General features: G+C 32.6%; 1 protein-coding gene and 1 long non-coding RNA gene across 3 annotated transcripts; both read right to left on the reverse strand.

Moving 5' to 3' along the window:
- Window positions 1-47,777: 47,777 nt before the first annotated feature.
- On the reverse strand, window positions 47,778-214,279 carry LOC127701968 (uncharacterized protein C12orf56-like). 2 transcript variants are annotated; one of them, XM_052205951.1, is made up of 13 exons: window positions 213,904-214,279; window positions 186,805-186,956; window positions 177,118-177,513; window positions 163,212-163,383; window positions 148,369-148,445; window positions 131,508-131,649; window positions 121,576-121,685; window positions 107,341-107,430; window positions 106,047-106,137; window positions 90,918-90,992; window positions 86,887-86,964; window positions 66,624-66,805; window positions 47,778-48,236 (listed from the first exon to the last, which is right to left on the reverse strand). In XM_052205951.1, the coding sequence occupies exons 1-13, from the start codon at window positions 214,150-214,152 to the stop codon at window positions 48,092-48,094; spliced, it is 1,959 nt and encodes a 652-aa protein (XP_052061911.1). In that variant the 5' UTR covers window positions 214,153-214,279; the 3' UTR covers window positions 47,778-48,091. The 2 variants fall into 2 exon arrangements, with proteins under 2 accessions (XP_052061911.1, XP_052061906.1); XM_052205946.1 differs by having other exon boundaries at window positions 176,659-177,513.
- LOC127703375 (uncharacterized) lies at window positions 56,303-58,396 on the reverse strand. The gene is made up of 3 exons (XR_007982978.1): window positions 58,136-58,396; window positions 57,507-57,663; window positions 56,303-56,720 (listed from the first exon to the last, which is right to left on the reverse strand). It is a non-coding gene; the product is annotated as an uncharacterized LOC127703375 (long non-coding RNA).
- Window positions 214,280-288,358: the final 74,079 nt, after the last annotated feature.

Raw genomic sequence — 288,358 nt, forward strand, 5'->3', positions numbered from 1 at the left:
TCTCGGTAATTTGGTAAACATGCAACAACTTTGCCAAAACTTAACTGACACTGTAAGTAAGAGAAGGACGAAAGATACCAGAGGGACAGTCAAACTCATAGATCGAAAACAAACTGACAACGCCATGGCCAAAAAATGAAAAGACAAACAGACAAATAATAGTACAGATGACACAACATAGAAAACTGAAGACACACGAACCCCACCAAAAACTGGGGGTGCTCCTGAAGAGGCTTGGACAAAAAGTTTAAGCCTCTTGCTTCGGCCTATGAAATTTTCTCAGCCTGGTAGGAGGCTTGGACAAAAAGTTTAAGCCTCTTGCTTCGGAGAAGCCGCATCGGCCTATGAAATTTTCTCAGCCTGGTAGGAGTCTTGAACAAAAAGTTTAAGCCCCTGCTTCGGGGAAGCCGCATCGGCCTATGAATTTTTCTCAGCCAGGTAGGAGGCTTAGACAAAAAGTTTAAGCCTCTTGCTTCGGAGAAGCCGCATCGGCCTATGAAATTTTCTCAGCCTGATAGGAGGCTTGGACAAAAAGTTTAAGCCTCTTGCTTCAGAGAAGCCGCATTGGCCTATGAATTTTTCTCAGCCAGGTAGGAGGCTTGGACAAAAATTTTAAGCCTCTTGCTTCGGCCTATGAAATATTCTCAGCCTGGTAGGAGGCTTGGACAAAAAGTTTAAGCCTCTTGCTTCGGAGAAGCCGCATCGGCCTGTGAAATTTTCTCAGCCTGGTAGGAGGCTTGGACAAAAAGTTTAAGCCTCTTGCTTCAGAGAAGCCGCATTGGCCTATGAATTTTTCTCAGCCTGGTAGGAGGCTTGGACAAAAAGTTTAAGCCTCTTGCTTCGGCCTATGAAATTTTCTCAGCCTGGAAGAAGGCTTGGACAAAAAGTTTAAGCCTCTTGCTTCGGAGAAGCCGCATCGGCCTATGAAATTTTCTCAGCCTGGTAGGAGGCTTGGACAAAAAGTTTAAGCCTCTTGCTTCGGAGAAGCCGCATCGGCCTATGAATTTTTCTCAGCCAGGTAGGAGGCTTGGACAAAAAGTTTAAGCCTCTTGCTTCGGAGAAGCCGCATCGGCCTATGAAATTTTCTCAGCCTGGTAGGAGGCTTGGACAAAAAATTAAGCCTCTTGCTTCGGAGAAGCCTCATCGGCCTATGAAATTTTCTCAGCCTGGTAGGAGGCTTGGACAAAAAGTTTAAGCCTCTTGCTTCGGAGAAGCCGCATCGGCCTATGAATTTTTCTCAGCCAGGTAGGAGGCTTGGACAAAAAGTTTAAGCCTCTTGCTTCGGAGAAGCCGCATCGGCCTATGAAATTTTCTCAGCCTGGTAGGAGGCTTGGACAAAAAGTTTAAGCCTCTTGTTTCGGAGAAGCCGCATCGGCCTATGAAATTTTCTCAGCCTGGAAGGAGGCTTGGACAAAAAGTTTAAGCCTCTTGCTTCGGAAAGCCGCATCGGCCTATGAATTTTTCTCAGCCAGGTAGGAAGCTTGGACAAAAAGTTTAAGCCTCTTGCTTCGGCCTATGAAATTTACTCAGCCTGGTAGGAGGCTTGGACAAAAAGTTTTAGCCTCTTGCTTCGGAGAAGCCGCATCGGCCTATGAAATTTTCTCAGCCTGGTAGGAGGCTTGGAAAAAAGTTTAAGCCTCTTGTTTCGGAGTAGCCGCATCGGCCTATGAAATTTTCTCAGCCTGGTAGGAGGCTTGGACAAAAAGTTTAAGCCTCTTGCTTCGAAAAGCCGCATCGGCCTATGAATTTTTCTCAGCCAGGTAGGAGGCTTGGACAAAAAGTTTAAGCCTCTTGCTTCGGCCTATGAAATTTACTCAGCCTGGTAGGAGGCTTGGACAAAAAGTTTAAGCCTCTTGCTTCGGAGAAGCCGCATCGGCCTATGAAATTTTCTCAGCCTGGTAGGAGGCTTGGACAAAAAGTTTAAGCCTCTTGCTTCGGAGAAGCCGCATCGGCCTATGAAATTTTCTCAGCCTGGTCGGAGGCTTGGACAAAAAGTTAAAGCCCCTGCTTCAGAGAAGCCGCATCGGCCTATGAATTTTTCTCAGCCTGGTAGGAGGCTTGGACAAAAAGTTTGAGCCTCTTGCTTCGGAGAAGCCGCATCGGCCTATGAATTTTTCTCAGCCAGGTAGGAGGCTTGGACAAAAAGTTTAAGCCTCTTGCTTCGGCCTATGAAATTTTCTCAGCCTGGTACCTGATTGAGAAAAATTCATAGGCCGATGCGGCTTCTCCGAAGCAGGAGCTTAAACTTTTTGTCCAAGCCTCCTACCAGGCTGAGAAAATTTCATAGGCCGATACGGCTTCTCCAAAGCAAGAGGCTTAAACGTTTTTGTCCAAGCCTCCTACCAGGCTGAGAAAATTTCATAGGCCGATGCGGCTTCTCCGAAGCAAGAGGCTTAAACTTTTTGTCCAAGCCTCCTACCTGGCTGAGAAAATTTCATAGGCCGATGCGGCTTCTCCAAAGCAAGAGGCTTAAACTTTTTTGTCCAAGCCTCCTACCAGGCTGAGAAAATTTCATAGGCCGATGCGGCTTCTCCGAAGCAGGGGCTTAAACTTTTTGTCCAAGCCTCCTACCAGGCTGAGAAAAATTTCATAGGCCGATGCGGCTTCTCCGGAGCAAGAGGCTTAAACTTTTTGTCCAAGCCTCCTACCAGGCTGAGAAAAATTTCATAGGCCGATGCGGCTTCTCCGGAGCAAGAGGCTTAAACTTTTTGTCCAAGCCTCCTACCAGGCTGAGAAAATTTCATAGGCCGATGGGGCTTCTCCGAAGCAAGAGGCTTTAACTTTGTGTCCAAGCCTCCTACCAGGCTGAGAAAATTTCATAGGCCGATGCGGCTTCTCCAAAGCAAGATGCTTAAACTTTTTTGTCCAAGCCTCCTACCAGGCTGAGAAAATTTCATAGGCCGATGCGGCTTCTCCGAAGCAGGGGCTTAAACTTTTTGTCCAAGCCTCCTACCAGGCTGAGAAAAATTTCATAGGCCGATGCGGCTTCTCCGGAGCAAGAGGCTTAAACGTTTTTGTCCAAGCCTCCTACCAGGCTGAGAAAATTTCATAGGCCGATGCGGCTTCTCCGAAGCAAGAGGCTTAAACTTTTTGTCCAAGCCTCCTACCTGGCTGAGAAAATTTCATAGGCCGATGCGGCTTCTCCAAAGCAAGAGGCTTAAACTTTTTTGTCCAAGCCTCCTACCAGGCTGAGAAAATTTCATAGGCCGATGCGGCTTCTCCGAAGCAGGGGCTTAAACTTTTTGTCCAAGCCTCCTACCAGGCTGAGAAAAATTTCATAGGCCGATGCGGCTTCTCCGGAGCAAGAGGCTTAAACTTTTTGTCCAAGCCTCCTACCAGGTTGAGAAAAATTCATAGGCCGATGCGGCCTCTCCGAAGCAGGGGCTTAAACTTTTTGTCCAAGCCTCCTACCTGGCTGAGAAAATTTCATAGACCGATGCGGCTTCTCCGAAGCAAGAGGCTTAAACTTTTTGTCCAAGCCTCCTACCAGGCTGAGAAAATTTCATAGGCCGATGCGGCTTCTCCAAAGCAAGAGGCTTAAACTTTTTTGTCCAAGCCTCCTACCAGGCTGAGAAAATTTCATAGGCCGATGCGGCTTCTCCGAAGCAGGGGCTTAAACTTTTTTTCCAAGCCTCCTACCAGGCTGAGAAAAATTTCATAGGCCGATGCGGCTTCTCCGGAGCAAGAGGCTTAAACTTTTTGTCCAAGCCTCCTACCAGGCTGAGAAAAATTTCATAGGCCGATGCGGCTTCTCCGGAGCAAGAGGCTTAAACTTTTTGTCCAAGCCTCCTACCAGGCTGAGAAAATTTCATAGGCCGATGGGGCTTCTCCGAAGCAAGAGGCTTTAACTTTTTGTCCAAGCCTCCTACCAGGCTGAGAAAATTTCATAGGCCGATGCGGCTTCTCCAAAGCAAGAGGCTTAAACGTTTTAATCCAAGCCTCCTACCAGGCTGAGAAAATTTCATAGGCCGATGCGGCTTCTCCGAAGCAGGGGCTTAAACTTTTTGTCCAAGCCTCCTACCAGGCTGAGAAAAATTTCATAGGCCGATGCGGCTTCTCCGGAGCAAGAGGCTTAAACTTTTTGTCCAAGCCTCCTACCAGGCTGAGAAAAATTTCATAGGCCGATGCGGCTTCTCCGGAGCAAGAGGCTTAAACTTTTTGTCCAAGCCTCCTACCAGGCTGAGAAAATTTCATAGGCCGATGCGGCTTCTCCGAAGCAAGAGGCTTAAACTTTTTGTCCAAGCCTCCTACCAGGCTGAGAAAATTTCATAGGCCGATGCGGCTTCTCCGAAGCAAGAGGCTTAAACTTTTTGTCCAAGCCTCCTACCAGGTTGAGAAAAATTCATAGGCCGATGCGGCCTCTCCGAAGCAGGGGCTTAAACTTTTTGTCCAAGCCTCCTACCTGGCTGAGAAAATTTCATAGACCGATGCGGCTTCTCCGAAGCAAGAGGCTTAAACTTTTTGTCCAAGCCTCCTACCAGGCTGAGAAAAATTCATAGGCCGATGCGGCTTCTCCAAAACAGGGGCTTAAACTTTTTGTCCAAGCCTCCTACCAGGCTGAGAAAATTTCATAGGCCGATGCGGCTTCTCCGAAGCAAGAGGCTTAAACTTTTTGTCCAAGCCTCCTACCTGGCTGAGAAAAATTCATAGGCCGATGCGGCTTCTCCGAAGCAGGGGCTTAAACTTTTTGTCCAAGCCTCCTACCAGGCTGAGAAAAATTTCATAGGCCGATGGGGCTTCTCCGAAGCAAGAGGCTTTAACTTTTTGTCCAAGCCTCCTACCAGGCTGAGAAAAATTTCATAGGCCGATGCGGCTTCTCCGGAGCAAGAGGCTTAAACTTTTTGTCCAAGCCTCCTACCAGGCTGAGAAAATTTCATAGGCCGATGGGGCTTCTCCGAAGCAAGAGGCTTTAACTTTTTGTCCAAGCCTCCTACCAGGCTGAGAAAATTTCATAGGCCGATGCGGCTTCTCCAAAGTAAGAGGCTTAAACGTTTTTGTCCAAGCCTCCTACCAGGCTGAGAAAATTTCATAGGCCGATGCGGCTTCTCCGAAGCAGGGGCTTAAACTTTTTGTCCAAGCCTCCTACCAGGCTGAGAAAAATTTCATAGGCCGATGCGGCTTCTCCGGAGCAAGAGGCTTAAACTTTTTGTCCAAGCCTCCTACCAGGCTGAGAAAAATTTCATAGGCCGATGCGGCTTCTCCGGAGCAAGAGGCTTAAACTTTTTGTCCAAGCCTCCTACCAGGCTGAGAAAAATTCATAGGCCGATGCGGCTTCTCCGAAGCAAGAGGCTTTAACTTTTTGTCCAAGCCTCCTACCAGCACTAGTAACTCGAATTTAGCTTGAACGGACAAAAACGCATTAACGGCATTTAAAAAAGATTAATGATAATTAAATAAAGATTGACAAAAATTAAAAATTATTTTTAATGCATTTCAATCCATATCAAATCATTTTAATACCAATCAAATAGTTTCCCTTGCGGTCATTCAAGTTAATTTGAGATGTGGTTAAACTGCGTCAAACTAATTAGCCACGCCCCCGTTAAACGGAATCAAACTGATGTTAAGTCCTTTTAAATTTAAAGTGTCCGCCTTTTTGTAAGGTAAATCACTCAAGCGGTACAGCATCCTCGTGTATCTATCGTTTAACCGTTCCGAGCGTTATCGATTTTAGTCAGAAAAGTAAAAATGTACCTCTTACAAATATTCACATTAAAATTAAATAATGACAAATACATGTGTAAACTAAGTTTTTTATAGTTAATGATGCCAGATTTTCAAAATGCATCGAAAATTATAATTAGTTCTTTTTTTTATTTGTAAACACGCAGCAGCTCTTGAGATAAAAAAAAAAGTGACTGTGATAAAAAAAAAATATTATTTTGCTTGAAATAAAACGAGAAAGCTGGTAGTTATTTAATAGCCAATAAAGGGACCAAAATGAGCATGTTTGATGAATGCCAATGGATATTGTACGCAAACATTAATCTCTATGAAGGTATCGTCTGATCAAAAATGTAATTTCGTCGAGAATATGCAATAATATTTGCCACGGTACGTTAAGCAAATTTAATTGAACCAATTCCGTCCCGAACTTTTAAAAATTCACATTAAAACATATCTTTTTTTTTTTGTCTAATTCGCCTGGAAAATTAAAATTTCGTTTAGCTTAAACAGTTTTAAATGCGCCCCGTACTCGTATACCGGATACCAAATATACATGAACACTGTTTGTCTTGAGTCTGATAGTGCTCTGCTAGTCATTACTAAATTCATACGTGTAAAACTATACAATTTTACTCATCTGCCTTCAACACAAAGTCTTGGCTAACACCGAACAGCAAGCTATACGGTGCCCCAAAATGACCAGTGTAGAACCATTCAAACGGAAAAACTAACGGTCTATATATTCGACTTTTGAAATACATAATCAAACAACAACCACTAAACAGTAGGTTAGGGCAGATCAAACAAATGCAGCGGAGTTCAAAAGCCCAAATACACGAATAATTCTCGAGACTTAAGTGACATTGTTTTAATAAGATCAGAACCTTATATGTGTTAATTTTAAAGCAAAAGATATAAGTTTGTAAGAAAATATTGACGTACCAATTCTAATAGCTAAGAAAATTTCCTTTTGCTAAACGATGATAAATTTTTAACATTTTGGAATACCTTATAATTCATAATCTATTTCTGAAACGACTTCTCGCCTTGAACATGTATGAAATGTTTGCCACTGGACGTTAAACAACCATTAATCAATCATTCAAATTGTGCTTTAAAAATGAATTAAGCCGCAAGTGTATCCATCAATGAGTGCTGTTGTTTGTTTATCCATTTAACATATACTGAATTCGTTTTTGTCCAGAATTATATTCCTTAGAAGAGTTCAAGTATGTAAATAAATTCATAGGGTATCATGTGCTCGTTGAAATTTTTCAGTGAAATCAGTATTGTGTGTCCAACGTTCTTTCATGCATATCAAATGTTTATCCACTTTTTGCTGTTTGTAGTCTGTTAGTCCTCGGTCTCCAAACTTTAGCACACACTTATGTAATGACAAATCTCGAAAGGGGGAACATTTTTTTTTATTGAAAAAAAAAAATAAAACAATTTCTATATTCTATTATTCAATTAACCGATGTACACCTAAGATTTTCAACTATAGATGTTGAATTAAAAAAAAACAATAATAAGTCCCAATGTATTTTTATGGCAAACATATCTAAAGGGTTATTTTCTCATGCAAAATAATTATTTTTTCATTTTTTCAAGATAATAGTGTTATCAGATATGTTCTTTGACACGTGTCTTACGGGTCACCGATTTTCGGCAAAATCAAAGAAAATCAGCAAGTGCCTAAACATTAGTTTTAAGAATGTTGATGCTGTATTAATATATGGAACATGTCTTCATACCAAAATATAGTACTCACATTTAATTTTCTTGTAAATGAAATTGGGAATGAATATGGGGATTATTGACGTCATACTCAACTCCGAAATATATAAAAGAAACTAAAATTAAAAGTATACAAGACTAACAAAGGCCAGAGGCTCCTGAATTGTGACAGGCGCAAAAATGCGGCGAGGTTAAACATATTCATATTTTTTTTTCGAATTGTCTTTTTTTGTGAAATTATTCAGCAACAAATTAATCTATTTATTTTTAATACAATGAAACAAGATTTTTTTTTAACGAAATGAAGTATTTTTTCGTCCCTTATATTCAAAGGAAATAAACAATTTGTAAAAAAAAAAAAAAAAAAAAAAAAAAAACTCCGCCCATCCTTCTCTTCACAACCCGCCTCCCCCTTTAAATCCAGAAAAGAATGAATTGACATTTTATTAAAAATAAATGTAAAATCATAGATAAACTGCTATTATATTCTTATTAAGATCTACATTTTAACAGATTCGGGGACTAATATTTCTCTAAAAGCCCATGCATACACTAATATTTGTGTGTTTTTTGTTTCAAGTTGTTTCAATTATCATTTACATGTATGAGGCTATAAATGGGACCACCATTTATAAGTATATGAATGGGGTTTACAGATTTGAGAATTATGGGGAAACTAAGTTAATAAGAAGCGAGGCAAAAAAAAACTAGATAACAGAATATAGAGGTGGTGTAACCCGAATAATTCAGTCGTTATATTCCGCTGATCTACGATTACTACATAAATTCAAAATTTTATGAATGTTGACATTGATAGAAATAGTTTTTATACGCCCGTTAATTTTTGACGGGACGTATTGTGGTATACAAATGTCCGGTGTCCGTCCGTCCGTCCGTCTGTCTGTCCGGCGTAAACATGTCGCACCGTAACATCAGAACGACTTATCCAAATTTTATGAAACTTAACATAGTTGTTTCTTATGATAGTCAAACGATCTGTATACTTTTTGGTGAAAATAAGATTAAAATTTTTGAGTTACGGGACTTAGTAACTAAACCAGGTGTGTGTTTTTTTTTTTCACATGTCGCGCCGTATCTCAAAAACAATTTATGATTATTGCTTGAAACTTTACACACTTCTTAGTTATGTTAATCTTAAGATCTGTATACTTTTTGGTGATGATTCAAAATTTTATTTTAGAGATATTGAGTATTTTGTTAAAAAAGGGGGAGGGGTTTTTCCACATGTCGCGCTGTATCTCAAAAACGATTTATGATTATTGCTTAAAATTTTACACACTTCTTAGTTATATTAATCTTAAGATCTGTATACTTTTTGGTTTTGATTCAAAAGTTTATTTTTGAGATATTGTGTTTTTTGTAAAAAAGGGGGTTTTCGCATGTCAGGCCGTATGTCAGAAACTATTTACGATTATTGAATAACAATTCACACACAAGACGACGGGCGTATCATGCGCTCATGGCGCAGCTGTTTATTTGAAAATATTTTATCGAACTTTGATATCGTAATCTGTAAAGTTCAACGAGACTTTTTGTACCTTTTTTCATGGACTGTCTCGGATATAACGATAACGCAAATCACGTGTATATAACATGGTATAGGCCCAGGAAGATATCATTTCATTATCACTTCCTAATATCCAATCCACAGACACGAGTCACACGACATCCCCGTATCTTCTAATTTTACTAGTATACGAATTACCAACAAATTTGGCAATTACCAGTTGTTGACGCTAGTAAGAAAATGAATAGTTAAGTTCGAATTATTATTATTTCAAATGTCAAAAACACTTTAAGTATTATAACAGATCATCTAAAAATCAAACTAAGTAAGAAGTATCACAGCTCAGTTCAGGCCAATGTCACTCATTAGGACTTATAACTAATTGAAATACTGACACATTGCTTATAGTTTGCCTAACGCTAATTTGAATCGTAAGATATTACTGATTTAAAAACTTGTAGTATCAAAATTGAATTGCATAAATTAAAAAGAAATACATTGTGTATCTAAAGTATTTTCATCAGCTTTCCGGATGACCCTAATAATATTTACCTTTCAAATGATTTTTCTACAGAAGGTTATATATCATCTCTCTGGTCACTAAATTCAGTGCCTTAAAGCTAAAAGTCACCGTCAGATGTATAGTAAAAAGGCAAAAAACGCTTAGTTGTTAATTTCTGTGTTATTTGGTCTCTTGGCGAGAGATTATACCACATCTCCTTATTTTTTTAGATTTGTTTGTGTTCAATGTGCAAACAATGCGAAAACATATTATATAGTATCTTTAAAATGAAACGGTGTGTAGAAATACCGCAAAGGACTTCTTAGTGCACTAAGGACAAAAAAAAGGATGTTTTAAGATCACAAAGAACATGGATATATTAAGTATATAACTCATAAATATAAAGTTTGGTATCAATAGATATTGTGATTTTGAAGTAAAATGACTTTTTAATCAGCGCGTGCCACTCGGTACGTGACCAACGGCTTATTGCAAATTCCCAATCATTAAGTTCAATCAACCATATCCAAATAACAATCGTCTTTTGATCGTTACTAATTGATTAATTAATGATACTTGTTGAATAAACCTAACGGTTTAGGATGTTATAATTTGAAGATGATGAAAGAAAAATTAAAAACTGAATTTTATGTTTACTTTGCCTTTGTTTTATTTTGTTTTGAAGGACATTGCTTTAGTAAACTTTTTTTTTTTTAAAGAAACCTGTTTTGAGATAGAAATTGAGAAAAAAAATGCTTCTGAGATTTCATTTCCACATTTACAACTCTATAGTTTACATACTATCATTATACCTTGAAAGACATTTGAGAGTAAAACATATTCTTCAAAACCCGATTATAGAAGTGATATAGAAAGACTTCAAGAGATCAATATAATTTTCAAAAAGAGAATAATCATATTAAATTGTTTTCTATGAAAGTTACCTTTATTACGGATGTCATTGTGTTTTTATTGTCATTCTCCGCCATATGTGTATTTTTTATAATTATAAAATTTAATTATGTTATTAATATAACACTGATGCATTTAAAAAAATAATGTAAACCATATATTCTTGCTCCTAAATAAAACTCTTATAATCTTATCCTTAGTAAATCTAGTATGTGTACCCATTAAAAGTATTTCGGTTGAACAAAATTACCGTTCTATAACTAAAATTTGGCCCAGTGATTTCAGAGGAGAAGATTTTTTGTAAAAGCTAACGACGACGGACGCAAGATGAGCTAAAAATAAGAGTAGAAAATACGATATTACATAGAAGTAAAAAATATAACAGACAGAAGTACAAAAAGCACCATATAACTGCATTTATCATGTTTATAAGATATTTCAGGTCTGCAAAAACATCACTATCTATCAAGCATATAAAAAAACAATTTCTTCTACTTAGAATATTACAGCAGGTCTTGTCAACCACACCAAAAAACAGTACTTTTAAAAAGATGTATAAACTTATCATCATCAGATAAAATATTAAAATCACCATTACTTCTTTTAACTTCATAAAATAAACTTTCACGTAAATCTGCATATAAAGGACAGTCTAATATAATATGTTTCTCATCTTCAATTTTACATGTTTAATCAGTATACAAAGTGGATTCTAAACGGTCAAGGCTTTTCGAATTACGGGATGTCGGGATTTAACTTTTTTTAAATTCGGGACTTCGGGATTTCATGTTTTTAAGCCCGGGATTTCGGGATCAGGACCCCTCCGACCCCCCCCCCCCTCACAAAAGATATGATCATAAAATTTAAAATAATGTAATTTTACAAAGTCTATTTCTATATGCCATGTCCTTTGTGAAAGTTGTATCATTCCATCAGGTCCTTAGTGCACATTTTTCTTCTTAGTGTATGAAGGAGGTCCTTTGCGGTATTTCTACGAATGTGCTGCCTTGGAGCCTTTAAATTAGGAGACTGAATTAACGAGAGCTTCTAAACACCACCTAGGCCGCCTTTGTGCACTAAGCTCCTTTAACTGGACCAAGCCCATGATGGGATAGTGTTATGAATAAAAAATAAACGTACCGTCAAATGTAGTTTTTCCACAAGATATTTTATTATCTGATGTTGTTTGTCAAACAAATCAATCAACAAAGAAGCATGGATATTGAGCACTTGTATAACACTTGTACATAAGTTTAATAATGACAACTATCCATTTTGTTATAAAAAACATATGCATATTTTTTTTAATTTGAGGTTTCATATGACTTTAAGATCAATACCTCTTTATCTCTTCTAATTACGAAAACACAAGAATTATTTTTTTTTAGTTTGAAGTTATTTCTTAAAGGTTTATTGGATCAATTAACAAGGTGATTAGACATTACACAAAGAAGAGCGCGTGCCACATTAAAATAATAACATATTTTTTTTAATTTTAAACTAAGGAATCGTTTTGAAACTAATTTTTATTAAGTTTTTGAAAAAAGTCATATTAATGGAAATTAGTTAAAAAGTCAAAGTTCAAAGTCATAAAGAAGTGTTCCGTGTAGAAATGTTTTCGAAAGTCTAGTTTGTTCATAATTTCTCTATGTAAAACGGTTTTGTAAACTTCTTTAAATAAATTCGGATCTTCCTTCATCTGATCACCAGCATGGCTGAAGAAATTGTTCCCAGATGTATTGTGAGGTGACACGTCCAGGTATTCAAGCGATTTCCTGTCGGACTTTAAAACTCTTATTACACAATTACATAAAGCAAGTTGGTGCATCACTTGACCTCTGAGGGTATTGATCAGTGTACACGGCCGATAACTTGTAACTTTCCATTTTGAAAATATCAGGTGTAATATACATCTTTGTCTTGCGTGTCCGATAGTGATATACTATAGTCATTATTTATACGCTTGTTTATAAATAACGTTTCTGGTGTTAAGATTGATATTTATGAAAATCTTAATAATTCCCCCAAAAAGATCTGATAAAATAAAAATCTATTTACATATTTTCCAAGGGTATATACTCGTTGTCAATAGATATGGACATTTGAAACATACACATTATATATGATTTCACAAAATGTACGCACTTGTCGATCATTGGTTTATACGGCTTGAAAGAATGTTATGGAACTATAATAATAATAGATAGTCTCAATTAAGAATATATACATGTACATACATATTGAATATATGAGAGAAACATTCAAAACCAATCTGATTTTAAAACAGGTCGAAGTATTACTCGCTTTAATTTGGTTCGTCGAAGTTATGGACAAAGTAAAATTACAGATATATCTTTCGGTTAGATTATTTCGAACAGTTTAAGAAATTCGTCATCATCACAATTGTTGGGTATAATCAGAGACATATGTCTAATGTATAATAATGTGAACATGGTTCTAATAGTACCTTAGATTATGTCAATTTTCCTGTTCCGACATGCATGTTATATATATGCCACTGGACGTACATTAATGATCCCCAAAAAGAATTTCTGAATAATATGATTTATGATAGTTTGTATGAGTGTAACCATTGTAGCCAATGTAACCATTATGTCAATGGGGGTTACAAAACAAGGTAACTCAATTTAGTGCAAATGTTGTGCCTTATATACCTTTTCTGCTCTCTGGTCGGATTGTTGTCGGACACATTTTCTATTTCCATTCTCCATTTTATTCAATTGGTTGCATGCATTTTTGTTTTGTCTCTCTCTGATGTTTTCGCAGAATTAATCTAAATATTTTAAAGAAGACATTTAACTCTTTCTTCTAAAACTTTTAGCATTAAAACCTAATTGCATGAAATTGAATTAGTATGTTATTATCAGTTTTATCACTTTTTCGGATGAACTTTATAATATTGACCCAGGAAATGATTTTTGGCAGAATTTTATATATTGTAGAATTCGTTCTTTTTATCGACACATTAATTGATTATTTGCTTCCGTAAAATGATATTTTTCGCGACGTCAAACTGTGAAATATCGGGAAAAAATGCATCTTTTCGAGATTTAACCATTAGCTTAAAAACGAGAACATGGACCCCCTCTTTTTAAAAATGGCGTTTGGCATGATACTGTATGAAGACAGAGACATATAATACAATTTGGCGTTTTACGTTTCCGCATTGTGGCACTACGTTTCCGCATTTTTATAGTACTCTTTTCCGCATTGTTTTTGCATTGATTTTATTAAAGGTTATTTACGTTTCCGCATTTAAATCTTTAATGTATCCCCCCCCTTTTTTTACTCACCAGTTGGGTGGAAGTAGGACTTCGAGCAGGATAAGTCTTTATGACTAAAATGAAACTACAAATGTATCAACTTAAAATGATAAAAATCATACATGGTCATATATCAATTAAAAGTCAATAATCAGCACTAAAAGTTTATATATATTTTAAGCGTCAGTATACTATTATACAGTACATGTAGCACAGTTTAAAGCGGTAAACTTGTAGCCAACTGACTTTATAAAGTCAACCTCGTATTCTATTCTCTACCATACTTGACAAACTGTTCGGATACGAATTCAGCACGTTCGCGATCATTTTTACGAACTGATGCTATTGCTGATAAAGACCGAATTTTGATATAAGTTGTTGTTTGGATCTTCTGCAAAACGTCCATAAAAATAAATATAATTGTGTGACATGGATAGAACTGGGAGAAACGATTCCGGCCCAGTTGTGGTTCTTTTGGTATCTGTGTCGGGAGGAGATGACCATATTTGATAATAAAGTCTTATACCGATATATCATTATTACCATTTTTTACAGGTGAAATACAGGTAAAAATGCTGAAAAGTGGTATCTATTTATTTCGGAAAAGTAATGCACGAAAATGTGGAAACGTGAACTGGGTTTTTGCTAAAAATGCGGAAACTTTATACACCCATACAATTACTATATGTCTCTGATGAAGATTATTCGTTCCAACTTTTATGAAGAAATAACCGACTTTTTTCAACTAGATAAATAAACAACAAAAATGCCGTTTTTTTTCTTCTAAAATCAATTTATTTCTTTAACAAAAAGGATTTTTGATAAGGATTGTTACACAAATGTAGAGCCCAATTTTGTAACGAAGATATTCCTTATCTCTTTACCGAAATCCGCATACGTTTATCTTTTGAAACAAAATTTAAGGAGACAGAAATGTTCAAGAAACCGAAATTTTTAGTAAATGTCGAAAACTTCAAACCCGTTTATCTTTAAAATTCAACACATGAAGATATAATAGATATAGTTTTTATTACATATTCAAGTTGATTTTGTCAAAATTAGCTTGTATGTGAACTTTCATAAAAAAAAAACAGTGTTGTTGGTCGTTTGCCCATAATTGCCGGGTGCGTCTAAACACTGCTAAGGAGTCCTTAGTGCACTAAGGACTTATAATATGCCACTAAGGACTAGATGGGGTGCTGTTACATGTAATTTGTTTTCATATTATGGTAGAGATCGATATTTAATGCATACATTTCAAATTTTGTAGAAAAATAATCACAAATAAATCAGTAATTTAACATTGTTTAGACACGTGCCGTTTTTTCTTTGATATTGCCGAAAATCAATGAACCGTTAGACACGTGTCAAATTACATAACTGATTACACTGTTATCTTAATTTGGAACAAGTATTTTACAGTTATATCGCTAAAAAATTGCCAAAAGTTAGATACGAATAAATGAATTATTTTTCAGTTTCAGATTATTTCAATGATCAGTTTTGATTTAATTTCGCACTGAATCAGTTGTTTAAATTTTATTAATTTTTTTTTCAGAATCAAGGATTTGTATATTTCTTGAAAACTTATTTAATAAATAATAATCATGTAAACCGACGTATTTAAAACATGAACTGTTTGCACAGTGTTTATTTCTTTTGCGTTTGCTATGGTTCATTTTCAAAATTTATTACTATATAAATAACACGTTTGAGCAAGGATTTGTATAAAAATCCTTGGTTTGAGCAATATCTTTCACGACAAAAACGTATTCTATATGAAAAGAAATATTTACTTCATGCAACCAAACTTATATAATACATGAACCGTTTGGGCGGAAGATGTGGTATGATTGGCGATGAGACAACTCTTCACAAGAGACAAAATGCCACAGAAATTTATTAATTATAAGTCACCGAACGGCCTTCAAACAATGAGCAAAGCACATACCACATAGTCATTATTTCATAAATTATTTCGTACAATATCTTAAACAGAGAATTTGGTCAATAAAATACACATCGGATTTCCTTCTGACATACTTGTTCTTAAAAAAAAAAAAAATCTTTTTTTTTTCATATTTTACATGGGATAGATTTAGATATAAAGTATTCACATTATCTTGTATTCCAAAAATTGTTATTTTCGTATCATATGGGAAAAGCATATTTTCTAAGCAATTTGTACAAAGCATAATCTTTTTTTTTTTTGACAAAATTATATCTTTAGCTCTAAATTAACACATACGGGATATTTTTCGTAAATAATGTGCTAAAAACTGTGGAACATTTTAAAAAACATTTGTCTCCTTTATATATTTGAAAATGAAACATCATTTGACTTGAGTTCGATATATGCTTTTTTTAAATTCTTTTACTTTAAGATAAAACAAATGTCGAACAATGACAAAAAATAAGTACCGTATGAAGACTTTGTAAACAGCTATATATAGATTAGACCGTTGGTTTTCCAGTTTGAATAATTTTACACAAGTAATGTTTGGGGCCCTTTATAGCTTGCTGTTCTGTGTGAGCCAAGGCTCCATGTTGAAGGCCGTACCTATACCTATATTGGTTTACTTTTACAAATTGTTACTTGGATGGAGAGTTGTCTCATTGGCACTCATACCACACCTTCCTAAATTTATGTTATTCATATTGTCTATCAAACTGGTTGAAAACTAGTTGTTTTGATAAACCACAAGGACGCCACATGATTTTTTCCCTATTCAATCGAAATTCGTAAAGAGTAATCTAAAGTGGAAGCAAACATCATGTTTTATAGTTTTTCAGAATTTACTCATATTTTTTTAGTGAAACCATTTGTATATACACGCATCTAAATTCTTTAAAAAACTTATACATATATCTATTCCTTTTGTCTTGGTATCTCCTACATAAACCTTTTAACAAGCTGACCACACTCTAACTTAATATTAGTTAGCGCACATCAGAGTCGTGCACCTATTGCAAATAACTTTGTCGGAAAAGAAATAAAACAAAAGCAAAATTATTTGTCCTTTTAATCATTGTAAATAAGAACAACACATTTAATTATAAAAAATTAAGCATTAATCTTTTCGAAACAATTGTTAATTATATAAGTACTTAAAATAAAAAGATTATGATTGTTTATTCAGTTGTTATATTATATGGCACGTGGCAATCGGTTCACTGATTTTCGGCATATCAAAGAAAAACAGGCACGTGCCTAAACAATGCTTAATTACTAATTTATTTGTGATTATTTTTCTATAAAATTTGAAATTTATGCATTAAATATCAATATCTACCATAATATGAAAAGAAATTACATGTTACAGCATCCCATCTAGTCCTTAGTGGCATATTATAAGTCCTTAGTGCACTAAGGACTCCTTAGCAGTGTTTAGACGCACCGATAATTGCCCTAAAGCTAAATGTCATCGTCAGATTGTGAGGGTCTGAATCGGGATTCATTATTTCTGTATTCTATAATTTTAGGTAATTTTTTCTATTCGTTATACCTTTTGCCGATCATTCTTTATTCCATGTATTCTAGAACCTCATCATTTTCTTTTCTATGTATTTGTCTGGTTATTTTCTGTTTTCTTTATTCTTTTGTCAATAATTTTCATCCACAACGTCATGTATAATGGAAGACGATAAACATTTTAGTATACATACCACCCGTTGTCAATTCTCCCCTGATATACAAACCACATGTAGTTATTTCTCACTTGGACACAGAACTTATATATATATATATATATATATATATATATATATATAACTCGTCTAAACATCAACCCAACAATGTTAGATCTGTAAATTTGCTTTCGCAATTTTTTTGTTCTTCCCTCGCCGGGATTCGAACCCATGCTACTGAGATATCGTGATATATATTTTACGTAATAGTAACGAATGGAATTTTATCGCACTGGCTTGTTAAATGTATTTTGATCTGACAACAAGAATACATTTGTTTATCATAATTTTTTACTTTATCTAAAATTAAGAATGGAAATGGGGAATATGTAAAAGAGACAACAACATGAAAACAGAAGGCCACCAATTATATTTGATCATGTTTTAGTTTCGAAAAAGGCATCAACCATCGTATTTTCAAAAAATCTTTACAAAGATGATCAAAGTTTTAACGACCTTGAATGGCTATACAGACTGAGCCCTCGCACGGTCGGTCTCTAAAATTTGCCGAATTTAAGAAACTTTATCAAGAGATAGGCTTTGCCTAGCTTTAGGCCCCGGGTTTTAAACAATATCCATTTAGGAACCAAATTGTGGCTTCTTTATATTTAATTTTGTCGAAGAGAACAATTACACAAAGTGCAACATGCGAGAAGAGGTTTCATTTTCGCTAACATTATTTTTTATTGAAGTGACTAATCTTTTGAGGTTACGTCACGGAAATATATTTCAAATGAAAAGGTGCAATTGGATGCATCCCTAAAAAAAAAATAAAAATATAGAGATAAAATTACGGCTATTCGTCAATCAGACAGCAATCCTACATAAAAACAAGTAGGTTATCTGACAAATAGAATAAAAGGTTAACTTTAAGCATAACCCGCGCTGATATCAACTTTCTAAGTTCTGAGTAAAATTCAACATACATGTAGGACTCTGAAACGTAAAATATACGAAAGTTGTTTTTTTTGACGTACGATACACGGAGAGTGCCATTTCCTAAATACATACGGGTCCACAAACTATTATAATGTAAGGGTAAATGAGGATCTCATTAGAGGAACAAAGTAAAGATGCATGCTGAAGGAAGAATAATTTCCACACAGAGAACATCAAAAAGGACGATCTCTCAATTAGTATGCAACTGTAACTAATACACCCATAGAAATTAACACTAGTTAATGCTTTATATACTGACATTGAAACAAATATACTGCTCATATAAAATTTGTCATTACTTTCCCGGGAAAAAGAATACGTTTCCACAATTAAAGTCTACGCTTCCGGAAATAAATACCTTACTTTTCCGAGAAAATAGTACAATTCCGGTATATTCAGGCAAAAGTAGTAATATCTTTTAAAGTCAAATCCTAAGGAAAGGATGCACACAAGAGCTAACTGTACACATTCTGTATGTTGTGTGGTTGAGTTGCTGTCTCTTTTACGTCTTTATCACATCTTCTCTTCGTATATGTACGCGACTTTGATATCGTCATGCATGGACACAATACTTCACTACATTTCCATTTTCGTATTTTGACATGATTAATATACAAATAAGAAGATGTGGTATAATTGACAAATTCGAGTAATTATACTACATAACATAGGTGATGTCATGATCACAAAACTTCCAATAATTTTGACATTGATCATTAGTTATATTTTACTATTTTGTAAATTTGAGTTATTGACAAACAATCGCAGGTCTTTATTTGTAGCACGTTCCTTCGTTCACGTTTCCGCAAAAAGAAAAAGAGTTTTCTTCTCGGACTTTAACAGCCCTTTCCCGCAATTATTTTCAAGATAATTTCATATAACACATTATGAAATCCCGACCAATGAAATTTATTTGAATATTAAACGTGGCCTACGAGAGCACCTAGATTAAACTTGGGAAGTTAGAATAGCCAATTATTTTTTTTATCTAGTAATTACCGCTAAAATATGCCTTACACAATTATATGACAGAAACATTTTATCCGACGTGCTTTACAATGTTTAAGTTACCTTTTGGTCTTAAAAACGTTTTTGAAAGCCGCAAATATAAAAATAAGGGTTTTTTTTAAATATTCCTTTTGGGCCAGGGCCGACCGTGCGAGGGCTTAATAGCCAGTCCAGTTCGTCAAATGTTCTTTTCTTGCAAGAATTATTTTACATGCGGACATAACGATAATCCCTTCGTAAACCCACTTCAAATTTCATTTGTCGTTTGCTGCTTTTACACAAATAACACACATTTTTAACCAGTGACCGGTATTACAATTTTACACAGATTTAAAAGTTCATTGAGCTGTTACTTTAATTACAAGTTTTAGCAAGACGAAACTGTTTACTAAATGAATTCAACAAATGTCAAGCTCATCTAGATCAATTTTATTATTTAACAAAAAATGTTTTTAATTACAAGCTATTTTAAATGTCGGTATAAATGTTAATGTTTTTTTCTTGCCAAAAATATAATATGCATCTATTAAAACTTATTGTCTATTGATTAAAAAAACATCTTTCCCTTCTAGGTTTGTAATGAGCACAATTACGACCTTCTTATTATCTTTCCGGTTTTTATTTTTTCGCAGATATATTTAAAAGACCATACCTTACTTACATGCCACGAGTTTTCATATTAGTAAGCAATATTGAAAACGAATAATTTGATATAAAGAGCTATTTTTTTTTTAACAGATTAACACTTTGTACTTTTTAAATCGTGCATCAATATTTATATACAATATATGTACATTGTATACATATATTGTACATATATTGTACATTGTATACATATATTGTACTCGCTGCGAAACAGGAGAAAAGCTCGGCGAGCCTCGCTTTTCGTCCTGTTTCTAAAGCTCATACAAATAAATTTTATATTTTCCGACAATGTACATATATTGTTTTTATCCTGAAATTTACACCCAACACTTGAAACTTTAGTTGTTAAAATCTAAATCATTGTCTCTAATTTTTCAAAGAAATCGCCATAGTTTAAACGCGGACCGCGAAGAGGACCCCAAAATGAACTGGTACGCAAAAAGAAATATCCACATTACGGCTTGCTCAACATGGAAGAGGGGTAACAGGAGACTTTATTTCTACAAGTACAAATAAAGCAAAAATTTATTTGTGTACCTGTTATTTGTACAATAGCTAGCTGATTGCAGGATAAAAAAATTTATTATATATCTATTGTTCATTCGTTTATCTTAATTGTGAAGCATGTTTATTTTTTTTATTGAAAAGTCTCACCGCTTGTATAACATTATATATTCCAATATACATATAAAACATTACGTATAACATAAATATTGGAAAACATATATAAAACTAACCACCAGTAAAATATCTTAAATCGATAACGCTCGGAGCGGATTAATGATGTTGTTTTTTTCTGAAACTGTTTTTATTGATAAAAAAGAAAAACTAAATATCAAATTGGCGTATTTTTTGCAGATGAGCTATTAAGTTTTCTAGTTTTTTATGCTGTTGTGGTTAGCCAATCGGGTTGAAGGTCAAATTATTGATATATTTTGAGTAAGAAACAAACACCTTTGATACTCCGTCATGGTCACTCTGATTGTGCTTTTGTAAGTGGTGTAACTTTCAATAAGGCACCTGCCTTCAACAAACTTTTGACAAAAAAAGGAAGATGGATGCAAAGAAATAGAAATTACGTCTTCCCCATAGAGTGTAGATGGTTCCAAATATTAAAACTGTTTTGCCGTTATTACACATATTCCTTATCACTACTATTTGATATCCGTAGGGGGCTAGGTAGGAGTTTTTTTTATCAGTTGCTACGCATGATTATATTTTCGCTAAAATTTGTTTCACTGCATTTTGTGGAGCAAAATATTCATTTTCTTCTTGTCTTTTGTAAGTTTTTTTTTTCTTGCCGAACTAGGTTTTAATTTTTAAAGTCTGCTGGCCCCAAAAATCAAATGGTCGTCTCTTTAAAGACAGTTCTTTTAGGACTATTTCCCCATTAGAATTTTCTATTTTAATGGGGAAATAGTCCTAAAAGAAAGATAGACGTAGATACAAATATTTTGCAATTGTTTGGTGAATAAAGCTTCTAACATGATGGACGTTTTTGTCAGCAGATTTGAATATTTTTCTATATCTGAATTCTTCGATTAGTTATTCTTTTTATTACATTTTATTACATTATCTTTTTAATGGAATAGAAGCAGAAAACATGTACAAGGATTACGGACATTTCAAGGCGAGATAACTCTTGTTCCTTTTCTATTCTGGTTCCAATCTTGTTCTCATTGTCTGGTGACCAGTAGATAAGAATAGATAACTCCCTTAAAGGGAAATCACATATTGTTTATACGCATCGCTCCCGGCGCCGCTATAGTGTCGTGACCGTATTATGACGTCGCCGTTTCGAGTCCGTCGTAAAGGTTGCTAATTTCTAAAATGGCGGCCCGCTCAAAAGGACGTTCACTAAAGCAAGAGAAAGCAAATGACGTTTTGATTTAAGTGCCAAAAATTAAAATGTTACTCGAAACGGACAAAATTGTATGGCAAAAAAAATAGCCGAAAGTGGTCTTGAATTACCTAACGATTGGGTTTAATTCAAATGAGTTACTCTCTTTAAATAAAGATATAATTATTATTATTATTATTATTATTATAGATTTAGTATTTACATACAATACCATTTATACAATTATTTTCTTAAAGATTTATTAATTTCACCGAAAAATATTGTTAGATATGAGAAATATCAACATTTTTTGTTGATCTGGTCTTTATTATTTGTAATCCGTCAGCTCAACTTATTTTTGTAGAAAAACTTTCTTTTTATATTTTCATATATTAACATATTTATTGATCTCGCATATTTCTTAGTTTCACGAAGAAAAAAAATGTTTAAAAACAAAAGAGATATTTATAACACTTTTTGTCGATCATTTCAGTATAATCAAAGCGTACATCGGCGAATGTGAAATCCGTCCGGTCAACTTTTTTTTTAGGAAAACATTTTGTTTTACTATGAAGTTTAAATTTTCATATAAGATAACTATTAATCTCGCAGATTTCTTAGTTGTATGAAAAAAATATTGTAACACAAAAGAGATATTACTAGTAACACTTTTTGTCGATCAGTTCAATATTGTAAAGCGTACATAAATATTGTGAGTGTGAAATCCGTCCGGTCAACTTTTTTTTTGTTAGATTTTCATAAAATATAGTCTAATATTTCTAAGGTCTTCAAATGTTAAAATAATCTATCAAAGAACAAAAAAGTTCTGACTATTTATATATCTCATCCGGTCAATTCGGGCAATTGTCCTGTCATTAGTGTAACACAACTGTTGGCAGCGTATCGTCACGATGCTGTATGTGGGAATATACTGAAATAAAATATACCAAGAGTAACAGCATGTAAGCGTACAGTTTACGTGTTTACATGTAATGTTAACTGGAATAACAACTAAGTCCATTTATAAGTTAAATACGAATAAACAGGTACAAAATTTCCTTCGAGATACAAGCTTTTGATCATAAACTAGCTTCAGTCCAAGTTTGGTACATATCCAGGATAGTTTAAGAAAATTATTGAAATCTTAAAAAACTTTAACCACAGAGTGAATGAATGTATTGTTTCCTTGCAGAAAAACTAAGTCAATTTATACTAAGTAAAATACGGTAAAAATAGCTTCTGACCAAGTTTGGTACAAATCCAGGATAGTTTACAGGAATTTTATTTTACAAAATTTACTTCTGGATACTATCTTATGTTCATCAACAAGCTTCTGTCCAAGTTTGGTAGAAATCCAGGATAGTTTAAAAAAGTTATTAAAACTTCAAAAACTTTAACCACAGACTGAATATTAATGGACGCCGCCGCCGCCGCCGCCGACGACGCCGACGACGACGGAGTGTAGGATCGCTATGTCTCGCTTTTTCGACTAAAGTCGAAGGCTCGACAAAAAACTAGTTAGATAAAATATATCGACAAGTCCACAGAAACACGCATAGATGTAGCAGAACAAGAAAAAAAACCTAGATCCGTTTATTACAAATTAAAATACATATCAACTGGGAACATTATATGTTCCTGATATCAATATGGCGATGTGTATTTTATTGTCAATTAACTCTAAATTATCAGATGCATTGTATCTCTCATAACATACCAACGTTGAGCGAATAATCGAACGGTATATACGTAATACAGAAGGCGATGAACATGGAATATATTATGTACAATGAACATGAAACGATGTATGAAAAATGGGTGCGGGATGATAGAACTCAGAAAAAGATTTGATTTCCACAGTTCGAATAAATTATGAAACGTTGTGTAATTACGGAACCAATTTTAAATTCCTACTGAAAATAGATTTCTTTTAACGTGCTGAGGTAGAAGATTCTTTATCTGGAAGCCGAAAATTATTTCTAATATACGGCATGAGGCAAACATTCGTTTTCCCCATACAACAAAATCGCAATTAAAAAAATGAGATGACTTCAACTTTGACAATTACTTTATAACAAACTGTTATGGTATCTATGTTTAACGATTTGATAGATTGATAAAGATATCAATGACTAATGAAAATACCTTAAAAAATGTTCAAAAATGATAATATATTTTGTAGTGCTTTAAAAGGTTTAATTGAACCCAAGCGTTGCAAGAAATGCCAGCAACGTCGTTCTATAACGTAAATAGGTTATAGTTGTTCCCGCCAAAATTCAATAATAAACATTATTTCCGTTTTAGCGGATTTAAAACATCGGTGACCCCCCTTTTTTATTTATGCTTTAAAAATCTTCCCTGAAGCTGCATTTTATGCAGAAGTTTGAAGGGAAAAACATTAGTAGATTTTTTTTATTTCAAGAAAAATCTATTATAAATAGCAATTAAAAATGGCGGGAAATGTTCAAAGGCCTTCAAAAATAAGGAAACCGAGACAAATAAATGTTCATAAGATACAAGTTACATTTGACTGTTTTTGTGATTCCAGTTAAACATGGTTTTTCAATAAGTTTGTTTTTTTTTTAACAATTTAGAGCGTTATTTCTATATTTCGTTATAACGCGATTCTTTTTTATGACGTCATATCTCGAAAACAACATCGGTGACACCATTTTTTTTTTCGCCTAAAATATCTTAATAAGTATGATCTGTCTACATGCAAAATTTCAATGAATTATTATTAGTAGTATAAATAATGTGATTTCCCTTTAAACGCCAATAGATGTCACTTTGACGTTATGCCTATAGGGTAATTTATTATATTACCAGTTATACGATAATTCCGAACGCAATGAATTTAAGAAAGAAACCCCGCGAACAGATGAATGTTGAAGAAATTGCCGATAGAAAAGAAATAATTAAAAAAAGAAAATTTTGCATACCCTTTGATATAGAAAGAATATTTTCTGTTAACGATGGTTCAAAAGAGATACGTTTACAAGTTATTATATTTCCTATATTTATAATTTATCCTGCAATCAGCCAACTATTGTACAAATAACAGGTACACAAATAAATTTTTGCTTGATATGTATTTGTACAAATAAAAATTCCTCCATGTTGACCATGCGTTAATGTGGATATTTCTTTTTGTGTATACCAGTTCATTTTCGGGTCTTCTTCGCGGTCCGCGTTTAAACTGTCGATTTCTTTGAAAAAATGGAGACAATGATTTAGATTTTAACAACTAAAGTTGTAAATTTCAGGATAAAAACAATATATGTACATTGTCAGAAAATATATAATTATTTGTACTCGCTGCGAAACAGGAGGAAAGCTTTTCGTCCTAAATATACTAAATATCGCTCATACTAAATAACAAGACCAATTTGTCTTTGAATACGGTCAATCTTAGTTGAATGAATATACGTCGTATTCATAAATAATGAAGTTTCACTTTCAAATGCTTATTGACAACAGTAAACATTATTTTAAAATGACGATTCTTATACCAATTGATAGGAAAATTATTTGCCAATACTGTATAATTTGTTAATTTGATTTACAATAAAAAATGAATTTAATATGATTTTCTATAAAATATCTATACCTCGTAATTTGACATATCTCAACCAGAAGAGAACCTGACGTTCAACATGATAGGGGCAACAGTAAATATCAAGATAAAGTGGATTTTATTACACCATTTTAAAGCTAAAAAATTGGTGAGATCTCTATAATTATTAATTTTATATGAGATTTATAAAATAGACATAATATTCGTTTATTAGCTGGTGGTCATAATTTCTCTTAGACAATAACGTTAACAAAATTTCAATGATTACGGTTCTCTGTGTGGTAGCTGATAAAGCCATCCAGCTGAGCTGTCCGCAATTCTTGTGCTATATCTTTATCTACGCATTCACAAGTTGCTTTCATGCACTGTCATCGATGACGTCAAGGAGTGAAATAACCGAATTTATTTAACATGTAAAATTATCTGTTTTTATTTCACTGGGAAATCACTGTTATTCATTGCAACCAATGTAATAATGAGTTATAACAAGCCACACATTTGGCAACTTTCTTTAACTATAACGTCACCACTATATGAATCAAATGTCTATACATTTGATTGATATAGAGATGACGTTAAAATTTCAACACGAATAAATTCATCAAATTGTACTAGAGATTTTTTTTATGTCACAATTTTTTATGTAACAATTTGAAGATGTAAAAATCTAGAACTTTGTCAATTGATAAACATAGACCAACAATATTTTTTGATTATGAATATGTAGCTTAGGTGGTTTTTTTTTTATCCTGCATAACAATTGTATATATATGGTCACCTCTTAAAACATTCCGTTTTGATGTTCGGAATACGCAACGTACAATCGGTAAGGGCGTCATTACATTGTCCTCACGTTTCAAAATCATTGCAACAAATTTCCATTTTGAAACTGAACTATCAGAACTCTTCATTTTAAAAATCTCCGGGCTTCATAAATCAAATAGTCGTCTCATAAAAATGTAAAATAATGTAATTTCCATTTTAACTTTGTTTAAAAAAAAGCCTTGATACAATATTTCTGCCTCTTTCTGAAATAATATTCTTTTGCAGTTGCAATTATTCCCCTTCAACCTGTTCGATCCACTGTTGGATTATTTTAGATTTTCAGTGTTTGCCTGGAATATGCATGAACTAATTCAACAATTGAATCTGTAATACTATGGATTCATTATTAATCGTTGGATATCAATTTTCGTGGATTTCCTTGGTACAGAAATTAAACGTTCAACAAATGACATAATTTCTTCAGGCTTGTATGCAGATTTCGTCAAAACCACGAAATTAAAAATATCAACGAACATGCAAGTTTTTCTTCATCAACGAAAATTGTTATCCACGAAAATAAATGTATCCACAGTATTAGACATTTTGGAACACATTAAATACTCTTGGGATGCTAATTTCACCATTTAGACATCTCTCAGTCAAGTTCGTCTTTGACTTCGATTATGACTCCTGTATACTAAATTACATGCTTCACTTAACTTATTTTTTTAGAACAATTGTTGAAAACCAACAAAATTAACTAAAATAACATCTAAATAACAAATAAGTAGGCAAAAAAATTAATTCCCGTTTTTTTTTTTTACCTGAAACTTTTGTTTTTGCCAGAAGTCGTTATTTTATATAGGATTAAACACATTTTTTCTAGAGGTTATTGATGTATAAACCGGGGCGATTAACTCACAAACTGAATAAAAGTCGTTAAGTTTGTGAGTAAGAGCCCCGGTTTACACATCAATAACCTCTAGAAAAAATGTGTTTAATCCTTATAATTCTTCAGTCAAACATTCGCGATTTTTAGTTAGGATTTTTTGTTTGATGGCTACTACCATCAAATGCACATGTCGTAACTAAGGATTTAGCCGCCATATTGAATTTCTAAAATCCGTAAATATTCGATAAATGCAACAGAATCTAAAATGAAATAGCACCTACCTCAAAAACTGCATTTTAATGAGATATTATCCGAATTTGAAGCGAACAAGTAACGAAATAATCTTTCGCTTGAAAGTTTTCATTTGTATGACGTCGTGTTTTGCCATGACGTAAATGCGCTAAATCATTCATGAAATTTCGCGGAATTTTTCATGATTTTTAATTTTATGCATTTTCAAAGCATTAATGCAATATTTTTTTGGTTACATATGCATTAAAATAGAAAAAAAAACTTATGTTTTTGTTTTTCAATCTCAATTTGCTGAAAATCCCGGACTCCCTGCATATGCATGTGTATCGCGCATGAATAGATGGTACGAAAGTAGTTTCGGAAACATGGTTTATCGAAGTGTAAACCAAGGTAAAAAATTCTAATTGACCAATCCGTTTCAAGTATTTATAGATATGCAAATCATATAAGAATTATTGAATATTATTATGTTGCCACTTGGCTAGGATTACCCATAAAAAGTAACAAGTAGAAATTTATCCATACTTCAGAGAAATGTATTTCCAAACAATGGATGCGATTTCATTCCGGAATTGCAGACAGCAATTTTATGATTTTCTTATTTTTACAAGCAGTGATTTGTTACCTGCAAAATCTACTAATATGAAAAGATTTTCTATTAAAGAGAAACTAATACAATTAAATTATGAAGCAATATATATTACCTATTAATATGCAAAATTCAAAATCTCTTTTCTCGCAAATTCAGCAAAAAAAAACAACTCATAACTAATTTGATAAAAAATATTGTTTCTTTTTTTTTTTTTAAGCAATTCTTTATTTTTGGTTGCCATTGTTTTTGTGTGATAATCTCTATTTACCCAAATACCCGTTTTTCAAATATCTTATATTCCTATTCAAATAGAAAAGAAGAAGAAAAGATTCCTCAATCTTTTTAAAGATATGTTCTCTTGCAAAAAAGAAAAAGTTCGTTTTTTTAAATAAATATTCATTGCATTTTACTTAAATATATTAGAAAATTTTGTATTCTTTTTTTCAAATCTTTTTTGTTAAGAATGATTTTTACGAATAAAGAAAGTACTGATTATTGTTTTTGTTTCTTCTGTTTACTCAGAGTGTTTCATTTAGTTGCATAAATATGTGAAATTCATAAGTGACAATGTTAACTTCATCGTAAATTTTGTGATATGTGTGATGCTCATATGAGTTTATATTTTAGCTTGAAACGCCTTTTGTTATTTCATTTTTACTGAATATGAAAATTCAGCACAATTACTTGTTACAGATTTTGCGGAATCATTTTTCTTTAATTTGAGGCGGAGAATTTAAAGATTTAAGACAATGTACGCAATCATGACATGTTTTATTCCTGAATTGATTTGCAGATACAACGAAATTTGAAGTATTTTATACGGCAGCAAAATAATAATATGAAAGTTGCATATTATTAGAAAAATGTTAAAAGTATAAGTTGCACATAATTTTAATAAAATAGAACCGGTTGGAGATAACACAGAGACCTTTTTTCAAAATTAATAAAAATAAGTTGAATACGTTTGTACATGATTTTTTGCTCAAAGAAAATCGTTATCAAAATCTGCAGATAAGTACAATTTGGATGGTTATTATAATTTGAAATTTCTTTCATATACTTTCAAAATAAATATACTGCTCTTTGGGGTATATAATTTCAATTTATAGTTTAAAAGAAATGCTCTAAGAAATAACCGGGTCATCTCTGTTCTATTCAATAATTTTCTCTTCCGTATTCACTGTAAGGGATCTTTTTAGATAAAATTTCGACCACTACAGAATTAAATTTTCAAAAAAATTGTGTGATGAATTTTTAGATTCTCTAGTAAAAAAGGGTAAAAAGTGATTGAATCTGAATTATATATAAACACCTCTTCAACAGTATATTAAGATGGTAAACTTTTCCATACTTTTTACATATGTCCAAATTAATACGACAATTGCATTTTTTTTTTAATAATTTTTAAGTAGGAAACAAATATGCATATTTCCATGCCGGAAGTCACTCATAACTTTTGGTGATAATTTATACCTATTGAAAGTCTCTATGGAATAAAAAATAAATAAAAACGGACACTTTGCGAACGTTTAATTTGACTTTTACTATCTTTTTTTTTCTGCTTCTGGCGCACACATAATTATAACATTACCGTAACAGAGAGAAAAAAAGAACAATTTGATCATCAATAATTAGAAATTTATATTTTTAATCATGATTAAAAAGTAGTTTTATTTTAATGAAAAAATGCAGAAAGCGGTCTATTAAATTTATTCATCAGACAAACCAAATATGTATGGTAACAATCCGATCGGTATTGTATGAAAAATCGTCGTTTTTGGACTCTTCGCATGAAGAATTAATATCCTTTTCTTTGTTATTTTTCACACACAATGTCTTTATAGTTTGTCAGTAATCTGGAAAAGTGCTGTCAACACCGTCCATAGTGTATCGACATCGTCCCAGCTTGTAACCACTGACGTGATCGTTATCTAATTAAAAATCATTCTTAATGACAAGCGCTTGATTCTTTGCCCAGAAAAATGCTGATTCATCAAGTTTTAACCTGCAAAATTGTACAAAACATGTTTTTAGACTAATATTTATTAATTTAATAAAAAAAAATAAATAAAAAAAAATCTCCTTTAACCGCGGCTAAAATCACGAGAGGTTTATATAAGATTTGGAACAGCGTCCGTGTACCTAAATTGAGATATTCCAAGGCAACTTCAATGAGGTAGGTTTATGATGTCAAGTAAATTCCTGTTTTCTTTTTCTTCTTGTTTTATGAGTATTTTTTTTCTTCTTCATTTTTTTGGTGTATTTTTTTTTTAAGCATACTTTATTTGAACTTATGAAAAATTAGCAACCGAAAAAGCAGATAATATATTTATTTAAAAAAAAACGTAGTAGTTTTAAAAGAATCTTGAGCGAATACTAGAAAATTGGAGGAGGATCAAAAGTCATATGATAAAACAATTGTTGACCTTTGATTTCAGTTGATAGAATGATTTATCAACGCCAGAGATATGACATTTAACCTCGGCCTGTAGCCTCGGTGAATATCATATCTCTGGGGTTGATAAATTATTTTATTCCATATTGATAGAAATTTAGTAGGTTTTTCTATATGAATGGGATTTTGAATAAATAAGTATATTTACCGCGCAAAACGACGCGTGCTTTTACGTGTATAATTATGTTAAAATCGTTTGATGTAAAATTGGTTTTGATAAATAATTGTCATTACATACATACTGTTGGCCTCAAATGAATATCAAAAGTCAATAAAACCACATATTTACCTCACAAAAGACAATAATTGTATATTATCATATACTTGTAGAAAATAATGGTATAATTGTATCCCTTGAAAAAACTAATTTATGCATATATTTATTCACTAAATTTAATGAATTGTCTTAGCATTTGTTATCAACTACTTCCGGTATATATCAACTGTTTCCGGTTTATATCAACTGCTTAAACATGTTCATGATGTTGGTTGATTTCATTACGTCGTCATTGTCAATTAAATAAAAACAAAACAATCAACAACACGTTACCGAACATTGCTGATAATTATTTATTCATGCTCTACGCACATTCGTGTAATAATACGGCCACATGTTGAATAATTTTGACAATTTTGAAGACATATTTGTAAGATCATGTTTAATATTTTGAACATTTAAAAAGTAGAACCTTACTGAAAATAGGTGGAATATATAGCCAGCCGTGGTCTAGAAATTTTGCAAACAAAGAGTTTTTATATAAATGCGCACAATTTTTGCAAACAAAAAGTCAAAGTTTATTTTCCGATCTGGAACATTTTTGTAACTGACAACTGAAAAGTTTACTGTTGTTCCATTTATTGTTTAACTAAAATTGAATTGTCTTAGCATTTGTTATCAACTACTTCCGGTATATATCAACTGTTTCCGGTTTATATCAACTGCTTAAACATGTTCATGATGTTGGTTGATTTCATTACGTCGTCATTGTCAATTAAATAAAAACAAAACAATCAACAACACGTTACCGAACATTGCTGATAATTATTTATTCATGCTCTACGCGCATTCGTGTAATAATACGGCCAGATGTTGAATAATTTTGTTAACTGACAACTGAAAAGTTTACTGTTGTTCCATTTATTGTTTAACTAAAATGGACAAAGATTTTTGAAACTACAGGATTTATTTATATTGACATCTCTATATATTTGTTATACATTTCAAACTGTGTCTTTTAACTATTTGTCATCCAGAAATCGAGAATCAATAAGAAATGAATTTGTTTCAAATTATCTCTTTGACAAGTTAAAATCAAAGTACTGAAGTACTGAACATCGGATGACCGCAGGTTCTTGTGGATGGTCAAAAGCACATGTCACAGAAACAGATCACATCTCTATACCTGAAACTGAGGTTAATTTACAGAGATTTTTTTAGCTGATACAAGTTCGTGCTTGGATGATGAATAAATGTCGGAAATTTAAGCTCACAGTAATAACTATTATATTGTAGTGATACAAATCAGTATACCTTAGACTATTATACTTATATAATAATAGTTCCAGAGAATACACTGGTTTGTTGTTATATATTATATTAATATTACGGTTGCATGTATATATAATTTTCATCTTTTTGTATATCATTCTATTCTACTATTATTATAGTGCAGTGCAAGTGCATGGTGGACACTCTTCTCTAAAAAAAATCAAAGCCTGTAAAAGCAATTGCTGCCATGTTAATGTTTTGTGGACTTTTATTTTTCATCCATATATATAACAATTAAACCTGACAGGACAGGAGTGTTGACTAGTGAGAAGCCACTTGAAGACGGTTTTAACTTTATATCAATAAAAGACTTTAGCAGGAAATCATTTTAAATATGTTTCATATTTCACAAGGAGACAACAGGTTTACCAGGCTAAAGTTGGGGTTAATTATACATGTGCTGAAACATATAACTAAAAAAAATCATTATGGATTATCCCCTGGTAGTGTTTGTAACTGGGCAATAATTTCCTTCATTGATTTAATTTTAACAATTTTCATTATTAATTTAAATTAACCATTCAGTTAAAACATTTCAACTTTCCAGACGCAAATGTTGAAAAACGGGACAGAAATAAAATATCTTACAAGACATAAACATGTAAAAAATAAATAAATATTTCAGCTTACTAAAAATATTTCATAATGTTACTTTGACATCATTTCTTAAAACTAAGTCCCGAACATAATTGCTTAGTTAATATGTGTCATCCTCATGCGATTAGAGATAACTATAATTCTGATGCAATCCCGAAAAGGGGGGGTCATCACAAACAAACATGACATTAAATTGTCATTATACGAACTAGAACAAACAGCACTATATTGCTTCGATATTTATCAATTTTCAGGAAACATGTAAAAATAAATTGCAGGTCCATTTCATTATAGTGCCTAACAAGATTGTGTGAGGTATCTTCGAAAAAAGGCGTATTTAATGGAATAGAACGTTAATACAGTAAACTTTCTCTTTTTTCTCCGCAATAGGCTATAAAAATAATTTATCTAAGGTGTATGTGGAAAATTATGTGAAAAGATAAAAAGTGGCAATTGTTACATTTCATACCTTAAGTTTCATTCATCTGATTCTGACCAATGCTTATATATATACTAAATATCTATTTATATGCCGCTATTATTGTTGTTGTTACCAATTATGTAAATCAATTGTATCTGATTGTATGCCCTTTATGGGCCCTGTAATTTGGGAAATAAAAAAAAATTCTATTCATTGATAAAACGTAATATGGACTGGTCCAGTGTCCAGTTTGCAGGTCATTTAATTTAATGTACACATTCATGCACGCTCTGATTTAATCAATATACTCATACGAAAAAGCATGAACAGTTTGAAGGTAATCTAATAATAACTTAATCCAATCAAATTGCATAAGATTCAATAACAATGTCCAGTCCACATCATAATGAGTAATAGGGGTAAACTGGGTAGGGAGAAAATGACAGATATTTCAAGTTGATATTTATGCAATAACGAATTAAAATTTGTCAACCAAAAGTTTTGCTACAATTTCAAAAACATGTCGTTCTGTATGGGTATAGTTTTCGGATCTTTCATTAGCGTATTTAAGGCTATAAAAAGTTTGGGCTTCGAAATTCACACAATTATTGACTTTATACAGAAAATTCGTCCTTGTAAAACATTTAATAGTTCACAAATGATACGCGATTTTAAAGTAAAAATTATTTCTTAAAACACTGCAAAAAAATTCATTCATATTGATAAAGTGGTATCGTCATAAAGTGCGTTGAAATGAACAGTGGTATAGCAAACATCGAATTTCCTCACAAACAAATGGAAGTTTTTAACGACCTTGACTGGCTATACAGCCCTTGCACGGTCGGCCCTGGCTTGCGCCTTTTTGGGCATGAAATAATTTAATTTTTACCATATAGTAATTGATATAATTTAGAATGACAAAAAAATTATTAAAAAATAATATAGAGTAAAAATTTGAATAACTAAATGAATGAATAAATTGATGAATAAGTTAATAAATAAAGAAAAGAAAAGAATATAAAAATGAATAAAATAAAATAACATAAAAATGAAATTTTTATATAAAACATAAAATAAAAAAAAATAAAAAAATATATACGTAAAAATAAATAATTAATAAACACGGAGCCACCAGAAGTAGGAACAGGAGGAAGCTAGGCCAAGCAAACAGCAGTGAACGGCAGCAACGTTTCCTGGTACACCAGCAGCCAAGTAAAGAGCGGAAAATTTTGATATGCCAAATTGTGTATGTGAATTTATTTGCCAAATATTTTGTATAAACCGAAATATGCTTAAATTTGTGTATGCGAGTTTTGCAAAAATATTTAGTAAGATGTTTTGTATGTACTAAAAAAAAGAAAAGAAAAGAGAATTAAGTAAAATAAAAATAAAATAAATAAAAAACCAAAGAGTGTATGTATAATTTTGACTGCTTTGTGCTAGTGCTACTTATATTGAGACTTTATAGTGCTAGTACACTGGAACGCTGCCCGCAGGAAGACAGCGCCCCAGGCTAATTAAAACTGGGTTGGCGCAAACCAGATCTTGCGAAGTACCATTTTTTAAGTCTTAGATTTGACTTGCGGCTTAATGATATGGAAAATTTATATAAGGACCTAAAGTAGACACAAAAATAATTTGGATGCCGCGAATTTTGAAAAAAAAAGCCAAAGGTTATCGTGAGTTACTGTTTAGTTAGCATAATTTCAATAGTTTAATTAACTTAGCACTACATATATTTTAACTAATTTTTAAATACGTTTAATTATTTCAAACATTTTTTTAGATTATAAATTTATTTCGATTTTAATTCGTCTTGAAGAGCTTGAAGACTCCATTTCTGACCCGGATAACTCTTGCAGTGTAGTTGGTCTTCTTAACGATGTTTTTTTTTAAGCCGTCTTGAAGATCCTGCTGTACTGCCGGTTACGGCCTGACTCCATTTCTGAGTCACTGACCCGGATAACTCTTGCAGTGTAGTTGGTCTTCGTAACGATGTTTTTTTTTAAGCCGTCTTGAAGATCCTGCTGTACTGCCGGTTACGGCCTGACTCCATTTCTGAGTCACTGACCCGGATAACTCTTGCAGTGTAGTTGGTCTTCGTAACGATGTTTTTTTTTAAGCCGTCTTGAAGATCCTGCTGTACTGCCGGTTACGGCCTGACTCCATTTCTGAGTCACTGACCCGGATAACTCTTGCAGTGTAGTTGGTCTTCTTTACCGATGTTTTGTAAAGCCGTTTTGAAGAGCCTGTTGTACTGCCGGTTACGGCCTGACTCCATTTCTGAGTCACTGACCCGGATAACTCTTGCAAGTGTAATTGGTCTTCTTAACGATCTTTTCTTTAGTACGTCCTGTTATTGTTGTAAAAATTGTTTTATTACTGCCGGTTACGGCCCGACTTCATTTTGAGTCACTGACCCGGATAACTCTTGCAGTGTATTTTATTTATTTTATTTATATTACTTTTATTTTTTTTTGATACTTATATAAATTTATGGTAATCAATTTCTGTTAAATATTGAACCAATCACGACCAGACATATTGTTGTTTATCTTTAGGAGGATCTAGCAATATCTTGGTATTAACATTTTGTATTTGAACCTTATCCAAGTTTGATTGTAAATTTTGTCTGGCTTGTGAGTGATTAATACAGTTAACTAGTTCCCCCACAAAATGTTATCACACACTATAGTAAGGGGAGTCAGTTAAGTTTGTCTATTTTTAGATTACAGGTAATCATTTGACACTACGTATACAACCTGTGTGACCTGGGTTGCGTTCAATATCGTAGCGGCTACATAGGGCTACGTAGATTTATGACTATTGAACGTGTAGCTAGCCTAACTGCTACATAGATATTGATAGCAGCTATAGGCTAACTACTTGTTCAATAGTCATAAATCTACATAGCACTACGTAGCCGCTACGATATTGAACGTAACCCAGTGTAGTGATTTTTATTTTACGATAAATTCATGAATGAACGATAATTTTATCACTGTATCTTAACTACACCGGCGAAAAATGTTTGGACTATTGAGTCCAAACATTGAGTATCTAATGTCCGGTACGGTGACGGACAATCAGCAGACAGAGACATGTAGAAATTCTGTTTATTTATATGTTGTTTTAATAATATTGAAGAATATATAACTATTTTCGATAGTGTGATGTAATATTTTCTACCACCGTTCTAGATTAATGGAAAAATAAGTAAAAAGGCACATCAAAATGGTGAATTCAGTGAACCCTGCCTCGAATTTGTTTAATTTCTCTTTAAATTGAGCACATTGTACGAAAAGAAAGGTACGGAAAGAAAGATTTTAACACGGAGATGTCAAGACTTTTCACTATGATCGCCTCAATATTTGCATGTCTGTGCATGGAATGAAAGAAGGTGGTCATGTCAAAATTGAAGCACCCGGTTTTGTCAATGTGTACGACCCGGTTTTGTCCTTAAATTTCACAATGCAGACCCGGTTTTGTCATAAAAAATAATGCATAATCGCATGACGAAAATTAGAATATGGCGTTCAACAGCAGTTTGAGGGATCGTTGAAAAACATTTTCTATCAGAGGATAACTTATAACCATTTTGAATCCGTAAACACTTGAATTCCTGCTATATTAGAACAAAGCAAATTTCAATTTTGTTTTGTATAAAAAAAAAAAAGTAAAATTAAAAAGAAAAGCAGGTTTTGAAAGGGAATTAGATTTTTCATATCATCTATGTAAATTTAAGTGTTCAAACTCAATTAGTGTACGGCTTTGAAAATTTAAGGACGCACATTTGTTATGTGATTTTCTGGGACAACAAGATGGTTATCTTAGTGTTCCGCTCTACTTAAAGGGAAGACAGTATAATCGTTTGAAAATAAATATTCTGAAACTAAACGTTCATTATAAAGCAAGAGAATAAGACAAATGTATGTGCATGCAGAATCGCTCAAGAAAAGGAATTTCCATGCGGCGCAAAGGATCACAACAATAAAATCTGTTTACCCCTCCTTGTTACAATAATACTAAGTATAAATTAGTATAAAAGTCTTAGGCCATCCGGAAATTGCAATAATGATTATTTGATTAGTAATTTTTATATATAAACGATGTTTTATCTCTCTTTTTTTCTTGTTTTTTAACATTAACAAATTCTTTAATGCACTAGTATCAAGTTGTTAACAACTGCTCTATATAGTACAACTATTATATATAGGTTTATCTCTTCATTGTATAATGATCATCGTACATTGACAAATGTTCTACAAATTAAGCAATTTAGTCAAGTTTAAAATTGTCAATATGCAAGGGCGGACCGAGGCCATGATTTTTGAAAGGGGCGTATTCATAAACGGATTTTATACCGCCGAGCGTAGCAAGGGGAACTTTTTTTTAACGATTTTATGCTGAATAAAAAATCATATATAAATCGTAAAAAACATAAAATAATTATTTTTGGCCACCAAAAAAAAAGGGGGGGGGGTGTCGGCGTACTCCCTCTACTCCCCTGGATCCGCCACTGATATAATGTAACTATATCGTATACCATCATACAATTTAATAAAAGACGAAAAAACAGAGACAGCCGCCAATCGCATATTTACTATAGGGGCTCTGTAATCAGATGAGTTAAGCCTTTTTCAACTCACTGAATTTTATAGTTTGTTCATATGTTGTGCTGTTATACCAGTTTTTTTCTTGTTTTTTTTTTTGGAGGGGGAGCAGGGGGGGGGGGGCTTACACGTTCAACCCCGCCATTCTGTATGTGCCAGTACCGAATCTAGGAGCATGTAAATCGGTTGCTGTATATCATACATGTATTTGTTGGATGCCATACGGTGTTCTATATTTGTTAACTTTTACGTCATTTGGTCTCTGATAGAAAGCTGTCTCATTGTCATTTTTCACGGGCTTAATTGCCAATTAGGTTGTTCTACGAAGACGAAGACGAAGATATTGTACGTTATAATGTTGCAAACCAACTTTTATTTATAAAAAGAAATAATTCTTTCCATGCTCTACGCTCATTTTAACATAGGAAGGCATTATATTTGTTAAAATTTTTAAACCAAGCGTTAGCCAGATATAAAATATTGACAAATATAATGCCTACCTATGTTAAAATGAGCGTAGAGCATGGCATGATAGAATTATTTTGTTTCTAATGGGGAAGTTTAGAACTTGTGTATTTCGAAGCGGACATAAAATACACGTTCGAAAGGCAACCATTTTGATTTGAGATACCGGTATCCAAAACGTTCTAATAGATATAAGAAGATGTGGTATGAGTGCCAATGAGACAACTCTCCATCCAAGTCACAATTTGTAAAAGTAAACCATTATAGGCAAAAGTACGGCCTTCAAAACGGAGCTTTTTCTCTCACTGTCCGTCAATGGATGAACGAATGAGTAAATATATTGTAAACATAGCGTATAGTGTAGTAAAGCATACTATCCTTACTCTTTTGATAAATTGATATGGTAACACAATCATTCCACATCTTCTTATTTTTACATCATTACAGTAATATAGAAAACAAACAAACATTTTTGAGATGTATCCATCTGATGACTTAAGCCTTTTTCAACTGATTTTTATAGTTCGTTATGTTGTATTGTTACACCAATTTCCCAGATTAGGGGGAGGGTTGGGATCCCGCTAAGATGTTTAACCCCGTCACAGTCTGTATATATTTACCTGTCCCAAGCCAGGAGCCTGTATTTCAGTGGTTGTCGTTTGTTGCTGTGTTACATATTTGTTTTTCGTTCATTTTTTTGTACATAAATTAGGCCGTTAGTTTCCTCGTTTGAATTGTTTTACACTTGTCATTTCGGGGCCTTTTATAGCTGACTATGTTGTATGAGCTTTGTTCATTGTTGAAGGCCGTACGGCGACCTACAGTTGTTAATTTCTGTGTCATTTGATCTCTTGTGGCGAGCTGTCTCATTGGCAATCACACCTCATCTTCTTTTTTCTATCATAAGGAATAAATGTAAGTACACGATATAAAGTATTTATTTCCATTTAAACTTGGTTCGAAGATAAGATCAATAAGGTATACGTATAGCATTCAAAAATGTCTACTCCCTATTTCGAAAAGTTCCCGTTTGAAATATATTTTAACACGTGTTTATATTGCAATAACATCTTTATAACATCTTTTTGACTCAAATATTTAATTTCTTCCGATGGGCAATGTCCAGATCCGCGCTAACATAGCTTTTCATAAATTTGTGGTTTCAAAACAAAACAAAACCGGGTCCTATACTGAGACAAAACAGGGTCCTTGTGTAATAAACAACATTGACGAAACAGGGTCCTTCCATTTTGACATGACCCATTTCTTCCGTTCCATGCACAGAAATGCAAATATTGAGGTGCTCATAGTGACTAGCCATGCAATCTCTGTGTTAATATCTTTCTTTCCGTACTTTTCTTTCCGTACAATGTGCACAATTTATAAAGAAATTAAACAAATTCGTAGCAAGTTTCACTCAATTCACCATTTTCATGTGCCTTTTTACTTATTTCTCCATTAATCTCGAACGGTTGTAGAAAATATTACATCACACAATCGAAAATAGTTATATGTGTATGTTTATTCTTCAATGTCATTAAAAAACAAATAAATAAATAGAAATTCTACCTTTTCCCTGTCTGTTGATTGTCCGTCACCGTACCGGACATTAGATACTATCGAGTCCAAACATTTTTTGACGGGGTAGTTTAGACACAGTGTTTATGAATTAACATTCTTTCTTTAACACCAATCAAACATATAAAACCGTATTTAATAAGGAGATAATTCAGTCAAATTTTCAGTACTTAATCAACAACTGAAATGATTCCATTTTTTGATGAAACATCGTACGAACGGAGAACGGAATCGAAGGTATAAAAATGCACTTTTTTCCCTTGTAATGACCGCGGATCTATAATTTTTATAGATCGGTTGAAATCCCAAAACTAATTTGCATAATGGAAATTTAGGCGATAGCAATACAGCGGAATGACCTCAAGGTCATCCTCTGTAAAAAGGACATGTTCAAAGAATTTATTTATAATCAGAAGTTTACTTTCTGCAATTAATAAAAAAATTTTGAAGCCTTTAACGGGGATAAAACACAGCTAATTTACAGTTTAATTTTTTAATAGATATACCTACAGCAAAAATTTCAACGTAGTCATGAACACAAAAAATTCGGCAATGATAAAAAGTTTAATATCATTTACCTTTAATTTAATTGAAATTGGAATAGGTTATTATTGAAGAATTTTGCAATAAAGTGTTGAAAGTTTTAAAGGAATATTTTTTGAAAATCGTTCAATAAGAAATGAAAAAAATAAAAGTTTGCGTGTTTTAATTTCAATGCACATGTGGTATGATTTTCCCTACTAATTTGAATCAGATTAATTTTTTTAAACTAAATTTTTTATGAAGTAATTAATTTAATGTATTTAATTAAATTGTATACAGTGTAATTCATTGTTACATTTTTGACGAAGAAGTAAACATTTTTTTTTAAATAACGATATACTTCAAGCAAACATTAAGTTCAAAGGTTAACAAAAAGACGTCATTTTCAATTTGCATATCATACATAAGTCCAGTCCAACTACGTCTGCTCGATCAAAACACTTCAAAAAATTCGTCGTTCACTTAATAGTAAAGGTTTTCTGCAATCCTAAAAATCAACTTAAAAGATATAATTTTTTTTTAAAGATGACTCGTAGTGCTCTTAAACATAATCCTCTAAGTCGTTACGACCATGGATAATAGAATACAATAAATAGATCAAAATTTATGAGCTCAATTTAACACTTTTATCACATATTGTTGCTAGAGTTAAGAAAGTGGATAAAAACGGTTCATGACATAAAATTAATAAATTCTGAGATGGAAAGTAGTATTGAGGTCATCAGCAATGTATTTGACGAAGTTATTAACATTAATATAGAATGCAAAGCCAAAATCTTTCGTCGAAATTTAACCAACTAGAAATAGGCAACAAAATCGACAAACTTAGGGTAAAAAACGAAAATATCCTAGACCTTCCAGTGCATATCCATGAAAACAATTTGACTTTTAAGCTTACAATAAAAATGAAAATTGTGAAGCAAAATTGAAAAATCTATTTAAGATTTTTTTTTCTTATCTGATCACCTAAGTGTCGACAAACTTAGGGTAAAAAACGAAAATATCCTAGACCTTTCAGTGCAGATCCTTGAAAACAATTTGACTTTTAAGCTTACAATAAAAATGAAAATTGTGAAGCAAAATTGGAAAATCTATTTATTAATTAAGACCAAGTTGTCTTATAAGGTCACTGTATCACACGCCAGTTAACACTGAGGTTGTGAGTACAAATCCCGCATGTGGCCAATCGTAATTGACCAGGATTGTTAGTTTTCCTACCAAAGGTCAGTGGTCCTCTCCAGGCTTTATAAAAACTAAACGCCACAAAAACGCCACACCAACCAACACAATAACACAGTGTTTCATATGTTTAGACAGAGTTGCCTATCAAATATGAAAAACAAACATTAAGATAAAATGCATTAACAAATAAAACAAGTAAAATGTAATTTTTTATTTGAAAAAATACTGTAAGAAAAAAATATTTTGAAATTTGTACTTAATTTGGACTTTTTTCACTATCGTACAAAAATTTATTTCTCCAGGAAATATGAGTTTTGTTTGGACTAAATATTTGTTTGTTTGACGAATTCCCCTCCTATTTTATATGTTTTTGGCTTTTTTTTCTAGTAGTTTCAGTTGTTGTATCGGACACAACTTTATGCTAAGTAATGAAGAACGTCGGCTTGCAATAATACTTGTATTTAAACTCTGAAGTGGGTATTGTCACAACCGCGGAGACGTCGTATATACATATATATATACGCGCGAACATCTTATACACAATCCGGAACATTCTTGGGCGCGCAAATGAATTAAATTATAGTATAAGTTGTGAAAATGTACCACATATTTCATCATAAATTTGGGATTATTTGATTACACAATTTATTGAACTTTTGCTCTGTGTTGAGATGAGGACCAGCAGAAAGAGCATCCGTCCTTTTCTTTGGGTATTTTTTCAAGTGCTTTTTGGAATTTTGTGTCATGAATTTATACTACCTACCTCTTCTTTTCATTTTCTTTTTCAATGTTTGCAAATATGACCTAATTATACTCTCAAATTTTTAAAACCTTTTTTTTTTTTAATTATAGTTTGACATGACTAAGACAAAATTAAAAATTAGATCTGCATTTTTGCGGTTATAGATTGTAGTGTCTGTTGACTAGAAATGAAACTTTTATCTGAAACCATGGTTCAAAGCAATCAACAAAGCCGTATTCTAGAAATACTCAGGAGTACTAGTTACAGAAATGAAGATGACACCACAAATATTGATAACAATCAAACTATTTTTACTTTCCCAACCATTATCTTAAATTTTTTAAATAACGAACAAATTGGATTTAAAGTTGTGTCTTTTTTAACAGTCATCTTTGAATTAATTTAAAATAAATTGCAATTTTATTTCAATAAATTCATACAGGGTACTGCCGAAAATTTCTAGCGTCTAGTAGGGAAACAATTCATTATATGCCATTTATTTTTATTCCATGAAAATGTTTGACATAATAATTCATGTTAAGGTAGCACAATACAAAGATTTTTTCACCCCCAATCAGACAACTTTAAACTTTCACCCAGCTTTAAATTTTATAAATGAGGTACCAAAAGAAAGAAGAAAGATTAATCTTTCAAATGGTGATTATTTCATTATGACATGATTATTACATAATTTATTATTATGTAATTAGTTGCTATATTGTGATGTCCACACTTGAAACATAAGCTTCTTTGTTATTCATACCATCCCAAAACATTTTATAGATTCTTGTGCAACACAGTTTGATCTCCAAAAGGGTGTCTCAGATTTTTCTTATTGTATTTCATTCTCTCATAAACCTTCAATGAAGTTTGCAACCTCAATTCATAAGAGATCACTAAATTAAATATGGTATAAAATTTGTTCTATTGATGTTTTTGGAAATCTGAGACAGCTTTTTGAAGATAACTGGTCAAGGAACAACATGTGTGAAAATCAAGCAATTAGGAGCTAATTTCATTTAAAACTACATTTTCATGACAAAATGAATGTGTCACAATTGAATAATAAGGATTTTCCTACTTGTACCCTTTTAACTTCAATATAATTCACACATGTATCATGGGAATACTTCAGGATTGGCCTTTAATCATAAATCAATTAGGTTTTGACCAGAAAGAAAGCATTCCAATTCAGCAATTCTAAATATATAAAGAAAATGAACCCTATGCAGATCTGGCGGGAGATGTTATATCATTATTGACCTTGCTGTAAGTCAGTTGCTACTGATATGGTCAAAACTCCGCCCACCATTAATGATATCAGAAGTTTAATTACACATTGCATTTACTTTTTCCACTATGGATTTTATTCTTTTAGTACATAAAATGATATATTTTGTTTTTTTGCATTGTTACAAAAAGTAAGTTATGCATGTGTACACAAAATGATCAGTTGGTCAGTCTAGAGGATCCTTATGGGGGATTTCTAGAATTATAATTGTATACAATGACAATATGGTGTTTTACACAAAGTAGATTTTTTTCATTTTTTGCTTTTTGAAAATGAAGTATTTAATTTGTATTTTCTTTTAAAAAGAATTCATATTTAAACATTCTCCTCAAGAAATTCTAGTATAAACATCAGCAACATTTATTTTTGTACAATTATATTTGTTTAATATCTGTACATTTATATTTTGATTCCCTCTTTAGCTCCAAATAGTTGTTTTGTTTTTTCTCCTGACATCTCCAATACAGAAATGTATTTTTATTTGGAATTCATTATCTTTCATTTTTCCACAAATCCCTCTTTTGGTGGATACCTCTTTTTCATAACTGTAATTTTTATTGCTGGTCAGTGGTTGTAAAGCTATCAAATGATTCTATTGATTAACCGCATAGTACTGCCCACATGTTCTTATCTTGTATCAGTCAGACACGTGCATTTGTTTACAAAACTAATTATCATCAAAACTCATTAACACTGCAAGATATGTAAACATTTTTTTCTTCTGTGGTTTTTGAATATTAAGAAGTAACAAAAACATTCACAAAATCAAAATTCCGATATTGATTAACTTTGAAAATACCGTCTAAATGAATAGCAAGTATTGGAAAAAATGTTATTAATTTTTATAAAACATTTTTACAAAATTCTAAAATTCTCAAATTTAGTTCAAAAATTATTTCACTTTTTATAAAGCCATTTTGAAATTTAACCTTGCTTAAATCACACAATATTTTTTCTTTATTCATTAACTGACACTTAATTTAATTTGTGTTTTTCTTAAAAAGCTTAGTGTATGCTCTCAAGTATTACTTTTGTTGAAATTTATGAAACAATAGGTTATTTGTGAATGATAGTCTCAACAATGATTATCAATGATTATCAATATATATCTCTTGTCTTGTATCGGGTTCAAAAAAGATATATATTCTGTAACTGTTTGAAAAGTGAGTTGATATTAAAAACTAGAGGCTCTAAAGAGCCTGTGTCGCTCACCTTGGTCTATGTGCATATTAAACAAAGGAACTAGATGGATTCATGACAAAATTGTGTTTTGGTGATGGTGATGGTGATGTGTTTGTAGATCTTACTTTACTGAACATTCTTGCTCCTTACTATTATCTCTATCTATAATGAACTTGGCCGGTAGTTACAGTGGAAAATATTTTGTAAAAATTTACAAAAATTTACAAAATTTATGAAAATTGTAAAAAATTGACTATAAAGGGCAATAACTCCTTAAGGGGTCAATTGAAAATTTTGGTCATGTTGACTTATTTGTAGATCTAACTTTGCTGTACATTATTGCTGTTTACAGTTTATCTCTATCTATAATAATATTCAAGATAATAACCAAAAGCTGCAAAATTTTCTTAAAATTACCAATTCAGGGGCAGCAACCCAACAACGTGTTGCCTGATTGGTCTGAAAATTTCAGGGCAGATAGATCTTGACCTAATGAACAATTTTATCATCATCAGATTTGCTCTAAATGCTTCGGTTTCAGAGATATGAGCCAAAAACTGCATTTTACCCTATGTACTATTTTTTAGCCATGTCGGCCATCTTGGTTCGCGGGCGGGGTCATCGGACACATTTTTTAAACTAGATACCCTAATGATGATTGTGGACAAGTTTGGTTAAATTTGTCTTAGTAGTTTCAGAGGAGAAGATTTTTGTAAAAAATGATAAAAATTTACGAAAAATGGTTAAAAATTGACTATAAAGGGCAATAACTCCTTAAGGGGTCAACTGACCATTTTGGTCAATTTGACTTATTTGTAGATCTTACTTTGCTGATCATTATTGCTGTTTACAGTTTATCTCTATCTATAATAATATTCAAGATAATAACCAAAAACAGCAAAATTTCCTAAAAATTACCAATTCAGGGGCAGCAACCCAACAACGGGTTGTCCGATTCATCAGAAAATTTCAGGGCAGATAGATCTTGACCTAATGAACAATTTTATCCTCATCAGATTTGCTCTAAATGCTTTGGTTTCAGAGATATGAGCCAAAAACTGCATTTTAACCCTATGTACTATTTTTTAGCCATGTTGGCCATCTTGGTTCGCGGGCAGGGTCATCGGACACATTTTTTAAACTAGATACCCTAATGATGATTGTGGACAAGTTTGGTTAAATTTGTCTTAGTAGTTTCAGAGGAGAAGATTTTTGTAAAAGATTACAAAAATTTACGAAAAATGGTTAAAAATTGACTATAAAGGGCAATAACTCCTTAAGGGGTCAACTGACCATTTTGGTCAAGTTGACTTATTTGTAGATCTTACTTTGCTGAACATTATTGCTGTTTACAGTTTATCTCTATCTATAATAATATTCAAGATAATAACCAAAAACAGCAAAATTTCCTTAAAATTACCAATTCAGGGGCAGCAACCCAACAACGGGTTGTCCGATTCATCTGAAAATTTCAGGGCAGATAGATCTTAACCTGATGAACATTTTTACCCTATGTCAGATTTGCTCTAAATGCTTTAGTTTCAGAGATATAGGCCAAACTCTGCATTTTTACCCCTATGTTCTATTTTTAGCCACGTCGGCCATGTTGGTTGGCAGGCGGGGTCATCGGACACATTTTTTAAACTAGATACTTGAATGATGATTGTGTTTAAGTTTGGGTGCATTTGGCCCAGTAGTTTCAGAGGAGAAGATTTTTGTAAAAGTTTACGGACGACGGACGACGGACGCCAAGTGATGAGAAAAGCTCACTTGACCTTTCAGGTCAGGTGAGCTAAAAAACCAACCTATTAAAACAGACCAAAACTCATCTTACGTTAAGGAATAACAGTACGTGGAGTTGCAATCGTCAATTTGGCATTTGATGGTCGCAGTTGACGTGGAAACTCTTCAACAACAGTACTGTTATTCCGATTCTAATTCTAATTCTTATTCCGAATTCGTATTTGAATGTTCCAACATCAATTAACAGTTTATACATCTTTATTGCATTTGCATAAGGTCGATTTTTAATGATATTGACTGCAGATAATACAAGCATCTTCGGAAAAGACTTTCTTTATCATTATTCATGTACATTTAAAGACATGACTTTAAATAAAATAAAATTCAATCAAAATTCATGGATTGTCAACTGTAATGTTTCTCATTGACCATGTTTTTATCCCATCTGATTATGGATTCTTTATTCATTTACTTACACATTAATTAATTCTGAAATAGCCGAGTACATGGGACATAAGTATTAACAGCATTTCTTTTGTTGAAAACTATGAAACAGTGGGTTATTTGTGAATGAGAGCACTTCGATCAGTTTCATGGTGGCCAAAAATAATGTTTCTCATTGGACATGTTTTTCAACTAATCAGATTATGATAATTTGTAGTTCAATTAATTTCATGGAAGCTGTGTACAATCGATGTCGCCTTGTTTGCCAAACTATTTCCAATGAAGATAGTAAATAATTACGTATTTTAATTCTGAGATTTTTTTAAACTGCCTCTGTGTGTGCCATGGTGAACAAATCGGTAGTTTGTAAATTCATTACCTTCCATTTATCATTCCTGCAATTTCATTTCAAATACAGGTTTTAGAAAAGATAAAAATGTGACTTTCTATAGAGTTTCAATTGCCACCAACCGTGTTTGCCATCCGATTTATATTAACTGAGGCTTTCTCCAGATGGAACCAAATGAAGATTGTTTGTCCCTGACCTTCTTTTGTTTATTTCACAAATTTGCTTACAGTGAAAAATATAAACATTAGACGTTCAAATTTGAGTGGGAATTATTTGCCACAAAAATCGTTTGTAGAAGGTTTCCAATTGACTGTGAAGTTACTACTTTGTAACTAAAGATAAAGTGTTTTTTGACAATGGCCACCTTGATTCAAAGAGTCATGTTTTTTTTCTAATCGCAAACCAACCCAACATAGTTCGTTCAATACAAAACAAATCCAAGTGGATTTAGAGAAAAAAATATGAAAACATTACTGAAAACGGATGACAGATGTCGGGTGAACTAAAATGCTGATTTCGTAAAAGACATTACCACTTAACTTATCATAATGTAAAGATGTTCTGAGCATTTAATCTTAAATTTAAAGACAGGGACGACCATTTGATTTTTATAAGGGATAGAGAGGATTTTTGGGCATGAATATGCCGGTCTAGTAAGAACTGAAAGATATGATGAAAATATATATTCTGCCTTCAAACTAAATGCAGAATACAATTGTGTACAAAATAAAAAAAAAAAAAAGTTTATGACCACAAAAAACGATTGGAATACTTGCCTTGATTAAAACTAGGTCTATATTATATCATATTTACTCTTTAATTGTCAATATTAAACCATACATCCTTATAAATAAACAAAATAGATGATTCACACATGAGCTAACAGTTACTTATATTTATGTGTTATATATTTTCCTCATGTTAAATTTCCACAAGAACTTTATATTCTACCAGTAAAACAAGATTGTGGTTACCTTGTGTAAAATAATAATAATACCAGTTCAATGTGCTAAATGTTTATCTTCTATTGGAAATCATGACATTCACTATTTTAGAATTTCAATTCCTATAGAAAATTGTCAATCTTAATCAAACATTCTATGCTGTACACTATCTTGGTGATTTGGGAAATGATAATGTTGTTTGAGCCTCAACAACCATATTCATCACTTTATCTAGCAGGCTTAGTGTCAGGTTATATAGTGGATAGTTGGATGGCAGTTTTTTCATTATTGAAGGTGCCTGCACAAAATATCTGAAAAATTAATAAATATAAACATACAGTAATTATTATGTAACAAATCTTTCATCTGGAAAAAATTTCCTCTAGAGTACTTTTTTAATAGCAATTAAAGAACCTTTGTGAGGACTACGCTTGTGGAAATCTACATATAATGAAAGTAATTTTCTACAAAGTTTCATGAAATTCTGTTGTGTCGTTTCATTCTATGTTTAAAGGGGCATAACTTCTTGAAAAAAACAAGAGGCTCTCAAGAGCCTGAATCGCTCACCTGTATTTCAGAGGAGAAGATTTTTAAATGTTAGCAAACTTGATGAACAAATTGTGTAAAATTGTCTTTAAAGGGCAATAACTCCTTAAGGGGTCAATTGACAATTTTGGTCATATTAACTTTTTTGTAGATCTTACTTTGCTGAACATAATTGCTGCTTACAGTTTATATATATATCTATAATAATATTCAAAATAATAACAAAAAACTGCAAAATTTTGTTAAAACTACCAATTCGGTGGCAGCAACCCAACAATGGGTTGTTCTATTCATCTGATAATTTCAGGGCCGATAGATCTTGACCAATTAAACAATTTTACCCCCGTCACATTTGCTTTAAAAGATTTAGTTTTTGAGATATAAGCCAAAAACTGCATTTGACCCTTATGTTCTATTTTTAGCCATGGCGGCCATGTTTGTCAATGGATACAAACTTCGGATACAATTTATAAACAAGATATCCTAAGGAACATTTAGTTAAAGTTTGAAGGTAATTGGCCCAGTAGTTTCAGAGGAGAAGATTTTTAAATGTTAGCAAACTTGATGAACAAATTGTGTAAAATTGTCTTTAAAGGGCAATAACTCCTTAAGGGGTCAATTGACAATTATGGTCATATTAACTTTTTTGTAGATCTTACTTTGCTAAACATTATTGCTGCTTACAGTTTATATATATCTATAATAATATTCAAAATAATAACAAAAAACTGCAAAATTTTGTTAAAACTACCAATTCGGTGGCAGCAACCCAACAATGGGTTTGTTCGATTCGTCTGAAAATTTCCGGGCCGATAGATCTTGACCAATGTCACATTAGCTCTAAAAGATTTAGTTTTTGAGATATAAGCCAAAAACTGCATTTGACCCTTATGTTCTATTTTTAGCCATGGCAGCCATGTTTGTCGATGGATACAAACTTCGGATACAATTTATAAACAAGATACCCTAAGGAACATTTAGTTAAAGTTTGAAGGTAATTGGCCCAGTAGTTTCAGAGGAGAAGATTTTTAAATGTTAGCAAACTTGATGAACAAATTGTGTAAAATTGTCTTTAAAGGGCAATAACTCCTTAAGGGGTCAATTGACAATTATGGTCATATTAACTTTTTTGTAGATCTTACTATGCTGAACATTATTGCTGCTTACAGTTTATATATATCTATAATTATATTCAAAATAATAACAAAAAACTGCAAAATTTTGTTTTAACTACCAATTCGGTGGCAGCAACCCAACAATGGGTTTGTTCGATTCGTCTGAAAATTTCAGGGCTGATAGATCTTGACCAATTGATCAATTTTACCCCATGTCAGATTTGCTCTAAAAGCTTTAGTTTTTGAGATATAAGCCAAAAACTGCATTTGACCCCTATGTTCTATTTTTAGCCATGGCGGCCATGTTTGGCGATGGATCAAAACTTCGGATACAATTTATAAACTAGATACCCTAAGGAACATTTAGTTAAAGTTTGAAGGTATTTGGCCCAGTAGTTTCAGAGGAGAAGATTTTTGAAATAGTTTACGACGACGGACGACGACGGACGCCAAGTGATGGCATAAGCTCACCGGTGAGCTAAAAAGTGGAATCGTAATTTCTTGCCAATATGCACATCTACATAGTAAGTCCTTATTGTCTACAAAGTTTCATGAGATTCTGTAGTGTGGTTTCAGGGGAGTTGCGATTACAAGAACAGGACTGACGGACAGACGGACGGGTCAAAAACATTATAACCCTTCGTGGGGTATAATTAGAACAAAGAGAGGCAGAGAGAGATACGGGAGGAGGTGAATTACCACCTAAGCCAGGAGAATAGGACTTAATGTACAAGATAACGTCCGCAACACATTAGAAAATGGATGTTTATAAAGAAGGAAAAAGGTATGAGAATATATATATAAAAAGGAAACATCTATCCGTTATTGTAGGTAGAACATATAAAGTCATACGCCATGATCTATATTTTATACACATTTTATAGTTCTTGGCAAAAACACAAACAAGAGTGCACATGCCGATATGTTTCACCTGCTTTACTTATGATTGAATTTGTTTAAAGTCTGTAATATGAAGGTTCTACTAAAGTATCCCAAAAACTTAACATTATGAAAGATCCATGAAAATAAGATCATGGTCAGATGAACCATGCCAGACAGACATGTAGACATTAAAATCATTCCATACACCAAATATAGTTGACCTATTGCTTAAAGTATCTGATAAACTGACAAAATCATGAAAATGATGTCAAGGTCATATGAACCCTGCCAGACTTTACACCTTACCGTGGCATCATTTCTTACACCAAATACAACTGACCTTATTGCTCATAATAGTATCTGATAAACTGACAAAACCACGAAAACTTATCATTGACCAATGAACTATAAAAATGAGGTCAAGGTCATATAAAAACTGCATGACAGGCAAGTACACCTGACAATCATTCCATACAACAAATATAGTGGCCATATTGCTTATAGTATCAAAGAAATAGACCAAACCACAAAAACTAAACATTGTCCAATGAACCATGAAATTGAGATCAAGTTCAGATGAAAGCTGCCAGTTGGACATGTACACCTTACAATCATTCCAACTTCAAATAATTGACCTACTGCTTAAAGTATCTGAGAGTACAGATTTGACAACGAAAACTTAACCTTGATCACTATTCCATGAAATGAGGTCGAGGTCAGGTTAACCCTATCCGACAGACATGTAGACCTTGCAAAGGTAACCATATACCAAATGTAGTTATCCTATTAGTCATAATAAGTGAGTATTTTCACATTGAAAAATGTATTGGGCAAAACCTTTCAAAATTTTGGGTCCTCAATGCTCTTCTACCTTGTACTTGATTTTGCTTTTTTGCTTTTTATTCAAGCGTCACTGATGAGTCTTTTGTAAACGAAACAAGCATCTGGCATTCAAAATATCTTTGACGAGTTTTTTTTCTCAATCACTGGATTGATGCCAATGCATTGCTGGTGGAGGTTTTCTCCCCGAGGCTATAATCAGCCCAGTAGTCAGCACTTCTGTGTTAACATGAAATATCATTGATATAGTCGTATTTATAAATTAGCTGTTTACAAAACTTTGAAATATTAAGGATTTTCTACCCCAGTAATAGCCCTGCTGGAAGAACTGCTAGCCCATCAAAACTGACCTGCTATATATAGCCCGAGAATGCCTTTCAAATCAGTTTGCTGCATAATTACAAAGTGGGTGTCCTTTGTTTTAAAGGCGGCATTATACACTGTATTCAATAATTTTTGTTGACCTGCTTTTTATTCTGTTGGTAAACAAACAGTGGTGCTTATCCTAACTTAGTTGTTCCCACATACAAAGCAGACTTTTTATTGGCGTGCTCGGGAAAATAACGCAATATTCTCTGTTTTTTTCAGGCCGACCTTGCTCAGGGGAATCTTTATTTCCGGGACACTATAAATTTTCCTTCCCGCCTTTCCCGGTCGTATTTGGCATTTTTGGGGATGAATTGTCAGTCTCATTACCCCCTTCATCTACAGTTTTTCATTTTAAAACTGACGGAAGTTCCTGGGGTGCCCGTACTAAAATATTTAGAAATATTTGGTTGCATGGATTGGTTTCGTGCTCAACAGCTGTCCGACAAGACAGGTCAATACCGATGAATACATCAGACCCCCAGTACCGTTAATTGAAAGGCACTGGCTACGGTTACATGGAAATGTAACAATAATATAAAAATAAACTGCTTCGCTGAGCGCAGCTAGATACGCCCGCAGAGGTCCAACCCTGAACAGTTGGGGCAAAAATGGACACAATATTCAAGCTTGATTTAGGTCTGAATTTGGATTGTAATTAAATATTTGACATATTATAGGTTTCTGAATAAATGTAGTCAAAGAACTTGAATTGGTTATATGAATTGAATTTATATTCAATTAAAGATTTCTTGCTGTTGTGCAATACTTAGTAAATCTGTTGTCAGACTATAAACAAATAAAGTTCAATTTATTCTCAATGTCATATTAGAAATTTATGAAAACAAGCATTCTGAGAGTATTGCATGGCAATTCATAGTCCCCTACCGGGTAAAAATTCATTTTACTGGAACAAAATGCTAACTTGTTCTATAACTTGTCATGGTGTAAACAAAAAGTAAATATCATGTCAATATCTTCAAGCATGACTAAAAACAGTGTTGAAAACTGATTATATGAGTGAAAAAAACATTAGATATGATTAATAGTTCTCTAAAATTAGATATGATGTAATACAGTGTATATCTATTTTCAAATTATAATCAAATATAATTAATAGTTCCAAATATTTTTTCTTTCATCATGTTCATTTGTCACAAACTAATATAGATTTGTAACTTATCTATAAAATGTCAACAACTTTTATCTACACAATGTAATGTATTGAAATATATACATTAATAAAAATAGATTATTATCTAATTAAAGGATTTCTCTTCATATTTTTTTATATATATATAGCATTCAGAAAATTAGTTTATACTAAATAACAAACAAACCTGCCAAAAATTTCTTCAAATAATTTAACAAAGAATGGCTTTTAAAAAATGAGTTATCTCCCTTTGGACAAAAATATGGTTTAACATAGTACTCTAACATTAGATATGGTCCAGAGTTATGGTCCATAACTCTGGACTAAATCATCAGACCAGAACAAAATTCGAACTTGATCTATAACTTGTCATAATAAAACTATATACCAAATATCAAATCAATATCTTCAAGAATGAAGAAAAAAAGTGTGGAAAGCTGATTTGCCGGACTGACGGATGGACAGACGGACAGATGGACAGACGGAAAGACGGACGGAGTGCAAACCTAAAGTCCCATTAGACTTCGTCGGTAGGGGACTAATAAAAAGGGAGCTTACATCAATAGATATAAAAAATTTAAAAAAGTTTCATGAGAATTGGTGACAGCATTTTTGAGTTATTGTCAGAAAACTGGAAAATCACCCCTTTTTTAAATGAATAAAACCCATTAACTCAGAAATGTAAAATGTAAAATTTATAAAATCAATACATCAATACATACAAACAATTCACCAAAACTTCATAAGAATTGCTGAAAGCATTTTTGAGTTTTTGTCCGAAAACTGGAAAATCCCCCCTTTTTTTTGAACAAAACCCTGTAACTCGGAAACATGAAATCTAAAATTTATAAAAATCAAAAGGGAGCTCATGTCAATAGATATAAACAATTCACCACAATTTCTTGCAAGTTGGTGAAAGCATTCTTGACTTATTGTCCGAAAACTGGAAAATCCACCTTTTTTAAATGAATAAAACCCCATAACTCGGAAACGTAAAATCTAAATTTTATAAAAAACGAAAGGGAGCTCACGTCAATAGATATAAACAATTCACCAAAGTTTTATGCAAATTGGTTAAAGCATTTTTGAGTTAATGTCCGACATGTTGACGACGGACAGATGGACAACGGTATACCATAATACGTCCCGTAAACGGGCGTATAATTCTTGTTACATTGGAGTTTAATTGCCGGAATGCAGGGTTGGGTAAGGAACCGATTAATTACGAATGTAACAATAATATTTGGGTCTACGGTTACATTGCGTTATTGTAACATTAACGCACTGCAATGTACGATGGGAATAGTAATAAATATGTATTAAAATAAAACTTGAAAACTTTAATTTGATATTTACAATATTGCATACAATATTTTTATTTTTTATTTACAATGACAGTTTCTACAAATCCAGTATGTTGTTTTTGGAGTATGTTTTAGTCCAACGCATTTTCGGTGAAACCACTCTAAGCAGCCATCACAAACCAGTGATACGGCAATGTGCACGCTCTATATTGCATACCGTACAATTCCATTCTGCGTTTTCCCTTTATGAAGTTTAAGAAACTTTCAATGTCTGAATGCCATGCTTCAGGTGAAAAATATTTTGTTACTCTTGCGATGTTTTCATTTTCGTCCAATATTTTTTTTGGAAGCATGTAATTAAGGTTGTTTAAATACAAGTCAATTGTGAAAGCAATTAATGTTGACATTTGCCGACAGATTGAAATTGGTGGAAACAGTGTTTTCATTTTCAGAGTCCAGATATTTTGTGATCTTATCAGTCGTGACAGTACATGCTCTATTGAACAGTTCATTAAGTATTCATCAATAGTGATATTGAACTAAACTGTAGTAGTCATGATTTTTAACAACACCAAAACAATCAACACTTATTCTCTGAATAATATTATTATTATTATTATTAATATTATCTATTACATATCGAAGAATTAAGCAACATAACTATAGAAGGTTTAAGTTTAATAAATCTATCATACATTGCAGTCTGTAATGTAACAATAACGCAATGTAACCGTAGACCCAAATATTATTGTTACATTCGTAATTAATCGGTTCCTTAAGCAACCCTGCATTCCGGCAATTAGTCTCCAATGTAACAATAATTTTTATATTATTGTTACATTTCCATGTAACCGTAGCCAGTGCCTAATTGAAAATCTCGGCATAAGAAATGTACAATACCCCCCCCCCCCCCCCCCTAACTGAGAAATCTATATTTAAAGTACGAGAATTGGGGTTATTTGTTCTATTTTTAGAATATGTACAAAAAGACCTGTACAAACCAGTTCAAATTCTTGGAATCCCTGATGACGTAATTGAATCTGATTGGCTTAGATAGAATAGTGATGAAGGGATTTTCTGCTTTCTATTTTGGAAACGCCAAGAATTTTTTGTTACTAGTCCGTCGGGCATATTGGGTTAAAAATTTTGATTGCCCGAGGCGTAAATGCCCGGGCATCGGGCTAGTGGATTTTTTAACCCCTATCTTTGATGAAGGGGTCATTCAATGGTTTTGGTTAGATAGGCATTTTTGTAGATTTTGTATTGCTGATCATTATTGCCTTACCAGTTTCTACCTATCTACCCTGGTTTTTTTAGTTAAGGAAAAGGAGTTATCTGATGATTTTGGTGCAAACAGGAAGTAGGTGATCTTGATACACTGTATACTGCCATCTTGGATTGTAAAATAGCAGCATACAATCGGTCTAGTTCTTTGCTCAAATCTTCTAATTTTGAGACAGATTGGCAATTAATGTGTAAGCCTGTTTGTTTGAATAAGGAAAAATTTTAATTACATGAATTTCTCTGTGTGAAAAATAGTTTATTTCAAAATACAGTGTTGTTCAAGCTCAACTATGATATACCTTTGTTCTACCAAATTGTCAAACGAATAGCTGAAGGATAAATGTGTTTTTAACATGTTTGAACTTGTCACATACTTCGTTGAACAGGTATACCACCCTATCAGATAGTGACGATTTGAAGTGAGAGAAAGCCAATTAAGGATCATAATTTAGCCCTAAATAGTAGCTACCCCTACTGAAAATGTAAAGTGGGATTTCACTGAAAATACCAGTGGAGTTTCATCAGAGTTCCATTGGAATACCACTGTATTACCACTGGGAAATTTGGTCGGGATTTTCATTGGACATTCATTGTTTTCCATTGGGATATCAGTGGAATATCCAGTGGGATTACGGTGAATACTCGAGTGGAATACAGTGGAAATTCCATTGGAATACCAGTGAAAACTTCGTTGGAATACCATTGTTTTCCCACTGGACATTTATTGTTTTCTACTGGGATACCAGTGGTAATTCCATTGGAAATTGTAACAATCAACCAAAGAAAACCAGTGATATTTCAATGGAAATTGACAATTCCACTGAAATGTTAGATATCATTTTGCATGCACTGCTTATTTTTGAATGAATTAATAAGAAAACTTGAAATAAGACAATAACCATTTTAATGCAAGTCAACAATTAAAGAAATTACAACAGTTTATACATCATCCACATTTAAGACCTTTTAAACGAAAAGATCAACCTCTTTAAAATATTAAAGTTGATAAATTATCATTTTTTAGTCAAAGATGTATTTACTTAATTGTACATGTAAATCATTTTTCTGGTTAAATCATTCATAAGTCCATGGTAACTTTTGGTCCTCTTGAAATCTTTCACAAATGGTTTTAATTTTCAAAATTTGTTTATTGTGCATTAAACAAACAAAAATGTCCAGTTTACATGCATACGAAATACTTTGTCAGTTTGGTCAGTTTTCTTCATCATCCATTGATATTATTCATGAATTAAGTCCAAAGTTTCTGCATTCCAATCCTGTTCCATTGAGTCTTCATTGATTAATCTGAAAGAAAAAAAATCATACATCATAACATGCATAGAATTTTGAATTAAAATAACATTACAATACCATGCTCCAGTCTGCAATTATTCAAAAATGTATGTTACTGGCATATTTTATTTGTGTTTGTGTGTAATTTATTCCCAACATTTATACACTAAGAGCAATTTAGACACATGTATGTCTATTGTTGAAGACTATGTGTTCTCTAGATATCTTTGGCTATAGTTGTTGGGTTGCTGTCTCTTAGACATATAACACACATCTCTTTTTATCAAAATAGACTTTTATTGTTCATGGATCAGGTGTCTCTCAAAGCCAAATAAAAAAAGTATGTGTGGTTCCAGTTACATTTAAAAAAAAATTAGGGTAGGTAGGTAAGAATTTTTTTTATTTTATGATTTTTTTTTACATTCAGTCTATCATGTCTATGGGAGCAACATTCTGACTTAAACAGTACTTACTGAAAAATGACAAAAAAATCTTTAGGGTAGGCTATTGTTAAGACTAAAAAAAAAGGTAGGTAAGGTAATTGGAACCACGCATATATTTTTATTTAGCCTCATATTATCTTTCCCTTTTTGTTGTGTTTGTTGTTGGTTTACTATCTGGTTGAAGCATACCAGACACCTCATTTTGTTCACATAATAGCCATGATTAACCATTGTGCATGATGATCAGATCAATGTTTTTGAAATGTGTTTACAACTTATAGATGTGAATGATTGACATGATTAATGTATTTTTATTTCAAGTGTGGGAAGGATGAAAAAATAATTCAATAAGTACCTTTCAATAATCTTATACTCAAATTTCTTTTCTGCTGCTGGTTTGTTTGTTTTCATCGTGTTTTCATATAATGGAGTGGATATTGATCGATGCACAGTCATCATTTTTGCAGCTTTGTACCTTCACCATGATCAATCCCTTTTAATATATGGACAACCTAAAAAAAAAATGTAAAAACATTTTATTAATAATTTTTAATTCTGGTCATGACCTGTATGCATCATACATTACTGATATTTATCATACAATGTACATATATAATTAAGAAGCTTCTTTCAGTTAAGTATAAGACTCTAAAACACAATATTAACCTTTAGGGATTTTTTTGTGCTGCATGTCCATCCAAATCAGAACATGACAAAATTAAGTTGAATGTGCCTGACAATTGTGTAGTAAACTGTAAACATCTTTCCTTGATTGTGAAGGCACACAATGTCATTCAATATTGAATAATAAAATTATTATTACATTCCCACCTCCCCCTTTTCAGAACACCAAATGGTCATCCTCAAAGTGTGAACTAACAGAGCCCATGAATGAAACTAAAGGGGGTGTATATCTTTTTTTTTAAATTTTAATTAGAAATATTCATGATGTAAAAATCAAATGTAAAATCTCTTAAAAATTACCTGTATCTGCTGTACGTCTGCCCTACATCAGCACATCGTCTCATCGTAAATTCTTGGTTCAACAGCTAATGTCATACCTAAATGTTCTGCCTTTAATGTCTATTTCTTTATTTATCGAAGGTTGTTGAGTATTAATTATTATTAACATGATTAATGTAACCACAGCTGGACAATGCTGGACAGGATACATACTCGTACAATATTTTCAGTTTCAAATTTGAACACATTCCGTGTATTAATGATAACGATTATCTGATTGGCCGATCGGAAATCCCGGAAATACAGTTATCCAATCAAATCAGCGGTTATATATATAGTCTGGTAGAAAAAAAATGGCAGCCTCCATGAATGTAAACATGTGTGTTGAAAAACAACATTATAGACTACAGTTTCACGAATTTTCTGCTCAAATTATGACAAAACACTGACATTTAGCGTACAATTGATTGGAGCGGATTATATGTGAAATGTTTCTATAGATTAACTTATATGACCCGAGTTCCAGTGCCGAGTTCAGGACATGAAAATGATGAAAAATTCATCACACCGACAAAGTTAAGATACCGAAACAGTTTATAGAACAATGTGGAAAATGAAAGCCGTTCACTTTACTTTTCTCAAAAGAACAGTAGACCAGTAACAGTTAATGAACATGATGAAGTCAAAGGAGAAATAATTATATTATTGTATACATGTAGATTGTAGTGCAAGGCAGTTGCCAGTACGGTCACTTGAAGAAAAAAACTGAGTTATCCTAACAATTCGTACAGTCTGAAGATAATTTCTGCAACAGATCTGTTTAAAACGGCCCTTTTAAGAGCCATGCACATTTTTCAAAAAGAATCTTAATTGTTTTTGTTCGTTAAATCAAACAGAATCTTATTCTCAACCCAATTTGATATAAAATATTCATTTCTTTATTTATATTATCTGATTATTGCACATTTAATTTTATTTCTAAATAGTTAAAATGTATCCTTTCAATGTGTCATACTCATAGGCTATATGGTGATGCATTATATTCACCCTACATCTGAGGAGCTACCATTTTACTTATTTTATATGGGGGGGGGGGGGGGGGGGGTTCTTTCAGACCAAATGATTATTTTCATTTGTTACTAGGCAAGTGATTTCATATTACATTTAACCATGTAACATTTTTTGAACAAATGTTTCATATACATGTATATATGTAGGTTTATGAAATATTCATTACATCCCATATATTATCATGATTATAATATTTAATTTCTTATCAGGCCAGCAAATTATATGTTACAAATTAAATCCTTTATATAATAATCATGCACTTAACTATTTGAAAAATTTAAATTAGAAGTATATATTCCTTTAAATTTCTAAGTCCAAAATTCCACTGGAATATTTGCATTAAATCAAAACTCCACTGAAATAAAAACAATAATATTCCACTGGAAATTAATTGGAAAATCTTTGGAAGTTTCATTGGAAATTTCACTGATTTTCCATTAGAATTATAGTGTGAAAAATATTCCAGATGTTTTGGATGAAATTCTAATGGGATTCCATCGGAATATTTTTTTCCACTGAATACCAGTGTAATTTCACTGGAAATCCAGTGGAATCCCGTACTCATTTTCAGTAGGGACATTATTAGGAATCACTATCACAAAACTTTACTATTCAGCAAAACGTAAATTTAATGAAACTAGAGGCTCTAAAGAGCCTGTGTCGCTCACCTTGGTCTATGCACATATTCAACAAAGGACACTCTCCGACACTCACTACAGTAACCGAGAATAGAATTCATGATAAAAATCTGTTTTGTTGATTTTGTAATGCTGATCATTTAGTCTGTTTAGTTTCTCTCTATCTTCTTTAGTTTTTGGCCCAAAACACAATTATTTCGTAGTGCATTTCTTTTAGACAATAAATGAAAATTTAAAAAATCCCACCTGCGCTTTCTCAATAATATTTTTACAGTGTGGTGTACTACTTTTGGGACACATCATATCAAAATTATAGAAAACCTCATCAGCTCTAACTCAAAATATGGACAATTTTATGTTAAGGGGGTCTTGAATTCTTTTGACAGCTTCAGACATACTAATTTTTAACCTTTTTCAGCTGGACCAAATCAATACTTTACTTTTATTTAAAATTCATGACCCAAATTTTTTAAAAAGTGTAATTTCAAACACCTTCTTGCTATTTGAGGCATAAAACATGAAGAAATAAATTTGGAAGGAGCATGCAAAAATTTGCAACTAATACACTGTCCACAGTAGGGACTATATTTGTAGACAACGAAAATCAAAGGACAATAAATGTGTTCCAAGACCTTTTGTTCAAAACACAAAATAGGGTAAAAAAAAATCCTCATTTAAGAGCAATCACTCCTATAAAGAGTAACAGTCTAAAAACTATATTGGCAAAATTTGACTTGTTAGTAGATCTTGCCTTGCTGATCATTTTTGTGATTTAAAATGTCTATTTATCTATTATAACTTTTATCATATAAGGCAAAACGCAAAAACAATGGTAAAAATCGGAGCCCACAATCCAAAATCTCTCAATACATGGTTAGATTCAGCATTTCAAAGAATGCCATAAATTCAATTTTTGTTGAATCAAACAAAGTTTAATTTTGGACCCTGATTTGGACCAACTTGAAAACTGGGCCCAAAAATCTAATATTTAAATACAGGTTTAGATTCAGCATTTGAAAGAACCCTATATATATTTAATTTATGTTGAAATGAAACACAGGTTAATTTTATCCATAATATTTTCTGTGCAAAGGGAAATAACTTAAACTGGATAAATAGTTCTCTAAAATAAGATATGATGCAATTTTTCAAATCATAATCAATAATATAATAACAACAACCAGTGATGATTAAGTTCTCTAAAATTAGATATGATTTAACACTCAAACATTGTTAGAATCAGCATATCAAAGAACAAAAGAATTAAATTTTTGATGAAATTAAACAAAAGTTTTATTTAGGACCCTTTGGACCTCAATGTGGTATTATCTTATTAATAATGAAAAGAAATACAGGTTTAGATTAAGCATTTCAAAGAACCCTATATATATTCAATTTATCTTGAAATCAAACACAGTTTAATTTTGGACCCCGATTTGGACCAACTTGAAAACTGGGCCGAAAAACAGAAATCTAAATATATGTCTATTAATAGACAATATAAGCTTAGTTTTTAAAGGAGTTCACTTCATCAAAAAAAAAATATATAGCATTCAGAAAATTAGTTTTTACAGAATAACAAACAAACTTGCCACAAAATTCTTCAAACAGTTTACCAAAGAAAAGAAGAAAAAAATTCAAAATTTTATCTATCATTAATACAATGTCTTTTCAACATCTATAAAACTTATCAGTAACAAGAAATAATTGTAACAGGATGCTGTAACCAAGTCTCCCAAACAAAGCTCCAATAATTCTTCATTCCCATGGTCGCTTGACATTGGGCAAAGTCCAGTACAAATTGGTTTGTGATATGCATAAGTGACGCCTATGGATTGACCCTGTATGTCATTCAAATCTTCTTGAAATGGCAAACAGGAATATATATGGTTTAGGGGTGGAGATCTCGACCGTTTACAAGTTCTCAAAGAGGGAGGGGGGGGGGGGGGTGTGTGTGATCCCTAGGGGACTCGCCCTTTTATTTCCTATGATTTGTTTTATTGTCCCATACAAGAATATATATGGTTTAGGGGTGGGGATCTCGACCGTTTACAAGTTCTTAAACAGGCAGTGGGTTGGGTGACCCCAGGGGACTTACTTTTATTTCATTTGATTTGTTTTATTGTCCCATACAAGAATATATATGGTTTTTGGAGTGGGGATCTTGACCGTTTACAAGTTATCAAAAAGAAGGGGGGTGGGAGTTACCCCAGGGGATTTCCCCTCAATTTCATTTGATTTGTTTTATTGTCCCATACAAGAATATATATGGTTTAGGGGTGGGGATCTCAACCGTTTACAAGTTCTCAAACAGGAGGTGGTGGGGGTGACTCCAGGGGACTCACCTTTTATTTCATTTGATTTGTTTTATTGTCCCATACAAGAATATATATGGTTTAGGGGTGGGGATCTCCACCGTTTACAAGTTTTCAAAAAGAAGGGGGGGGGGGGGGGGGGTTACCCCCATGGACTTCTCCTTTATTTCATTTGATTTGTTTTATTGTCCCATACAAGAATATATATGGTTTAGGGGTGGGGATCTCAACCATTTACAAGTTCTCAAACAGGAGGGGGTGGGGGTGACTCCAGGGGACTCGCCTTTTATTTCATTTGATTTGTTTTATAGTACCATACAAGACAATATATGGTTTCGGGGTGGGGATCTTGACCGTTTACAAGTTTTCAAAAAGAAGGAGGGTGGGGGTGACCCCCTGGACTTCCCCTATATTTCATTTGATTTGTTTTATTGTCCCATACAAGAATATATATGGTTTCGGGTGGGGATCTTGACCGTTTACAAGTTCTCAAACAGGAGGGGGTGGGGTGACCCCAGGGGACTCGCCTTTTATTACATTTGATTTGTTTTATTGTCCCATACAAGAATGTATATGGTTTCAGGGTGGGGATCTTGACCGTTTACAAGATAAAAGCACATTCTCAAATTGAAGGGGTCAAGTAAGAATATATATGGTTTAGGGAGACTTTAATTATCTACAAAATGTCTAATAATGAACAGTTAATTTCAAACCTCATTTATACAGTCCTACTAGTAAATTTCAAACTTTATATATACAGTCCTACAGATCTTATCAGGAAACAGAAAATTTTCAAATAAATCTGTCACTCCAATGATTATCATATGCTAAGATATTTCCCAGATCTAATTAATAATGAAAATCCTACTTGCAAATCTGTTTAACATAGTACTCTAACATTACATAATTAATAATTAATAATGTAATTAACTTCAAAATGTTTAATAATATAGCTTATAATCATCACCACTTAGGAAATAGAAAATGTTCAAATAAATCTGTCACTCCAATTTTTATTGTGAGATAAGACATTTACCATACACTTAGTCATAATATGATAACAAGAGAAAAATATTTAAAAATACCACTTTTGGATATTAAAAATGGCGATAACTCAAAAAGGAGAAATACTAAATTCGTGAAAATTGAACTTGACCTTCATTTAGTCACAAGTAACAACATATCTAAATTTGAAAAAAAATCATCACAGCGTTTTCATGTTATTGAAGAGACACTGCCAGCCCGCCGTACATCCCCAAATCAATAACCAATATTTCCTCCGAAAATCCAGTTAAAAAAATGGTAAAAATCATCATCAAAGGACAATAACTCTAATAAGGAGTCTACTGCCGATTTTCACCATGCATACTTATTTGTAGAACTTGTCTTGCTGATCATTTTTGCTTACTTAAGTTTCTATTTATCTATTATAGTTTTTAAGATATAAGGCAAAAACGCAAAAAATTGGTAAAAAATCATCATCAAAGGGCAATAACTCTAATAAGGAGTCTACTGATGATTTCCACCATGCATACTTATTTGTAGAACTTGTCTTGCTGATCATTTTTGCTTATTTAAGTTTCTATCTATCTATTATAGTTTTTAAGATATAAGGCAAAACGCAAAAAATTGGTAAAAAATCATCATCAAAGGGCAATAACTCTAATAAGGAGTCAACTGAAGATTTCGACCATGTTGAATTATTTGTAGAATTTGTCTTGCTGATCATTTTTGCGATTTAAAGTTTCTCTCTATCTATTAAAGTTTTCAAGATAATAGGCAAAATGAAAAAAAAAAGGTAAAATTTGTCATTTAAGGGCAATAACTCCTATAATTCTCTATTTATAACGGTTTTCAAAATAATAGACAAAACTTGCATTTTACCCCTATGTTCTATTTTTTAAACTAGATACCCCAATAATGATTGTGGCCAAGTTTGGTTAAATTTGGCCCAGTAGTTTCAGAGGAGAAGATTTTTGTTAAAGTTAACGGAAGATGACGGACGATGGACAATGGATGCCAAGTGATGAGAAAAGCTCACTTGGCCCATTGGGCAGGGTGAGATAAAAAGGAGACTTTGGCCTAACCCTGACTTCACATTTGTTTTTTCCACCTCTTCGGGTGGTGATGCTACTCAGTAAATTCTATCTCATAGATTTTTTTTTTTCTCACAAAATAGTGTATTTTCATGAATAATCTATGCACCCAATTTTGTACGACTTATAGCTTGAAAAATAGCATGGTGACCCATACTTTTCATTATGTCTTAGAAAAAAGCTTGGTAAAATCTACCATTTTCGCAAAGTATGAGAAAATGCTATCTGAGGAAATATAGATTTTGAGATACAAGACAATTAATGCATTTTACCCATATGATCTCTTTTTAGCCATGGGGGCCATGTTTGTTGACTGACTGAAAAATTGTGTTTCGCCTGTGATTGCTGCTGTCAGTGTAAAAGTGTAATGTTGACTTAAAAAGTGAGTCCATTTATCACTAAAATACAGAATTAAAAAATCAAACTTTATCTTTAGATGCTATTTCATGGTCTTGAAGATAAGCTTCTGTCCAAGTTTAATAATAATCCATGAAGGTTTACAAATTTATCATGTCAATAAAGTTTAATCCCGGACTGTCTGTAAATGTTAACTGTAAAAAAACTAAGTCCATCTATCAGAAAAATACTGAAAATGAAAAATATATGATTTCAAAAGTTTGCTTCAGACATTATCTCTTAATCATAAAAAAAACTTCTGTTAAAGTTTCATAAAATTTAACCCAAGACTGTATCTACTTGTTAACTGTAAAAAAAAATAAGTCCATATATCAGTTAAATACAGAAAAATGAAAGTAAATATTTTCAAAATTTTAATCTGGATACTGTGTTTTGGTCATAACTTAGCTTCTGTCCAAATTTCATCAAGTTCCATGAAGGTTTGACAAAGTTATTGATGACTGAAAAACGTTAACCTCAGACTTGTTAACTGTAAAAAAAACGAAGTCCATTTATCAGTAAAATACGAAAAATGAAAATAAATATACTCTGGATACTGTCTTTTGGTCATAAACAAGCTGCTGTCCAAATTTCATAAAATTCCATGAAGGTTTGACAAAGTTATTGATGTCTAAAAAAAAAAAGACTGAACCTAAATGTTGACGCCGCCGACGCCGGAATCTAGGATTGCTATGTCTCGCTTTCGCGATATAAATGTTGCATGCTCAACAACAACAAAAATTTTATATACTAGATAAGGTTTGGCTGAAATTAGTACAGTAGTTCGAGAGGAGAAGATCTTCGAAAAGGTTTACGTCGACAACGTCAGAGGATGACAGAGGACGACAATGGACGCCAATTGATGGCCAGGTGAGCTAAAAATGGTGGTACTTAATGGTCAACTACACATGAGGGCAAAAAGTAGTACCAATTATAAGAGCTCTGTGTATAAAGGTCTCAGGAGCTGCATTCACAAGGTGTAATTAACACCATTCTCTAAAAATTAGTCAAAGTCCCATTACTCCTGTAAAATTGACCAAATGAAAATGGCAGTACATGTACAATATTTTTAACTACACATAATGGCAAACAGTTGTACCAAGTATGAGATTTTCTATAAAGCGGACTAGGAGGGTTGCATACACAAGGTGTCATTGTTACAATACTAAAAAAATGGTCAAAGTCCCATAACTCCCATTAAAATTGTCAAATCAAACTGACAATATAGCTTTTTTATACGATTTTTGCTAATTTTCATATTTTGCCTTTTAACTTAAAAACTATGTTAGATAGGTAGAAACTGGTAAGGCAAAAATGATTAGAAATACAAGATCTACAAAATGCCTATCTAACCGAAACATTGAATGACCCCTTAAGGAGTTATTGCCAGTCAAGAGAATATTTTCAACAAATAACCCTACCAATTATGAAAGCTTTTTGTAAAAAGATCAATGAGTATTGATGTGTTTCGGATGGACAGACGGAGATAATGACCATATCATACCATACAAGAAAAGAAGGAATAAACAACTGAATGAACAAACAAACATAGGAAATGTTCTGTATGTACCTGCCCCAAGTCAGGACCCTGTAATACAGTGGTTGTTGTTTGTTGTTGTATATATTTGTATTTCGTTTATTGTTTTGTACTTAAATCAGGCAGTTAGTTTTCTTGTTTGTATTGTTTTACATTTTTCATTTCAAGGCCTTTTATAGCTATGAGGTATGGGTTTCCATCATTGCTAAATCCTAATATAGTTGTCATTTGGTCTCTGGTGGAAAGTTTTCTTATTGGCAATTATACCACATCTTCTTATTTATATATTATATTCATGTGTAACATGTATAAGCCTAACTCTTTGAGTCAAATTTACAGATAAAAGTCTACTGCACAACAGATATTGGGTAAATGAGATAAACAGATAGATGGGAAAGGGTATTCCAGTATGCTCTCTATATTACGAGTAGGTGTAATAATTATGAATAAACTTACTTAAATTCTTCATGATAATGAGATTTGATATAATTGGCTATTTTGGGACTATATTCAAGTAATGTCTGTAAGACTGAGAATATAGAGTATAGCAATACAGCTTCACTGGGTGATAAAACATCTGTTCTGGGAGGTCTAATCATTTTCATCATTATGTCAATTGTCTTTTCCACAAATAGTTCCTAGAGAGAAATAAGAAAAAAGAATAAAAACCTGAATTAGTATAAAATTATATCAAAGACAAATTACATAACACATATGCAGATGCAAAAAGTATTTGTCAAGTTAAAACTAAAAACGATATTGTGGAAGTAGGATATATTTTTATTAAAAAATAAACTATGTAACTAACATGTGTAATTAATAGCGTTCTCTGTAACCAGCCACCAAGTCTCATATTTTCTTGAAATTTTGTTTGTTGATAGCAATTGGTAAACATATAAAAATGGTGACAGGAAATTTGTATATGTCCCAGTTGCTATGGTAATGGGTCCCCTTGGATTTTAGCTTAACATTGCATGTTTTGACTTAGAAAAAGACCAACATTAAACAATTCTTTTGCAAACGTTTCAATTATGATGACTGTTGTAATAATTTGTCATTAACAATAACATTTAATTGGTATGCTAAACAATAAAAACTCTTATAAAAAGATAACAAGTTGACGACATATAAGGAAATTTTCTATGTATTCAATAAGGCAAATCATAAACATTTTGCAAGGACTAATTACACGCTTTTGCATCTGCACACATTTATATTGTGGTAATCAAGTTAAAGTTTCACTGTTCACCTATTACAAATAGAGAACTGTAAAAACCAATGCTGGTAAAGAACAGAAAACATGTCAAAGTGACTGAAAACGTCAGCCTTTACTTCATAAAGTCCTTGGTCTTGAAAGATGATTTTATCTATATTTGAGTTTTTTGCAATATCGAATAGAGAGTAACTGTAAATATTAAAAATGATCAGCTTGACATGATCTACAAACATTTTTTAAATCATTAGTAAAAAGCCTTAAATAAGTTATTGCCCTTTGAATGACTACATTTCCCAATATTTGACTCCTTATATCGTTATTGTTGTCCTTAAATGACGATTTTTACCCATTTTGCAATAGAGTTACAAATAAGTTGAATTGTGATGGTCAATTAACTTCTTATAGGTGTAATTGCCCTCAATAATCGTGTCTACCAATTTCTGTGAATCTCCTTTGCCATTGTTGAACATAATGAAAACAAATTGATTTTTAATTTTGTATTATTATATATGGTAAAACCTGTGGATTTGACAAGCTTCAACTCTGTTTTTTAAATAGATAAACACAATTTAATTATCTAATTGGTCAATCTTTAGCTGTGATGTAAGCACGAAATCATGTATAGATATAGAGAAGCCATGCTAGGGGTTCAAAATACAATGGCAAAGTAAAAATGTTTCAACATCTTTTCTATATAAATAAGAAGATGTGGTACGAGTGCCAATGAGACAACTCTCCATCCAAGTCACAATGTATAAAAAGTTAACAGTTATAGGTCAAAGTACGGCCTTCAACATGGAGCCTTGGCTCACACCGAACAGCAAGCTATAAAAGGCCCCAAAATGACTAGTGTAAAACAATTCAAACAGGAAAACCAACGGTCTAATCTATATAAAAAACGAGAAACGAGAAACACCTATGAACCACACCAACAAACGACAACCACTGAACAACAGGCTCCTGACTTAGGACAAGTGCATAAAAATACAGCGGGTTTAAACTTTTTAACAGGTGCCAACCTTCACCCTAACCTGAGACAGTAGTGTAACATTACAACATAAAATACCATGTTTTATTCATACTATGTATACATTAGAATATCATCCTGAATATGTGTGTTATATTGGCTGATGGACATTAGTCATCAATTCCAATCATCTTAGATTTCCATCCTTTCAAAAGATGATAGTATAGATTCTGCAATATATATGTAGGACTCACATCCAGGTTCCAGATCTATGGCAAATTCCTAATCTATGGTAAATATGACGTCTTACTATCCCAAATCTATGGCAGATTTTTTTAAAACCAAATCTTTGGCAAATTTTCTAGTGACCTAATCTATGGCAGATTTTCTAGTTTCCAAATCTATGGCATGATATGAATGCGGCACCGGTCGCAATGTCCAAAGGCAACGAAAAAGCCAGCAGTAAGTAAAGGTCAGTACTCACAAAACAGATTAGGAGTATGACAACGGGTGCATATTCATAACCATTTGTGAAATGGACCTTCCATTATGGTAAACTAAATCGTGATAGCGACCATATTGTTCCTAAGTGAGGAAGTGATATACACTGAATCAAACTTTAGGGGTGAAATGATGTGCCCGGGAGAATAAGCATTTCCTACTCTGTGCATGACACCTGTTTAACCCAGTCATTTAACAATCTAGTCAAAATGAAATTCCTTTAACAAACCAAATTGCAGTGTGAATAATTTTTTTTTTGCTTTTTACATAATATTTATTTGGGCCTTAATAAATCTTTTTTAATTGACAACGATTAAAGTCAAAGTGGTATCCTGTGATTTCATCCCTCACTTGATAATTACTTTGTCAGCCATAGACGCTATAATATTAACTATAATTCCTTTCCTGAAATGTTCGCTTCTAAAAACAATGGTGCCTTTATTCATTGCGGGATTAAGACGGTACAGCACATATTGTCCCCTCTCTTGATAAAAGGTCTCATCTTCCTTTAAACCATCACGAGGGAAAGCGGAAAGTGTTTCCCTGTGTATTTGTTTGTAAAACTCTGTGAGTCCTGGGTAATTAATTCTGTATGACGTTATTTTTGTGACGCTATAGTTTACTCTTTTCCCCGGACAGTTACGCAATTTCAAAATCAGCCATAGATTTGGAGAAAACAAAAAAATGCCATAGATTTGGAGAGAACAAAAAACTGCCATAGATTTATGATTTGTATGGCGTTTGTGACATCATATTTGCCATAGATTTGAAATCTGCCATAGATCTGGAACCCACTATAGATTTGAGTCCTACATATATATATGTATATTATATGTTATTCAGGTCTCAGACAGGGTATATAAATGTAACATTTCCGGCTGAGATTTTATATTCCCTGAGACGGAGGTGAAGGGAATACAAACCCTCAGCAGGGACTGTCAGCATTTCATTCTATGTAATAATTTCAGCGAAGGGAATATAAACCCTCATCAGGGAATGTCACATTATATACCCTGTCTAAAACCTAAATTACACATATATTATGGATTACCCCTTCCTTAATGTATTTTCAAGTACGCAGTTATAAAAATTTGTTGACCATTCACCATGCAGTGTAGACATTCAGAATATGTTTCTGTATATTTTGTGTCCTTCACTTAAAATGAATTTTTTTCATCTTGACAAATAGATTTTTCTTGTGTCGAGAATATATCTGCAATAAAATATTTAGCTTTCATCTGCACTGTTTTTATGTATGACTTTTTATACTTTTCGACATACAGAATATTGATATTGATATTTTGCTGCAAAAGTGAAAGATTTTGTAAATTGCAGTGACAGTAATTTTCTCATTTATGCAATACTTTATAAAAAAAATTTTAGCCATTAATTTAGTACTTGGTGAGAATATAGTGGGATTCTAAATAAAAAACGTATATTTGAAGTATTTTGTTTTAAGTTGTCAAAAACTAAAAAACGAAAAACACTTTTGGTTTTGTTTTTGGTTTTTGAGAAATCTAATATGAAAAAATGAAAACACTTTCGTTTTCTTGTTTTTCCTTTTTGATTTCTCAAAACGAAAAATGAATACACACAAATAAACACAGAAAATAATTTACTATTTCAGGATTATTTATGTGTACAATCAAGTCAGTGGACTTAAACAATCTGGTAAATGCAATGTTTACTCTTTATACTAATTTAAAAAAAAATACATCTCCAGTATCAATGTTTCACAAATAAACCTCATCACTGTCAAGCTGCTGACCAAATATGTATGAAATACCTGAGGAAAAAGTGACGGAAATATTGGTTGCAGGAATCATCATGCTGACTGGCGAAGGAGTTGTGTTAAATTGTACCCGAAATCCTAGATTTGGGGTATGATAATCATTTTTGGATTTTCTCTTAAACTTTTCAAAAATGTCCTACAAGAATGTACTATGCTTGCAGTGCAAGTTTCGAAATAGTTTCTTTTTCCAAGGGCATTACTCCTGTAAAAATATTAATCCGCACTCATTATCGAACTCTTCAAAGGCCTTTCTGATATAAAGCTTTCATGTAAATTTTATTCTAGAAAATTGACAGGTCAGCATGGTATCTGTGTATATTTTTGTGTGAGGCACAGAAACAAAAATGAATACTGATGCAAACAAAGCAATTCATTTATATAGGATCTCAATTTTTTGAAAATTTTGACAGCAGGCGAATATATAGTGTGTTAACATCCAAGCATACATGTATTTGGGCCGCCATTTCCTAAATGGTGGCAACAAATATTTTTTACACAGGGAATCTATTTGGAATAGCATATCAAGTTTCATTAAAATCCTTAAATAAACTCAGATTATTTAACAACAAAAGACTGTCAGATTGACAGCAAACCGGATTTTCTTGCATGAAAATGATATTTGCAAATCTGCACCATCGAACAAGATCAAATTAAAAAAAATAAATGAGTTCTTGTAAGGTTCAGAAATAGAAAGGCCAAAATCAATCTATGTATCACTAGTCGCTACTTAAAGGACTACAACTCAACAATGATAAAAGCTAAAATCGTGAAAATCGACCTTGACCTTCATTTTGTCACAGGAAACAACATATGTAAATTTGAAAAGATTTCGTCAAATCGTTTTCAAGTTATTGCACAGATACTGTTTGGCAGCTGCCCGCCCGCCCGCTGTACATCACCAAATTAGTAACTGATATTTTCCTTTAGAAATCCAGTTAAAAAAGTGTTTTACCACAGTATTGACACCAGGATCAATTTGGAATACATGTAATATTTATATAACAGTTTCAGTTGAAATCGTTATACAAAAAAGATGTTTTAAAATTTTGAATTTATTTACAAAAAGTAAGTTTTTTCAACATATTTGACATCGAGAAGCAATTTGGAAAAGCATAGTATATTAAGGTATCAATTTTCCTTGAAAGACTAGCATGAAAACATGTTTCTCAAAATTTGTAATTTTTTAACAAATAGTAAGTTTTTACGATATTTTTCTAAATTTTTTGCACTCACAATCAATAGCTTGTTGTACCAATAAAATATGGACATTTTTAAGAAAATTTAGAATTACGTCCGATCTACCTAACATTATCTCTAAAATCAAACTTTGACATTTGGAATCAATATTGAATATCAAACTTTAACCTTTTTATCAATTTGTGCTGAAATTCTAGCACAAAAAGATGTATCTCAAAATTTTTCAACAAAAACTGATTTTTTTACCACTATACATTGTAATTTAACAAAAACGATGCAGACTTTCCTTTCATAGGTATAACCATTGTGTAGAACAATTATGAAAATCGGTTTAGGCAATTTCAACTCATTGTATTAGGACATAGACTTGCTAATGGACACAAAAAAGATGTTTAAAAAATTTGTTAATAAAAAAAAAAAAAAACAAAATCAAGTTTTGACATTGGCATTAATTTTGAATAACATATCATAGTTTATAAACTTCTTGATCAATTTTTCTTCAAATTCTAGCACAAAATGAACTTTCACAAAATTTGTGATTTTTTAACAGAAACTTTTTTTAAAACAAAATTTTGCAAAAAACCCAAAAAGGGACCTTTTATAGGTTTTAATAGTCCAAATAGATATTATGACAATCGGTTGAAGCAATCTTGACTTATTGAACGACTGTGAAGTGCTGATGGACAGACAGACAGATTGATTACTATAGGACACTGATGACACATAGGTGATAAATCTGACAAGATATGTAGGCGTGAGTTTGAAATTTTCCAAAGAATTTACATTTCAAAGGGACATAAATCTGGTAAAATAAGTGATAGACACTGATTTTCGAATTCGTCTTAGATTGATTGATTGTTGGTGTTAAAACAATTCAGATTGTTTGAATGTTGGTGTTAAATGCCACTTTCAGCATTCTTGGCTACATAATTGCAGCGGAGGAAACAGGAATGCTCTGAGAGATTAAATGACCTTCAGCAGGAAAACTGGCAATCCTAGTCAATTCAAATCGGCCTCAAATACATCTGCCACAAGCAGGGTTCGAACTCACAACCTCAGTGTTGACAGGCTAGTGATCGCTATCCTACCTTTACTACTCGACCACCGAGGCCCCAACTCAACTAAGACATTGTTGATATAAATCTTTGATATTGATTTCATGAAGATCTGACAAGAAATATACACTTGAAAGCGTTTACAATGCAAATTTGCAGATAACAGGAGGACATATCTCCTGTAAAAATAAGATTTTCATACTCGCCCAAGACATCGCTGATAAAAAAATCTTCAAATATCTTGGACTTAAGCATCTGGTGCAATAAAACTGGTACTGTTTATGTTATTACCACTACAGGGTCGATATCTCTGCTGGTAGAATGTTGGTCTCTGAGGATATCACCAGCCAATTAAGTAGCCAGTACTTCAGTATTGGAATGAAAATACTGATATTGTTTTTAATGATATTTGCTGTTATACAATTTTGAAATTATTCTAAATCAAGAAATCTTTCTCCCTCATTCATAGCTCTTTTTCCTTATCCAAATTTGGATACACTTTATTTCCTTTTTGTTTAATCAGCTCTTGAACGATTGTTTTAGATTTGGGAATTTCAAATATTTTGGACTCGTTTCTCACTGAAGAGGCATAAATTGTCGAAATGGGCATCTGGTGCAGTAAAATTTGTACCGTGTATGTTATTATAATAACTGGGTTGATACCTCTACTGGTGGAATGTTTGTCTCTGAGGGTATCATCAGCCAAGTAGCCAGTACTTCAGTACTGGAATGAAAATACGGATATTTTTAAATGATATTTGCTGTTATAAAATTTATAAAATTATTCTTAATCAAGGATCTCCATCATCCATAGCTCTTATTTCTAATATGACTTTGGATACACTTCATGTCCTCTTTTGTTTTATCTGCTCTTCAACCTTTATTCTAAATTTGGGATTAACAAATATTTTGGACACGAGCATTACTTAAGATACATATATTGTTGAAATGAAAACCTGATGCAGTTAAATTGGTACCATTTATGTTATTCATACTACTAGGTTGATACCTCTGCTGGTGGAAAATTTTTCCCTGAGGGTATAATCAGCCCAGTATATGAAAATAGGGATTTTGTTTTATGATATTTGCTGTTAAAATTTACAAAAAATATTATTAATTAAGGAATATATCTCCATCATGCATAACTATTTTTCCTAATACGAGTTTGGATACACTTTACATGTCCTCTTCAGTTTTATATTACTGAAGAGACATACATTGTCGAAACGCACATCTGGTGCAGTAAAATTGGTTCCGTTTATGTCATATTTGGTACAGATTTTCAAACTCTTAGAAAACCTTGCTGATATGAACCCTTGAAATTAATTTCATAAAAATAAGTCTCAAATGGCCAGGTTGCAATATTTGTGACTTATCGATGTAGAATGTTTACAATGTAGTGACAACTGTCATACAAGTGGGAGGTTTAGCTAGCTACAAAACCAGGTTCAACCCACCATTATCTTCGGAAAATGCCTCTACCAAGTCAGGAATATGACAGTTAACTGTTTTCCATTTTTCCATTGGTTGAAAAAGTCTAATGTTTGATTTTTACAGTTTTTATGGACTTACCCTTTTTGAATTTACCTTAGAGTTTGGTATTTTTGTTAATAATTTTTGTTAACATGAAGGTTGTAAATAATGCTGGAAAATAACTAAGTTCCTAAGTCTGGTAAAATGTAAAAATAATTCTTCAAACAGTTCCATAATAGCAGGTACACAACTTCAACATGTGTGTAATCTTCCTGTGAAGTTTCAGGGATCTTCGTTGAAAACTGTAGGAGAAGTTGATTACACAAAACTTGTACCCTCTTTCATAAATTTTGCAGAAAAATGACTAAGTTCCAAAGTCTGGAAAATGAAAAAAAATTTCTCAAAAAATTCAATACTTTCAGGTGCACAATTTCAACATATGAACAATATTTCTTTGAAGTTTCAGGGATGTGGGTGGGAAACTGTAGGTGGAGTTAAATACACAAATTAGGTACCCACTTTTCCCTGTTATCTGCAAGACATCACCATACTATAGCCATTTTTGGAATTTGTCCATATTGGCCAAAAATGAAACCAATATATTTTCTAAATTTTACTTCAGATGCTTTCTCTTAAATAAACAAGAATTCTGAGAGTATTACATGGCAATAGATAGTCCCCTACCGATTAGAATTCATTGTATTGGAACAAAATGCTAACTTGATTTATAACTTGTCATGGTGTAAACTATATAACAAATATCAAGTCAATATCTTCAAGTAAGACAAAAAAAGTGTGGGAAAACTGATTATTTGAGTGAATTTTATAAGTCCAAGGACAATAACTCTGCACAAAATCATCAGACCAGAACAAAATTTGAACTTGATTTGTAACTTGTCAAGATAAAACTATATCCAATTATTAAATCAATATCTTCAAACATGACAAAAAAAAGTGTGGAAAACCAATTTTTTGAGTGAATTTTCTAAGTCCAAGGACCATAACTCTGGACAAAATCATCAGACCGGAACAAAATTCGAACTTGATCTGTAACTTGTCATGATAAAACTATATTCCAAATAAATATCAAATCAATATCTTCAAGGAAGAAGAAAAAAAGTGTGGAAAACTGATTTGCCGGACTGACGGATGGACAGACAGACAGACGGACGGAGTGCAAACCTTATGTCCCCTTCGACTTCGTCTGTAGGGGACTAATAAATGAACAATGTGTCAATGGGACACAGATGCCCCCACATGAAAATATACACCAGATTCTGCAATTTTTCAATTAACAAAGGGACATTACTCAATAAAATGCTCCGCTAGGCGCAGCTTGATACGACCGCAGAGGTCAAACCCTGAACAGTTGGGGCAAGTATGGACACAACATTTATGCTTAAAACAGCAATGAACTTGGATTGTGATTGAATATTTGACACAGCATAGGTTTGTGACACAAAATGAATGTGGTCAATGAACTGAAAAATTTGAAATTGGACATTTACCTATTATGGTCCAATATCCAAAATCTGAGTGCATGGTTAGAATCAGCATATCAAAGAATCCCAAGAATTAAATTTTTGATGAAATCAAACAGAAGTTTAATTTAGGACCCTTTGGACCTCAATGTGTACCAATTTGATAACTGAGCCCAATCCAAAATATTTTTGTTGAAATCAAACAAAGTTTAATTTTGGACACTGCTTTGGACCAACTTGGAAACTGGGCCCAAAAGTCCAAAATTTAAATACAGGTTTAGATTCAGCATTTCAAAGAACCCTATATATATTCAATTTATGTTGAAATCAAACACAGTTTAAATTTGGATGCCGATTTGGACCAACTTGAAAACTGGGACCAAAATCAAAAATCTAAATACATGTTTGTTAATAGACAATATAAGCTTAGTTTTTAAAGGAGTTCCCTTCATCAAAAAACAAGCATTCTGTGAGTATTGCATGGCAATACATAGTCCTCTACGGGTTAAAAATTCATTGTACTGGAACAAAATGCTAACTTGATCTATAACTTGTTATGGTGTAAACTATACAACAAATATCAAGTCAATATCTTCAAGCATGACGAAAAAAAAATGTGAAAAAATGATAATTTGAGTGAATTTTCTAAGTCCAAGGACCATAACTCTGCACAAAATCATTAGACCTGACCAAAATTCGAACTTGATCTGTAACTTGTCATGATAAAAGTATGTACCAATCATCAAATCATTATCTTCAAGCATGACCAAAAACAATACGGAAAACTGATTATTTGAGTGAATTTTCTAAGTCCAAGGACCATAACTCTGCACAAAATTGTCAAACCAGAACAAAATTCGAACTTGATCTGTAACTTGTCATAATAAAACAATACACCAAATATCAAATCAATATCTTCAAGCACGAAGAAAAAGTGTGGAAAACTGATTTGCCAGATTGAGGATGGACAGAGAGACAGACAGAGTGCAAACCTAAAGTCCCCTTCGACTTCGTCATTAGGGGACCAAAAAAATATATATTCTCAGAAAATTAGTTTATACAGAATAACAAACAAACCTACCACAAAATTCTTCAAACAATTTACCAAAGAAAAGAAACAGATAATTTCCAAAATATCATTTATCATTAATACAATGTCTTTAAAAAGTCTATAAAACTTATCTGTAATTATCTTCAAAATATCTAATAATGAACAGTAAATTTCAAACTATATTAACTACGTCCTACAGAGCTTATCATCAACAACACTTAGGAAACACAAAATTTTCAAATAAATCAGTCACTCCAATTATAATTGTGTTATTGACAATTACCAGATGGGGTGTTTTCTTGATAAAAGGTGAAAATTATTTAAAAACGCTTAGTGTAATCAAACTTTATATACATAATTAATAGTTCCCAATATTTTTTCTTTCATTTGTCACTAACTAATATCTGTAACTTATCTATCAATGTCAACAACTTTATTTACACAATGTATTGTAATAAAACATATCCTTTAATAAAAATAGATTATCTAAAAATAACATTTTTTTATTTTGATTTAACATAACATAATGTATGGCACAATTGTATTTAAAAACTTCACTTACCTTCCACTTCAACAGATGGAAAAAGGTCTATTTTAATTTCCAAGGGAATTTTCAACCATAAGAAAATATTCAAACATGTTAACAATCTTTAAATAGAACATCCCAACCCGCCTATTGTGGTATGGAACCTTGTGCTAAAATTTCTTACACATCCATACACTTATACTAAAGTTATTGCCTGTGAACCAATTTATTTTCCATGAACCAGTGATGTAAACCAAAAAGATAGTTCTCTAAAATTAGATATGATGTTATATCTATCGTCAACTATGACTCAACTTAAAATTTCTGTTAATTGTGCGATAACATCTCTGAATTTAAAAATTCTGAGCAAATATGTAATAATAGCATAATGAATGTGGTATAAGTTCTTAAATAATTTTAAAATTAGACATTTACCAATTATGGTCCAATATTCAAATTCTAAATACATGGTTGGATTCAGCATATCAAATAACCACATTGTTTCATGTTTTGTTAAAATCAAACTAAGTTTTATTTTGGATACTTTGGACCTTTATGGGGCCCAGTTTGAAAAACAGGTCAAAAATTAAAAATTTAAAACACTGTTAGATTGCACACATTAAAGAACACCAATGATTTAATTTTTGAAGAAATCAAACAAAGTTTAATTTTGGACCCAAATTTGGACCAGCTTTGAAAAATAAGCACAAAATCAAAAAAATTAAAAACACTGTTGGATTGACCATATCAAATAACACAAACAAATTAATTTTTGATGAAATCAAACAATGTTCAATTTGGACCCCAATTAGGACCATCTTGAATACTATGTCCAAAATCAAAAATCTAAATACACGTTTAGATTCAGCATATCAAAGAACCCCAAGAATTCAATTTTTTTTTAAAATAAAAAAAGTTGTATTTTGGACCCTTTGGACCTTAATGTGGACCAATTTGAAAACAGGCCTCAAAATTAAAAAATCTAAATACACAATTAGATTCAGTATATCAAAAAACACCAATAATTTAATTTTTAAAGAAATGAAACAAAGTTTAATTATGGACCCTTTGGACCTTAATATAGATCATTTCAAAAACAAATCCAAATTCTAAATACCTAATTAGATTCAGCATATTAAAGACTCCCAAGAATTCAAGACTTTTGAATTAAACCCCATTGAAATTGCTAAAGAAATAAGCAATTTATACAAAGTATTGGTTTAGGCCCTTTTAACTAAACCAACAGGGTCATAACCCCTAAAATCAATCCCAAACTTTATTTTATGGTATAACACCTTGTGGCACAATTAGATAGCAATAAATAGACTTATACTCAAGTTATTGTCCACAAATCAGAAAATTCTAGTTTTTTGGCCCCTTTTCAGCCCCTCATTATTAAACGGTTTGGACCATGACCCCTAAAATCAATCCCAACTTTCCTTTTGAAGTATGGATCCTTGTAGTAAAATTTCATATAAATCCATACTCTAATACACAAATAAGTGTCCTGAAACATGAAAAATGCTTGTTTTTGACCCCTTTTTGGCCCTTAATTACTAAACAGCTACAATAAAACCCCCCAAAATAAATCTCAACCTTCCTATTGTAGTATGAAACCTTGTGCTTACATTGAATAGAGATCTATACAGTTATACTCAAGTTCTTGTCTGTGAACCAGACAAATAATTGTTTTTGTTAGGCCCTTTTCGGCCCCTAATACCTAAACAGCTACTATAATAACCCCCAAAAATAAACAACAACCTTCCTATTGTGGTATGGAACCTTTTGCTAAAATTGAATAGAGATCCAAACACTTATACTCAAGTTATTGCCTGCAAACCAGAAAAATAGTTGTTTTCTGCCCCTTCTCGACCCCTAATTATTAAACAATATGGGCCATGACCCTCAAAAATCATTCCAAACTTTCCTTTTGAAGTATGGAACCTTGTGGTAAAATTTCATAGACATCTATACTCTTATACACCAATTATTGTCCTGAAACATGAAAAATGCTTGTTTTTGGCCCCTTTTTGGCCCCTAATTCCTAAACAGCTAAGACAATAACCCCCAAAATAAGTCCCAACCTTCCTATTGAGGTATGGAACCTTGTGCTAAAATTTAATAGAGATCCATACACTCATACTCAAGTTATAGTCTGTGAACATGACAAAAAATTATTATGTTAGACCCTTTTTGGCCCCTCATTCCTTAACAGGAATGACAATAACCCCCAAAATTAATCCAAACCTTCCTATTGCGGTGTGGAACCTTGTGCAAAAATATTGACAAAATAAATATCTCTTATACTCAAGTTATTGTCTTAAAACCAGACAAATAATTGTTTTTGGCCCTTTTTGGCCCCTAATTACAAAACCGCTATGACAATAACCCCCAAAATCAATCCCAACCCTCCTATTGTGGAATGGAACTGTGTACTAAAATTTCTTACACATCCATACACTTACACTAAAGTTATTGCCTTCGAACCAATTTTCCATGAACCAGTAAAACTAACCTTTTTTGGTCCCTAATTACAAAACCGCAAGAACAATAGCCCCCCAAAACAATCCCAACCATCCTTTAGTGGTATAGAACCTTGTGGTAAAATTTCATAGAGATCCATGAACTTATACTTAAGTTATTGTCTGCGAACCAAAATGTCTTCAGACGCAGACAACACAATAACATAATACTACTGCAATGCGGTCGTATAAAAACTATAAGAAATGACTCCACCCAAATTCAAACTTGACCTTTGTTTGGTGGTAATAAGCATTGTGTAGAAGTTTCATAACATTTGGTTGAGGCAAACTAAAGTTGGAGAGCAGAAACTGCAAATTTGCCAATTTTACCATGTATAAAGGGACAACAGTGAAAGTGTGGTATGAGTGCCAATGAGACAACTCTCCATCCAAGTCACAATTTGTAAAAGTAAACCATTATAGGTCAAAGTACGGCCTTCAACAAGGAGCCTTGGCTCACACCGAAACAGCAAGCTATAAAGGGCCCCAAAAATGACTAGTGTAAAACCATTCAAACAGGAAAACCAACTGTCTAATCTATATAAAAAACAAGAAATGAGAAACACTTATGAACCACATCAACAAACGACAACCACTGAACATCAGGTTCTTGACTTAGGACAGGTGCAAACAAATGCAGCGGGTTTTAACGTTTTAATAGGTGCCAACCTTCACCCTACCTGAAACAATAGTGTAACATCACAACATAGAAAGACACACTATAAAATATCAATTGAAATGGCTTAACTCAACCAAAAGACATATTAACAAAAACAAGTGAACATACACTGAAGGAATAAAGGAGTAGGAGCATTAAGGCCCGGTTTTGGCCCAAGAAAATTAAATATTTGACAACTATTTCAAATTTGCACATATTGTTTAGAAATGCATAGAGTCAGGAAATATAAATGAAAAACATAAGAATTTTTATCTGATGACGTCACAATTACGTCATAATATGTACCGTTTTCATGAAAACGATGAAAAATACAGAATTTATGCAGTTTCCGTCTTTATTTCCATTGCAGAAACATTGTGCGCAGCCAAGAAACAACAAAATAATTTAAGAGAAGCTTTATTATAACTATTGACATAATCTCACCAAATATAAAGTTGTTTCTTGTGTGCACACATACTTTGCCAATCTAAAATATACTTAAAATTTGATGAAAAACAAGGAAAATCAAGAAATTTTACAAAATATTCAAATTTCGTCATGGTTTGTTGCCATGGTAACTCGTTAAACCTGAACTTTGTTTTTATTTTCTGAATACCTGGTACCTTAGTCTAGTTATGACAAATTTCAGAATATGTATGATAACTTTTAAATTTGCAGTAATATTTGGGCCAAATAATGGCCTTATTGCCCCTACTCCTTTGATCTATGACACAATGTAAATATAAAATTAATAAAACAAGGGGTTAGATGTCAAACAATATCAAAAAGACAACCATAACCTTGGACAAAATGCCGCAAAATAAAATAATGTACACAGGTAAATAAAAATAATTTTGTTGTAAGGTATACATGGAGTACGGAAATAATTAATTCCACTATTTGTTCACGTTGTATTTGGATTACAAATGTACCTCCCTTACACTGCTTTTAAATTGTCTTAAATGTTCATTAACCATTACTTTATACACAATTTAAAAGCAGTGTAAGGGAGGTAATTCAAATGATGTATTTGAATTACCTCCCTTACACTGCTTTAAATTATGTTTTGTACTAAAGTATTTGTCCATTAACCAGGACATCCTTGTTTTCCCCCTTTTTTGCCCCTAATTCCCAAACGGTTTGAGCCATAACCCCCCAAAGCAAATCCTAACCATCCCTTTGAGATATGGAAACTTGTGGTATAATTTCAGAGAGATCCATACACCATTCCACAAGTTATTGTCTGGAAACTAGAAAAATGCTTATTTTTGGCCCCTTTTTGGCCCCTAATTCCTTAACTGTTGGTACCATAACCCCCAAAATCAATCCCAACCTTCCTTTTGTGGTATTGAACCTTATGGTAAAATTTAATAGCGATCCATTCACTTAAACTAAAGTTATTGTGCGAAAACCAATGTGTCTTCGGACGACGACGACGACGACGCCAACGTCATACCAATATACGACAGCAAAAATTTTTTGCGGTCGTATAAAAAGTATAGAATTTTTTTAAATGTAAAGAATGAGAAGAACGTATTGCATCAAATCCCTCGACACTCAGACTGCATCTATGCAAAGTTACTATACAAATATATCATGCTTACAAGGGGTATTTGCCAAAAATACCTGTTGAGAGCTAAACAAATTTCCAGAGCCGTTAGGCGAGGGAAATTTGTTTACCTCAATATCGGTTTTTATATATGGAATTTCCCATCTGCAATTGTATTTGCTAGCAAATACCCCAGCATATGGAATTCCCTAATGACAAATACACTGGTAGAGAAAAGAAAATCTCAATATATAGAAAATTGGTGAAAAATAACATTTATCTCAGCCAATCAAAATCCAGCATTATTACATAAGGAAAGATTATTTTAAAAATATTAATATAATGCTCTTTGTATCCATCTTGACCTCAGAATTTTTATTGCAATTAGGTATCTAATGAAAAGTCTAGAGGTCTTCGTAAGTCGAGTTATTTTTAACATGGAATTTCCCATCTGCAATTGTATTTGCTAGCAAATACCCCAGAATATGGAATTCCCTAATGACAAACACACTGGTAGAGAAAAGAAAATCTCAATATATAGAAAATTGGTGAAAAATAACATTTATCTCAGCCAATCAAAATCCAGCATTATTACATAAGGAAGGATTATTTTAAAAATATTTATTGAAAATAAAAGATTAATTTATTATTAAAACTTCACATTAGTGTGATTTTTTTTGTTTTGTGATTGAATATGATATGTATAGAAAGCGACGCTAAAATGAAGGTATATTTTATATATAATCATATATATTAGCAAATTTGAAATAAAGAAACATTTATCTTTCAACTATTTTATACCAGACTGAGGCAAATTGTTTGTTTAATTCGTTCTAAGTTATCATAAAACATCAGGTTTTACGTTTGCTGTCAATTTCATGGATGTCGATAACAGCAGGAACAATAACTCGTGGCGTAACGTCATTCGGTATCGTGTAACCTTAAAGGGCAATAACACTAAAAACGAGTCGACTGAAGATTTTGGCCATTATGGCTTATTTGTGGATCTTGTCTTGCTGATCATTTGTGTTATTTAAAGTTTCTATCTATCTATTACAGTTTTCAAGATAATAGGCAAAAATGGGGAAAATCGTCATTAAAGGGCAACAACTTCAATAAGAAGTCGACTAGCAATTTCGGACATTGTTGACTTATTTGTAGATCTTGTCTTGCTGATAATTTTTGCAGTTAAGTTTCTATCTATCTAATATAGTTTTTAAGATATGAAGCAAAAACACAAAAAATTGGGAAAAAATCTTCATTATAGGGCAATAACTCCAATAAGGAGTTGTCTGACGATTTCCGACATGTTGACTTATTTGTAGATCTTGTCTTGCTTGTCATTTTTCAATATTAAAGTTTATATCTATTATTGTTTTCAAAATAATAGGCAATAAAATGGTCATACATATTTTATAACTGATTACAAAATAATTATAAGCAATGTATTTTCAGATGATTACTCTAGCATGTCTAGAAAAATAAAATGCTCCGCAGGGCGCAGCTTGATACGACCGCAGAGGTCGAACCCTGAACAGTTGGGGCAAATATGGACACAACATTCAAGCTTGATACAGCTTTGCATTTGGATTGTGATTAAATATTTGACACAGCATAGGTTTCTGACACAGAATGAATGTGGTCTAAGAACTTAAAAATTTTAAATTGGACATTCACCTATTATGGTCCAATATCCAAAATCTAAATACATGGTTAGATTCAGCATATCAAAGAACCCCAAGAATTCAATTTTTGATGAAATCAAACAAAGTTAAATTTTGGACCCTTTTGACCTCAATGTGGACAAAGTTGATAATGGGGCCCAAAAATCAAAAATCTAAATACATGGTTAGATTCAGCATATCAAAGAACCCCATATATTCAATTTTTGTTGAAATCAAACAAAGTTTAATTTTGGACCCCGATTTGGACCAACTTGAAAACTGGGCCCATAATAAAAAAAAAATCTAAATACATGTTTAGATTCAGCATATCAAAGAACCCTAAGAATTCTATTTTTGATGAAATCAAACAAAGTTTAATTTTGGACCCTTTGGACCTCAATGTGGACCAATTTTAAAAAAGGGGCCCAAAATCCAAAAACTAAATACACGGTTAGATTCAGCATATTAAAGAACCCCAAGAATTCAAGAATGAAACCCCATTGAAATTGGTCAAGAAATAAGCAATTTATACGAAGTATCTTCTTTTGCACAATACTGTGCAATTAAATATTTCTTGCTATTGCGCAATACTGTACAATTGACAATTTCTTGCTATTGCGCAATATTGTGCTATTGGATATTTCTTGCTATTGCGCAATACTGTGCAATTGAAGATTTCTTGCTATTGTGCAATACTGTGCAATTGAAAATTTCTTGCTATTGCACAATACTTATTATATAATAATTTACACATCCTGTTTGGTGTGTATCTCCTACCATATCATTATTTGCTTTTAACTATCAATCAGAAATAACCAACTTAAAATGGAAAATTTTAAAAGAAAAAAAAAAGGAAACCCCCCCCCCCCCAAATTTTTTGAACCCCCTTATGATTCATCACCCCCAAACTCAATCCAAGCCTTCCCTTTGTAGTATGGTACCGTGCAGTACAATTTCAGAGAGATCCATACACTTGAACACAAGTTATTGTCTGGAAACTAGAAAAATGTGGTTTTTGGCCTCTTTTTGGCCCCAAATTCCTAAACGTTTAGGGCAATTACCCCCAAACTCAAACCCAGCTATCCCTTTGTGATATGGAACCTTGTAGTACAATTTCAGAAAGATCCATACACTAAAACACAAGTTATTGTCCTGAAACTAGAAACATGCTTGTTTTTTGCCCTTTTTGGCCCCTAATTCCTAAAATATTGAGGCAATTACACCCATCATCAATCCCAGCCTTCCCTTTGTGGTATGGTACCTTGCAGTACAATTTCAGAGAGATCCATACACTTGAACACAAGTTATTGTCTGGAAACTAGAAAAATGCTTATTTTTGGCCCCTTTTTGGCCCCCAATTCCTAAACGTTTCGGCAATCACCCCCAAACTCAATTCCAGCTTTCCCTTTGTGATATGGAACCTTGTAGTAAAATTTCAGAAAGATCCATACACTTACACACAAGTTATTGTCATGAAACTAGAAAAATGCTTGTTTTTTTACCCTTTTTTGGCCCCTAATTCCTACAATTTTGAGGCAATTACCCCCAAAATCAATCCCAGCATTCCTTTTGTGATATGGAACCTTGTGGTACAATGTCAGAGAGATCCATGCACTAACACACAAGTTATGTCTGGAAGTTACAAAAATGCTTATTTTTGGCCCCTAATTCCTTTACTGTTGGTACCATAACCCCCAAAATCAATCCCAACTTTCCATTCACTTAAACTAAAGTTAGAGTGCGAAAACCAATGTGTCTTCGGACGACGCCCGACGACGCCAGACGACGACGACGACGACGCCAACGTCATACCAATATACGACCACAAAATTTTTTTTGCGGTCGTACAAAAATGAAAAAAAAATGGTAAAATTTGACATTTAGGGGCATTTTACCTCCTATAAGAAGTCGTCTGACAGTTTTGAAGTAAATGGACAGCAGGTAGATTTCAACATTCTGAACATTTCTGCCTCTATCAGATTTTCTCTATTCATAGTGGTTTTCATGATAATAGACAAAACTTGCATTTTACCCCTATGTTCTATTTTTAGCCATGTTGGCCATGTTGGTTGGCAGGCGGGGTCATCAGACATATTTTTAAACTAGATACCCCAATTATGATTGTGGCCAAGTATGGTTAAATTTGGCCCAGTAGTTTCAGAGGAGAAGATTTTTGTAAAAGTTAACAACGACAACGGACGACGACAATGATGGATGACAGACGCCAAGTGATGAGAAAAGATCACTTGGCCTTTTGGTCAGTTGAGTTAAAAACTGTAAAATTAAGTCGAAAAGAGCTAGACTCATCATATCGGAACAAAGCACAAAAACACCTAACAAAATAACAATAGATACAATATACAGATCTAAGAGTACTAGCAAACCAAAAGCATTTAATTACAACTAATAAATCAATCTTTTTTCCCCAGACATATATAACAATCAGCACACATTTAGTGTATACATGGCATAAACAGTTTGAGAAAAGCATAACCTTGTGCAATGCAAAAATATAAATATCGTAGGATGTAGGACCAGAAGTGTTAATAACTGAACAGAAAGACATATTTAGTTGTTTTAATTAAAATCACAATCAATATTGAACATATTGACAATACTGAAAGATCTAACTTCAGTATTAAATTCATAACCTTTAAGAATAAAGGATCAGGATCAATAAGTTTACATGAATCGTATACACATTTCAGGGCTCTTTAAACAACATAACTGAAAGAGTAAGGATGGGTAAGTAAAGTTTCTACAGCTACAGCCAAACTTCCAAAATGGAAATTTGTATGTATAGCATATGAAAGAATTTAGTAAAGGTTTTTAAAAGTAATTTTGTGGTAACGAAATCCGGACTCGATATCTTATCAGTTATACATAGATTACGTTTCTTGAAATCTAAAATATTGTTACAGACAGTACTAGCATTGTTGGAAAATATTCCATTTATTGTTCAGGAGTATATACTACTGTATATGATCACCATGTGTCACTTACATTGACACTTCAAACGCATGCCTACTTTTATTTTTTTGGCAACAAAAGCAGAAGTTCAACTTACCACAGTTCTCATTTCTTCTAATGTTTTTACCATCCAACTAATGTTGAAGAAATTCCCTTCATTAAATCCCCAGTTTGCCTGAAAGATAAAATATCTTTAGTGGAGTACTGTAAAGTCAGAAATTATTACATACATTTATTATTGCGATTTTTGAAGAATGAACAAAAATGCGAGATTTATTATTGCGATTTCAGGAAAATCTGTATACACTTATATGTATCAGATATCAGAATGCGAGTTCTTATTATTGCGATTATCACCCAGTCGCATTATTTGCATTAATTAAAACCTCGCAATAATTTCTGAATTTACAGTGACTGCAGGTAAAAATGATTAAAAACTAAATTATTTTAAATTAATAACTCACAATCAAAAGCTGTTTGTCATAATTTGAACAAATTTTAGCAATGATTGACATAATTAAACCTTCTACAATGTATTGATAATTGCAACAAACAAAGTGAACTAAAAAAGCAGCACAAATACACGGCCAAAGATGGGAGGAAATCTTTTCACAACTTTTTATTTGGAGATGCACAATGGCAATAGGTGTGCTAATTTTCTGTGAAGTTTTAAGGATCTGCCTTGAAAACTAGGAGAAGATTCTATCAAATTGTAACTGTCTGAAAAAGTTCCTAAGAAACTCAATTGCTCACCTAGCAAAAATACAGCAATTTGATCTACTTATTTCAAATATAGGCTGCACTTCTGTAAATATAGACAATGCAATTCCCCATAGGAACTCCTTTTACGGCTAAAACTGTGCTACTTTTACTATGAAGTTTCGTAAAAAAAATATATCCTAGAATGGAAAGTTCATATGCACTGCCTTTTTTTTCAAAGGTCAAAACATAGGGCTGTGCGGCATATTTTCAACATTTATATGCCCCGAACTTCTAAGAGGTTTAACTTATACTAAAACTCTGTACTACCCCTCCCTTCACTTTGGGTCTTCCTCATAATTCAATTTGGACGCTATCCATGTGTATTTATACTGGTAACATTCCAAAGTTATGTCTCTACGAGATAAAACATAGAGATCATATCTGGGAACCAGTAGGTAAACGAAACAAAATATATATCTCCCCAAAAGAGGCCTGGTTTGTGAAACAGCTGTATTTACAAAGTGCAACCTATAAAGGGTTTCTATCATACTAGTATTCTTACTGATCTTTTATACCGATCATTTTTGTATTTATCTATTAACGTTTTCAAGATATAAGATAATTTATGAATTTTATTCTTATGTTCTATTTTTAGCCATGACAGCCATGTTTGTTGACCGACTTTGAAAAACACAGACTTCATACAAGATACCCTGTGGATCACTTACAAGAAGTTTGGCTGAAATTGGTTCAGAAGTTTCTGAGGAGATCTTTAAAAAAGTTTACAACAACGACTGACAACGACAACAGATGCCAAGTGATGGCAATAACTCCCTTGGCCCTTTACACCAGATGAGCTAAAATAAACAAGCATTTTGAGAGTATTGCATGGCAATACATAGTCCCCTACCTGGTAAAAATTCATTATACTGGAACAAAATGCTAACTTGTTCTATAACTTGTTATGATGTAAACAAAAAGAAAATATCAAGTCAATATCTTCAAGCATGACTAAAAACAGTGTGGAAAACTGATTATATGAGTGAATTTTTCAAGTCCAAAGACCATAACTCTGCACAAAATTATCAGACCGAAACAAAAATTTGAACTTGATCTGTTACTTGTCATGATAAAACTATATAACAATTATCAATCAATATCTTCAAGCATGATGAAAAAAAGTAAGGAAAACACTCTTACATTAGATGTGATTAATAGTTCTCTAAAATTAGATATGATGTAATACAATGTATATTTATTTTCAAGTTAAAATCAAATACAATTAATAGTTCCAAATATTTTTTCTTTCATTTGTCACAAACTAATATAGATTTGTAACTTATCTATAAAATGTCAACAACTTTTATCTATACACAATGTAATGTAACGAAATATATACCTTAATAAAAATAGATTATTATCTAATTAAAAGATTTCACTTCATAATTTTTTTTTTATGTATATAGCATTCAGAAAATTAGTTTATACAAAATAAAAAACACTTCAAACAATTAACCAAAGAATGTCTTTAAAAAAATGAGTTATCTCTCTTTGTACAGAAATATGGTTTAACATACAAAATGTAGTACTCTAACATTAGATATTGACCATGATAACTCTGGACTAAATCATCAGACCAGAACAAAATTCGAACTTGATCTATAACTTGTCATGATAAAACTATATACCAAATATCAAATCAATATCTTCAAGAACGAAGAAAAAAAGTGTGGAAAGCTGATTTGCCGGACTGATGGATGGACAGACGGGTGGACAGACAGACGGACGGAGTGCAAACCTAAAGTCCCCTTCGACTTTGTCGGTAGGGGACTAAAAACACCAAAAGTTGATGAAAATCATCATTTAAGGGTTATTACTCCTGAGAGGAGTTATGATAATTGTGTTCCATTTGCTTTTTTTGTACATTTTGTATTTCTTATCATTTTTGCCACTTTCAGTTTCTGCTCATCTAGTGTACTTTTTCAGGATAAAAGAGAGGCGAAAGATACCAGAAGGACATTCAAACTCATAAATAGAAAATAAACTGACAACGCCATGGCTAAAAAAGAAAAAGACAAACAGACAAACAATAGTACACAAAACACAACATAGAAAATTAAAGACTAAGCAACACGAACCCCTACAAAAACTGGGGGTGATCTCAGGTGCTCCAGAAGGGTAAGCAGATCCTGCTCCACATGTGGCACTTGTCGTGTTGCTCATGTTAGTACAAACCCGGTAAATAGTCTAATTCGGTAGGTAATGAACAACTACACAAAAATTAGCATTAAAGGATAAAACATTGTTTAAAGAGGCAGTTGTTGGTTTCAATCATAACAAGATGTTGTCAGATTGACAGCAAACCGGATTTTCCTGCATGAAAATGATATTTACAAATCTGGACTCCCAAACAGGATCAAGTAAAAAAAATAAATGAGTTATTGTAGGGTTCAGAAATGGAAAGGCCAAAATCAATCTAAGTATCACTTTTTGCTACTTAAAAGTCTACAACTCAACAACGATAAAAGCTAAAATCGTGAAAATCAAAGTTGACCTTCATTCAGTCACAGGAAACAACATATCTAAATTTGAAAAGATATTGTCAAAGCATTTTCAAGTTATTGCATGGACAAGGCTTGACCTTCATTTAGTCACAGGAAACAACATATGTAAATTGAAAAGATTTCGTCAAAGCGTTTTCAAGTTATTGCACAGATACTGTTTGGCAGCCGCTTTGCCTGCCACCCGTACATCACCAAATTAATAACTGATATTTTCCCTTGACAATCCGGTTAAAAAGAAGTTTTGTAGATCTTCCTTTGTTCATCATTTTGGCTGTTAGTGTTTCTGTATTTGTGCTTCTGAATTTGAGTTATTTGTCTGTTACATTTATCAATATATTGAAGAATGTCAACTCAGTCAATAGTTGCTTTACTGTTTGGCAGCCGCTTGCCCGCCACCCGTACATCACCAAATTAATAACTGATATTTTCCCTTGACAATCTGGTTAAATAGAACTTTTGTAGATCTTCCTTTGTTCATCATTTTGTCTGTTAGTGTTTCTGTATTTGTGCTTCTGAATTTGAGTTATTTGTCTGTTACATTTATCAACATAGTGAAGAATGTCAACTCAGTCAATAATTGCTGAAATATACTCAAATTATTACAAACATTTTATGATTGAAGAGTTGTCAATTTTATTGTATTTTTCAAGATTATTGACAAAAACATGAAAATTAGTAAAAAAAAAAATCGTCATTTCAGGGCAATACCTATTATAAGGATGTTTCTGATAATTTTGGTGGAAAGGGAAGTAGGTAGATCTTCCTATTATGAGCATTGTTGCCGTGACAGTTTTTTCCCCATATCTTTTGGGTTTCAGGATAATAGACAATAATCTTCAATATCAAGATAAAAAAATTATACCTGTTTAGCCATGAGAAACAATTCAAAAACTGCTTGCAATGCAACTTTGGTAAACTCTAATACTTGCTTATCAATCTGAAAATAAAGTAATAAAATAGCAGTCAATAATCCATTTTTACGACGTTTTTATCAAATTGTCAAAATATAAAAATCTCAGATTATATTACTCATTAAGACAATACATTAATCACTAAAGCAGTTGAAACTTCCAATCTGTATATTAAAAATGTTAGTAATATCTCTAGTTTTCTATGTAGTGTTTTATAGGAAAATAAGCACTCTGTCACTGTATTTTTTTAAGGCCACACAATAATCACAAAGCTAATTTCCTGTAAATATCAATGCAATGGAAGCTTTTTGGAAACAGTTAAAGTTGTTTTTCATACAAAATTCTTTGTTTAACTGCGGCTGGCAATGATGCACTGAGTATACTGTGGGAGGAAGCATGGGGTATATGAGAAAAATCAGTTTTGTGTCCAGATTAAAAGAAACAATAGAAATTACACTTTAGAGTTATAGAATTAATGAAAGACATAAATATTCTCCCCATTTTACATCAAATTTTGCACATATTTCTTCTAATAATGTGTAAAATCATATGCAAAATCAGAATTACCTCCCTTTGACATAGTGTATTTTTTTAAGCAGTGTTCCCCATGTTAAGTTGCAGATCAAGTTGTAAATAAGCACTTTTCAAGTATTTTAACACTTGAATAATCTGATCGTATGCTTTCTGTATAACACTGAAGTCCTGTGCTCTTCCGATTGGTAGATAATGTTTGTAATAAATATTTTTTGATAGATGGATCAAGACTAGGGTTAAAAAAAAAAAATAAATGAATGCGTAATGCATTAAATTTTTTACAACTACAGGGTTGAAAAGTAATGGGGGTCAGAATAAGAATTTAGTGCCTATCTTACAGTGTTTGTAAACAAGGCCATGTGAATGGCCCAAAAATGCCGCATGACCCTATGTTTTTATTGTTGTAAAAGATGGGGCTACCTTTGTACTTTAATGAATGATATATGAAAGCTTCTGATTTCTAAAGGTAAACCAGGTACAAACGATTCAAGAAATAGATTTGCATTAAAGTCACTGGGAGAGTATTTACTGAATTTAGCCCTGTAGAGTGTAGACTGTTGTTTGTCTTTTCATCTGATTTTGTATTTTGTCATGATTTTGTCAGTTTCTCTTCAAATATAAATTTTGATTGTCCCTTTGGTATTTCCCGCCTTTATTTCATATGAACAAACTGACACCATTTTATAGGATGTGGTGGCCATTTTGAATTAAATAACAGTGTTCCATTATCCACGGGGCCTCGGTGGCAGAGTGGTCTAAGTAGTCGAACTACTGAATCACTAGCCTGTCAACACTGAGATTGTGAGTTAGAATCCGCACATGGAAGGTGCACTAGACTCCAATCTTTATTGACTAGGATTGTCAGTTTTCCTACCGAAGGTCGGTGGTTTACCTCGGGCAATCCAGCTTCCTCCACCATTAAAAACTGACTGCCCCGAAACAGCACAATAGTGCTGAAAGTGGTGTTAAACTCCAATCAATCAAACATTCATCAATTATCCACACCAATGCACATATTTTATGTCAAAGAACACTACCAACAAAATTTCAGGTACTGTCGTGCTATGCATCCCCCTAATGGTTAACCAAAGTATTGGAAAAAAGGAAGTAGGCGACTGACAGATTCGAAAAGCACTCTCACCTTAAAACTAGTCACAGCCAAGCTACAAGATCATTTGTTCGGTAGTACTGGAGAAATGTGACAAAATTTTTAAATGCATTCAAGGCATTGGAAATCAGGTAGAATGTGTCCATCAGACCTGAATAAAATGCTCCGCAATTGGATTGTGATTAAATATTTGACACAGCATAGGTTTCTGACACAGAATAAATGTGGTCAAAGAACTGAAAAATTTGATATTGGACTTTTACCTATTATGGTCCAATATCCAAAATCTAAATACGCGGTTAGATTCAGCATATCCAAGTACACAAAGAATTTATCTATTAATGGACAATATTATCTAAGTTTTAAAAGGGGTTTGCTTCATCAAAAAAAAAAAAAATATATATATATAAATTCTTCAAAAAATTTACAAAAAAAATGAAAAAAAAAAACAATTTACAAAATATCATTCATTATTACTACAATGTTTTCTAAAAATCTATTAAACTATAATTATTTTTTGAAATATCTAATAAGGAACAGTAAATTTCAAACTATATTTATACATGATTTCTAAAATTAGAATTTGATGCTATATCTATTTTTAACTATGAATCTACTAACAATTTCTATTAATTGTGCAATACAAACTCTGAATTTGGATTGTGATTAAATATTTGACATAGCATAGGTTTCTGACACAGAATGAATGTTGTCTAAAGAACTTAAAAATTTAAAATTGGACATTTACCCATCATGGTCCAATATCCAACTTTGGACCTCAATATGAACCAATTTGATAAAGGGGTCCAAAATACAAAATCTTAATACACAATTAGATTCAGCATATCAAAGAACCACATAAATTCAATTTTGGTTGAAATCAAACAAAGTTTAATTTTGCATACCTGTCAACCTATGACAATGAAAATGCAGGTGATGACCTGCATAGAAGAATGAAATCTCAGGTCGTAACGTGTACAAACTTTTTCGAGCTGAATTTTAGTATTTAGGGGACATTTTTCTTATAATTTATATCAAAGTTTCCAAAACATGTCCACATGGTTAAGTAATTTAAAATTGTACATTCTATTATTTCATTGCACTTGGAGGCCATTGATAGATTTGTGTTACATTGCCTTTATTCCTGTTCATATTCAGTCCCTGACATACAATGGGCCAATTTGTGTTTTCTTTGCATACATTTGTGCAGCTTTTAAACAGTGGAACATATCTAACTACTGGAAGTGTTTAACGACCTTGACTGGCACGGTGCCCGAAGGCGTTTTGGTGAGCGTTTAAATATTTTTGCAGTCGGACAGGAACAGTTGGAATTCGCCATTTTGGTAAGCGGCCATCTTGGATTTGGTGAGTTGTTTTGGTTTTGTTTGTTGACTATTTTGTTGTTTACTTCACAACGGCTGCTTTCAGAGCCAGGTTGGTCAGCTTGGCAGCCCGCTAACCACGATGATGGAGTACTGGTCGATGAGTCTCGGACATAGTAATAACGATGACAGGAAGCATTATCAGGACCAAAGTCGTGAGACAGTGAAATGGCGGTCCATCATCTAACACCTAGGATACAGCCCTCGGACGTCACTCAGCATACCACTCCCCCATCCATAATGGGTTTTGGAGTGTATGTTGACACGGGTATTAGCCATACATAGTCTGTACAGCGTTGGATTGGTTTCTGTCATCGAAAGTAGTAAGTCGTTGATCCATCTAACAGTAAACCCTCATCGAAGATAGCTGGTAAAGGAGAGCTGACCCAGCACGTCCGTTCAGTTGTAATGACTGAGACGTGACTGAATGAGATGGATTGTGATGTGGAACATATCAGAGATGGAAATTAGAGTATAATAAAATAAGGTTAAACAATTAAAGAAGGTATAGATGAAAAAAGCAATTTTAAAATTTTTTATTTTTTAATTGTTCCAAGGTAGAACAATAAATAAAAGTATTATTCTGATATGTTTTTGCATTCAATTCATTTTAGATTTAATCTTTTTACAAAAAAAAACAACATAAGTTTAAGGAGTATATTGTGAATTAAAAAAAAAAGGGGAGAAGTAACTCAAATTGTTTTTAAAACAACTTTGAAATACACAAATTATTTACGACCTAAAGCTAAGGTAATTGGTGTTAATTAACAGTGTGTTTGACACCAAAGCTGTCAAGTGAAGCCATGCACTGAAATGGGTCACTTGAGTTGAGTTTACACAAGCTAGTTGAACTTCTTGTCCAGGAAGAATTACGAATTTGCCAGTATTTTAAAGAAATCAGTTTATATCTAATCAGTCTGAAGGCTTAGGAATCCAGGTGAAAACGGGTTATTTGGTAACCCGGCGGGTGTTCCGGGTGACCCCTCAGAATTGTGAAAATCTCGGGTCACACCAGCAGGATCCGGGTCAGTTGACAGGTATGATTTTGTACCCCGATTTTGACCAACTTGAAAACTGGGCCCAAAATCAAAAATCTAAATACATGTTTAGATTCAGCATATCAAACAAGAATGTGTCCATAGTACGGGGATGCCCCACTAGCACTATCATTTTCTATGTTCAGTGGACTGTGAAATTGGGGTCAAAACTCTAATTTGGTATTAAAATTAGAAAGATCATATAATAGGAAACATGTGTACTAAGTTTCAAGTTGATTGGACTTCAACTTCATCAAAAACTACCTTGACCAAAATCTTTAACCTGAAGCGGGACAGATGGACGAATGGACGTACAGACAGAAAAACATAATGCCCTCTACTATCGTAGGTGGGGCATAAAAATCCTTGAATTCAATTTTTGTGAGGTTATTGCTGAAAACATGAAAATCCTAGTTTTTTGGCCCCTAATACCTAAACCGTTAGGAAAAGAACCCCCAAAATCAATTCAAAGCTTCCTTTTGTGGTATGGAACCTTGTGGTACAATTTCAAAGAGATCCATACACTTATACTCAAGTTATTGTCTGGAAACCAAATGTCTTCAGAGCTAGGACAACGATGCTGACAATGTCATAACATTATACGACCGCAAAAATTTTTCGGTCATATAAAAATGTGACAGAAATATATGTTGGACAAATGGATGAATGGAAAATAGAGATGAATGCAATACAACAAAATTAGGGTTCTTTTAAACTTCTTCATAAATATCTAACAAAATATGTAGGCTAGAGATTGCTTACAGTGCAATATTTACTGTAAAGATAATTTTCAAATTTGTCCAAGACATTGATGATGTAAATCTTTGATATAAATATATAAAAATCTGACAAGAGATGTAAGCTTGAGAACGATTACAATGTAATTTTCCATAGAATTTACTTTTCTAAGGGACATAACTACTTTAAAAATATTTGATCAATGCCTATTTTTCTCACTCATCCAAGACATTGCTGATATAAACCTTTGATATAAATTTCATTAAAATCCAACAAAAATGTAAGAATACAAGAATATAAACCTTCAATATAATTTTTTTTTAAACTGATAAGAAATGAACCTGCCAGAGTGCTTTCAAGATGTCCACTGCAAAATTTTAGGTGACCACAATATATTTTGTTTCAGTGCACTAAAATGTAACAAGGGCGCACACCCTGAAATGTCTAATGATCATGGTTGATTTTATGTACATACACCACATATAGTTGACCTACTGCTTATAGTATCTGAGAAACAGACCTAATCACGTAACTTTAACCTTAATCACTGATCCATGAAATGAGGTCGAGGTCAGGTGAACCCTGTCAGACGGCCATGTGGACTTTGCAAGGAACCCATATACCAAATATAGTTATTCTATTTCTTATAATAAGTGAGAAATTCACATGACAAAAGTTTTACTTTAGAATGAATGTTCACTGTAAAAAAAAACTAAGTATATCTATCAGTAAAATTCAGAATTTATTTTACTCTTGATACTGTAATTGGTATGAGACATTTGGTCATAAAATAGCTTCTGTCAAAATTTCCTAAATTTCCATGAAGGTTTGATCTGATGACTGAAAAAATTTAACCTTAGACTGAATCTAAATGGTGACTGTAAAAAACCTGACTGTATCTAAATTGAGTGACTGTAAAATACAGAAAATAGGAAAATATTTTTTTTCAAAATTTTGCTGTGGATACCTTCATTGGTAAAAAAAAAAAAAAAAGCTTCTGTCAAAATTTAATAAAATTCCATAAAGGTTTGACAAAGTAATTGATATCTAATTGATGCAACCGCTGATGCCGACACCTCCAACAACAACAGAATTTAGGATCACTATGTCTCGCTTTTGTGTCATAAACAACCAACACCAGTCCCCCCTAAAAAAAGCTAAACAAAAAACAACAACACATGGTCCAACTAGCCAGGCACAACATTGTTAAACCAGTTTACATGCACAAAACCCCCTTTTTTTCCCTATCTAGACTACAAAAGATTATCTTACTCACAATAAATAACCCTATAAAGCTATGGTTTGTAGTGCTCATAAAATGAAGCATATGTATGAAATACAAATATTTTAATATTGTACTTATATGTAATATAAGTACTGTTTATACAAACAGCCTTTCCAGCTTACACTTAATAATTAATGTGATAATAAAGATGCTGACATTCTGGATACATTTAATTAACATACACAGACCACTTGTTATATCTTGAGGTTAATTTCCCTGGCATTTGACACTTTGAAGTTACAACTGGAATCTCACTAGGAGGCCCTATAATCTTTTCTTAATCAGATACATGTCATAAATAGTCACTGTTGGTGAGGAAATGCAGATAATGATACCAGATCTTATAAAAATTAATTACACAACAATTAGTATATTATCTGAAGGTCAGTGAGGTCAGTCTCCTCCCACTGTATGATTGATGTACCCTATCTGTGTGTAAGGCCATATGCATGGTCTTTGTATAATCAGTTTCTTGGTTCATAGCAGTCTTGACTAGTTGATATAGTTTTACAGTGCTATTATTTAATTTACCGCCCACCATCCACCTTCCTAACACCTTCAATAATGTTTCATGACAAGGGAAACATCTCAGCTTTTACTAGTGATATATATTTTATTTTATTAATTTTAATTCCTTGATGGAATTTTATCACTGGTTATTTCTAAAATTTCATTCATCCCCAAGCATTTCGGGGACAAATTTTATCAAATTTATTCCAGCGCCAGTTTGATAGACCCCTGCTACTCTACTAGCACATGGGCTATCCTCATGCAGACCTTGCACACCCCGGCTGCAGATGAGACGTCTAGTCTCATCACCTAAAAGTGGAGAACCCTCGCTTCACATTCCCCGGCTGGCGTATTGTCGGGCAGGCAGGTTCTTCCTCACACTGGAGGTTGCAAGCTGACTTGCTCAGGCAGGAACTTAAAATTGTCTTGTATGCTGAGTGTTTCCCTAGGGCCAAAACCAGATTGATTAATTTTTTTTTATAATAAAATTATTATTCATTCTAAAATATCTTTCTGCTTTAAGCCAGTATGATTTTGCTAAGACTATGTTTTTGGTTTACACACAGATACCCCTTATGTTACATTTGGTATTGTTTTTCAGAGCTGGTATTTGCTCAATTACATAGATGAGATCTGGACTTTAATAATTGAGATTTGCTCTATTAGGAGAGTTTTACTTTAATTAAGTGTGGATTGTCAGGACTTGCTCATCAATACACACAAAACATAATTCTACCTGAAAAATTACATCTGTTAAAATATAGGTTGATGGGATCATAAACATTTCATTTTATCAATGTAAGGCTTGCATATTGATACCTTGATCTTTGGAAAAGATAAATAATAATATATCTCAAGAAATTTAGTAAGCCTGCCACTGGTGACTTGGAATGTTTTGATCACTGACACTAGAGGCATACACAAGGAGTATTTGCAGACCACTCTAACAACTTCACATGAATTCAAGACAACCTCATACTAAAAGTACAGAAACAATATTTCACTTTATGAGACTCAATAAATATACAACATTAGACTGGAGAAAAAATAAAAATATGAGACTACAGAAAAGAATAACAATATGAGACAACAGAATACAAATTTGGTTGTTTGTATAAAGTACAGAGTAAAATGAAAACTTGACTGTGTTGAAAATTGTACTAGGGTTGATGCTTTCAAGATTCTTATGCAAGGTGCAAATATAATTTTATTAACTACATGTAGTTATAAACATACAATGTAAAACATGAACTTAACCAAACGAAGTAGTTTAAATTTTATTGAGTGGCTGAGCAGCATGTTTTTGATGTTTGTCAACAAAAAAGGACAGTTTTTGGTTAAATCTTGATATATGTTGGCTGACTTTTTGTACAAAATATATAGTCCTAAACAGTGCAAATTATATCACACGAGTTCATGCCTTTGTCAATTTCTTTATTCCAGTCATGTTTTTTATACAAATGTGTGCCACAGTTCTTGCGCTTTGGATATCATTCACAGTCAAAATTTCCTGACAAAAAGTCATTGTTTAAATAAAAAAAAAAAGTTTTCTAATCACTGAAATTTGTGACATACAAAAATTTGCGTTCTTTGAAACCGCTCATTACTCGTAACCCCAATATTTCAGACCCTTCTCGTAATATCTCTCTTCTCAGAAGATAAGGAAGTTATATGATACAGCAGGAGAATATATCAACTTTATTATTTGGTGAAATTTCTGGAAGAAATATGAAAACCAAATTTTGCAACAGAAAGTTTTGTATGAAACTAAATTATTAGCGCAGTTACCTGTAACAGAAATAAACAAAATCCAAAAATTGTAAAGGTTTTCAAATAAAAAAATCAGGGCAGGACGATTTCGGAGAGGAGGGCGGGGATGAAAATCTACCTAATGTTACTATTATAGATACTAAATGTTTTCAGTGAAAGATGTGGAAATACATGTAGATTTTCTGTATTGCTCCTTATATGTGGCAACCTAATGGAGGCTTTCACTTAAGACAGTTATATATAAGTTTATACAAAATATAAAAATAATAAGATGTGGAATTAAAGAACCTTTGTGAGCACACTCACATACCCCACGCCCCCAAAATCTCACCAGATTCCTAAGTTCAATAACTCATAACTCTACAAAAGTCAACTGATAAAAATTTTCTTATGGATATGCACATTTACATATTATGTCCTCATTAACTACAAAGTTTCATGAAATTCTGTTGTGTGGTTTCAGAGGAGTTGCGATGACAAACTGTTGCAGTAGTATATTGAGGCCAATAAGTTCAAAGGGGCATAACTCCTAGAAAAAAAAATGAATCATAATTTCCTGTCGATATGCACATCTACATAGTATGTCCTTATTATCTAGTTTCATGAAATTCTGTTGTGTGGTTTCAGAGGAGTTGCGATGACAAGAACAGGACTGATGGATGGACAGACTGACAGACAGGTCAAAAACATTATACCCTCCGCAACTTCGTTGCGTGGGGTATACTAATTGCTGCTGAGCGAACTATTTATAAATCAAAAAGACAAAGATGGTAACCATTACCAGTCAGTTACCGCTTAAAAATGAGCAAAATATGTGCTGTATTATGTATCTTATAGTAAGCAATACAAAGCTCTTGTATGACAAAATGTGAAAAACAACAGCCAGGGAATTATGAGTTCCTGGCTTGAGACAGCATGGACATGCCACATGAAGAAGGTGATAGCTTTTTTTATAATATGTGATAACTCGACCCTCCCATATCTGGGACAATGATGTAACAACACAACACAAACTAACTCATCCGATTGGTACTTGACACAAAATGAATAACAATAATAAAAATGCAAAGACACAGCTTTTAATTCTATTTCACCTATGGCGCCATGGAATTATTTCTTAAAGTCCTATGAAACTTCAAATTTAAAAAAAAAGATGAAAATGTTTTCTATTATAAATATTATAAATATTATCAAAATCTTCAAAAAAAGTACTATTATTGAATTATTGTCGTCACATATTCTAATTCGCCAATATTTTCCTGTATCACAGTGACCTTAACTACTTTACCTCTCGTTAGAACCTCTGCCACTGCACAGGGCAAGTGGGAGACGAAAACCATGATAAAAGATTGTAAATACACATGCAATGGAAAGTAAATAGTAATAACTGATTCTCAAAGAACAAATTGAATACACCAAATCATTAAACTACTGTCAAGGAAAAGATTAATTAACAAATGGGAACGCATTGAAAAGATGAAAAAAAATATCACGACTCTAACAATTAACTTATTTTTTACGTGCTCCACGTGCTTTGTGTTGATTTTTCATCACTGTTACGATCAGTTAATCTTCAGCAACAAACTGGAAAGTTAATTAGCTTGCGATTAACAATCACTGAATCGATTGTTATTTGTAGATAATACGTTATAGATTCGTAATAAATGTAAAAATCATGCATACAGGACTTAGTTTAGTATATATGCATGCATTGGTTCAATAATTTTGATAACATTAAAAATACAGGAAACTTGTTTCATATGACTTTTGATAATGTTTATTTGTTTTGAATAAATAGTGTCTTTTAGACAGAATACAGATTAAAGCTTAATATTGTCTAAAAACCAATGGATTCCTGAACAATGCCTGAATTATAGATAAAAATCATCTAAATGGTATCTTTCTAAAAAATGTCTGAGCCAAAGCTGACCATGATCTGAACTCTTCTGAACAATGCCTGAACTATAGCTGAAAATCTGCTGAACCCTTCCTGAAAAAGGCGAGCTTAAGCTGAAAATGGTCTGAACCCTTCCTGAATTATAGCTAAACACCTAACAATGGCTGATTATAGTATTCAAATTGGCTGAACAGTGGCTGATTCTTTCAAATATTTACTGAACATTTGCTTAAATATACTTCTGTTTGTTGAACATTTTAGAAAGAAATGCTAGAAACTTTCTGAATAATTGCTACTGAACAGTCTTGTTGAATTTTTTCTGAAAATTTGCTGCAAACTTGCTAGAACGTGACAAATTCAGCCTTTTTTTTTTAAAGAAAAAGGTCTTTTAAAAAGTAAAACAAGAGTGCACACACTGAAATGTCTCACCTTCTTTACTAACCATTGATTTTATGTTGATAGTCCTAAATATAAAGCTTTGCTACAAGTAACACATAAACTTAACATGATCCAAGAAAATGAGGTCAAGGTCAGATAAACCAAACGAGAAACACATGTACACCTTACAATCATTCAATAAACCAAACATAGTTGACCTATTGCTTATAGTTTCTAAGAAACAGTCTTAACCAAGAAAACTTAACATTGACCAATGAACCATGAAAATGAGGTCAAGGTCAGATGAACCATGCCAGGCAGACATGTACACCTTACAATCAATTTATGCATTAAATATAGTTGACCTATTGCTTATAGTATCTAAGAAACAGTCTTAACCATGAAAACTTAACATTGACCAATGAACCATGAAAATGAAGTCAAGGTCAGATGATACCTGCCAGACAGACATATACACCTTACAATCCTTCCATACAACAAATATAGTTGATCTATTGCTTATAGTTGAAGAAAAACAGACCAAAACACAAAAACTTAACACTGAGAAATGAACCGTGAAAATGAGGTCAAGGTCAAATAAAACCTGCGAGACTGACATGTACATCATAAAATATTTCCATACACCAAATATAGTTGACCTATTGCATATAGTAGTAGAAAAAAAGACCAAAACTCAAAAACTTAACTTTGACCACTGAACCATGAAAATGAGGTCAAGGTCAGATGACACCTACCAGTTGGACATGTACACCTTACAATTATTCCATATACCAAATATAGTAGACCTACTGCTTATAGTATCTGATATATGGACTTGACCACGAAAACTTAACCTTGTTCACTGATCCATGAAATGAGGTCGAGGTCAAATGAAAATTGTCTGACGGGCATGAGGACCTTGCAAGGTACGCACATACTAAATATAGTTATCCTTTTACTCATAATAAGAAAGAAATTAACATTACAAAAAATGTTGACTTTTTTTCAAGTTGTCACTGAACCATTAAAATGAGGTCAAGGACAATGGACATATGACAGACGGAAACTTCGTAACATAAGGCATCTATATACAAAGTATGAAGCATCCAGGTCTTCTAGCTTCTAAAATATAAAGCTTTTAAGAAGTTAGCTAATGGCGCCACCGTAGCCGCCGCCGGATCACTATCCCTATGTCGAGCTTTCTGCGACAAAAGTCGCAGGCTCGACAACAACAAAATTACCGAACTCCAAGGAAAATTCAAAACGGAAAGTCCCTTAACAATTGGCAAAATCAAAAGCTCAAACACATCAAACAACTGTCATATTCCTGACTTGGTACATGCATTTCCTTATGTAGAAAATAGTGAATTAAACCTGGTTTTAAAGCTAGCTAAACCTCTCACTTGTATGACAGTCGCATAAAATTCCATTATATTTGACAACAATGTGTGAACAAAACAAACAAGACAAAATAGGTAAAAATGTCAAAAATAGGGGTACAGCAGTCAACATTGTGTTATAATCTCAACCACTATAAAAACAAACAAATATGTCAACAAAGAAAAACAAAATGGCATATAGACAAAGCACACACGCAAAAATTAAACACAAGAATACAAAAAATGACTACAGCACAACAACACAGTGGCGGGATGTACAAGTACAGAGCCACGCCTAAAGGATATTACCAAAAATGGACCAAACAGTAAACGTTAATAATTTACAATAATTTAATTTTGGATGTAACACGTCTTCTGATTGGCTGACGTTGTTTTGTTTATCAGCTCATAGACATAATTTTGTCATGTGACCTTGACATCATCAACGTTTTTTCATGATTTACTCTGGTTTAAAATGGAATTAAGAATTAAATTATAAGAAATGACTGTAATATTTTTTCTGTCTATTCGAAATAACATTAAAAATGTGGTGCACACTTTAAATAACCCGCTACGAGGGTTATTCCGTGTGCACCACATTTTTGATGTTATTTCTTCATAGACAGAAAAAATATTACAGTCATTCCTTAAATAACAAATAAAGAACACTATAACATGTTATTAAGATGATAAACAACGTCAGTACCTAGAATCTATACTTGGTATCTTCCGATGAACTTTTTTAGAAAAAGGACGAGACGTTCTATGAAATAACCCTGGTTCATCAACTTTCTGCTCAGACACTGGTGACGTTTTACAAAGTCTGAGTAGCAGCTGCAAGCTCTTGAATACCGAATGAGTTGGGAAATGTATATTCCATATGCAGGTGAAGTTGGGGGAAATTGATAATTTTGAAATTAAAATCTTCTCGTTTGTCATAGATTCTGGGACTGAAATGACCGCTTATGTCAAATTCGAGGTATAAGTCTAAAAATGAGGTGGAGGAAGCCGTGTCTGTTGTTTCTTTAATTTCTAGTTCTGGAGGATATATTAATGGAACCCAATCAGAAAATTTTGGATTGTTTATGGAAAGAACATCATCAATATATCTGAATGTGAAATTCAATGATCTGGCTTCTTTGATCTTCTTGTTTATGACAAGTGTCTGAAGGAACTCTGACTCATATGAAAATAAGAAGAGGTCGGCAAGGAGAGGCGCACAATTCGTTCCCATAGGAATGCAGACAATTTGTTGAAAAAGTCTACCTCCAAATTCAACAAATATGTTGTCAACAAGCATTCTGACAGTATTGCATGGCAATACATAGTCCCCTACTGGTTAAGAATTCATTGTACTGGAACAAAATGCTAACTTGATCTATAACTTGTCATGGTGTAAATTATATAACAAATATCAAGTCAATATCTTCAAGCATGACGAAAAAAAGTGTGGAAAACTGATTATTTGAGTGAATTTTCTAAGTCCAAGGACCATAACTCTGCACAAAATCATCAGACCGGGACAAAATTCGAATTTGATCTGTAACTTGTCATGATAAAACTATATACCAATCATTAAATCAATATCTTTAAGCATGACAAAAAAAAGTGTGGAAAACTGATTATTTGAGTGAATTTTCTAAGTCCGAACGACCGACCGAACGACCAGACAGACAGACAGACAGACAGACAGACAGACAGACAGACAGACAGACAGACAGACAGACAGACAGACAGACAGACAGACAGACAGACAGACAGACAGACAGACAGACAGACAGACAGACACAAAACAAAATATGCCGTATGGTATCCCAAAGTAATAAATTTATAGCATATGCTACCATTTTTATATTGAGAGGTTCAGTAAATTTCAGCTATGTGAAAATGTTTTGTTAAATCATTACTGAAAACTTGCTGGAACGTGCCAAATTCAGCCATTTTAAGAAAAGGGTCTATTAATTGGGTTCAGTAAATTCCGGCATCATATTCAGGAAAAAATCAGAAAAATAATTTCATGAGGGTAAAATGCATTTTTGCACATGGATTGAGAGGGGACATATTTATGTTTTTAAGTCTTTAAAAAGAGATACTTAATGGTTTAATACAGGTTTGGTTTTACTATTAGGAACCTTTTAGCATTTTTAAATTACTATTGTTTAAAAGCGTATTTACTATGATTCACTTGTCATAGATAATTGACTTTTTGCGTACAACGATTTTATGACTTTCTTGGCTATTTCATTATTTCCTTGAAGTTTGACACCTCTGTATCCTTAAATTACCAAGATAATTAGCAGATCAAGTGACTTTTACATAAATGAAGTGACAAACTATTGTTTCATAGTTGCTGAACAATCTTGAACAGTAAACTAAGTTTTTCAAAAAAGAACTAAAAAGCATGGAATTAGAATACAGGTGAAAACAGCTCTGATACTGAAATCCTGGGTTTTTTGACAACCCGTGCAGGTCATTTACAAATCTGGAGTGAGATGGTAAATTCACGGGTCAAAACCGCTAAATACAGGTCAGTTGACGCTGAGGTATGGAATTGGTACATGAAAGATTCTTGAAATATTCTCAATAAGTTCATTAAATTTAAATGAACAATATAATAAACTAAAAGTGAACAAACAATGCTCATCAATTTATTCAGGAAATAACAGTTCATAAAGACAATAATTCACATATTCATCAGAACTTTCCCTGAGAGAAATTCATGAAATATTCATAAACATTTTCAAGGGGATATCTTAAAAAAAATATCTATTTCTAGTAGTTGCGACCTGAAACTTTTAACTATTAATTCCAAAACCAATAGGCTTTCTCTTCTTCCATATATACTTCATTAGTATTTATATAAAGTATCATTGTAATTAAGCAATTTCATCTAGTAAGCATTTCTTTGGACAGACAAAGGGATGACCATCATGCTCCTGACTTTTTTTTCTTAAGCAGATATATTGCTGTTTTCAAGAGGTGCCAAAAGTCTTGGGTATATTTCAGTTTATTTATTAACCTTAAATAAAACAAAGTATTCTGTATTCTATTATATAATATACCTCTCTATCACTATCACTGGGTGCTGCCATTTTTTCAGGAACTTCAGGGGTACATATCAAGACTTTCAAAAGATCGAACACAGGTCTTCCCCTGAAATGAAGAAATATCTTGTGCGAATGAGTTCATAGGTGTTCAAATAAAACTATAAATTACAAAAAGTTATTCACAAAATCTTTACGCCTTTAAAATCTAGACAATTAACTAAAGATCAATTATGTCAAGTTTTGTTTAAATTCACTCTTAAGCTTCAAAGATGAAGGTATTTGCGACAAGTATACAAATAAGGTGCAAAAAAATAATGATTTAATAGTGTTATACTACTCTAAAAAGTATTAGCCTCCCAAAAAAGCTTTAGCAAACATTAAATATGAACAGAAGCGCATTTATAACTAAAGCATTATTGCAAGTTCTAGTATAAGTTAAGGTTGGGGCCGTCTTTTGCTACGAAAATTTAACATAGCCCATTCAAACTATATGCAAAATAAAAAAAAATAAAAATGTTTTGATGGTTTTAATTTTATACTAGATTTTGTGAATTTTCATTGTGTACTTACCCTAAATTCAGAAATTTTTTCATTGATTTTCTAATCGCGAAAAAATTCGTCTAGATAGGACACATTTTTTTAACTAGGTACCCCAAGGATGATTGTGGCCAAGTTTTGTTTTATTTGGCCCAGAAGTTTCAGAGACACACGCTCTGTACATTGGTGGAAGTTATTTTTTTTTAGCTCGTCTAAAATCTTAAAAATCATCTAAACAGTTTCACTACTTCGGAGGATGTGTGATATCGAACTTTAATGTAACGTATATGGTTATTCAAAATTTTAAACATAACAATTCATTGACTAGTTACCATTAATATCAATGTTTACACCTGGTACTATTAAATATGCAGAGAAAGCAAGCCATCTGACCACCAGAGCAAGAATCTACAAAAAGATTTATTAAGTCATCAAAAACTTCTACAGCTTCTTCAAAATCTCCATCTATTAATGGGGTTCAATTTCATAGAGATCCATACACTTATTTATTCAAGTTATTGTCTGGAAACAAAATGTGTCCAGATGATTGTGGACATAAAAATATAATAACTCATAAATGGGTTCTGAAAATTTCACAGTAGATAGACCTCTACATGTTTTTACCCCTATGTTCTATTTTTAACAACAGCTCCATGTTTGTTGATGGATCAAACTAAATTCCTAAGGAATATTCTGGTAAAGTTTGGTAATATTAACAAATCTTCTTTGCCAGTATTCTGACTAAAAGTCACTTAATTTTTATTAAAAATACCTTTCTGCCTTTAATGTTTGTATCCTCGCAGGAATTATCTCAGATTCTCTGAACATTAAGCTCATTATTTCCGTTAGCAAGATAGTTAGCCTGTAAAAAAGGGAAGGTTATCATTATTTTGTAGCAAAGAACATTTATAATATTGTTAATATTCTTTAAGTTGACAATTAGGTTTACTTAAAAATTACGGAGTATTATTACATAATGATTTCTGTAAAACAGAGGCTGAAAATACCAAGGGGACATTTAAAACTTATAAGTCGTAGAGAAAATGACAAGGCCATAACAACAAAAAAAGAAAGATGATGAAACCATAAACAAATCTACTAAATACTACAAAGAAAACTAAAGACTGAGCAATAAAAACCTGACGAAAAACTAAGATGATCTCAGATGATTCGGACAGCTAAGCAGTTCCTGCTCCACTAGTAGCACCCATTATGTTTCTCATAGGTAAGTACAAATTTTGGTGATAAATCTCATTGGGTGATGCCACAACCATATCAGTTAACTTATGATTCCATGTTTTTCACAAACAAACTGGACAGATTTTGGTCTATATCAATGCGATTTATTTATGAGATATTTATAATTTTTTTTAAATTTTCTCTTTGGACCAAAAAGAATACATTCACTTTTACAAAAGTAGAGCGAAAGGTTATTATCTATACTACATAATTCAAGTTCTTTACAGTTTTTTTAGAGAAATTAAAGAACCTTAGTGAGCGCGCTCACATACCCCATGTCCCAACATTGTCACTGGAGAAATAAAATAACTGTAAGAAAAAAAAATTGAATCATAATTTCCTGTCGATATGCACATCTACATAGTATGTCCTTATTATCTACAAAGTTTCATGAAATTCTGTTGTGTGGTTTCAGAGGAGTTGCGATGACAAACTGTTGCAGAGGTATATTGAAGCAAATAAGTTCAAAGGGGCGTAACTCCTAGAAAAAAAATTGAATCATAATTTCCTGTCGATATGCACATCTACCTAGTATGTCCTTATTATCTACAAAGTTTCATGAAATTCTGTTGAGTGGTTTCAGAGGAGTTGTGATGACAAACTGTTGCAGAGGTATATTGAAGTAAATAAGTTCAAAGGGGCGTAACTCCTAGAAAAATAATTGAATCGTAATTTCCTGTCGATATGCACATCTACGTAGTATGTCCTTATTATCTGAAAAGGTTTCATGAAATTCTGTTGTGTGGTTTGAGAGGAGTTGCGATGACAAAAGGTTGCAGTAGTATATTGGGCAAATAAGTTCAAAGGGGCTTAACTCTTGGAAAAAAAATTGAATCGTAATTTCCTGTCGATATGCACATCTACGTAGTATGTCCTTATCATCTACAAAGTTTCATGAAATTTTGTTGTGTGGTTTCAGAGGAGTTGAGATGACAAACTGTTGCAGTAGTACATTAAAGTAAATAAGTTCAAAGGGGGGTAACTCCTAGAAAAAAAATTGAATCGTAATTTCCTGTCGATATGCACAACTACATAGTATGTCCTTATTATCTAAAAAGGTTTCGTGAAATTCTGTTGTGTGGTTTGAGAGGAGTTGCGATGACAAGAAACAGGACTGACGGACTGACGGACTGACAGAAGAACGGACGGGTCAAAAACATTATACCCTCCGCAACTCGTTGCGTGGGGTATAATAATTTCATGATTTTTATGGGAAAACATTATAGTATAGTATCATCTGCATAAAAAAGGGTTTAACGTCTGAGTTAATTCTAATGGACATGTTGTTGACATAACGAAGAAAAAAAGGGTCCTAGAATACATACTTCCCTGTGATAGATAAATAAGATGTGGCATAAATGCCAATGAGACAAAATAACATTGGATTAAAGACTTAACTGCCTGCAGGGTGCAGAGAATGTTTTTGAAACATTTAGTGAGAATGATCTTTTATGATTAGTGTTGTCAAGGATTAACGGGTTAACAGGTTAACTGTTAGAAGGACTGAATATCGAAATACCAAAAACGCTAACCAGTTAACCGGACCTTTTTTCAATTTTAATAGATTCAATATAAATGTGTCTTGAAATCATTAATAAATTTTGGTGAATTTTAAGATGATCGTCGTGGTAATTAATTTGACAGTTCAATTGTCCAGTATATTGATTGCTATTGTTAACCTTGAACACATTCTAATTTTACAAAATTAATTAGCACAAAGACAACTTGTCGAGCTCGGGGCAAGATCTAAAAGCATACATGTATTTTGAACAGTTGTAAGCTGATTACATTTTACGATTTACTTCATTATTTCATTTTTGATTTTATATAGCGTAGACCTACATGTAAATATGCCACCTCCATCGTCCAGGGTTTTTGTCATACTTTAAACAAAATGCCGACTTTAAAATGGTGAAATGCAAATCATGTGAATGGAATTAATCTATATTCAGTGTTACGAGTAACATGCTTAATCATCTCAAATTGAAACACTCCACAATATTTCCGAGACACCAGCGAAAATGAAACAATCAATGGTTTCAGACATTGTCAATTCGACGAGATTGAGAAGATTTTCATCTTCTCAATCTGGAGTTACTAGTATTACAACTTCATTTTAGATACGGTAGAATTGTATGATTAAAAGTAAAACTTCACCAGGAATGCTCAAAGCCAAGCCTTATAATGCCCAAGGATAAACTTCAATTTATCGAATCATAAAAACGTACATTTGTAGGGTACTATAGATATGGCCTTTAGTCATTGACTAAACTACCGGTTAACCGGTTAATCGGTCGAAAGATTATCCGAGTAGCTGGTTAGGCAAAACTGTTTGATTTGACAACACTAATTATGATAAACAACAAAACAATTGATTGATTGATTGGTTTGTAACACCACTTTCACTATTGTGCTATTTCGTGGTGGCTAGTTTTTATTGGTGAAGGAATAAAATTGAGAATGGAAACGGGGAATGTGTCAAAGAGACAACAACCCGATCAAAGAGCAGAAAACAGGCCAAGGTGTATGGAGGGAACCAGAACCAGAGTTGACCTATGCGTATAGTATGTAAGAAGAGGACCTAACTACTGAAAACTAAACATTGACCAATTAACCATGAAAATGATGTCAAGGACAAATGAAACCTTCCAGACAGACATGTACACCTTACAATTATTCCATACACCAAATATAGTTGACCTATTGCTTAAAGTATTAGAAAACAGAGCAAAACACAAAAACTTAACATTGACCAATGAACCATAAAAATGAAGGCAAGGCCACATGAAACCTGCCAGACTGACATGTACACTTTACAATCATTCCATACACCTGCTTACAGTATCTGAGAAACGGACCTAATCATGTAACTTTAACCTTGATCACTGATCCATGAAATGAGGTCAAGGTCAGGTGAACCCTGACTGACAGACTGTTGGAAGTAACGCATACACGTAACGTTCTCGCTGCCACTATTCATTGTAACGTCACCTAAGTGTGACGTATTGACATCAGAGTTTGAATAGAGATCCATACATGCTAGACGCCTTTGTTATTGTTAGCCTATAGTTGCCCGATTTACCCACTTAACGATATTGGTGCCGTGACCAAGATGAATTTGAAGCTGAAATCGATATGTGCAGGACATAGAAGCGCCGTTTCAAGAATATTTAAGAAATTCGACGAAATTCAGGAGAGCGGAACAAAACTTGTTGATTCCGATGAACTTTCCAACATTTTAGACACTTTGAAAAGGAAACAAGAATTGTTAAGGAAATTAGACGAAGATATTATTCAGGATTTGGATCAAGAGGACATTGAAACAGAAATCGTTGACTCAGATGAGTACTCATTTAATTTAGAAACAAAAGTACGTCAAATAGCCAAATTTATCACAGTACAAATATCAACGCTAAATACAAATGCCACAAGCTTTACAAACTCTAGAAACGACGTTCCGCCTTCATATCCTAGTACTAATAATACTTCAAGCACAGAAAATCAGCACAATACATATTTCCGTTCAGATTTTCGCTCATATTCCTCAATTGCTAGCGAGTAATATAAGCTCCCTAAACAAAATCTACCAACTTTGGATGGCGACATTCTACAATGGCAGTCCTTTTGGGACTCGTATGATGCAGCCGTACATACAAACCCAACACCAAATAACGTCCAGAGGTTCAATTACTTGAAGTCATTGTTACACGATGAAGCTTTCCAAACCGTAAATGGTTTTGCACTTACAAACTCAAATTATGAAAGAGCAGTTTCGTTGCTACAACAAAGGTATGGACAAGTTCACAAAATCACGCAAAAGTACATGAACACATTACTTGAAATACCGTCACCCAAGAATACCCTACAGAGCTTACGCAATTATTACTACAAAATTGAAACATATGTACGTGGGTTAGAATCCCTTGGTCAGACAGAGGATACCTATGGCTCATTATTGGTCCCTATCATATTGAAAAAGTTACCGGGAGACGTACGCATAAATCTTACAAGACACCATGGTTCAACTAGTTGGCAATAAAATGAACTACGACAAATAATATTTCACGAACTCAACATTATGGAGGAAGGCAATTCCGCTGATCTGACGGAAACTCATACCGCTACAGCAGCATTTCACACCAATGCAAAGGTACGTACAAAACCAGTCAACAGACAAATGAACATAAAGTCATGCATATTTTGTAATGATTCACACGCCCCCGTTAACTGCACTAAGATAATTGAACACAAAGCAAGGATTTCTATCGTTAAAAGGGATCGTTTATGTTTTAATTGTCTTGGACATCACAATGTAGCTGATTGCAAATCATACCAAAGTTGCAGGAAATGTAAAAAACGGCATCAGTGACGAGGTACAACAAGTAACGCTAATGTAAATATAAGCACAATTCAGGAAACACAACACGACGCGAAGGAAACGGGCACAGTTCTTCACTCACAGGCACAGACCAATGTACTACTAAAAACTGCCGTAGCGCAAGTAAGTTCAGGCATTCAATGTACTAACGCAAACATATCATTTGACGAGGGTGCACAGAGGTCCTTCATCACAGAAAAATTAGCTACAGAGCTGAATTTGGCCAAAACCGAACAGGAGCCCGTAAACTTGTCAGGATTTGGTGACACAAATGAGAGACATCTAAACACTGGTACCATTTACCTACTTACAGATACCAGAAAATTACCCATCAACGTTTTGATTGTACCAGAAATAGCTGTACCAATGAAGACCTATGTACATAAGACAACCCATTTAAAGTATTTGTATGGCTTGAAATTAGCCCATCCTGTCTCACATGACCCTATGTTTGAAGTTTCTCTATTGATTTGAGTCGATTATTATTGGTCGATTGTCGAGGATAGAATAGTGCGAGGAGCAAGACCTACTGCCGTCAAGTCGAAAATCGGGTACCTTCTGTCCATCCCCATCAATGGATTCACCGTTAATCCAGATCATACACATATGTCAATGATGACAATGATGAACTTATTAGGAGGTCAAAAAGTTGAAGAGCTTAACTTGGAGAAGTTTAACGAAATTGAAGCTACTGGTATAGAGAGTACTGACAATGTAAAATTCAAAGATGTATATGAGGATAATTGTATTAGTTACCATGGAAACAGATATGCTGCTAAGCGACATTGGAATGAGGAACACCCTACGTTATTAGACAACAGAAGTATTGCACAACTTTGAACCGAAAATGTCATAAAGCGTTTTAGGCGTGAACCTAAACTTTTGCAGAAATACGGAAAAATTATAAAGGAACAAGAAAAACATGGACTAGCACGGGTTAAATATAAATTGTGAAAAGTTAAAGTTAATATGCGTTTACTATATGGACATTTGATCAAATAACCATGGACTGTTAAATATTATTACATAGAGACTTTAAAGTTTTAATTTATTTTCTCAGAACTTTTATCATTTAATTTCTGATCACTTTTACTTATTGTAAAGTAATTCGCCCCCAGTATGTTGGAATTAACGCATAAACATAACGTTCTCGCTGCCGCTATTCATTGTAACGTCACCTAAGAGTGATGTATTGACATCAGAGTTTGAATAGAGATCCATACATGCTAGACGCCTTTGTTATTGTTAGCCTTATAGTTGCCTGATTTACCCACTAAACGATGCAGACATGTAGACATTGCAAGAAACCCATATACCAAATATAGTCATCCTATAACTAATAAGTGAGAAATTCACATAACAAAAAAACTAAAAAAGCAGTCACTGAACCATGAAAATTAGGTGGAGGACAACAGATATATGACAGACTGACTTTGTTACATAAGGTATCTGTATACAAGGTATGAAGCATCCAGGTCTACTACTATCTGAAATATATAGTGTAAAACAAATAGTTTAACCTCCACTTCATGTTGAAAATAAGTTGATGTTTTGATTTCCACAACTCTATCATGACTATTGCCTGAATATTCATACTAAGTGTTTTACTGACATTAAATCCTTTAATAAATTTATATTCAACCCATCATATTTAGTTTCCTTGATATGTAGACTTTTTTCGATCTGGAGAGTTGACAATTTCCATATAAACTTCAGGTTTGGCAATAATTCTTCAGAAAGAAGGACTAATAGTCAAGTGAAAAACATATATACCGGTACTCAAAATTATTTTGAGCATTAGGTTATCATCGAAATAAAACTTTCTTATCATATTAGTTACATGCTTACCTTTCTGAGTTGATTGTTTATCCGGGTCACAATCTTTATACTTCTGCCTTAAAACCTCATAGTTAATTAGCAGTCATTATTTTCTATTAACACTCACCAAAAGATTTTTTTTTTGTTATACATTATGAATTCATCATTAATGATAAAATAAAGTGCACAGGGGACTAAGTTTACAGTGGGAAATCTAGTGACAAAATATTACCTCCCCCTGTAAACGCTGAAAACTAGATCTTTTCAATGTTTGTCCCATTTAAGCAATGACGCTATCAATTATAAATTCACGAGAAAACACTCCGGTAAATAGTAAAAATAGAAATAAGTTGAAATAAAAAAAAAATTTCATTTAATGTTATCATTTCCCTCCTTAAATAGCAAACGATGAGTACAGCAGGCTATAGGAGCTTGATGTAAAATTGATTTAAAATGTTGCTATGTGAATAAATTCCTGGAGTGCCAACTTCAATTAATTTTTCTACTGGCTGTATACCTCTCTGGAACATGCTAATTATCCCTATATATATGCAGCTAGATCAGAGAAGTTCAGGGGAAAAATTCTGAAGGAATCGATTGATATGCAGCAAAGATTAACACTTTTAAAATTAAGTTACTAAGCAAATTCAAACAGACCTTATCCGATGTAAACATTGAATGTGAATAGATCAAGAAGACCACAAATACATGTACAAAAATCAAAAAATTGTATAAAAAATAGTAAAAAGATACCTACTTTATAAAAATATTTTTCTTTAATATTTTTAACCTGTACAGACAAACTTTTTTTAAAATTGTTATATTCACGAAAAGAAAATATTCTATATTGAATGTTCACGTGACAAGAGCAGACTAGTGTACTCGAAAACTTAGATATGAAAAATAAGTATATTTTGGGAAATCGTTACATGCTAAGGACTTTGTGGAACACCCTAAAAATTGGTGACCTGAAAGATCTTTAGATTCTGTATGTACATGATTTTTTCCAATTTTTTTTTATCAATATGCAGCAAAGATTAACATTCTTTTAGATTTTAGTTTCACAATCTTCTAATGCAATTTTCTCGATAAATACTGAACATAAAACATTGTGTATTTGCATGTATATTTCTAATAACACAGTTTAACAAATAATTTCTTTAAAATGTACAATTGTTGTTTAGAAATAACTTTTGATCAGTATCGTCACTGGCATTTTTTTTATTATTGTGTTTCTTGACTTTTTCATAAGAAGAGTGAATTTTCAATTGTCTTCGTTCACTAGATTTCCAACTGTTTAGAAAGTAAGTATGAATTGGTCCAAAAATTTTCGATCATAATTATCACCAAAAATTTGTTTAATAAGAATAAGCTTTGGACATTTAGTCTTAGATGATTTGTTTTCACAAGGTGTCATTATGCTATAATTTGCCCCAAAATGGTCAAAAACCATATAAGTAAGAAGTCTTTTGGGCATTCAGTTTCAGAAAATAAGTGATCAAAAAGGTGTCAATATTTTACATTGGACTAAACAACAGTCGAAGTTTCAGCACTAATGCAACAAGAGTGCACATGCTGAAATGTCTTGCCTGTTTTACTGACTATTGATTTTATGTTGAAAGTCTTAATGATAAATGTTTTACTACAAGTATCACATAAACTTAACAATTTTAAAGACCCATGACAATGAGGTCAAGGTCAGATAAATCCTGACAAACAGACATGTTCACCTTACAATTACTCCATACACCAAACATAGTTAACCTATTGCTTATGGTCATTTAAAAAGGCCAAACACAAAGACTTAACATTGACCAATGAACCATGAAAATTTGGTCAAGGTCAGATTATAGCTGCCAAACAGACATGTACACCTTACAATCGTTCCATACACTACATATAGGTGACGACCTACTGCTTATAGTATTTGAAAAACAGACCAAAACACAAAAACTTAACATTGACCATGAAAATGAGGTCAAGGTTGGATGATACCTGCTAGACTGAAAGAGGGACAAAAGATACCAGAGGGACAGTCAAACTCATAGATCGAAAACAAACTGACAACGCCATGGCCAAAAATAAAAAGATAAATAGACAAATAATAGTACAGATGACACAACATAGAAAACTAAAGACTAAGCAACACGAACCCTACCAAAAACTTGGGGTGATCTCAGGTGCTCCTGAAGGGTAAGCAGATCCTGCTCCACATGTGGCACCCATTGTGTTGCTTATGTTATTACAAATCCGGTAATTAGACTAATTCGGTAGGTCACATTCGTGAAAAGGGAAGGGTATTGTAGTTACGACATAAGGAACATATACGATATCATCTGTGAAACGGTTATTCCATAACGGTCAACCAACTAGTGATGGCGTCCATAAAATTTACGAATGTAAATGACATGTACACCTTACAATCATTCCTTACACCACATATAGTTGACCTACTGCTTATAGTACCCGAGAAACAGACCTAATCACATAACCGTAACCTTGAGCACTGATCCATTTTATGAGGTCAAGGTCAGGTGAACTCTGTTTGATGGACATGTTGATGTTCCAAGGAACCCATATACCAAATATAGTCATCCTATTACTCATAATTAGTGATAAATTCTCATGACAAAAAACTATAAAAAAAATTTCAACCTTTCAATTTTCAAAATGTCACTGAACCTCAAAAATGAGGTCAAGGGCAATGGACATATGACAGACAGAAATTTCGTAACAAGCATCCAAGTCTTCTATCTTCTGAAATACAAAGATTTATACAAAGAGTTTACACCGCCTTCTGATAGTAATCCCTATGTCTCGCAAACTGTGACTTTTGTCACAGGCGAGACAAAAATCCAGTTACTGTAAATTCAGAAATTATTGCGTGCATTTATTATTGCGATTTATGAAGAATGGACAATAATGCGAGATTAATCATTGCGATTTCAGGAAAATCTGCATACAGATACATGTATCAGATATCAGAATGCGACTTTTAATTATTGCGATACTAACCCAGTCGCACTATTCGCATTAATAAAAACCTCGCAATAATTTTCCGAATTTACAGTATATGGGATGTATTTAAAAGTCCCCTTCCTGCAACAATGATCCCTATTTAAGATTTTTCTGCTTATCTACCGGTAAGTCATCTGAGGTATCCATGAGTGGAAATCTTCATCCACGCTAGAAGAGGATCTGATAACAAAAATATCATGTTGACAACTTAGTGAAGGACGGACAGACAAATGGGTCAAAATTATACCCTGCACAACTTCATTTCATGGGGTATAATAATGTATGGGAATGTACAGTTAATTCAAACAGACATCAGTGTAAATAAAATAAAAGCAAGCTTCAGGAAACAAGAAAATTTATGGGTGCATACACCTCAAGCATATGGATGTGGGGCAGCCCCCATATTCCCACACCCCATTAGTCTGACACCCCAATAGTCCTACACTTTCAGTGGTCCAACACCCTAATAGTCCGACAACCCACTAGTTCGACACCCCATTAGTCCGACATTGGAATATTTAAAAGTATTTGTTTTTTATATTAGAAAGCCAAATTAAAGATATTAAGAGGAGGACCTTGTCCTTTGTGTGATCATGTGATGCAAGTTATCAAGATAGGTACATGTATTTAGTGCTGAAGTAGCAGAATTTCATCACCAGCGTAACTATAAGCAAAAATTCTTTGTAGTGTTGTCGAATTACATAGACATCCTTGAATATACTGTCTCTCTGATACAGGTTAAAGGGGACACAGTAAGAAAATAAAGGAATCAATAGAGCTTTGCTGTTTACATGATTATATGTGTGCATAATGGCTTGAGTGAATAAGACGGGCATGTTTTTCTGGCATAACTCAAGTGATAAAAACTTCTGATTTAATAGATTTTTTCTAAAATGTAACAGTAATGCCATTATTTGAAGACAAACACCATGCAGTCTAGTTTGTCTATTTGGGCACCAATATTTAAAAAAAAAAATTGAATTGAATAATGGCAGAACACTTGTCTTGAAGTATTCTGTCGTAATTTTGTTCTTTTTTCAAACAGTGAGTAAACTGGTTCAATGATATCTCCCATCCAAGTAATACTCTTCAGTACGAGTTTACAAAATATGTATTTGTAAATATAGAAATAGGGGGAAAATAAGAATACAATAGGGTTATCATATAAACAATTTCATAATTTTCCTCAACATGAAAAACGATTATAAAGATCATCAGGTTATTTGAGTTTTGTATAATGTCAGTATGGTTCTTTGCTATGAAAACAATTCAGATCCTTACTGGCCAACCTGTATTTATTTATTTTATGGCTGTTTTTATCACAGGAATATGCCAATACTCCTCATATGTATGAAGCTGGAACAGAGATTAGTTAAAGAAAGAACTAATATTGATTGATTGTTGTTTGCTTTAAGTACAGTGGCAAATATTTCAAAAATATTCAGGATGAGAACTAATTAACAATAAATACAATTATTGGTAAGTCCTGAAATAGGGGTCAACTGGAATGAAGGAAGGGAAATTTGGAATGCCCCTGGAAAATGATGGTATATTGGGTAAGATAAGAAATTTAGCCTTACAATAGGTCACCCATTCGGACCCGCCAAAGAGTTGTTGTAATGGTTCTTTCAGTGCAAAGAATGAGGCATAGGATTGTACGTCCTGACATGGCTGCGATTTCAAACATCCAGCAAATCCAAATGGACTCCCCACTTTGAAAAGGGTCATACTGTCAGTTGGAAGAAGACCAAGAGATGACCTTATTTCAATACCCAGTCACACTTGGGGTCAGAGAGAACTAATAAGAAAATCAAATGATTTCTAGCAAAGGTTAATATAACTTTGGAATTATGAAACCAAGGTAAATTCAGATAAAAGTTATTTGTATATGAAATTTTAGGCCCGAACAAGCTTACTTGCCAAAAACATTAATGATTTTACATAATGTAAAAGTTGATGGCTGTGCATTAGTAATACATGTAATCACAAACCAAACATTTCTTATGGTGATATGACCTGCATGCCAAAAAACTAAGTCGACCTCAAAAGTTCCGAAACATACAAAAAAGAAGAGGAAGAATTTAGTGTAAAACAATATCATTCTTTTTTTTTTTATTATTCTTGCCTGAATAGGAGACATGCACGACTCTGTTTAGGGTTTCTCTGGCTACTGTGTCCTATTTATTTGGATTTTCGGTCAAGACATCAAGTCCAGGTTATTCCCGTATACTACCGTATCAGTGGTGTCTTGCTCGTCTCACATAATACAGGAGGACATCAGGTCGATATTTGGTCGGTTTAAATATGCGACTTCGATATTTACTACTTCTATGCCAAGCAAGAGCAAAGACTGGTGAATAATATGCCCATTATTCCTAGCAGGTTAAAAATGCATAAAAAGTGTTGTGTATGTTCATTTCTATATGCATACAAATGTTAATTTCATTCCTGTGTCATTGTCCTAGTGTGTTGTAACAGAATTATTTTCACTTATCGTGTTTGCTTATGCTGTTCATGACCAAGGTGTTTAGGTGGAAAGAACAGATCACCAATAAAGTATTATTTTGATTTTTAGAGTTTGATTTTGAATGAATATGCAATAAAAACAAATATAAATCACTGCTTTCAGAGTACACTACCAGCCATTCTTACATGATTGATATTTTTGGTTTGCTTAACTTCCAGTTGCAAATGTATAGTATAAATTTACTATAAGTCCATTCTGACGGCAAATACATCCATTTTAGCTGAGTTTAACAACCTTTCATAAACAGCTGCGCCATGAGCCCGTCGCTTTTTCAAAGAATAAAGTTCAATAACTTCTCAATGTCATATCAGAAATTTATAAAAAACTAAAGGGAGGTTATTTTAATAGATATAAACCAGTCACCAAAAATTCATGAAAACTGCTCAAAACACTTTTGAGTTTTTTGTCCGAAAAACTGGAAAATCCCCCCTTTTTTATGAATAAAATCCCATAACTCGGAAAAGTAAAATATAAAATTTATAAAAATCAAAAGCGAGCTTACGTCAATAGATATAAACAATTCACCAAAGATTCATGAAAACTGCTCAAAGCATTTTTCAGTTATTAGCTGAAAACTGGAAAATCCCGTTTTTTTAATGAATAAAACCCCATAACTTGAAAAAGTAAAATCTAAAATTCATAAAAATCGAAAGGGAGCTCACATCAGTAGATATAAACAATTCACCAAAGTTTCTTGCAAATCGTTGAAAGTGTTTTTGGGTTATTGTCAGAAAACTGGAAAATCCCCCTTTTTTATGAATAAAAATAACTTGGAAACATAAAATCTAAAATTTATAAAAATCGAAAGGGAGCTCACGTCAATAGATATAAACAAATAATTAAAGTTTCATGCAAATTGGTTAAAGCGTTTTTCAATTATTGCCTGACATGTTGACGACGGACGGACAGATGGACACACGGCTGGACGGACAACAGTATACCATAATACGTCCCGTAAACAAGCTTTTAGAAAGTGTTCAATGTTAAGAACAAAATATTAGCGATTGCACAACTTTACTATGGATATTTTGACTTTCATATAATTTTTCGATCTTTGAATTCAATTTCAGCGTAGATAAATGGAAACCAACATGCTTGGATAAAATAAGTTTCTTTTCATTGCAAATCAGTTTTGACCGTTTTTGGGAGTATATTGCGGTCTGGACATTTTATTTACTATGAGAGACTGTTCTTCAAATTCTCTTCAACCCAAGGGTGACTGGGATAATGCTATAGAAATGTGCTCACTTTTGGTCTTTTTTTTTCAGCAGGCAGTATAAACCCTTGCAAATGTAGAGCGTCCATTTGGCTTTGCTGGATGTATAAAAAAGCAGCCCCTTCCGGTCAGAATTCTGTCCAATATACCCTCATTTTCCAATGGCAGTCTCAATTTTCCACCCTTTAATCCTGGAAATATCCTATTTCAGTATCTACTTATTGCATTAATTGTTAATCTAATTGGACGTAAAGCAAACAGCAATCAGTCAATCAAATTCACTTTTTAGCAGATTGTTTTTTTGATGAAACAGCGAGGTCACACTTTATAGCAGTAATGCAAAATGTTGCAAGGTTGTAGATTGCCTTATAATTATAGGATCATGGTATTTCTTACATACCAGACGTGAAGTGCTGTTTTTCCATTTAATTCTTTATACTCAGAAGGAGGGTAGACACAAGTTGAAATACCACGTCTACTGATTCTATGAACTAGATTTTCAATTATGACCTGCAAATGTGTTGGACTATTTGGGTGTCAAACTAATGGGGTGTCCGACAAATGGGGTGTAGGACTAATGGGGTGTCGTACCAATGAGGTGTCAGAATAGCGGGTTGACCCCTCTGATGTATGACAAAGCTTGTCATTATTTGCCTATAAAAATCACCTTAGTGATCATCATGTGTTTGATACTAGCTATTATATAAGTAGACCACCTTAAGACTTATGGAAATTTTGTCACATCATATATAGAACATCTACTAACTTTGTGTATTTTATCTTCTCTGTCACACCTCTGACAGTTACTTACTCTAATTCATCACATCTTTGACTTCTTCCATGCTCAGTGTTTATATTGACTGGTGATTTTGGTAGATAATGTTGCAACTGGTTTACAAGGAACAAAAACATGTCTGTATTCTGAAATGTAAATATGCTCACAATAAAATTTTATTGAAAGAATTCAAAGAATTCCGTTCAAACCGTAGCTAGGGACCGTCTTAAACTTGCAGTGAGGTGAGAGTTTTTTTCTCCGTGTTGAAGGCCTCACTGTGACTTTGAGATGAAGAAGAGCAATAAAAGCACTGTTCCTTTGTTTTTTGAGGTTTTTGCTGAGCATATACTGATTTTGTGTCATGGATGGATACCCCATATCCTTTCTTTTCTATTGACTATATATGCATGTACTGGTAAGCTTCATGGCTGTTTATTGGTCCAAGGACACAGTTATCGTCCTTTGGTTTTCGTTGTCTACGAATATAGTCCCTTGTGTGAACAGTGTATTACTTGCATTTTTTTTTGAAACACTTTCCCAATTTTTTTTCTTGATATTTTATGCATGAAATATTAAGTAAGGGGATGAAATTACATGTTAAAAAAATTTGGGTGCTGAATCTTTGTTAAGTAGTGATTTGGACCAGTTAAAAAAGGTCAAAAATTAGTAGAATGTCTGAAGCTGTCAAACTGAATTTTAGCCCCCCTTAACACAGAATTGTCAATATTTTGAGTTAGAGCTAGTAGAAGTTTCTATAATTTTGATATTATTTGTATCAATAGTAGTACACTACACTGTAAAAATCTTTTTGAGATAGAGCAGGTGCGATTTTTTTAATTTGAATTTATTGTCTAAAAGAAATGCACTACGAAATAACTGTGTTCTCGGGCCTAAGAGATGAATTCCGTAAATGTAGATTCTGTACTTTGGCAACTTTCCTGAATGGTTTGCTGGTTTCAATTTGTCAAACTCAATAAAAGTAAAGGATTTACATCTTTGTTTGACAGAAATTCTGTTAAAATGTCCCATTTTGGCATTATACGGCTAAAATAAGCATTTTAAAGCAGTTTCCATTTTATGTCTAAGAGCCATGCTGAATTTTTATCTGACAGCTTTTTATGTTCCTGATATTTGTGTTTCTATGCTTAAATCAAATTTAATTAACCATTTGCGAACTCTGAATCTAGAGAAAAGTAGATTATCACAGAAAAAATGTGCAAAATATTTGTATTTATGTCCCTGGTTAAAGGGCCTGTTTGATGTATGTGAAATGTGAAGAGCTTTGTACATAAAATCTGTAGTCCATCACAATTATTTCACTAAATCTGTAAAAAAAACCACTTTACAATGATCAGTACACCCTATTTATTTCATATGCTACCATAATTTTCTTTTTTAGGATAGTAAGTGGTTCAAATATATGCCAATTGAGACTAAAACTACATGCAAGTTTTCCATTGAAAAGTGAAAAATTGGTAATCAGACCATACTGTCTGCAAAACTAGAGTCTCTCAAGAGCCTGTGTCGCTCACCTGATTCTACTTTGGTTTTGGAAATCATGTTAAAATAGATTAAAATCATAACAGATACCCTCATAATGAGTGAGGCCAAATTTGGTTTAATATTGGCCCTGTAATTTAATAAAAAATCCTGGTGGCCATCTTGAACAGTAAATCAGCAATAAAGTAGCAACACTTCATCAGCACCTCATAAGAAACATTTATGCCATGTTTGGTTTCATTCCATTCAGTGCACCTCTAGAAGAAGCATTTGTATGTTTTTCCAATAGGGTCTTATGTTAAAGGAAGTCCCCCCGCTGGCAGCCATCATGGATGAAGGATCAGCTTCAAAGTAACAACACTTAGTCAGTACCTCATAAGGAACATTCATGCCATGTTTGGTTTCAATCCATTCAGTGGTTCTCTAAAAGAAGACATGTGTATGTAATGTCCATAGGGTCCTTTGTTAAACACTGTCCCCAACTGGTGGCCATCTTGGATGATGGATCAGCTTCAAAGTAACAACTCTTGGTCAGCACTTCATAAGGAACATTCATGCCATGTTTGGTTTCATTCCATTCAGTGGTTCTCTAAAAGAAGACATTCATATGTATTTAAATAGGGTCCTTTGTTAAACTAAGTCCCCCGCTGGTGGCCATCTTGGATGATGGATAGGCTTCAAAGTCACAACACTTAGTCAGCACCTCATAAGGAACATTCATGCCATGTTTGGTTTCATTCCATTCAGTAGTTCTCTAAAAGAAGACATTTGTAAATATTTCCCATAGGGTCCTATGTTAAACTAAGTCCCCCGCTGGCAGCCATCTTTGATTATGAATCGGCTTCAAAGTAACAACAATTGGTCAGCACCTCATAAGGAACATTCATGCCATGTTTGGTTTCAATCCATTCAGTGGTTCTCTAAAAGAAGATATTTGTATGTATTGTCCATAGGGTCCTTTGTCAAACACTGTCCCCAACTGGTGGCCATCTTGGATGATGGATCAGCTTCAAAGTAACAACACTTGGTCAGCACTTCATAAGGAACATTCATGCCATGTTTGGTTTCATTCCATTCAGTGGTTCTCTAAAAGAAGACATTCGTATGTATTTCCATAGGGTCCTATGTTAAACTAAGTCCCCCGCTGGTGGCCATCTTGGATGATGGATCGGCTTCAAAGTCACAACACTTAGTCAGCACCTCATAAGGAACATTCATGCCATGTTTGGTTTCATTCCATTCAGTTGTTCTCTAAAAGAAGACATTTGTAAATATTTCCCATAGGGTCCTATGTTAAACTAAGTCCAAAGCTGGCGGCCATCTTTGATTATGAATCAGCTTCAAAGTAACAACACATGGTCAGCACCTCATAAGGAACATTCATGCCATGTTTGGTTTCAATCCATTCAGTGGTTCTCTAAAAGAAGACATTTGTATGTATTGTCCATAGGGTCCTTTGTCAAACACTGTCCCCAGCTGGTGGCCATCTTGGATGATGGACCTGCTTCAAAGTAACAACACTTGGTCAGCACCTCATAAGGAACATTCATGCCATGTTTGGTTTCATTCCATTCAGTGGTTCTCTAAAAGAAGACATTCGTATGTATTTCCCCTAGGGTACTATGTTAAACTAAGTCCCCCGCTGGTGGCCATCTTGGATTATGGATCGGCTTCAAAGTAACAACACTTGGTCAGCACCTCAAAAGGAACATTCATGTCATGTTTGGTTTCATTCCATTCAGTGGTTCCTTAAAAGAAGACATTTGTAGGTATTTCCCATAGGGTCCTATGTTAAACTAAATCCCCCGCTGGCGGCCATCTTGGATTATGGATCGGCTTCAAAGTAACATCACTTGTTCAGCACCTCATAAGGAACATTCATGCCATGTTTGGTTTCATTCCATTCAGTAGTTCTCTAAAAGAAGTCATTTGTATGTATTTCCCATAGGGTCCTATGTTTAACTAAGTCCAAAGCTGGCGGCCATCTTTGACTATGGATCAGCTTCAAAGTAATAACACTTGGTCAGCACCTCATAAGGAACATTCATGCCATGTTTGGTTTCATTCCATTCAGTGGTTCTCTAAAAGAAGACATTTGTATGTATTTCCATAGGGTCCTATGTTAAACTAAGTCCAAAGCTGGCGGCCATCTTGGATGATGGATCGGCTTCAAAGTAACAACACTTGGTCAGCACGTCATAAGGAACATTCATGCCATGTTTGGTTTCAATCCATTCAGTGGTTCTCTAAAAGAAGACATTTGTATGTATTTCCCATAGGGTCCTATGTTAAACTAAGTCCCCCGCTGGCGGCCATCTTGGATATGGGAGACAGTAAGCAATTTCATACAAGATATGAACTGTACAGCTCCCCTTCCTTCTAAAATATTAGATTTTAAACAAACAGTTTTGATTGCTGCAGTCAGAGTAGCATATATAAGAGATAAGAGTGAAAGTTAATTTGGTATCCAACTTAACATTCTTTTGACAATATCTTAATTCTAATTGACAAGTTGAATTTTTGTGGTTACAACAATAAATCCTTTAAAACCAGCCCCTATTCATATAACCCAGGAAACACCTAATAAATTAGAACATTTATCTAGCAAACGACAACTTTGACAAAATCATTTGAAAAAGAAATAATATAAAATTTTAGCAAAATTTGCCAGGAGGAACACAGGAAAGAGCATACCTGGGTGATGAAATGCATTCTGAAGTTGCAATAGCCTTTCTTGGTAGTACATATGGGATGAATGTACTAGCACATGAACTAAAGGATTAAAAATTTTAGAAGCATGATAAAAAAAAATAAGATTGTCAGTGTTTAGTAGAATTCATATTCATGATTTAAGCAATGCTGTCATTCAAAACTGAGCTGCAAATGTCAATTATTTATTATTATAAAATGTGGTCACCTGAGAGGCTCAAGATTTTGAAAATTTATAACTTGGCCTGGTAAGAACTGAAAATGATTAACTATGCACAAGACAGGATAAAAATGGATATTCTGCAACACATAATGCGCAAATGTGTACAATATAAGAATAAATTTTTACGAGGCATTAAGCTACGCAAAAAAAAGTAGAGGCTCTAAAGAGCCTGTGTCGCTCACCTAGGTCTATGTGCATAACCAACAATGGACTCTCTCCAACGTTTTAGACAAGAATAGAATTCATGACAAAATTAGTTTTTTTGTTGATCTTATATTGCTGATCATTTTATCTGTTTAGTTTCTCTCTATCTTCTTTAGTTTTTGCTCAAAACACAAAATAGGGTAAAATAATCCTCATTTAAGGGCAATCACTCCTATGAAGAGTGACAGTCTACTAAATTTATCGGCAAAATTTGACTTGTTTGTGGATCTTGCCTTGCTGATCATTTTTGTTATTTAAAGTTTCTATTTATCTGTTATAATTTTTATCATATAAGGCAAAACTCAAAAACATATGTAAAAATTGTCATTGAAGAGCAATAACTCCAATAAGGAGTCATTGTTAAATTTCCTCCATATTATCTTTAATGTAGATCTTGTCTTGCTGATCATTTTTGCTTATTTAAGTTTCTATCTATTATAACTTTTAAGATATAAGGCAAAAATGCAAAAAATTGGTAAAAATCGTCATCCAAGTGCAATAACTCCTATAAGAAGTCGCCTGACAGTTTTGACATCAATGAACAATTGGTAGAGCTCAACATTCTGTACATTTTTGCCTTGTCATATTTTCTCTATTTATAACAGTTTTCAAAATAATACAAAAAAAGCATTTTAACCCTATGTTCTATTTTTAGCAATGTCAGCCATCTTGGTTGGTAGGCAGGGTTATCAGACACATTTTTTAAACTAGATACCTCAATGATGATTGTGGCCAAGTTTGGTTGAATTTGGTTCAGTAGTTTCAGAGGGGAAGATTTTGTAATAGTTAATGACGATGACGGACGACAACAAATGACGACGGATGCCAAATGATGGGCCACGTGAGCTAAAAAAGCATGCGTAGCAACAGATGATCATAAATGATCAATCCAGAAAAAATCCTCCTTGCCACCCAGAATTTCAAATGGTTTTTTGTTGAAGTGAAATCAAAGTTGTTTATATTAAAATTTGTCATGACATGTGCTGTCCTAAACTTTATAAGAAGGTCTAGGTTATTTTCATACAGTTCACTAAAAGTATGGAGAGCCCTTGGAGCCAAAAAACAGTATCTTGGGTTGAGACCCTAACATGACGGTCCCCGCATGGTAAGGGTTTATTACTTACGTTAATTAGAATACTGTACTGAAAATGATATGAAATATATTTTTTTCATTTATATCTATAAATTTACCGCATGTATACTACTTTACAGTTTTCATCTCGAAACATGATTTTTGTAGATACTACTTCTTTAAATAAGATAGGTTTGTATTGATCAATAGTGTATCATTAAAGTAAAGATAAATGGCACATGATCCTTCAAAATTCAAATACTCTATTTTTTTATTTTCTATGGCATCAGTGCCTGATGGTAAGAATTAGGGGCAGCAGTGTCTGATCATGGATTATAGGGTCATCAAGCATTCATCTTAAGGAAAACTATAAATGTAACTCTTGAACCAAAGTTTGGTAGCAATCGGTTCTTTTTCAGTGGTATGTTTACAACTTTGAAAGTGGACGGATCATTAACAGTGGTATGTTTACAACTTTGAAAGTAGATGGATCATTAACTTTAATCTAAAAGATGATCATATATGTGTTATTATTGACCAAGTTCAAATAAAAACATAAAATGAGACTAAATGTGAATAAAGATGGTGTTCTGTAGCAGTCAACTGTAAAATTTATGCAGCATGCTTTTCTGTATGTACATTCAACCAAGGTGTTAATTTATATACATGTCAAGGAGATTACTTGTACAGAAGACCTTGGAGAGATTAGGAGTTCTATCATATGTGTTCTAATTGGAAAAGGATTCTTTAAAAATTAAAAAAAAAGTGAGAGCATTTTATGTAAAACTTAACCACAATTACAGAGAGAATTTGTTTTCACATTTTATAACACATTGTTTCTTCATGCTACTTCTGGGTACTGTGTTAACACAACGTTTCTTAATTGTCTCATTGAAATTTCAGAATTTTTACTTCTTGTCTCTTTGAAATTTCTGAATTTTTAACAAAACCAACATGTACATCTTACAATCATTCCATACACCAAATAAAGTTGACCTATTGCTTATAGTACTGGAGAAACATACCAAAACACCAAACCTTAACATTGACCAATGAACCATGAAAATAAGGTCACGGTCAGATGATACCTGTCTGACATGTAGACGTTGCGAAGGAACCCATATACCGCATATAGTTATTCTATTACTAATAATAAGTGAGAAATTCACATGACAAAAACACTATAATTTTTTTTCAAGCAGTCACTGAACCATGATAATGAGGTCAAGAACAATGGACATATGATAGGCGGAAACTTTGTAACATAAAGTGTTTGCATACAAGGTATGAAGCATCCAGGTCTAACCTTCTGATATATAAAGCTTTAAACAAATAATTTACGCCTCCGCCGCTGGTTTATAATCCCTATATCTCGCATTCTGCGAATTTCGTCACAGGTGAGACAAAAACCAAATATATTTTGCTTAATCATCTCACTATTTTTTCATGTGCTTCATAATTCTGTGTTGTTTGTTTATCAATTGGTAACAATCGGTAAACTTTGGCACAAAAACCCGAAAGTTAAATAGAAAAGCCAAAGTTTTTGATCAACAATCATAGAATGAAATATTTTTTGTTGATTATACATTATGGATGAATGGAAAATATATACACAGAGGACTTATTTAAATATATATGCATGCATTGGTTATTAACATTGCAATTAACTGAAACTTGTTTCATATGACATTATGTCTTTTTGATATTTTGTAGTATTTTCATTATCTGATTTCGTAGAAGAATATAAATCTTTGTAGTAGTTTACTTCAAGGTTAGTATTTTCTCCTTATCAATAGCTATATTTTTGTTTTCATCATACAATTGATTTTATGAGATTAAGTATTTATTATCTGATAATTTTATCATTTTAGACAATGCTATTTAATTTCCAATATCCCTATCCTTTTATATTTCTGGACATTTTCAGTTTTAATGACTACCCCAACCATCCTACCATTAATTTTTTTAGCTACTTAGATAAATAAACTGCTTCGCTGAGCGCAGCTAGATACGCCCGCAGAGGTCCAACCCTGAACAGTTGGGGCAAAAATGGACACAATATTCAAGCTTGATTCAGGTCTGAATTTGGATTGTAATTAAATATTTGACATATTATAGGTTTCTGAATAAATGTATTCAAAGAACTTGAAATTGGTTATATGAATTGAATTTATGTTCAATTAAAGATTTCTTGCTGTTGTGCAATACTTAGTAAATCTGTTGTCAGACTATAAACAAATAAAGTATAATTAATTCTCAATGTCATATTAGAAATTTATGAAAATAAAAAGGGAGCTTACATCAATAGATATAAACAATTCACCAAAGTTTCATGAGAATTGGTGACAGCATTTTTGAGTTATTGTCAGAAAACTGGAAAATCACCCCTTTTTTTAATGAATAAAACCCCATAACTCAGAAATGTAAAATGTAAAATTTATAAAATTCTAAAGGGAGCTTACATCAATACATACAAACAATTCACCAAAGTTTCATAAGAATTGCTGAAAGCATTTGTGAGTTTTTGTCCGATAACTGGAAAGTCCCCCCTTTTTTTATGAATAAAACCCTGTAACTCGGTAACGTAAAATCTTAAATTTATAAAAATCAAAAGGGAGCTCATGTCAATAGATATAAACAATTCACCACAATTTCTTGCAAGTTGGTGAAAGCATTCTTGACCTATTGTCCGAAAACTGGAAAATCCCCCTTTTTTTAATGAATAAAACCCCATAACTCGGAAACGTAAAATCTAAATTTTATAAAAAACGAAAGGGAGCTCACGTCAATAGATATAAACAATTCACCAAAGTTTTATGCAAATTGGTTAAAGCAATTTTGAGTTAATGTCCGACATGTTGACTACGGACAGACGGACGGACAACGGTATACCATAATACGTCCCGTAAACGGGCGTATAAAAATAAATGTGGACACAGATGATGCCCCCGCTTGCATATCATATAGTTATAAAGGGACATAACTGAAGAACAGTAAAAGTGACGCTATCCAAATTTGAACTTGATCTGAGTTTTGTGGTAATAAGCATTGTGTGTAAGTCTCATAACATTTGGTTGAGGCTAACTTAAGTAGAGAACAGAAACTAAAAATTCAGCAATTTTTCTATCTGTAAACACGCATAACTCTAGAACGGTTGTGTATAAGTTTTATAACATTTGGTTGAGACAAACTAAAGTTAGAGAACGGAAATGAAAAATTCAGCAATTTTTATGTTTATAAAGGGACATAACTCAAGAATGGTAAAAGTGTCGCAACCAAATTTGTACTTAATCTGTATCATGTAGTAATAAGCATTGTGTATAAGTTTCATAACATTCGGTTGAGGCAAACTAAAGTTAGAAAACGGAAACAAAAAATTTGTACTTGATCTTAGTTTTGTGGTAATGAGTATTGTGTATAGGTTTCATAATGATTGGTTGGGGCAAACTTAAGTTACAGAATGGAAACTAAAAATTTTGCAATCTTTCGATTTATAAAGGGGCATAACTCAATAATGGTTAAAGTGACACTACCCAAATTCAACTTGATCTGTGTTTTATCAGTGGAAGTCAAATTAAACATTGCATTGTATAAAGCATTGATTGTAGTTGATTCAACTATAATCATGGACAAAGGAACTCCAATTTTAAAAATTACTTGATATTTAGAAGAAAATAAAAATTTTGCAATTTTTCTATTTATAAAGGGACATAACTCTAGAACAGTTAAAGTGACACCACCAAAATTCAAACTTGATCTGTGCTTTGTGGTAATAAGCATTGTGTATAAGTTTCATAACATTTGGTTGAGGCAAACTCAAGTTAGAGAACGGAAACCAATTTTGGGATGTACTTACAGACGGACAAGGGTAAAACTTAATGCACCCACCGCTACGGTGGGGGCATAATTATTCTAACAATTTGTCCACTCTTGTATCAATTTATTTATCCATTGTATCAATTTATTTATCACAACAACATCTGCGTTTTATTGTAGAAAATGCATCAACCCTATAAGAGATACCATCAATAAGTACTAGAGGGTAATCTTTTATGAAATGAGGATTAAATCCAGGTTTAAACATTGCATTTAAGTTTCCTGCTTATTTAAATGTCCCTCATTTTCAACATTTCTCAATTATATCTTTTTCTATAATTTCTAATATATTATCATCTGACCTTAATCAATAGGCAGATGAGGAGTTTCAATGTAAGCTAACATATGCATATATCATTCTTTAATGGCATGACAAATACTCACCTTCCAAAACATTTTCTTTAATGCAAAGTTTCTTTCTGTAGCAACCCTAAGTTCATTAAGTAAATTAAATGAATCTTCCATTGTGTTTTCAGGATTAAGTAACTCTCTTTTTAGCTGGTTGAACAAAGCTTCCATCTTCTCTCTAAAAAAAATTAACATGAAACTTTAGTGTGTATTTGAGATCGGAAATTTTCTGCTGCCTTATATATATTGTACAAGCAAAAAATTGCAAGACTACAGATAAAACTAGTTATATACTTAGTAAAGAAGAATCAACATAGGCAAGAGTGTCAGAAAGGTTATTTAAAATAGGATGAAAATTTTCAATAACCTTTCTGACACTCTTGCCTACGTTGATTCTTCTTTACTGAGTATATAACTAGTTTTATCTATAGTACAAAATATTATCATAGTTTATTATATCTCATCTATCAATAATATATTTCAGTGCTTTTACCAAAACTATCTTTTTGCCATTTGGACTAACATTTGTAAACCTAGGTTTATGTGTATATGCACTTGGTCAAATGTTATTGACAATCATGTTTTAAGAAACTACAGTCGACTCTCTTCATATCAAACTGTTTTATCTCAAAATTTCAGTTATCTCAAAAATAAAATTGGCGTTCCAATTAACAGATTTGCATTATTTAAACTCCTGATACATGTATCACAAAAAACATTTTGTCAGTCCAAACAACTTTGAGATAAAGAGAGTTGACTGTATTATGTATATATCAATTACTTTTTTCAAATGATCTTGACTTAAGAGAATGCATGGCTGTATTAACTTTATATTTAAAAAACAAATGAATGATTCAGTTAATGTAGATGGGGGGCCTAAATTACAATCGATAGAATTTTTAATAATTTGCCAAAATGTAGTTTTAATATATATGTCATGCTTTTTTCAAAAATATAATAAAAAGTATCATATGTATGGGTCACAGGGCTTTTTTTCAAGCTAAAGGTTGTTCAAAATTTTCAGATTTTGTATAGATTATAATGCATGGAAAACCCTATTTCGTGTGATAAAAAGAAAACCTAACAATAGAATTTTAAGACAAAATATGAGAAGATAGCTCTAATAATGTGCTTTCTGAAAATAAAAAGAAATATTGGGGTCACAGGACTCTTTTTCTTGCTACGAAACAAAATAAGTAAATTCATAACACATTCCTTTACAAAAGTTTCCTCCCCTTATAAGGCAAAGTTGAAAAAAAAATTGAATAAACAAAAATATTCCATATTAGTATTATTTTAGTACGTTTTCTCTTTATGAATTGGATTTAGAATAAACTAAAGGCTCTAAAGAGCCTGTGTCGCTCACCTGATTCTACTTTGGTTTTGGAAATCATGTAAAAATAGATTAAAATCGTAACAGATACCCTAATAATGATTGATGCCAAATTTGGTTTAATATTGGCCCCGTAATTTAATCAAAAGCAGAAGACTTTTGTACAGTTTACAGAAATTACCAATAAATTCATTGAAATTGTAGAAAATTACTTTATAAGGACAATAACTCCAACAAGATGTCAATTGACAATATTGCTCATGTTGACTTATGTGTAGATCTTCTTTTCTTGATATTTTTGCAGTTTACAGTAGATCTCAATCTATAAAGATACATGTATTCAGGTCTTCATCAGCACCTCATAAGGAACATTTATGCCAAGTTTAGTTTTATTCCATTCAGTGCTCCTCTAGAAGAAGCATTTGTATGTATTTCCCATAGGGTCTTATGTTAAACTAAGTCCCCTGCTGGAAGCCATCTTGGATGATGGTTCGGCTACAAAGTAACAACTCTTGGTCAGCACCTCATTAGGAACATTCATGCCATGTTTAGTTTCATTCTATTCAGTGGTTCTCTAGAAGAAAACATTTGTATGTATATCCCATAGGGTCCTATGTTAAACTAAGTTCCCCGCTGGCGGCCATCTTGGATATGGGAGACAGTAAGCAATTTCATACAAGATATGAACTGTACAGCTCCCCTTCCTTAAACTTACTCCCCCTGCTGGCAGCCATCTTGGATGACAAATCAGCTACAAAGTAACAACACTTGGTCAGCACTTCAAAAGAAACATTCATACCATGTTTGGTTTCAATCCATTAAGTGGTTTTCTAGAAGAAGACATTTGTATATATTTCCCATAGGGTCCTTTTCTAACAACACTTGGCCAGCACCTCATTAGGAACATTCATGCCATGTTTGTTTTCATTCCATTCAGTGGTTCTCTAAAAGAAGACTTTTTATGTATTTCCAATAGGGTCCTATGGGTGCAATCAACAGTTTTTTTCTATGATGTCATATTTTGAGGAACCATGCATAAGTGACCCTTAGTGGTGGAATGATTAATGAAGATACTTGTATAAAACTAGATATCACTGGAATCAGAATTTTCTCTAGTTTATAATGAAATAAAAATAAAGTGTACTTTTAATGTATTAAAAAAGTTCCATCCAGAGAACATGGGGAAAAAAAGGCCTAATCTGAACATAAAAAAACTGAAATCAGGTCATGTGCATATGTAAATGCTCTTTTGTTCCAAAGTTGGAAAGTTCCGGGCGAAAAGAACTAACTAGCCGAAAAGTTCCGGAGGAACTTATTAACTAGTTACTTTGTTCTTCCTCTGGTTTAAAAGTTCCACTGGAACAAAGTGACTAGTTGAAAAGTTCCAACGGAACATATCAACTAGTTAGAAAGTTCCTTTTTGCCAAATTAGTCAAAACCGGAACTAACAAACTAGCCCAAAAGTTCCAACGGAACTTATCAACCAGTCACAAAGTTCCATTTGGAGAAGTGATGCAAAGTAAAAGCGCAACATATTATATTTGAACATTTCAAAGGGAAACCAAGATACTGATTACAAAAGTCAAAAGGAACTTATCAACTAGCCACAAAGTTCCTCTTTGGCAAATAAGTCAAAACCGGAACTAACAAACTAGCCCAAAAGTTCCAACGGAACTTATCAACCAGTCACAAAGTTCCATTTGGAGAATTGATGCAAAGTAAAAGCGCAACATATTATCTTTGAACTTTTTCAAAGGGGAACAAAAGTGTCTTATATACTGATCCTCATTCTTCCCCCTCTTCATTATTATGGTACTTAATTCGGTCAGAATGTTGCCTTCATAACGGAATAAGTTCTAATTTATTGTTATACATTAATCTGAAATTGATATTTTTAAAAGTACCCACATGAGGAGGGGGTATTCTTCCCTCTCTTGAGGGTACTATGAATACTAAATTTGCATGATAATGCAACTTTTTCTGTTTGCTACATTGTTCCGGGACTTTTCAAGTAGCTACTTTTTTCCGGAACTTTTCGACTGCACTCGGAATAAAACAACTAGTTGGAAAGTTCCATCGAAACGAAATAACTAGTTGAAAAGTTCCGCCGGAACAAAGTAACTGACGGAACATAGTGGCTGTTACACATACCCATGAAGACAAGATACAGGCACATTTTACATATTCAAAACTGTATGAAATTCATAGGTTTTTACCTGGCCTTTCAAAAAAATCTCGTTTCAGGGTACGGTCTCCTGCTCCAAAAAGAGCTACAGTGGCTGCAAATAAGTTTTCAATTTTCACTGCCAAAAAAACAGGATGTTTATAGTGTTGTCTCCACTCAAAACATGTATATTTAATCTAATTTTTAAAATTATTTCAATCATTCAACCTATCTTAATTGAAAGCTAATTAACTAATTTTTACAATCAAATACAAAAAACATGATACTTTTTCACCAATTAAGTAAATAAACAGGGGTTTCCCTCCATGGTTATTTTTAGTCGGTGAATAACCCCTAGTTTTTTATACGAAATTAACTGTTTATAGCACCCTATGTTAAACTATGTCCCCGCTGGCGGCCATCTTAGATTATGGATCGCCTACAAAGTTTCAACACATGGTAAGCACCTCATAAGGAACATTCTGTCATGTTTTATTTCATTCCATTTAGTGGTTCTCTAAAATAAGACATTTGTATGTATTTCCCATAGGGTCCTTTGTTAAACTCTCTGGCGGCCATCTTGGATGATGGATTTGCTACAAAGTAACAACACTTGGTCAGCACCTCATAAGGAAAATGCCATGTTTGGTTTCATTCCATTCAGTGGTTCTCTAGAAGAAGTTCAAAATGTAAAAAGTTAATGACGAAGACGACGGACGATGGTCGCCAAGTGATGAAAAAAGCTCACTTGGTCCTTCGAGCTAGGTGAGCTAAAAAGCATAATCACCTGGAGAAAAGTGATATTCACTGCGCTGAATGTCACACGCTTTTACTTGTAACGTTATGGTAAAATGTTTGATATACAATTGGTTTTGGTAAATATTTGACATCAAATACATTATAATATACAGGCATGTTACATGTCAATTAATCTATTTCTCTAATGGTTATGACCTATTATCTAATTCCTGCATGAAGAGGTATTTCTGGTATCACACTTATCAGAGTGTGATATGAATAAGTGATAAGAAAAATGCTTTAAATTGGTTGGCAATTCCTGCAATGTTCTACAAAATTATGACATTTCCATTGGCTATTATGGTAGTAAGGTCACATTCCCCTACTTTGCAACTGAGATTTTGGGATTTTTTCCAATAATGTATTAAACATTCACATATGTTTCACCTGAAAATATTCTTTTTGTCAAATTTGATTCCGTCTGAAGTTTGCAAAAAGCATGAAAACATCTGATTTTAACAGTAGTCTGCATGAGTTCCTGACAAAGCACTGCAATAAGCAGACTTATATAACTATGTCCTATCAATTCCCCCATGTGAGTGACTCCTGCAACTTCCAACGTAAAACAAGACCCTACATACCGGTCACCTCTGATGGGTGTTTATGTCTGTTTTCAGTGTAAACTTGGCAAACAATGGAAATTTTTTTAATCCTTTCAAACCAATGACTTTGCATGCCTATCTATTAAATTTATTTGTTAATTTTTAATTGAATATTTATGAAAAATTTGCCACTGGACATGAAGCAAAACATCATTCAATCAATTAATCAAGACATCCCCAGTGTATCACAACTTATGTACTTGTACATCTTAAGGGCATACGATACAGTTACAGGGGAGGTAATGACGTCGCCAAAGTAAAATGTTATTTTTCGCGACGTCAAACTGTGACATATCGAGGAAAGATGAATTTTTAGACTGGTTTTTATCATTCAGACTGATTTAACTCGGAAACGAGTTCATGGACCCCTCTTTTTAAAAATGACATTTGGCTTGATTATGTATGAAGATTTTGTGTGCCAATTTTTATGAACAAATCAGATGAAATTTTTTTAAATTAGATAAATATACAGCCAAAAATGCAGTTTTTTGACTAAAATCATGAAAATGTGATAAAAATTAATTATTTCCAAAGAATTGTTACACAAATTCAAAACAAACTTATGAAGCGCAGATATTCCAGATGTGTTTACAAAAATCCGCTTGCGTTTATCTTTTGAAACAAAAAAGTTAGGTATATCTTTCCAAAGGATAGAAATGTCCAAGAAACCGAAATGTCCAGTAAATGTCTAAAATTTCGACCCCATTTATCTCTAAAAGTAGCACATAAAGGTATATTTTTTATTACATATTTGAATTGACTAGGTGAAAAATAGCTTGTATGCAAACTTTCATCAAAAATTCACCGTGAGATCAAAACTGTATCGTATGCCCTTAAAACATATAGAAATAAGAAAAGGGTACCAAAATAATAATAAATAAATAGATAAGAAGTTAAAGAAGAAATTGCTCAAAAATAAATAGCAAAGTTTGCAGTGTATTGTTCTTTACAATATAGATATAGATATCATTGTTTGATCAAACTTTTACTCAATTTTATTACAAATATGAATCATTGTCATGATTGTCAAGATTGTGGCAGTATGATTCTAACGGTTGGAGTTATAAAAAACAATGACATTTCAAAACAACTTTTTTACAGTACTTAATATCAATTAAAACAATTAACTAGAGGCTCTCTCTAGAGGCTCTAAAGAGCCTGAGTAGCTCATCTAAGTCTATTTGCATCTTCAACAATAGGCAAAAACACAAAAAAAACTGGAAAAAATCGTTATTAAAAGCAATGACTCCAAAAAGGAGTTGACAGACCATTTCTGTCATTAGACTTATCAATCAATATTGTCTTGTTGATCATTTTTGCTAATTAAAGTTTCTATCTATTTTTCATAGTTTTCAAGATAATAGGCAACAAGACCAATACAGGGTTTGAACCTGACGTCCTTGCATGCAATTGATTGAAGTAACATGTATACCTGAGCATAACTGATCATTCCCAGACCAAATATTAAAATCATTCACTTCAATTGGAGCCAAGAAAAGTTTGACCAAAAATTTTCCTTGTACAATGAGTGTTGTAAAATTTCAAACTACATGTAGTGGCTACATGGCAGATGTAAACATTGCTTAATCGTTACAACTCAACATTATCAAGCTGCAGACCAAATACTAAATCATTCCCTTTCATAGAAGCTGAGAAAACTTTGACAAAAATTTCCCTTTTACAATGAGTGTTGTAAAATTTCAACTATCAGCAAACAGAAAGTGGATAAACAGCAGATGTAAAAATTGCTTACTGGCTACAAGTCAGCATTATCAAGCTGCAGACCAAATATTGAATCATTCCCTTTCATAGAAGGTGAGAATCCTTTAACAAAAGTTTTTTTGGATGGAAGGACAGAAAGAGTCGAGCGGTTACTAGACCTGCTTCCGCCTTCAGCAGCGCAGATAAAAAAAATAAAATGCTCTGCTGGGCGCAGCTTGATACGACCGCAGAGGTCGAACCCTGAACAGTTGGGGCAAGTATGGACACAACATTCAAGCTTGATACAGCTCTGAATTTGGATTGTGATTAAATATTTGACACAGCATAGGTTTCTGACACAGAATGAATGTGGTCTAAGAACTTAAAAAATTTTAATTTACCTATTATGGTCCGATATCCAAAATCTAAATACATGGTTAGATTCAGCATATCAAAGAATCCAAAGAATTCAATTTTTGATGAAATCAAACAAAGTTTAATTTTGGACCCTTTTGACCTCAATGTGGACCAATTTGATAACGGGCCCAAAAATCAAAATACATGGTTAGATTCAGCATATCAAACAACCCCATATATTCAATTTTTGTTGAAATCAAACAAAGTTTAATTTTGGACCCCAACTTGGACCAACTTGAAAACTGGGCCCATAATCAAAAATCTAAACACATGTTTAGATTCAGCATATCAAAGAACCCCAAGAATTCAATTTCTGTTAAAATCAAACTAATAAGTTTAATTTTGGACCCTTTGGACCTTAATGTAGACCAATTTAAAAAACGGGACCCAAGATTAAAAATCTAAATACACAGTTAGATTTGGCATATCAAAGAACCCCAATAATTCAATTTTTGATGAAATCAAACAAAAAGTTTAATTTTGGACCCTTTTGACCTCAATATGAACCAATTTGATAGCAGGGCCCACAAATGAAAAATCTAAATACATGGTTAGATTCAGTATATCAAAGAACCCCATATATTCAATTTTTGTTGAAATCAAACAAAAGTTTAATTTTGGACCCCAATTTGGACCAACTTGAAAACTGGGCCCAAAATCAAAAATCTAAATACATGTTTAGATTCAGCATATCAAAGAACCCCATATATTCAATTTTTGTTAAAATCAAACTAAGTTTAATGTTGGACCCTTTGGACCTTAATGTAGACCAATTTGAAAACTGGACCCAAAATTAAAAATCTAAATACATGGTCAGATTTGGCATAACAAATAAATAAATGTGGTCAAAGATTTTACAAATCTAATGCGCCATACTGTGCAATTAAAGATTACTTCTTGAAATTTTTCAATATTTGAAATTTGAAAAAAAAATAATATTTGAAGAATAATTCTTTTTAATTTCTGAAATCTGAAATGAGAAAAAACTGACCCCCCACAATTTCTTTATATCCCCCCCCTTTTTTCCCCAAAAAATTCTTTCCCTCAAGATATGGTCATAATCTCAATTCAAATTTCAAATGGAGTTTGCAACCATAATTACCCATTTAAATTTACCATAGTGCTAACTTAATCTATTTTATAATAGAATTAAAAATATGGTGTCAAATCTTTCATATGGATTTTTTTGTAAAAAAAAAAAAGATGCAACATTTGCTGATATTTTTACTGGTCTTCCTTTATAAATATGCATTTCTTTAAACATAATTTAAAAGCAGTGTAAGGGAAGTAATCAAAACGTTGTATTTGGATTACCTACCTTACACTGTTTTAAATTGTCTTAATTGTTCATTAACCATTACTTTATACATAATTTAAAAGCAGTGTAAGGGAGGTAATTCAAATGATGTATTTGATTTATCTCCCTTACACTGCTTTAAATTATGTTTTGTACTAAAGTATTTGTCCATTAACCAGGACAACCTTGTTTTTCCCCCTTTTTTGCCCCTAATTCCTAAACGGTTTGAGCCATAACCCCCCAAAGTAAATCCTAACCATCCCTTTGTGGTATGGAAACTTGTGGTATAATTTGAGAGAGATCCATACACCGTTCCACAAGTTATTGCATGGAAACTAGAAAATGCTTATTTTTGGCCTCTTTTTGGCCCCTAATTCCTTAACTGTTGGTACCATAACCCCCAAAATCAATCCCAACCTTCCTTTTGTGGTATTTAACCTTATGGTAAAATTTCATAGAGATCCATTCACTTAAACTAAAGTAAAAGTGCGAAAACCAATGTGTCTTTGGACGACGACGACACCAACGTCATACCAATATACGACCGCAAAAAACTTTTGCGGTCGTGTTTGTTCCATAGTCTTAGAATCAAAAGAAGGTTCAATTATATCTGGTTTGTCATGATCATTCTCCAAGTTAACCATGGCTAAAGTGGCAACTGGTTTAGTCTCACCTTTATTAGTACCCTAAAAATATGGTTTTAACATATTAATATGACACACTCTATTTTGTTTGCGCCGACCTGTAGTTTTTACAATATAATTCAATTCATTGATTTTACTCTCTATTGTATAAGGACCACAATATTTAGCCTGTAAAGGATGTCCAGGGACTGGCAAAAATACAAGTACCTTATCACCAGGCTCAAAAATTCTGTCCCTGACATCTTTATCAATTCTGTCCCTGACATCTTTATCATACCATATTTTCATCTTATTCTGAACAGTTTTTAAGTTTTTCTGAGCAATTTGACAAGCAATATACAATTTTTCTTTAAATCTAGATACATAGTCTAGAAGATTCAAGTCAGTTTGTTCAGTAAGCCATTTTTCCTTAACCAATTTCAAAGGTCCCCTTACAGTATGACCAAACACCAACTTAAAGGGACTAAAACCAAGGGATTCTTGAACAGCCTCTCGGACCGCAAAAAGTAGAAAGTGAACACCATCATCCCTGTCCCTGTCAAATTGAAGACAAAAAGTTCTAATCATGTTCTTCAATGTTTGATGAAAACGTTCTAAGGCACCTTGAGATTCTGGATGATAAGCACTTAGCAATTCCTAAATGGTAAACGACCTGCTGAAATAAACCTGACATGAAATTTGAACCCTGGTCGGACTGTATAGACTTAGGAAGTCCTACTAACGTGAAAAATTTGATAAGAGCTTTGACAATAGTTGGTGTCTTGATATTCCTTAACGGAAAAGCCTCAGGAAAGCAAGTGGATGTACACATGATTGTCAATAAATAGGCATTTCCAGTCTTGGTCTTTGGTAAAGGTCCAATGCAATCAATTAGTACTCGACTGAAAGGTTCTTTAAAGGCTGGAATTGGCAGAAGTGGTGCTAGTGGTATTTTTTTGGTTAGGCTTACCAACAACCTGGCATACATGGCATGATTTACAGTATTCTGTGACATCATTTCTAAGTCTGGGACAGTAGAAATGTTGCAAGGTTTTAAGGCAAGTCTTCCTTATACCTAAATGTTCGGCCAAAGGGGTGTCGCGGGCAAGACCAATAAGTTCTTGCCTATAGACTTTAGACATCACCACTTGGTATTCCACTCTCCATTCTTTCTCTGGGGTAGCATCAGGGGCCTCCACCTCCTCATTAAAATGCTGTCTTGATGATAGTAACATTCGGCCACTTTGTCTGCTTCCTCCTGTGGTTGAGCCCTCTTGCGGAGCTGAAGAACCTCAGGGTCTTTATTTTGCTCTTCCACAAACTTTCTTTTGTCTAATGAATAGCTGTTCACGTCTGGCCATGGCATAATTACATGCTTGTTAGTACTAGTTGGTCTTATTATGGCATTTTCTGAGCCACTGGAACAGTCAATGTCGGCAAAGGAAAGTGTCAGAAAGGTCCATGTAATCAAACTGGACTTCTTGTAAATCCTCATTTTGTTGTTTTCTAAAGTGTCATCGCCCTAGTAACAACACAAGCTGGATACAGATCAGCATCATCTTCAGGTGATTTAACATCCACCACCGGTTCACTGGTAACAATTGGTTCAGCAACCACTTTGTTCCTAGCTAGATCATTTCCTAGCAATAATGAAACACCCTCAACAGGGAGATTAGGACGAACACCCACAACAACTGGTCCAGTAATTAAATCTGACTTCAAATATATACGATGGAGGGGAACATCTATACAACCTAACTCCACACCTTGTAACAAAACGGAGGCACCAACGGAAGTCTCCTCGGACAAAGTCAACACACCTTCTAACAACAAAGTCTGAGAAGCTCCAGTGTCCCGTAAAATCTTAATAGGCTGAGGAGTACCGGTAGTATTATCAACAATAGAAACAAACCCATCAGACATAAAGGGTTTATAATCCTCCATGTAATCACAAAAACTGGACTTAAAAGCCTGACTCGCAGGACATTCCAACTTATTGGTAACAAGGGGTGTGGTATAAGCACTCGACTTGGGTTTATTATCTCTTTCATTCTTCTTCTGGAGTCTAAAACAATCAGCCATCAGTGACTTCTTCTCAAAAGAATCAAATTTTGGACTAGACATATTATTACTAGATTGACTATTAATCTGTGCAACAGGCTTACTATCAGTACGCTCAGTACTTTGATTTTTGTAATTTCTGTTTGAAGTATTAAAATTTTGACCTTTGAAACTTCTTTTATGTGAAAGGGTATAATTATCGGAGATAACAGCTGCATCTTGCAATGTATCAGTTTTGTCATCCAAATGTGTTTTTAACTCTAAATGAACACACTGCTTGAACTCTTCTAATAACATCAATTGTCTTATGTTATCAAAATTGTTATCTATTTTCTTTGACTAAAGCCATTCATCAAATAGATCTTCTTTTTCAAATTCAACATAGGTTTGTGAATCAAACTTTTTATAAGACCTAAATTTCTGTCTATATGCTTCTGGCACAAGCTCATAAGCTTTCAAAACTTCCTGTTTTACCATTTCATAATGAAAACTTTTTTCTGAAGAAAGTGCTGAGTAAATTTCAGCTGCCTTGCCCTCAAGAACACTTTGCAGCATTGTATTCCAATAAGGCTTTGGCCATTTCAAGTTTTAAGCAATTTTCTCAAACTGTGGAAAATATTTATCGACTGTTTTTTCAAAAAAATCTGGGACCAGACGTATATTTTTTGCTGCATCAAAATGTTCTGATTTTGACTCATATCTAGTGTTGCTTTCTACTTTGACTATTTCTATTTTTATTTTTTCCATCTCTAACCTTTCCCTCATTTCAAGTTCTGCCTGTTTTAATTTAAAGTCATCTTCTTTTTCTTTTATCTTCTCCATCTCTAACCTTTCCTTCATTTCAAGTTCTGTCTGTCTTTCTTCTTTTTCTTTTTCCAATTGTTTTAATTTAACTTCGTTTTCCAATTGTTTTTCCAATTTTTTAATTTAAATCCATCTTCCTTTTCTAATTCAAGTTGTTCTAATTCAAGCTCTTTTAATTTGAAAGCATCAACATTTTCGACCTTGAGTTCAAGAGACTCTTCACAAAAATTTCTTAGTCAACTAAATTGTCTATTACCAAATTTTTTATAATTTGTTTTCTCATAGATCCTCTAAAATCTATTTGTAGATGTTTAGCAAGCAACACTCATTCTTCTTTCTTTAGTTTATCAAACCCTTTTAGGTCTGGCGTTTTTAAAAATTTACCAGCATCAAATGCCATTTTGTTGAATTTTGTTGGCTTATTCTAATTCAATAAAAATGCTGAAAAATTTTAATCTGATATTAACGTTCTCCCGGACGAGCCCCCAATTTCTGTTACGGCCAGAAATCACCTTTAAATTGTGGCCAACAAAAGACACAGATCAATAATAAAATTTAACAAGATTTTTTATACACAAGTTCACAAGAAATATTATACAAATTGAAATGTCAACTTAACTGTTAAACAAGATGCTGTCAGAGTGACAGTAAACCGGATTTCCCTGCAGAGGTCGAACCCTAAACAGTATGGACACTACATTTAAGCTTAAAACAGCTATGAATTTGGATTGTGTTTGAATATTTGGCACAGCATAGGTTTGTGACACAAAATGAATGTGGTTTAAGAACTGAAATACTTGAAATTGGACATTTAAATACCTATTATGGTCCAATATCAAAAATCTAAGTACATCTTAGAATCAGCATATCAAAGAACCCCAAGAATTCAATTTTTTGATGAAATCAGACAAAAGTTTAATTTAAGATCCTTTGGACCTCAATGTGGACCAATTTGATAAAGGAGCCCCCAATCCAAAAACTCTCAATACATGGTGAGATTCAGCATTTCAAAGAACCCCATAAATAATTTTTTTGTTGAATCAAACAAAGTTTAATTTTGGACCCTGATTTGAACCAACTTGAAAACTGGGCCATAAATCTAATATTTAAATACAGGTTTAGATTCAGCATTTGAAAGAACCCTATATATATTTAATTTATGTTGAAATGAAACACAGGTTAATTTTATCCATAATATTTTCTGTGCAAAGGGAAATAACTCAAACTGGATAAATAGTTCTCTAAAATAAGATATGATGCAATTTTTCAAATTATAATCAATAATATAATAACAACAACCAGTGATGACTAAGTTCTCTAAAATTAGATATGATTTAACACTCAAACATTGCTAGAATCAGCATATCAAAGAACCAAAGAATTCAATTTTTGATGAAATTAATCAAAAGTGTAATTTAGGACCCTTTGGACCTCAATGTGGTATTATCTTATTAATAATGAATAGAAATACAGGTTTAGATTAAGCATTTCAAAGAACCCTATATATATTCAATTTATGTTGAAATCAAACACAGTTTAATTTTGGACCTCAATTTGGACCAACTTGAAAACTGGGCCCAAAATCAGAAATCTAAATATATGTTTATTAATAGACAATATGAGCTTAGTTTTTAAAGGAGTTTACTTCATAAAAAAAAAATATATATAGCATTCAGAAAATTAATTTTTACAGAATAACAAACAAACTTGCCACAAAATTCTACAAACAATTTACCAAAGAAAGAAGAAAAAAATCCAAAATTTTATTTATCATTAATACAATGTCATTTCAAAATCTATAAAACTTATCAGTAACAAGAAATAATTGTAACAGAATGCTGTTACGAAGTCTCCCAAACAAAGCTCCAATAATTCGTCATTCCCATTGTCGCTTGACATTGGGCAATGTCCAGTACAAATTGGTTTATGATATGCATTAGTGACGCCTATGGATTGACCCTGTATGTCATTCAAATCTTCTTGAAATTATGAACAGGAATTTATATGGTTTAGGGGTGGAGATCTCGACCGTTTACAAGTTCTCAAAAGGGGGGTGATCCCCAGGGGACTCTCCCTTTATTTCATTTGATTTGTTTTTTTGTCCCATTCAAGAATATATATGGTTTAGGGGTGGGGATCTCGACGGTTTACAAGTTCTTAAACAGGATGGGGTGGGGTGACCCCAGGGGACTTGCCTTCTATTTCATTAGATTTGTTTTATTGTTCCATACAAAAATATATATGGTTTTGGGGTGGGGATCTTGACCATTTACAAGTTTTCAAAAAGAAGGGGGTGGGGGTGACCCCCATGGACTTCCCCTATATTTCATTTGATTTGTGTTATTGTCCCGTACAAGAATATATACGGTTTAGGGGTGGGGATCTCAACCTCTTAAAAGTTCTCAAACAGGAGGGGGTGGGGGTGACCCCAGGGGACTCGCCTTTTATTTCATTTGATTTGTTTTGTTGTCACATACAAGAATATATATGTTTCAGGGTTGGGATCTTGACTGTTTACAAGTTTTCCAAAAGTAGGGCGGTGGGGGTGAACCTGGGGACTCCCCAAATATTTCATTTGATTTGTTTTATTGTCCCATACAAGAATATATATGGTTTAGGGGTGGGGATCTCAACCGTTTACAAGATAAAAGCACATTCTCAAATTGAAAGGGGGTGGGGGTAAGAATATATATGGTTTAGGGAGACTTAATTATCTACAAAATGTCTAATAATGAACAGTAAATTTCAAATTTCATTTATACAGTCCTACTAGTAAATTTCAAACTTTATATATACAGTCCTATAGATCTTATCAGGAAACAGAACATTTTCAAATAAATCTGTCACTCCAATGATATTATATGCTAAGATATAACCCAGATCTAATTTATAATTAATAATGTAATTAACTTCAAAATTTCTAATAATATAGCTTATAATCATTACCACTTAGGAAATAGATAATTTTCAAATAAATCTGTCACTCCAATTTTTATTGTCAGATAAGACATTATGCTTAGTCATAAAAAAGATAACAAGAGTAAAATATTTAAAAATTCCACTTTTGGATATTAAAAATGGCGATAACTCACAAAGGAGATATACTAATATCTTGAAAATTTAACTAGACCTTCATTAAGTCCCAGGAAACAACATATTTAAATTTGAAAAAAATTTGTTAAAGCGTTTTCATGTTATTGTGCTGACACTGTTTGGCAGCCGCCCGTAGATCCGCCCAGCCACCCGCCGTACATCACCATTTTAATAACCGATATTTCCCTCGAAAATCCGGTTAAAATATAAGTCTGATCCTTTGTTTTTTCTTAATCTGGAATTCATCTCTTAACTGTAATCGAATATGTCCAATAAGTTCACAATCTAGTATGATGTAGTTAACGTAAATAAAAGTGTCAATCCAACAACTCCAGAGAACTTCAAAGAATATAAGTATATTAATGTCTGATCAGTCTAATTTCGGTGTCTGTATATATAGTTGTCACGGAAACTTCTAGAACACTGAAGAAGGGAAACTCCTAGAAAACTCCTAGAAAACTGTAGAAGGGAAACTTCTTGAACAATGTAGAAGTTTAAATTATGCGTCTATTATGATCATTCTGGAATCGTTATGTTAGTCAAATAGAAAGTTCTAATCATTCCATCAGTATCAATGATTGCTACAGTGATTTCTAAACTGCCCAGTTATAATATTATTTTGTAAACAACTATAAGGCCGCACAAAACAAATTAGAACATGATAAATAAATATAATAATTACAATATCATAACAGAGTAAAAACAAAAAAACAAACTTAAGTCAGTATGACAGCAAAAATTTGTAAAACATAGAGCTAATGACCTAAAATATAAATAAGTGATTGATGTAATGGTCCATGTTATTGTAAGAACTTTATCACTCCTCACCCATGTTGAAAACCAAAATTTTTAAATATTTCGGATGATTGGTAAGAGTTACCATATGCATCTAGAAAACAACTGTCGACATAACATTAGGAAACTATGCTTTATATGCTGTTTTGTAAAGTTCTAAATTTCCTTTATAAATACATTGAGCAACATAATTGTGTTTAACTTTTATTATTTTTTTTTATAATTTTGTAGCATGTTATTGACAGTAATCAAAAAGTAATGTAACTACTAATGATAAAGTAATAGATTGCAATCGATTAAATACAAAAATCAGAGTAATCGATTACACAGAAATCATTCAATAAATTGATTATTAATCGTTTACATTCGTCAGTAATCGTGCCCATTCCAGTGCCTATTACTAAACTACAATAAGTAAACTTTCCAGGTATATTTTTATGCTATCCATTTTCTTTAATTTACGAAAGAAGGTTGATAAAATGTCTATTTATGGGTTTGAACACTGTTAAGTTATTTAATATATATATATATGTATTGATGATATTTAATGCATCTTAAAGTTAATATAAGTTGATTTTATTTAACGAGTCAGTTATTCTTACCAACATAAATACTGAGTATTACCATACAAAACACACACTTTCACAGGCCAAAAACCTATACCCCAATCTACCCCTTTATATCCGAGGTGTTACCTTACCAGAGGAACTAACCATACCAGGGTGTATACAGAATACCAGAGTACCACACTACCAAAGAAAAGAGTTACTGGATGTAAACTTTTGTTCCCTATATTTGTATTTTCTTACAAAAACAAATTCTTATAGCAATGCACTAAGGGAAAACATTTTGATAGCATTACACTAAGGCTCGAACGCTCAGTTTTCAGTACAAAAGAAATGAGCTAGACACAAATTGGACAAGGATTTACTTTAAAAGGGGACAAAAGTCAAAGTAAAGTTCAAAGTGACCTTACTTCTAAGTTCAGTGGTACAAAAGTTATGTGCCACGCATGAAGAGGGACCACCAGATAGATAGATAGACAGACAGACAGACAGATGAACGGACAGCCATGGTGATTACTATAAACTGCCCCTAAATTTTGTTTGTGGGGACATAAAAATCATTGGGTCCATGAATTATTGGTTATATTCTTAAACTCATTATCTAATGTGTTGCAACATATTCAGGAACATGCAAAAAACTTACCTTTGAATCTGTTGACCTCTAACAATACTGGATCTAAAGGCTTTTTCATAATCGGGATATAACATCAAGGTACACCTCTGTAAAATTTAAGAACATTAATAGGAAATGAACAAAAAATTCTTTTGATACTAAAACATGGTATCGTTAATCTGGAATCATTTGTAATTTATAATCAATTTAAAATTTCAGGTTATTATATTCATTGTCTATAAGGGTCAAGTTTCCATAGTCCATTCCTGTGGAATTTCCAATTTTAGGTCATTCAAAAACATTTAAATTTAATCTGTTTTGTTCCAGAAAATAGATTTTTCTAAATATATTTTAATAGAAAATTGTGATATTTAACATTGCAGAATTATAATCTAGTTCATCCAGTATGGTATGATGTCAGTGACAAAATAATGGCATCGCAAGACAGCAATAAAGGCAGAAACTACCCTTTAAACATTAGGTTGCCAAAAGCCTAAATCGCTCACCTATCAAAAATATGCCAGTTTGATATTTACAGTTTCTAGCTATCTAGTATGGTTTCTACAAAAATTGGCTAAAGTCCACTTTCAAGGCCAATCACTCCTATAAAAGAGGGACGAAAGATACCAGAGGGACAGTCAAACTCATAGATCTAAAACAAACTGACAACGCCATGGCCAAAAACAAAAAGACAAACAGACAAATAATAGTACAGATGACACAACATAGAAAACTAAAGACTAAGCAACACGAACCCCACCAAAAACTGGGGGTGATCTCAGGTGCTCCGGAAGGGTAAGCAGATCCTGATCCACATGTGGCACCCGTCGTGTTGCTTATGTTATTACAAATCCGGTAAATAGTCTAATTTGGTAGGTCACATTCGTGAAAAGGGAAGAGTATTGTAGTTACTACATAAGGAACATATCCGATATCATCTGTGAAACAGTTATTCCATAACGGTCAACCAACTCGTGATGGCGTCTGTAAAATGTACGAAGGGATGATTTCAACTTCACCATTTGGAACTCTTGGTTTAATAGCTTCCTTGTGAGCAGCAATCTTCTATCAAGGAAATCATGATATAAGGTTTCAATTCAATTGACAATTTCCGCCATGTTGGCTTATTTGTAGATCTTACTTTCCTGAACGATTTTGCTGTTACAATTTCTCTCGGACTCTCTCTCTCTATTATAATTTCAGTAAAAATGCAAGCTAGGGGCTGTTTAGAGCTTTAAGTTGCTCACCTGGATCTATGTGCATTTTCAACAATGGCAACTCTCCAACATTAAAGACTAGAATATAGTTCATGACTCTCTAATTTGTTTATCTAGATTCTCTTTATCTAAAATAGCTTTAACTTACGGTTAAGGAACAGTAAATGAACTATTGTCACATATTTGCAAAATTTTGCATACAACTTTGGCTAGTTAAACTGTAATCGAAAGTAAAAAATAATGCATTTATCTCTTTTATTTTCTGAAATATTATTGATTGAATTCTTTCAAAATAGGTGAACATTTGGGTTTGTTCACGTTTTTCCAACATTTGATAATTAGACTTAAACAATATTAAGGATTAGGGGGTCATCTTAAGGACTGGCATCTTGATATTTACATGTAATTCACCTGTATCAGTTGTTAACTAAAATATTGTAAAAATAAGTATTGTTTAAAGATAGTATATATTTTTTTTTTTTGCAATAATTGGTTTTTCATATATATTTGGTTGAATATAACCAGAAAATGTTGTGTAATTATTTTGATCCGTGTCTGAATTACAAAATTAAAAAGTTATTCAACAAAAAAAATCCATAAATAAATAAAGAAAATTCAATCATTTCTCCTTCAGCTGTGAAAGTTTCATAAAAATTAATCAAGAAATACTCTCAAATAATTTTTTGAAAAAGAAAAGAATTTTATTGAAAATAACATGAAAAATCGAAATGTTCACTGACTGTACCTCATTTTAGTAATTTATTCTATTACTTGATATGTTTTTGTATTTGTGTTACATGTAGATATCCAAATCTAAAACGATGCGCAACAATGAAGTTTTATGTACGTAAATACATATCTGTATATTATAAGAGCCATAGTCAATGTTCTTGGCATGCTGTCTTAAGCAGATGGAAGAGTCAGTTGTACATCTGGTCACTTTTTCCACGAAAAAAGGGAGAACACGAAATGGTTACATCACGACGTGAACTGTAGGGTGTTTAACTGTGAGAACTGGCTTGTTGAATTGTGAGCTACAAGTATTCTCGATTTGTCACGTAAGCCTTGGACAATTAATGCAAGCTGACTAAGAAATTTAAATATACTACATCTTTGATAATAAGCAGTGTTTGATACTTTTATATAAGCTTAATGACTCAAACTATTATAAATTCTTAAAAGCTCTCAGAATATAAAATGTTTATTTTTATTCAAGATCACAACATTATTGATACATTATTATGGAAAAATAGAGAAAATAAAATGCTCCGCTGGGGCGCAGCTTGATACGACCGCAGAGGTCGAACCCTGAACAGTTGGGGCAAGTATGGACACAACATTCAAGCTTGATACAGCACTGAATTTGGATTGTAATTAAATATTTGACACAGCATAGGTTTCTGACACAGAATGAAAGTGGTCTAAGAACTTAAAAATTTTCAATTTACCTATTCATACATGTGATGGACTGTGAAACTCAGATCAGGAGATTGGGAAATTTTGGTCAGGAGATTAGGACTCAGATCAGGAGGTTTTTAATCGACATTAATTTTGTTGTAAATGTAACCGTGTGCTGTAAAAATGGTCTTTTAAAGTGTGTTTTCTTTAACTTTCCAACCAATTTATTATGTTTATAGTACCCTTGTACTTATAAAGTTTCTCCATCTTTATATTCTACATGTTCAATCTAACATTGTTTTTTTCCAGTATGTTCTTTAAATTTTTTACTTCATATTCTATAAAATAATCATTGCAACCAGAACATTTGTTTAGCTGTCTGCAAATAGTTTTTATTTTTTTATTTTTTCTCTTGCAAATAGTTTTTATTTGCAAACTCAGAAATTCATTCTAGCTGTAAAGTTAGGGTCATAGTTATTATATAAATTTCAATTTAAGCCTTAAAAGGAAGTATAGAATCCTCAAATAATTTTCAAATTATTATTTTTTTATTTGTCCTAAGACATTTAAAATCATTTAATAACCATCCTTTTATGATTATTTGTTCAATTTATATTTTATTTATATTCTTTTAAAAATTTTCATTATTAAAAGGAAAGTAACTTAAAACAGGATAAATCAAGGGAAGTAACCCAATAAATACACAGTTTTTGTTACACAACGGCAGTTAGCCTGAGGTAAAAGTCGTTGTTTACCAGTATGTTTGACACCCAAGCTGACAAGTGAAGCCATATAATTATGCATGTAAATTGATTTACAGGTAAGATATAACTTCAGGTAATGTCAGTTACACCAGATGCCTGAGATGTTATGTTGGGCAGAAATTTTTCATTCATGAAAAATTTCATACACGGGATTTTTTCAACGGGAGGTCGGGAGGAGACCCCTGAAAACGGGATTATTGTACTTCCGTCGGGAGGTTCACATGTATGCCTATTCAAACCATATCATTATTATTTGCTTTTATATATAAATCAGAAATAACCAATTTAAAATGGAAAATGTTAAAGAAAAAAAAGGAACAAAAAAATTCCCCCCCCCCCAATTTTTTGAACCCCCTTATGATTCATCGCCCCCAAACTCAATCCCAGCTTTCCCTTTGTGGTATGGTACCTTGCAGTACAATTTCAGAGAGATTCATACACTTGAACACAAGTTATTGTCTGGAAACTAGAAAAATGCTTGTTTTTTGGCCCCTTTTTGGCCCCAAATTCCTAAACGTTTAGGGCAATTACCCCCAAGCTCAATTCCAGCTTTCCCTTTGTGATATGGAACCTTGCAGTACAATTTCATAAAGATCCATACACTTACACACAAGTTATTGTCCTGAAACTAGAAAAATGCATGTTTTTTTTGCCCTTTTATGGCCCCTAATTACTAAAATTTTGAGGGAAAACCCCCAAAATCAATCCCAGCCTTCCCTTTGTGATATGGAACCTTGTAGTACAATTTCATAAAGATCCATACACTTACAAACAAGTTATTGTCATGAAACTAGAAAAATGCTTGTTTTTTGCCCCTTTTTGGCCCCTAATTCCTAATATTTGGAGGAAATTACCCCAAAAATCAATCCCAGTATTCCCTTTGTGATATGGAACCTTGTAGTACAATTTCATAAAGATCCATACACTTACAAACAAGTTATTGTCATGAAACTAGAAAAATGCTTGTTTTTTGCCCCTTTTTGGCCCCTAATTCCTAAAATTTGGAGACAATTACCCCCAAAATCAATCCCAGCATTCCCTTTGTGATATGGAACCTTGTGGTACAATGTCAGAGAGATCCATACACTTACACACAAGTTATGTCTGGAAGTTACAAAAATGCTTATTTTTGGCCCCTTTTGGCCCCTAATTCCTTAACTGTTAGTACCATAACCCCCAAAATCAATCCCCACCTTCCTTTTGTGGTATTGAACCTTATGGTAAAATTTCAATGAGATCCATTCACTTAAACTAAAGTTAGAGTGCGAAAACTAAAGTGTATTCGGACGACGACGACGACGCCGGACGACGACGACGACGACGACGACGCCAACGTCATACCAATATACGACCACAAAAATTTTTTTGCGGTCATATAAAAATTTGAAAACAAAGTAAAATTAAAATTTACATCACTGTGCTAGATTATATCGACTTTTAAAATCTTGGGAAACTATTTTTTTTTAAATATGAAAAACCAATCATTGTAAAAAAAAAATGCTTTGTTAATATTTTACAATAAATCTTTAAAAAATACCTCTTTTAATAATATTTTAATTAAGAACTGAAACAGGTGAATTACAGGTAAATATCAAGATGCCAGTCCTTAAGAGGACCCCCTAATCCCTAATGTTGTTTTAGTCTAATTATCAAATGTTGAAGAAATGTGAACATTTGCATAGAGAGCACATTAAATCGATAATAAACATTCTTAAATTTGTCTTAAATCATCACATCTCCTTTTTCAAATACATAGATTTTTCTTTAAAAATTATATGTTGTTGATACATAAATTTCCATTTTAATGATATAAAATAATAATATGGTTGGAAGTGAAAAACATCAATAATCGATGACATTAAAATTATTTCCACGTTTTGTGGTATTTTTTCACCTAGAACACCACTTTGAATTATGAATACTGTAAAAATGAAGTCGGTGAACTATTATTATTTTATATCATTAAAGCAGATTTATGTATCAACAACATATAATTTTCTAACAAAAAATCTATATACAAGATTTTATGATTTTAAAACAAATTTAAGAATGTTTTTTGCTGATTGTATGTGCTTTCTATACAAATATTCGCCTATTACTGCAAAAATGTAATAAAAAAATCATCTTTCAAGGGTAATAAATCTTCTCAGGGGTCAATTGACAATTTCCACCATATTGACTTATTTGTAGATCTTGAACATTTTTGCTACATATTGTTGCTCTCTATCTTTCTTTGTTCCTGCAAAATATTCATAAAATGGGTAAAATTGTCATTCAGGGGCAGTAACTCCTAAAAGGAGTCATTTGAAAATTTCAGCTATGTTGACTTATTTGTAGATCATTTTTCTAACATCTTTGCTATTTACAATTTCTCTCTATCTTTAATGGTGTCTGAAGAAAATGATGAAAATGAATTATAAATTGTTCCACATGGCGCAGCTTGATAAGACCGCAGATGTCAAACCCTGAACAGTTGGGGCAAGTATGGACAATACATTCAAGCTTGATACAGCTCTGAATTTGGATTATGATTCAATATCTGACACAGCATAGGTTTCTGACACAGAATGATTGTGGTCAAAGAACTGAAAATGGTCCAATATCCAAGATCTAAATACATGGTTAGATTCAGCATATCCAAGTACACCAAGAATTTTATTTATCTATTTATTAATGGACAATATAAGTTAAGTTTTTAAAGCTTCATAAAAAAAAATATATATATATAGATATATAAGCATTCTGAAAATTAATTTATACAGAATAACAAACAAACCTACCATGAAGTTCTTCAAAAATTTACAAAAAAATGAAAAACAAGGGTAAAACTTAATGCCCCCTCCACTACGGCGGGGGCATAAAAACCAATTTCCAAAATATCATTCATCCTTAATACAATGTCTTTAAAAAATCTATAAAACTTACCTTTAATTCTTGGCCCATAATACCTAAACAGTTAGGACAATAACCCTCAAAATCAATCCCAACCTTCCTTTTGTGGTATGGAACCTTGTGGTACAATTTCATAGAGATCCATACACTTATACTCAAGTTATTGTCTTGAAACCAAATGTCTTCAGACAACAACGACAACTATGACATCATTAATTTTGTGGTCGTATAAAAACCATCTTTCAGGGGGAATATAAGCAGTTTGACAATTTTGGCCAGGTTGACTTATTTGTTGATCTTATTTTGCTGAACACTTTTAATTTCACAGTTCATCTCTATCTATAAAAGTTACAGCAAAAAACACAAACTAGAAGCTCTAAAGAGCCTGTGTCGCTCACCTCAGTCTATGAGGACTCTCTCCAACATTGTAGACGAGAACAGAATTCATGAAAAAAATCTCTGTTTTGTTGATCTTGTATTGCTGATCATTTAGTCTGTTTAGTTTCTCTCTATCTTCTTTAGTTTTTGCTCAAAACACAAAAGAGGGTAAAAAAAATCCTCATTTAAGGGAAATCACTCCTATAAAAAGTGACAGACTACTAACTATATCAGCAAAATTTTGACTTGTTAAGACTAAATGTTAGTAGATCTGGACTTGCTGATAATTTTTGATTCAAAGTGTCTATTTATCTATTACATGTATAATTTAATTTTTAATAAGGCAAAACACAAAAAAAAATGGTGAAAATCGTCATTAAAGGGCAATAACTCCAATAAGGAGTCGTCAGACCATTTCCTCCATATTGTCTTAATTGTAGATCTTGTCTTGCTGATCATTTTTGCTTATTTAAGTTTCTATCTATCTATTATAATTTTTAAGATATAAGGCAAAAACACAAAAAAATGGTAAAAATCATCATCAAAGTGCAATAACTCTAATAAGGAGTCAACTGACCATGAAACTTATTTGTAGAACTTGTCTTGCTGATCATTTTTGAAATTTAAAGTTTCTCTCTATCTATTACAGTTTTCAAGATAATAGGCAAAAATGAAAAAAAAAAGGTAAAATTTGTCATTTGAGGGCAATAACTCCTATAAGACGTCGTCTGACAGTTTTGACGTGTAAGACAATTGGTAGAGCTCAACATTCAGAACATTTTTGCCTCTGTCAGATTTTCTCTATTGATAACGTCAGATTTTCTCTATTGATAACGGTTTTCAAAATAAGAGACAAAACTTGCATTTTACCCCTTTGTTCTATTTTTAGCCATGTCGGCCATCTTGGTTGGCAGGCGGGGTCATCAGACACATTTTTTAAACTAGATACCCAAATGATGATTGAGAACAAGTTTGATTAAATTTGGTAAAGTAGTTTCAGAGGAGAGATTTTTGTAAAAGTTAACAGACGAAGGACGCCGACGGACATCAGACGCCAAGTGATAAGAAAAGCTCACTTGGCCCTTTTGGGCCAGGTGAGCTAAAAAATGGGTTACTAGTCATTCAAAGGAAATAACTCCTATACAGGGTCCATTGACGATTCGTTCATGTTTACTTATCTGTAGATAACATTTTGTTGAACATTTTTACTGTCCAAAGATTTTCTCAACTTTAGTTTCCTAAAAATACAAACAAGGTAAAAATCATCTTTTAAAGGCAATAACTTCTATAAGGGGTCATTTGACGATTTCTGCCAAGTTTACTTACTTGTAGATCTTATTGTTGCGGTAATTTTTACTGTCTAAAATTTCTCTCAATCTGTTATAGTTTTCAAGAAAATAACCAAAAACTATGAAATTTGCATAAAATTGATATTTCAGGTTAACAACTCCCAAACTGGTTCTACTATTTTCTGAATATTCAGCAGAAGATTGACTTTTATCTGCTGAATAATTCTATCATTACCAGATTTGCTCTAACTGCTTTAGTTTTTGAGATATAAGCCAAAATTGAAATTTACTTAAACTAGTCATTTCAGGCACAATCTCCTTCTCCAAACGCCATCATGGGTTTGTTTGATCCTTCTGAAAATTCCACAGGAGATAGAAATTGACCTATTGATATTTTATGTTACATTTTCTCTATCTACTTTAGTTTTTGAGATATTTTTTATGCATTTTACCACTATATTCTATTTTTAGCAACAGCAGCCATGTTTGCTGATGGATCAAACCTCGGATACAATTTTTTAAACGAGATATCCTAAGGAACATTCAGATAAAGTTTGGTAATAATTGTTCCAGTTGTTTCAGTGGAACATTTATTTTAAGTTAAGACAACAGATGGACGGATGGATGACGACGGACACCAATTGATGACAAAATCTCCAATGGCTAATTAGGCCAGGTAAGATCAAAAGGAATTTTCCCTCTTGGCTGTTTTTATTCTGGGAATAACCCTTAGTATTTTATACTAAACTGTTTATATAGCACTCTTTACTGTAACTGCTTTAATTTTTGATGTATAAAGCCGAAAACTGTATTTTACCCCTATTTTCTATTTTTAGCAAATGTGGGTAAAAATTGTCATTGAAGGGCAACAATACCGGTACCTATAAAGAGTTGACTGATGTTTTTGGTCATTTTACTTATTTGTGGATCTTATTCTGCTGATAATTTTCCTGTTTTCAGTTATTGAATATCTTCTTTAGTTTACACCAAAATTGTAAAAATAGGTAAAAAACATTATAAATGTGACTTAAGGGGTATTAGCTGCCAGCTTTATGCCAACCAAATTTATTTAACTCTCATATTTGTTTAAATATATACTTAAACATAATCTAAAACTATAAAAGTTTCACAGCACAATACCCAATGTCTGGAATTGTTATAAAGTATCAACATTTCATATGTTTTTTTGAATGGACGCCATCTATTGAACTATCGACTTGACTCACAAAAACTGTCAATGGGCATGTGACCCCGTTATAATTTTAAAATATAAACAGATTGGTAAACATGGTAAACAAAAAATACAAATAGACAAGTAAGCAACAAAAACAGTATATTAAGGTCGATTTTTTTACTTCTGTGTTATCTCATTTAATAAATCATTTTATCATAACCAGTGTTCCAAAATGATGTTTTGGCAGGTCAAATCAATCAAAAAAATCGGTCTTCAAGCTGCCGCCTTCCATAGTTCCACTTTTTCAGCTCACTTTTGTTACATTCATAGGACATGCTGAGCACATGTGCAACCCATCTCTAACAAAGGCTACATCAAAGGATGCATGAATAGTGATGTATTCAAATGAGATTGCATTATTGACTTGCAAGACAATTATACATCAGTGATGTTTTGAATTTTTGATAAAAATGAATCAAACTGACTGCTAACAGAGAAACATTATTTCAATATTCCACATTTATAAAATTTGAAACAAAAAAAAATCATATTTTAACTTTTGACTACGGTAGGTATTGTTTACATTCTCCACATTTTTGCCCTTGCCACATTTTCTCCTTTTTAGATGGTTATCAAGGTATGGAAATTACTTGCATTTTACCCCCTATATTCTATTTCAAGCCATAGATGAAATGTTTTTTTTTTGTATGACTGGCATAATAAAAAAAGTTCTTGAAGGATACACCTGTAAGGATGATTGTAGCCAGGTTTGGTCCCGATTGGTCTGGGTTTCAGTAAAAGACTTTTTTAAAGTTAACTACAACAATGAAGACAGATGCCATGTGTTGGCAACAGCTCCCAGGGCCCTAAATGTCCAGGTGACCTAAAAACAAATTTGGCAACCAATACAAATTTATATCATTTAAAAAATGATCAAAGCAATAATATATCATTATCAAATAAAATGTTGATACAGAGAAATGTCTTGCCTGTGTGTAATTTTGATAGTAAAATGCAAATGTTGACATTAAAATGGCAGTACTTTAATATGTAAACTATGCAAACCATCCATAGTCTCCATGACTGATGGTTCAGTGCCAAATAATATCTCTGGAAATGAGATATGCCAATGCTAATACAACTGCATACCAAAATACCATTGACTTATCATAAGTGGTTCCCATTAAACCGACCTAATCACAAATTTCAACATGTAAACTATGCAAAAATTCCCAACTCAATGAACCATGACAGAAGAGGCAGGGCCATATAATCTCCAAGGAAATAAAACATTCTTAAATACTAATACAACTACGTACCATTAGTTGTTTTCCTTAATCTGGCCTAATCAACAAGATTTAACATGTAAACTATGCTTAAAAAAAATTAACAAAAAAACAAAATCCGAGATAAATTCAACAAGAGGCTCATGAGAGCCTGATATCGCTCAACTGGCTGTAATTTCAGTTTCAGGCATTTGACTTATTTGTAGATCTTACTTTGCTGAACAATTTTGTCATTTACACTTTCTCTCTTTCTATAATAATATTAAAGGTAATACATAACCCAAAACTGTAAAATTTCCTAAAAATTAACTATTTCTGGACAGTAACCCAACAATGAGTTGTCCTATTGGTCTGAAGATTACTTGACTGGAAGATCTAAACCTGTTTAACACTTTCACCTATGTCAGTTTTGCTCTTACTGCTTTAGTTTTTGAGATGAAAGCCAAAGACTTCATTTGACCCCTATGTTCTATTTTTAGAAACTGCCGCCATGTTTTTGAATGGATCAAATCCCGGAATACAATCTATAAACTAGATACCCTAAGGAACATTCAATAAAAGTTTTTAAGTATTTGGCAAAGTAGTTTCAGAAAAGCAGATTTTTTAAAAAGTAATTGGACTTTCACAAAAAAAAAACATTTAGAGCAATAACTCCTCAAGGGGTCAATTGACTATTTTGATCATGTTGACTTATTTGTAGATCTTACTTAGCTGAACATATATGGGTCATTTTAAAAAAATGTCGAATTTTCAGTACACCCATGCTAAATTTTTTATTTCTAATGGAAATTTCAGTTGTAATTGTTTAAATGAAAGCTTGTAGGATTTATGATTCAGAACATTAATAATAAACATGATTTACATCTATTTTCATAAGATTAAAATGTATTTAAGTCCGATTTTTGGGTAATTTGTGTGCGTACAGTTTCAGAAAAACACATTTCAAATGATTTTTTTCCGATTTTCTGATCACCTTGATATCTGCAAGAGACTTTTTAAGAACGTTAATAATTACTCTAACGAAAAATCGTAGCTTCTTTATCATTATATGTAACATTTTATCTACAAACTTAATTCAATCCGCGTACATGAAGTTCATGTCCATCCTGTTACCGCTACTTAAATCAGCCGTTAAATTATTCTCCCTATGAATATTGAATTAGTCAGTGTTGATTTCAAAAGTGCAAAGTAACCTTTACATTTCACACAGCACGTTTCTTGAACGACAGTGTAGAGACAAGAAATTTCAAGACATTTAGTGAAAAAAAATAGGGGGTACTTTTTTTCATGTCTATGCTGTTACCAACAATTTTGATTAATTACACCAAATGTATACTTGTAAAAAGTGCAATAACGTGTTGGATACCAAAGTCACAACAGAAAAACATTATCACCTCACCAAAGGTAGTAGTTATTTCACAACAGCATTCGAAAATGAAGAAATTTTGTCTATCCTGTTATGTCTATCCTGTTACTATGGTTGCTATGGTTACAGTAACAGGATAGACAATTGTAGACAGAAACGTTGTTAAAAAGTTTATCATAACATATAGTTGCAAACAGAATTAAATCTTTCGTTGTTTGAACTCATCTTAAGGTTATAACGTCTTAATCTTCCCAATTTAGCATTTGCAGGTGCAATACTGATATCGGTAACAGGATAGACAAAAAGGTAACAAGATAGAACTTTATATAGTGATATATCATTAACGTACGTTCCTGTTACCAATGAAATAAAGACAAAAGTAAACTAACATGTAAGGGATTAACTTGATGTTGGGTTTATTTGAAAGAGAGAAAAAATGCCGAACAATATGAATTGCTATCTTAGACTTGCATTACTGGTGGTAATTTTTACAACCTTTGAAAACCAATTTTTAGAGGCATTTTTCAGTACAACCTGGAATTTGACAAATAATCTATTATTTCACAAAATGAATATATATAGAAGTTTATTCTCTTGAAAACCATCTAATTGGCTACGAAAAACAAGCTTAAAATTTTATCTAAACCTTTTCTTAATAACCCAAAATTTCTTTTGAAAATGGTAACAAGAGAGACAAAATATTGTACCACCTATCAAAAAATGTTTCAAGATATTCTTGTATGACATTATTAAGATTGCATCTTTTAATACGTTGTTCTATAAGTACTGTTTGTTTTGATTTGCTTATGTAGAGGGTTGTTTGAATAAGTAACTTTTAATAAATTTTTCAATTTCAAAATTCGACATTTTTTGAAAATGACCCATATGGCCATTTATACTTTCTCCCTATCTATTATAATATTAAAGAAAATAACCAAAAACAGTAAAATTTAATGAAAATAAACTATTTCCAACAATAACCCAACAATGGGTTGTCGAACTCGTCTGAAAATTTCATAACAGATAGATCATGACCAATTTATCACTTTAACACTCTTTCACTTTTGCTCTAACTGCTGTAGTTTTTGAAATATACTGTATAGCGGGTTATTTTCGCGGGTGTAAAATTTCGCGATTTAGGGGCAACAAAGTATACGAACAATTTTGGCGGTTTTTATTTTGGTTGATTCTTAAATCCCAATTAAATATTTTTGCGGATACTGAAATTGTTGCAGATAAAAAGTTGTAAAAATTGAAAAACAAGTGTCTATTGTTATGGTTAATTGATTTTTTTCCCGAATGAAGTCTTATTTATTGATTATATTCTGATACAGTTAATCAATAGAATACCGGTAACTTAGATATATGTCACAGGTATACACTCTTCTTATAAATTTTACGGTTGATTAGTTACGAAATTGACTGGACCTTTGATGTACTTACTAATTAGGTTATAAAATTATCAAGAGTGACTTACACCTCTTATGTAATTTGACACAAATTAATAAGGGTAATTACCTGATAGAGTACATTATACTCTTAATCTATTTGACACTAACTGAATAGGGTACATGTATACTCACCTGACAGTCATTTTATAAAATACATGTATGTACATTGCCGTTTGGCATTTCTGTTATTAAAACTAACCTATACCGCTATTGACCTGCTGACTGAAAAAAAAAAACGCTTTAGCTATTAGAAAGTACCGAACGTTTGCATAAATTTTCGCGGAATTTATTTTCGCGATTTTCATTTATCCGCCAAAATAAGCGAAAATAAACACTCCGCGAAAATAACCCGCTATACGGTAAGCCAAAGACTGCTTTTGTCCCCTATATTCTATTTTTAGCCATGGTAGCCATGTTTGTTGATGGATCAAAACTTTGGATACAATTTATAAACTAGATACCATAAGGAACATTCAGTTAAAGCTTAGAAGTATTTGGCCCAGTAGTTTCAGAGAAGAAGATTTTAGAAAAAGTAATAGACTTGCACGAAAAAATGTAAAAAATAAATGTTTCAAGGGCAATAACTCCTTAAGGAGTCAATTGACTATTTTGATCATTTGACTTATTTGTAGATCTTACTTAGCTGAACATTTTTGACTTTTACACTTTCTCTCTATCTATTATGATATTAAAGATAATAACCAAAAACAGTAAAATTTCTTAAAATTAAACTATTTCGACCAGTAACCCTACAATGGGTGGTCCAATTGGTCTGAAACTTTAATAGCAGATAGATGTTGACTTATTCATCACTTTAACTCCATGTCACTTTTGCTCTAACTGCTATAGCTTTTGAGATAAAAGCCAAAAACTGCATTTGACCCCTATGTTCTATTTTTAGCCATGGCAGCCATGTTTGTTAATGGATCAAAACTTTGGATACAATTTATAAACCAGTTACCCTAAGGAACATTCAGATAAAGTTTAGAAGTATTAGGCCTAGTAGTTTCAGAGGAGATTTTTAAATGTTAGCATACATTATGAATAAATTGTGTAAAATTGTCTTTAAAGGGCAATAACTCCTTCAGGGGTCAATTGACAATTTTGGTCATCGTCATGGGTGACGACAAACACGACGACGACGACGCCAACGACGGACGCCAAGTGATGGCATAAGCTCACATGGGGCCCTTCAGGCACGGTGAGCTAAAAAGGGAGAAATCCATAAAAATTGACAATATCAACTATATATATCAATCAATGGAACAAATGGAAAATAACGGTAATCTTCCTGACTTGATACAAGTTTTTTTCGAAGAAAATGGTGAGTTAAACCTGATTTTATAAGCTAGCTTAACCTCCCACTTGTATGACAGTTGTTTATAGTTCCATTAAGGTTTCGCTTAAACTGACCCAATCAGAAACTTTAATCGATTGTCGCCGTCTACGGAAACAGTATGCCTACGTCTCACCTTTGCAACTTTGTAAAGGTGAGACAATAAAATTGAAAATTAAAGAGCATACTTCTGATTGTTTTTGTATATTTAAATATTAGTAGTTACAAAAATGTGTCCTAAGCCATCACTGGCCATCAGCTAGATTTGAACCCTGGTAATTCTGGGAACTCAATGCGTGTGTGCGTGTGACATATGACTTACAATGAGATAATTACTCCATGCACTTCTTATTAACATGAGCATTGGTGAATGAAGGTTGAGCAAATAAATGTTGAGTACCATCTTGCGTCTCTCTCCAGGACTTTCTGTTCCTAGCAACAAACCATTCACTGAACTCCCTAGGTCTGATGTAGATTGATTAATGCCAAGTAAACTGTAATTTAAATCATCATAAACTTAAAAAACTAAAATCATATGTATTCAAATGTTTCTACTAATGCATGATATCAAAATAATTGTTTTTAATTCAAACTAGGAAAATTGAAAAATTTATGGACAGTGAACTGATTTTGTGAGATAAGTGGATGTTTATTGCATCAACCCTAAGTTATAGATAGATAAAAATTATATATCATAACCCAGGCTTCACTCGTGAATCTTTTATTATGTGCCAGCCACACGCCTATTTTACAGTTGAGTGATTTTTTGTATGTCCAGGTAGTATATAAGGCCAGGTGACCTGAGTAGTATCCGATACCGACCGTGCAAGGGCTGTATAGCCAGTCAAGGTCGTTAAAAACTTCCATATATATAGTATCCGACTGTGCGATGGCTGTATAGCCAGTCAAGGTCGTTAAAAACATCCATCATCATAGTATCCTCTCTCACCGACCGTGCGAGGGCTGTATAGCCAGTCAAGGTCATTAAAAACTTCCATCATCATAGTATCCTCTTTTATTTCAAGGCCACACGCTTTTAAGTACGTATCAAGCAGACCTTGTTTGATCGATACACGTGTCTATACTATAGATTTTCAAATGGCAAGGTCTCGTAGACCATCTTCTTCAGAATCTGAAGATGAAAGAAACTATGAGGATATTATGAAGCTTTTTGCTTCAGAGTTTGATGCAAGTTTCTCTGGTTTTTCAGAAATATAAGTGTGAATCACGCTTCAAATACACCGGAGATCATTCAGGTTTTAGATAAACCGAAAACGGATTCTAACCTTTCACAAACTGTGAGTACAAACGTAGTCAATACTAAGAAAACAGTGGTTATGCCTCCAGGAAAAGGACCTGGAAAAGGTCCCGGTAAAAATAAGAAAGGCAAAGCACCTTTGGAACGAAGTATTGAAATTACGCAAGAGGACGAACCGTCCGCTAGTTGTTGTAAGCCAAAGGCTCCGACAAAAACTTCAAAATGTAAACAAGCTCAAGCTGAGCAGAATGAGTTATTGAAGAAATTATTTGCTGATTTGTCTAGTAACATTGTGTCTGCAATTAATGTCAAGAGTAGTGGTACTGCAGGTCCAAGTTGTGACCCCCATAGTTTTGTACAAGAACTTGAAGATAATGACATTAATGAGGTCGAAAATGACCAAAATGTTTTCAATTGGTTTGAAACTGATGATTTGTCTGAACATGAGAGTAATGTTGATCCCATACAACTTGTCGTTGAAAGTGGGGACGATGAGTTTGATTATGAAATGCCGAAATTTTTTTAGGACAATGAGGTCAGCCCTTCACTAGCATCAGTCATTGAAAAAAATTGTAAGAAAAAGTCTGATGTTACATCTTTGACTAAAGATAGTAAGATACCTAGTAACTGTAAAGCTTTAGTACCACCACCAGTTAATCCAGAAATTTGGCAATTTTTAGCCCGTAGAGCCAAGACAGAAGACTTCATTTTTCAAAATATACAAAAGTTAACAGGGGCAGGAATGGTCCCTTTGATTAAGGTGGCGGAATTACAAAGAGGGAAAAATCCCTGTATTAAAACAATTAAAGAGTTGATTTCCAAAGCTATATCAATACAATGCAATTTGCACTTTGAGATGTCTATTAAGAGGAGAATGAATCTTAAGCCACTATTGAACGTAAATTCCACCAACTGTGTAATAGAAATGAAGTTGTGGGTGAGAAATTATTTGGAGACAGGGTTGGCAAAGTATTACCCGGGGGGGAAAACCTGGGTTTTCCCGGGCTGGACAATACTCCTAGAAACAGGTAATACTGGGCAATACTGGGTAATATGATTTTTCAAGCTTATTTTTACACAAAATAGTAAAGACTTGTAAAAGAAGTTTAATAGTATTATAGCTAAATATATACATTTTATACAGAAAACCATTGAGAGTCATTCCTGAATATTGAAAATTCAATTTCTACCTTTCTCCACTAATTCTATGTAGGCAGAATACAAGTTTTGGACATTTCGGGATACCTTGTTAATTTCCAAGCTTTGTTTCAATATTAAATCCAAGTTGAAAAAATGCATTTTATTGCAGTGTTTAAGTAAATTGTAAATTTTAATTGTCATACAATCATATTGCTAAATAAACACCCTAAGGGGACAGGCCATGAACACTTATAGAAATCAAAAGGCTGATTATAAATCTGTATTATAATCTGAATAATTACTTATTAATTAGTGATGTACATAAACATATGCTAAAACTTTGTAAACATTTTTAGTAATGAACAAAAAATGTTTAAAAGTTATTTTCCTTACATAGAATTGTTAATTCTTACTATTAGATATATTTATTAAAAAAAACTAATTGAATTCTTCGACTTTAATGTATTGCATTTGTGATTAATCACTGAATCCTCTTTAAAATAAAATGCTCCGCTGGGGCGCAGCTTGATACGACCGCAGAGGTCGAACCCTGAACAGTTGGGGCAAGTATGGACACAACATTCAAGCTTGATACAGCACTGAATTTGGATTGTAATTAAATATTTGACACAGCATAGGTTTCTGACACAGAATGAAAGTGGTCTAAGAACTTAAAAATTTTCAATTTACCTATTCATACATGTGATGGACTGTGAAACTCAGATCAGGAGATTGGGAAATTTTGGTCAGGAGATTAGGACTCAGATCAGGAGGTTTTTAATCGACATTAATTTTGTTGTAAATGTAACCGTGTGCTGTAAAAATGGTCTTTTAAAGTGTGTTTTCTTCAACTTTCCAACCAATTTATTATGTTTATAGTACCCTTGTACTTATAAAGTTTCTCCATCTTTATATTCTACATGTTCAATCTAACATTGTTTTTTTCCAGTATGTTCTTTAAATTTTTTACTTCATATTCTATAAAACAATCATTGCAACCAGAACATTTGTTTAGCTGTCTGCAAATAGTTTTTATTTTTTTTTTTTTCTCTTGCAAATAGTTTTTATTTGCAAACTCAGAAATTCATTCTATCTGTAAAGTTAGGGTCATAGTTATTATATAAATTTCAATTTAAGCCTTAAAAGGAAGTATAGAATCCTCAAATAGTTTTCAAATTATTATTTTTTTATTTGTCCTAAGACATTTAAAATCATTTAATAACCATCCTTTTATGATTATTTGTTCAATTTATATTTTATTTATATTCTTTTAAAAATTTTCATTATTAAAAGGAAAGTAACTTAAAACAGGATAAATCAAGGGAAGTAACCCAATAAATACACAGTTTTTGTTACACAACGGCAGTTAGCCTGAGGTAAAAATCATTGCTTACCAGTATGTTTGACACCCAAGCTGACAAGTGAAGCCATATAATTATGCATGTTAATTGATTTACAGGTAAAATATAACTTCAGGTAATGTCAGTTACACCAGATGCCTGAGATGTTATGTTGGGCAGAAATTTTTCATTCATGAAAAATTTCATACACAGGATTTTTTCAACTGGAGGGGGGAGGAGACCCCTGCAAACGGGATTATTGTACTCCAGTCGGGAGGTTCACATGTATGCCTATTCAAACCATATCATTATTATTTGCTTTTATATATAAATCAGAAATAACCAATTTAAAATGGAAAATGTTAAAGAAAAAAAAGGAAAAAAAAAATCCCCCCCCCCCAATTTTTTGAACCCCCTTATGATTCATCGCCCCCCAAACTCAATCCCAGCTTTCCCTTTGTGGTATGGTACCTTGCAGTACAATTTCAGAGAGATTCATACACTTGAACACAAGTTATTGTCTGGAAACTAGAAAAATGCTTGTTTTTTGGCCCCTTTTTGGCCCCAAATTCCTAAACGTTTAGGGCAATTACCCCCAAACTCAATTCCAGCTTTCCCTTTGTGATATGGAACCTTGCAGTACAATTTCATAAAGATCCATACACTTACACACAAGTTATTGTCCTGAAACTAGAAAAATGCATGTTTTTTTTGCCCTTTTATGGCCCCTAATTACTAAAATTTTGAGGGAAAACCCCCAAAATCAATCCCAGCCTTCCCTTTGTGATATGGAACCTTGTAGTACAATTTCATAAAGATCCATACACTTACAAACAAGTTATTGTCATGAAACTAGAAAAATGCTTGTTTTTTGCCCCTTTTTGGCCCCTAATTCCTAATATTTGGAGGAAATTACCCCAAAAATCAATCCCAGTATTCCCTTTGTGATATGGAACCTTGTAGTACAATTTCATAAAGATCCATACACTTACAAACAAGTTATTGTCATGAAACTAGAAAAATGCTTGTTTTTTGCCCCTTTTTGGCCCCTAATTCCTAAAATTTGGAGACAATTACCCCCAAAATCAATCCCAGCATTCCCTTTGTGATATGGAACCTTGTGGTACAATGTCAGAGAGATCCATACACTTACACACAAGTTATGTCTGGAAGTTACAAAAATGCTTATTTTTGGCCCCTTTTGGCCCCTAATTCCTTAACTGTTAGTACCATAACCCCCAAAATCAATCCCCACCTTCCTTTTGTGGTATTGAACCTTATGGTAAAATTTCAATGAGATCCATTCACTTAAACTAAAGTTAGAGTACGAAAACTAATGTGTATTCGGACGACGACGCCGGACGACGACGACGACGACGACGACGCCAACGTCATACCAATATACGACCACAAAAATTTTTTTGCGGTCGTATAAAAATTCAGGCCAGTATTTCACATTACCCAGTATTGCCCAGTATTACCTGGTAAAACCCAGTAAAACCCGGGTTTTCCCAGTATTTCCCACTAGGCTGAACAATACTCATAAAACTCGGGTTTTTACCAACCCTGTTTGGAGATGACATCAGTAAAAGACTGAGGGAAATAAATGATGCCCAAAAGATTAACAAAAACATCAGCTAAAAAAACTTCAGAGGCCGATTTTATCACATAGGGTACCGGTTTGGAACGTCAAACCCAAGAGGCAATTTCAGAGGGCAAAGCCTGTACTCAAGAGGGTCATTCAGACATTACCCATGATGAACATGAATTCTCAATACAGAAGAAATAAAATGCTTCGCTGGGCGCAGCTTGATACGACCGCAGAGGTCGAACCCTGAACAGTTGGGGTAAGTATGGACACAACATTCAAGCTTGATACAGCTCTGAATTTGGATTGTGATTAAATATTTGACACAGCATAGGTTTCTGACACAGAAAGAATGTGGTCTAAGAACTTCAATTTTTTTAATTTACCTATAATGGTCCAATGTCCAAAATCAAAATACATGGTTAGATTCAGCATATCAAAGAACCCCATATATTCAATTTTTGTTGAAATCAAACAAAGTTTAATTTTGGACCCCAACTTGGACAAACTTGAAAACTGGTCCCATAATCAAAAATCTAAACACATGTTTAGATTCAGCATATCAAAGTACCCCAAGAATTCAATTTTTGTTAAAATCAACTAAGTTTAATTTTGGACCCTTTGGACCTTAATGTAGACCAATTTAAAAAACGGGACCCAAAATTAAAAATTTAAAAACATGGTTAGATTTGGCATATCAAAGAACCCCAATAATTCAATTTTTGATGAAATCAAACAAAGTTTAATTTTGGACCCTTTTGACCTCAATATGAACCAATTTGATAGCGGGCCCACAAAATAAAAAATCTAAATACATGGTAAGATTCAGCATATCAAAGAACCCCATATATTCAATTTTTGTTGAAATCAAACAAAGTTTAATTTTGGACCCCAATTTGGACCAACTTGAAAACTGGGCCAAAAATCTAAAATCTAAATACATGTTTAGATTCAGCATATCAAAGAACCCCAAGAATTCAATTTTTGTTGAAATCAAACAAAGTTTAATTTTGGACCCCAACTTGGACCAACTTGAAAACTGGTCCCATAATCAAAAATCTAAACACATGTTTAAATTCAGCATATCAAAGAACCCAAAAAATTCAATTTTTGTTAAAATCAAACTAAGTTTAATTTTGGACCCTTTGGAGCTTAATGTAGACCAATTTAAAAAACGGGACCCAAAATTAAAAATCTAAATACACGGTTAGATTTGGCATATCAAAGAACCCCAATAATTCAATTTTTGATGAAATCAAACAAAGTTTAATTTTGGACCCTTTTGACCTCAATATGAACCAATTTGATAGCGGGCCCACAAATAAAAAATCTAAATACATGGTAAGATTCAGCATATCAAAGAACCCCATATATTCAATTTTTGTTGAAATCAAACAAAGTTTAATTTTGGACCCCAATTTGGACCAACTTGAAAACTGGGCCAAAAATCTAAAATCTAAATACATGTTTAGATTCAGCATATCAAAGAACCCCATATATTCAATTTTTGTTGAAATCAAACAAAGTTTAATTTTGGACTCCAACTTGGACCAACTTGAAAACTGGGCCCATAATCAAAAATCTAAACACATGTTTAGATTCAGCATATCAAAGAACCCCAAGAATTCAATTTTTGTTAAAATCAAACTAAGTTTAATTTTGGACCCTTTGGACCTTAATGTAGGCCAATTTAAAAACGGGACCCAAATTAAAAATCTAAATACACGGTTAGATTTGGCATATCAAAGAACCCCAATAATTCAATTTTTGATGAAATCAAACAAAGTTTAATTTTGGACCCTTTTGACCTCAATATGAACAAATTTGATAGCGGGTCCACAAATAAAAAATCTAAATACATGGTTAGATTCAGCATATCAAAGAACCCCAAGAATTCAATTTTTGATGAAATCAAACAAAGTTTAATTTTGGACCCTTTTGACCTCAATGTGGACAAAGTTGATAACGGGGCCCAAAAATCAAAAATCTAAATACATGGTTAGATTCAGCATATCAAAGAACCCCATATATTCAATTTTTGTTGAAATCAAACAAAGTTTAATTATGGACCCTGATTTGGACCAACTTGAAAACTGGGCCCATAATCAAAAATCTAAATACATGTTTAGATTCAGCATATCAAAGAACCCTAAAAATTCAATTTTTGTTAAAATCAAACTAAGTTTAATTTTGGACCCTTTTGACCTTAATGTAGACCAATTTGAAAACGGAACCAAAAATTAAGAATCTAAATACACGGTTAGATTCGGCATATCAAAGAACCCCAATAATTCAATTTTTGATGAAATCAAACAAAGTTAAATTTTGGACCCTTTGGACCTCAATGTGGACCAATTTAAAAACGGGGCCCAAAATCCAAAAACTTAATACACGGTTAGATTCAGCATATTAAAGAACCCCAAGAATTCAAGAATAAAACCCCATTGAAATTGATCAAGAAATTACCAATTTATACGAAGTATCTTCTTTTGCACAATACTGTGCAATTGAATATTTCTTGCTATTGTGCAATACTGTACAATTGACAATTTCTTGCTATTGCGCAATATTGTGCTATTGGATATTTCTTGCTATTGCGCAATACTGTGCAATTGAAGATTTCTTGCTATTGCGCAATACTGTGCAATTGAAGATTTCTTGCAATTGTGCAATACTGTGCAATTGAAAATTTCTTGCTATTGCACAATACTTATTATATAATAATTTACACATCCTGTTTGGTGTGTATCTCCTACCATATCATTATTATTTGCTTTTAAATATTAATCAGAAATAACCAACTTAAAATGGAAAATTTTAAAAGAAAAAAAAAAAGGAAAAAAAGAAAAAAAAAGAAAAAAAAAAAATCCCCCCCAAATTTTTTGAACCCCCTTATGATTCATCACCCCCAAACTCAATCCCAGCCTTCCCTTTGTGGTATGGTACCTTGCAGTACAATTTCAGAGAGATCTATACACTTGAACACAAGTTATTGTCTGGAAACTAGAAAAATGCTTATTTTTGGCCCCTTTTTGGCCCCAATTCCTAAACGTTTCGGGCAATTACCCACAAACTCAATTCCAGCTTTCCCTTTGTGATATGGAACCTTGTAGTACAATTTCAGAAATATCCAAACACTTACACACAAGTTATTGTCATGAAACTAGAAAAATGCTTGTTTTTTGCCCCTTTTTTGGCCCCTAATTCCTAAAATTTTGAGGCAATTACCCCCAAAATCAATTACAGCCTTCCCTTTGTGATATGGAACCTTGTGGTACAATGTCAGAGAGATCCATACACTTACACACAAGTTATTGTCTGAAAGTTACAAAAATGCTTATTTTTGGCCCCTTTTTGGCCCCTAATTCCTTAACTGTTGGTACCATAACCCCCAAAATCAATCCCAACCTTCCTTTCGTGGTATTGAACCATATGGTAAAATTTCATGGAGATCCATTCACTTAAACTAAAGTTAGAGTGCGAAAACCAATGTGTCTTCGGACGACGCCGGACGACGACGACGACGACGACGACGATGACAACGACGACGACGCCAACGTCATACCAATATACGACCAAAAAATTTTTAATTTTTGCGGTCGTATAATAAATTGCTTCGCCGAGAGCAGCTGGATACGACCGCAGATGTCCAACCCTGAACAGTTGGGGCAAAAATGGACACAATATTCGTGCTTGATACAGGTCTGAATTTGGATTGTAATTAAATATTTGACACATAATAGGTTTCTGACACAGTATAACTGTAGTCAAAGAACTTAGAATTGGTTATATGATCTGAATTTATATTCAATTTTTTGCTTTTGTGCAATACACTATGCTGTTGCAACTTGCCCCCCCCCCCCCCCCCCCAAAAAAAAATATTTTTTTGCCCCCTTTTGCTTTTGTGCAATACACTTTGCTGTTGGGAATTGACCCCCCCCCCCCCCAAAAAAAAATATTTGAAGAAATTTTCTTTTTAATTTCTGAAATCTGAAATGAGAAAAAATGGTCCCCCCTCCTCACAATTTCTTTTTTACCACAACCCACCCCCCACCTCCCCCCTTTTTCCCCCCAAAAAAAAATCCTTTCCCTCAAGATATGGTCATAATCTCAATTCAAATTTCCAATGGAGTTCGCAACCATAATTACCCATTTAAATTCATCATAAAAGTCTTAAAATAGAAAATGACATACATAATCATGGCTAAAATTAATATTCTTTAATCAGTATTTTTAAATAGTAACTTCTAAAAATAAATTGACAGCTAATCACTTCAAGACAATACAACATTTCTTTATACATAATTTAAAAGCAGTGTAAGGGAGGTAATCCAAACATAACATTGTACTTTTTTTAAATTGTCCATTAACCAGGAAACCCTTGTTTTTCCCCTTTTTTTCCCCTAATTCCTAAACGGTTTGAGCCATAACCCCCCCCAAGCCAATCCTAACCATCCCTTTGTGGTATGGAAACTTGTGGTATAATTTCAGAGAGATCCATACACGGTCCCACAAGTTATTGTCTGGAAACTAGAAAAATGCTTATTTGGGCCCTTTTTTGGCCCCTAATTCCTAAACTGTTAGGACTATAACCCCCTTAATCAATCCCAACCTTCCTTTTGTGGTAATAAACCTTGTATTTAAATTTCATAGATTTCTATTTACATTTACTAAAGTTATTGTCTGGAAACCAAATGTCTTCGGACGACGCTCACTACGACGACGACGTGATACCAATATACAACCGCAAAATCAAGACTGTAATGCTACTGAATACAACAATATTTGAATCTTTATAAAACAACAAATAATCAACTGTAATTAATTGACTTTTTTGATAAATCTATTGTTTTAATAGCAAATAAACTTTCTTGTTGCTAAATTGGTCTTCTTGTCGCTATTTTTTTTCTTCTTGTAGCTTCTTGACGCTTCTTGTCGCTAATTAGTGAGACAGAACAAATTTTAACAATAAACAAAAATGTTGAACAGTCAACTTTCCTTAAAAAACATGATATCATAACAGAGTTCTCCCCAGGGCCTGTTTTAGCATCATGGTAATGTGGTGCTGTATTGCAAGAATGTGATGCTATCTGAAATTAGTTTCTTATAGATAGTGTTATGGATGTGATGCTATAGTTTCTAAAAACAAGATGGTATTTCATAATTTCTTGTTTACCAGGATGATATAAGAAATTTCTGAGGAGAACACTGCATAAAATATGTACTCTAAATATTAGTTGTATATATTTTTTGTTAATTGAATACTTTCATTTTAACAGATTTTACAATTTAGACAGTCATGACAATAAATTGCTTGAGAAGATTATCTATAAATTGTATTCAGAACATTTTTCACATATGTGTCTTTGTGTGTTCATGTATTTATTAAAGTTGCTGGACCAATTCTTTCTCAAATTCATACACTTTATCATAAGTTACTCTTTTAGGCAGGAATTTCAACTCTAGGACGAATTATTGGGAAACCAGTGTGACAAACCATCCGCAATTACCTCTACCATAACAGACTAGAGAGTTTGTACAAAGATATTTTCCAACATTATCAAAGTTCTTAGCTCACTCTGGTTGACAAGCGTAACTTCCAGTTCAACAGAAAGGGTTGAATTCCTCTTTACTCTTATATGTACATAAACAAATTGAACTCAACTATGAATAAATCATAGACAATTTTGCAAGAAGAAATCCTGTAAAGATGTTTCTCGTTAACCACGTAGGTTAGCCAACAATGCTATTTAGACTTGTTCAAATTAGCATTTAATACTGCTTAATGTGTAAAGCAATCTATTGTTTACATTAATGATAAGTGAATCACTTTAATATAACGATGGAAGAAGACACGCGATGAGAAACAATAGACACTCAACACTAAATACTAAAAACAAATCATGAAATGAGAAACAGTTACAAGGACCTCATAAAAACTTAGGCTACCTTGGGTGCATCGGAAGAGTAAACAGGTCCTGCTTCTTGCAAGACACCCACAATGTTTACGAAAAATTTCAAATTTTAAATGATTAACCATTAACAGAATGACTCTCATCCTTCACATTCCAAGATATGCTTGGATAAGAGGCCATTATGTGTGCAATCCTTTAACGAAGATTCAAGGATCTTGGTTATAAACTGTGAGGAGTTGATTTCCGAAAATTAGTATCATTTTACACAATGTTACATGCATATGTAAATTTTGTTGAAAACTCTGTCAATGGTAAAATACTCCTTAAACAATTCCAAAACAACAGGTTCACAACTGTGTGCAATCTTTCTGTGAAGTTTCAAGGAGCTTTACTGACCATTGATTTTATGTTGAAGTCTTCAAGATAAAGATTTAACTACAAGTATCACATAAACTTAACATTTTTAAAGATTCATGACAATGAGGTCATGGTCGGATAAATTCTGTCAGACAGACATGTACACCTTTCAATTTTTCATACACCAATTATAGCTGACCTTTTGGTTATGGTAATTGAAAAACAGACCAAAACACAAAAACTCAACATTGACCAATGAACCATGAAAATGAGGTCAAGGTCAGATGATACTTGCCAGACTGACATGTACACCTTACAATTATTCCATACACCAAATATATATTGTAGCTGACCTATTGCTATAAGTATTTGAAAAACAGACCAAAACACAAAAACTTAACAATCACCAATAATCCATGAAAATGAGGTCAAGGTCAGATGAAACCTGACAGACTGACATGTACCCCTTACAATCATTCCATACACAACATATAGTTGTCCTACTGCTTATAGTATCTGAGAAACGAACCTAATCAGGTAACTGACCTTAATCACTGATCCATGAAATGAGGTCGAGGTCAGGTGAACTCTGTCTGATGAACATGTAGACGTTGCAACGAACCCATATACCAAATATAGTTATCTTACTACTCATATAAGTGAGAAATTCACATGACAAAAAAACTATAATTTTTTTTCAAGCAGTCGCTGAACCATGAAAATGAGGTCAAGGACAATGGACATATGACAGACGGAAACTTTGTAACATAAGGTATCTGCATACAAGGTATGAAGCATATAGGTCTTCTGAAATATAAAGCTTTATACAAATAGTTTACGCCGCTGCTGCCAGATAGTAATACTTAACTCTCACATACTGCGAACTGCGACTTTTGTCGCAGGCAAAACAAAAAACATATAGCGCAATGCTGCTAGGGAAAAGTGCATATAAAGAAGAGCGTGAATATTTGTTTAGTGATTTGATCCACACAATAGCTGTCAATTACTGCTTCAATGCAATTATTTTTTATCAACTAAAACTTTATTACAATAAACTATTGACATGTCTCGGCTACATGTGATTTATACAAAATAAATGGATAATGTGTCCATGGGACACAGATGATGCCCCCACTTGCATATAACGTTATAAAGGGACATCATAACTCAAGAACGGTAAAAGTGAAGCCACCCAAATTGGAACTTGATCTGAGTTTTATGGTAATAAGCATTGTGTAAAAGTTTCAAAAAATTTGGTTGAGGCAAACTTAAGTTGAGAAAATGGAAACGAAAAACTCAGCAATTTACATTTCCAAAGGGCATAACTCTAGAATGGTAAAAGTGACGTCACCCGAATTCAAACTTGATCTGTGTTTTGTGGTAAAAGCATTGTGTATAAGTCTCATAACAATTGGTTGAGGCAAACTAAAATGGCGGCGGCAGCATAAAAATGTATATATCATAATTTACAAATGTAAATGGCAACACTTAAACATGAAAACTATACCAAACAGCATTTATATATTGACTTACATGTACAAATAGAATATCTTCTTAAACTGGTCAAGTTTGATTTTCAAAGTCAACTGCTATTAAAATGATCTCATTGAAATTGAAATGTGCCAATACTAATACAACTGCCTACAAAATGTCTTTGACATACCATCCGTGGCTCCTCTTTAACTGACCTATTCACAAATTAAACATGTAAACTATGGAAAGGTTTCAAAGTCAATGGACCATGACTGAGAGTGCAAGGCTAAATGATCTCTATGGAAGTGAGATATGTATGCCTTTAGTTAGCTATATTAGTGCTTCTGCTTAAAGAGACCTAATCACAAACTAAAGAACAAATGAATACACCCATTTTGCCCTCGCCAGCACGCTTAAGTCTTGCCTCAGCAACTTTGTCTAGGCGAGACAAAAGCATAAAAGTACCCTTAAATTTAAAATATGTTTGTTAAATTTATTTATGTGATGTGTATCTGTAAAGCATTTTGAAATTTTTTTTTTTTAATTTCTAATTCGTTTCGACAAGCTTTAGTACAGATTTTTTCATATTGACAGCGACTGTAAATGTTAAAGTCTGTAGCAACTAAAAAGATATACTGTTAATATTTTTGAAGTATCAGTGAATATAAGACATCAACACCAAATGCAAATCAACATACCTCATACTTCGAGTTGCTTCCCCTTCTAAGGCAGGTGTTCCTGCTCTGGAATTACCTCCCTTGAGAGTAGTGATTGAAGACCGTCGAGACTGAACAGTTTCCTGTACAGATAAAACAGACCCCCTCATCCCCTTAGCAATATCTGAAGTAATGTCTATATTTATATCTGGTGGTTGGCCATCCTTGATGGGATATTCAGTACTTATTATAGGCACTTTTCTTTCCATGCTTTCTATGGGCTTTTTTTCATAATAATCATCAGTTGTATCATCTCCATGCCCACATGATGGAATTATTTTGTTTTTACCATGGAAACAACAACACAGGCTTGCTTTATTAGGATTTTCTATTTCATTATTTGGTACTAATTCAGATTTCTCAGTTATACCAGATTTTTGGTCTGCCTGAGATGTATCAAAAGCATTTTTCTTTTGTAAATTAGGTAATGGTCTTACTGACCCCTGTCTGCTTGAGATGGTTTCATTGGATTTCACAGACTCCCCTGAAGGTTTCCGAAGTCTTTTGTTCTTTCCAGATTCTCGCTTTGGTAATGGCTTCTGTAGATAAGAGTTAGTTGAAAGATTTAATTCATTGTTCTCCTCAATATCCAACAAATGGTCTTCCCTCTCTTCTTTCAAAGATTTTAGAATGAAACTATCTTCTAGGCTTTCACTAAATCTTTTTTTCTTCTTACTGCCTCCTTTTGTCTCCCTGACTGACCCAATTGATCCTCTACTATCTGGCCTACCACTGACTTGTAAACTTGACATACTCTGTGTGATATATCCATAATCTTCAGATAGGTTCCCATAGTCATGTGAAGAAGCAAACCCAAGTGGAGTTGAAGCATTTGATCTGTAAATAAAATGTAATAAGGAGTTAATGAGGAGTTTTACCAAGCTTTTCCAAATGATGGAAGAATTTTATCAATTTCTATTATTCACTATACTATATATATATAAACTGACGAGGAAAGGTAACACCCGGCCACCGAAAGCTTTATTTTTATAGAGATTAGGTGGTCGAGTGGTCTAGTGCGTCACGATTTGGTGCCACGATATCTCAGTAGCATGAGTTCGAATCCCGGCCAGGGAAGAACAAAAAATTTGCCTCTGCAAATTAACAGATCTAACATTGTTGGACTGTTGTTTAGACGAATTTTATATATATATATATATATATATATATATATATATATATATATAAAAAAGTCTAAATTGAAAACAACATTCAAACCTATGATTGCGTTGGATAAAAACCGCAATTTTTATACGTGTGCATGCAAAACAAATTTCTTGGTAGAGGGGTCTAAATACAGCACAAATAACATTTTCCAAAAGACCAAAAAAGTGAAAAAGTATATTTTAACAAAACGCATTTGACTAGCAGGTCGAACAACTGATGTTCTTAAACCCTGCTGACTGCCATTGGCGATTGCCAAATAAACGGATCACAAGATGTAACAGAATGGATCTTATAATTAATTTATTACTAAACAGAAAACAATAAACTTGCGGAAAAGATGGTAAACCGCAAACATGAGGTGCAAAAATTTGTACACCATATCCGGATTTCGACAATTAATGTCTTTTCAGTGATGTTAGGAATCGAAACGGTATTTGGAAGGCCATATAATTTACCTCAATTTAGGATTGACTCTTGAATTTGGAAAGAGTCGAAATAGGATGAACGGATCATATAAACCCGAAGGCAAATATAATACAAGCCCAAAAGAAAAAATATAAGAAAGTCTAAATTGAAAACAGCGTTCAAACCTATGATTGCATTCGAAATAAACCGCAATTTTTATACGTGTGCATGCAAAACAAATTTCTTGGTAGAGGGGTCTAAATACAGCACAAACAACATTTTCCAAAAGACCAAAAAAGTGAAAAAGTATATTTTAACAAAACGCATTTGACTAGCAGGTCAAACAACTGATGTTCTTAAACCCTGCTGACTGCCATTGGCGATTGCCAAATAAACGGATCACAACATGGAACAGAATGGATCTTATAATTAATTTATTACTAAACAGAAAACAATAAACTTGCGGAAAAGATGGTAAACCGCAAACATGAGGTGCAAAAATTTGTACACCATTTCCGGATTTCGACAATTAATGTCTTTTCAGTGATGTTAAGAATCGAAACAGAATTTGGAAGGCCATATAATTTACCTCAATTTAGGATAGACTCTTGAATTTGGAAAGAGTCGAAATAGGATGAACGGATCGTATAAACCCGAAGGCAAATATAATACAAGCCCTAACGAAAAAATATAAGAAAGTCTAAATTGAAAACAACGTTCAAAACTATGATTGCGTTCGATAAAAACCGCAATTTTTATACGTGAGCATGCAAAACAAATTTCTTGGTAGAGGGGTCTAAATACAGCACAAACAACATTTTCCAAAAGACCAAAAAAGTGAATAGTATATTTTAACAAAACGCATTTGACTAGCAAGTCGAACAACTGATGTTCTTAAACCCTGCTGACTGCCATTGGCGATTGCCAAATAAACGGATCACAAGATGTAACAGAATGGATCTTATAATTAATTTATTACTAAACAGAAAACAATAAACTTGCTAAAGATGGTAAACCGCAAACATGAGGTGCAAAAATTTGTACACCATATCCGGATTTTGACAATTAATGTCTCTTCAGTGATGTTAGGAATCGAAACAGTATTTGGAAGGCCATATAATTTACCTCAATTTAGGATAGACTCTTGAATTTGGAAAGAGTCGAAATAGGATGAACGGATCATATAAACCCGAAGGCAAATATAATACAAGCCCAAACGAAAAAATATAAGAAAGTCTAAATTGAAAACAACGTTCAAACCTATGATTGCATTGGATAAAAACGGCAATTTTTATACGTGTGCATGCAAAACAAATTTCATGGTAGACGGGTCTAAATACACAAACAACATTTTCCAAAAGACCAAAAAAGTGAAAAATTATATTTTAACAAAACGCATTTGACTAGTAGGTCGAACAACTGATGTTTTAAAAATAAAGTTTGTGGTGGACCATTTTGGTTGGAAAATACCTCTTGATTTCTCAAGAGTAAGGAGAGAAATACAAATCATGTGAACACACAGAACCCTGATCCAATCCATCATTTGCTTAAATGTTTAAAATTTTAATTGTTTTTCCCTTTCTAAAGCGTCTCATTTTTGTATAATTTCCATTTAAAATGAAGAAATCCTCATCTTTTAAAACATTGTTGTAAAATTAAAAGCCCAATGATTGGACATAATTTTACTTTTTGGAAATCATTAAATGGTGTCAGCGGTCTTCGGAATATCCTCAACTGACAGAAACATCTAGAAAGAAATATATAGGTCATCGCTTCACAAGCAAATCTAACCAACTTAAACACTAATGTGTAGGTGAGAACATTTTTCTTTAAATTCTGAAGTGGGTTACAAAAATATATTTATATCTAGGCTGCAGTGGTGATTTAATCTTGAGATAATACAGAAAATCCAGTGTGTCAACAATTACCCTCCTTAAAAGTATGCGGTTTTAATGCAATATGATAAATTGAACTGTAAAATATTACATGTAAGTAAAGTACACTGATAATGTGATATAACACAATCTAGTATGTTTATATTTTTTTCACCGTACTATGAAGGCTGAACAGGTCACTGTCGTCCTGGGTACTATAAGAGCGTACATTTATACGCTGGGTATGTAAGGAAAAGTACCCATGTTGAAATAAAAGTTGTTACAGGTACCCAGGTTAAATTTATCCTGATCTTAAAAGCATACCCAGGTTGCTGTTTTCAGAATCTTTTGGTAATAAACATATTAAGTTGATGATGCTGAACCTGCACTCGCATATCATGGCACTAAAGACATGTTATAATTATGAAAAAGTAAACGAAATGATTTCAAGTCAAAGCATTACTTGGAATCAATAAAAACTTTTTAATATGCCAAAATTCTCAATGATCTGGGTACTTTTCTTCCTTCAAAGTTATACTGGGTACTATTACACAAAGACAAAAACAAATAAATCTGGGTACCATTTGATCATGTCACGATCATTTTCATTCGAATTTACCATTTACCGGTATTATGACATGTTATCATGAACATATTTATACATGTCAAGATCTTTCTTATGGGTATTGATATCATATGCAACAATTTTCAAAAAAATTGTTCATGGTGAGCCAAATTGGTCAGTCAAACCCGATTTCTTTTGAGAGTAGGGAGAGATGGTTAAATGATACTGATACATGGAACCCAAATCCAATCCATCTTTGGCTTATAAAATGTACCTTTTTTCACTGTTTGTTCTTTTCTTAAAGCGACCCATTTTTGTATAATTTCCTTTTTAGCATGTGAAATCCCCATCCAAAATATATTATTTCTACAATCATGACAATTATAATTCTGCTGATTGGTTGAATTACTGAAACGATTCCAAAAAATGAGCCACCACACAATTTTATTTCCTCTGCTTAAAATTAATCCTTTAGTAAATTACAACAACTAGGTGAAAATTAATAACAGTTAACAGCTTTACAAATATAAATATATATTATTTATGCTATGATTATGTTTGTTTGTATTTTTTCCCCTGAAATATGGTTAATTTATGTTCTTCCACAATTTTGTTTTTGTAAAGCAATGGTTTGAAGTAAGTCATTCTAGCTGCCAAATAAATCGTGACCATAATTTATATTCAGACAATTCTCTTAAGAAGATATGTTTTTCAATAATTTCTGTAGGCATTATCTCTTACTAAATTTTATTTTGATTCCATCTTGCTATTTGCCAGTAAGTTATAATCCCTCTTTTAAGAAATGCAAATACTGTATTACTTAAAACAGAAATAAGCATGTGAACTGAAAAAATTTTGGCCACTACTATTTTCATTCGGATTTACTAATCAGATGCAGATTCATGATTTTGAAGAAGGGGCCCCCAAACTGGAGTTTGACATGTTAAAAGTCTATGCATCTACCATATATGTAGCTCCTTAAATCCGCCTCTGCTCTTTATCATGAAATTTTATGTGTAACTGTGTATCTTTTAAATGTCATGATCTTTCTTATTGATATCATATGTTAAACAAGTGGCTATATCAGCATATGATGAATTTTGCAAAGACAAATTTATATTTAATATAGTTCATCAAATGATCGTTTGACCTTATTTTTGTGAACAAACCAACAAGACGTGTGTAGAACTTCACAAATCATGTGCAATCCATTTTGTTGTTTTATACTATTTGATAATAGTGCAAAAGACAAGAATAACTGATTTAATATGATTTCAACCAGGCCTAGAGAGTCTAGGCAGAACAAATTTCCAGTATAGTTCCGACACCTATTAGCTCACCTAGGGTGAGTCCTAAAGGGTCATGTGAGATATTGCCATTTCTTTTCAATAATCCTCTGAAAACGTTTCACATTTTAATCTTCTGCAAAATCTGTCTTGCCAACTTAAACCAGAATTGGCAAGAATTTTTATATTTGAAGGTACTTCACCAAATTATATTTTTTGGTGTGGATCTGAAATCTATAATGGTTGCAAGGGTCAAAAATGTGTTCTGATTATCTGCAATTGCAAATATCTATGGAATTTCTTTGCATATTTATTTAAAATATTGTAAATAAAATGCTCCGCAGGGCGCAGCTTGATACGACCTCAGAGGTTGAACCCTGAACAGTTGGGGCAAGTATGGACACAACATTCAAGCTTGATACAGATTTGCATTTGGATTGTGATTAAATATTTGACACAGCATAGGTTTCTGACACAGAATGAATGTGGTCTAAGAACTTAAAAATTTTAAATTGGACATTCACCTATTATGGTCCAATATCCAAAATCTAAATACATGGTTAGATTCAGCATATCAAAGAACCCCAAGAATTCAATTTTTGATGAAATCAAACAAAGTTTAATTTTGGACCCTTTTGACCTCAATGTGGACAAAGTTGATAACAGGGCCCAAAAATCAAAAATCTAAATACATGGTTAGATTCAGCATATCAAAGAACCCCATATATTCAATTTTTGTTGAAATCAAACAAAGTTTAATTTTGGACCCCGATTTAGACCAACTTGAAAACTGGGCCCATAATCAAAAATCTAAATACATGTTTAGATTCAGCATATCAAAGAACCCTAAGAATTCAATTTTTGTTAAAATCAAACTAAGTTTAATTTTGGACCCTTTGGACCTTAATGTAGACCAATTTGAAAACGGAACCAAAAATTAAGAATCTAAATACATGTTTAGATTCAGCATATCAAAGAACCCTAAGAATTCAATTTTTGTTAAAATCAAACAAAGTTTAATTTTGGACCCTTTGGACCTCAATGTGGACCAATTTAAAAACGGGGCCCAAAATCCAAAAACTAAATACACGGTTAGATTCAGCATATTAAAGAACCCCATGAAATCAAGAATAAAACCCCATTGAAATTGGTCAAGAAATAAGCAATTTATACGAAGTATCTTCTTTTGCACAATACTGTGCAATTAAATATTTCTTGCTATTGCGCAATACTGTACAATTGACAATTTCTTGCTATTGCGCAATATTGTGCTATTGGATATTTCTTGCTATTGCGCAATACTGTGCAATTGAAGATTTCTTGCTATTGCGCAATACTGTGCAATTGAAGATTTCTTGCTATTGTGCAATACTGTGCAATTGAAAATTTCTTGCTATTGCACAATACTTATTATATAATAATTTACACATCCTGTTTGGTGTGTATCTCCTACCATATCATTATTATTTGCTTTTAAATATAAATCAGAAATAACCAACTTAAAATGGAAAATTTTAAATGAAAAAAAAGGAAAAAAAGGAAAAAAAAGGAAAAAAAAAAAAAATCCCCCCCCCCCAAATTTTTTGAACCCCCTTATGATTCATCACCCCCAAACTCAATCCCAGCCTTCCCTTTGTGGTATGGTACCTTGCAGTACAATTTCAGAGAGATCCATACACTTGAACACAAGTTATTGTCTGGAAACTAGAAAAATGTGTTTTTTGGCCCCAAATTCCTAAACAATTAGGGCAATTACCCCCAAACTCAAACCCAGCTTTCCCTTTGTGATATGGAACCTTTTAGTACAATATAAGAAAGATCCATACACTTACACACAAGTAATTGTCCTGAAACTAGAAAAATGCTTGTTTTTTGCCCCTTTTTGGCCCCTAATTCCTAAAATATTGAGGCAATTTGCCCCATCATCAATCCCAGCCTTCCCTTTGTGGTATGGTATCTTGCAGTACAATTTCAGAGAGATCCATACACTTGAACACAAGTTATTGTCTGGAAACTAGAAAAATGCTTATTTTTGGCCCCTTTTTGGCCCCCAATTCCTAAACGTTTCAGCAATTACCCCCAAACTCAATTCCAGCTTTTCCTTTGAGATATGGAACCTTGTAGTACAATTTCACAAAGATCCATGCACTTACACACAAGTTATTGTCATGAAACTAGAAAAATGCTTGTTTTTTTGCCCCTTTTTGGGCCCCTAATTCCTAATATTTTGAGGCAATTACCCCCAAAATCAATCCCAGCATTCCTTTTGTGATATGGAACCTTGTGGTACAATGTCAGAGAGATCCATACACTAACACACAAGTTATGTCTGGAAGTTACAAAAATGCTTATTTTTGGCCCCTTTTTGGCCCCTAATTCCTTTACTGTTGGTACCATAACCCCCAAAATCAATCCCAACCTTCCTTTTGTGGTATTGAACCTTGTGGTAAAATTTCATAGAGATCCATTCACTTAAACTAAAGTTAGAGTGCGAAAAACCAATGTGTCTTCGGACGATGCCGGACGACGCCAGACGACGACGACGACAACGCCAACGTCATACCAATATACGACCACAAAAATTTTTTTGCGGTCGTATAAAAATGATCCATAGATAGCTTTTAACCAATTTTGGGTTTGTGTTGCCAATCCAAATTCAAGATGGCCACAACTACTGAACACAATTTAACATAGAACTATGAGAAATACATAATTTATACAAAGCTTCTCAGAAGCTGTGTCACATATATATTCAAACACTGTGTATATTTGAGTATTTGCGATTTTGTATCCATCCCGAAATAAGATATGACTATAACAGTGGAACATCATAAAGCGATACAAGAAATATGCAGTCAAACCATGAGTTAATATTGCTTTTAGGTAGTAGAATATATAGTGTAGTGTACTAGTGACCTAATACGATATATATGGGGTCAGTAAATTCCATATGGGGTGAGAGCGAAGCTCGAATAGTGTAGTGTGCTAGTGACCTAATACGATATATATGGGGTCAGTAAATTCCATATGGGGAGAGAACTAAAGTTATTGTGCGAAAACCAATGTGTCTTCGGATGACGACGACGACAACGCCAATGTCATACCAATATACGACCGCCATCGTATAAAAATGTAATATTTTCCACTTACAAAAATTTTCTGAAGTTTTTGAGTTATAAATAATCCTTCCACATACAGTGTACATGTGTATTAAAAGTACTTAAATGGAATTGAAAGTTACAAATAGCATTACACTTGAGAATGAAATGGTCTAATACAATGTCATGCTGAAAAAATTAGATGTCCAGTTAATAGGCCGTTTCACGTATTTACATATAGAAAAATACATGTACTAGTCTTGATATGGAAAATGGTAATTTGCTTCCTTTTGGTAATTCTTTTGCTTAGATGTTATGATACAAGGAGTCTGACTATTTCATTCAACATTTTTGGCAAACAGTAAGTATTGTCTGATGCAAAATTTTTAAACTTCGCAAATGAAGCCTTGCATGTTATGTAGCCTCAATAGGCATACATTTTAACCACTATAACTCCTATAAAAGAAAATTAAGGTGGCACACAGCTCCTCACATTTAACTTGCTGCAAACAGGAATGTACATCCAGATCATTAACACAAAACATTTTCCCTATCTTTTCTGTCTTAATCTACTTTTCTGTAGGTTCGGAGATCACAAATGAGTAATACAACTAGATAAAAACCTAAACACACAAATATACAGCTGCGCCACAAGCGCATGATACGCCCGTCATCTTGTGTGTGAGGTTTTATGCAATAATCATAAATCGTTTCTGAGATACTGCGCGACATGTGAAAACCCCCCTTTTTTTTTATAAAAAAATCAATAACTCTAAAATAAAATTTTGAATCATCACCAAAAAAGTATACAGATCTTTAGATTAATATAATTAAGAAGTGTGTAAGTTTTAAGCAATAATCCTAAATCGTTTTTGAGATAAGGCGTGACATGTGAAACCCCCCTACCCCCCCCCCCCCCCCCTTTTTTTACAAAAAACTCAATAACTCTTAAACAAAATTTTGAATCATCACCAAAAAGTATACAGATCTTTAGATTGATATAACTAAGAAGTGTGTAAAGTTTTAAGCAATAATCATAAATCGTTTTTGAGATACGGCGCGACATGTGAAAAAAACACCCCCCCTGTTTAAGTTACAAAGTCCCGTAACTCAAAAAGTTTTAATCTTATTTTCACCAAAAAGTATACAGATCGTTTGACCATCATAAGAAACAACTATGTTAAGTTTCATGAAATTTGGATAAGTTGTTCTCAAGTTACGGTGCTACATGTGGATGCCGGACAGAGGGACAGACAGACGGACGCCGGACATTTGTATACCATAATACGTCCTGTCAAAATTTTGACAGGCGTATAAAAAAAAACTAGAGGCTCTAAAGAGCCTGTGTCGCTCACCTGGGTCTATGTGCATCTTCAACAAAGGACACTCTCAAACATTGTGGACTAGAATAGAATAGTGAGCTAAAAAAACATGAAACCTTGTCAGATAGAAAGTAAGCATGCACTGCTGCATAAAAATGGAAACAGCTTGAAAATTTATATATGGGCCTTTTATGACTTACAGAATTTCAATAATATTTAAGTGGAAATACTTTACTTTCATGCAGTAAGACAAATTCATACTACTAAATGATTCAGGGAAGTTGCCAAAGTACAGATTTTTTGGCTGACGTGGCGGTGTTTTGAGAACCAGAAAGTTAATTTGACATGGCCTAAATTGAAACAACTTTATGGCGTCTAAGGATTATATATTATTGCAGAACTAATACAAACCTATCCCCTTCTGTAGCTGCAGATCCAGGTCGTGGAGATCTCTTAGAGCGTCGTATTGATCGTCTTTTAGAATCACTTGTCCAGTAAGTGACAACCAAATGTTGTGTGTTTTCTCTTTCTTCGCCTGACAGGAAGTCAGGATAGTCATTTACCTGCAAAAAATAAATATTCTTCATAAAGATTCATTTTTTGCTTTTATAACAAACTCTTCTATAAATTTTTAAAGTTATAAATAAAAGTTATTTACTTTCATCTTAATCCATAAAAAGCCTGTGAACAGTAATCAACCATAAACAATGATAAATGAATAAATGTCTTTCTGTGCTTATACACAATGTATGCATTGCATACTTTTTTCATTTAAAGATATAATCACTGGTGATCATACCATAAGTTACCATCATTTTAAGTTGGACAATTAAATCAAAATCTAGGACTATTTTTTCATTGCACTTTAAGTAGTCCAAGACTTTAGCTTAATGTAAAGAGCACCACCAGACCTGGTGTTCAATTTCAATTTTGTTTCAATTTGAATTGGTAGTATGAAACATAAAATTGTTGAACATTAAACAACTTGTGTTCAAATATTGTTTCAACTTTTCAATTTTTTTATTTCATTATACCATTCAAATATCAATAGATGTATGTTACAATGGTTTCTGTTATTAAAGTTTGTCTCAGATCATATTTTTTGAATTTCATTACTTTCTTAAAATGTACTGTTTTTTTTTTTCTTCATTAGTATATATATACATGTATTTTCCTATGTTTTCTCTGGAAATTAAAATAAAAACAGTATTTCACATTAGGAGGACCTGTTCAAAAAGTACATGTTGTAGTTATGAAACATAAATCAAATATATTCCATATGAAACATTAATCAAATATATTCCATATGAAACATAAATCAAATATATTCCATATGAAACATAAATCAAATATATTCCATATGAAACATAAATCAAATATATTCCATTTATAATTACCCAAGGACAGAGCAACACTGAGGGCATTTTACAGCAGTAAGTTGATTAGGAAAATTGAGAAAGTGTATGTTTTCTATCCATAATCCATATTGGATTCTTCTATCCAACAGTACCAAGCTCCTTAATGATCAGGAAAGGTGTCATTGTTAACAAAATCAAAGTACTGAAGTACTGAACATCGGATGACTGCAAATTCTTGTGGATGGTCACAAGCACTTGTCTCAAAAAAAAAATCACATCTCTATACCTGAAAGTGAGATTAATGTACAGATATAATTTTTTTTCTTAGACAAGTTCGTGCATGGATGATAAATAAATGACAGGGAATTCAACCTCACCGTAATAAATATGATATTCAAGTGATACAAATCAGTATACTCTGGTTTGTTGTTATATATTATATTAATATTTGTATATTACAGTTACATGGACATGTATATATAATTTTCACCCATTTGTATATCATTCTATTCTACTATATTAATAATAGTGCAGTGCAAGTGCAAGGTGGACACTCTTCTGTAATAATTCGATTTTTTTTAATAGATTGGATTTGAGTAGGCATTCATATTTTCCCGCCAAACTTTCAATCTCCCATGCAGAGTTATTGGTCCTTGAGAGAGAGCGAGGACCTATAACTCTGCATGGGAGATTGCAAACGTTCTTGAGATGTTCTTCCGCATGCGTTAACACACATTTTCTGTACCTGTGCATAGATATTAAAGATTTTTAACTTGTATATATATTTCTAACAACAAAACATTTTCATATTTTTAATTTATGTTCTTAAAAAAATATTTTTAGGAGTATCCATTGAAAAAATGAATTTATAACAAGCGATAAGGAATGTCATTTTGCACTCGATAATATCCGTGTATTTATCATGTTTATAGATCGGTTACAATCCCAACACAAAAGTTACGTAATGGAAATCTAGGCGACAGCAATACACCGGAATGCCCTCACGGTCATCTGGTGTAAAAACTAAGTACATATGTACATTGTAGATGAAAAGTCAACTTCAAAATGAATCACATTCTGATAAAATACACAGATCAATAAAAAATATATATCCTCGTGTGACGGTCTCATGGGTTTTGTGCTATTAAGAATGCATTGTGACTTCACAATTTCCATTGAAAAAGCATGCATAGTACAAATTCATATGACGTATGAAAACATATGATCTGACCATATGTCTGAACAAGTCAATAGTTTAGGCATGTATGTAAATTTCACTTTTTATATAGTGCAAAACCATAATATAATAAAACAGGACAGAACATAGTTTAAAACATTTTTGTAGGTCTATGTGCATCTTCAACAAAGGACACTCTCAAACATTGAGGACTAGAATAGAATTCATGACAAAAATCTCCTTTTTATTGATCTTGTATAATTTATTCTGTTTACATTTTCGCTCTATCTTCTAAGTTTTTGCCCAAAACACAATAAAGGGTTAAAATAAATTCGCCATACAAGGGTAATCACTCTGATAAAGTGTCTACTAATGATTTCATCAAAAATTGACTTTACTTGTAGATCTTGGGTCTATATTTCATAGTTTTCAAGATAAAACTGACGATTTCAGCCTTGTTGACTTATTTAAAGATCTTGTCTTGCTGATCATTTTTGCTAGTTCAAGTGTCTATCTATCTATCATAGTTTTCAAGATAATAGACAAAAACACTAAAAATGGGTAAAAATCATAATTAAAGAGCAATTATTGCGAACCAAATGAAAGTTTTCCACAGAGTCGTCTGCTCTTGACCAGGGTATTTAAACTTTTGTCTATTCTCTTGTCCTATTGAATAAAAACAATAGCTATTGTTCTCTGTGTAGTTTTTTCACTGGGACCTTTAAATTTCTTCTAGCAGAAATCTATCACACATTGATTAATTTACCTGACCAAAAAATTATCTTCTTTTTTTGGGGAAATAGTTGAATAAACTCGCATAAACTGCATGCAATATTTTATTTAATCAATATCAATAAAATATTTTCAATCTGTTCAATGTAAACACTGATTTAATTATAAAAAGTTTATTTCTGACAAAATTTTTAGTATTGTTCCAATGAATTTGCATGTTTTTGTTGTTGTTCAGGTATAGAATACATTTATCAAGACCTTAATTTAAATAATTTTCAAGTTTTTATTTGTCAAACACACAAAAAAAAAAGCCAATTTTAACAGGGAAAATATAATTTTTTTTTTCAGAAATCAACTTTTAATTTTTGAATCAGTGTTTATATTGAAACTATTACAAATGAATTATTGATATTGAATAAAACAACACCATATGCAGCATTTTGAGTCCTTATTTAGTATTTGTACATATATTTTCATTATTGACAGTTCAATTTTTTGTTCAGGTAAATTAATCTGTGAGTGATAGATTTCTCTTGGAAGAAATTTAAAGGTCCCATCAAATAAACTACACAGAGAACAATAGCTATTGTATTTATTAGATGGGACAAAAGAACTTACAAAAGTTTAAATCCACAGGTAGCTTGCAGGTGAATCTGTTGAAAAGTATCATTGGGTTCGCAATAAATATGTTTTCATACTTATCAGGTTTAACAAATACAGAGGACAAATTATTGTCTGAAGCCCTCCTTGTATCAAAATCCTTATCGAACCATAGTAAGAAAAGTTGGTATAATTGTATGAGTTCATTAGGAAAATACTTAGACATAGATTTATCACAAGTTTTTGATATGAAATCCAATTTGAAAAGATTTATTTTGAACAGACTAAAATTAAAGTATAATCAGTTGTGGTATTCATCTTTAAACGATGAAAGTACAAATATGTCATTTTGGAAAAAAAACTAAGAACATATAGACTTTTTAAGAGAAATATAAGTTTTGAACTTTATCTGTCTATAGGCAATAGGAATCTGAGAATTCAGATGACAAAATTCAGAATAAGTAACCATAATCTAGAAATAGAGAGAGGTAGATACAGGGGACTTCAGCAATAGATAGAATTTGTAATCTTTGTAAAAAAGATGTGGAAGGCGAACTCCACTTTCTACTAAAATGTTCATCTTTAGAAAGTGAGAGAGTTTCCATCATTTCAAACATAGTTATTGCGAACCCAATGAAAGTTTTCCACAGTGCCATCTCTATCTTGACCAGGTATTTAAACTTTTGCAAGTTCACCTGTCCTATTGAATGAATACAATAGCTATTTTTCTCTGTGTAGTTTATTCACTGGGACCTTTAAATTTCTTCTAAGAGAAATCTATCATTCATTGATTAAATTACCTGTGTAAAAAAAAAATCTTATATATAGACAAAAATACTTTTTTTATACTCATTAATTGCGTGTGTTGATGTATTTATTCAATATTAATAATATATTTTCATTCAGTTTAATATAAACATTGATTCAATCATAAAAAGTTGATTTTTAACAAAAGTTTTATCAATGTTCCTATTGAAATTTGATTTTTTTTTGTTTAGTTATAGAATACATTTAAGAAGATCTTAATTTGAAACATCATTATTTTCAAGTTCTTATTCATGTCAAACAAATTTTTTTTTAAAAGGAACAATGTTGAAAGTTTTGTCAGAAATCAAATTTTTATGATTGAATCAATGTTTATATTAAACTGAAGGAAAATAAATTATTAATATTGAATAACTACATCATCACACGCAGTTAATGAGTATAAAAACAGTATTTTTGTCTATATATAAGAATTTTTTTTTACTCAGGTAATTTAATCAATGAATGATAGATTTCTCTTAGAAGAAATTTAAAGGTCCCAGAGAATAAACTATACACAGAGAACAATAGCTATTGTATCTATTCAATAGGACAGGTGAACTTGCAAAAGTTTAAATACCTGGTCAAGATAGAGATGGCACTGTGGAAAACTTTCATTGGGTTCGCAATAATCCATTAAGGAGTCAACTGACGATTTCTGCTATCTGACTTGTAAGTAGATCTTGTCTTGCTGATCATTTACGCTTATTTCAGTATCTATCGATTATAAGATATAAGCCGAAACGCAAAATTATTTATAAAAATCATTAAAGGGCAATAACTCCAATAAAGAGTTGTCAGACAATTTCCTCCATCCTAACTTATTGCGAACCCAATGAAAGTTTTCCACAGTGCCATCTCTATCTTGACCAGGTATTTAAACTTTTGCAAGTTCACCTGTCCTATTGAATAAATACAATAGCTATTGTTCTCTGTGTAGTTTATTCTCTGGGACCTTTAAATTTCTTCTAAGAGAAATCTATCATTCATTGATTAAATTACCTGAGTAAAAAAAAATTCTTACATGTAGACAAAAATACTTTTTTTATACTCATTAATTGCGTGTGATGATGTAGTTATTCAATATTAATAATATATTTTCATTCAGTTTAATATAAACATTGATTCAATCATAAAAAGTTAATTTCTGACAAAACTTTCAACATTGTTCCTTTTAAAAAAAAATTGTTTGACATGAATAAGAACTTGAAAATAATGATGTTTCAAATTAAGATCTTCTTAAATGTATTCTATAACCAAACAAAAAAAAAATCAAATTTCAATAGGAACATTGATAAAACTTTTTTTAGAAATCAACTTTTTATGATTGAATCAATGTTTATATTAAACTGAATGAAAATATATTATTAATATTGAATAAATACATCATCACACGCAATTAATGAGTATAAAAAAAGTATTTTTGTCTACATGTAAGAATTTTTTTTTACTCAGGTAATTTAATCAATGAATGATAGATTTCTCTTAGAAGAAATTTAAAGGTCCCAGAGAATAAACTACACAGAGAACAATAGCTATTGTATTTATTCAATAGGACAGGTGAACTTGCAAAAGTTTAAATACCTGGTCAAGATAGAGATGGCACTGTGGAAAACTTTCATTAGGTTCGCAATAATAGTAAATCTTTTCTTGCTGATCATTTTTGCTTATTTAAGTTTCTAACTACATGTATCTATTATAATTTTTAAGATATACAATGAACATTGTAAGTCAAAAATGCAAAAAATGGGTTAAATCATCAATAAAGGGCAAAAACTCTAATAAGGAGTAGTCAGATGATTTCCTCCATATGACTTAATTGTAGATATTGTCTTACTGATCATTTTTGCTTATTTAAGATTCTACCTATCTATTATAATTTCTAGATATAAGGCAAAACTGCAAAAAATTGATAAAAATCATCATTAACACTGTCTTTACCGGATATAATTAATATGGAGTCATCTGATGATTTCAAAAAGTTTGTCTTAATAGTAGATCTTGTCTTGCTGATCATTTTTGCTATTTGAAGTATCACTCTATCTATTACAGTTTTTAGTAAAAATCGTCATTTAATGACAATACCTCCTACAAGAAGTCGTCTGATAGTTTTGATTTAAATAGACAATAGGTAGATCTCAACATTTTATAATATACATGTATATGTCTGCCTCTGTCAGATTTTCTCTTTCTATAGCGGTTTTCAAGATAATAGACAAAACTTGCATTTCACCCCTATGTTCTATTTCTAGCCATGTCGTCCATGTTGATTAGCAGACTGGGTCATCAGATATATTTTTCAAAACCCCAATGATGATTGTGGCCGAGTAATTTCAGGGGAAGATTTTTGTAAAAGTTAACAGACGACAACGGAAACAACGGATGCCAAGTGATGGGCCAGGTGAGCTATAAAAAAAGAAGGGAAAAATATGTAGCTTTATATTATTATCAAAACAAAAGCTGAAAAAGTCGATAAAAAATCTCCAGCTATGAGGCCCAAACACCAGACTACTATACATGAAATAGGCATAACAGATCTTGGACTCCTGCACTTGGAGATCACAATACTTGTATTAGTGGTATACAATACTGGAATAAAATTGTGTTCTAGTATTGTAAAAAAAAATTTAAAGACTGCAATACAGCTGGTATTCCAGTATTGTACACAATCCTGATATGGTATTTTCCAAGGCTTGGCAATGCTCCCAGAAAATAAGCAATACTGAAAAATATGATTTTTTAAAGCTTTTTAATACACACCATATATATATTAAAGATATATTGTAGTTTTATAGTATTATTGTAAAATATATACATTTTAATGAGGGATTATAAATACTTGTAATTCCATTTCTTCTTTTTCTCCGATATTTATATATATTTCTATATACACATGTAGGCAAAATACCAGTTTTGCAAATTTTGGGTTACTCTGAGTATTTTCCCACTTTGAATTTATCAATCCATACTTTAAAAAAAAAAATTTGAATTAAATAAATAGTGTAATGTTCATGTATGAGTAAATTGATTTCCAATCATATTTGCTCAATAAACATCCTAAGGGTACATGTCACAGGAATCCCAGGGTCTGTTTGCCCAAAATCATATTCGCACCTACATGTATTCACATTCGCCCCCTTTCACGTTCACATCCTATACGTTGGCACCCTGTTTATCAAGTTACAGTTATCATAAATAATTTTTAATAGATAATCATTTAATCACATAAAAAAAGAAAATCTTTTAAAAAATTCTTGAAATTTTCTTCATGAAAATACATATATATATATTTTAATACATCTTAAAAACATCTAATAATTAATATATATAATTCAACCTGTATTTAAATAAAAATAGGGTGCAAACGTATAGGGTGTAAACATGTAGGGTGCAAATGTTTTATGGGAGCAAGTGGACCTGTTATCATGTTACGCACACTTGTAGAGATAAAAAGGCTAATTATATTGTAATATTAAACAAATCTGTATTACAATCTGAATAATTATTTTTATTAATCAGTGGTGTACATATAAGTATGCATAAATTTAAAACTCTTAACTATATGGTATTTTTTAAACCACAATATTCAATACTTAAGGGTTCTCACTAAGTATTTTTTAAGGCGATCCAGGGACTCGTAATTTTTCATCATGGCGAGTCCAGCAGTGAGAAGATGAAAATTTATTGCTATATCATTACTTTTTTCAGTCCCCATGACATAATAGAGTAAGGAAATGTCAGAGGAAGCAAGTTAACTCGTACCATTGTAAACTCGCACCACATAAACTCGTACCAAAAAAGTTAACTCGTACCAATCAGAACTTGTACCACTGCAAACTCGTACCATTAAAAATATATTAAAAAAAACGAATGTTTTATGATTTTTTTTTGGTAAACTATAAAAAAAAATTGGAATTACTTGAATTTTATACTAGATTTTAATGAAAACTTAGACAAAAATGCGAATGTTTTATGATTATTTTTTTTAAGCTTTATACAAAAAAATAAAATATCTTTGAATTTTATACCAGATTTTAATGAAAACTTAGACAAAAATACGAATGTAATTTCTTAATTACCATGCTAATTAATATATTAAATTCCTTTGATTGTGTGATTATTGGTTGATTATTAACTAATCAACTTGTTTAATCGGTGTGTTCGCATTTCGCCTTAGCTGTGAATTCAAGGTAAAAAAGGTAAAAAAAATTCTAAGGCGATATGGGAATTGAACTAAGGCGAAATGTGAATTTAGATAAAAAATTTGAATAAACAAATTAAACCTCTGTGTTTTTATAACAATTTAAACAACATGTAATTACGGAAGTGTTTCTCTTGAATTATTATTTTTATATTCATTTATTAAAAGTGACAATTTTTATGATTTCAAAAGTTGTGAAATCAGAAAAAAATCTTCAATAAAAACATTAGTCAGTACGAAAGTTGCTTCTCTTGTGTTTAATTTAATAAAAGTTGCAATTTTATGAATTTTATGCAATTAGAAAACTTTACATTATGCAACACAAAAAGTTAAAAAGAACAACAACAAAAAACTGTTTTCCCACAGACTTGTTAGTATATATATTAAACAAAAACTTTAAGAAAAAAATAAAATAATAAAAAAATCTTTAAAATTGTGTTAATGTGCATCCAGAAATGCAGTTGCTCATGTCTTTCCAAACGCAGAACTCAAAGGTTGTTTGTTCCACTACGCAAAAGCCATATGGAAAAAGACACAAGAATATGGGCTTCAAACTCAATACAAAGATGTCCCGGATGTCAACAACTCGTCCGTCGTGCAGCAGCCTTACCATTACTGTCCTTAGATCGTTTGGTTACACGCCTTGGAAATTTGTCATCTCTAATAAGACTTTATTTACAAAATATATCGAATAAGTAAAAAAATACATATTCAGAAAAAGAAGTGCAACTATAAAAAAGAATTATTTAAAAAGTGGGAAAATCGGGTAGACACCAAAAATTAAAAAAAAAAACATCTTTTAAAAAGTATTTCATGGCAGAATTTGGCATCGAAATAACAAATATCAACTAATTGCAACTTAATTACATTGTTTACACAAGCTCCCATTTCGCCTTAGTTAATTCTTGTGTACCTGAAAATTTGCACTAAGGCGAACTGGGATTAATTTTATATAATGATTTTGACAGCTAAGGCGAAATGAGAATATGCCGTTTAATCATATTATTAAATTTTGATTGTTGTTATATAATTTAACAGCTTGGAATTAAATGTATAATGTTTATTATTAAATGAAATTCCTGATTATCAAAACACAAGCTGACATGAGTTGTCTCAAAGCCCACTTTCCTCATAAAATGGGCATGTTTGTGTGGTTCCTCTAAAACAGCGATGCTTATCTTCCACTACAGGTGATATATCATTTGACTAATCGACTAATTGAATATTTTTAGTAAAACATGTTTATACTTGTTCAGTGTCAAAAAACGTATTTGACTAATCGAATATTTTTAGTTAAACATGTCAGATATGGATTAATTATAAAAATGTTGAATAAGAAAATATATTGTCCAATGTGAATATAAATGTAAATATGTTTTGTTCAGTCTGTGTTTATGTTCTTCATGTGTGTATATAAACTGTTTTGTGTGAACAACGACAATTGACGTTTACAAAAGAAAAAAAACTAGAGGCTCTAAAGAGCCTGTGTCGCTCACCTTGGTCTATGTGCATATTAAACAATGGACACAGATGGATTCATGACAAAATTGTGTTTTGGTGATGGTGATGTGTTTGTAGATCTTACTTTACTGAACATTCTTGCTCCTTACTATTATCTCTATCTATAATGAACTTGGCCCAGTAGTTACAGTGGAAAATATTTTGTAAAAATTTACAAAAATTTACAAAATTTATGAAAATTGTAAAAAATTGACTATAAAGGGCAATAACTCCTTAAGGGGTCAATTGACAATTTTGGTCATGTTGACTTATTTGTAGATCTAACTTTGCTGTACATTATTGCTGTTTACAGTTTATCTCTATCTATAATAATATTCAAGATAATAACCAAAAGCTGCAAAATTTTCTTAAAATTACCAATTCAGGGGCAGCAACCCAACAACATGTTGCCTGATTGGTCTGAAAATTTCAGGGCAGATAGATCTTGACCTAATGAACAATTTTATACCATCAGATTTGCTCTAAATGCTTTGGTTTCAGAGATATGAGCCAACAACTGCATTTTACCCTATGTATTATTTTTTTGCCATGTCAGCCATCTTGGTTTGCGGGCGAGGTCATCGGACACATTTTTTAAACTAGATACCCTAATGATGATTGTGGACAATTTTGGTCAAATTTGTCTTAGTAGTTTCAGAGGAGAAGATTTTTGTAAAAGATTACAAAAATGGTTAAAAATTGACTATAAAGGGCAATAACTCCTTAAGGGGTCAACTGACCATTTTGGTCAAGTTGACTTATTTGTAGATCATACTTTGCTGAACATTATTGCTGTTACAGTTTATCTCTATCTATAATAATATTCAAGATAATAACCAAAAACGACAAAATTTCCTAAAAATTACCAATTCAGGGGCAGCAACCCAACAACGGGTTGTCCGATTCATCTGAAAATTTCAGGGCAGATAGATTTTGACCTGATAAACAATTTTACCCCATGTCAGATTTGCTCTAAATGCTTTGGTTTCAGAGATATAAGCCAAAATCTACATTTTACCCCTATGTTCTATTTTTAGCCATGGCGGCCATCTTGGTTGGTTGGCGGGGTCATCAAACACATTTTTTAAACTAGATACCCCAATGATGATTGTGGCCAAGTTTGGTCAAATTTGGCCCAGTAGTTTCAGAGGAGAAGATTTTTGTAAAAGTTTACGGACGACGGACGACGGACGCAGGACGACGGACGACGGACGCAAAGTGATGAGAAAAGCTCACTTGACCTTTCAGGTCAGGTGAGCTAAAAAGGCGGGAAGGAGAACCAAAGCAATTACTGACTTAAGTATAAGCAACATATATAAAACATATAAATAAATATGAGTGTGATATACTCGAGAGCCGCCTCAGATGGTGAAGAAGGGATAAAAATAGGGAAAATGATACCAAGGCCCTGTACCCTGACAATACAATCTCAAGATGAAACACCAAAAATTACATCGGCAGAAATGCTACACTACATAAATAGCGAGATCATTGAATTTAGATATATCTGCCCTCATAGGCTATTTCCAATCTACAGGCATAAATAAGTTCTCGGCATCTTTTAGAGATGAGCACTCAAAGGAAATTTTCCAAGATGTATTTAGAGAACAATTCGAGGTTAGGGAGGTTACCCTTAATGTAGTACAAGCACAACCCCTACAATGGGAAAATAAAAAAAGAACCATTGACATTACATTGTTCGGTATACCGTATGAGCTAAAACCTGAATATATCAGAAACAAAATGCAAAAATTCGTAAGGGTTCCGCGGAACCCAGTGTCTCGCCTACTTTTGCTGTTAATTGCAGGCTCAACAAAAATGAGGAAAAAAATTAATAAAAATATTCCTCTCTATACTATCTTTTGATTGTAAGTAGCTTCTGTCCAAGTTTGGTAAAAATCCAGGATGGTTTTTGTCGAGCCTTCGACTTTTGTCGAAAAAGCGAGACATAGCGATCCTACATTCCGTCGGCGTCGTCGTCGTCGTCGTCGGCGGCGTCCACAAATATTCACTCTGTGGTTAAAGTTTTTGAAATTTTAATAACTTTCTTAAACTATCCTGGATTTCTACCAAACTTGGACAGAAGCTTGTTTATGATCATAAGATTATATTCAAAAGTAAATTTTGTAAAAAAAAAAAGTCCATTTTTTCCGTATTTTACTGATAAATGGACTTAGTTTTTCTGCCAGGAAACATTACATTCACTCTGTGGTTAAAGTTTTTGAAATTTTAATAACTTTCTTAAACTATCCTGGATTTCTACCAAACTTGGACAGAAGCTTGTTTATGATCATAAGATTATATTCAAAAGCAAATTTTGTAAAAAAAAATTTCCATTTTTTCTGTATTTTACTTATAAATGGACTTAGTTTTTCTGCCAGGAAACATTACATTCACTCTGTGGTTAAAGTTTTTGAAATTTTAATAACTTTCTTAAACTATCCTGGATTTCTACCAAACTTGGAAAGAAGCTTGTTTATGATCATAAGATAGTATCCAAAAGTAAATTTTGTAAAAATAAATTCCATTTTTTCCGTATTTTACTTATAAATGGACTTAGTTTTTCTGCCAGTTAACATTACATTCACTCTGTGGTTAAAGTTTTTAAAATTTTAACAACTTTCTTAAACTATCCTGGATTTGTACCACACTTGGACAGAAGGTTGTTTATGATCAAAAGCTAGTATCTAGAAGGAAATTTTGATAAAATTTTGTTCCATTTTTTCCGTATTTTACTTATAAATGGACTTAGTTTTTCTTCCAGTCAACATTACATACAGTCTGCAGTTTAAGTTTTTAAAACATTTATTAGATTCATAAATTATCCTGGATTTTTACCAAACTTGGACAGAAGCTACTTACAATCAAAAGATAGTATAGAGAGGAAAATTTTAAATTTTTTTTCCTCATTTTTGTTGAGCCTGCGATTAACAGCAAAAGTAGGCGAGACACTGGGTTCCGCGGAACCCTTACGAATTTTTGAATCTAATAAATGTTTTTAAAACTTTAACTGCAGACTGTATGTAAAGTTAACTGGAAGAAAAACTAAGTCCATTTATAAGTAAAATACGGAAAAAATGGAACATATTTTTATCAAAATTTTCTTCTAGATACTATCTTATGATCATAAATAAGCTTCTGTCCAAGTGTAGTACAAATCCAGGATAGTTTAAGAAAGTTGTTAAAATTTTAAAAACTTTAACCACAGAGTGAATGTAATGTTAACTGGCAGAAAAACTAAGTCCATTTATAAGTAAAATACGGAAAAAATGGATTTTTTTTTTTACAAAATTTACTTCTGGATACTATCTTATGATCATAAACAAGCTTCTTTCCAAGTTTGGTAGAAATCCAGGATAGTTTAAGAAAGTTATTAAAATTTCAAAAACTTTAACCACAGAGTGAATGTAATGTTTCCTGGCAGAAAAACTAAGTCCATTTATAAGTAAAATACGGAAAAAATGGAATTTTTTATTTTACAAAATTTACTTTTGAATATAATCTTATGATCATAAACAAGCTTCTGTCCAAGTTTGGTAGAAATCCAGGATAGTTTAAGAAAGTTATTAAAATTTCAAAAACTTTAACCACAGAGTGAATATTTGTGGACGCCGCCGACAACGACGACGACGACGACGACGGAATGTAGGATCGCTATGTCTCGCTTTTTCGACAAAAGTCGAAGGCTCGACAAAAATATGTAGACATAGGGGAAATAAAATATAACACCTACAAAGATTTCCCAGATATATCTAGTGGGGTTGTTACTGTTGTTGCCAACAGTATCAAAGAAGACATACCAAAAAAAATTTATATAAAAGGGCAACAGATTTCCACTAGATACGAAGGTCTGCCACACGGCAAAAAGTGCTTTAACTGCCAAGCATACGAACATATTTCACTAGATTGTCCAGAGCCACCCCGTAAAGTATGGAGTTCAGCGAGAACTCATCCAACTAGAACAAGAGCTAATAGTAATGAGTCTTTATCTACTCAAGACTCACAAGAGTCACAAGATTCACAAGAAAATACCATAGTAAGCTCAGGGGAAATAGAGGTAGAAATCTACCAAGATAAGGAAACAATGGAAGCAGCTCAAACCAGCACTTCCGATTCTACCCCTATAGAAGAAAATCTAAATGAATTAAAGAGCAGTAACGAGTCAACTGATCATGAGATTATAATTACACAAGCTCTAGAAGTAAAATTTGATAAACCACAGTCAGAGACTGAAAAAATCAAAGAAAAACAAAAAGGCAAAAAAAAGCCAAACCAAATTGAGAACAATGATCTTATGGAAGATTTAACAGAGATATTGGGCACAATCTCTGAGTCAGACCCAGAAAACATTGAAAAAGAAGAACAACAAATAAAAAATAAAGGGTCGGATACCAATTCTGGAGCCTCAGTGGCTCAAGGAAATGGTAGGAGCCAAAACAAACAAACAAAAGCCCAAACAGACAAAGAAAAAAAGAGAGAGAGAATAGAAAGACAAAGAATTGAAAAAAGAAAAAATCTTAGCGATAGTGAAAATGAATTAGAAAAAATTAAGCCAGAGGCAAAGAAACAGATAACAAAAAAATTATAAAATAAAAGAATAAACATTAGATAAACAAAATTTAAATTAAAATTAAAGAAAGATAAAACTTTTATATTGTATACTTTATTATTTATTTATGATAAGTATCTTCTCATTACTATATATTATACTCTCTTTTACTAACCCACATGAGCACTCTTCATATTATATCACAAAATATAAGGAAAAATATAAACACTAAGTATAAAGATATTATCAATAGCTACCAAGATGCAAATATCATCTGTCTACAAGAAACAGGGGTACTAAAAAGATCAAACCAAATTGATATTGAAGCGACAACAAATTATAAGATCTACAGTTCAGATGGAGAAAATAGGGCAAGGGGTGTATGTATACTAATATCAAAAGATGCAAAAGAAATAATTAAGAAACAAGTTCCGGCGACGCTAAAAGGAAATTTCATACATTTAGAATTTAAAATAGAAAGTAAAAAATATCAACTTCTCAATATATACAGTCCAGAGAATAACACAAGACCACAAACAGAATTTTATGAACAATTAGATAAATATGCTGAACTAATAAATGTAAAAACAGATATAGTAATTTTTGGAGGAGATTTTAACCTGATAACATCAGAAAGAGACTCAAAAACAGGAAAAATTAAAACAGGTAGAAGGACAATGGATATATTTAACAGTATAATTTCCAAACTAAACATAAAAGATACATACAGATACAGAAATAATAAAATGCTCCGCAGGGCGCAGCTTGATACGACCGCAGAGGTCGAACCCTGAACAGTTGGGGGAAGTATGGACACAACATTCAAGCTTGATACAGCTTTGCATTTGGATTGTGATTAAATATTTGACACAGCATAGGTTTCTAACACAGAATGAATGTGGTCTAAGAACTTAAAAATTTTAAAATCGGACATTCACCTATTATGGTCCAATATCCAAAATCTAAATACATGGTTAGATTCAGCATATCAAAGAACCCCAAGAATTCAATTTTTGATGAAATCAAACAAAGTTTAATTTTGGACCCTTTTGACCTCAATGTGGACAAAGTTGATAACGGGGCCCAAAAATCAAAAATCTTAATACATGGTTAGATTCAGCATATCAAAGAACCCCATATATTCAATTTTTGTTGAAATCAAACAAAGTTTAATTTTGGACCCCGATTTGGACCAACTTGAAAACTGGGCCCATAATCAAAAATCTAAATACATGTTTAGATTCAGCATATCAAAGAACCCTAAGAATTCAATTTTTGTTAAAATCAAACTAAGTTTAATTTTGGACCCTTTGGACCTTAATGTAGACCAATTTGAAAACGGAACCAAAAATTAAGAATCTAAATACACGGTTGATTCGGCATATCAAAGAACCCCAATAATTCAATTTTTGATGAAATCAAACAAAGTTTAATTTTGGACCCTTTTGACCTCAATGTGGACAAAGTTGATAACGGGGCCCAAAAATCAAAAATCGAAATACATGGTTAGATTCAGTATATCAAAGAACCCCATATATTCAATTTTTGTTGAAATCAAACAAAGTTTAATTTTGGACCCCGATTTGGACCAACTTGAAAACTGGGCCCATAATCAAAAATCTAAATACATGTTTAGATTCAGCATATCAAAGAACCCTAAGAATTCAATTTCTGTTAAAATCAAACTAAGTTTAATTTTGGACCCTTTGGACCTTAATGTAGACCAATTTGAAAACGGAACCAAAATTTAAGAATCTAAATACACGGTTAGATTCGGCATATCAAAGAACCCCAATAATTCAATTTTTGATGAAATCAAACAAAGTTTAATTTTGGACCCTTTGGACCTCAATGTGGACCAATTTAAAAACGGGGCCCAAAATCCAAAAACTAAATACACGGTTAGATTCAGCATATTAAAGAACCCCATGAAATCAAGAATAAAACCCCATTGAAATTGGTCAAGAAATAAGCAATTTATAGGAAGTATCTTCTTTTGCACAATCCTGTGCTATTAAATATTTCTTGCTATTGCGCAATACTGTACAATTGACAATTTCTTGCTATTGCGCAATATTGTGCTATTGGATATTTCTTGCTATTGCGCAATACTGTGCAATTGAAGATTTCTTGCTATTGTGCAATACTGTGCAATTGAAAATTTCTTGCTATTGCACAATACTTATTATATAATAATTTACACATCCTGTTTGGTGTGTATCTCCTACCATATCATTATTATTTGATTTTAAATATAAATCAGAAATAACCAACTTAAAATGGAAAATTTTAAAAGAAACAAAAAAGGAAAAAAAGAAAAAAAAGGAAAAAAAAATAAATCCCCCCCCCCCAAATTTTTTGAACCCCCCCATTATGATTCATCACCCCCAAACTCAATCCCAGCCTTCCCTTTGTGGTATGGTACCTTGCAGTACAATTTCAGAGAGATCCATACACTTGAACACAAGTTATTGTCTGGAAACTAGAAAAAAATGTGTTTTTTGGCCCCTTTTTGGCCCCAAATTCCTAAACGTTTAGGGCAATTACCCCCAAACTCAAACCCAGCTTTCCCTTTGTGATATGGAACCTTGTAGTACAATTTCAGAAAGATCTATACACTTACACACAAGTTATTGTCATGAAACTAGAAAAATGCTTGTTTTTTGCCCCTTTTTTGGCCCCTAATTCCTAAAATTTGGAGGCAATTACCCCCAAAATCAATCCCAGCATTCCTTTAGTGATATGGAACCTTGTGGTACAATGTCAGAGAGATCCATACACTAACACACAAGTTATGTCTGGAAGTTACAAAAATGCTTATTTTTGGCCCCTTTTTGGCCCCTAATTCCTTTACTGTTATTACCATAACCCCCAAAATCAATCCCAAACTTCCTTTTGTGGTATTGAACCTTGTGGTAAAATTTCATAAAGATCCATTCACTTAAACTAAAGTTAGAGTGCGAAAACCAATGTGTCTTCGGACGACGACGTCTGACGACGCCAACGTCATACAAATTTTTTTGCGGTCGTATAAAAATACAAGAGTATACTCATGGACAAACTTTGACAATAGTTTCGCAACAAGAATAGACAGAATTTATTTATCCAAACATATCTGTGATAAAATAAATGCATTATATATACCCTTTGCAAGATCCGACCACAAAGGTTATAAGCTAAGAATATTAATTGGCCATATAAAATGGGGAACAGGATTCTGGAAACTTAATGAATCTCTGCTACAACAAAAGAAATATACAGAATTGATAAGAAATTTTTGGAAGTCATGGGGAAAGGAGAAATTAAAAATGAATATTTTAGATTGGTGGGAAAAAGGAAAAAAGTCAATAAAGGATATAACAATAAATTACAGTAAGGTTATGGCAACAAAAGAAAAGTACAAATACAAGGGTCTGATACAACAACTAGAAGAAGAAAATAAGAATAAAAATGATATATCTAATGAAAGAATAAATAAAATAAAAAAAGAAATAGCAATATTGGATGATAACAAAAAAAAAGGAGTTATAATAAGATCAAGGGAGGAATATTACAATGGAGATTTAGAAAATATAGAAATTTTTGAATAAGCTGAAGAGAAAAGGGGCATAAAAAAAGAAATAAGAGAACTTTATGACAAAAATGGGATATTAAGGGAAAACAAAGAAGAAATAATAAACATTGTCAGAGACTTTTATAAAGGATTATATAGTAGCCAAAATATAGAAAACGAAAAAATAATGGACTATTTGGAAGGGGTTAAACTAATTAAATTGGAGGAGGCGGATTGGGTTCATTTGAACCCAATTATGACAAATGAAGAATGCGTCAAAAATACAAAAGATTTTCAAAATAATAAAACACCAGGAATAGATGGTCTAGGGAAAGCATTCTATGTTGAATTTTGGGATATCATAGGTGAAGATCTGACAGAAGTTATAAATAATATATATTTAACAGGGGAAATGACGGAATCGATGAAAACTGGAATTATTACTCTCAGCTACAAGAATAAAGGAAATTTTAGAGATTTGAAACAATGGCGACCTAAAAGTTTACTATGTTTTGACTACAAAATTATAACGAAGACCCTAACAAAAAAAATGGCAAAAATAATCAATCAACTAGTCGATGTAAACCAGACAGGGGCAGGGCCTAATAAAAAAATCACGGAAAACATATATGGGATAGATTCAATCATAGAGCTTATGGAAATGATTGGAATGGCTTCTTGTATCTTTTGACCAAGAAAAAGCATTTGATAGAGGGGAGCATAACTATACTATTCAAGTATTGAAAAAAATGAATTTCCCCCCGGGCATACTAAGGTGGATTGAGATTATTTATAAAGACATAAAGAGTACAATACAGATTAACGGTCATCTTACAAAAGAAATAAAAATAGAACGTTCAATAAGACAAGGGTGCTCTTTATCTATGACAATCTATGCATTATTTATAGAACCTTTGGCCTCAAACATTAGAAACTCGAAAGACATAAAAGGAATAAACCTGCCAAACAGGAAAGAAAAATGCGCATTATTCCAACATGCAGATGACTGCTCCACCATAACAACAGAAATTTCAGATTACGATCATCTAGTAAAAGAATTTAAAAGATTTGGCGAGGTACAAATGTATCGGGGTCAAAAATAAATGAATCCAAAACAGAAATATTAGAAATAGGAAGGAAAAAAACAATCTTTAATCAACAGATAAAGGATTTAATTAAGGAAAATGTTAAAGTGCTAGGGATAAAATTTGGGGAAAATAAAATGGAAAAAAACTGGAATCCAATAGTAGAAGCAATAGCAAAAACATGTAAGGAATGGGCAAACAGAAATATAGACATATACTCAAAAGTACAAATAATAAATACATATATGTTGAGCAAAGCATGGTTTGTAGCAAGAGTAATTTTACCAACTCAAGAAATAAAAAGTAGGATAAATAGAGCATTATATAAATTCATATGGAATGGTCCAGAGCTAATAAAAAGAACAACTTTGAATAAAAAGAAAAAAGAGGGGGGAATTCAAATGCCTGATTTTGAGGAAAAGATTAATGCCATGTGGCTACAAAAAATTAGTGATATGATCACAGGAAAACCAACAATCTGGAAAACCCTATATGCGTATTTTCAAGGGACAACAACAAGAGAATTAATGCCGGAATTAGCAGAAAATAAATATAGCCACTCAGAACAATTTGGAAAAAATGCAAAAAAATTAAAAGAATTATATATACAATACAGAAGTAAAATCAAATTAACAGAAAACATTACACTAAAAGATATTTATTATGAAATCATTGGACAAAGGAAAAATTCAATAACAGTAGAAGAAAAAAATAAAGAAATAGAATTTACAAATATTTGGCAAAAAGTAGCTGACATTAAAAATGATATTCACAGAGAATTTCTTTATAAAATAATACACAGAGTTGTATTAATGGGAGAAAAACAAATAGATAGAGGAATAAGAGGCATAGATCCAAAATGCAAATACTGTAATAGACAGCTTGAAACATATGAACATCTATTTATAGATTGTAAAGAACTAAAAATGTTTAGAACTTATGTGATACAAAACGGTCAGCCAGAAGACCCAAACTTTGAAATAAGTAAAAAATCACTTCTACTGGTAGACATAAAAACGGAACTAATACCTATAATATATGGATATACACATACAGTTTGGGCCTGTAGTCATTTTGAAGACACACTAAATCTGTACAAATTACAAATGAAGTACCATAAGGATAAAGAAATATACCGGAAATATAATTAAAACAAAAATTAGAAAGAAATAATTTCAAAGGATACAAGATAGCAAAGAAAGAAGATAAAGAGAACATAAATAGCAAAAATAAATATATAGGATGACGGGATTGGGAGACTACTATGTTAGAGCTTAACTCTAATAGGGTTTTATACCCGTTTAGTCTCCTAATGCCCAAAATTAAAATCAAATTGGAAATAACCAGCCAACCAAAAAGGGAATTAAAACGGGATGGAAAAAAAAAAAAACGAGTAGTCAGTGTGGGTTGCGCCGCGCTATACTACATAACTATATAACAACAACAGAATCAAGTATCTACAGGGAATTAGGAGGAAACAAAAATAGGAACAATAGGAAATTTATATAAATTTAAATTGTATTTATTTAAATTATATTTGTTAAAATATTGTTTTGTTAATGATAAGATGAAAATAATCATGTTTTTTTATTGCAGAATTAAAATATCGAAAAACTTTCTCACAATAGCCAATGATGATAAAGTGAACAAAAGCCATGCATCTATCAATCAGTCAAAAAAACTGGGCTAGATGATAGATGAGAAAATTTTTCATTTTTCAAATTAAAATTCCGTATTATAAATAAAGTGGTTTATTTCTCCTTTTTCATTCTTCTAAGCATATGTAAGCACTCAGTCTCTTTTTAGCACACTAAACTCAAATTAACATTCTCAACCACTACGGTTGTATATTGTATTAGTATTTTCAAATAAGTAAGGGACTGGCAAGTTCACACCAATCTGAGTGTTGAGAAAAAAAAAAAAAAAAAAAAAACTACAGGTGATATATATAAATGAGAAGAATGATAATGATCATTTATATGAAATAAAAGCATGGTCATATTCTGCTAAACTGTGCTGAATATTGATTTCTAATTACAAGGGCAGCAGAAAATAAATTTACTTCTACCTATTATCTTGGATGTAAAATCTAGGTGGCGCCAGTCATCTTTATTTACTTCCTTTTAACCTATACTGACATATATTGAAATAAAATCGGACAATCTTCACATTAGTCGATTACTATATACTCCTGCTGCTAAAGTTCAAATTTTTGGATTAAAGGTACAATTTTTCACCTTTAAAAATGACTTTCTTTACAGGTACCCCCCTTTGCAGAAAACGTTGCTTTTTACAGACTTGGGGCCATTGGCCAGCTTATTTTGACTGTTTTGCTTTGTTTAAAACGAGGTGTTTGATTAATGAAGTTCGATTTAGGCCTATTAAAGACTTTAGGCTGATGATTTGATAACTGTGTCCAACTTATATGTCTTTATCTCGAATATATGAACACCGTTGCATAAGAGTCAAAATATTTTATGAAATAGACTATAAAAGTGCTGAAACTAAGAATTTATCATTGCTGTTATGTGTTTTATATGAATCGTGTGCAGAATATTCAATTCGACGATACTAAGGAGAAACATGTATTGCCTTTGATTTTTTACCTAATTTTAATATTTTAGGGGCATTTTGGCACATTTTGGCCATTAAAAATACAAAAATTTCGCTAACGTCAGAAAAAATAAGCCCCCCTTTTTTTAAATATGCATAAATACATGCAGTGTTATCGAGGATGAGGAAAAATGATTAAAGACAGAGTCATTGACAGAAGTCTCGTTCTTACAGTAGGTTAATGAACCCTACCCCTTAGGCAGAAGAATAAAAAAACAGTAAAAATTAGATATAGACTATAGTTTCTTGGCAATCAGCAATTTTCATCTGATACAGTTTATTACTTAGTACCTTATTAATTTACCGATCCAATTTCTAAAATATCTCGAAAAATACAGTGATGCGCCAGAAATCGTTATTTCGCTTTAGGTTACAAGGAAGTAATTATTTACATAGGCGACAATGGTAGCCTTTTTTGGTCCTGCGTTTTCACTATCAAAGATCCATAGAAAAAAATGTCGAATTCTGAATTATCAACACCTTTTGGTGTAATTGAAACTGCAAAACACATATGGTGCCGCAGCTTTTTTGATAGAAAAATTGCATTTTTTAAGGGTACTCAACGGTTCCAGAATTTTCGAAATAGTATAAACGAAGAACACCCCTTGCTAAATTTGGCACAGAAAATGTTGCTCGTCACAGAGAGTTTTCTCTAAATTTCTCGCTATTTCTACACCAATGGCCAACACTCATTTCTCACTATTTCAATTTTGATTTCTAATTACAAGGGCAGCAGAAAATAAATTTACTTCTACCTATTATCTTGGATGTAAAATCTAGGTGGCGCCAGTCATCTTTATTTACTTCCTTTTAACCTATACTGACATATATTGAAATAAAATCGGACAATCTTTACATTAGTCGATTACTATATACTCCTGCTGCTAAAGTTCAAATTTTTGGATTAAAGGTACAATTTTTCACCTTTAAAAATGACTTTCTTTACAGGTACCCCCCTTTGCAGAAAACGTTGCTTTTTACAGACTTGGGGCCATTGGCCAGCTTATTTTGACTGTTTTGCTTTGTTTAAAACTAGGTGTTTGATTAATGAAGTTCGATTTAGGTCTATTAAAGACTTTAGGCTGATGATTTGATAACTGTGTCCAACTTATATGTCTTTATCTCGAATATATGAACACCGTTGCATAAGAGTCAAAATATTTTATGAAATAGACTATAAAAGTGCTGAAACTAAGAATTTATCATTGCTGTTATGTGTTTTATATGAATCGTGTGCAGAATATTCAATTCGACGATACTAAGGAGAAACATGTATTGCCTTTGATTTTTTACCTAATTTTAATATTTTAGGGGCATTTTGGCACATTTTGGCCATTAAAAATACAAAAATTTCGCTAACGTCAGAAAAAATAAGCCCCCCTTTTTTTAAAATATGCATAAATACATGCAGTGTTATCGAGGATGAGGAGAAATGATTAAAGACAGAGTCATTGACAGAAGTCTCGTTCTTACAGTAGGTTAATGAACCCTACCCCTTAGGCAGAAGAATAAAAAAACAGTAAAAATTTGATATAGACTATAGTTTCTTGGCAATCAGCAATTTTCTTCTGATACAGTTTATCACTTAGTACCTTATTAATTTACCGATCCAATTTCTAAAATATCTCGAAAAATACAGTGATGCGCCAGAAATCGTTATTTCGCTTCAGGTTACAAGGAAGTAATTATTTACATAGGCGACAATGGTAGCCTTTTTTGGTCCTGCGTTTTCACTATCAAAGATCCATAGAAAAAAATGTCGAATTCTGAATTATCAACACCTTTTGGTGTAATTGAAACTGCAAAACACATATGGTGCCGCAGCTTTTTTGATAGAAAAATTGCATTTTTTAAGGGTACTCAACGGTTCCGGAATTTTCGAAATAGTATAAACGAAGAACACCCCTTGCTAAATTTGGCACAGAAAATGTTGCTCGTCACAGAGAGTTTTCTCTAAATTTCTTGCTATTTCTACACCAATGGCCAACACTCATTTCTCACTATTTCAATTTTGATTTCTAATTACAAGGGCAGCAGAAAATAAATTTACTTCTACCTATTATCTTGGATGTAAAATCTAGGTGGCGCCAGTCATCATTATTTATTTCCTTTTAACCTATAAGTTGTCAGTAAAAGTTTAAAAAAGAGTCTATTCAAGGGAGACAACAAAGCCAATCTGCCATGGTTTTCTCTATCCAATTAGGCAAGGAAAATTACATGTAGTTACAAATTGGTCATTGTAATTTCAAATTATATACATTTTACAGACTTAAGAGGTATTGAGTGAAATTAAAGTAAATATTCATCATTAAACACCATTTGAATGCATTTAAATAAGTTGGTACCAGTTTACAATGGTATGAATTTACCATGGTACGAGTTAGCAGTGGTACAAGTTTGCATTGGTACGAGTTTTTTTTTAGTGGTACGAGTTGACATTGGTACGAGTTTACAATGGTACGAGATAACTATAATTCATGTCAGACATCAAGTTTAGATTATTTTTTTTAAAAATCATAAAATGATGACATTTGTGCTCAGCTGATACAACATTTTACAATCTTGAAGTTGATGCATTTTTGGACTCACCAACAAGGTTGGCAAAAAAGCGGTCAATACTAGTATTGACCATGCCGGCGGTAAATACCGGGAAATACTGGCAAATACTGGTCAATACTGGCAAATACTGGTCAATTGAAATTTTGATAGGACTTTACTATAAAACTAGTCCCTACCTCAGGTCAATTACTTGGTAAATGGATAGATATAGTCACAAGGCAGAAAGTCACTTATTTACCACATTGTAATAAGACAAAAAGTCACAATTAATTAGTTCATGAACATGGTTTAATGAAGATTTATCAAATATTAATTTAATCATACAACAGATATAGTCATTAACACCATGAAGTCAGTCACTTAAGAGAGACTATATAACATCTGATTTTCTTAACAGTTATTTTGAAAGATGCAATTAAAAAAGTTTTAAAATTTGTTTTATATATATATATGTTATATATTTATTAAAAAAAACATTTCCTGCATTTAGAACATTTGTATCATGCTGTTGAATAGTCAGGAACTAATTCATTGTTTAAAACAATCTTTGGAAATCACTTTTATGAATTTTTTCCTGTTATGTCAACATTTATTAGGGGACAGTTGTTATAGTAATTAAACTTTTGACACCTGTTAGCCATATAAGAATTATAGTTATCTCGTACCATTGTAAACTCGTACCAATGTCAACTCGTACCACTAAAAAAAACTCGTACCAATGCAAACTCGTACCACGGCTAACTCGTACCACAGAGAAAACCGTGGCAGATTGGCTTTGTTGTCTCTCTTGAATAGACTCTTTTTTAAACTTTTACTGACAACTATTTGATTTAATTTTTAATCATTCCAAATCGGTAACATTGAATAGATTTGTGTATTTTTCTATTGTTTCTAAAAGGAATTTTATTTAATGAAAGAATTTATTAATTGTGTTTTAAAGGTTTAAAATTGTTTATGACCAACAGTTAGAAAGTATGAAATAATATATGTTTATATAATATTCAGCACTTTGTAGCAGAATATGACCATGCTTTTATTTGATATAAATAATAGGTCATTATCATTCTTCTAATTTATAAATATCACCTGTAGTGGAAGATATGCATAGTTCTTTTAGAAAAAGTAGCCAATATATGAAATGGCACCTGAGATTACTCTCGGTTTTAAGTGGGGTTCGTGTTGCTTAGTCTTTCGTTTTCTATGTTGTGTCTTGTGTACTATTATTTGTCTGTTTGTCTTTTTTATGAGTTTGACTGTCCCTCTGGTATCTTTCGCCCCTCTTTTTTAATGATGTGTCTAATGGTATTGTGAATGACCAGTAGGCGTAATGGTAGTGTTGGCAGAATAACAAAGAATATGTTTCATTTTGATGCTTTATTTACCACAATTTCAAGAACATTCATGTATAAAAATTAACAAAACATCAAATATTACTATTTTTTTCTCTCAAGAAATACACCTTATGTTTTATTAACATATATATCATATATTATTTCACATATATATCATATATTATTTTGTCTAAGTTTTCATTAAATTCTGGTATAAAATTCAGATATTTTAATTTTTTGTATAAAGCTTAAAAAAAATAATCATAAAACATTCGTATTTATGTCTAAGTTTTTATTAAAATCTAGTATACAATTCAAGTAATTCAACTTTTTTTTGTTAAGTTTACCCCCAAAAAAATCATAAAACATTCGTATTTTTGAATATATTTTTAATGGTACGAGTTTGCAGTGGTACGAGTTCTGATTGGTACGACTTCCCAGTGGTACGAGTTTACGTTGGTACGAGTTAACTTTTTTGGTACGAGTTTACGTGGTACGAGTTTACAATGGTACGAGTTAACTTGCTTCCGCCATATAATAGGTAATGTTCTGATAATCTATATTGCTAGTCACTTGTAATTTATTTACCTGTAAAATTCAAACCTTTTCAAGAAAAAAATATCTTGATTTATACATCATTTTGTACATGTTATAATAACTGATATAGCTGCTCAATTTTATATGTGTACCAAAAGTATGCAATATCATTACCCCTAAGAACTAAATTAGTCATTTTTAATGTTTTAATAATTAATAACATACCAACATCATTCATTTTTATAAATTGAATCATGCCAAAGGAATAAAGTTTTCCCTCATCAACCATTTTTTTACTAGAATTGATAGATAAGTCAGTCAAAAGAAGCATGAAAATTTCAATTGACCAGTATTTGCCAGTATTGACCACTTGGGGAGTATTGTCCGGGGCGGTACATACCGGTAAATACCACTGGTAAATACCGGGGGTGGTAAATACTGCCCAACCTTGCTCACCAATTTTGAAAATGATGAGTCCAGAGATATTTTCATGAGTCCAGGACTCATGGACTCCTCTTCGTGAGAACCCTGAAACTGGTTACAGGTACAAAATAAATTGTATTCAAGTATTGTTCACAATGCTAGTATACCAGTACTATGACCTCAAGTACAGGAGCTAGATGATATCCGGCATTACTCAACTTGCTATTTTAAAAATCTAACTTTAAGGATGTGCCAAACAGATATATTGGATCAAGATTCTGATCCATATAGCATGTATAGCATAATAATAGGTGAAAATTGACACAACTTGTCTCTCTGTACTACTTTTTTCATCTTATGGTACACTGTTGCAGAGACATATATACACATGTGTATATATGTCTCTGGCCGTTGTTCATGGTAATTTCTTGTACTATGTAAAAATTATGCACCTACTAAATGCTTGACTATACATGAAATTTACTTACATGATCTACAGAAATTATATCTTTTAAAGAAACCTCTTCTACTACATTTTTAGGTGGGTTTTCAGTAAGATATATCCATTCGTCACCCAAAATAGCATATTTCAACGCTTTATTCTCCTTCTCCGAAACAATAATGCAAGATTCATAGGCACGCACTCTCTCATATGTTTCATCGTTCAGGGATTTTTTTAAAAAGCTTTCTAATTTACTGTTTTTCTTGAACAAAGTTTCCACTGTGCTTCGCGCCATACATGCTTTTCTGTGCACTTTCCCTGACTGTTTTACATTGTGAAAACAAAGATCGAGTAGGTGATATTCCAATCAGAAATATTATTAGTTTTGGAGTCGTTACCACATTGCTAGGCACGCACAGCCATTGTTATGCCGGAAATAATAAATTATGTGTAAAACATGTTCGTTGGTCCCGAATCCAAGTTATCTTCAGTATTAATGAGGCAGGTGTTACCTGTGAAAGGGGACGAAGTCTGAAAACCTTTACTTTGCAATTCCCAGCATAATTTCTGGTGAGAAAATAACTGAATTTAATTAAAAACATGATTTATACATAAAAAATGAAACATATAATACATATTATCAAGCATTTGTATAATAAAATCCTTGATATTATTAGAAGTACAAGGATTTAGATCGTTAGATCTGGGAACAGTATATAATATATATGTTCCTGGTTAGATACAGCATCCTGGCATCACTGTAGGTGAAGATTTCCTTAGATACGCTGATCACTCTTCAAAAAAAACTTTAACTTGAAAAACGTCCATTTTTAAACTATTTTCACTTTATCAATAATTGTTATACTGCATATGTAAATTGATGTCTTTATCGAAAATTTAGATAATCTGATGGTTTTGGTGAAATTGAATTTCTATTAAAATGTTAAAATTAAAATATATGCATTTTATTTATGCAGAAGTATATGTCATCATACATTTGGTGATACCTTTCAAATTCTTTGGAAGTCTTGGTAAAAGCAGAGTGTATATATGTCTGTGGTAAAAGCTAGCCATTTACAAAATTACAAAGTATATGATGCATTTACAGTAAACCTTTAAAAAGATATAATATATTTTCAATTATAGAGGTATTATATTTTGACCGATAGATTGATTTAATACAGAAACTGTAAACAAAAATAAACCAAAAAAAAAACAAAAACTGAAAGGGTTACACGTAGGTCTTGTTACGTCATAATTATACCGACTAAACCACGCACCTGCACACATTGATAACCACTGGAAAAGAACTGCATGTGACACGACAAAAGAATGATAAAATTGAGAATAGAAATGGGGAATGTGTTAAAGAGACAACAACCCGACCAAAGAGCAGAAAACAGCCGAAGGCTATGGAACGCCACAGCTGTCTTATGTGGTACTCTTACATTACATTATGTGGTTTTATTATTACTTGATGATATTTTGTCTTTACATAATATGGTTTTGACAGTAATTAATGATGTTTTGATATTACTCAAAATGATGTAGTCAAAACTTAATGATATTTCGATATTACATGATAGGGTTTCATATTGACTTGATATGGTTTTTCATTACTTAATATATGGTTTCGTTATTACTAAATATGATTCCAATATTTTTAATGGGGTTGTGTCACTGTGGTTTTAACATTACTTGATGTGTATGTGGGTTAGCGTAATGTAGTTGCTTACAGTTTTAGAAGCTATATCCAAAATGTTAACCGAATCGGTTCTTGATATATTACCAATTCCCATGATATTATCATTAAAACCGAGAGGATAGACTGTCTGTAATTTTTTAATCCAATTTAGTTCAATTATTTTCCGTGATCGGACAAACTTTGAATGAGATTCCCCAGGCTGCTTATTTACTACTTCTAAAGGTTGAACTGTTAAATATTTAATAGGATGATTGATATGGAATTGTGTTGCAATCCTCCGAAATTTGATGTAATTTATTAACAGGTAAAGTACAGAGTTTGGTTAACAGATAATGTCTGCTGTTGTTTTTTGAAATAGTTATTAGGTCCGAAATATTTGTATTGTTAGAACGAAATTTCCTCTGATTGCGATTTATTCTACGTCCATGAGAACGGTTTTTACGAACAGTTTTATAAACTATATCCAAAATGTTAACAGAATCGGTTCTTGATACATTACCAATTCCCATGATATTATCATTAAGACCGAGAGGATAGACTGTCTGTAATTTTTTAATCTAATTTAATTCAATTATTTTCCGTGAACGTACAAATTTTGAATGAGATTCCCCAGGTTGCTTATTTACTACTTCTAAAGGTTGAACTGTTAAATACTTAAAAGAATGGGTGTGCTTCTTAAGGTGTTGATAAATGATACTTTTGAATTTATGGGGTCTTTTAAAACGATAAAGGTGTTCTTGCGTGCGTTTAGATAAATAGCGCCCAGTTTCACCTACGTACTGAATACCACTTCCCGGTTTGTTTCATGTGAGTAAATAGATAATACTGTTTACGACATGTATCTAGCTCCTCTGCAGAATACCGTGCATCAGTTCCCTTATACACAACACTTATGAGTAATGCTATGTGCACAAACACTTGCAAAGTCAACCTGTAGGGTAAATTCTCAAACTGCATGGTTACATCTGAGATTCCGATAACCACTGATATAGTAATCTCAGGTTACATGGAACATGTGGAAGGTGATATGCGGTACTATTGAATCTGGATGACGGACATGTCAGACACTCTACCACCAATACAATAGACAATAACATTATTGAATAAAATTGAGAATGGAAATGGGGAATATGTTAAAGAGACAACAACCCGACCAAAGAGCAGACATGCATGTGACACACTCTGCTCTAACAGTCAATCTTTTTGGTCTTCAATGAATAGAATATATAAATAAGAAGATGTGGTATGCAAATGAGACAATTTTACTCTCTATCAGAGACCAAATGATGTAAAAGTTAACAACTATAGGTCACCATACGCCTTCAACAATGAGCAAATCCAAAAACCGCATAGTAAGCTATAAAACACACAGAAATGACAAATGTAAAACAATTCAAACGAGAAAAACTAACGGCCTGATTTAAATGTACAAAAAAACGAAAAACAAATATGATATACAGCAACACACAACATGCAACCACTGAATAAAGGGCTCCTGATTTGGGACAGGCACATACAGAACGTGGCGGGGTTAAACATGTTAGCTGGAAAAAAAAGAACTATAAAAGTCAGTTGAAAAGGGCTTAACTTATTGATACATAGCACAAAGTAAAATTAAAGTATAGTTTTCTTGACTTTGAAAACACTTGACAAGCAAGCACATTTGGTAGGTTCGATACCAGGCAAGTGGATGAGAAAGTCAAGTTCTGTACTATTTAAATCTGTTAACCTCCAGAAAATGTCATGAAGAGTTCAAGTAAGAATTCCACTTTGTGGATTTCTTCTTTTTTTTATAATTTCTTTTTTTTATTCATCATGGATTGACCGGCATTTACATATATTATCTATAGTTTCACATAATAAAGCAAGCAAGAAAAATAAGCATAATCAAGCAAATAAGAGTAAACAAAAATAGTAATAATAATACGGTATAATATAACAGAATACAATATATATATGGACAAAGTATAACATTTTCATCAAGTAATATAGTGATAATGGAAATTACATTTCAAGCACATTTATACATAATAATTCACTATTAAATTAATTAATGACTTTATCCCAGGGGTTCCAGTACATGTTATAATCTTTCGCACTCATATTTTTTGAGGAAATATGCTTTTCTAAAATTAAGTTTTCTTTGATATAGTTTTTAAGTCCCTCTATATGAGGTTTTTCCTCTTGCATCTTAGATCTGTAGATGAAATATTTTACTAGTAAAATGACTTTATTCTTTATAAAATTTAGTTTATAGTTACCATAAAGACCAAACATGGCTATACCCATATTTAGTGGAATTTCAATATGTGTTGTTTCAAAAATCCAAGCATTCAGATGGTGCCAAATGTCTGCTACAATATGACAGCCCCACAATAAGTGTTCTATGCTTTCTGGTTCTTCCTTGCAAAATGTACATAAATTACACTGTACAAGGTTCATTTTTAAAAGTAAAGTATTAGTACCTAAAATACGGTGAATAATTCGGTATTGAAACCAACAGAGCTTGGTATTTTTTTTAATTTTAGTGACATAATTATGGATTTTTTTCCAATCTCCTACAACGTTATTCAATATACCCTCCCATTTTCGCTCAGCTGCAATAACAACTGGTAATTCACCTTGGTTTAAAATATTATACATCTTTTGAACCTTTGTTTGACATGAAAAAAATGTTAATATTAAAAGGTAACAAAGCTTGTTGGTTTTTTTCCCTTTCAGTCTTGATTCCCATATAGATTGTAACCATTGTTTTAATGCTACTTTAATACCATAAAATTGTAAAAATGTGGGTTTAAAAGTATATAGCCGTTCAAAATTTTGATAGGACAATATATTTCCTTGCTCATCTAGAAGGTCACTTACAGTCCATACCCCGTTTTGTGCCCAACTTCTCTAATAAACATTGGCGTTATCAATTTTAATGTTCTCATTATTCCATATAGATGAAGATATGACTTCCTCAAAATAGCGAGGATGTCGGAATCTCGACATATTTTTCCAGGCACAAATAACTTCTTTCTAAAAAACGTTATCTAATTTTTTAGTTGTTCCAAAATAAGCCAACTCTGTAAAATTTATATTTTGTGTAGCAGTAAATAATTTGATCCACTTTGAATTTGAATTAAATAATCTTCTAACCCAGGTCAATTTTAGCCCTTATATAAAATTTCTCAAATTAATCATTTTTAAACCACCTCTGCAGTATTCTTGACATAAAAGCTCCCGATTTACCTTGTCGGGTTTACCATCCCAAATGAAAGCATAAATTTTACTATTGAGTTGTCGTAGTACATTTTCATCTGGACTTGGGATGAATAAGAATAGATGATTCAATTTTGATATAATTAAAGATTTTATAATAGTTATTTTACCAAATGGAGTAAGCGACTGTTTTGACCATTTTTGTATAATATTTTCTATTTCTTGAATTCGAGGAGCATAATTTAGATTTAACATTCTATTCAAATCAACACAAAAAGTGATACCCAATAATTTGAAGGTACTGGAACCCCATTTCAATCCCCACTTTAAACATATTTTATCTTGACTATGTTTTTTTACTTCCTATCCATATAACATTTGTTTTATCTAAGTTAATTTTCAGTCCTGATATCTCGGCATAGAATTCTAAAATACGGAGGGATGCATCTAAAGAGGAAGGAGATCCATCTAATATAAGTGATGTGTCATCAGCATATTGAGACAATATAAACTCTGTATCATCTATCGTAATACCTTTTATCTCATTACTATTTCTGACTAAAATGCCAAGTATTTCTGCACATAGCAAGAAAAGGTAAGGAGACAAAGTGTCTCCTTGTCTACAGCCTCTTTCCACACGAAAAAAATCTGACAGACAACAATTTTGAGTTACTATTGACGAAATATTATTATAAAATGTTTTTATCCAGTTCATGATGGATTCTCCAAAATTAAAATAATTAAGTGTCTCAAATAAAAATGACCAGGAGATAGAGTCGAATGCTTTTTCAAAATCAATCAAGAGAAATATACCAGGGATGTCATTTTCCTCCGTGAAATGTAAAATATCGTATATAAGCCTACAGTTCTCCCCAATAAATCTCCCCCGGAATAAAGCCTGTTTGGTCAGAATTAATTAGTTTGTTAAGAACTGACTTTATTCTCTCTGCTATACAGCTAGATGCTAATTTATAAGTTGAATTTAAAAGGGTAATTGGACGCCAATTTTTTAAAAACTGTCTTGATTTACCTTCCTTTGGGATACATGTGATTACTCCCTGCTTCTGTGTGACATTTCCTTCTGACAGACATTTCCCCTATTTCATATGCATCATTTATTGACCTGAAGACAAATTTTCCGATATCTATCCAAAACACTTTGAAAAATTCTGCTGTGAAGCCATCTGAACCGGGGCTTTTATTATTTTTCATCCTTTTCAATGCTTGTGTTAGTTCAGTAAAGGTTATATTACCTTCTAATGAATCTTTTTCATTATCTTTTACTTTAGGTGTTTGAAATGGTATTTCCCCTGATAGATTGACATCTTTTATACACTCTTGTCTTCTGTAAAGCTTCTCATAAAATAATTTTGTTTGCTTCAAGATTTCTTTTTGATTTTCTACTACAGTGTTATCATTAATTATAATTTTTTTAATATTTTTATTTATAAAATTTTGGGTTTCTAGGTTACAAAAATAATAAGTTGGTCTCTCTCCTTCTTCAATCCACTGAGTTCTTGACCTAACATATTGACCTTTAACCTTGTTTTGTCGCAAAATTCTAAGTTCACATTTTTTAATCTCTATTACATTTATATTGTCCTTGAAGTGATTGTATTTTGTTCTAGTTTTTGTATTTCTTCTGTAAGTCTTTTTTCCTGTTTCACTCTTTCCCTTTTTATATATGTCGAATATGAAATAGTCTTACCTCTGATCTCATTGACAGGGTTTCAAAAAATGATTGGTCACTGATTGTAAATTGTATATCAAAATCATCAATAATATTGTTTAAAGCGTCTCTGCTATAACCTAGCACTGCATATTGCTCAACTGTGCTAATACTTGTTTTTTTAATTAATTTTACATATTCAGTATCTTGAAGGAGAGAGTTGTTGAATTTCCAGAGGCCTCTGCCTTTTGTAAACTCATTTATCTTTAAAGTCAAAATTACTGGTGAATGGTCTGATCTGTAGCTATTGCCAATGTTTATATCACATATGTCATCTATAAGGCTTTCAGAGATCAAAAAGAAATCTAACCGTGATTGTTTAAATGGATTTTTTTTCTCCATGTAAATCGTTTAAGATCAGGGTATCTCTCTCTAAATGGATCCACAAGAGTCTTATATTCTATAGTTTCTAAAATTTTATCCCTTGATTTTGGATTATTTATATGTTTATAGTTATGGGTATCTAGGTCAAAATTCTGAACAAGATTAAAGTCCCCACAGATCAGACACAGTTGATTATCAAAAAAGTCTATGATTTCTGTTAGTTTGTCATAGAAGCAAGGAGTATCAGTATTCGGCCCGTACACATTTATCAGAGTAAATCTCTTGTCTTCAATATTAATATCCAATCCCAACAAATTGCCATCCTAATCTTTTTTAACTTGGTGTATTTTATATTCAAAATTATTTTTAAACAGGATAGCAACACCTCGTTGATTAGAACTTGGCGGGGTTAAACATGTTAGCTGGAAAAAAAAGAACTATAAAAGTAAGTTGAAAAGGGCTTAACTTATTGATACATAGCACAAAGTAAAATTAAAGTATAGTTTTCTTGACTTTGAAAACACTTGACAAGCAGGTACATTTAGTAGGTTCGATACCAGGCAAGTGGAGGAGAAAGTCAAGTTCTGTACTAATTAAATCTGTTAACCTGCAGAAAATGTCATGAAGAGTTCAAGTAAGAATTCCACTTTGTTGATTTCTGCCTAGTACTCGAAAGGCAACTATTCAATGTCACGAATAGCTGATAACAGTTAACAGAAAAAAGTTAAATTAACTGACGACTGCCCCCCAAAAAAACAAAACAAACAAACAAACATGTCGGGCTATACGGTATGGGTTTTTCTCATTGTTTTTCTCATTGTTAAAGGCCGTACGGTTGCCTATAATTCTTAACATCCACTTAATTTGAACTTTGGTGGATAGTTGTCTCATTGGCAATCAAACCACATCTCCTTATTTTTATAAACATCTGAAAAACGTCCCACTCTAAAACAGTATAGAAATTGGCATAAGTGTTTCTGCTTCTATATACATAGAGCAGAAAAAACTCTCACAGTGGTCATCAAAGTGTCTTATTTTCTTGCTTCAGACGTTAAGCTCTGATCGAAGGTTGAATAATTCATTATACATCATATCTCCTCGGATGCATGACCATTGAGAAATGGGTTTGCAAGTGGCTGCAGTGAATGTAGCAGGTGATAACACAAAACCATTCGTTTAAATTTATGTGGCTAGACATCAACATCAACCTTTTTGTTGTTAATTGTTTCGTTAAAACAAATTTTATTAGTATTAATTATCTCCGTTATAAAATTTGTATGCACCTTATTATAACCGCTGAATACCAAAAATGTACTATGACCAAGTTAATTCACATTTTCATTACCCTGATTAATTTGCACGTAGACTCGATTAAAAATCAAACAAGATCATATGGTTTTGTTTTTCCTGCATGGATTTGTCAAACAGTCATATAAACAAAAACTCAATTACATCTCATTGATATTCTATTTTTTATGGTGAATTTTATTCTGCATTACGTATTACAAATCTAAGAGGGTCTTGATGGGGGTCCCTCATTTATGTATTCTTTAATTTTTTGGTCATGTTTCTGTAATCTTTATATTTTTTGCCATTATTCTCTATTCTTTATATTTAAGTGCCCCATTATTCTCTATTTTTTATATTTGAGTGCCCCATTATTCTCTATTCTTTAATTTTTTGCCATATTTTTCTCTATTCTTAATTTTTTTTGCCATTTATTCTGCACATTTTGTCCATTATTCACGATTCTTTAAACCCCATCCAGACCCTCATCTATGAGTGGACTCCGTATCCACGTTTTAAAAACACATTAGAACGATTTTAAGGATTTAGTCAGGTCAGGTTTAGATATTTGGGTCAGATGTTCGGACTCCTTGGGTTTTTTCCTACGATACAGTGTAAAATATTTTGCCCCAGATCAGCCACTTTTCTTTTTCATAGAAGACTTCAATAGCTCATAAAAAGGTCATTACCAAAATTAAAGCGGATTCTAGATTTTTTTTCTTACGATTTGAGACCCAAATAATGCCAATGCTAAATGTAAGGTAAAAGTCCGAGTCAGCCTTTTCCAGCCCTTTTATTGATTGATTGATTGTTGGTTGCTTAACGTCCAGTGGCAAATATTTCATGCATATTCAGGACGAGAACAAATTAACAATAAATACAATAGGTAGGTTCTGTAATAGAGGCGTCCGGGATTAAGGTCGGAGAAATTTGGACAGCCACGGGAAATGAGGGTATATTGGATAGGGACCGAAATTTAGCCTTGCAACAGGTCACCTACGGACCCCTCAAAGAGTTGTTGCAAGGGTTCTTAACGTGCAAAGAGCGTGGCACTCTCTTTACACGAGGCATCGGATTTAACGTCCCCATTCTGACCGGACGTGGCTGCAAATTTGTACATCCCGCACAGCCAAACGGACGCCCCCACTTTAGAAGGGTTTTACTGCCGGTCGGAGGAAGACCAATGGTGACCATACTTCTATTCCCCAGTCACCCTTGGGGGGTCCAGCCATTTAAAAAAAAAAAAAAAATCAAATATCTCAAAAAGGAGACCATAACCTATCAATAGTTTTAGCTTTTTTGGTTCCTAAACTGATGCTCTACTGACTTATAGTATCAATTTTAAATTCTAAATTTTTTTAAATTTCACCTAAGTACATCCTTAAGTTAATTTTCCTGAAGATTATACACAAGAAAGTGAGATCACTGGTTTTAAAAATGCCTGTATGTTCGGATAGCAGAACATACAAAGTCGACTTATAACGGATCTTTGTACAGATACAAAAAAATACCTGATTGATCTGCGGTGAGTTTCCCCAGAACTCAAGGAATATTTTAGGTAGCAATACACAGTTATAAGTTTAGTTTCGCATTTTGGCCATTGGGAATTTTTTAAATATGAAAGTTTTTGTACAATAAAATTGATTTTTAGATAGTTGAAGAATAATATAGCCTTCCAAGTGGGTTTTATATGAACATCTAGATTGTTTTTTGCATGTTTTATATGCCATTTTTCTATTTGACAGTCCGTATTTTCACATCCGTACCGCCCATAGGTCCAGAAATTATTGTAGTGTTTTTCAACAAAGATCGAGGATAAAGCTTATGTGAAGGGTTACTGCCAGTCGCTCAACGTCAAAACCGTAGCACTACGAATAGTGTATACGCAAGTTAATGTATTCCCAACCAGAAAGGTAGATCTAAATACCTAAATGGAAACATTGTAGTTGAGCAAGTATGTGCGGTTAAATAATTTGCTATAAATTCAGTGCATTGAAGTGCAATGTTTCTTGATTATCAAATTCAATAGAATAGCCTGTGATTTACAAGGAAGATGAGTTCCGGCAAAAAATTTAGATTAAAATCGACAATGTTATTACATGCCACGTGACTCAGTTGGTGCTTAACATCATAAATTCTGTCAGTCTGTTTAATATGCATCTTTTGTCCTTGAATTTTAAGTTAAGGTTTCAGATATTCCGTTTTTATCTTTTGATTATCCTCTATGTATTACGTTGAAAATTACTGTTTATTGAAAATATTTTTTTTTTATATTTTTTTTATTTTTTCAAAACACATAATGCATGATCATGATAATATACAAAGGCATATAAATTATTCTTTATAGTGCAGATAATACAATGTCAGATAATTATAATTAAGTTAATTTCAACAATTCTTATAATTACTATTTTCTAAAGAACAGTTTGAGTTTTCTGCTGCAAAATAATTTGTGTGTGTTTTCTTTTATTTTTAAAGTTAAATTTTGAAAATATTTAAAATACGATTAAAAGTCATATCAGGCAAAATGATAGGTGACTGCAGGTCACATTTACATATCACGAACTTTTAAAATGTTGTAGATCTGTTTACGTAGGGTATCATGGATTTACAATTATTCAGTATTTGAGGGACAAGGAGGAAATTGAAAGGCAAGACCTGGGGCCTGGTTTTCGAAAGTATCTTATGACTAAGACATGTCTTACGATGGTTTTAGGACATGTCATAGTTGTAAGATATGTATTCGAAAGAGTCTCAAGTTATGATATGTCATAACTTTTATCGTACACTTAAGATACCTCGCGACATGACATATGATGGTCTTATGATTGTCATAAATGTTAGGACATCACATATTTGTTTCTAAGGTGATAAGTGTCATTTACTGCATTTTTATTTGCACATGCAACATGCAAATTTAGGATTTTGAAAAAGGGGGCCCACACTAGGAAACGTTTGCATATGCTAAAAGTCTATACATAAACCATATATGTAGCTTCATAGGGGGCGGGGCCCTGCCCCTACTACTAAATCCGTTTCTGCATGAGGCCTCCCTTGCTCTCTTTTTGGCACTGTTTGTTGTGTTGTTCAGTCTGCTAAATAGTAAAGATCTATTCTTCTCCACTTCGTCATTTAAAATTTGAATGTCCTGCGACGTAAATTTTGGAATCCTTTTCTTAGTCATGATTATTTTTAATAAATATTTATAATATTTCTTTCTTTATACAGTAGTTCATTAACGTATTTGCACGGGTATTTCGTTAAGCGGGTACTCGATGTACCAAATCTTCAAAGTATTCCCAATTAGATAAAGCACTTCATTATAATAATACATGAACGCGAAATTCTAACTAAATTTATACAAATAATCAACTCAGATTTTAACTCCTTTTCATATATAATTTCATGTTCGTCGTGTTCATTTAATGAAAAATATGAAATATTCGTATAAGATGAGATAAGAATAGTAATAGTTATTATTTTCATACTTATATATTTTAACTTTTGACTGTCATAAGAGCATCATAGGTATGACTATCTTATGACAGCTTTGATTTGCATTCATGACATATCATATGATAGTCATAAGATGGTCATAAAATTTGTCCTAAGATGTATCTTATGACACATCTTAGGATACTTTCGAAAACCAGCCCCTGGACTTTTAAAAATCAACAAAATCAAATATCTACTTATTAAGTTCGTGAAAACATAGTATTTATTGTACAGCAACCGAATTTGGAATCCAGAAAAAGTCTACAGGGGCATATCTAGGAAGTTAACTAAATCAACAGGTGAAATTCGTCTTTATAACTTCAAATGTTGTTTTAGTGGAGTCTAGTTTCCATTTCCTTTCTTGAGTGTTGCAGTGTTTTTTTCCCTTTTTTGGTAACTCATGATGTCAAAGAGTGGTGTCGTGTTAAAGGAATTAAATTCAATTAAATTTTATTTCTGACCGTTTTACTCTACATAGAAGATCTATTACAAACCCGTAGGAGTTTCACTTAAAAGGGGGACGTGTATGTGTTCACATGTGGAATTCATTGGTGGCATCAATATTCTTTCAGGTAGATAAGTAGTCATGCCAAGAAATTTCCTCCGTTGCAATTTTGAAAACATCCCAAGGAGCAAATTACTCGGATGATTTATATTGACCATTTGGTACATGGCAGGGGTCTAAGCGACACGTACATGCAGGTCATGAATTAATTTGTTGAATGTTTAACTACTAATGGGTGCCGTAGGAGGTCCACCAAGGTTTTGATTGAACTGTTCGTGGTATGACTAGTATGGCTGGGTGTCAGATCTTTTATTTTCTAATTAATAATTATAATTAGATTTTGGTTTTGGTTTTCTGCCAATATGATTTTTTCTATAATTTTACATCTATATGTTTTGAACTACATTTGCATATGTACAATTACTTCATATCAAGGCTCTTGTATTGCCCGATACAAACAACTGTTCTGTGCTGTACACTGGTAAACATTTAGGGTTAACATGTACCACCAGGGTTACTTCAAGGCACATTGATGAAGCAACCAGACAACAGCATCACAGTACCTGCATCTTAATAAATGTGGAACCATGTTTAATTTTGTAACATCGGCCTAGGCATAATGCAGTTGACACAAAATACTAGAATTACTTTGTTCATTGCATAAGTCGCACTAAAATGCAGATGTCTTTCTGCTCGTCAAATGACAGTTTACTGGTTATCGCAGGCCACACATAGACTTGAGTTACCCGATAACACAGGTGATGCTACTAATACTACCCATCAGCACAGGATTTACTGCTAGTAATACAAAATAAAACATGAGTTATAATTTTGCTAGTCATACTCAATATCACTTGATTTACTGCTAGCCATACCCAATAATACATGGGTAGCTGCAGGTCACACAAAAACGTATGGATAAGGACAGATTACTCCTGGTAACATATTAACTACTGCTAGTCATTCCGTATAACATATGAAACTGACATTGGGTTTTGCATGTAAGTCATCCTGTTATTGATCTGTATCATAATTATATGAGGTGCCTGTAGGTCACGTTCTTATTGATCTGTACGATAATTATCTGAGGTGCCTGTAGGCCATACTGTTATTGATCTGTAACATAATTATCTGAGGTGCCTGTAGGTCATACTGTTATTGATCTGTACCATAATTATCTGAGGTACCTGTAGGTCACCCTGTTATTGATCTGTACCACAATTATCTGAGGTGCCTGTAGGTCACCCTGTTATTGATCTGTATTATAATTATCTGAGGTGCCTGTAGGTCACCCTGTTATTGATCTGTACCATAATTATCTGAGGTGCCTGTAGGTCACCCTGTTATTGATATGTACCATAATTATCTGAGGTGCCTGTAGATCACGCTGTTATTGATTTGTACCATAATTATCTGATGTTCCTGTAGGTCACGCTTTTATTGATTTGTATCATAATTATATGAGGTGCCTGTAGGTCACCTTGTTATTGATGATCTGTACCATAATTATCTGAGGTGCCTGTAGGTCATTATGCTATTGATCTGTACCATATCATTTAAAAAAAGGTGTCTGTAGGTCACCCTGCTATTAATCTGTACGACTATTTCAAAGGTCACCCTGCTATTGATCTGTACCATATCATATCAAAGGTGAAAGAGGTCATGATCACATTGCTATTGATCTGCTAATTTACGTATCCTATCATAGATGCCTGTAGGTCGCCATGTTATTTTCCATATCATATTATAGGTGCATGTAGGTCACCCTGTTATTTTACATATCCTTTCATAGGTGCCTGTAGGTCACCATGTTATTTAACCATATCACATTATAGGATTCGACCTTCATGCACCAATGATACAGATCTATATGGTGATGTGATCTGCAGACTCCTATGATGCGCTTAAGTATAGATAAATATCAGTGTGACCTGCAGGCACATATGATAGGCTATGATATAGATAAAAAGCTGTATAGGCTATGTTACATATACATAGCAGTGTGATCTGCATGCTCCTATGATGGACTCTGGTAAAGACCTATGAGGATACGACCTGCATGCACCTATGATACAGATCTATGGTGACGTGACCTGCAGGCTCATATGATGGGCTATGGTACAGATAAATATCAGTGTGACCAGCAGGTAGCTATGATAGGCTAATGTTACATATAAATAAAAGTGTGAGCTGAAGGCAACTATGGTACAGATAAATGTTTGTGTGACCTGCAGGCACAATCGATGCAGACAACAGGCATCTATAATAGGATATAGTACATAAAAAAGCGGTGCGACCTACAGGCACCTATGATAAACCTGCAGGCACCTATGATAGGATATGGTACATAAAAAAGATGTGTGACCTTCAGGCACCTATCATAGGCTATAGTACATATAAATAGAAGTGTGACCTGCAGGTTCCTATGATAGGCTATAGTTCAGATCTATGGTGATGTGACCTGCAGGCTCCTATGATAGGCTATGGTGCAGATCATAAGTGAAGTGACCTACAGGCACCTATGATATCTGCGAGTACTTTCAGATTTGTACTTAAGTGTTTTTTGTTGTTGTTGTTCGGATGTACAAGTACAAGTACCCGTCCACGTCCACGTTGTGGTTTGTGCGCCTTCAAACTAGTTTAACCCCGCCACATTCTGTATGTGCCTGTCCCGAGTCAGGAACCTGTAATTCAGTGGTTGTCATTTGTTGTTGTGTTACATATTTGTTTTTTGTTCATCATTTTGTACATAAATTAGGCCGTTAGTTTTCTCGTTTGCCAGAATGTTTTTCATTTGTCATTTCGGGGCCTTTTATAGCTGACTATGCGGTATGGGATTTGCTCAATGTTGAAGGCCGTAAGGTGACCTATTTGTGTTTATTTCTGTGTCATTGGGTCTATTGCGGAGAGTTGTCTCATTGGCAATCATACCACATCTTCTTTATATATATATGGTGCAGATCTATAGTGATGTGACCTTCAGGCACCTACCATACAGATAAATAAAAGTTTGACCTGTAGGCACCTTTAATAGCATATGGTGCAGATCTATGGAGATGTGACCTGCAGGCACATTTGATACAGATAAATTTTGGTTCAAATGATAGGCTATGTTACAGATCTAAAGTGATGTGACCTGCAGGCACCTATGGTACAGATAAATTTTGGTGTGACCTGCAGGCTCATTTGATACAGATAAATTTTGGCTCAAATGATAGGGATATGTTACAGATCTAAATTGATGTGACATGCAGGCACCTATGGTACAGATAAATTTTGGTGTGACCTGCAGGCTCATTTGATATAGATACATTTTGGCTCAAATGATAGGCTATGTTACAGATCTAAAGTGATGTGACCTGCAGGCACCTATGGTACAGATAAATTTTGGTGTGACCTGCAGGCACCTATAGTATTGTTTATCGAGCCAAGCACCAACTGTGTAATATGGGAATATTACTATTTTTAAAATTTACTTTTATAAGGCTCCTATTATCGGCTATAGTACAGTTAAATGACAGTGTGACCTGCAGGCTCTAATGAAAGGCTATGGTACAGATCTATAGTGATGTGACCTACAGGCACCTATTTTACAGATAAATAACAGTGTGACCTGCAGGCATCTTTAATAGAATATGGTAGAGATCTATAGTGGTGTAACTAGCAGACATCTATGCTAGGGTATGGTACAGATAATCACTGGTAGCAATGTGAGCAAGCCTGAGATAAATAAACAAATGTTAAAAACAACACACATGAAGAAAAGGTGTTTAAATATAAGACATGAAGATCTACATGGAAAATGATAATACGCGTAGGTATATGCAGCACTACTTTTTTTATAAGTGGTGACTGGCAGTAACCCTTCACATAAGCTTTTATCCTCGCGCGATTTGACCCTCGATCTTTTCAATTCAATTTTATGGAAAAACGAGCAGAAATGCATGATTTTTTTTTGACCTCTTGATAGATAAATGTCTATGGTTTCAGGAAAGGTATCACTCTAATGGATTGAAATTCTCTTTTGGACCAAATTTTGTAGACATTTTCACCCCCCTTTTTCAATATTTTGTATCAAATAAATGCAGATTATTGCCATGGTTACACCAAAAAGAGATTGTATTTCACCATTATAACTATGAGAAATCAAATCTATGGAAGATGCTCTTTCCATAAATATATACATGCATAACACAAATATTAAGCCTTATTTGTTAGAAAGGAAGGGAAAGAGGGTGGTTAAAATCAAATTTATATTTTTAGCAAGTATAATGTTACAATTTAGCATGAATTAAGTCTAAATTTGTCCCCGCTGTTAGAAATTGATTCAGTATTTACCAAATTTTAACCAAGGCTTTGGTATGCTAATACACAACAAAATTGACATTCTAGAGCTTTAAAATAGCTTTAATTTGTAAAATTTGTCTACTGTTAAGGTTAATTTAACTTTTTAAACAAGAAAAGACAAACACAAAAGGTATAGTTTAAGAAATTTAACTAAAAAATGAGAATTTACACTTTGACATGGCATGTTTCTTCAAATCACTATTTTGTTGCATTTCAGTGGCAACTGCTAACCTTCATAAAATATTTATTTCTGAACCAATTTTCAAAACTAGCAGGACAATTTGCTCGTTTTAGCTAGCAGAACACAGAAATCAATTAAAAGTGGAAATTGAAAGAAAAAAATGTTTAACCTTAAGGCATTTGAGAAAGCACAGAATTGCTTATTTTAAGACAAATCATACCACAAATCTATTGATATTTAGATTATAGATACAATTCTGAGGGAGAAACATCTTTTAGTATGACAATATATGTTAATTTGTTTTTATTGTCCTTAGCAACCAAAAAGACATTTTGACATAAAGACTTGGTTCGGTCATAAATTGATACTTTATTGACTATCCCTTGGAAAAGAAAGAATGCTCTTTCTGTAGCAACCTCAATATGGAACGCTTTATATTTTTTCATGCGAATAAATCAAATTTATATTTTTAGCAAGTATAATGTTACAATTTAGCATGAATTAAGTCTAAATTTGTCCCCGCTGTTAGGAATTGATTCAGTATTTGCCAAACTTTAACCAAGGCTTTGGTATGCTAAAACACAACAAAATTGACATTCTAGAGCTTTAAAATAGCTTTAATTTGTAAAATTTGTCTACTGTTAAGGTTAATTTAAGTTTTTAAACAAGAAAAGACAAACACAAAAAGAATAGTTTTAGAAATTTAACTAAAAAATGAGAATTTACACTTTGACATGGCATGTTTCTTCAAATCACTATTTTGTTGCATTTCAGTGGCAACTGCTAACCTTCATAAAATATTTATTTTTGAACCAATTTTCAAAACTAGCAGGACAATTTGCTCGTTTTAGCTAGCAGAACACAGAAATCCATTTAAAGTGGAAATTAAAAAAAAAAGTTTAACCTTAAGGTAGCAATACACAGTTAGAAGTTTAGTTTCGCATTTTGGCCATGGTGAATTTTTTAAATATGAAAGTTTTTGTACAATAAAATTGATTTTTTAGATAGTTGAAGAATAATATAGCCTTCCAAGTGAGTTTATATGAACATCAAGATTGTTTTTAGCATGTTTTATAGGCCATTTTTCTGTTTGACAGTCCGTATTTTCACATCCGTACCGCCCATAGGTCCAGAAATTATTGTAGTGTTTTTCAACAAAGATTTGACCCTCGATCTTTTCAATTCAATTTTATGGAAAAACGAGCAGAAATGCATATGATTTTTAAAGGTATCACTCTAATGGATTGAAATTCTCCTTTTGGACCAAATTTTGTAGACTTTTGTGACATTTTTACCCCCCTTTTTGCAATATTTTGTATCAAATAAATGCAGATTGTTGCCAGGGTTAGACCAAAAAGAGATTATATTTCACCATTATAACTATTCGAAATCAAATCTATGGAAGATGCTCTTTCCATAAATATATACATGCATAACACAAATATTAAGCCTTATTTGTTAGAAAGGAAGGGAAAGAGGGTGGTTAAAAATAATCAGTGTCAATTTTAAGTTTTTTTCCTTACTGTGTATTGCTACCTTATGTGTGCTCCTAAAGCAGAAACTGCTCCAACAAAGTTATGAGGAGGACAGATTAAAAATGACACTCCGTAAATTTTACGGACACCATCACGAATTGGTCGATCCCTACGATGTGTGTTTGTCCAAACTAACTAAGGACATTTTTACCACGTGTTAGATTGTGGTTTGACATTACGTCGTCTGATCTTTTAATTACCGAACGTGACTTATTCCCGATTGTGACTGTTTTGCTGAGTGTGAATTCGCATTGCTATAAGACGTGTCACGGTACTTTTCTATCCAAAATTCATGTATTTAGTTTTGATGTTATATTTGTTATTCTCATCGGATTTTGCAAATGTCTTATCGTTTGTAGTTGTAAATCTTATTTTTTTCTGTTGTATCCGTGTGTTATGATAAAGATAATTAATCACCCAGTTCATTAATTAGATTTTAGTTTGGGTCAACTAAATTTATCCGATATATTTGGTTTACAGTTTGATTTAGAAGAAACACCGACATAGCTAGATAATACTATTAATTATCTAATTACTACCACATTTTATATTAATTAGTATTGTAATTTTCATTGTTATTAATAAATGTTATATAAGTATTATAAACCAAATCTTGAATTCTATCCTAATTCTATCCTATTTTTGGGAAATTTCAGAAATTCAAATGTGACGTCACCTTTTTTTTTTGCGTTGATCTCTTTGGCTAACTCGGCTGTGAATTTTTATGTGCTGGTTTATGTTGTTTTTTGTATCCGTTTTTATTCTGTAGTTAGTCACCACTTCGGTGTTATCATGTATATCTATTATATAGTCATTTTTATAAATTTACTGTTTGCAAAAGTATGAATTATTCTAAATATTAAGGACTTTCTTATTCCAGACAACTGACTTCATTTTCAGAAAACGATATCTGTAACAAACATAAACTATTAGCTACTTCTTTACAAGCAGAACCAAATACAATGAAAGTCCCAACTATGTACTGGCTTCCGAAGCTACACAAATCACCTTACAAATATAGATTTATTTCGTCTTCAAGTCATTGTTCCACTACTAAATTGTCTATTCTACTTACTAGTACACTTGGTACAATCAAAAACCTGATAATAAATTGTTCAAATAAGGCCTTTGAAAATAGTGGAATTAACTACTTTTGGAGTGTCAAAAACTCGTTGGAAGTACTTGATAAATTGCATGCATATATTGGTGATTTTGAATCTGTTCAAAGTTTTGATTTTTCTACCCTATATACCACTTTGCCTCATATTCTTATTAAGAAAAAATTCACACACCTAATTAAATGGGCATTTAAAAAGTCGGAATGCGAATACATATGTTGAAACTCTTTTAGGTCATTTTTTAGTAGCAAAAAACATAAGAGCTATGTCAATTGGACATGCTTTGATACTATATCTGCCCTTGAATTTTGACTTGATAACATTTTTGTTCGCTTTGGAGATTCCGTATATCGTCAAGTTATCGGAATTCCAATGGGGACTAACTGTGCACCACTTATTGCGGACCTGTTTTTGTATTGTTATGAGTTACAATTTATGACTAAAATCAGCAAAGACCCATCGAAACAACATCTGATACGAAAATTTAACAATACTTTTAGATATTTGGATGACATATTGGCTCTCAATAATGACGACTTCTGTATGTATACTAAAGAAATTTATCCTGTTGAACTTACTTTAAATAAAGCTAATACTAACAATGACCACTGTCCTTTCCTCGATCTTGATATCTATATCATTAACGGGAAGCTTAATACAAAAATTTATGATAAAAGAGATGATTTTTCATTTCCTATCGTTAATTATCCATTTTTAGATGGTGACGTTCCCTGTCACCATCTTTTGGTGTTTATATATCTCAACTTGTACGATTCGCTCGTGTATGTAACAACGTATTAGATTTTAGCGAGAGAAATTTATGTATTTCTGAAAAATTATTACACCAGGGTTTTCGATATCATAAACTAGTCAAAACATTTACTAAATTTTATCATCGGTATAAGGACATCATTCGTAAATATAAGTCAACATGCAGACATCTTATACGTTCGGGTATTTTACATCCAATCTTTTATGGTAATATTCTTTACAAAGCACAAAAATGTCAGTATTCACCTCAAAAGCTAACAAAACCTTTAAACAGACTTATTAAGAAGGGATATAGTTATGATACTGTTGTCAGGTCATTAAAGATTGCATATTTTGGCTTTAATATTGATTCACTTATAGGGTCTTTGCATCGGAATTAAACATATTTATTCTAAAACCAGTTGTTGGCATGACACGGGTTATGTTCTTGTCATATATTTTATGATGGTATAATACTAAACCCCTAACAGGAGGGATTGTGCCTGATATTCATATGATGAAGACATAATCTTTCAATCAGTTTAATTGAGGTCTGGAGCTGGCATGTCAGTAACTGCTAGTAGTCTGTTGTTATTTATGTATTATTGTCATTTTGTTTATTTTCTTTTCTTTCCTATTCTGACATCGGACTCGGACTTCTCTTAAACTGAGTTTTACTGTGCGTACTGTTGTACGTTTGTTTTTTCTACATTGGCTAGAGGTATAGGGGGAGGGTTGAGATCTCAAAAAACATGTTTAACCCTGCCGCATTTTGCGCCTGTCCCAAGTCAGGAGCCTCTGGCCTTTGTTAGTCTTGTATCATTTTTAATTTTAGTTTCTTGTGTATAATTTGGAGTTTAGTATGACGTCCATTATCACTGAACTAGTATACATATTTGTTTAGGGGCCAGCTGAAGGACGCCTCCGGGTGCGGGAGTTTCTCGCTGCATTGAAGACCCATTGGTGGCCTTCGGCTGTTGTCTGCTCTATGGTCGGGTTGTTGTCTCTTTGACACATTCCCCATTTCCATTCTCAATTTTATATAACCTTGGCCGTGTTTGGCACGACTTTTTGGAACTTTTGGTCCTCAATGCTCTTCAACTTTGTACTTGTTTTGGCTTTCGAACTTTTTTGACCTGAGCGTCACTGGTTCGTCTTGTGTTGACGAAACGCGCGTCTTGCGTATTAAATTTTAAACCTGGTACCTTTTGTTAGCTATTATTCGTATGTTTCTCTGTCCTATATGTTCTCCCATTTATTTTTGTATTGTAGTCCTGTCATGTAATGTTGTCATTTTAATGTTATATTTAACATTGCCATAAAAGCGGGAGGTTTGGCTAGCCACAAAACCAGGTTCAACCCACCATTTTTTTCTTAAAATGTCCTGTACCAAGTCAGGAAAATGGCCATTGTTATATTATTGTTCGTTTCTGTGTGTGTTACATTTTAATGTTGTGTTTCTGTTGTGTCGTAGTTCTCCTCTTATATTTGATGTGTTTCCCTCAGTTTTAGTTTGTAACCCGGATTTGTTTTTTTCAACTCAATCGATTTATGAATTTCGAACAGCGGTATACTACAGTTGCCTTTATTTATGGCATTTGGGAAAGCACAGAATTGCTTATTTTAAGAAAAATCATACCACAAATCTATTGATATTTATAGATTATAGATACAATTCTGAGGGAGAAATATCTTTTAGTATGACAATATATGTTAATTTTGTTGTTTATTGTCCTTAGCAACCAATATAGACATTTTGACACAAAGACTTGGTTCGGTCATAAATTGATACTTTATTGGCTACCCCTTGGGAAAGAAAGAATGCACTTTATGTAGCAACCTCAATATGGAACGCTTTATATTTTTTCATGCGAATAAATCAAATTTATATTTTTAGCAAGTATAATGTTACAATTTAGCATGAATTAAGTCTAAATTTGTCCCCGCTGTTAGAAATTGATTCAGTATTTGCCAAATTTTAACCAAGGCTTTGGTATGCTAAAACACAACAAAATTGACGTTCTAGAGCTTTAAAATAGCTTTAATTTATTAAATTTGTCTACTGTTAAGGTTAATTTAAGTTTTTAAACAAGAATAGACAAACACAAAAAGTATAGTTTTAGAAATTTAACTAAAAAATGAGAATTTACACTTTGACATGGCATGTTTCTTCAAATCACTATTTTGTTGCATTTCAGTGGCAACTGCTAACCTTCATAAAATATTTATTTTTGAACCAATTTTCAAAACTAGCAGGACAATTTGCTCGTTTTAGCTAGCAGAACACAGAAATCCATTAAAAGTGGAAATTGAAAAAAAAAAGTTTAACCTTAAGGTAGCAATACACAGTTAGAAGTTTAGTTTTGCATTTTGGCCATGGTGAATTGTTTAAATATGAAAGTTTTTGTACAATAAAATTGATTTTTAGATAGTTGAAGAATAATATAGCCTTCCAAGTGAGTTTATATGAACATCAAGATTGTTTTTAGCATGTTTATAAGCCATTTTTCTGTTTGACAGTCCGTATTTTCACATCCGTACCGCCCATAGGTCCAGAAATTATTGTAGTGTTTTCAACAAAGATTTGACCCTCGATATTTTCAATTCAATTTTATGGAAAAACGAGCAGAAATGCATATGATTTTTTTGGACCTCTTGATAGATAAATGTCTATAGTTTCAGGAAAGGTATCACTCTAATGGATTGAATATCTCCTTTTGGACCAAATTTTGGAGACTTTTGTGACATTTTCACCCCTCGTTTTGCAATATTTTGTATCAAATAAATGCAGATTGTTGCCAGGGTTAGACCAAAAAGAGATTATATTTCACCATTATAACTATTCGAAATCAAATCTATGGAAGATGCTCTTTCCATAAATATATACATGCATAACACAAATATTAAGCCTTATTTGTAAGAAAGAAAGGGAAAGAGGGTGGTTAAAAATAATCAGTGTCAATTTTAAGTTTTTTCCTAACTGTGTATTGCTACCTTATGTGTGCTCCTAACGCAGAAACTGCTCCAACAAAGTTATGAGGAGGACAGATTAAAAATGACACTCCGTAAATTTTACGGACACCATCACGAATTGGTCGATCCATACGATGTGTCTTTGTCCAAACTAACTAAGGACATTTTTACCACGTGTTAGATTGTGGTTTGACATTACGTCGTCTGATCTTTTAATTACCGATCGTGACTTATTCCCGATTGTGACTGTTTTGCTGAGTGTGAATTCGCATTGCTATAAGACGTGTCACGGTACTTTTCTATCCAAAATTCATGTATTTAGTTTTGATGTTATATTTGTTATTCTCATCGGATTTTGTCAAATGTCTTATCGTTTGTAGTTGTAAATCTTATTTTTTTTCTGTTGTATTCGTGTGTTATGTTAAAGATAATTAATCACCCAGTTCATTAATTAGATTTTAGTTTGGGTCACCTAAATTTATACGATATATTTGGTTTACAGTTTGATTTAGAAGAAACACCGACATAGCTAGATAATACTATTAATTATCTAATAACTACCACATTTTATATTAATTAGTATAGTAATTTTCATTGTTATTAATAAATGTTATATGAGTATTATAAACCAAATCTTGAATTCTATCCTAATTCTATCCTATTTTGGGGAAATTTCAGAAATTCAAATGTGACGTCACCTTTTTTTTTTGCGTTGATCTCTTTGGCTAACTCGGCTGTGAATTTTTATGTGCTGGTTTATGTTGTATTTTTGTATCCGTTTTTATTCTGTAGTTAGTCACCACTTCGGTGTTATCATTTATATCTATTATATAGTCATTTTTATAAATTTACTGTTTGCAAAAGTATGAATTATTCTAAATATTAAGGATTTTCTTATTCCAGACATATAACCTTGGCCGTGTTTGGCACGACTTTTTGGAACTTTTGGTCCTCAATGCTCTTCAACTTTGTACTTGTTTTGGCTTTCGAACTTTTTTGATCTGAGCGTCACTGGTTCGTCTTGTGTTGACGAAACGCGCGTCTTGCGTATTAAATTTTAAACCTGGTACCTTTTGTTAGCTATTATTCGTATGTTTCTCTGTCCTATATGTTCTCCCATTTATTTGTATTGTAGTCCTGTCATGTAATGTTGTCATTTTAATGTTATATTTAACATTGCCATAAAAGCGGGAGGTTTGGCTAGCCACAAAACCAGGTTAAAGCCACCATTTTTTTCTTAAAATGTCCTGTACCAAGTCAGGAAAATGGCCATTGTTATATTATAGTTCGTTTCTGTGTGTGTTACATTTTAATGTTGTGTTTCTGTTGTGTCGTAGTTCTCTTATATTTGATGTGTTTCCCTCAGTTTTAGTTTGTAACCCAGATTTGTTTTTTTTTTAACTCAATCGATTTATGAATTTCGAACAGCGGTATACTACAGTTGCCTTTATTTATGGCATTTGGGAAAGCACAGAATTGCTTAGTTTAAGACAAATCATACCACAAATCTATAGATATTTATAGATAATAGATACAATTCTGAGGGAGAAACATCTTTTAGTATGACAATATATGTTAATTTTGTTGTTTATTGTCCTTAGCAACCAATACAGACATTTTGACACAAAGACTTGTTTCGGTCATAAATTGATACTTTATTGGCTACCCCTCGGAAAAGAAAGAATGCGCTTTATGTAGCAACCTCAATATGGAACGCTTTATATTTTTTCATGCGAATAAATCAAATTTATAATTTTAGCAAGTATAATGTTACAATTTAGCATGAATTAAGTCTAAATTTGTCCCCGCTGTTAGAAATTGATTCAGTATTTGCCAAATTTTAACAAGGCTTTGGTATGCTAATACATAACAAAATTGACATTCTAGAGCTTTAAAATAGCTTTAATTTGTAAAATTTGTCTACTGTTAAGGTTAATTTAAGTTTTTAAACAAGAAAAGACAAACACAAAAGGTATAGTTTTAGAAATTTAACTAAAAAATGAGAATTTACACTTTGACATGACATGTTTCTTCAAATCACTATTTTGTTGCATTTCAGTGGCAACTGCTAACCTTCATAAAATATTTATTTTTGAACCAATTTTCAAAACTAGCAGGTCAATTTGCTCGTTTTATCTAGCAGAACACAGAAATTAATTAAAAGTGGAAATTGAAAAAAAAAAGTTTAACCTTAAGGTAGCAATATACAGTTAGAAGTTTAGTTTCGCATTTTGGCCATGGTGAATTTTTTAAATATGAAAGTTTTTGTACAATAAAATTGATTTTTAGATAGTTGAAGAATAATATAGCCTTCCAAGTGAGTTTATATGAACATCAAGATTGTTTTTAGCATGTTTTATATGCCATTTTTCTGTTTGACAGTCCGTAATTTCACATCCGTACCGCCTATAGGTCCAGAAATTATTGTAGTGTTTTTCAAAAAAGATTTGACCCTCGATCTTTTCAATTCAATTTTATGGAAAATCGAGCAGAAATGCATATGATTTTTTTTTGGATCTCTTGATAGATAAATGTCTATAGTTTCAGGAAAGGTATCACTCTAATGGATTGAAATTCTCCTTTTGGACCAAATTTTGTAGACTTTTGTGACATTTTCACCCCCCTTTTTGCAATATTTTGTATCAAATAAATGCAGATTGTTGCCAGGGTTAGACCAAAAAAGAGATTATATTTCACCATTATAACTATTCGAAATCAAATCTATGGAAGATTCTCTTTCCATAAATATATACATGCATAACACAAATATTAAGCCTTATTTGTTAGAAAGGTAGGGAAAGAGGGTGGTTAAAAATAATCAGTGTCAATTTTAAGTTTTTTTTCTAACTGTGTATTGCTACCTTATGTGTGCTCCTAACGCAGAAACTGCTCCAACAAAGTTATGAGGAGGACAGATTAAAAATGACACTCCGTAAATTATACGGACACCATCACGAATTGGTCGATCCATACGATGTGTCTTTGTCCAAACTAACTAAGGACATTTTTACCACGTGTTAGATTGTGGTTTGACATTACGTCGTCTGATCTTTTGATTACCGAACGTGACTTATTCCCGATTGTGACTGTTTTGCTGAGTGTGAATTCGCATTGCTATAAGACGTGTCACGGTACTTTTCTATCCAAAATTCATGTATTTAGTTTTGATGTTATATTTGTTATTCTCATCGGATTTTGTCAAATGTCTTATCGTTTGTAGTTGTAAATCTGATTTTTTTTCTGTTGTATTCGTATGTTATGGTAAAGATAATTAATCACCCAGTTCATTAATTAGATTTTAGTTTGGGTCAACTAAATTTATACGATATATTTGGTTTACAGTTTGATTTAGAAGAAACACCGACATAGCTAGATAATACTATTAATTATCTAATTACTACCACATTTTATATTAATTAGTATTGTAATTTTCATTGTTATTAATAAATGTTATATGAGTATTATAAACCAAATCTTGAATTCTATCCTAATTCTATCCTATTTTGGGGAAATTTCAGAAATTCAAATGTGACGTCACCTTTTTTTTTTTTTTGCGTTGATCTCTTTGGCTTACTCGGCTGTGAATTTTTATGTGCTGGTTTATGTTGTTTTTTTGTATCCGTTTTTATTCTGTGGTTAGTCACCACTTCGGTGTTATCATGTATATCTATTATATAGTCATTTTTATAAATTTACTGTTTGCAAAAGTATGAATTATTCTAAATATTAAGGATTTTCTTATTCCAGACATATAACCTTGGCCGTGTTTGGCACGACTTTTTGGAATTTTTGGTCCTCAATGCTCTTCAACTTTGTACTTGTTTTGGCTTTCGAACTTTTTTGATCTGAGCGTCAATGGTTCGTCTTGTGTTGACGAAACGCGCGTCTTGCGTATTAAATTTTAAACCTGGTACCTTTTGTTAGCTATTATTCGTATGTTTCTCTGTCCTATATGTTCTCCCATTTATTTGTATTGTAGTCCTGTCATGTAATGTTGTCATTTTAATGTTATATTTAACATTGCCATAAAAGCGGGAGGTTTGGCTAGCCACAAAACCAGGTTAAAGCCACCATTTTTTTCTTAAAATGTCCTGTACCAAGTCAGGAAAATGGCCATTGTTATATTATAGTTCGTTTATGTGTGTGTTACATTTTAATGTTGTGTTTCTGTTGTGTCGTAGTTCTCCTCTTATATTTGATGTGTTTCCCTCAGTTTTAGTTTGTAACCCGGATTTGTTTTTTTTTAACTCAATCGATTTATGAATTTCGAACAGCGGTATACTACAGTTGCCTTTATTTATGGCATTTGGGAAAGCACAGAATTGCTTATTTTAAGACAAATCATACCACAAATCTATTGATATTTATAGATTATAGATATAATTCTGAGGGAGAAACATCTTTTAGTATGACAATATATGTTAATTTTGTTGTTTATTGTCCTTAGCAACCAATACAGACATTTTGACACAAAGACTTGTTTCGGTCATAAATTGATACTTTATTGGCTACCCCTTGGAAAAGAAAGAATGCGCTTTATGTAGCAACCTCAATATGGAACGCTTTATATTTTTTCATGCGAATAAATCAAATTTATAATTTTAGCAAGTATAATGTTACAATTTAGCATGAATTAAGTCTAAATTTGTCCCCGCTGTTAGAAATTGATTCAGTATTTGCCAAACTTTAACCAAGGCTTTGGTATGCTAAAACACAACAAAATTGACATTCTAGAGCTTTAAAATCGCTTTAATTTGTAAAATTTGTCTACTGTTAAGGTTAATTTAAGTTTTTAAACAAGAAAAGACAAACACAAAAGGTATAGTTTTAGAAATTTAACTAAAAAATGAGAATTTACACTTTGACATGACATGTTTCTTCAAATCACTATTTTGTTGCAATTTAGTGGCAACTGCTAACCTTCATAAAATATTTATTTTTGAACCAATTTTCAAAACTAGCAGGACAATTTGCTCGATTTAGCTAGCAGAACACAGAAATCCATTAAAAGTGGAAATTGAAAAAAAAATGTTTAACCTTAAGGTAGCAATACACAGTTAGAAGTTTAGTTTCGCATTTTGGCCATGGTGAATTTTTTAAATATGAAAGTTTTTGTACAATAAAATTGATTTTTAGATAGTTGAAGAATAATATAGCCTTCCAAGTGAGTTTATATGAACATCAAGATTGTTTTTAGCATGTTTTATATGCCATTTTTCTGTTTGACAGTCCGTATTTTCACATCCGTACCGCCCATAGGTCCAGAAATTATTGTAGTGTTTTTCAACAAAGATTTGACCCTCGATCTTTTCAATTCAATTTTATGGAAAATCGAGCAGAAATGCATATGATTTTTTTTTGGACCTCTTGATAGATAAATGTCTATAGTTTCAGGAAAGGTATCACTCTAATGGATTGAAATTCTTCTTTTGGACCAAATTTTGTAGACTTTTGTGACATTTTCACCCCCCTTTTTGCAATATTTTGTATCAAATAAATGCAGATTGTTGCCAGGGTTAGACCAAAAAAGAGATTATATTTCACCATTATAACTATTCGAAATCAAATCTATGGAAGATTCTCTTTCCATAAATATATACATGCATAACACAAATATTAAGCCTTATTTGTTAGAAAGGAAGGGAAAGAGGGTGGTTAAAAATAATCAGTGTCAATTTTAAGTTTTTTTCCTAACTGTGTATTGCTACCTTATGTGTGCTCCTAACGCAGAAACTGCTCCAACAAAGTTATGAGGAGGACAGATTAAAAATGACACTCCGTAAATTTTACGGACACCATCACGAATTGGTCGATCCATACGATGTGTCTTTGTCCAAACTAACTAAGGACATTTTTACCACGTGTTAGATTGTGGTTTGACATTACGTCGTCTGATCTTTTGATTACCGAACGTGACTTATTCCCGATTGTGACTGTTTTGCTGAGTGTGAATTCGCATTGCTATAAGACGTGTCACGGTACTTTTCTATCCAAAATTCATGTATTTAGTTTTGATGTTATATTTGTTATTCTCATCGGATTTTGTCAAATGTCTTATCGTTTGTAGTTGTAAATCTTATTTTTTTTCTGTTGTATTCGTATGTTATGGAAAAGATAATTAATCACCCAGTTCATTAATTAGATTTTAGTTTGGGTCAACTAAATTTATACGATATATTTGGTTTACAGTTTGATTTAGAAGAAACACCGACATAGCTAGATAATACTATTAATTATCTAATTACTACCACATTTTATATTAATTAGTATTGTAATTTTCATTGTTATTAATAAATGTTATATGAGTATTATAAACCAAATCTTGAATTCTATCCTAATTCTATCCTATTTTGGGGAAATTTCAGAAATTCAAATGTGACGTCACCTTTTTTTTTTTTGCGTTGATCTCTTTGGCTTACTCGGCTGTGAATTTTTATGTGCTGGTTTATGTTGTTTTTTTGTATCCGTTTTTATTCTGTAGCTGGTCACCACTTCGGTGTTATCATGTATATCTATTATATAGTCATTTTTATAAATTTACTGTTTGCAAAAGTATGAATTATTCTAAATATTAAGGATTTTCTTATTCCAGACATATAACCTTGGCCGTGTTTGGCACGACTTTTTGGAACTTTTGGTCCTCAATGCTCTTCAACTTTGTACTTGTTTTGGCTTTCGAACTTTTTTGATCTGAGCGTCACTGGTTCGTCTTGTGTTGACGAAACGCGCGTCTTGCGTATTAAATTTTAACCTGGTACCTTTTGTTAGCTATTATTCGTATGTTTCTCTGTCCTATATGTTCTCCCATTTATTTGTATTGTAGTCCTGTCATGTAATGTTGTCATTTTAATGTTATATTTAACATTGCCATAAAAGCGGGAGGTTTGGCTAGCCACAAAACCAGGTTAAAGCCACCATTTTTTTCTTAAAATGTCCTGTACCAAGTCAGGAAAATGGCCATTGTTATATTATAGTTCGTTTATGTGTGTGTTACATTTTAATGTTGTGTTTCTGTTGTGTCGTAGTTCTCCTCTTATATTTGATGTGTTTCCCTCAGTTTTAGTTTGTAACCCGGATTTGTTTTTTTTTTAACTCAATCGATTTATGAATTTCGAACAGCGGTATACTACAGTTGCCTTTATTTATGGCATTTGGGAAAGCACAGAATTGCTTATTTTAAGACAAATCATACCACAAATCTATTGATATTTATAGATTATAGATATAATTCTGAGGGAGAAACATCTTTTAGTATGACAATATATGTTAATTTTGTTGTTTATTGTCCTTAGCAACCAATACAGACATTTTGACACAAAGACTTGTTTCGGTCATAAATTGATACTTTATTGGCTACCCCTTGGAAAAGAAAGAATGCGCTTTATGTAGCAACCTCAATATGGAACGCTTTATATTTTTTCATGCGAATAAATCAAATTTATAATTTTAGCAAGTATAATGTTACAATTTAGCATGAATTAAGTCTAAATTTGTCCCCGCTGTTAGAAATTGATTCAGTATTTGCCAAATTTTAACCAAGGCTTTGGTATGCTAATACACAACAAAATTGACATTCTAGAGCTTTAAAATCGCTTTAATTTGTAAAATTTGTCTACTGTTAAGGTTAATTTAAGTTTTTAGACAAGAAAAGACAAACACAAAAGGTATAGTTTTAGAAATTTAACTAAAAAATGAGAATTTACACTTTGACATGACATGTTTCTTCAAATCACTATTTTGTTGCATTTCAGTGGCAACTGCTAACCTTCATAAAATATTTATTTTTGAACCAATTTTCAAAACTAGCAGGACAATTTGCTCGATTTAGCTAGCAGAACACAGAAATCCATTAAAAGTGGAAATTGAAAAAAAAATGTTTAACCTTAAGGTAGCAATACACAGTTAGAAGTTTAGTTTCGCATTTTGGCAATGGTGAATTTTTTAAATATGAAAGTTTTTGTACAATAAAATTGATTTTTAGATAGTTGAAGAATAATATAGCCTTCCAAGTGAGTTTATATGAACATCAAGATTGTTTTTAGCATGTTTTATATGCCATTTTTCTGTTTGACAGTCCGTATTTTCACATCCGTACCGCCTATAGGTCCAGAAATTATTGTAGTGTTTTTCAAAAAAGATTTGACCCTCGATCTTTTCAATTCAATTTTATGGAAAATCGAGCAGAAATGCTTATGATTTTTTTTTTGGACCTCTTGATAGATAAATGTCTATAGTTTCAGGAAAGGTATCACTCTAATGGATTGAAATTCTCCTTTTGGACCAAATTTTGTAGACTTTTGTGACATTTTCACCCCCCTTTTTGCAATATTTTGTATCAAATAAATGCAGATTGTTGCCAGGGTTAGACTAAAAAAGAGATTATATTTCACCATTATAACTATTCGAAATCAAATCTATGGAAGATTCTCTTTCCATAAATATATACATGCATAACACAAATATTAAGCCTTATTTGTTAGAAAGGAAGGGAAAGAGGGTGGTTAAAAATAATCAGTGTCAATTTTAAGTTTTTTTCCTAACTGTGTATTGCTACCTTATGTGTGCTCCTAACGCAGAAACTGCTCCAACAAAGTTATGAGGAGGACAGATTAAAAATGACACTCCGTAAATTTTACGGACACCATCACGAATTGGTCGATCCATACGATGTGTCTTTGTCCAAACTAACTAAGGACATTTTTACCACGTGTTAGATTGTGGTTTGACATTACGTCGTCTGATCTTTTGATTACCGAACGTGACTTATTCCCGATTGTGACTGTTTTGCTGAGTGTGAATTCGCATTGCTATAAGACGTGTCACGGTACTTTTCTATCCAAAATTCATGTATTTAGTTTTGATGTTATATTTGTTATTCTCATCGGATTTTGTCAAATGTCTTATCGTTTGTAGTTGTAAATCTTATTTTTTTTCTGTTGTATTCGTATGTTATGGAAAAGATAATTAATCACCCAGTTCATTAATTAGATTTTAGTTTGGGTCAACTAAATTTATACGATATATTTGGTTTACAGTTTGATTTAGAAGAAACACCGACATAGCTAGATAATACTATTAATTATCTAATTACTACCACATTTTATATTAATTAGTATTGTAATTTTCATTGTTATTAATAAATGTTATATGAGTATTATAAACCAAATCTTGAATTCTATCCTAATTCTATCCTATTTTGGGGAAATTTCAGAAATTCAAATGTGACGTCACCTTTTTTTTTTTTTGCGTTGATCTCTTTGGCTTACTCGGCTGTGAATTTTTATGTGCTGGTTTATGTTGTTTTTTTGTATCCGTTTTTATTCTGTAGCTGGTCACCACTTCGGTGTTATCATGTATATCTATTATATAGTCATTTTTATAAATTTACTGTTTGCAAAAGTATGAATTATTCTAAATATTAAGGATTTTCTTATTCCAGACATATAACCTTGGCCGTGTTTGGCACGACTTTTTGGAACTTTTGGTCCTCAATGCTCTTCAACTTTGTACTTGTTTTGGCTTTCGAACTTTTTTGATCTGAGCGTCACTGGTTCGCATAGTTGCCAACTGACATGATATTCGCGTGTAATACACGCTTTTTCAACGGTTTACACGCGAGGATTTTATCACATGGCGTGTACACGCTTTTCACCACTTTACACGCAATTACACGCTTTTTAGTTGTTTTGATTTTTTGGTTGTTAGTGATATCGCGATTCTCGGGTTTTTTCATTATAACACGATAAATACCGAAATTTCGAAGTAATTGTTTGGTGGCCATTGTTTATTTTTCTCTATATGGACGAACAGCAAAAGCTCTTAAGGTAAGTAGTTTGTGATTAGTTTTTACGATTTTGGGACTTTCTTTCTTTCAAATTCACTTAGGGAAAATGTCCACAGAAAGAGGTAGCTTTCAGGACCTGTACCGTCGTCTAAAGAGTCGATTTCTAAGCGAAAACGATGTGTACGTACCAAGATTCAAGATTTATAAATTATATTTGGGAGTTCGAGTTTAAATCATCGAGGGATGAGTAACGCATTGTGCACTCTATGTTGCAATTATAACAATACATATGAGAGGAGAACTAAAACACATAGCTATTTGATTAAGCATTTAACAATTATAAAATATTTTTCTTTTTCAGTTTCAAATGTAGCCAACAGATTTCCACAGGCCATAGGGGATGGAAATATCACGGAACTGTTGGATCAGTTCTCATAGTATTAGCTGTCTTCTGATGAACTACCCAGTTTTGACCAGGCAATAGCAACATATATTGTATAGTTTGTTGGGAGCAATGGCAGAGATCATAGATGACATTTTAGATGGCAAAAAAAAAACATTATGACACTCTTTCAAAGCTTCATGAAGCTATTTTAGTTCAGCTAAATATCAATTCTGACTGTGAGATATCATTTTCAATTATAAAGAAATTTACACTGAATTCTGATCAGAACTTGACAATGATATGTTGTGTGCCTTGTTATCAAGTAAATGTAACCAAATCAGACCACTGTTGAATACAATAAAAGTTTACAGTTGCATATTGTTTTTTATATTAACAAATTTGCATATAATGTGAAATTATGAACATTGTTCATATTAAAAAGTACGCATCTACGTCACGCGTTTTCACACGCTTTTTGACATGTCATGTCATGTCATGACATGATTTCTCATTGTCAGAGGTTGGCAAGTATGCTGGTTCGTCTTGTGTTGACGAAACGCGCGTCTTGCGTATTAAATTTTAAACCTGGTACCTTTTGTTAGCTATTATTCGTATGTTTCTCTGTCCTATATGTTCTCCCATTTATTTGTATTGTAGTCCTGTCATGTAATGTTGTCATTTTAATGTTATATTTAACATTGCCATAAAAGCGGGAGGTTTGGCTAGCCACAAAACCAGGTTAAAGCCACCATTTTTTTCTTAAAATGTCCTGTACCAAGTCAGGAAAATGGCCATTGTTATTTTAATGTTGTGTTTCTGTTGTGTCGTAGTTCTCCTCTTATATTTGATGTGTTTCCCTCAGTTTTAGTTTGTAACCCGGATTTGTTTTTTTTTAACTCAATCGATTTATGAATTTCGAACAGCGGTATACTACAGTTGCCTTTATTTATGGCATTTGGGAAAGCACAGAATTGCTTATTTTAAGACAAATCATACCACAAATCTATTGATATTTATAGATTATAGATATAATTCTGAGGGAGAAACATCTTTTAGTATGACAATATATGTTAATTTTGTTGTTTATTGTCCTTAGCAACAAATACAGACATTTTGACACAAAGACTTGTTTCGGTCATAAATTGATACTTTATTGGCTACCCCTTGGAAAAGAAAGAATGCGCTTTATGTAGCAACCTCAATATGGAACGCTTTATATTTTTTCATGCGAATAAATCAAATTTATAATTTTAGCAAGTATAATGTTACAATTTAGCATGAATTAAGTCTAAATTTGTCCCCGCTGTTAGAAATTGATTCAGTATTTGCCAAATTTTAACCAAGGCTTTGGTATGCTAATACACAACAAAATTGACATTCTAGAGCTTTAAAATAGCTTTAATTTGTAAAATTTGTCTACTGTTAAGGTTAATTTAAGTTTTTAAACAAGAAAAGACAAACACAAAAGGTATAGTTTTAGAAATTTAACTAAAAAATGAGAATTTACACTTTGACATGACATGTTTCTTCAAATCACTATTTTGTTGCAATTTAGTGGCAACTGCTAACCTTCATAAAATATTTATTTTTGAACCAATTTTCAAAACTAGCAGGACAATTTGCTCGATTTAGCTAGCAGAACACAGAAATCCATTAAAGGTGGAAATTGAAAAAAAAATGTTTAACCTTAAGGTAGCAATACACAGTTAGAAGTTTAGTTTCGCATTTTGGCCATGGTGAATTTTTTAAATATGAAAGTTTTTGTACAATAAAATTGATTTTTAGATAGTTGAAGAATAATATAGCCTTCCAAGTGAGTTTATATGAACATCAAGATTGTTTTTAGCATGTTTTATATGCCATTTTTCTGTTTGACAGTCCGTATTTTCACATCCGTACCGCCTATAGGTCCAGAAATTATTGTAGTGTTTTTCAAAAAAGATTTGACCCTCGATCTTTTCAATTCAATTTTATGGAAAATCGAGCAGAAATGCTTATGATTTTTTTTTTGGACCTCTTGATAGATAAATGTCTATAGTTTCAGGAAAGGTATCACTCTAATGGATTGAAATTCTCCTTTTGGACCAAATTTTGTAGACTTTTGTGACATTTTCACCCCCCTTTTTGCAATATTTTGTATCAAATAAATGCAGATTGTTGCCAGGGTTAGACTAAAAAAAAGATTATATTTCACCATTATAACTATTCGAAATCAAATCTATGGAAGATTCTCTTTCCATAAATATATACATGCATAACACAAATATTAAGCCTTATTTGTTAGAAAGGAAGGGAAAGAGGGTGGTTAAAAATAATCAGTGTCAATTTTAAGTTTTTTTCCTAACTGTGTATTGCTACCTTATGTGTGCTCCTAACGCAGAAACTGCTCCAACAAAGTTATGAGGAGGACAGATTAAAAATGACACTCCGTAAATTTTACGGACACCATCACGAATTGGTCGATCCATACGATGTGTCTTTGTCCAAACTAACTAAGGACATTTTTACCACGTGTTAGATTGTGGTTTGACATTACGTCGTCTGATCTTTTGATTACCGAACGTGACTTATTCCCGATTGTGACTGTTTTGCTGAGTGTGAATTCGCATTGCTATAAGACGTGTCACGGTACTTTTCTATCCAAAATTCATGTATTTAGTTTTGATGTTATATTTGTTATTCTCATCGGATTTTGTCAAATGTCTTATCGTTTGTAGTTGTAAATCTTATTTTTTTTCTGTTGTATTCGTATGTTATGGAAAAGATAATTAATCACCCAGTTCATTAATTAGATTTTAGTTTGGGTCAACTAAATTTATACGATATATTTGGTTTACAGTTTGATTTAGAAGAAACACCGACATAGCTAGATAATACTATTAATTATCTAATTACTACCACATTTTATATTAATTAGTATTGTAATTTTCATTGTTATTAATAAATGTTATATGAGTATTATAAACCAAATCTTGAATTCTATCCTAATTCTATCCTATTTTGGGGAAATTTCAGAAATTCAAATGTGACGTCACCTTTTTTTTTTTTTGCGTTGATCTCTTTGGCTTACTCGGCTGTGAATTTTTATGTGCTGGTTTATGTTGTTTTTTTGTATCCGTTTTTATTCTGTAGCTGGTCACCACTTCGGTGTTATCATGTATATCTATTATATAGTCATTTTTATAAATTTACTGTTTGCAAAAGTATGAATTATTCTAAATATTAAGGATTTTCTTATTCCAGACATATAACCTTGGCCGTGTTTGGCACGACTTTTTGGAACTTTTGGTCCTCAATGCTCTTCAACTTTGTACTTGTTTTGGCTTTCGAACTTTTTTGATCTGAGCGTCACTGGTTCGTCTTGTGTTGACGAAACGCGCGTCTTGCGTATTAAATTTTAAACCTGGTACCTTTTGTTAGCTATTATTCGTATGTTTCTCTGTCCTATATGTTCTCCCATTTATTTGTATTGTAGTCCTGTCATGTAATGTTGTCATTTTAATGTTATATTTAACATTGCCATAAAAGCGGGAGGTTTGGCTAGCCACAAAACCAGGTTAAAGCCACCATTTTTTTCTTAAAATGTCCTGTACCAAGTCAGGAAAATGGCCATTGTTATATTATAGTTCGTTTCTGTGTGTGTTACATTTTAATGTTGTGTTTCTGTTGTGTCGTAGTTCTCCTCTTATATTTGATGTGTTTCCCTCAGTTTTAGTTTGTAACCCGGATTTGTTTTTTTTTTAACTCAATCGATTTATGAATTTCGAACAGCGGTATACTACAGTTGCCTTTATTTATGGCATTTGGGAAAGCACAGAATTGCTTATTTTAAGACAAATCATACCACAAATCTATTGATATTTATAGATTATAGATATAATTCTGAGGGAGAAACATCTTTTAGTATGACAATATATGTTAATTTTGTTGTTTATTGTCCTTAGCAACCAATACAGACATTTTGACACAAAGACTTGTTTCGGTCATAAATTGATACTTTATTGGCTACCCCTTGGAAAAGAAAGAATGCGCTTTATGTAGCAACCTCAATATGGAACGCTTTATATTTTTTCATGCGAATAAATCAAATTTATAATTTTAGCAAGTATAATGTTACAATTTAGCATGAATTAAGTCTAAATTTGTCCCCGCTGTTAGAAATTGATTCAGTATTTGCCAAATTTTAACCAAGGCTTTGGTATGCTAATACACAACAAAATTGACATTCTAGAGCTTTAAAATAGCTTTAATTTGTAAAATTTGTCTACTGTTAAGGTTAATTTAAGTTTTTAAACAAGAAAAGACAAACACAAAAGGTATAGTTTTAGAAATTTAACTAAAAAATGAGAATTTACACTTTGACATGGCATGTTTCTTCAAATCACTATTTTGTTGCATTTGAGTGGCAACTGCTAACCTTCATAAAATATTTATTTTTGAACAAATTTTCAAAACTAGCAGGACAATTTGCTCGATTTAGCTAGCAGAACAAAGAAATCCATCAAATGTGGAAATTGAACAAAAATGTTTAACCTTAAGGTAGCAATACACAGTTAGAAGTTTAGTTTCGCATTTTGGCCATGGTGAATTTTAAATATGATAGTTTTTGTACAATAAAATTGATTTTTAGATAGTTAGAAGAATAATATAGCCTTCCAAGTGAGTTTATATGAACATCAAGATTGTTTTTAGCATGTTTTATAGGCCATTTTTCTGTTTGACAGTCCGTATTTTCACATCCGTACCGCCCATAGGTCCAGAAATTATTGTAGTGTTTTTCAACAAAGATTTGACCCTCGATCTTTTCAATTCAATTTTATGGAAAATCGAGCAGAAATGCATATGTTTTTTTTGGACCTCTTGATAGATAAATGTCTATAGTTTCAGGAAAGGTATCACTCTAATGGATTGAAATTCTCCTTTTGGACCAAATTTTGGAGACTTTTGTGACATTTTCACCCCCATTTTTGCAATATTTTGTATCAAATAAATGCAGATTGTTGCCAGGGTTAGACCAAAAAGAGATTATATTTCACCATTATAACTATTGGAAATCAAATCTATGGAAGATGCTCTTTCCATAAATATATACATGCATAACGCAAATATTAAGCCTTATTTGTTAGAAAGCATTGCCAAGAATCTGTGCGGTTTTTGAGGGAGATAACCCAATTTGAAAACAATTATTTGTATCGACAAGGACGATAACCCGTCCTCGCTCCATATGGGGTCACTTGCTAGTCCTTGCTAATTTGACATATGCGATGAGACGCACAATCAAGGGGTTTAACACCCGCTAGTCTGTAAATATAACTTCAGTGAAAACCAATACCAGATGTTATCGATAAAATAGTTTTGATTAATGTTTTTTGGTGCAGTTTGTAAAATTAATTGAAGGCCGGAGTTCCTAAATAAAAATAGATATTCTTATTCAAAATGAATTGAGCATCAAACTGACTGAAATGTAATTGAAATCTTAGTTCAACTATTTCACATATAATTGGCCGAAAAGCCGTTGTCTTACGGTTCTTTTTTTTTTTATCTATATATAAAACGGGTACCTCGAGAATTCGGAATGTCTGTCATTTTATATTTAATTTTTTAAACATTCATTGACAGTCATGTCATAATTATTTAATTTAACAGTATACATTGAGTGAGGATAACAGCACAATTCCTCGTGCTAAATGAACTGTTGTTGGTTAATGTCTGTCATATTTGTTTTTCGTAAATTGTTTTGTTATAAATTAGGTCGTTACTTTTTTCAATTGAACAAGTTGAATAGTTTCATATTTTTTCATGTTTGGGCTTTTTATAGCAGACTATATGGTATGTATTTTTCTCATTGTTGATGGCTGTACGGTTGCCTATAATTGATTATGTCCACTTCATTTGAACTTTGGTGGATAGTTGTCTTATTGGCAATCATACCACATCTCTTTATTTCTATATGTATGTTGGATGTGTACTGGTAGATCAGTAATTTATCTTCAGATCGGTACTTTAGATCTTTTGTCTTCTGTAGATAGTTTTTTTTAAAGTTTCGTGCCCATCTGACAAGGAAACCTTTCCTACTAATTTCAACAGTTTTGTCTTGTGTTGTGCTTTTATACCACAGCCCCAGGTTCAGTGGGATTAAGATAGATTTGAGCACTCACAAACATGTTTAACCCCGCCGCATGCCACGGTTTATAGTTCTGTTTTAAGTCAGGAACAAATTACTTGTAATTATGTGGTTGTCGTTTCTTGCTGTCTGAAATATTTATTTTCTTGTTGTTATTGTTTTAGCATAAACCAGTTCGTTCGTTATTTTTCGTTTTTATTGTTTCGACAATTAACATGAGATCTGTCTAAACATGTTTTACCCCGCCGCATTTTTGCGCCTGTCCCAAGTCAGGGACCTCTAGCCTTTGTTAGTCTTGTGTGTTTTTTTTTTGTTTTGGTTCATTTATATGTTTCGGAGTTTGGTGTGGCGTTCTTTTCGCTGAACTAGTATACATTATTGTGTAGGGGCCACCTGAGGACCGCCTGCGGGTGCGGGGTATTCTCGCGCTACGTTGAAGACCCATTGGTGGCTTTGGGCTGTTTTCTGCTCTTTGGTCGGGTTGTTGTCTCTTTTAACACATTTCCCGTTTCCATTCTCAATTCTATCCTATGAAGCTTACTATACGATATGGGTTTAGCTCATTGATAAAGGCCATACAGTAACTTATAGTTGCTTTCAACCACGTCCTTTGGTCTATGGTGACAAGTTGTCTCATTGCCAATTTTACCACATCGTCTTAATTTGTGAATTATTGTATTTACTTCTAAGTTAAACCAGAGACATATATATATATATATATATATATACACGAGTCTAAATTGAAAACAACGTTCAAACCTATGATTGCGTTGGATAAAAACCGCAATTTGTATACGTGTGCATGCAAAGCAAATTTCTTGGTAGAGGGGTCTAAATACAGCACAAACAACATTTTCCAAAAGACCAAATGAGTGAAAAGGTATATTTTAACAAAACGCTATATATATATATATATATATAACAAGTCTAAAAGGGTACAACATCACCAAAAAGTAATTAAATCATGAACATGTCTGACTTGCCAACAAATATTGAATACTCAAACATTTACTTGCCACTCCACCGGGTCTGTGTACACTATATTTTGCAATGTAACTTGCAAAACCCAGAATGTTGTATACCTTCTTCAGTGTCGATGTGGCATGCAGTATGTTGGCGAGACAGAACAGCCATTCAACAAACGCATGAATGGTCATCGAAGTGACTACACCTGCAAGCTCGACCTCCCCGTAAGTCGTCATTTGAGATCACCTGGGCATGCCCAAGCTGATCTCAAAAACATTACCATCACTATCATAGACCACAACTAGGGTTGGTCAAGGGCCGACAGACTTGCTTGGGAAAGCTTAGGACAGTTTCCCCAGAGGGCATAAATGAAAAAACATAGAATGTGTCACTCATTTTCCCTACCATCACTTGTTTCCAGTAACTCAGGCTTCCGTTTTGGACTCTTACAGTTTTAAGAAATTTATTCCTCCTCCCAAACATCAATATTGAAAAAAATTACCAGCGTAATGATTATTGATAATTTGTATAGCATTCAAGATTTTTATTTCAGTTTGACTACCACCTGTCAAGATAAGATTCATTTTACATCTTACTGATGAAGGATATTAGTTATCCGAAATATCTACAATTTGTTCATGATTTAAGTATTTTTTGGTGATGTTGTACCCTTTTAGACTTGTTATATATTATATTTTGTAGTGTACTGTATCATAATTTTATGATCCATCGCCCCGTAAGATTTATCGTTGGCTATTATTCAGTCATTATATATATATATATATATATATATATATATATATATATATATATAAAGTCTAAATTGAAAACAACGTTCAAACCTATGATTGCGTTGGATAAAAACCGCAATTTTTATACGTGTGCATGCAAAACAAATTTCTTGGTAGAGGGGTCTAAATACAGCACAAACAACAATTTCCAAAAGACCAAAAAAAAGTGAAAAAGTCTATTTTAACAAAACGCATTTGACTAACAGGTCGAACAACTGATGTTCTTAAACCCTGCTGACTGCCATTGGCGATTGCCAAATAAATTGATCACTAGATCTAACAAAATGGATCTTAATATTAATTAAATACCAAACAGAAAACAATAAACTTGTGGAAAAGATGGTAAACCACAAACATGAGGTGCAAAAATTTGTACACCATATCCGGATTTCGACAATAAATGTCTCTTCAGTGATGTTAGGGATCGAAACGGTATTTGGAAGGCCATATGATTTACCTCAATTTAGGATAGACTCTTGAATTTTAAAGAGTCGAAATAGGATGAACGGATCATATAAACCCGAAGGAAAATATAATACAAGCCCAAACGAAAAAATATAAAAAGTCTAAATTGAAAACAACGTTCAAACATGTTTGTGGTTTACCATCTTTTCCACAAGTTTATTGTTTTCTGTTTGGTATTTAATTAATATTAAGATCCATTTTGTTAGATCTAGTGATCAATTTATTTGGCAATCGCCAATGGCAGTCAGCAGGGTTTAAGAACATCAGTTGTTCGACCTGTTAGTCAAATGCGTTTTGTTAAAATAGACTTTTTCACTTTTTTTTGGTCTTTTGGAAATTGTTGTTTGTGCTATATATATATATATATATATATATATGGCTCTGGTTTAAACCATTATTTATGAAGGAACGGGGGGTTTAAAGCTTTTCATACATTATGACAGTCAATTTGTTCAGTTAAAGCTTACAGAACCCTCTATTATATTGTGAATTTTGTGGGTGAAGGGTAGGTCATCTCCCCTATATTTACCTAATATCTCACATTATATCAACATCTACGACGCAAACAATAGAGAAGATAAACAAGTAACAGAAAACATACAAGCTTCCAGCATCGTTTCAACCATATATCCATATATCCACAGGTATATACCCTGAAGCTGACATTGTTATACAAGTACCTGTTCAAAGCTAACAATCTTTGTCGTTTTGTGAAGAAATTATTGATTTTTTATTTAATATTGTTTCGATTCAATAAATTTTAATTGAGATAAAAAGCTAGTGATAAAAAATTTACAAAGGGAATTTAATAAAAAGTAGTTTTTTGTTTTTTTTTTGTTGTTCATTTTATACACTTTTCGTTTTGATTATTTTTGTCATCAACAAGTTTCTTTTTGACGGCGAATGTATAATTTAAGTAATGAACGTATTTCAAAACTATTTAACGGGTCTTGAAAGGTGCAAACTTTCCAACTTATTGTGCGGACATATTATTATTCGTGTATTTAGTTTCAAGAAATTAAATAACAGAAACTCGGTTTGATGTAAGATATATTATTAGATTTCATCATGCCGTATCAAGTGGTCGAATTCGTGGAGTATCCTAAATGTTGTTTTTTTATGCACTCTTTTAAGTGCGACGAAATGGAATTGTTCTCCAATATGATTGTGTATTCAAATCGTGTTAAATTTGCCTCAAAAAAGATTATCTAGGGTTTGTCAAGAAAACGAGCCAGTTGTCTGATTGACAATCATACAACATCTTCTTCCTTTTTTTCAATTAAATGTGAATAGAAACCATTTAATTCCATTGAAAAAAAATATGATTGTGTATTGACAAAACTTCCAGATGAACAAGCATTTATTTAAAATAATGCGTTTTAGATTTTGATTGCATTCTAATGATATATTTATTAATTTTCGATTATAACCACGTGAAAAGAGAAACAAAAAATAACATAAAATCTAATCATCTTCAACAAGGATGGGTAAAGTGAGATATACTAATCCTTTTTTTTTTTAATTATAAAAAAACGTTAATTATAATTATATAGTGTTTTGTTATTCCTTCAACCCTAAATCAAGTTTATACAAAATGTCGTTTACACTATATTACCTGGACTCTGGGAATATATTATGTCTCAGCATGACTGTCTAAACACGATTGTATAACAATTTGTTATCTGTTTACACACACGATGTATCCTGTTGTCAAATAGAAATTGATAGAAAAAAAACAAAAATCGCCTACTTTTAAATCAAATTTGGAGCAAGAAGAAAATAACCAATTTGAAAATAAACTACACCACGTTAAGCTTTAACTTTTCATCTTTTTCTTGGTCGCAGCAGCTAAGGTATATCATAAGTAAAAGTATTTTATTTATTTTTCAAAGCTGACCACTCTTCCGAATAATGACATTTTCCTGAATAACGGCAAAAGTAAGCCATTTGACATCACTGTAAAAAATCCAAATTTGTTGCAAGAAGTCCAAATTTTATTTTAAAATAATTTGTATCATTAAAAGAAGACACATTAAGGATTCTGGGGATCGCAGCAGCTAAGAAAACCACTGAGAAGTAAAATGAATATCGTCTTGTAAAGATTATTTTCCATATAACTTCTATATAACGATTTTATCCATGTAGGGTATCTGAATTCACGCATGCGCAATATTGACAGGACTGATTCTTGACAATGGAACGGAAAGAGGGTGGTTAAAAATTATGAGTGTCAATTTTAAGTTTTTTTCCTAAATGTGTATTGCTACCTTATGTGTGCTCCTAACGCAGAAACTGCTCCAACAAAGTTATGAGGACAGATTAAAAATGACACTCCGTAAACTTTACGGACATCATCACGAATTGGTCGGACCATACGATGTGTCTTTGTCCAAACTAACTAAGGACATTTTTACCACGTGTTGGATTGTGGTTTGACATTACGCCGTCTGATCTTTTAATTACCGAACGTGACTTATTCCCGATGTGACTGTTTTGCTGATTGTGAATTCGTATTGCTATAAGACGTGTCACGGTACTTTTCTATCCAAAATTCATGTATTATTTAGTTTTGATGTTATATTTGTTTTTTTCATCGGATTTTGTCAAATGTCTTATCGTTTGTAGTTGTAAATCTTATTTTTTTCTGTTGTATTAAAGATTCGTGTGTTATGTTAAAGATGATTAATCACCCAGTTCATTAATTGATTTTAGTTTGGGTCAACTAAATTTATACGATATATTTGCAGTTTGATTTAGAAGAAACACCGACATAGCTAGATAATACTATTAATTATCTAATTACTACCACATTTTATATTAATTAGTATTGTAATTTTCATTGTTATTAAAATACTGATATATGAGTATTATAAACCAAATCTTGAATTTTATCCTAATTCTATCCTATTTTGGGGAAATTTCAGAAATTCAAATGTGACGTCACTTTTTTTTTTGCGTTGATCTCTTTGGCTAACACGGCTGTGAATTTTTATGTGCTTGTTTTATGTTGTTTTATGTACTGTAAATTCAGAAATTATTGCGTGCATTTATTATTGCGATTTTTGAAGAATTAACAAAAATGCGAGTTTAATTATTGCGATTTTAGAAAAAGCTATATACAAATATATATATTTGATATCAGAATGCGAGTTCTTATTATTGCGATACTCAAGTAGTCGCATTATTCGCATTAATAAAGACCTCGCAATAGTTTCTGAATTTACAGTATCCGTTTTTATTCTGTAGTTAGTCACCACTTCGGTGTTATCATGTATATCTATTATATAGTCATTTTTATAAATTTACTGTTTGCAAAAGTATGAATTATTCTAAATACTAAGGATTTTCTTATCCCAGACATATAACCTTGGCCGTGTTTGGCACGACTTTTTGGAACTTTTGGTCCTCAATGCTCTTCAACTTTGTACTTGTTTTGGCTTTCGAACTTTTTTGATCTGAGCGTCACTGGTTCGTCTTGTGTGGACGAAACGCGCGTCTTGCGTATTAAATTTTAAACCTGGTACCTTTTGTTAGCTATTATTCGTATGTTTCTCTGTCCTATATGTTCTCCCATTTATTTGTATTGTAGTCCTGTCATGTAATGTTGTCATTTTAATGTTATATTTAACATTGCCATAAAAGCGGGAGATTTGGCTAGCCACAAAACCAGGTTCAACCCACCATTTTTTTCTTAAAATGTCCTGTACCAAGTCAGGAAAATCGCCATTGTTATATTATAGTTCGTTTCTGTGTGTGTTACATTTTAATGTTGTGTTTCTGTTGTGTCGTAGTTCTCCTCTTATATTTGATGTGTTTCCCTCAGTTTTAGTTTCTAACCCGGATTTGTTTTTTTTTTAACTCAATCGATTTATGAATTTCGAACAGCGGTATACTACTGTTGCCTTTATTTATGGCATTTGGAAAAGCACAGAATTGCATATTTTAAGACAAATCATACAACAAATCTATTGATATTTAGATTAAAGATACAATTCTGAGGGAGAACCATCTTTTAGTATGACAATATATGTTAGTTTTGTTGTTTATTGTCCTTAGCAACCAATATAGACATTTTGACACAAAGACTTGGTTCGGTCATAAATTGATACTTTATTGACTATCCCTTGGAAAAGAAAGAATGCTCTTTATGTAGCAACCTAAATATGGAACTCTTTATATTTTTTCATGCGAATAAATCAAACTTATATTTTAGCAAGTATAATGTTACAATTTAGCATGAATTAAGTCTAAATTTGTCCCCGCTGTTAGAAATTGATTCAGTATTTGCCAAATTTTAATCAAGGCTTAGGTATGCAAATACACCACAAAATTGACATTCTAGAGCTATAAAATAGCTTTAATTTGTAAAATTTGTCTACTGTTAAGGTTAATTTAAGTTTTTAAACAAGAAAAGACAAACACAAAAGGTACAGTTTTAGAAATTTAACTAAAAAATGAGAATTTACACTTTGACATGACATATTTCTTCAAATCACTATTTTGTTGCATTTCAGTGGCAACTGCTAACCTTCATAAAATATTTATTTCTGAACCAATTTCAAAACTAGCAGGTCAATTTGCTCGTTTTATCTAGCAGAACACAGAAATTAATTAAAAGTGGAAATTGAGAAAAAAATGTTTAACCTAAGGTAACAATACACAGTTAGAAGTTTAGTTTGGCGTTCTGGTCATGGTGAATTTTTTAAATATGAACGTTTTTGTACAATAAAATTGATTTTTAGATAGATGAAGAATAGAACAGCCATCTAAGTGGGTTTATATGAACATATAGATTGTTTTTAGCATGTTTTATAGGCCATTTTTCTGTTTGACAGTCCGTATTTTCACATCCGTACCGCCAATAGGTCCAGAAATTATTGTAGTGTTTTTCAACAAAGATTTGACCCTCGATCTTTTCAATTCAAGTTTATGGAAAATCGAGCAGAAATGCATATGATTTTTTTATGGACCTCTTGATAGATAAATGTCTATGGTTTCAGGAAAGGTATCACTCTAATGAATTGAAATTCTCCTTTCGACCAAATTTTGGAGACTTTTGTGACATTTTCACCCCCCTTTTTGCAATGTTTTGTATCAAATAAATGCAGATTGTTGCCATGGTTACACCAAAAAGAGATTATATTTCACCATTATAACTATTGGAAATCAAATCTATGGAAGATTCTCTTTCCATAAATATATACATGCATAACACAAACATTAAGCCTTATTTGTTAGAAAGGAAGGGAAAGAGGGTGGTTAAAATATATGAGTGTCAATTTTAAGTTTTTTACCTATATTAAAATCAATCGGGTCCAAGATCTCCATATATGCTTATTATAACCCTTTGTCTAATTTCTTATCAAAACCATGATAAGGGACAAAAAACTGTATCTGTTACGGCACTCCTGAACTATTTTAAGATATAGTAAACAATTCATGATTTAGATTAGATGAGGTCAAAAATACACGTGCATGTATCTGTGACGTATATAGAATTAACCAATCAGCATGCAAGATCTTGCAATCACGTGGAAGCAATAAGATAGAAATATTTGACTGAGAAAATACAAATACTTATCTATCACACATTGCAGGATCTATTTTAACGCTATAACATAGGAGGAAAAAACTGTTTTGTTTTTTTTAAAAACAATAATAATCATCTCTCTAATAGAGACTGATAATACAAGTTATTCTCAAATAGAATAACAACATATAGTAATCTCTAAAATAGAGACTGCTAATCTAAGTTATTCTCAAATAGAATAGCAAAAATAAAATAATCTCTCAAAAAGAGACTGCTTAACTAAGTTGTTCTCAAATAGAATAACAAAATAAGATATTTAATCTCTCAAATAGAGTATTAAATTTATAAGCTATGAGCAAACGTTTTGCATACAAAAAACATGAAAATCTAAAAGAGTATTTAAAGAATTCAAAGATGAAAAATGATATAAACAGATAAAATCAAACAAAAGATAAAAAATGTCACGCACAATAATTATACTACAACCATGCAAGTGTGAATTTCTTAAAAAATATGAAAATAAATGCTGAAAAATGTATTCCATAACAAGAAATATTTATCATACACTGAGTTTGCCAGCTCTAAATTACTCTTAATGTATACACATAGAAAATACAATTAATAACGATGGATTATAATCAGATATACTGGATTGGTCCTGGACCCGATTGATTTTAATATAAAAAGTCCTAGGCTTTTTTTGAAATTTGGATCGACCACTATCTGTTAAAGTACTAAGCCAATCATATTTGCGTGTTTTGTCTGTACTTGATTTAATAAATAGTTCAAAAGGTCCGAAATAAAAACAATGTAAGTGAAATTTCACTTAAACAATATATATGGGTACTTATTTTAAATGATTCATATGTTGGAAGCTAAACGCAATATTCAACACACAGGCAACTTTGCAGCTGTGTTTTTTTCTTATTTAATGTTTTAAGTGTCCTACATCTTTGTCTTTATCATCTCAAGACAGAATAATGGATTTTATAACAAGCTCTGAAATTTTGGACCAAAATATGGCATATACTTAAGCATGGAATGGAGATTAGGATGAAAAATTTTGAATTTGTGCTTATGTTGTAAATGTTGGATAAAATGAATACAAATTGAATAAAACAGCCATTGTTATCTGTTTAAATGGTACTGTTTACTGTTTTATTTAGATATTAAAGATAAGATGTGATTGAATACAGGTAGTTTATCATGCCATATCTGAAAGAAGTACAGAAAGAGGTAAACCAGCATGCAGGGTGGGGACATACAATGATTAATGTTTCTATAAGTAATGGGGACAGACAAGTATTTCTTATGGCTTATAGTTTCACTAATAACTCAGTATTGCATTGATGGTATCATAAGAATTCTATATATCTTTGAGTCACAGTATAGGGAAAAAAGTAGTATTACATTTTCCCAGCTTGAGGTTGGCCTTTCGTGTACCCAAGGCAGGTGAAGGAAGTCAACTTGGGAGCGCTGTGATTGGATGTAAGGGCATAATATATTTTTTTATTTATTTATGAATAACTGCAGTGTGTTTATTTACAATATAAATCTTAAAACACATTGAAATATTTTCTTGAGAATTATTAAATAAGGCTTCCAAATTTTCAAAAATTTGATGTAAAATGACGGTGGGCATGGATACCATAAACAAGCTAAAACAGAATAATAAAGTACTAATATCACACATAACTGTTTTGTCAAGGTTTTTATTATAAAAAGTTGTATATTTAGAAAATGTTAGTATTGTCGCCTATGGAAGAATAAATACTACCGTTTTCCCTATACTGAAGATAGCAAGGGAAATCAGAGTTCAGTTATATTGCACTATTTTAAAGCTTTTGATTAGTACATTTGATTTTTATCACCAAGAGTAGATATTATTTATAGCGACCAATACTGCATTAACAAAAGTGCGGAGTCATCACGATAAGTCAAATTGATGGGTACTGATATAAAACTTTATTATAGGAATCCAATATTAGCTATATTGTATAAAATGCACCAAACTCTATTTCTTTTGTATCTATTTTAACCTTTCGCAATGATTGATTCAATTGGAAACACCAGAATTCAAGTCGCGACAAATATTTTTTAATGAAATATTTGCCTTTTTGGCTGTTTTATGTCCTAAGTGTACGACTTAGGTATTTCCTAAGACATAGTATATCAAAATTGGAATCTGTTTGGTTTAGTTTGTACTGTTTATTGAGTAAGGCAATATTTGGTTAAAATAGAAGCATTTTCAGTGTTAAAGTTGTCCCTCTAAGGAAAAAATTCGTAAGGGACCCAGTGTCTCGCCTACTTTTGCTGTTAGTCGCAGGCTCAACAAAAATGGGGAAATAATTATAAAAAATTTTCCTCTAGATACTATCTTTTGAATGTAAGAAGCTTCTGTTCAAGTTTGGTAAGAATCCAGGATGGTTTATGAATCTAATAAATGTTTTAAAAACTTGAACTGCAGACTGTATGTAATGTTAACTGGAAGAAAAACTAAGTCCATTTATAAGTAATATACGGGAAAACAGGAAATTGTTTTTTTACAAAATTTCCTTCTAGATACTAGCTTTTGATCATAAACAAGCTTCTGTCCAAGTTTGGTACAAATCCAGGATAGTTTAAGAAAGTTATTAAAATTTTGAAAACTTTAACCACAGAGTGAATGTAATGTTAACTGGCAGAAAAACTAAGTCCATTTATATGTAAAATACGGATAAACAGGATTTTTTTTAACAAAATTTACTTCTGCATACTATCTTATGATCATAAACAAGCTTCTGTCCAAGTATGGTACAAATCCAGGATAGTTTAAGAAAGTTATTAAAATTTGAAAAACTTTAACCACAGAGTGAATATTTGTGTACGCCGCCGACGACGACGACAACGACGGAATGTAGGATCGCTATGTCTCGCTTTTGCGACAAAAGTCGCAGGCTCGACAAAAAGAGGCCCAATTGAGGCTTAATTTAGATAGAATTTATACTCCCCTGTGTAAAGAATTATTCATATTCTTGGCAGTTCATGCAGCAAATATTTCAATAGTGCTTCATTTTGTAGTTTCTATCTTTTATTATATCAAACATAATTAATTTTTTAATTTTCTTCTTTATGAAAGGACTATTCCTAGAAACCCCGCCGCATTTTTGCGCCTGTCCCAAGCAAGGAGCCTCTGGCCTTTGTTCGTCTTGTATGTTTTTTAATTTTAGTTCATTTATATGTTTTGGAGTTTAGTATGACGTCCATTTTCACTGAACTAGTTCACTTTTTTTATTTAGGGGCTAGCTGAGGCCCATCTCCGGGTGCGGAATTTTTTCGCTCCTTGAAGACCCATTGGTGGCTTTCGGCTGTTATCTACTCTTTGGTCGGGTTGTTGTCTCTTTGACATATTCCCCATTTCCATTCTCAATTTTACTCCCAAGGGACATAATTCAGCTTTCATATAGATTAATAAAGGCAACATTATTATTATTATTATTATTTCAAGTGTCTTACATCTTTGTCTTTATCATCCCAAGACAGAATAATGGATTTTATAACAAGCTCTGAAAATTTGGACCAAAATATGGCATATACTAAAACATGGAAAGGAGATTAGGATGAAAAATCTTGAATTTGTGCTTAAGTTGTAAATGTTGGATAAAATGAATACAAATTGAATAAAACAGTAATTTTTATCTGTTTAAATGGTACTGTTTACTGTTTTATTTTAATAAGATAAGATATGATTGGATACAGGTAGTTTATCATTCCTTATCTGAAAGAAGTACAGAAAGAGGTAACCAGCATGTAAGGGTGGGGACATAAAATAATTTATGTTTTTATAAGTAATGGGCACAGACTTTCTTATTTCTTATGCCTTATAGTTTCACAAATAACTCAGTATTGCATTGATGGTATCATAAAAAATTTCTATATATCTTTAAGTCACAGTATAGGGAAAAAAGTAGTATTACATTTTCCCAGCTTGAGGGTTGGCCTTTCGTGTACCCAAGGCAGGTGAATGAAGTCAACTAAGGAGCGTTGCGATTGGATGTAAAGGCATAATATATTTTGTTTTATTTATGAATAACTGCAGTGTGTATATTTACAATATTTACAACAGAATAATAAAGTACTTATCTCACACATAACTGTTTTGTCCAGTTTTTTATTATTAAAAGTAAATTTAGAAAATGTTAGTACTGTCGCCTATGGGAGTATAAATACTACCGTTTTCCCTGCAGACACGTCACGAGAAGATTGTTGCGTCTCAAATATGATCGCCAAACTGGACCTACAAGATCTACAGACCAGACGCTAAAGCCAGAAGCTTATATTTCTGTTCAAGGTGGTTGAGGGGCTAGTTCCTGCTATAGAACCAGACGAATATTTAAAAAATAGCACGGCCAAAAAGAACAATTACTGCAAAGAAATTTGACAACTACCAAACAATAAATATTGTGGAAAAACAAGTTAAGAACAACACAAAGTATTTTGAGATTCTAACGAGCAAAACACTATAATATTCAAACTCATTTTTCGTGAGAACATTGAACGAGTGGAACCACCTTGAAGACACTGTAGTGCTCGCACCGAGCGTTAAGAGTTTCAAAACTGCAGTCGCGCACCGTCAATAAATCGACGGCGCTCTCTCTACCGTTGTATTAAAGCCAGTATTGGTATCCACAACGTACTCATTCAGATACAGATACATTGTTGACAAAATAATCATAATTATGTTAGATAACGGAATTCATCATGCGTGCGGGTGTTCAAATGTACCAAGACAATACAATACAATATATGTGTTTATTCCAATTAAGGTCCCTCAGGGGGCAATGACAAAGATACAATCATAATTCAGTTATACAAGCAATACAGTACAAGAATACAATGTATAATACCGGTGTGACAAAAAAAATATAAGAAGATTTTAAATGTTGATTTCTCTGCAATAAAGATGTTTGCGGCAGTGTGGCCCAAGGGAAGACACCCATTTTGGTAAATTGATTGCTTAGCTGGAGGAGACACCAGAGGACAGTGCTTAAAAATCATATGCATATGAATCTCTCCGTGTCTAAACCAGCAAAGCCAACAAGAAGTAATACATAAATAGATAAATAGGGGTCATACATATGATTGCTCAACTGGAGGAGGCACCAGGGGCCGGTGCTTAAGAATCGTTTCAATATGATTCTCCCCGTGCCAAAACCAGTCAAGCAAGCAGTTAAAAAAAAATTAAATATGAGTTTAACAAATTTGTTTTAATGATTAAGGTTAAAGCTTTTAACTATTTACAGTGAGTACAAATAAAGTTACTCAAATGTTATATAATAATGTGTCCTCACAGGTCATTAACCAAAAGAACTTTTCTGGAGGATTCATGTTAGCAAAATTATTACATGGCTGAGATATAGTTTTAAACAAATTTTGTCGCTCCTCGTTAAATTTGGTACAGTGAAGGAGAAAGTTTATCTTATCCTCTACCTCACCCGAGTCACACAGCCCGCAAAGTCTAATGTGTGGAGGGATACCCTGGTATCTGCCAGTTTTTATTTGCAAACGATATGCTAAAATTCTTAGTTTCGTTAGACTCCTATGCTCAAAATTGCTGACAAGAGATAAATAATTTTCAAATCCAAAATTTACCCTAAAGGTTGTGCAAGTACGAAGTTTTCCTTCTGAATGTGTTTTTATTTGATTTTCCCATAGTTTCAAAAAACCCTCCTTTACATGGCTTTTTAGTTTGCTTCTTGAGATTTTCTTTCTCTCAATCCCTGTAATATTTGGAAAATTTGGTAGTATACGTTGAAGTGATCCATACTAAGATGATTTCCCTTGGTTATATAATTTTTTGATTTGTTCATAAGCATTTTGAAGCAAGGGAAATTTATCTCGATGTTCAATCGGTTCCAATATAAGAGAATATTTTTTATAATATCATAGTAAAGTGGAAATCGACCAAGTTCTGTCACTACAGCAAGATATTGGTCTTTTTATGTACCCCTTAAATAAATTTACAAAACTTTACATGTAGTTTTCACTGATAAAATGTGAATATATTTTGTCTTGAGATATGATGCTGTTTCGAAACCTTGCTGTATTTGAGTAAAAGGTGCCCCATATTTCATTACCATAAAGTAAAATGGGTTTGATTGTGTGATCAAATACATGAATGCTAGTTTTTAATTTTGGATTTAAAGAAAGAAAGTCTTTCTGAAGTTTATATAATATGCTTTTAAGTTTTCCTTGTAAAGTTCATTCTGAGCATAGGAAAAGTAGCCAGAGGCACTAAGAAACACACCTAAGTATTTGCAGTGTTGTACACATTCAAGTTCATGTACTTTATAAATAAATTTATGACGTATAAGTCTGCCCGCCTTATTGAAGATTAATATTTTGGTTTTAATTGGATTTACAGTCAGACACCAGTCATTACGATATCTATTGAGGATATCAAGTTTAGCTTGGAGGCCTTTTGCAGTGGAGGATAATAGAAATATATCATCAGCACACATTAAGCAATTGAGAGGTTTATCATTTAATAGCACCGGATCGGGAGAATATCACTTCCTTTATGAACAGGAGTAATATACCCAACAGCACAATTTTTTGGATAAATCCCACTAGATAGACAGGAATTGAATATTTTTTCTATGCTAGGTACTAGTGCATTTTGACCACATTTTAACATGTTGTTGGAAATGTTATATAATCCAGGATATTTACCAACATTTAGCTTAGAAATTGCTTTCGAAATTTCATCTCTACTGATGCGCACATCTAGCTCGTTAAATACTTTTTGTTTTTGTAACATGTAAAGCTAGAGCTCAAAGGTTTTCAGACGTTCTTTACAATTATCATTCACTTGGTTCAAATTTTTGAAGTGAGAGATCCAAGAGGGCGGGTCCATAGCTGAGCTCTTCTTACTTACATCTTTTTGTTGTCTTAAATCTTACAACACTGAGAACGATTTTATGACTCGCTTCTGGTGCGGCGCGATGGTAACGGTATGTCCAGTGCAATATGAATGGCTCTTTTTTAGTTCCCTGCCAGAAGTGAAATGCCTTTATCATTGAGATGAATGCCATCCTGCTGTAAGATATCCTTATTATGATTCCCATTCAGAGTGCTCTGCAAAAATGATGTTATCTAATCTTTGAAACTTTAATTTGTTTCAGTAAAACATTGATAGTTTAAGCAGTTGTAGAATTGTTCATTGCATCAAATCTGGGAGTTGTAAAGGAGATTACAATCTTAATCAGCGGCCATTTTGTACAAATGTTGCTTCCAAGTTCAAATATTTCATCAATACACTGTTGAGGTTTTTTTTTCCAAGTCATTGGTAAGTGAGTGAAGTACAAGTACTGTTGGTGGGATTGACATAGTTTGCAGGTAAATACTTGTATCTTTCAAAGTATATTGAATTTCTTTGTGTACATCAGCCACATTGGTAAGTATTTCAGGTAAAATACCTTCAACATTTGATGTTCCTACTAGTAATACTGATGGTCTTTCTTTTTGAGTGTCAGTGTGTGGGTTTGTTGACACTTTGGGTTGTACATTGGATTGTAGATGTATCATAGAAGCCATGTTTGTTTTCAGTTGAATTATTTCATCTTTTGAAATATTAAGCTTTATTGTTAAATCTTGAGTATTATTTGATAACGCTTCGTTTTCAATAATCTTTTCTTGTAACTGGGTATGTAGATATTCATGGTCTTCATTCTTTTCTCTAATGCATTTTCTTTGTTGTTCTTGTGCTCCAGACAAAGTTCTCTCTCATGTGTTAATGTTTGTTCATGAAGTTCTTCGCGAAGAAGTTAATTAGCCTTCATAAGTTTTAACTGTTGTTCTACAGATTTATTCTCTTCCTTCAGATTTCGTAATTTGGACTCGAGTGATGATATTGTGTCAGCTGTAGTGTGGTGGTTTTCAGCTTTTGAGATGAGTTTTCACTAGACATAGAGTTTATATGACCAATAATTTCATCTGTGTTATTTGTTACAGCCTGTTCAATTTTGAAGAGGGCATTTACGAATGCTTTTTCTAGTCGATCAATGTCAGATCTGTCAACTAAATCATTTTGAACTGGCATATCAAAGTTTTTTTCTTTGAAATTGCTTTAGCAACGACAGGCTTCATTGTCTTTTTCTTGTTTGTGGTTACAGTTTTATTTATAGTTTTATTAGGATCATGTACCTCATTGACTGGTAATTTTAAGTGAGTTTCATCTGATTGTGCAATAGGTTTTCAAAAAGTAAAATAACAAAAAACTCCATGGAAAATTCTATGTTTGAGTTTCAGCGTTATCTTTGATTTCATTTTGATGACGAGATTCATTGTCAGAGGAAACCGAGACAGATGGGAATCGTTCAATGACCATGGGGCCTATTGTGTAGGATAGATTGAATTTCTGGGTGGTCTAAGTTTATTAACATCGTGTTGATGATTTGTTCAACACAAGAGTGCTAAGTTACTTACTTCGTTTCTGGTCAATACAGTGTGAAAAAAAAAACAATGTTCTCTATCTCAATTTTCAAAACATGTGCTCATTCCGGAACCCAAGAAACAACAAGAACTCTCCAGTTGTACCAATGTAGGTGTATTATACACGGTCATTTTGATCATCGATTTATTACCAGGAGCTTGTGGTATTAACATAGCTGATAACATTAGACCAGAGAACACAGTTATTTTGTAGTGCATTTTTTTAGACCATAAATTAAAATTTAAAAAATCGCACCTACTCTCTCACAAAGATTTTTACAGTGTAGTGCACTACCTTTAGGACAAATTATATCAAAATTATAGAAAAGTCTATCAGCTCCAACTCAAATATGGACAATTCTATGTTAAGGGGGTCTATAATTCAGTTTGACAGCTTCAGACATACTTATTTTTGACCTATTTCAACTGGACCAAATCACTAATTAACCGAAAAATTCATCTACCAAATTTTTTTTACATGTAATTTCATCCCCCTACTTAATATTTCAGGCATAAAATATAAAGAAATAAATTTGGAAAGTGTATGAAAAAATTTGCAAGTAATACACTGTCAACATTAAGGAATACATTTGTCCTCGGACTTAATAGGATAGAAAGAATTGACCAATTCAAATACAACTTGGCATGACATAAGTTTAGGGAAGTATAATACAGTTGACCAAGTTTCGTGGCCATAGGATATGTATTATAGACACTATGGCTATTTTAATTTGGAGCTTTGGATGTTTATTTTTAAATCCAACAATTTCAACTAACAAGATTTGGGCCTAAAAAAATTAAATATTGCAAACATTTACCTTTTAAATGCTCTTTTATATCATGTAGTATGTATTAAAATAAACTGAACACTCATTTGATGTATCAGATCTATTACAATGATTCAAAAGGCAAATTTATATGAGCCTGTGCCTGAAAATAGAGATTTTCGAATGAAGGAGGGCTTATATTTCCACAAATTAAAACTTTTTGAAGTTTTTTTAATTCGAATTATTCTTCCATATATATTTAATGAACTTTAAATGGAAAGAAACATTACAAATAGCATACCACATGAGTATAAAATAGTCTTAAGTCATGTAAGACTGAAAATTATTTTGGATCAATTTAGGCCGTAACACATATTTACATATAAAAATGCATACAGAAACTCATTTAAAGCCTTCTTCTCTAATGAGAAAGTGAAATATGCTAGATATACTTGAGGTGTGATGAGATGATTGAAGTTGTTAATTTTCTCCTTGAAAATATTTATGTACGTTTCGACAATAAAGTTTATCGACAGGTTGTAGGTATTCCTATAGGCACCATTTGCGCCCCTTTAATAGCAGACTTATTCTTGTACTGTTATGAATCACAGTTTATGACCAAACTCAGTAAAGATCCGTCTCAATTGCATTTAATTGATAAATTCAACAACACTTACCGTTATCTTGATGATATTTTTTCGTTAAATAATCAAGAAATTTCTAAATATACTGTCGAAATTTACCCAAAGGAACTTACCTCAAATAAATCAAATACAAACGGTAATAACTGTCCTTTCCTAGATTTAAATATTTCAGTTTTACACGGGAAATTCTACACTAAAATTTACGACAAAAGGAACGATTTTTCGTTCCCTATTGTTAATTTTCCTTTTTTGGACGGTGATGTTCCTTTGGCACCATCTTACGGTGTTTATATTTTGTTTTCAATTTTTTACATCATTGGGTCGATACCTCTGCTGGTGGACTATCAGTCCCCGAGGGTATCATCAGCTCAGTAGTCAGTACTTCGGTACTGACATGATTTATAACAAATTTTTCTAAAATTGTCCGTTTATAAATTTTGAAATTATTAAGAAACTAAGGTTTCAACTCCCTCAGGCAAAGTTGACTGAGATGGATTTGGCTATTTGTTTTAGGTATTTTTGTCATATAGCTCTTCGACTGTTTCGGTACTTATACATCCCTCGGATTTCAAATGTTTGGCTTTGAGCGTTCCTGATGAAGGTAAATCCAGAAAAGCGCTTCGGACGCATGAAATTATTAAACGTATTGTTTTCAATATTTTATTTATCACGACTCGTTCGCTATGCCCGTGTCTGTTATGACGTTTTGGATTTCAATGAATGTAATCTATGTATTACAGGTAAATTATTAAGTCAGGGATTTCGTAACCACAAATTACTTAAAACCTTTACTAAATTCTTCCATAGGTATAAAGATTTGGTTTTGAAGTTTGGTTGTACCTGTAGAAAACGTATTTCAAACGGGATAGCACATCCTGATTTTTACGGAGATTACCGAGCCCGAGAATTAAAAAAACAATCTGGGTAAACTTATCGATCCTGAAAAAAACTTATTCTAAAAGGTTACCAATTCAAAACTGTAATTAGATCTTTGAATATTGTTTTTATTGGTATTAATATTGATTTTGCTAACTGTAAATTAAAATCAAACTAAATATTATTTTATATACATATGCACATTTATGGCTCTACAATCTGTCAATACCTGTATATTTGCTTTGCACAAGGTCATGTTTTTCTCTGACTGTTTATGACGCCTTTACACTTAATCCATTGGATGTTGGATGTGTTCTGATTGATATTTTAGTCATAGATGCACGATTTTTTTATTAGTTGTTATTGGTTTATACTAGCTGTCAGTAACTGCGAGTACTCTCAGATCTGTACTTAGTGTCTTTTTGTTGTGGGGATGTATAAGTACCCGTCTACGTCCACTCTGTGCTTTTGTTAGATGTATTTCTATTTGAATCCATCTGATGAGTTAAGGCTTTTTCAATTGATTTTTACAGTTTGTTCTTATGTTCTACTGTTACACCACTGTCCCAGGTTAGGGGAGGGTTGGCGCCTTCAAACGAGTTTAACCCAGCCACATTCTGTATATGCTTGTCCCAAGTCAGGAGCCTGTAATTCAGTGGTTGTCGTTTGCTGCTGTGTAACATATTTGTTTTTCGTTCATTATTTTGTACATAGGCCGTTAGTTATCTCGTTTGAATTGTTTTACATTTGCCATTTCGAGGCCTTTTATAGCTGACTATGCGGTATGGGCTTTGCTCATTGTTGAAGGCCATACGGTGACCTATATATAGTTGTTACTTTCTGTGTCATTTGGTCTCTTGTGCAGAGTTGTCTCATTGACAATCATACAACATCTTCTTATTTTTATAAAAGCTATAAAAAATAGAAATTCGTTACTTTTCGCTCATTTCTAAGCTAAGATGTCATGATACAAGAAGTATGAATGCAAATGATGTCAGAATAGGTAACAGAAAAAACTAAGCAAAATGACAATGATACATAAATTAACAAATACTACTAGCAGTTACTGACATGCCAGCTACAGACCTCATGTATTTTTTTCCACAAATTTAAACTTTTTGAAATTTTTTCACTCTAAATTATTCTTCCATATATATTTAATGAACTTTTAATGGAAAGAAACGTTACAAATAGCATATTACATGAGTATAAAATGGTTTTAAGTCAAGTAAAACGGAAATTATTTTGGGTCATTATAGGCCGTAACACATATTTACAATTAAAAATGCACACAGAAGCTATAAAAAATAGTAATTTGTTACTTTTTGCTCGTTTCTAAGCTAAGATGTCATGATACAAGAAGTATGAATGCAAAAGGACTCTTGCATTCCTTTGTTTTTGCAGACATTTGGTTAGATACAGATTTTTTTTCATTTTTAAGTGGAAAATTTGCATGTAATTTTACTCTCAACAGGCATATATTTGAACCACTAACTATCCTTCAGAAGAAAACAAAGGTAGTATATGAAATGACTAATGTGCACTTATCATTAAAAAGTGCTTATTTTACAGAATTATTGAAATATATATGATGGACTTCAACTTTTATGTAGATAGCTTCTCATATTTCACATGCACCAAACAGGCCGCCCGACCAGGACCATAAATACAACACATTTTGCACATTTTTTTTTCTGTGATGATGTACTTTTCTCTCGATCCAGAGTTCACAAATAAGAAATAAATTTGAATTAAGTATAGAAACACGAATATCAACACATAAAAACCTGTGAAAGTCTGCATGTATCTTCCTGCTGGAACTTATACTATCAAGGAACTTCCATTTCATGAAACTAGTAAACATACAAAATCATAAAACATCAAAAACTACCTGAAAATGAATATGTATACATGTATATATATAAAAAAACGAAAAATTATTCTCCCCATACCTCAAATAAAAAGGAAAGAAAAAAGTTTAAAAAAAATATTTGGTGTCAAATTGAAAAACCAAATGCCGAAATGACTTTAAATAGGTGTCGATTTGACCAGGTGCCTTTTGACTTGTACCCTAAATATGGAAACTGCTTTAAAATGCTTATTTTAGCCATATAATGCCAAAATGGGACATTTTTACAGAATTTCTATCAAACGAAGATGTAAATCCTTTTCTTTTATTTAGTTTGACAAATTGAAATTGAAATCAGGGAAGTTGCAAAAGTACAGAATCTACATTTTACTGAATTCTTCTCTTAGGCCCGAGAACACAGTTATTTCGTAGTGCACTTCTTTTACATAATAAATTCAAGCTTCAGACATATAATTTTTGACCTTTTTTAACTGGACCAATTCACTACTTCACATAAAAATTCAGCACCCAATTGTTTTTAACATGTAATTTCATCCGGGATCCCCCTACTTAATATTTCATGCATAAAGTATAAAGAAATATAATTTTTTTCAAGCAGTCACTGAACCATGAAAATGAGGTCATGGACAATGGACTTATGACAGACTGAAACTTCGTAACATAAGGTATCTGCATACAAGTTATGAAGCATCCATGTCTTCTACCTGCTGAAATATATAGCTTTATACAAATAGTTTACACCGTCACCGCTGCCGCCGGATATGTCTCGCATTCTGCGACTTTCAGTGCAGGCAATACAAAACAAATACACATAAAAAATGCTCAATTTCATTCATAGATTTTTTTAAATTTTGTACATGACTTGCAATGGAGGTTTATGTAGCATGATAAAAGTAAGAACAAACAATTTTGATGAGCAAACCATGTATTCAAATGTTCAACAAAATATGACACCCTGACCACAATTTTCAAGAATTAAGTATGAAATAATACAACTGTTGATTCAATATGGTGGACAGGAGTTTTGTTGATATTAAAAATTGATGCAAAATGCAACTCAAATTCATTCAAGGTGAAGTATAGGTGATCGAGTCGTTTGAGTGTTCTCATGAAATGAGATGGTATGATAACGCCGACATTTTGGCCCCTTGAATTCGATAATCGAAAAGTTTTATAAAAATACCAAATAACATCCTTCAGATGTTGATAAGACATTAGTCCGTTGGACATCAGTGTTTATTTTTATACTCCAGCTCCGAAGGCACACTGCAAAGAGGGGGTATACTGTTTGACCTCTGTAATTATCAGAGCTTCACGAAATTTGTTATCAGTCTTCCTGTGAACATGCTGTATCGTGTAATGCTGTTTCAGATTCATCGCTTATCTACTTACTGTTAATGAAATTCTTTTATATCACACCTACTAACCCATGAGATCTAAACGAAAATGTTAAGCGAGAAAAAAACTTTACTGGCACTTCATGTTGAGCTTTTCTAGTATAAACTATAAATAAATGGAGAATGTGTCCATGGGACACAGATGATGCCCCCGCTTGCATATAACGTTATTTATTGACATAACTCAAGAACGGTAAAAGTGACGCCACCCAAATTCGTACTTGATCTGGGTTTTGTGGTAATAAGCATTGTGTATAAGTTTCATAACATTTGGTTGAGGCAAACTTCAGTTAGAGAACGGAAACGAAAAATTCAGTAATTTTTCCATTTGTAAAGGGGCATAACTCTAGAACAGAAAAAGTGACGCTATACTTTGCTATTTTAGCGCTGGACTTTATATATCCAGCGCTTGACTTTATGTAGGAATACACAGTTATGAAAACAATATGATAACTGACACTCATAACTTTTAACCACTCCCTTTATTTTTAGCAAATAAAGCTTACTGTTAGTGTCATGTATGTGCATAAATTATGTATAAAACAGCATTTTCCATAGATTTGATTTCCAATAGTTGAAATGGTGAAATATAATATCTTATTGGTGTAACCATAGCACAAATCTGCATTTATTTGATACAAATATTGCAAAAAGGGGATGAAAATGTCACAATTGTCCCCAAAACTAGGTCCAGATTAGAATTTCAATCCATTTGAGTGATACCTTTTCTGAAAGCATTGACATTTATCTATCAAGATGTCAAATAAAAAGCATATGCATTTCACCTAATTTTTAAATAAAATTGAATTATATCTACGTCATTTGAACGCTGGTGGATAGTTGTCTCATTTGCATGGCAACCTACAAGTATCTTGTCTTAGGGAGGGATAAATCCTTCTTTGTAAAAAATCCCTCTGATTCAAACAAAACATTCTCTGAAACTGACATTATCAAGATGCTTGATTTCTTGATTGACAACATATTTGTTATGTTTGGAAGACGTGTTTTTCAACAAACAATCGGCATTCCCATGGGAACAAACTGTGCCCCTCTTCTTGCCGACTTGTTCCTTTATCCATATGAGGCTGACTTCATATAGGAACTTCTTAGGAAGAAAGAAAAGTTAGCAGTATCATTTAACTTTACTTTCCGCTTTATAGATGATGTTCTCTCACTAAAGAATTCAAAATTTGGTGACTATGTTGAACGCATCTATCCCATCGAACTTGGGATAAAGGATACAACAGATACAGTTAAGTTAGCCTCATATCTTGACTTACATCTAGAAATTGGCAATGAGGGTTGGTTGAAAACAAAACTTTACGACAAAAGAGATGATTTCAGCTTCCCAATTGTGAACTTTCCATTTCTATGTAGCAACATTCCAGCAGCGCCTGCATACGGAGTATATATCTCCCAGTTGATACGATATTCCAGGGCTTGTATTTCCTATCATGATTTCCTTGATAACGGGGTTGCTGCTCACAAGGAAGCTATTAAACCAAGAGTTCCAAGTGGTGAAGTTTAAATCATCCCTTCGTAAGTTTTACGGACGCCATCACGAGTTGGTTGACCGTTATGGAATATCCGTTTCACAGATGATAGCGGATATGTTTCTAATGTTTTAACTACAATCCCGTCCCCTTTTCCCGAATGTGACCAACCGAATTAGACTTATTACCGGGTGTGTACTAACATGAGCAACAAGACTGGTGCGACATGTGGGGCAGGATCTGCTTACCCTTCCGGAGCACCTGAGATCACCCCCGTTTTTGGTGGTGTTCGTGTTACTCAGTCTTTAGTTTTCTATGTTGTGTTTTGTGTACTATTGTTTGTCTGTTGGTCTTTTTCTTTTTTAATCATGGCGTTGTCAGTTTATTTTCGACTTATGAGTTTGAATGTCCCTCTGGTATCTTTCGCCTCTCTTTTGCAAACATACCACATTTCCTTATTTCTATGTAACAAGTAACATTACATTATTTTTTTGTTTATACCCCCGTACTACCATAAATGTTAAAAGCTGCGGTATGGGGATTGATAAATATATTCACAAATTAAATTAAATATTTTATTGTTAAGTCGTTAAGGAGGTTTATTTTTTATTTTTTGTGATATATATGAATTGATATGGCAGTTGCTTCCAAGTAGACCTCTTGTTATGAAAAGTAGATTGAAAATATTTACTGACAAAATGTACACATTTCGAAATTTTGCATTTCATTTTTTTCAATGAAATAGCTTTACACAAACCCAAAAGATATTTTAATCTTATGAAAACCTGCGAAAATATTTTTTATAATAAAAAATAAGGTTGTTGGTTTAGACTAACTTTAATTAATAGTAAATATTTCAAAAGGAAGATTTTTTCTTTTTCCAAACTTTTCTGTAAATGATTCTAGTGTGTTTTTATAGCCAAAATTACGCTTTTTTAGGCATGTTGCAGAAAAAACAAAATCAAGAAATCTTTTATTGCACGTTTCTTGTAAGCCAACCACCCCATGAATTCACACTTGCAAGTTTAATTTTTAATTGTGATAGATGGTAAATAATCAACAATTAACCAGTCAATATTTTTTTGGAAAATATTAGTATTGAAGGTTCCGTAAAATTTTCAGTTGCGGAAAGTTAACGGATGGTTTACGGGTTTATTCGGCAACTTATTCGCAACGTTTACGCCGTATTCATGCACAAAGTGCCCGTAAAGGGATCGTAATTTACAGAACGTTTGTGCAATACTTGTGACGTCTACATCTAATTTAATTAATGTTTTACTAAAAATGTCTAATACATTTCATATTTGAGTGTTATAGTCTACACTGTTGTTTTCTGTATTCCTTATTTTAAGAAATAACGTTTCTTCATTTTTCAGCCTCGTTGTTATTTTTGATTATGTTGAATATAATAAAACATCACTTTGAAAGTCATTAATTTTAATTTTAATATTTTACAGATAAAAAATACTATCTTGGCCGAGAGTAAGGTATAGATTTATTCAACAATATGATATACTAGAACACACCGGGTCCGTGACTGAATTAAAGTACCTTCGCCTTATTTTCAGATTTTTAGTATTCGTATTGTCATTTGATAAAGTCATGCTGATTATAAGGTGCACAGTTTTCTCTGCTTTCAAAATCTTTCTGTTTGAATCCGTCCTGGTTTTCTTATTACAACCGGAAACTACTTGTAGATATTATTTTTTTGTCAATGGTTGAATTTAGTAGTATCAATTCCTGTATAATGACGAAGTTCAGGTGTGATTATGACCCGTGTATACCCGGTATAGCAAATCCCAAATACACGTTTTGGTGGTGCGCCTGACAGAGGCGGAACGTACAAATTAGGTAACAGGTAACAGGTAACATGTGACATATACTATTGGTGTCGGTATCGGATTCGGCCTGGAACTTGTAATTATTGGTAATATCAATTATGTGGAAAACAAAAGGGCCTGAACTGGTGTAATTTTTAATCAACACCATTGTCCTTTATTAGTTATATATAAAGTTGAATTATTTGATTCGTCGTTTTTACGTCATGCCGGCTAACAAATTGGACCTCTTTATTTTAGTAGTATAGATAATCTTTGTTTTAAAAGACGGTCCTCTATGTGATTTCTGTAATTTCTCCGCGATGTTTATTTCAAAAATGTTAGTGTGGCTCAAATCTAATTTATCATAAACTATTAGTAATACGGTAATTTAGGTCAGGTATATGAATTAATTGAGATGTGGGGTATACCGTCAATAAGACAGCAACCCAACGATAAAAACTACATTTTAGACATGTAGAGAGCAATATACAGTCTCCACCAGTAGTCAGTTGTGCTTTGTGAATAAGGTCCCAGGTTCAGAATTATAAGAGACTATAACATTAAAACATTATAAAAAAATCGTTTATTATAAAAAATATTTACAGAGACATAGAATGAATTTCATAACAGCGTGGACATGGACAAATAGTTTTTAAATGTTATCGTGTGTATCACTGGCTGTCGACAACAAAGACTTCACGCAATTACAGTATGTCAAGGGCCTCTCAATGGGGATATGCATAATTACTATCTTTACACATGTCATTCATAAAATATTTTTTTTGCATGAAAGTTTATAGGAATTTGTTTTGAATATATTAATATACTCACAACAAAAAGTTTCTTTTGACAGAATGAGTATATTCAGAGGTGATATCACCAAGTAATCGAGAGAAAAAAACAATATGTTGTTTCTTGCACAAACGTTCTGTGGCTCCTTAAAAAAATAAAACATTTATTTGTAGGAGTTGATGTAGAGTAACCTACGATCAACTTTCATACTAAGATTATTTTTGTGGTAAAAAGAACCCCGGACCTTCATAAAAAATCTTTTTAGTCCTCTGAGCTGCATAATTATTTTCACGGAACAAATTTGAATTCCCATCGAAGACTCCAACGATCAGATTCTCGTGAATATTTAAATATCATTCTAACAAAAAATAACTCGTAAAAATATCAAGAAGCATATGAATCCGGTCTTGTGAACAAAATTTACATTGATTGGAGTCAGAGTAGCTTTTTGGAAACATTGATACATGTATTTATTTTTGATTTTGTTAAACAAAACACGCATAACAAAAGTTACGGGGTCTATATTCTTTTACTACAAATTAAGCAGGTATTTCAATGAATTTGGCCTTCCTGAACTATTTATGTTTTGTTATTTGAGGACGAATATTTGAGACAATTCTGCATAAATGTTTATTTGCAATTTTATTCAGTCATGCTGATTTTAAAAGCCTTTTGCATAGCCACCCCCTCCCTTATTCAACTGAATCAGGAATGGTCGCCCCCTTACAATTTGAAGTTGTACTCACTTCTTTTTCGGTTTCTGTGTTTCAATATATATCTATGAATTTAATGATATGTTCACAATGCATCTGTTTTTGAATAATCAATCATGTGCACAAGACTAAACTGGTCAACTGTAACCACAGGCGCTTGGGTTTATGATACAGAAATTTTTTTTTTTTTTTCTTTGTTGATTAAAATATTCAATTTTCTATATTTATACTACACATCTATCACTACTGCGCATGTCTCACCTAGTTTCGAGTGATTTTACTAACTCTGAGACAAACCCCCATTTTACTATCCACACTAAGAAACAAAAAGGCAACTAACTCGACGCCATCTTGCGTGCTATAAATAAATAATAAAATTGACCTACCTGGAATCCCCATCGAAATTTATGGAAAACATGTCTTTCTCGCAGTCCGATCGCAGACGTCGTTTCTATTTATCAAATTGGTACTGTTCGTAACATTTTTAGTCCATCTCAAGCATATAATAAAAAGATTTTCACTATTTTCACTAAATTCAAATTTACGTGCCCGGAAGTTTACTGTTTAAAATATTCAGGGGAAGTTACTTTTTCCCGAACTTTTGTAAAAGGGAAGTAATATTTTCCCGGACTTTTTCGGAACATCTCTGCAAGTACACATGAAACAAAGAAAGGGATACGATGATTTCCGAACTAATAATGAATGTAAACAAGCAGATATGATGGACGAAGAACAAGATCAAGCCTTTAATTTGCTTGAAAGTGCAACCGCCACCCCCCTAAAAAAAATAAAATAAAATAATTATCATTTCAAAAGGTCCACGGATTATTTTTTTGATTCTTTTCATAAGACAATTTTGTGTGAGCATTTGTATATTCATAAATTACCATGAAACTATGTTTTCCTTCGTAATTTCTTCCTTTGGTTGACTTGCCATTATTTCTAAAACAGATCTTTTCTTTTTTCAACAATGAAAAAGTTGCGCCTTTTTGATAATAGTTCGGAAGTCATCGTATCCCTTTCTTTGTTTCATGTGTACTTGCAGAGATGTTCCGAAAAAGTCCGGGAAAATATTACTTCCCTTTTACAAAAGTTCGGGAAAAAGTAACTTCCCCTGAATATTAACAGTAAACTTCCGGGCACGTAAATTTGAATTTAGTGAAAATAGTGAAAATCTTTTTATTATATGCTTGAGATGGACTAAAAATATTACGAACAGTACCAATTTGATAAATAGAAACGACGTCTGGGATCGGACTGCCAGATCGTTGTGATCCGTCCATTCGTTTTCCAAATCAACAGAACAGCTGCAATTTACAGGTCGTGCACATTTCCTTATACGGACATGTATTATTTAGCATACTTATACCCCCGTCAATGCATGCATTAGTGCTTGTTTACAAATAAAGCTTTTTCTTTTTATTTAAGCGATTAACCTATCCACTGAATGATTTGGAATGCATGATGGACTACTTGTCTATAACTGACACACTACTTAATTTTTCACTTATTGCCAGGAAAGAATTTTTCTTACTTTTTTTCTCTCGATTACTTGGTGATATCACCTCTGAATATACTCATTCGTTCAAAAGAAACTTTTTGCTGTGAGTATATAAATATATTCAAAACAAATTCCCATAAACTTTTAGATATCAGGTGTCCATGTCCACATTGTTATGAAATTCATTCTATTTGTCTCTGATATTTATAAGTACATTATTTACAGTATAACACCTCTCTTTGTCTATTTAAAATAAGATAACTGGCTTTGGCACAGCTACGAATCATATTAATATCTGCAAATAAAAACACTAATTTCTGTTTATCATCAAAAGACATAAATCACTATTAAAATGTTTTGCTTTATTATATATCCAACTAGATAAGATATCACGTGACTCGATGACGTAGAAATCCGCCATCTTTAATTGCATAGGCCTTTCAATAAACTTTAATTTTTTCGTTAATCCGAAACGTTTTCTAACTTTTGCAGCTCTTTCCTTTGTCTTCGAACATAAATCTTTTTTAAAATGTTGAACCTGACAGTTTAAATTTAGATGAAATTACGTTCCTGATCAATTGTAAATATTGCTCTTTTTCTCTTCCTCTGCCCGTTGACTGTATTGTAAAACTAACAAACCTTCGTCTTTTTATACATTAATTTCACAAATTCCTTAAACAAATGTTTAACTTTGCAGCTATGTTGTAATATCTGAAACATACGTCTAGCGCTGCGTCCTATTTTTAAAAGTTTAATTCGTTGGCAAATTACGTCCCTTATCGATTTTAAACCATAAATTTTTCGACGATGTCAGAATTTTTCAAAATGGCGGCTGGGTCATTTGTCGTGATTATACTTGTGATAAATTTGCCTTTCTCATTATTTATTTGGCATATTTCTGAAGGTTGCATGTTTTGTCCATGAAAATTTTAAAAGTAGTTTTTTTTCGATGCAACAAATGTTTTATTGTTACAGTCCATACATATTAAAACATCTGCATCAAAATATAGAAAGGCACAGACGTATATCTACGGTAAACGGACAGAAAGTCACAGGACAAAAAGTCACAAAAAATGTGTTGACAAACCAAATTACCAATACTTGTTATTATCATTCCTTCTACAAAGTTATTTCCAGAGTTTTAAAGTAATATACGACGTAATTATTTTGCCACCAGGAAATTCCAAAAAACAAATTTTATCACAACACTGGTAAACTATTAGAACAATAATAATGAAAAAAAATTCAATATTTATATTTTCACATTCTGAATGTTTTGATATAGTTATTTTTTTTTATAAATTATATATCAATTGTAAAATACATCGATTTTTTTATTTTCTGTTTGAAAAATTTGTCATTTGATAAAAAAAAAAAAAAAAGATTAAGCCTAAACTCAATGTAAATGATTTTGGAATTATTAAATTTTTTTTTGTAATTTTATTTGACAATTTTTAACCGAAATTTGACCTAGTGTAGAGTTAAGTGCATAAAAATAAATGTATATCGACACTTTACGAGCCGATCTGTACCGACAGAGTTAACGACCCTTATTGTGACTTGTATAGCTGCGTATGAATTTTTTTTTAAATCGTCATATAATGGACATGATAAAATAACATGAGCTTCATCTTCTAAAATATTTTTACAATGATCACAGACTCGCTCCTTTAAAAGAATTTTTTCAAATCTCCCTGTTTCGATTCTTAATGGTGCCACTCCACATCGAAACTTGGTAAAATGGCACAGATATCTATCATTTTTTTTGCAGGAGATAGGGATGGAGTATTGTATTACATATGAACTGACTGATTTGGATACAGAACAGAACCACTTCTTGGTGTTTTCTTCACTAAAAGGGTTTTATACTGACAAATATCTTATTTTTGTGCATCTGCTCATGCTGTCAGTTTAAATTTGGTTAGAAAAAAGTGTTGCTGCATGAATAAGGCTATCTTACCCATCCAAGACAAACTTGTTTCTGAATTCCATATATGACTGCTATGTAAAATTGTACTACTTTATTGTTATAATTTTTCAATAATAAATACTGTTATAACTACGACAAACCTCGTTCAAACACAATTTTGAAAAAAGATTGACGTAGAAATAGCATTGAAAAAGTACTGGAACATTACTGAAAAATCAGTACTAAAACATTACTGAAAAAAAATCAGTACTAAAACAGTATTAGAAATATTAATACTGAAACATTACTGAGAAAAATCAGTACTGAAACATAACTGAAAAAAATCAGTACTGAAACAGTAAAAAAAACTCATTACTGAAACAGAAAAGTAAAAATCAGTACTGAATCCATTAAATACGTAACTGTACAAATATAAGTACAAGAATAATCAGTACTGTATTGACCGAAAGTATAACATTTACAAGAGGGTAGAAAAGTACAAGAAAAGTGTGAGTAAATTCTTGGTAGTGTAGTCATAACCAGGGAGAAACAGTGTTCGGGGAGAAAATAAAAGAAAAAAGTATTCGGTTAGGCGGTGTTAGTTTCAAATGCGCAATAAATGTTTGATATCACATACCAGTAATCTAAGCGACATCTTACGAAACAAACAAATAGCTCAAGAAACAGTTTTGGCGAAAGAAAAATAATAGTAATTAAAAACCATTTTTTCCAGAGAACAATTAATTGAAGGTCTTTCCAACTCACCTTTCGATAATAAAAGATTAGATTTAAAAAAAAAACGGTGTTAGAAGATGTCATTTTATTAAAGGTCATATATTTGGCACTCATACCACATCTTATATCTATATATGTCTTCCAACCTAATACAAAAGACCTAATGGTTTTATAATGAACCAGTATGAATTTTTAGCAAAGGTCTAAATCTAGAACATCAAATTGACATATGACCTTGACCTCAATTTCAAGGTCATAGATAATGGATCTCAAATCGAAAAATCCCACGTCATTCACATGTATGGTTGAGGAGTGCTACTGATTTCAAATATATAAGGAGAGAAAACTCTTATAAAGACACGGACTTAAATGCGTTGAAGTTGCTCCATGTCGTATGCAATTATTTGGCAAAAGTCTCTTATCATTAACTGTAAGCAGATTGGAATGGGTTCGCCAGGTCATGTCATAAACAACTAAGTGAGAGCATGGTAACCGATGATATTTATGAAACATGTACTCATTTCACTTATACTATCATTAAAATTGCTGTCAAGCACATCCAAACTAAGAAAATGAGGGAAAATAATAAACCCGAGGTACCCTGGTGGAATGAAAATTGCATAAGGGTGGTCAAAGAACGTAATAAAGCTCGCAACAAGGCCCGTTACACGGGGTAGGGGGCATGATTAGGTATTCCTATACAAAGAAAAGGAAAAGGAATGTAAACATAAGATTAATTTAACACAAGAACAGTACTATGAAAACTTCTACAGTGGCTTGAATAATATTAATAATATAAGCCATGTCTGGAATACAATTAAGAAATTGATGGGTATAAAACAATTAATTCTCTAATGATGCCAACTTTAATTTACAAAAATAATAAATATGAGTTGACTAAAGAAAAGACTAATATATTGGCTGAAGCCTTTGCCAATGTAAGCAGTACAAGTAACTATTCAGAAGCATTTATATCACATAAAGAACATATTGAGTCTAAAGAAGCTGAAAACTTCAACGAATACTTTTCTGAAAACTCCCAAAGTTATAATGAACCATTTACTCTTAATGAATTCAGGATGTTATTGCTCATACTTCAGATACATCTCCTGGTAAAGATAAGGTTACATATAGTATGTTTAAAAGCTTTAGTGATAAATCACTTGATGTACTTTTTTTTTTATTGTATAACAGAATTTGGTTCTTACAAGATCTTCCTCTGACTTGGAAACATTCAATATGAATTCCAAGTTTTTTAAAATAGGGGAAAGATTCAAGTGACCCACATGCATTTAGACCAATAGCTCTGACATCAAATTTTGTAAAAAATATGGAAAAGATGATTAATAACAGACTGCAATGGTACCTTGAGAAAAATCAAATTTACTCACCTAATCAGAGTGGATTCCGTCAAAATAGAAGTACGATCATAGAACAAATAATTAGACTTGATAACGATAAACAAAAATCATTTTTGAAAAAAGAATATTCAGTTGGAGTATTTATCAACTTCCAGAAAGCATTTGATATGATATGGAAATTTGGACTTTTAAACAAAATGGTTGAATTTGGGATAAAGAGTAACATGCTAGGTTGGGTTAATTGTTTTCTTTAATACAAACAGAAACATACACACGGTAGCGTCCGGCTGTGATCGTGTTTTTCGAGTGAATCGGTCCACTCTTTTCGAGTGTAGATCTGCTATCATAAGGTTTTTTTCGAGTGATTTTACATGTGATAAGATCGATTTACTGCTATTTCGCGAGTATAATAGTTGTATTCGTGACTTCATCTTATTCTGAATACATGCATGTTTTGAGCACAAACGACGCACATTTTCTTGGCAGTTCACTTACAATTAATTCAGTGTTGTATATTGTCCTTGTTTTTTCGACAGCAACATTTAAAACGTCCGGGTTTTCAACCAGTGGTCCGGGTTTTTTGAAGAAAATGTGAATAAGAAAGAAGACATTCTTGGGCTTAAAAACTGACTTTTTCTAGTTTGTAACTGTAATTCAGCGAAGGATAATATTATTTATTCTTAATAAGTCACAAAAACATATTACTATGTTGATAGAATTTAACCCTTTTCAATTTAATGAACTTCTTTTCTGAAAACATATACATTTGCTTGAAATAAGGGAGATAAATTGTAACTTCCGGTTTAAAAAATTCACTTCCGGAACCATCTGATAGGTTACTTCACACCGATTCCAAAAATATATGGTTCTAGGTACTTTAAAATGAAATCAGTGCAGGAAATGGCTACTTCCGGTTTACAAAATGCCATTTCCGGCTGACCTTTTCAAGCTCATATATCTGCCAACCTAATGAAAAAGACTCCATAGCTTTATAATGTATAAATATGAATTTATAACGAAGGTCAAAATCTAGAACGTCAAATTTACCTTTGACCTTGACCTAAATATCAAGGTCATAAAGCAAGGACCTCAAATCAAAAGACTCTAGACCTCTCCTTTATATGGTTAATGAGTTATATCACCATACAGCTAATTTTAAGTATAAGATGGGAGAAAAGTCGTATTTAATGTCGACGTACTCTTCAATCAAAGCATATGTATTGTGACATGTCGTAACTAACAATTTAGTAAAAATATTATGTCGATATCTTATACGGTTTCTGATGAGAAGCTATAATAAGCCAAAATCAAAATCCAAAACATGACCTTGACCTTTGACCTTGACCTCATTTTCTCTTTGGTGGACCCTGGACCTAAAATCAAAAGACCTTAGGTGTCTATTACTTGTGGTTTACCAGTTACAAATACATTTCAATTATATCAAATACATAAGGGGAAATAACTCTCATATGACATTTTTTCCGACAACCTGAGGATATAACGAGCAATTTAGAAAAATAAATTTGTCGGTTTCTTTTCGGTTGCGAAGGAAAAGCGATCACAAGAAATACAGTGTTTTGGGGAGATAACTCAGTCATACAAAGAAAAGTATACGGTGTCAGTTGGAAAAGCGTTTTAACTGATCAATGTCATATTCCAAATATCGAAGCGACATCTTGCGAAATAAAATCTTCTCGCAAGAAATAAAAGTGGCAGAAGAAAAAAAAATAATAATCAGAACAAAAGCAATAGGTCTTTCCACGGAAAAGTGGAAAGACCTAATAATAATCAGAACAAAATCAATAGGTCTTTCCACGGAAAAGTGGAAAGACCTAATAATCAGAACAAAAGCAAAAGGTCTTTCCACGGAAAAGTGGAAAGACCTAATAACATTTGAATTGAATGAAATACAACACTTTATAAATTTCATGCGTCCGAAGCGCTTTTCTGGATTTACCCAGAACACTCAAAGCCGAATATTTGGTAGCCAAGGATGTACAGGAACCGAAATACTTAAAGGGCTATATAACCAAAAGGACATACAAAATAGCCAAATCAATCTAAGGCCAACTTTGCCTGGTGGAGTTAAAACCTTAATTTCTTTATAATTTTTATAAATTTATAAATGGACAATTTGTTGTTGGTATTGGCTTTGGTAGGCGGCTTACTTATATAGTAATTGCGCCTTCATTTCTTTATAATTTTTATTTTATAAATGGACAATTTTAAATGATTGATTGTTGGTTGCTTAATGCCCAGTGGCAAACATTTCATGCATGTTCAGGACGAGAACAAATCAACAATAAATCTAATAGGTAGGTCCTGTAACCAGGCTGAAGCTAGCGAACAATAACTAGCGAACAATAAGCCAGCGAACAATAAGGCGATATATCTAAAAACCGAAAAAATGAATAAGACAGCAACGACCGTTAAATGAAAAATATTTAAAAAGGCAGAAATTCCGTCCAAATATTGCAATTTCAACTCTATCATGAAATGGTATTTATCCCATCCATTGAAAAAACTAGTCACATCTCTTTTTAGGCTAATATTCAGTACCACAATAAATCTGCATCTGTCATCGGATTATTTGTAGGTGTAAGACCACCAATGCACCCACTTCAGTTTAGAACGTATGTAAAAGTAGTCCTTCCCTGTAAAATATAGCACCTTTGATGTCATTGTTTAATTGAACTAAGATACACATTTGCGGAAATGGGGGTTGGCCTATTCCATGGCTTCTAGAGAAAAAATAATGAGGGGTGTCACGGGATATGTCTATATAGGTCTTGTAGAGGAGAAACAGGCGCATCTTTTGCGCAAGGTATCGAAGGACGCTATGTTCAAAAATCTGAAACTGGAGCTCAAAGTTTGGAACAAAAAGTTAAAAACAGGGGGGTTGGCCTATTCCATGGCTTCCAGAGAAAAATAATGTGGGGTGTCACGGGGTATG

The sequence above is a fragment of the Mytilus californianus genome, unplaced genomic scaffold (genome assembly GCF_021869535.1).
Source record: "Mytilus californianus isolate M0D057914Y unplaced genomic scaffold, xbMytCali1.0.p SCAF_1, whole genome shotgun sequence".
NCBI lineage: Eukaryota > Metazoa > Mollusca > Bivalvia > Mytilida > Mytilidae > Mytilus > Mytilus californianus.

Excerpts from the sequence above, each read along its gene's own strand:
- LOC127701968 (XM_052205946.1), bottom strand. The coding sequence starts at position 214,152 with ATGGCGCGAAGCACAGTGGAAACTTTGTTCAAGAAAAACAGTAAATTA. Across the intron at positions 163,384-176,658 it reads GAAGCAACTCGAAGTATGAG|TTTACTTGGCATTAATCAAT; the intron begins GTATGTTGATTT and ends TTTAAATTACAG. Across the intron at positions 131,650-148,368 it reads AGAGGTCAACAGATTCAAAG|AGAGAAGATGGAAGCTTTGT; the intron begins GTAAGTTTTTTG and ends AATTTTTTTTAG.